The sequence below is a fragment of the Acomys russatus genome, chromosome 16, assembly GCF_903995435.1.
Source record: "Acomys russatus chromosome 16, mAcoRus1.1, whole genome shotgun sequence".
NCBI lineage: Eukaryota > Metazoa > Chordata > Mammalia > Rodentia > Muridae > Acomys > Acomys russatus.
In genome coordinates, this window is record NC_067152.1 from 35405151 (window position 1) to 35614465 (window position 209315).

Below are 209315 nucleotides of genomic sequence, written 5' to 3' on the forward strand. Positions count from 1 at the left end.
CACTTCCTATTTCACCCCCCCCTCCCAGACAGACACATCATTTTCTCCATCGTCCTTCTCAGGCCTATCTTTGACCTTTCAGGCCCCTTCCTTTCCCTGACGCCACCCACCTATCCACCCTCCTTCCCATGAGTCACCAAATCTCAGCCTCACAGTCCCAGAGCAGAAGGGAAACTTCTCGTTTCCTTCTTCCCTTCCCAGGGATGAGGCTAAGTCCTAGAGAAGCATCAACACATGGCTCCGGCTACTCAGGGCAAGGCAGGAGGATCACAGCGCAGGCCCCTGCAACCCACTCCGACCACGCTGGCCAGGCAGGGTGACTGAGGATGGTGTTTGTTCCCAGGTTGACTGTCCAGCCTTCCTTTTGGTCCATCCTCCATCAACTCTCTGCACCCATCGCACCGCTTGCATCCTGACTACCTCTTGTGAGGCAGCTTCAGTTTCTTCCGGTAACTGAGAGGCAAGGCCACCAGCTCAGTGAAGCTTTACTGAGCATATGTTCTGTGCTAAGTGTTGGGAGATGAGCCAGACGCAGACCCAGCCCTTCAGCCACAGCCTGCTGCATATTCTGCTGAGGCCTGGCATACATGCGTCTGCCCTGCTTTTCCTGCCGCCCACACAGCCCTCCGAAGCCCCTCACGGCCTGTGTCCACTGCAGCTAGATGTCTGCACCTTCATGGTACTGTCCTAGATGGCCAGAATGCCCTGGCCTTCCCATCCCCTTGAATCCTGGGCAGTCTTTCATATCTGTCTCTGCCTGTGAGGCCAGCCCTGGTTCCTCTCTAGGTCCTTTATTGAACTGCTCCTTGTGTGGCCCTTGTGTTCCTAGTCTCCTATGTCTGAGTGATAAGTCCTGTTTTCTGTCCTAGGTTGACTGACTGAAGGAAGCCTTAGCAACTGCCTTTGTTACTTCTGGTGCGCATGCGTGTGTGTGCGTGTGTGCGTGTGTGTGTGTGTGTGTGTGTGTGTGTGTGTGTGTGTGTGTGTGTATGGCGGGGGGGGGGGGGACACAGATGGCATCAGGGTCTCTTTAACACCATTTTCTCCTGTGATGAGACTGTCCATCCTTGCTGTGCCGGGGGTGACTACTGGTTACACCCAGAGTTAACAAGTCACTTTTATTCCAACTAGTACACTTGGAGCCATGCATGGCGGTGCATGCCTTTAGTCCCAGCACTTGGGATGCAGGAGTGGGCAGATTTCCATGAGTTTGAGGCCATGGTGGCCTATGGTGAGTTTTATACCAGTCAGAGCTACACAGTGATACCCTGTCTTAAAAGAAGGAGGAGGAGGAGGAGGAGGAGAAGAAGAGTCACAGCCAGCTAGTACATTTTGCATTTCTGCATCTCCAACAAATGGCAGAACCCACTTCTTTGGGGTAGTAAGTGCACAGTACAAATTTTACGTAGCATTTCTTAGGGGGGCTTCCTCTACTTAATGTAATGCCCATAGCAGCATTCCATGCCAGTGCCAGAGGTAAAGATACAGACTTAGGTTTCATAATCCCCTCATCACAGACACCCGGGAGGGAACACAGCTGAGCCTTTGTCGTTCCTACTGGAGGCCCTGTTCTGCTACCCCAACCGCCAGGCTACAGAGACAGACCGGAAAGAGCTTAAAATGCCAACAAGCACTTTGACAAGTAAATAAGTTTGAGGAGGCTCCAGATAAGAAATCCAAATATCCAGGAGGAAGAATGTGGCGTCATCAGCCCCTCTCCCACCCGATCCTTGTACAGAGAAACCTAATCAGGGCCAAAGCCACTTTACAGCCGTGCCTGCTCACGTGAAACGGAGCGTTCGTTCTCCTGTTTGGGTGTATTGTAGAACCTGAAGTTATCTGAATTACCACCCCACCCCACCCCACCCCACCCCACCCCACCCCAGGCTACAGGCCAGACCCTGGCATCATCAGAGGTGTGTGTGTAAGTGTGAAAGGAGGCCTAAGCAGGAGCGAAGGCACAAACAGCCCGGGGGAAGTAGTGGGGAAGTGATTTGACCACCTACTGTTAGAACAGCAAGGCTTTGTGGGTTGTAACTGAAAACTCCCCGGGTCTGGTCCTTCTGTCTCATTCAGATGCGTGTATCTCAGCTCCTTCCCGGGAACACCCCACGCCCGAGGGTTAGCCACCCAATGACTCACATCTACAGGCTGTCTCTGTCAAAGAGTACTTCTGTAATTAGACTTTGTGACCAATGTGTCCAGCCACGAGACTATGTTATGATCGCCTTGTGGCCGCTGCTGGCTTTTTAGCTAATGAGGACCTGCCGCCTGGCAGGCCACCGGCTTTTGCCAAGCTACTGTTCCTACCGTAGTTGGGTCATGACTCATACACACCTGTGACATGCTGGTCTCAGATCTTATTGACTTTTCTCCATCACCTTGTTTTCTCAGAGCTTCTTATCGTCCTCATTTGGGGAATAAAGCCCCCAAGTGGCCCAGCGGTTAGTGCCTTGTTTGAGATAGCCACCAAGGACCCGCAAGGGCCTCAGCTTGACTCCAATCCCACCTCTCACATAGTCTTCCGGTGCGGTGCTGAGACTTGAGTCTCGGGAATACAGGGAAATAGGCCGGTTTACTCCTCACAGAACCCCCACACAACACACCACAGGGAACCCGCACCTTACTCCTTCAGGGGCCCCTGCGGGTTCCTGGTTGGCGGGCTGGGAGCCTGGGGAGAACAGTGACCCAGAAAATCCAAAGGCATAGTGTCAAATGACAGAGCAAATGGTGCCAGCCAAGGACCCACACTGTATCGTGCCATCAGGTGTTGATTAGCTCTTCCCTGAGTGGCTGCTGCCCTAGACCAGCCTGTGCTCTTCCACAACTCAACTCCAAAGATTACTTTCTTCTCACCGACATGGAAATATCACTATTGTTTAAAATACAAGCCAGGTGGTGGTGGCACACACCTTTAACCCCAGCACTCGGGAGGCAGAGGCAAGTGGATCTCTGTGAGTTCGAGGCCAGCCTGGACTACAAAGCGAGTCCAGGACAGCCAAGGCTACACAGAGAAACCCTGTCTCAAAAAACAAAACAAATAAAATACAATAAATATGCAGTATTTAAACTATATATGTGTATGTATACAATTTATGTGTAAATTTCACACTGTAAATTAATGTTTTTATTTATAATTTTTAATCAAACTATGTAATTTCTTATTTTTTAAATTTACAGTGCTAAAGACCAAACTCAACAAGGAGGTAACTGGATCGCTATCAGTATAAGAGACCCCAGAGAGACTAGAAAGATGCTTGGAGGTTAAAAGCATGCACTTCCGGGTGTGGTGGCACACACCTTTAATCCCAGCACTTGGGAGGCAGAGGCAGGCAGATCTCTGTGAGTTCAAGGCCAGCCTGGTCTACAAAGTGATCCCAGGACAGCCAAGGCTACACAGAGAAACCCTGTCTCAAAAAACCAAAACCAAACAAACAAACAAATAAAAAAAGCATGTACTAAGAATCCCCTAGTTTGATTCCCAGGCACCCATGTCAGGTAGCTTACAATTCTAGCTCTCGGGGATACGATACCTCCAGCTGCCTCCATGAGCACCTACACACACACACACACACACACACACACACACACACACACACACACACACACACACACACACACACCCCACAGAGTTAAAAATAGAGATTTCTTTTCTTTCTTCTTTCTTTTCCTTTTTTTTTTTTTTTTTTTTTTTTTTTTTTTTTTGTTGTTGTTTTTCAAGAGTCCCAGACTCCCTTTGTAGAGAAGGCTGGCCTTAAACACCCAGAGATCAGCCTGCCTCTGCCTCCCAGAGTGTTAGGATTACAGGTGCGTGCCACCTCGCCCAGCTAAAAACAGAGATCTTAAAAATCAAAAATTTAAATAAATAAACAAAAGACCCAGACAGTGACAGTTAAGCATTACCTATGAACCAGAAAGCGAGGCCTGACCAGGTGCCAGGCAAGCGCTCTACAACTGAGCTATATTCTCAGCCCTAAAATATGTTTATTTATTTTAAAAAATACAAAATAGGAAAATAGTGTCATACCATGTATGTTTTTTGTAGCCTTCATTGACACTCACTAAATAATGGACATACTTATGTTAATAAGCAGAGATTAAAATAATTTTTGAAGCCGGGCATGGTGGCGCACGCCTATAATCCCAGCACTCGGGAGGCAGAGACAGATGGATCGCTGTGAGTTCAAGGCCAGCCTGGCCTACAAAGCGGGTCCAGGACAGCCAAGGCTACACAGAGAAACCCTGTCTTGAAAAACCAAAAAAAAAAAAAAAAATTTTTTTTTTGAGAGCCAGGCGTGGTGGCACATACCTTTAATCCCAGCACTCGGGAGGCAGAGGCAAGTGGATTGTTGTGAGTTCAAGGCCAGCCTGGTCTACATATTGAGTCCAGGACAACCAAGGCTGTACAGGGAAACCCTGTCCCAAAAAACAAAACAAAACAACAACAAAAATGAAAGTTAATATATTTTTAAAAATATGAAATCAGTGAATGCTAACTGCTGAAGAAATGTAAAATAATAAAAAATGGAAAATAGCACAGAAAGCCTACCTTTTAGACAGATGTTTTAGCAAACATTATGCATACATATACATGTTTTTATATAAACAATACCAAAGTCATATATTGTTTTGAAATGAATTTTTTTTTCTGAACCAAACATAGTGCCAAGCACCTGTAATCCCCTCATTCAGGGAGGTTGAAGTCAGAGTGTCCTAAATTTACACCAGCTCAGGCTACGTGGCAAGATGCTGCATCAAGAGGCCAAACCGAACAAACAAAAACTGAAGACCTTCAAGACACCCCTCTGTGTTATGGCACTATGAAATGAATCAATTTATCTTCCTAACGGCTGCAGTCTTACGTGACATAATGACTTGACTGAATTTGTGGTTACAGCACGTATCCTTAAACTGAAGAGCTTTGCTCTCCCTGGAGTAAGAAATAAACTGAAAACGTACAAGTGTGATTTGTGAGGTCCTGCCTTGTCCCAAAAAACAAAACAATAAAAACACACAGCAGACGGAAGTTGTAAGCATAGCCAACATTCACAAGGGTTATTTCTGGGTCGACCGACCAGGAGCGATACTGTTTGTTCTTTAGCTTGCTCGTCTGTATGGACTTCTTCCCTCAAGTCGTTGAATAGAGATGAATTTTCTGCATTGCACAAGACAAAAAACTATGCTAATGTTGCACCTGGTGACACACTTTCTGGTTTCCTCTCCATCACATTTGTTTCCATCCCCTGACCCAGGGTGCTCAGGACCTGAAGCCCGGTGTGGTGTCTGATTTAGCAAAATGGAGACAGACACCCTCTGTCCTCCCCTAACACCCGCCTCCGCTCCCCACACACACACAGAGGCATTCGATGGGGACACAGAAGACTGCCTAGAGAGAGAGCTTGAGGCAGGGTGGGATGGCGCGTGGCCTCCTCAGACAGCACAACACGCAAGATGATCCCTGGTCCCACGTCACTACTACAGCGTGGTTCTCAGCTTGCGCAGAAGAAGCAGCGAGGAGGAGGACGTGTGGCCAGGGGTAGCGAGTGCAGAAGGCCTGCCCGCCTTCCAGGCAGGTGCTGTGGTCTGGATCAGCTTTACACCGACCTAAACGGAAAGGAAGCTGGCTGCTGGCTGCTGGGCAGCAGGCTGCACCCGCCCCCAGAAAAGTCCGAAAGGACATGCAGGAGACCGTCTGCAGTGTTTCCATAGAGGTCACAGACAGAGTGGGTGGCTGCTTTGCGCCTGCTGAGTGCTAAGACACTTCCTCTTTCATTTGAGCGTCTCTTTCAGGCCAACACCTTCCCTCCACACCTTAGAGACTGAAAAAGAGGAACTCAAATGAAAAACTGAACCTGAGAAGGAGTTGTGTAGCATGGGGCACTGTGCTGTCATTTGGAGCCATGACTGGGGAAGTCATTGGAGGATCATGGACATCCTCCAGTGGTCACAGGGGCCACTGCCCTGAAACTTGCTCCCGTCACCCACCCGTACACCAAACCACTCACTTTTTCTTTTCTTTTGTTTCAGGGGAAAGGGTCTTGAACAACTTTGAACTTGCTGTGTAGCTCAGGCTAACTTCAACCTCCTCCTGTTTCAGTTTTGGAGGCGACATTCTTTTATTAATAATAATAATAATAATAATAATAATAATAATAATAATAATAATAATAATTATTATTATTATTATTATTATTATTATTATTATATTTTTTGTTTTTTATGATAGGATTTCTCCTATCCTTGGCTATCCTGGACTTGCTTTGTAGACTAGGCTGGCCTTGAACTCAGCAATTTGCCTGACTCTGCCTCCTGAGTCCTGGGTTTAAAGGTGTGCGCCACCACTCCTGGTTGCTGTGACATTCTTAAAGTAAAAACGAGAGGGCGACCTTTTCAATTTGGGCTTACCGTATTCATACGTAGCTTGTAGGTATATGCTTCTGAATTTATATATAGATCACAGACATGGGCGCCTCTACACACATCAGATGGTGGCAGGTTTTAGAAACTGTCAGAGGCACAAGAAATGACTTGGCTCCTAAGACATCAAAGGATGACAGAGAGACCACAGCACTGAAGGGCTCCCTGGCTGCTCAGCAATCTGCAGCTTGCCTGCTGATAAGCATCTGTTTTGCTCCAGTAAACAAAGCCTGAAGCAGAACCATAACACTTATTCCGGGAAACAGTAACTGGAGTCGCAAGTCATAAATAATAAAGGAGAGTGGAGTCCTCTTTTAACTTAATGGACTAAAAGATATCTTGCTTTTCATTTTTGCTAATGGCCCCTCTCCCTGGGCACTCTCAGAGCTAGCCCATTATGGAAGAATCTGGCCTCGGTGTGCAAGCAGGACGTGGCCCAAGACATTAGCTGTAAGCCAGCCATTTAGAAGGAAGACTGGGCTGTGCTGGGTTCTATGACTCCTCTGCATGATGCCGTTTGGCCCCTATGGGCTGTGAGTTCTGAGCCTCAGAGGGCAGGTTCTCTGCAGTGGAGGGAGAAGACAGGCGACTCCCACTCCTTTGTACACAGCCTTTGCTTTGGGCGTTAACAGAGACATGGGTTAAAGTTAATTTTCATCAAATAATTCTTTTTCTGCCTTCTTGCCTCCCTGTTGGTGTATGGTCCCAGGGTCCTATTTCCTGCTTTGCAACATCCTCCCTTTATCTGCTGTACCCTCCTCCTCCAGGCTGGCTGCCCTGCCTGGGTAGTCTGTAACCCAAACTACCCACCTGTTCCTGCTTGCTGACCAAGCGCACTATCATTTCCTCAGGATGGTGGATATCAGGTAAGCGCCGGCGAAAAAGAAAAACCACAGCAGGCATGAGTTCGTACTAAGAAGGGAACGGCTGAGAACCTCTTAGCCCTCCTTAGTGTACGCTCATGTTAAAATAGGTTAGCCAGCTGTGTGTAATGATTCATGCCTATAACCCCAGTATAAGCAAGAGATAGGCAGGAAACTGCCTTGAGTTCAAGGCCCACCTGGGTGTTCTAGTAAGTTCCAGGCCAGTCTGAGCTTCAGAATAAGAGCTTGGCTCAAAGAATAGAAAAAAGGAAAAGAAAAGGTAAAAGAAAAAAAAAAAAACAAAAACATAAAACCTTCAAAACCAAAAAGCAAGGCAGAGCAAAACAAAAACAAAAACAACAAAACAAAACAAAACAAAACAAAAAAACCCCGAACACCATAAAATGTGTTGGGTGTGAGACCTGAGAGCTCTGCAGCAGAACACAGATAAAAAGCTGGGAGGCACCCCACAAGAAGAGCATCAAGGCTGGAGGATCTGAACCCAGGGGGCCTGCACAAACTGCTGTACCAACCAAGGACAACGCATGCAGTAAACCTAGACCCCCTGTTCAGATCCAGCCAATGGACAGCACATTCTCCACGGTTGTGGGGAGAGCAGGGACTGACTCTGACATGAACTCTGGTACCCGCTGTTTGATCACTTTCCCTTGGTGGGGGAGGCCTGGCAGCACTCAGAGGAAGGGGATGCAGGCTATCGGAATGAGACCTGATAGGCTGTGGTCATATGATGGGGGAGGAGGTCCCCTCCTGTCAGAGGGAGGGGAACAGGATGAAAGGGGTGGGGTGGGGAATGGGGAAAACACAAGTGAGGAGGTAACAATCAGGATGTAATCTGAATAAATTGTAATTTAAAAAAGAAAATATAAATGGTAAAAAAGAAAGAGACTATGACTAAAAGCAAAACAAGCAAACAAAAAACAGCAGGGAGGCAGGGGTCTGGAGAAATGGCTCAGCAGTCTAGAGCATGTATTGATCTTATAAGGGACATAAGTTTGGTTCCAGGCACCTACACCAATCAGTTCACAACCACCCGTAACTCCAGCTCCATAGGATTGGACACCTTCTTTTGGTCCCACACACACACACACACACACACTCCAAATAAATATTTTAAAATTTAAAACGAAAAATGTCAGACTTCAGGGCTGGAGAGATGGCTCAGTGGTTAAGAGAACTGACTGCTCTTCCAGAAGTCCTGAGTTCAATTCCCAGCAACCACATGGTGGCTCACAACCAGCTATAATGAGACCTGATGCCCTTTTCTGGCCTGCAGGTGTACATGCAGGCAGAGTACTGTATACAAAATAAATAAATAAATAAATCTTTAAAAAAAAATTTTCAGACTTCGTCCACATTTGAGTAGTTCTCAGCCTGTTAATGGCACGTCAGTTTTAGAAGACAGTTGGGAAATTGCTCTTTCCTGGGAAGCCCAAGATGGCCACAGGGAATACATTCCCATATTCCCACTGTGGGGCCTCCTCTCAGGGGATGAGCTGGCCCTCTGCCAGCACGCCTCCAAGAACTAGGGAATGGCACATAACCCTGCACATGCAGTCAGTCTTTCACCATCCTTTTCTACCTCCAAATGTTTTTTTTTGTTGTTGGTTTTTTTTTTTTTTTTTTTTCCGAGACAGGGTCTCTCTGTGTAGCCTTGGCTGTCCTGGACTCACTTTGTAGACCAGGCTGGTCTCGAACTCACAGCGATCCGCCTGCCTCTGCCTCCCTTGTGCTGGGATTAAAGGCGTGCGCCACCACACCCAGCTTTCCAAATGGTATTTTAACAGATTGACAAGCTTCTCCACATGCCTATAAGAAGTTATAGCAGGAAAGAAAAAGACACAAAAAGGACATGGGAGAACAAAAGTAGAAAGGCATCATGGTTCATATTCAAAGAGAGATAAGACATTTAACCTGTAAAATGAGGCAGGGTGTGTCTTTGTGGTTTTGAGCTACTGTAACAAAATACCATGGGCTGGATGGCTTATTGACAACAGAAGTTTGCTTCTCACCCAAGATCAAAGTACTGGTGGTATGTGTTGTCTGTCAGCTGGCTCCACTTTTTGGTTCGTAGGTAATATGCAGCTGTCTGGAGTCTCTCTCATCATGTCACCAATCCAAATCATGGGGGGGGGGGTCCACCTACCATCACCCAGTCCCTTGCTGTACTAGTCACATCACTCAATGTGACCAAATGCCTGATGACCAGAAACCTAAGGAAAAACGTATTTAGGTTTATAGTTGCAGGGGACACGATGCATATTATGGTGGAGGAGGCATGGCAGCTTAAGCCAGAGGCAGCTGGTCACATTCTGGCCACAGTCAGGAAGCGGAGACCTATGAATGCTGGTGTTTGTTTTGGCTTTACTCACAGTTCAGGACCTCTGGCCACATGATGGTGCCGGCCACATTTAACCTTACCAGGAAACTCCCTCACAGGTATGCTCAGAGGTGTGTTTCAAAGGGGATTCTGAACCGGGTATCTAGTTGACTGACTCAGCTAGCTACAGAGATGGATTTAAAATCATGTACTGCCACACCTGGACAAATGCTACTTTCTTTTTGTTTTTGTTCTGTTGTTTTGTTCTGTTTTAAGACAGGGTTTCTCTGTGTAACAGCTCTGGATGTGCTGGACTTACTCTGTAGACCAGGCCGTCTTTGAACTCAGAGATCTGCCTGACTCTGCCTCCTGAGTGTTGGGATTAAAGACGTGGGTCACCCACTGACCAGCCAAATGCAACTTTTTAATAGATATGTTGACATACCGTGGAATAAATAATAATAATAATAATAATAATAATAATAATAATAATAATAATAATAATAAATGGGTGTGATGACACTTACTTGTGATCCTACCAACCAAGAGGCTGAGGCAGGGGGTTTGTCGTGAGTCTGGGGCCAGCCTGGGCTACATAGGAAGTTCCAGGTCAGATGTGATACTATCAGGAGTAGGGAAGGACTCACCCAGGTGATGCGAAGTAAGTGTGTAATATGCTATGTATCCTCTGCCTGTGAGGAACCATGAATAATTCCTGCTTATTGGCAGGACTATTTGTCTGCAGTGATATGGATTAGTTATTCTGAAATAATTCTCAGTGTGTGCTGTACCACAGAGCAGTTAAGCGCAGAAGTAAATTATGAATAATGGAGACAGAATTTGCATTACTAGGGGAGGAAGCAGTACGGGTGGAAATACCTTGTGGTATTACACTGGAATCAGAGAGATTGGCAAGAATTCCCAATGCAGGCACCCTGTGACTACTTAGGAAACTTTGCTTGTTTAGAAATACACTCTGGGGTATTTAGAAGTAAAGGGGCATAGCATTTACGTCTGATTGGAAAGTGTCTTAGGAGGAAAGAAAGTAATAATTGGGTTATAGGGGAGGAAGAAAGGGATGAGAGGATCGTGGGGAAATATGAGCTAAGTACATTTGTAGAGATATGAACTTTTGAAAGAATATTTTTTAAATGTTGGAGGAGAGAGAATGGAAGGATGCAATGAAAATGTTCATATTTGGGAACTCTAGAGGTTCAGATATTTTTCTTTTCCAGGACGGGTTTCTCTATGTAGACCAGGGTGTCCTCAAACTCAGAGATTGAGATTAAAAAGCATACACCATCAATGATCAGCTATATAAAGTTTTTTTTGTTTGTTTGTTTTTTTGGTTTTTCGAGACAGGGTTTCTCTGTGTAGCCTTGGCCATCCTGGACTCACTTTGTAGACCAGGCTGGCCTCGAACTCACAGCGATCCACCTGCCTCTGCCTCCCTTGTGCTGGGATTAAAGACGTGCGCCACCACGCCCAACCCAAATTTTTTTTTTTTTTAAACTTCCGTTCTCACCACTCTTCTGTGAAGCTGAAGTTTCTTTTCTTTTCTTTTCTTTTTTTAAACAATGCTGCCTGACGCCGGATGGTGGTGGTACACGCTTTTAATCCCAGCACTTGGGAGGCAGATACAGGTGGATCTCTGGGAGTTGGAGGCCAGCCTGGTCTAAAAAGACAGTTCTAGGATAGACAGAGAAACTCTGTCTCAAAAAACCAAAAGGAAAAAAGAAAGGAAGGAAGGAAGGAAGAAAGAAAAAAAAAGAGAGAAAAAGCCTTAATTCGCAGCTCAAGCTGGCCTGGGACTTGCTATACAGACGAGACTGGCCTCCAATTTAAAGGGCTTCCTACTTTTGTTGTGCAAGAGCTACAATAACAGATATATACCACCATAACCGGCCTTAAATTATTTAAAACTAAATGGATGGGCCTGATGACTCACACTGTAATTTCAGTGCTCAGAAGTCACAGACAGGAGCCTATGGTCATCCTCTGCGACATAGTGAGTTCAAGGCCAGCCTGGGTCACGTAAGACCCTCCCAAAATAAACAGCTCTGTCAACTTGGTAAGGGAGGGCAGTTTGGCTGAGGAAGGACATCACGTATGAACCTTGTTGTAGTAACTGCCACAAGGATAATATGCACAAGGTGGCAAGAGCACAGAAAGTTTGGGGGTTGGGTAGGAGGAAGGGTACAGAGATGTGGAGTGTGAGGTCCTTAAATTAAGTTCCAAGGATGAGAGGATGTTGACAAGGTAGTTGCATCTCCTGATCTCACCCGTCCAAGGTGCCTGAAGCTCCCAGAGATGCAAAGAAGGGTTGAAACAGGTATATGCTGGGTGGGCGGCGATCTCCTTGGGCTCCGGGGCTTCCCCTTTCAAGGCCTAAGGCTCCTGGGTGTCCCCGCTGGAAGCTCTTAGTTCCCCAAGGGCTCAAGGCTACCTACCCGAGGCCCCATGCCCTGGGGAACAGGTCCTGCTTCCTGACAGCCGGGGAGGCTACAGCAGTCTCGGTAAACCAACCAAGAAGGGAAGGTCCAGCGGGTGATGTGTCAAGCCGCGGACACGGCTGACTTGTTTGGACTCGGTGGTTAAATTACTCGGGCTCAGCCGTGGGCCACTGAGCATCTCCAACAAGTGGTCCCGTGACACTGCACCGCCCGCGAAGAGCAGGCCGCGGCGCCCCCGCGAGGGCCGGTAGGAAACAGCGACGACTGGGGGCTGGCTGGCACTACGTCGCCCTCTCGCTACACACATTTCACCTTGGGAGAGGGGTAGTCGGCGCTGCGGAATGGGGAGGGGCCACGCCGTCAGGGGAGGAACTAGGGCAGATGGGCGGGCCCTTCTTGGGGCGGGGTCAGTGCTTGGAGGAGGAAAGAGTGCGGTTAGGGGGCGGGGCAATGACCGAGAGGCGGGGAGTCGCATTCTGTGGGCGGGGCCGGCGGGGCATGCGTGACTAGGCGTGGTGCGTCGGGGCGAGGCGCATGCGCCCTAGGATCGCCGTGGGAGCGGGAGGGCGGCCTAAGGGCCTGTCCGGGTGAGGGTGGAAGGATGGAACCGTCGGGGCCAGGCAGGGGTGGAGGAGGAAGGTCTTGATCGCTGGGGAGGGGCGGATGTGGGAGGGGTGGTTGCGGCGGAAGCAGAGGGGACCTCGGGGGCGGGATGTCTCCTGAGAACGACGCCGGCCTTTCCGGTTGCTCCCCGGGGAGAAGAGGCGAACCCTGAGTTCCGGGGAGGCCCCAATTCACTCACCCGAGCGGAGACTGGGTGGCGTCTGCAGGGGCCGAGTCCGAAGTACAAGTTGCTATGGGCAACCAGCTAGCATGTCCGACGAGACCCAGTTTGCGTAGGATGTTCTGGTTATAGAGCCGTAGAATTCTAGGCGCCCTGCTCCGAGCAGTGACTCTAGGATGCTTCCCTGCATCCTTCCTTCGGCGTCACCATCCTCATTGGACTAGGATTTGACCTTCCACTCTGTCTTTTTTTATAGGGTGAAGGCGCCTTCCACAACCCTTTGCCAGACATGCCTGTCCTTAAAAAAACCTAAGTGGGAAACAGCAGCTGGAGGTTTCTCTTTTATAAAGGTAGGGAGACCGTGGGGAGGGGGGCGGGGAAGCACATTTTTTGCTTTAATTTCATCCTGTAAAACTAAAATCTCAGCCCAGATGTATAGTATTGAGATTGAGTTACAGTCACAATTTAGTCTATAGAGGCCTTTTTAGTCTGTGCCATCCTCCTGAGCTTCAGAATTCAGGAGTTAAGTGAGCATAGGTGTTAGCGTCAAATCAAAAAAAAAATCAGGGCTTAGTAAACTGAAAAACACCAAACCAAACCAAACCAAGAAACTGAAAAGGCCCTTTATTTAACTAGAAAACACAGACTGACTAGACAGAAATTTTCATCTTTTTTCTTTTCTAACTCGAAAAGCCTCGTGGTGGAACACCTGCTCGACCTGGTCCTTGGAAGAATGGAAGTGCCACATAGGGACTCGATATGAATGGAAAAGACCCGTCACCGTGAGTCTGGCACCTCAGAGGTTAGTCATCTTATGTCGTCCCCAGAGTTTCCTAACTGACAACGATAAGCTTAAAAGGCTAAGCTTAAGTTGCCAACCTGCAGTTAACTGACAGAACTGGGCATTTATGTTACTTCTCTTTTTTATTATTGCGTCTCCTTGAGTAACACTGGAAGGGATGAGTTTAGGTGGCTCAAGTGAGTCAGTTCAGAATATTGTGGTTATTGTCAAGTGACAGAGAATGTTGGTCATCACGTTAGGCTCTCGGGGTTACCACTAGTTTTTTTTTTCCTTTGCTTTTGTATGATTTTTAGTGTCTTGTTTTTGAAACGGGCCTCTGCCTCTTGAACGCTGGGTTTACAAGTGTCCCCACCATGCCCAACTTACCCATAGCTTTTAGGGTGGAAGCAACAGGTTCTGTGGGAGATGGAAGAGTGAATTTAATAATTTCCCTTCTAAGCTGGGCGTGGTGGTACACACATTTAACCCCAGCACTCGGGAGGCAGAGAGAAGCAGGTGGATCTCTGTGAGTTCAAGGCCAGCCTTGTCCACAAGTCTAGGACAGCCAGAGCTGTTATACAGAGAAACCCTGCCTCATAAAAAAACCAAAACCAAACCAACCAAACAAACAAAAAACCCTTCTAAGTCCTTAGGTGCTCTTCACCAATAGTACATGGGGAAACTTGTCCTAAGTGTGACATTTGAAGACTTTAGCGACAGGTCATTTATTCCTGAGAGAGGCATGATATATTTGAAGGATAGATCGTCCCTGCTACAGATGAAAGAATTTTCTTTTCTTTTTTTCTTTTCTTTTTTTTTTTTTGAGACAGGGTTTCTCTGTGTAGCCTTGGCTGTCCTGGACTGGCTTTGTAGACTGGGCTGGCCTCGAACTCACAGCGATCCTCCTGCCTCTGCCTCCAGAGTGCTGGGATTAAAGGCGTGAGCCACTACCCCCGGCTAGGAATTTTATATCAGTCTTCTTGTGAGCTTTTCTTCGCCCTTCTTGTTTGACAGATGCAGGTGCTACAGCACTCTGAGCACACGCTAAAAACAGCTCTCATCTCAAAGAACCCAGGGCTTGTGTCGCAGTATGAGAAGTTCAGTGCCGGGGAACAGCGTTTGCTGAACGAAGCTTTCCAGCCGTCCAGCAACCTGTTTGGGCCCATTACTGTGCATTCACAGTCAGATTGGATCACCTCCCACCCTGAGGCTCCGCAAGACTTCGAACAGTTTTTCAGGAATCCCTACAGGAAGGCGCCATGTCCAGAGAAGCACATTATCTACATACAGTCCATTGGTTTGTGCCGGGAATGTGAGGGTGTGGGCTTGACTCTCCTGTGGTGCCACTGCTGGGGAGACTTGGGGAATTGGGCTGGTGACCTAATTCAAACCAGCAAGTTTTAATCCATCCCATCCCCCTGCCCCCCCCCACCTCCAGCCACCCCCCCCCACCCCCACCCCCGGTGCTGGGAATTAAACCGAGGGCTCTATGCATCCTAGGTATCATATCATATGTGATAATTAAAACTATTGTTATTTTGTGTATGGTGTGGGAGGAGGCACATGTCCTATATCAAGGGTACGGCAAGGGACAGGTGGTGTGGAGTTGGTTCTCTGCTTCCAGTGAGATTGTCAGGCCTGTAAACACCTTCCCCTGCGGAGCCATCTACTTGGCCCTGTGAATGATAGCTAGTGGGAGGAGTTTTGTAGCCACGCCCACTTAACAGGGAAATTCTTTTTTTTTTTTTTTTTTTTTTTTTTTTTTTTTTTTTTGAGACAGGGTTTCTCTGTGTAGCCTTGGCCATCCTGGACTCACTTTGTAGACCAGGCTGGCCTCAAACTCACAGCGATCCACCTGCCTCTGCCTCCCGAGTGCTGGGATTAAAGGCGTGCGCCACCACGCCCGGCTGGAAATTCTTATCTTTTGACTTCCTGTTGTCGGCAAGGACTGGCTAAGATGTCCCTAGGTTTTATAGTGGATTCTGTTTCTGCTTGCAGACAGTTCGTAGAGTAAGGTGAAGCGTTATTCCCGTCCTTTTGAAGTCTGTCTCAATCTGCCGCCCCTTCCTCATCCCACAGGCTCGCTAGGCAACACCAGAGTTATCAGTGAAGAGTATGTTAAATGGCTCAAGGGCTACTGTGAGGCGTTTTTCTATGGATTGACGGTAAAGTTCTTAGACCCAATTCCAGTCTCTGCAACGAAGTGTCCCTTTAGAGTGAACGAGCACACACAAAACCTACAGATTCATGCAGGTCAGTGAAGCACCTTTGCAGTTTGGGATGTAGCGGAAAGGGCGGATGTGTGCAATAGACACTACACATGAGTTTCTCTGTAATAGGGCATATCCTGGCATTCTTGAAAAAGAAGAAACCCACAGATGCCTTCTGCATCGTGGGAATCACGATGATCGATCTCTACCCACGGGACTCCTGGAATTTTGTCTTTGGACAGGCCTCTTTGACAGACGGTATTCCTTTTTGATACTGTTTTGATATTGGTCAGCTTGAGAGTATTTGAAGTTATACAAAGAGCAGGGGGGGGTATGGGAGGGCCCAACCAGTAATATTTTCAATATTTAGAGCTGGCATTTTCCCTGGGTGCCATGCATGCCATAGTGGGAAGTGTGCTTTGAAAGACTGATGGAGTGGATCCTCTTCAGGGGGCCACGTACTCCCTACCTGACCTTGACCGCCATTTGGAGAGAGCTTGGGTAACAGTTCCTGTTCGTAAGCAATGCGTGAGATGCCTGAGACATACACAGGTGTTCACCTCAGCAGATGGGGAGCTTAAGTTATGAAGCAGCAGTTATTAAACAGCTTACAAAGAGTCGCGCTCTTATTAACATATGTAAAACTCTTGCTAATTCTGTGTGTGAGTGTGTGTATGTGTGCGTGTGTGTGTGTGTGTGTGTGTGCGCGCGTGCGTGCGTGCAAATGCATGCTCACATGTGCATGCACAGTACCTGTCATTGAACCCAGGCCTGGTTCAAGGCAAGGGCTCTTACACTGAGTTACATGCATCCTTAGTCCTTGCTGGTCGATTTTGCACTTTTGATCTAGCACAGATGGAATAGCCACCCACTAACGTATATATATACGTGCATACTTTCTTTTCAACCTGCACATGGCTTTATTTTTTTCCTTAAAAAATTGAGAATGTAGCTTATTCAGTGCTTGCCTGGAGAGCTGTCTTTGGGCTACATGTGGAAACGTAGCCCTGTAATCGGAGCACTTGGGAGGTGGAGGCAAGGGGGTCAGGAGTGTAAGATCTGCCTGGGCTACAAATACCCTGTCCAAAACAGCCCAACCAAACAGAAACAGCCACAGAAAGAAACCAGTGTTCTTGCTGGGCACGGGGGCACTTGAGATTTCAGCACTGGGGCGGCAGAGGAAGGAAGATCGTAGTTTGAGGCTAGCCTGAGCATTATTACCCATCAGAAAGGAAAGAAGAAGAGAAGATGACAACGGAAAGAGAGAAAGCCACCTTAAACCTCAAGTGGGGACATACTAATCGTTAACGCATTAGAAATTGCCTGACAATATAAGAAAGGGTCTGAAAGCAAGCCAGTTTCTTTCTTTTTCTTTTCTCTCTTTTCCCCCATTTCTCAACTTTGTTCTCGTTTCCCCTAGTTTTTGCTCTTCTCTAACTTCACACACACACACACACACACACACACACACACACCACACACACCACACACACCACACACACACACACACACACACACCACACACACACCACACACACACACACACCACACACACACACCACACACACACGTACACACACACACCACACACACACACACACACGTACACACACACACACACACCACACACACACACCACACACACACACCACACACACACACACACACACCACACACACACCCCACACACGCGCGCGGATGGGGCAGTTGAGAACCAAGGGCTGGAGGTAGCTGACGGTAGCCTGGACCTTTGCCAGGCTGAGGCTTTGGAGCAGGGGCTTCCCCGACAGATGTTTGTGTTAGGCGTGGGGCTGGGTCGATTCTGTCATGCCTCCATCCTCAGTGCTCCATCCCTCACGTCCTCCGTCTCACCTCGCTTCCCTCAGCATGCCCTTCTGAAGTCAGGGTTACAGTCCTGCTGTATGTTTTTATTGGATGTCCCCTTTTATTAACATGATAGAGATGAAAACATTAAGAACAAATGCAGAGCAATTTATCCAGTGACCTAGATACCACTAGTTAATTTTTTATATGCATTTGAGAGGAGTGGGCCAAGAAACATTACCCAAACTGTTTCTATTTTAATTATTTTTTTTTTGGGCAGGGGGAGGGGTGTAAGTTTTAAGCATATTATATGACATAAAACAAGACATATCAGGGTAGCAGTTGATCTGACATGAAATGAGTGTATTTACCACAAGAGGCCTGGTTTTCTTCAAGATTAAAGATTATATTTTAAGCAGAGAAACATTTAAAATGGTCTGGCTGAAGGGATCACGTGCAGTAGGCTCACACTTGCATGATTAGATTTGCTTTTTCTTTAGGAATACTCTTTCCCTAAATTTCAAGTATCAGCCTTCAGTTCCTGAGGGTGATCAAGTTGGATTGGACACAGTTACTGTGACTTTCTTCACTTACAAATAGTTTTATGAGCTCAGTGGTAGAAGGCTTGCCTGGTGTGCACAGTCAGGGCCCCAGCTCTGCTCCCTAGCACACAAACCAGAACAAACATCCATAAGGTGTTTTGTGTGCTTGAGTCTCTAGGCCTGAGCCCTAGTAACTGACACACACACATTCATTAACAGTCATGCCGTGTTGGTGAGCAGAGTTGTGAGACAGCTCTTGGGCCAGGAGTTAGGTGTCAGAACGTTCTCCACTCACACAGAGAGGGCAGGTACACCTCTGCCACCGCACACAGGAAGTCGGTCACCAGCCTCTTGAGAGAGTTGTCAGCACTTTTAAAAGGAGGTAGGAGACGGAGAAGAGGCTCTTCCCTTTAAAGACAGAGTCTCCACACAGGGAGAGCCAGAACCTTGACTGGTGTGTGAGGCAGGGGTCTGCCCTTGTGCGCTGCATGGGAAAATCATTGCTGTTTATCTTGACTCTCTTGGAGTACTTGTCTTGGACTATCTCTGAGTGAAGTCTTTTTAGGAGAAACTCTGTGAAACTTGCAGTTTCAACCATCTTTTGGTGTGTGTGTGTGTATACGTATATATATATATATATATATTTTAAATTAGCATATCTTTTTTAGTTTTTTTGAGACAGAGTTTCTCTATATAAGATAAGATCTTGGCTGTCTGGACTTGCTTTTGTAGACCAAGCTGGCCTTGAACTCATAGTGAGCCTCCTGCCTCTGCCTGGGATTAAAGGCATGCACCACCACACCCGGCTTATTAGCATATCTTTTTTTGTTTGTTTGTTTTTTGAGACAAGGTCTCTCTGTGTAGCCTTGGCTGTCCTAGAACTTACTTTGTAGACCAGGCTGGCCTCGAACTCACAGTGATCCACCTACCTCTGCCTTCCGGAATGTTGAGATGAAAGGCGTGCGCTACCACGCCTGGCTTTATTAGCATATCTTAGTTATGTGTAATAGTGGGATTCATTATGCCTTATTTACCCATGTATATAATGTGCTTAGCTCATGCTCACCTCCACATCCTCTGTTCCTCTCTCAGGTGCCCTTCCCACTCTTGTTGATTCCTTTCCTCTTAAATGGTCCCCTCCTACTCTCACCCACAGTGCGTGCGTGTGTGCACGTGAGTGAGTGTGTGTGTGTGTGTGTGTGTGTACACGTATGGTCATTTACTGGAGCATGACTGAGGGGTTAAGAAGCACAAGCACCTCACCTGTGGCTACCTCAGTGAAGAAAATGTCTTCTCCGTCCTCCAGCAGCTCCTCAGGGAGCGGCCTGCACCTGGTGAGCAGGGGCCGTTAGTTGCAGGTACCCTTCTTGATAGGAAAGTCTGGGACAAAAGTTCTTTGTGTGAACAGATGTTTTAAGTATTTCCAGTGGTTCCAGTGGAATCCGTCCAGGTGTGCACTGACTGACAGATGTCTGAGCAGGCTTGCTTGGTCTTTGCCTTGTGTATCTTACCTGGCAATTGCCTGCCCTCTCTTGTAGGTGTGGGAATATTCAGCTTTGCCAGGTATGGCAAGGATTTCTACAGCTCAAGATACGAAGGCAGAGTGAAGACTCCACAACGAACATCTTCCAGTGACTATTCCATCTTTGATAACTATTACAACCCTGAAATCACTAGTATTCTGCTGCGGCGATCCTGTAAGGTAAGGTGCTTAGAAGAATCTTCCTTTATTTTTTTATGTTTAGATAGAAGCTTTACCTTCCCCAGGACTCTTTGTATCCCTTAGAACTATGTGTTCAAAGGGCCCCTCTGTCTCATCACTGTCACCTAGTGTGCTCCTTAGCATGCAAATCAACTTACTGTTCTGCTGCCTCAGCCTTGAGTACAGGGATGACAGGCATGCACCACCACGTTTTGACAGTCACAGGTCATGGTCCTGTCATCTAGTGGGTAGAACCCGCTCATGAAGGTTCCCATACATGGAATCTGCCAGCCAACACATCAGCTGCACCAAAGGGGAAACCTTGGTCCAGGGGAAGTAACGAAACAGCCGTTGTTAACTGTAGGTCTGGGTACAAGATTCGCTGATGGTGGTAATGGTGTTGATTCTTATAAATCTATTTCTTGGAGAAAAAGCAACAGCAAAAACCCAACTAAAATTGTTGTGTAATTGCTGATGGTGGTGCCATAAGCAGCAATGTAAATGTCTTGCAGACTTTAACTCATGAGATTGGACACATCTTTGGACTGCGACACTGCCAGTGGCTTGCGTGCTTAATGCAAGGCTCCAATCACTTGGAGGAATCTGACCGGCGTCCTCTAAACCTTTGTCCTATCTGCTTACGCAAGCTGCAGTGTGCCATTGGCTTCAATATTGTGGAGAGATACAAAGTAAGTGGGGAGGGGTGCAGAGATGGGGGAAGTGGTAAGCTACATCGCAAACGGCATTTTTATTAGGTCTTTTAGAGCTATGATTTCTCAGAGGAAATTAGGTAAAGATAAACAGGAAACTGTGGTTTTAAAAAAAAGTAAAGAGGGCAGGTAAGATGGCTCAGTGGGTAGATCCTTGCCTGCCTTGCCACGAAGGCATGAGGAGCAGAGAGTGGGTCCCTAGAACCCACAGAAGGGCCCCTCTTTAATCCTGGAGCGTGGGATGTGGAAAGAGACTCCCAGAAGCAAACTGGCTAGCCAGAGTAGCAAGCTTTGGGGTCGTCGAGAGAAAAACCCTGTTTTACTGTTAAGGAAACAAACACCGGAGGTCAACCTTGGTCCTAGACATACACACACTGAACACACATGCTATATGTAAAAACAAAACATGCAGAGAAATGCCCCTCTTAAATCCTTTAATTTAGGGTGGAAGAGATAGCTCCTCAATAAAAGTGCCTTGTGCCCAACCCGCAGCCCTTGCACTGTGAAGACAGTGAAATCCTGTAGTCTATGGTGGAAGGAGAGACTGACTGCTGCAGGCTGCCCTCTGCTCCTGCCATGACATCCCTCCCTCTCAGCAATGGCAGTACATCCAAAAAAAGTACAAAAGTTCTCTCATGGTGGGTCACACCTGTAATCCCAAAACTCAGGAAGCTGAGGCAGAAGGATTGCCCTTAATGTCAAGCCAGCGTGGGTTGCATATGAGTTCCAGGACAGCCTGGTCTCTAGGTTGAGACCCTGTTTCAAAAGGAACAATAAAGAAACTTTAGTTTGGGGCTGAAGCGTTGGTTCAGCCATTGAGAGCACCTGCTGCTCTTGCAAAGGACCTGAATTTGGTTCCCAGTATCCATATGGTGACTTACAATCACATATGACTCCGGTTCCAAGGAATGCAGCACCCTCCTAAACTCAGAGGACACCAGACATACATGTGGTGCATATATGTGTGTGTGTGTGTGTAGATAGAACATGCCTAAAGATAAAACAAAGCGAAAGAAAAGAAGCTTCCATTTGACAATGACTGCCTTTTTAAAAGATGTGTGTAAGTGTGCCTGTGTGTGTGTATACGCCCTCTGAGGCCAGAAGGGCTTGTCTGGTTCCTTGGAGTTACAAGCATTTGTGAGTCACTGATGTGGCTCTGATGCTGGGATCCAAACCGAGATCTTCTGATAGAGCAGTTAAGTGCTCTTAACTACTGAACCATCTCTCCATCCTAGATAGTGACTGTCTTACTCTTAGAATTCAACGAAAAACAGTACAAGACACGTTTCTCTGATTTTTGTCCAGTTGGGTTAGGAGGGCTTGATTCTGCAGAGCAGGATACGCACTGACTTGTGTGGTGGAGTTCCTTCGTATAAGCATGTAACTGTGGCTGTACTTTCCCAAATCTGTGACAGACACACTGGCCTGTTAGAAAAGGATGGATGTGTTTAAGAAGGAAGAGCGAAGATTCCCAATAGGACACATCCCCGTGGTACCTGTGGTCTGCCTGTTCGTGCAGGGACAGCACTTGATACCCTTAGGTCAGCTCTCGCCTTTGAGCGTAGTTACGTTTACGTGAACATGCCCATTAGCTTTTAGCGCAGTACCTGCCTTATGGGATATTAAGCAAATTGAAAAAAGAAATTATAGTTATCTTGTCATCCTGAAATAGTGTAAGAATTAGTATAGTTGTTTGTTGTTGTTTTTTGAGGTAGAGTGGGGTTTCGTGCCATAACCCAGGCTGGTCTGGGATTCACTATGTAAGCCAAGGTAGCTGTGAAGCTGTGGGAGTCCTCCTGGCTCCGCCTGTTCTGACTGTTGAGATCCTCTGACCTGAGGAACCCAGCTCCCTGTGTCCTTTTGAGAACCGTTGCTTCTCTATTGTTGGTCTGTGCTGTTTCACTGGGGGTCACTCATGCCTCATGCTCCTAAATTACTCCATCAAATGCAGCCTGGTCACAACGACACAAACCACAGATTAGAAAACCCGACTGCAGTGCCAGTCACCTCACCTGAGACTGTTTACTGTTACTGCTTTGTTTTGAGACAAGGTTTCTCTGTGTAGTCCTGTGACTTGTTAAAATGTTTGTGTATTTTTAAGGCACTGCTGAGGTGGATTGACGACGAGTCCAGCGATGCATCAAGAACAACTCCAAAAAATAGTTCTGAGCGTGTGAACTTGCAGAAACCTGTGGAAGCCTTTAAGGATTGGAGAGAATGGATAGTAAGATGCATTGCTGTTCTCGAGAAATAAGGACTTCCAGCCGGGCGTGGTGGCGCACGCCTTTAATCCCAGCACTCGGGAGGCAGAGGCAGGCGGATCGCTGTGAGTTCGAGGCCAGCCTGGTCTACAAAGTGAGTCCAGGACAGCCAAGGCTACACAGAGAAACCCTGTCTCGAAAACCAAAAAAAAAAAAAGAAAAAAAAAAAAAAAGAAAAATAAGGACTTTTAGACAGGAGTCAGGGAGGTAAGAACTGATCTAGGTGTTTGTGAGTAGAGGCTTCCCTGGAACAAGCCATCTGCTGAGTATGCTGAGACCGCCTAACTAGAACTTCTCTGAAACCCCCGCACCGGAACCCCCTTCTTGAAGAAGATGGAACCCTCGCTGCCCTTCTCTCCTGTGTCACTTGCTGGTCTGTGGCAGTGAGCACATCTTTTCCACGCTTCCAATAGGATTAGGTGAAGCCAGGGGGTAAATAAATAAATACTTTAAAAATCACTGTGTGGCCCTAGGAGTGAACCGACACTTTTCCAGGGTTGCTTTTGCTTTGAGATGAGGTGCTTCCACTGTGAGTCACCAGGGCTGCGAGCTTGCACAGGCTGTCATCCTTGCTGTCTGCAGCCTCTGCTTCTGACCCATGGGTGCCCTTTGTTGTTTCCTGGCCATTTTTGAGCCTGTCCCTGAGGGAAGCGATGGCTTACATCTCTTCTCAGCAGTGATCCTTCCAGCAGCTGCTGCTGGTGGGGCTATAACACATTATCAGCTGTAACTTGTATGTGATGTCTGAGGGCCTTTATAGCTAACTAGTAATGGTGCTTACACATTTATTCTGTAGGGATAGGTGCCACTGAAGTTTATTCTTACAATGTTTTACCCACTTAATTGCTTTGTGACGTGTTTGAATAAGGAGTGTGACTGACTCCCTGTCAGGAAGCCAAGATGCCTGTGGTGGCCTGTCAGCCTTGGCACCAGTCAGTTGCTCTGGTAGTGAGCAGGTAGACAACTTTCAGGGTCAACAAATCTGTAAGATCAGTGTATCTTGGAAAATTTAGAAACTAATGTTATTCATGCCGGTGATATGGTGGCTTGTTCTACTTTATCTCCACTTGTAGTACTGGTTTTTGTTTTGTCGATGCTTTTCTTTGAGACAGGGTCTCTTTATGCAGCCTTGGCTAGCCAGGATATTTGCTGTATAGACCGGGCAGGCTTTAAACTCACAGAGATCCCCTGCCTTCTGCCTCCCAAGAGCTGGGACTAAAGGTGCCTGGTGATACTGGGGTTAGACCCAGGGCCTAGTGCGTGCTTAGCACTCTACAGCTGAGCAGCATCCTTGGCCCCCAGTTTCCTACTTTCCTACTTTATCTTTAAGGTAAGGCTTAAATTCCTTCCTTTCTCTTATTCATTTATTTATTTAACAGTGGGGCAGGGTGGGAAGGGCGAGGATGAGGGATAGTCTCAGGTTTATCACTCCTCACCAGGCCGCCATGCAGGGAACCTTGGATCCACCTGCCTGTTCCCTAGCCCGCACCCTGTGGGTGCTGGGTATCACACTTGGGCCTCTGCTTACAGGGCAAGCGCTTTACTGACTGAGCTATTTCCAGCTCTCGTTTTCCATTTGAAATCTAAATTCTTTCATTGTTGTAACTTACACAGTATAATTAAAAGCACTCTGACAACCAAACCAGTGGTTTTCCTTGGATATGCTTTCTTGGTTAAACTTTTAAATCAGTTTTGAAAATGGCAGCTTGTCATTGGCACCAATTGGAGACTGTTCCTGGTATGATGAAAAGAAGCAGAGGGCTTTCACAGGTTTTGTTTATGAAGTTTAATTCATCCTTGGCTAATTACTTAGTTATTCCCCGTTTTTCTACATTTTCTCTAATTTTCCTACCAGGTAAAATCAGTTCTCCTGTTGGTCAGTGTTAGTCATTAACCTAGAATGGAGATTTGCCTGGGTTAAAAAATTGGGAATTATAATACCTGGACAAGATAAAAAAGTTCATTGGAGCCTGCTCTGCGAAGGAGCCAGGAAAAAAGATCTTTTTGGAAGCATTTACTCTTGATGAAAATGGGACTGAATGACTAAATTTTATGCATCGAGCATTTATTAAGCAGCCTTAAGTGACATTATAACAAATTAGGTTGCATACACTCTGGGAGAATATTTTTAGGATTAACTTAATATAATTAAGGGCTGGTGAGATGGCTCAGCAAGTAAGGGCATCTGCCACAAGCCCCATGCCTTGAGTCTGATTCCAGGGACCCACATGGTAGAAGGAGAGCCAGCCAAGTTGTCCTCTGATGCAGTGCTTGCTAGTAAGGGACAGAGGGAGGTGGGGAGGAGAGATTGAGGAATATGTGTAATTTACTGGAACTCAAGCTCAGTGGTAAAGTGTCTTTTTCCTAGGAAGCAGGAGAGCCTGGGCTCAGTGCTCAGCCACATGCAAACTATGTTAGCGAGGGATTCAAGCATCTGCACGTGCTAAATGAACGCGGGATTAAACTACTGATGAAAATAATTTCCAGAAATGAATCTGAAATACCATTTGCTTATGTCACAATTCCTATGCTTTGGGTTCAACAGTTACATCCCTCAAGGGACTTTATCCCTCCCCCTACACACACAGAGAGGAGGGGGGGAGAGAGGGAGTGAGGGAAGGATCAAATGTTGATAGTAAACGAAAACAGAAGAGACGGCTGAACAGACGCAATGGGCAAGCATCTTTGTCCGGTTTGTGTTTGTTCCTACGTCATCTCATTCCTACTGGTTCTTTGGGAGCAGATCTCACAGTGTAGTCAGGCTGGCCTTGATCTGGCATCCTGCCTCAGTGCCTCTCCAGGGCTGGGGTCCCAAAAGCGCTCCTGACTTGCCTGCTTTTCTTTCTTTTTTTCCTTCCCTCTTTCTTTTTTTTATTTCTTCCTTTTTATTTTACGTGCATTGTGTTTTGCCTGCATCTATGTCTGTGTGAGGGTGTCAGATCTTGGAGTTAGAGACAGCTGCCATGTGGGTGCTGGGAATTGAACCCCGGGTCCTTTGGAAGAGCAGTCAGTGCTCTTAACCTTGGAGCCATCTCTCCAGCCCCCTGACTTGTTTTTCGAAGCATATATTTCTCTGGCACAGGGCTTTGACTCATCTCCAACCCCCGAAGGAACAAAGGGTCCGGGTTGTAGGTTGTTTCCACTCGGACGCCCCGGTGATAAAATCCAAACAGGCAGTGGCAGGACTGCTAAAGCCGACGATCCGGCCCTTCCCTGGCAGGAAGCTCGTCGCTGTCCGCAGCTGCTCCCTGGGTGTCGAGCTGCCAGTGACGGGCGACACCTGTGACCGCCCCTGGGAGGAGAGTGGAGTCCGCAGCTTGGCCTGCAGGCTTCGTCAGAAACCCAGGTAAACCTGACACACCCCACTGGGGGGGAGGTCCCGGCCACCCGGACTCCCATGGCCGGGCCTTGGGCTGTCTGAATGGCAGGGCACCTGAGCCAGGGTGGGGGTGGAGAGAGGAGGTGGGGAGATGGGGGTGCGGGGGAGGGTAGGGGGTGGGGTGGAATCAGGTCTGCTTTACAGCGCTTGGAAAGCTCTTCGCCAAAAGTTGGAATATCAGCGCTGGGGGTGTAACCCAGTGGTAGCCCTCTGGCGTACAAATTCGTGGGTTTAACACCCGCCTTCCCCCGAGTGCACCAACCCTGGCACCGCCAAAAAACTAGAGGCTTAGTCATCTTCTGGATTATTTTATCTGGAGCAACTCTGTTCAGTGGAAAAGGACCACAAGCCAGGCATGTAATTTTAACTCGTCTAGAAGCCCCTCTGACAAACGGGAAAAGTGGCAGCTGGAATTCCATTTCAGTAACGTTTATTCCCGTGCCACCCAAATGCCATCTCGACAGTAATCACTAAGAGTTGAGAGAGTTTGGTTTTTTAATAACTTGCTTTTCTTACCAAGTCTTTAAAAACCTTATCTGACACCTCAGCTTTAGCTGGCTGTCCCGTGTGACTATGGTACTGTGATGGACAGCACAGCTCCGTATTATGAACTAGGATCCCGAGCATTCACTACCATTCCTGATTTGGAGGCTTTAATTAATTAATTAGCTAACTAACTAATTAAAATTTACGCTCTCCTCACTGACAAGGGCCTGGCACTAACTTGGGATGTATTTCACATTGGGAAAGCAGATTGTGAAGTTCCAAATGCGGAGAGACTCCACAGGGCTCTACCATAGCTCCGCCCCAGTCCAAAATTTAATTCTTTATATAAAAAGAAATAACTACATCCAGCCCATTAGTATGCAAATTTGCTTTAATCTTTAATAAATGATAAAATCATATGTATCATTCACATATATATTTCTAACCCCAAAGAATCATTTTTAAGTAAGTTTATGATTTATCAGTAAATATTTGACTACATCCTGTTTTGTTTACCTACATACCTGGGGCCACAAAAATTTTTCAAGCAAAGAAAAGAGGTCACAAGTGGAAAAAGTTTAAGATGCCCTGATTCGGTGGATATAGATATAAGCCTGCAGCAGCTGTGTAAATGTATGACATTTAAGGCAGTGGTAAAAACTGGACCCGATTCAGGTTGTTCTACTGTCAAGGTATGTGTTGCTTTCAGGTGTGACCTTGTGTGAGTAAACACTGCCAGCCAGAAACCAAGCACTGTTTTCCAGGTTGTTCACACAGGGGCTTATGGGATTAAGCTTTTCTTCAACTTCTTTCTTAATCAAGTAGGGGCCATCTGGGGTTGGCAAAAAAATAAAATAAGATAAATAGAAATTTTTTTCAAAAATCAGAGGAATCAGTCTGAAGACTTCTGCCTTAGCAGAGGAATAGAGTCAGGAAAGCACCCGCTGTCAACTAAGGCATTTAGAAAGGAAACCAGGCTCATGAGGTGGCTCAGCAGGTGAAGGTGCTTGCTTCCAAGCCTGATGTCCCCTGTTTGATCCCTGGGTTATCTTCTGGCTTCCATCTGTGCACTGTAGTACACATGCATGTATACATACACACACACACACACACACACACACACACACACACACTACATCATCACCATCATCACCATCACACGCATGAAGAGAATTAGCCTATGGTTATCCTTCAGTGATAGAGCACATGTCTAGCATTTGTGAAGTCCTTGAGCTTCATTTCTAGCAACACACACACACACACACACACACACACACACACACACAAAAGAAGAAAAGAAAAAGAAAGAAAAAAGAGAGAGAGAAAAAAAGCTGCATTGATATTTCATTTGTTTCTCTGCAGTACTGGAGACTGAGCACAGGTCTTTCTGTGTCTTAGGCAAGTGCTCTACCACTGAGCTACATACCCAGCTCAACTGTGCATTGCAAAATAGTTCGTGGGGAAGGACTTGGAATGCCATGAACACAAAGACCAAGTCTGGGATGGTAGATATGCCAATTCCTTTGATTTGACCTCACTGCCCCTTGCGTACGTGTACAGAAGGGTCACGCTGAGCCCCATAACCACGTTGCGTCTCCATGTGTGAATGCACATCTGTTGGGCTCCAGGCGTGGGTGTATTCCCCCGCAGTCCCAGGCTTTGTGAAGCTATAGTGGAAGAACAGCGAAAGCCCTGGGCCAGTTTGGGCTGCAGGGCTGTGGGGGCAAGGTGGGTAGGAGCACACACATGGATGGGGGCCAGGCTAGGTCAGGATGAAATCGGAACTCATTTGCGTATCTACTTAGCCTCCACTAGTCTCTGCTCATGGATCAATCAGTATTTGCTCCTTCCAGCCAACATGCCATGTACCATACACGCTCTTGCTCGGCACTTCGAGCCCTGCCTTCTGGTCTTGGAATGACAGTGGTTTCTGTGCACAAGGTTCTCAGCCCACAGAGAAATTCACAGTAGCGCCAGACTCATGGGCTGTCACTGTAAATAGATGCCGTCTTCAAAACTCGTGGGACAAAGGGGTTTGCCAATCACCGAAAACTAATAAGACTCATTCGTTCCCACGTTTAGTCTCTTAGTATTTTAATACCAGGCACCATGTGCTAGCCTTTGCCAAACCTTCAGGGTATAGCAGTGAAGACAAAAGAGATTTAAAAAAAAAAAAAAAAAAAAAAAAAAAGCTTCCCTAAGAATAGAAGCAAATTCATTTGGGGTTGAGGGCTGAGATGGAGTCTCATGTAGTTCAGGAAGACTTGAACTTGCTATAGTCAAGGATGACTTTGAACTGATCCTACATGTATATGCCACCACTTCCGGTTCTGTGTGGTACTAGGGAACTGAACTCTGGGCTTCCTGCATGGTAGGGTGAACCCTCTACCAAGTGAACCATGTCCCTCAGTCCCAAATATTCTTTTGGATAGGACAGTTGGAAACGCCTCCATAGCGCTGGCATGTGGAACATTAAAGGATATGCCATATGCACGTTGAAGGGCAGGGCGTACCAGGCACAGACACCCTCAAGTGCTGACGGTTATAAGAACACGGAACAGTAAGAATTGACACATGGCAGCTCACAACCCTGTGTAGCTCCAGTACCAGCGAATCTGATGCCCTCTTCTGGCTTCTTTGGGCTCTGCATGCCTGTAGTGCACAGACAGACATTCGAGCTAAAACACCCATAGAAATGAGGGGGTGGGAGAGTGGGGTGGGGAATTGACCAGAGGCCAGCATAGTTGGACCAAGGGAGGGAGGGGGGAAGTAATAGCATCGTGTGGTCATCTAGGGCCTGTCCTTGAAGAGTTGTGGCTGCTCTGTGGGGATTTAAGGAGGCGTCTGCGTGTGGCTGACAAACCAGCTAGAAGATTACTGCTACAATGCAGTGAAGATGCCACTAGCTTGCATCACAGAGGGAAGCAGAGATGACAGTGCAGGCAGGTCCTGGATATATTTAGAAGGTAGAGCCAGGTGTCAGGGCTCAAGCCTGTAATCCCAGCCTCCAGGAGGTGCAGGCAGGAGGATCAGGTCAAGGTCATCCTTGCCATGTAGTGAGTTTGAGGCTAGCCTGAGCTACATGGACCATCTCCCAGAATAACCCCCCAACACACACACACACACAGAACCACAAACCCAAAACCAGTAGCTCTGATGGGATTTACAGAGATAGCAAAGGCTGCTGTCGTTTAGTAGTTGCTCTGAGTAAGAGGAGGGCTGTAGTTGATCAGCAAAGACGAAAGACGACACGGCCAGTGGACGGGAGGGTCTTTATCTAAGGAAGGAAGTTACTAGGCTATTTAACATGGTTGGCTTCTTGAGCGACTGGAAAGGCAAATCGTGACATAAATGCATGGCCCAAATTGTGTTCACTCTTAATAGTCTTTGCCAATGCGTTCTGTTGTCTGAGTTCCCCTCCAAGGACTCCATAAATACTGAAATAACATTCATTTGGATCTTAATTTTTAGTTTTTGCATGAAAACCCAAACTGCTAGTTTCTGGACACTGTTGTTGTCGTCTTTAGAACCGTTATAAAAATGAACACCAGGGGGACCTAGTCTCCTTCCCGTGCCTCAGTAAATAGCCCATCTATTGGATGTGGTGGACCTGGTTTCGGAGACTCCTGCTTAGACAGGGACAGCCTCTCTCACCTCGGTGTTCAGTTTATCTGTAGAAGGGACCCAGACTGTAATGCGTCTGGATTGCTTTTATGTGGCCTGATTTTAATGACTGTTTTAAATTTCAAAGCAATAGCTTCTAAACTCTAGATTACTTATCAGTGAACTCGAAAAATGTGGGAGCTTTTGAAATTAAGGATCAGGACAGACATCAGAAATTCAAGGCTGCCCTCGGCTGCGTAGTGTGTTCAAGGCCATCCCTGGCAGATCAGAGGGAGGGAGGGAGGGAGGGAGGGAGAGAGGGAGGAAGAAAATGAATTACGACGATTCTGGGTTTTAGTTTTCTTTGGATAATACCTCTAGGTGACTTGAATTCAGTCTGTTGAAACTTAGACTTAGGATGTAATTTACACTCTGTCACCACATATAAATAAGTGCCCCCGAAGCCACACACTGCTGGAGAATACACTGATACCTGTGTGGCTGGCAATGTAGCTCAGTTGATAGAGTGGCTGCCTCGGGTGTACCACGTCCTGGGTTTGATCTTTCAACACTCCATAGAGCTGGGCACTGTAACCGTGCCTATAACCCTAGCACTTAGGATGCAGCAGCTGGCGGAGTAAATGTGTAAGGCCATCCTTTGCTGACCTTCGTCAGCTGAAGGCTAGGCTGGGCTGCATAAGACTCTGCTTTTGGGGCTGGAGAGATGGCTCAGTGGTTAAGAGTACTGCTTGCTCTTCCAGAGGTCCTGAGTTCAATTCCCAGCAACCACATGGTGGCTCACAACCATCTATAACGTGATCTGATGCCCTCTTATGCAGATAAAGCACTAATATACAATAAATAAATAAATCTTAAAAAGAAGACTCTGCTTTCAAAAAACAAACAAAAACAAAAACAAAAAAACCCAAACCCCCAAAACATGACCTTAACAACTGGACAAAGGCACACAGCCTACATTTATACAGAAAAGACATGTTATATATACAAGGACAGGAAGTGATGAACTGAAAAGAGTAATCATGGAAATTAAAAGCCATTAATTAATTAATGCATTGGCAATTATTATGAGCTTGCCTATCTTTGACACCTATGATCTGAAAATTACTTTGATGAGGGGCTAGAGAGACGGCTCAGTGGTTAAGCGCACTGGCTGCTCTACCAGAGGACCTGTTAAAGGCTAGGCTCAAAACCAAAAATGTAAGATTTAATTTGCTGGGTGGCAGTGATGCATGCCTTTAAAACTCGGGAGCTAGAGGCGAGCTGATCTCTGAGTTCAAGACTAGCCTGGTCTACAGAGCAAGTTCCAAGACAGCCAAGACAGCACAGAGAAACCATGTCTTGAAAAAGAAAAAGAAAATAATAACAAAGATTAGTTTTATTTTCTTGTGTGTGTGTGTGTGTGTGTGTGTGTGTGTGTGTGTGTGCATGTGCATGCAGATGAGTGGCAGTGCCTGAGATGTCCAGAAGAGGATGTCAGATGCCCTGGAGGTATACTTAATGTCAGTTGTGAGCTGCCCCACTTGGGTGCTGGGAACTGAACATAGGTTCTCTGCAAGAGTGATGAGCAATCTCTCCAGCCCCTCCAATTCTTATTTTAATAGATTATGAGCTAAAAAATGCCTTAACATTCCCCCCAAATCAAATATTTTACATATGATAATTTTTATGAAATTCAAACTTCTGCATCTGTGATAAATTATTGAAGGCAACTATGCCCCCTCATTAATAGTCGTAACTGCTTCAGACCTACAATGGCAACTGAATAGTTTTGGCAGAACCCTTATGATAAGAAAAGCCTTAAGGCCGAGTGTGGTGGCGCATGCCTGTAATCCCAGCACTCGGGAGGCAGAGGCTGGCGGATCACTGTGAGTTCGAGGCCAGCCTGGTCTACAAAGTGAGTCCAGGACAGCAAAGGCCACACAGAGAAACCCTGTCTCAAAAAAAACAAAACAAAACAAAACAAAACAAAAACAAAACAAAACAAAACAAAACAAAAAAAAAAAAAAAAAAAAAAAAAAAAAAAAAAAAAAAAAAAAAAAAAAAGAAAAAAAAAAAAGAAAAAAAGAAAAAAAGAAAAAGAAAAAAGAAAAGCCTCAAGAATTTACTATCTGGACCTTTGTGGTAAAAGGTTGCCAGTCCTTTGCATTGAGTATGTGTGCTGTTTACTTAGAGATTTAGTGTTCCAAACAGGTGTATGCTGATACAGTGCCCGTCTAGCATACTCAAAAAACCAGGGTTCAACCCCCAGCCCCACAGAAATCAAGGTGGTGGCTCATGCCTGTAATCCCAGCACTTGGGAGGTGGAGACAGGAGGATCAGATGTTTAAGGTCATCCTTGGCTATGTAGTGATTTCAAGGTTGGCCTGGGCTACATGAGACCCCATCTTGAAAACAAACAGGAACCAAAAGAGCACGTGGAGCAACACAGGAAGTGTGAAAGGTTCCTGGGGCTTTCTGTAGTTGAGTTTAGCTAGTTGTATCAGCTGCCAGTCACTATGGCGACATGGCTGAGGTAAATATCTCCGTCCAGAGCTTACCCTCAATAGCCTCACTTCCTTCCGTTAGCCCCACCCCCCAACAGAGCCATGGCCTTTGAGGTACTTTTAACATCACGCTATTTTACCCTTTGTTACTTTCTTAAAAGGAGGGTCTTAAGATAGAGCCCTAGCTAGGCTGACCTTGGAACTAGCAGCCATCCTCCTGCCGCTGGCCTTACAGGTAAATGCCACAATGCCCAGATGTTGTTCCTTTTTAAAAAATACATTTAGATTTATCTTGTGTGCATTGTGGGAGAACACACATGCCATGGTCTATGTGTGTGGGTGTCAGAGGACTGTTCCTAAAGTTGGTCCCCTCTTCCATTATGTGGGCTCTGAGTATCAGACTCAGGTTGTTAATCTTATCTGAGCAATCTTGCTGGTCCACGTGTGCACACACACAGGCAAGTATACTCACATAACACACACACACACACACACACACACACACACACACACATACACACACACTACAAAGAAATGAAGTTCTTTGAGGAACAGTGGCATTTGCCTTTAATTTTTGTATGCAGGTGGCGGAGGCAGGAGGATTACCATGAGTTTGAAGCCAGTCTAGATTATATAGCAAGTAATAAGTCAGGCAGGGCTAGAGTTGAGACTCTGTTTCAGAAGGAAAGAAAGGAAAGAAGGAAGGAAGGAAGGAAGGAAGGAAAAGGGTCAGATTATCAGGTTAAATTATATTTCATTTTTAATTGAGAATATGCTTGCATATGATTAGGCTATTTAATTTTTATCTGTCCTGTTGTCTGTTATTTAATTCATCTTTTGAATTATTTCTAAAGCATTTAAAAATAATGTATAGGAAAGAGTCAATAGAAAATAAATGATCAAGCCTGGCACCATGGTATACACCTTTAATCCTAGGCAGAGGCAGGAAAATTTCTGATCTACAGAGTGAGTTCCAGGACATCCAGGGCTACACAGAGAAACCCTGTCTCAAAAAAAAAAAAAAAAAAAAAAAAAAAAAAGTCAGCTGAACATAGTGTGATGAGGCAGGGATACGTAGAGTGTGTGGCCAGCCAGTCAGACTTTGTCTAAATAAATAAACGAATGATTTTTAGCGTTGTGCAAAGAACATGTGTCAGCAGAGTGCTGAGACACAAATCTCTAACACCCCCTCTGCCACTCCCCCACCCAGGCCTTGGGGTGAAAAGACAGAGGTCAGGGAGAACTAGTGCAAACACTGTTTTCTGACACGATGGAACCACTGCGATTGTGAATCTAAGCAGCTGTGACTGCTGGCACAATCAAGCCAGTCACCTTCCGCACAGATGGTGGGGGAGACCATGAGCCCCCAGCATGGATGTGGGGGTGCAGACTATGAACCCTCAGCACAGATGTGGGGGGTTCATGAGCACCCAGCACGGATGGGGGGAGACCATGAGCCCCCAGCACAGATGTGGGGGGAATCATGAGCCCCCAGCTTTAGCTGAGGAACTACAGACAGGTGGCAGAAGGGAGAGTCTGCTTTTTTAGGGGTGTGGACTCTGGTAGGTCCATCTTGCTTCACACCCATTACTACACAAACTGGGCTCCATGGGTTATAAAACAACAACAAAAAAAGAAGCAAGGATGGAAGGAAGACAAACAAACAGAAATAAGGAGGGAAAAAAAAAAAAAAAAAAAAAACACCAAAGGACACAAAGTAGGGTGGAAGGGAGGTGAGGTGGGTCTGGGAGGACTTAGGAAGAGTTAGAGTAAGGGCTGAATATGATTTAAAAAAAAAAAAAAAAAAAGACACTGTATTTCTCTCAATGAGTTAAAAAAATAGTTTTAAAAAATAATTTATTTAATTTTATTTTATGTGCATTGGTATGGGGGCAAGGGTGTCAGATCCCTTGGAACTGGAATTACAGACAGTTGTGAGCTGCCATGTGGGTGCTGGAAATTGAACCTGGGTCCTTTGGAAGAGCACACAGTGCTCTTAACCACTGAGCCATCTCTCCAGCCTCGAAAAAGTAATTTTCAAAGAAGATTCTGAACATTTTTTTCTCTGCTTCCTGACTACAGATGGGGGGAGGGGAAGGTTGCATAAACCACACCTTGAGAATCATTGTGTGTCCTGGGGTAGCTCAAAGATTTACAGTTTCTGAAGTCAGTAAAAAGCACATCAGTACAGAAGAACATCAAAATCTTTAAATAAAAAGCCATAAATTTATTGTAAATCTAGAAGTACCAGAACGCCACTCATACAGAACAAATCAGCAATCCTGTGGTGTTTTTTTTTTTCTTCCCAACTTTTATAGTCTCAATTGTTGACATACTGAAATTGGCAAACATTTTCTTGTCTCATGCAGTAAACAGAATAAACTTAGAGTAGATCCTTCAGAAACCAGTTATAAATATTAAATCGTATCGAACATTCGTAGTACAAAATAGGTTGTAAAGTGCTGAAGTCACACGCGTCTGCAAAGCTGCCCGCAGCCTAAAGCATCTCTTAGGGCAGCCCCGCAGAGCTCTGCTACATCTACCTTGCTTTTTTGGACAGACACGTTGTCTTCAAGTCACTCACCCTCCCCAGAGTTTTCCAGATTGTCCTATTTCTATGGCTGATAAGATGCTGTATAAAACGTGGCCGGTGGTGACAAACTACACCATTTTCATTTCAGTGCAGAGGAAGGTTCAAGAGTGTGTGTACCTGTACCCAGACTAGACTTGTTCTAAGTTCCCCCTGAGTTGTCATTAAAATAAAGATGAGGACAGATTGAGCAGCAAGCATCGGCCACCCGGTTGGGGAGATGCAGTGAAACAGACAAGGAAGCAGCCCCCCTCATCCTCACACTGCCAGAGTGCAGAATATGCTGTACACACGTAGCGTAACTCGCCAACAGTGGTGACCAGGTACCTGGTACCCATGGCAACTTAGGACAACCGGGTTCTATGGAAGATGTAAATTGCAAATTGTAACTCGTGATAAGAGACGTAAGCATTTCTCCAACTTCAGATGAAACGAAGAAATGCTTGAACAGCTAAAGATTCAATAACAACAACAACAAAAACCACTGGAAATGTTCCAACAATTCAATGAAATATAATTCTGATCAAAGAAGATCCTCAAGTATTCTTAGGTGATAGTTTAAAAGCTGAGGCGGTTTGCCACCCGTTCTTCTCCTCTGGCCCCCTTTAAATAACACACATTGCCTTTAACATTACAACTCGGCTGTGGAAATGGACGTTATGAGACAAGAAAAGCTTTCTGAAGCAGTTAAAGAGCTGCAGAAAGGAGGTTACAAAAATGCTGTGTGTATCTCAAACCACCGTTTATTTATTTTGATTATTCGTTGTTTTATTCTTTTGCATTTTAGAAGTGTGTGTGGGTGGGTGCATGCATATCGTAGCATGTGTGTGGAGGTCAGAGGACAACTCAGAAGTTGGTTCTCTCGTTCGGCCATGTGGGTCCTCAGCATGGAATCAGGCCATCAGTCTTGGCGGCAAGCACCTCTACCTACTGAGCCATCTCACCTGTCCTGTCTTTTGATCATTTTAATTGTTCTAGAATAACTTAATAATAAATAGTGGTTTAAATTAAAGATACAACAGTCACTCACTTCTTGAATTATGAAAAATAGGAAACACGAACGCAATTTAACATTTCTATTGAAATACTTATGGTGAGGACTGGCTGTAAAAATGTAGTAATCTTCATGTTTATGAAGTTCAAGTTGTTATATGTGTTTAATTTTTTGCATATTAATAAAATGCTTAGTTTTAAAGCATTGCTTTCTTTCCATGCAGTATTTAGAAAACCCAGAAGCCAAATTTTGTCAATGTAAACTTTAATACATTTTTAAATTGTTTTAAAAAAATTTACTGTATTTCTGAAAATTAGCAACTTTTATTTTTTTTTTTAAATGATTCAAGAAGTGTTCTTTCTTTTTGGAATGGCCAATTCATTTCCATGACTTGGGCTGGATGTCACTTTATAAAATAGTAGTTTACCATGTGAATGCTTTTAACACCAGTTTGCTCAATCCATGGCATTGTTTTAGCACTGGGATGTGAGCCAGCGTCCTTCCGAGTATCTTTGTATTGCTACTGAATAGGGCTGGATTCCTGTATGGAAAAGTGTTTGGTTGTTTTGGTTTTGGCTTAAAGAACAAGCAAAGGGACTTGAAGGAGGGAGACAGATGTTGGTACCGCTGTTCACACATGCACGCCCTTTATGCAGTTTGAAGGTGGGCTCTCCTGGTTGGGGCCTGCCCCCTCCCTGTATCCCCAAGGGCTCCTTTCCCAGGCAACTAGAAGCTATGACAGTAAACGCATCACACTGGATCCATTTGCATATGAGCCCTGTGCTCACATTTCCCGAGATCCATTTCCAGAAAGTCTTCAGGTATGTCCTGCAATGCCTTCCTGTTATGGTTGCCTGTCTGGTTTTCCCCTGAATGAGGATGCTGGCACAGGCCCTTTTTACAGGGTCTCACCAGAGCGAGGCACACAGCAGCTACAGACATGCCTGCGGCACAGGAGTAGAAGGCCCTGCTGTAGATCTTGCTCTGGTCAACCAGGAGGCCTGGAAGAAAGTATGGGTACCATTAGTGACATCAGTGCCGCACACTCCCTCTCACCCAGGCTCCCATCCCGTCCGAAACTTCTCCATCTCTTGGCCTGACCTACTATCTTATCATTTTATTATTTTTGAGCCAGGGTCTCACACAGTTGCCCAAACTTCCCTGACACTCACTGTGCTGCTCAGCCTGGCCTCAGACTCCGCAGTTTTTGTGTGTCTGCCTCACAGGTGGTGGGATTAGAGGCATCAACCACCACACCAAGCTACCTTCCTTCCTTCGCTTTAACTTTTCTGAAGGAAACATAGCCAAAGGCTCTGAGTCAAAGCGAAAGAAATCAAACACGCAGCATACTTAAAGCCTGGGAAAGGGAGTTTTAAATTACTGACTAGTTCTTGATGGGCTAAGTCCATCCTATCAAGAATAAAAAAATACAGGACCATTAGATGCTCCTTACTTTAGCAAGCTAGTATTCTTAACAGGAAGAAGAGATGCATTGTTCTTACTTCCGGTAGCACAATTCTAAGAGCACAACTTCTTTTTTTTTTCTTTTTTCTTTTTTTCGAGATAGGGCTTCTCTGTGTAGCATTGGCTGTCCTAGACTCACTTTGTAGATCAGGCTGGCCTTGAACTCACAGCAATCCACCTGCTTCTGCCTCCCAAATGCTGGGATTAAAGGCGTGCACCACCACGCCCAGCACGAGCACAATTTCTAATCACAAGAATTTGTTTTTCTGAAGCAGAGTCTCTCTATGGAGTTCTGGCTGGCCTGGGACTTATTAGACAGGGCAGGCTGGCCTTGAACTCACAGGATCTACTTACTACTGCCTCTGGAGTGCTGGAGTCACAAGTGTGTGCCACCATGCCTGGCTTTAATCACAGAAACTGTAAGGACATATCAGTGCTAGGATGTGAAACTTGGCTTGTCCCTACAGCAAAGAAGCATTCTGTGGTAACCAGCAAAGACGCCCAGATGGCTCAGTGGGTAAAAGGCGCTTGCTGCCAAGCCTGACAACACGAGTTCAATCCTTGGGACCCACATGGTGGAAGGAGAAGCTTGACTCCCTCCAAGTTGCCCTCTGACCTCTGTAAGCATATCGTGGCACATGCACACCCACTTGATAAATAAGGAAGAAAGCCATTTAAATACCTGCCAGGGGTGGTCCTGCCAGCCCTGAGATGCTCTGAATGAAGACGTAGACTCCAGCTGCAGATGACATCTTCTCGATTCCGACCACGTCGTCCTCAGCCAACAGTGGAATGTGGGTCCCTCCTATGGTCCCAACCATAACGCCAAAAAACACACTACACAACATGAGACCCCAGAACTCAGTAGCAAAAGTGAAGGCGAAGAGAGACACTGCCAGTAGAATGACACATATGAGTTCGATGTAGATCTTGCGAATGGGTTCTTTGTTGAGGACAAACCCAGCCCCGATCCTTCCGAACACTTCAGCAATGGCCATAGTAGACAGTAAGAAAGCAGCGCGGTCAGGGTCGATGCCCAGACTGATACCCAAAGGGATGATGTACAGGGAAGGTGCAAAGAAGCCCAGTGTGGCGAAGAGGCCAAACAACGCATAACAGATGAAGCTTTTCTCTTTCAAGACCGAGAAGTCTAACAGCGGGGCTTTCTTCTGGCCATTCTTGGGGCCAGCCACCAGGGTCTGCTGCTGTTCAGCCCTGGCTTCCTGCTCTGTGTTAGCTTGACTAGGCACATTTTTTGGTGAGGTAGGTAGTTCTACTCCTGAGTCGATGGAGTCTAGTGAGGTTCGCGTTTTCTCGTTTTCAAGCATATATTGCACTTCTCTCCGGGGTTCGTGAGTGATTGTTTTCGGTGACCCTGGCCCTTTGATAATAATTGGTTTTAGCAAGGCGCCACAGACCATGATGTTCAGCTGCAGCAGACCCACGAAGAGGAGGCTGTATCTCCAGCCAATGTGCTCCTTCAGCGCTGTGATGGCTTGAAGAGGCAGAAGCAAAGAAAGAAAAATCCAAGGTCAGCAACAGACTCCACACCCAGCAGGCAATAGCCAGGGGAAATATGGATAAAATGTTAGTAATAATTTTTTCTCAAAGTTAGGGCAAATCCAGTTACTTCAGACTGTACTTTCTTTTTTTTTTGTTTTGTTTTGTTTTGCTTTTTTTGTTTTTGTTTTTTGAGACAGGGTTTCTCTGTGTAGCCTTGGCTGTCCTAGACTCGCTTTGTAGATCAGGCTGGCCTCGAACTCACAGCGATCCACCTGGCTCTGCCTCCCGAGTACTGGGATTAAAGGCATATGCCACCACGCCCGGCTTTAGACTGTACTTTTGATGGGAGATGGGAAAGCGTGTATGTAGAGACAGAGTTTCTCACTGAATCTGGAATTCAGCAAAACTGGCTGGTCCCTGGGAGCCCCCATCTCCCCATCCCCAGTGCTGGGAATACAGGCATGGGCCAGCATACCCAGCTGCTGGAGATCTAAACTCGGGGCCTCATACCCTGCATGGAGACGTCTCCTCAGCCCCGCAGACTATCCTTTATTCTGGATTCTAGTGCACTTTATGAATGAATAAAAAAAGTGCACACTTATTATATATACTATTAAAAAAAACTGTTTTCCAAAAGAGCTTTGGGCAGTAGGTTTTCCCATATGGAGGCCTAAGGGGGAAGATATGTCTGTAGCCTGCATTAAGTGTGCCTGCCCTGACACCCTGGGCTTCCTCACTGTGTCCCATGAACTGCCCACCCTTTTTACAGATGCTTGCAGGACTCCATTGTGGATCCTAACTCAAAAGACATGTCCTTCTCCCTGATCCTAGCATGAAAGGTCACAGTGCGGCAGTTTCTACCTGACTGTGTCCTTGGCAACCTGGGTGCTTGCCTCTTTTACTGTGAGCCCAGGGCAGAGGCTGCGGCCAGAAGCAGCTTGGCGGGGGGAGGTGGCCAAAGGGGGCACATGAGGTTTAAAACAGTAAAACTGTGTACCCCACCACCTTAAAACCTTTTTTTTTTTTTTTTAGATTTTATTTATTTTTATTTTATGTGTATAAGAGTTTTATTCTATTTTGTAGAATAGTTTTACCTGAATGCATATCTATGCAACCACATGCATGCAGTGCCCTCAGAGGCCAGAAGAAAATACCAGATTCCCTTAGGACTAGAGTTATAGACAGTTGCGAGCTACCATGTAGATTTGTAGGTTCTGGGAATTGAACCTGGGTCTTCTGCAAGAGCAGCTGGCACTCTTAACCACCAAGCCATCTATCTGTCCAGCTCCTCATATAACTTTTTTTTTTTTTTTTTTTTGGTTTTTCGATACAGGGTTTCTCTGTGTCGCCTTGGCTATCCTGAACTCACTTTGTAGACCAGGCTGGCCTCGAACTCACAGCGATCCACCTGCCTCTGCCTCCCGAGTGCTGAGTCATATAACATTTCTTAAGTATGAACCAAGTGTTAGGAACGGTGCCTAGCGCTAGCTGAATAACATGTGGTGTCCACGCTCAGGGCACTCACAGTTCACGGATTTCTTCTCTTGTCAATGTTTTATTTTTTTAAGAAATGGAAACAGAGGGAGCGAATGTCACGTATATGCTCACCCTTCACCTAAACTGAATAATTACATGATTTCTCTGATTGTCTTTCTCTGTGTATACATATATACAAACATACACATGCATATACATATATGTATATGTGCATTTATGTATACACACATATATACATGTGTATGTATGTGTGTGTGTGTGTACACAATGATCAGAAACCACCTGAAAAGCCTCAGGTATTGCAATAATTCACTCCTAAACAGTTCTGTTTGCAGCCTTGTGACCCAATGATGCATCAATAACAAAGAGTATCGGGCTGGGATACACGCAGCTCAGTGGTAGACTCTTCACCCAGCATGTAAAATGTCCTGAATTTGCAGGGGTCAGGGCAGCGAACCCAGGGAGAAAGGAGGAGAAAAAAAAGCAATGAATCCGGAAGGGTATCTATTACCTCACTTTTCTTGTAACTCATGTATTCACATTACGCTGGGGACATAAGCCAAGGATAAAGTGTTGTGAGATTACTCATATGCACACAAGAAAGCTGATTTTGTTGGCATAATTTACATCTACACTGAATGTAGCTCTTTTGGAAAGGGAACGATAATAATATGAACAGTCCAAATTATTAAACAATTTAGGGATTATCTTTTCCTGTTCAAGAAGCCTTACACTGAATATGTACCCATTTATGTAAGCTTGGACTAAGAGTAAGGTGGTGTGACTTCCTAAAATAGGCGAGAAGGAGGATATCCTCAGAATGTGCTGAAGGGACAGCAAGTGACAAACATCTCATTACACGTCACCCACACTGCTGGTCGCAGTTAGCACAGCAATAATAGCACAGCCTGGCTCCCCTGGCCCCCACTAGTGAGCCATTGTCACTCACATACCTGGTGCAAAAGCAAACACAGCAAAGCACTCTCCTGTGGAAGCGACCGCAGTGACTACTGAGCGCCTTTTGTCGAAGTACTGTGACAGAATGGTGACAGTTGGGAGGAAACTAAAGCAGTACCCCAAACCTGTGGGCGAAAAGCAAAAAGTGGGTGACAACCAGGCATGGTCTGAGCCTGGAGGGTGTGGTTGTGGTTAGGAAGCGTGGGGTGGGGTGGGGTGGGGTGGGGCGGGGGGGGGGCTTTGTAGAAGTTGTAAGTTCTGGGAGCCAAGCCATTCATTCTGCAGAAAAAATGGCAAAGAGAACGGCTTTCATCTTAGATCTGGAGGACTGTGGGTGTAGCTCAGTTGGTAGAGTGCTTGCCTAGCATGCACAAAGTCCTGGGTTCAGTCCCCAGTACCACATAAAATTGGGTATGGTAGTGTACACTTATAACCCCAGCACTCAGGAAGGTCAGGAGTTCAAAGTTACCTCTGACTACTACTGCATAATCATTTGGAGGCTTGCCTGGGATACATGAGATTGTCATAAAAATAAATAAATAAATAAATAAATAAATAAATAAATGCATGCTGCAACGGGCAATTAGGGGACTAAGACATAAGGACTGAGAACTGTTTTCCAGAACTCTCCAAATTTATAAAATTCACAATGGAATAAATTATTAAAAGTGGCCTTTTATGTAATATTTGTGTTTGGAAATAGGTCTTTCTCCTTTATTCTTTTGAGACATGGAACTCAGGCTGGCCTCACACTCATGGTCTCCCAGGCTGAGCCTAATCCTGAGTGCTGAGATTACAGACATGTGTCGTCCTGTCTGGTCAGCTAGGTCTTTGATGTGTCCAGTGCTCTGTACAACATTTAAAGTATGCAAATTGGGCACACGTATGTATCACCTACCATCAGTGTCTTCTTAAAGTATGCAAATTGGGCACACGTATGTATCACCTACCATCAGTGTCTTCTCAGACACCCCCAAGACTAAGTCCAGCACACTGCTTTCCCCTTACAGAGCCCAGGCTGCTCAGGCCCTGATCTGAGAAATGCTGGCGTGAGAACTTAAGTCTTAGGTTGTGAAAACAATGCATTTTGGCTTCAAACTAGAGCAAAAGAAAAGTTCTCTTTATTATGAGTAAAAAAATTTTTCTCCATAAGTAAACAAAAACTCTTGGACACTTGAGATTGTATTTTTACATGGGGACCCTTAACACCTGGTTCAAAATTACTGATCTAAGACACAATTAAAGGGGAGAAAAAGAAATATGATTTGGGTTCACTTTTCTCCCTCCCTCAAGAGCTCTTGAGCCAAGGAGTGACACTCACCTGAGATGACCCCTATGCAGATGTACATGTGGTAGACCCTCTGGGAGAAGGAGGCAGCAGCCATTCCTGTGCTGATAAGCAGCCCTCCTGCCATCACCACCAGCCGATGTCCAAAGCGGTTGCTCAGGACTGTGGAGACCGGAGCTGTAGGGGAAAGGAACAGAAAATGGCCCGTGACCTCAGGCGTCCTCGCTGATTTCGCTAAGATCCCTTCCTACAAGTTGTAAACTTGAAGGGATGACGTAAGAACCTGGTATGCTTCGTGCAATGGCTATTGGTCAGGTTGGAGATTACTTTAGCATTTGTTCAAATTCGGAGAGCCAGTCTTGGTGGTACATGAGTGTGATGTCAGAGGCCGGACGGTGGCAAGTTCAAGGTCATCCTGGGCAAAACTTGAAGGAAGGCTGGGGATGCGGCTCATGGGATGTGCAGTTGCTCCTGCTAGCCAGATCCTAGGTTCAATCCCCCAGCACTTTATTTTATTTTTTTTTATATTTATTTATACTTATTTATTTATTTTTTCGAGACAGGGTCTCTCTGTGTAGTCTTGGCTGTCCCAGACTCAGTTTGTAGACCAGGCTGGCCTTGAACTCACAGCGATCCACCCGCCTCTGCCTCCCGAGTGCTGGGATTAAAGGTGTGCACCGTCACACCCAGCTCCCCCAGTACTTTAATGTCAAAATCACAAGAGGACTGGGGCTGGGTACAGCTCAGGGGTAGAACACATGCCCAGCATGAGCAAGGTCTTGGATTCCAGCACCTGAGGGTGGATATATATAATGCATTTTTAGGTGAACTATCTTTGCTGACCATGTGCGATACAAAGTTACATATACATTAATCCAGCACATACTTATGATCGTTTCCCTAATAATTGTTTTTGTTTTCTATCTTCATTATTCTTGTGGTCAGAATCTAGTTTCATTGGCCTGTCTGGAAAATAAGGCTGGTTCTCAGTTGTGTTCACTTAAAAGACAGCCACAGGGCAGCTGATTCAGAGCACTGAAGAATCTCAGGCTGCGTGGCTTCTAAATGCTCTATCCCCTGGGACACTGAAATCTAGAAAATTCTTTCCTACTTACATGTGGTTTAACACTGGCTTGAGTGCACTAAGATAGTGAACCACTGAGAGTTGGGTCAAAGAGGAACACACTAGATAAAAGAGATGGGAGGGGAAAGGAAGGAATTCTGTTGGAATTAGTGGACACATTACTGTTAGCTTTTTGACTTCTAAAATTGCATGTGTGTATACGTGCACGCGTGCATACGTGTGTGTGTGTGTGTGTGTGAGAGAGAGAGAGAGAGAGAGAGAGAGAGAGAGAGAGAGAGAGAGAGAGAGAGAGCGCACCAGTGGTAGTCGGAAGACAACTTTCAGGAGTGGTTCTCCGCTTCTACTACATCAGTCGCTAAGACCAAAGCAGGCGATCAGCTTGACCACAAGCCCCCGCAGGCTTGTGTTGACTGTAGCTGCTGATGCGAGCGATTCTACCCAGTGAGCCCCTTTCTCAACAACAAGCCGGACAGAGCAGCGTTTTAGGCTATTTTATGGCTAAAAAGAACTACATTTAGAGAGTGGCTCTGACTCTGGCAACAAGCTCACAGGTAATGCTGCATGGCAGGGCATGAGTCATGGAAGTTTAAGGGCAGCCTGGCCGGCTTCCTGAGGCCAGTTCAGCATTCTGTCCTCTCAGGACCATAGCATGCATGTCTAAATCAGGCCCATCCAAGTGAAAGTGAATGAGTTAAAAGTGGCACCAGCCCCTACCCCCATCCTACTTTATGCTGCAGGATCTGGGAGTATTGTACTGTGATGGAGCAGTGAAGTGTTTTGGGGAGTCAGGTGATAGGATTCTGTGTCTCCTCAGAGTACTATTTATATTTTTACAAGTGGGAATAGAACTTAGATATATATGCATGGTATATACATTTGTGCCTAGCATGTATGAAACTGAAGGTTTAGTTTCCAGAACAAAAACAAAGGAAAGAACCTACAAATTATAATCTCATGGGGAGTGTTTCTGGGACTCCCCCCTCATAAGGAGACCCAATCCAATGCACCGGTGCCCAGGCTCCTTACGCCGCCAAGGTATTCACACATAACCTATGCACACCCTCTGTATACCTGTCATCTCCAGATCATTAATGATCCTAAGTCAAGGTAACAGCATGCACACAGCTGTTACACTACGCTTAGGGTGGCACAAGGAAGACCTGTGGATGTGCTCACCAGGGTCAGCTCCCGGTCAGCAGCCCTGCTGGCTGCATTTGTAAGTGAAGGACCCCAAGATAGAGGGTTGACTGTCTACCCCAGACCCACCCCATCTTTCTTCTTCCTGTGTCCACACTGAGGTGCTTCTACTGCTTCCTCAGTGTGTCTCTATGAGCCCAGAACCTTAGCATGCTAAACGAGTTCCTTTTTAAAAACACAGAGCAGCTGGAAAGGTGGCTCAGCAATTAAGAACACTGACTGCCTTTCCACAGGACCTGGGTTCAACACCCAGCACCTACTTGGCAAATCCAAACCATCTACAGCTCCAGTTCCAGGGAATCCTATATCCTTTTCTGGCCTCCTTTTGCCCCAGGCACACCCGAGGCGCACAGACATACATGCAGGCAAAACATCCTTAATCATTAAAAGCAAAATGCTTTGTGAGATTGCGAGTTGTCCTTGCTCAGGAGCCATGCTAATCCGTGTGGCTCCGTTTTGGTGCTTGTGCCAGTGGGTGTTGCTTTCTTAGCCAGTGACTCTGTCCTTTGAGGACTGGAGTTTACCACGATCTTCAAAGTGCTGTATAGACTACTAGCACGCGCACACTATAGATATCTGACTGCTGCTTCTTTGTGGTGCTGGGAATTGAATCTGGGGCCTTATGTGTGCTAGGCAAGCGTTCCCTGAATGCACTGAACTACCTCCCAAACTGCAGGCGGTACATGAGGAATGTGTGTTACATTTGGCATCCATGGCTTTTTCTTTAATGTCTCCTAATTCTTGCTGGTCCCCAGCCCTCTGAAAACTGCATTCTTTAGCTGATGCTGGACAGTCCAACAGGATGTGTGAGAGAATGCATCAGAGATACACTGACAACTGTCGGGTAGGTTGGCAGATTAAAATAACCATGTGCACAGGCTAAGCTTGTGCTGACAGATAAACTAGCATGTAAATGTTAACACAAACACACATATGGATGTCACCCATGTACATATCTGTAAATGTTAACACAAACACACATATGGATGTCACCCATGTACATATCTGTAAATGTTAACACAAACACACATATGGATGTCACCCATGTACATATCTGTAAATGTTAACACAAACACACATATGGATGTCACCCATGTACATATCTGTAAATGTTAACACAAACACACATATGGATGTCACCCATGTATGCACCTGTAATTGTTAATACAAACACACATATGGATATCATCCATGTACGTACTTGTAAATGTTAGCACAAACACACATATGGATATCACCCATGTACGCACCTGTAAATGTTAACACAAACACACATATCGATATTATCCATGAAATCTTGCTGTTGGATTCATCAAAACTGTCCATTAAATCATTAAAGAAGACACCAAATGACTTGATGACGCCATAGGTAAAGACTTCAATGAAGAAAAAAGAAACAGCTACTGCCCAGCCCCATCCTCCATCAGGCACTTGGGAATACACATTGGCTGTGGAACAAAGCTTTGAGTTCTTTTGGGTCATTCTTGATCTGAAATAAAAACACAAGAAAAAGGATTCATACCAGTAATATGGGGGCTGACGACTCTCTCTTTGTCTTTGTCTCTTTTGTGAGACGGGGTATCGCATAGCCCAGGCTGGCCTTGGATTTGAACTCACAATGTAGCCAAGAATGACCATTCCTGGTCATCCTGCCTCCAGTGTCTGAATGCTGGGATTAAAGGTCCGTTCCAGTACACCTGCTTTAGCAAACATAACTGCAAGAACTTTTTATTAAATATGTAAATCATGCACTTAGTATAGATAGTCCTAAACAATTTTACATCTATCTTTGGATTATACATGGGACCCACGAAGACTCTGAAAATAAGATCTCTCTGTCATAATTAAAAGGGAGAAACGATAAAAAACCCCAAGGAACCGGAGCGGGATATCTGAAGGCCCTCTGAAGGACGCAGAACGCCCACCAGACCAAGTGTTGACGCTGACGTCAAAGAATATAAATCAGGTCAAGAAAATGAACTAGAGCCAAGTGTGGTGGCGCACACCTTTGATCCCAGCACTCAGGAGGCAGAGGGAGGCAGATCTCTGAGTTTGAGGTCGGCCTGGTCTATACATTGAGTTCCATCCAGGATAGCCAAGGCTACACAGAGAAACCCTGCCTCAGAAACAAAACAAAATAAAAAAAAGAAACCCAAGACAACCAACTAACCAACTAAAACAAACCAAGAAAGAAAGAGTGACTTGGCCATGAGGCATACTTTTAGGGAAGGAAGCCAAACACTGAGAGAAGTCCAGCACCTTCCACGCAACAAGTGCTTGAGACTCCCCATCCATTTCTACTTAGTATGACTGGCCCCAAGCCACCTAGCCAATGTGGCTCCCATTTCCCCTCAGTAAACAGCCTCCTGATTACTACTTGGTGTCCCACGTAGAGGTGTCTTCATGGACTGAAGGCAATTCTCCGTGAAAGTGTAGTTTTCTGAATTTAGATTCTGTCCCTCCAAGTTGATCACCAGGAGCAGATTAATTTCAGAGCACATGAAAGATAGTTAACACCAATGGGGCGTTACAGGCCTGCAAGGTCCTGAGCACGTCAACCTCCTGCTGTCATTATGCCTTCCCTTCAGATTTCATCAACAGGGTGCGCAGTGCTGAGCCTTAACATGGCCAAGGAAAAGTCTCTAATGGCCTCTTCAGTTCCATAGACTTTCCAAATGGGCATACACATTAGAGGTAGGCAGTGTTACTTCTAATGATAACCCATAGCTGTAGAGCTCCTACCTGCAGTAGGGACTCTTGCTGGGACACACACGTATCGAACACAGTCTAAGCTACATGAGACCTGTCTCAAAAACAAAAACGAAGCAACAAGAAACCACACTTTCCTCTCCCCAAATGAACAGACAACAATAAGGAGTGGCTTAGATCGTTGTACACCAGAGAACTTTTCAAAGGATTTACATAGTTTTTCTCCTGACCTTAGGTGGCCACACTCACACACGGCGTAAAGCAAAGATGTTAGTTCTGAGCTTGGAATACAGCAGCCTTGCACACCACAGCGGGGGGGGGGGGGGGCTTTGGGGGGGGGTGGTCTATCATGGAGCTACAGCCCTGACTTGCTTTCTCATTTTGACAGTCTTGAGAAACGGTCCAGGCAGGCCTTAACCTTGAGATTCTCCTGCCTCAGCCTCCCATGTAGCTGGGATTATGTACTAGGGCAACTGGAAAAACAGAACAAAATGCCCCAAAACAGCTCTCAAATATGCAGCAGACTTGTGAGGTTTTTTTTTAACTTAAAAATGAATTTAAAACTGAATTCTGTGGCTGAGTGGTGGTGGCACATGCCTTTAATCCCAGCACTTGGGAGGCAGGGGCAGACAGATCTATTATTCCAAGGCCAGCCTGGTTTACAGAGTTATTTCCAGGGAAAGCCGGAGCTACACAGAGAAACGCTGTCTTGAAAAACAAAACAAACCAAAACAAACAAAAATAATTCTGTGGGCCTGGAGAGATGGTTAAGGGCACTGGCTACTCTTCCAGAGGGCATAGGTTCAAATCCCAGCACCCACATGGCAGCTCATGACTGTAACTGCTGTTTCAGGGCATCCGGCACCTGCCCACAGACATACATGCAGACAGGACACCATCATACATAAAAAATAAAAATAAACTGTAAGAAAAATAATTCTGTGGATGTGTGTGTGCCCGTGTGCTATGGCATGCAGGTGGAAGTCAGTCAGAGGACAAGTGTCAGGTGTCAGTTTTTCCTTCCACAATGTGCATCCTGGGGATCGACCACAGGTAGTCAGGCTGGGCAGAATGTAAACATCTCATTGGCTCCTAGTTCACAAACCTGCAAACAGCGACGTATCTTAACCTATACTCATTCACCTATTGATGTTTCCCACGGTCGCCTGGCGTTGGAGGGAGCTATAGCTCATTTTTTTTTTTTTCATACTCTGGTCCTGTTAAATAATGTGGCCAAGTGAAACAGCATGGGGTGGTTTTTTTGGTTGTTTTGTTTTTGTCTTTTCAAGACAGGGTTTCTCTGTGTAGCCTTGGCTGTCCTGGACTCACTTCTGTAGACCAGGCTGGCCTTGAACTCACAGCGATGCGCTTGCCTCTGCTGGGATAAAAGGAGTGCGCCACCACGCCTGGCTCAGCGTGGGGTGTCTTAAGAGGCCTGTGCTCCTAGCAGCAAAGGGCTTTTCATGCTGTGCATCATGCTTAAGAACAAATGAAAAGGCAAGGGCTGGGAAAGAGCTCCGGGATGTAATCCGGGCAGCTTCAGGGCAGCCGTTAGCGTCCCCACCATGGACAGCATGCGATCTATGATGGGAGCCAGGAGTCTGCCGGCAAGGGAGGTCTCCAGAACACTTCATCAGTCAAGCCACCCTGAAGACAGGCAGCTGGGGCAGAGTGCAAACACCAGCCGGCTGTGGCTTAAGAGACAAAATAAAAGTACTTCCTGAGGGTTGGCTTTGGGACAGTGGTTGTCCCTGGGGAAGGGAGGCCACAGTGGTGGTCAGCCGGTAGCTGTCAAGGCCTTGGCCGTCATGTGAATCTGTCTATTGGACCTTCTCCTTGTGAAGCCTGCAGGTTCCTCCCGGCTGAAAAACGAATCTATTGGCAACATTGCATTTCTCCCCCCTACCCTTCCCTGCCCCCCCCCCCCCCCCCCCGTGTGTGTTATAATCACTTTGCTCTTTCTGAAGGAAAAATCCACTAATGAGACTGACTTTCTGTGCCTCATTACCACACCCCGACCTATCTGGGTAGCCTTTTTTTCTTCTGATTCTAAAGCTTGACTCACCTGCCATGGCCAAAAGAGGCTCCTGGTGGCTCTTGCAGTCTCCAGCTACCTTGCCTTTGGTCATGCCATTTCTTCAAGCTGCACGCAGTCTCTATAGCTGCTGGGGCAACCTCCACAGCCCTGTTCCTTCTGGTCCTCCTTGTCTGTCAGGCTTCCTCTGATAAACTCAACTAAAGTGGTCTCATCTTCTCGAGAGAGTAATCACCTAATGGGTAATTATTTACTTGCTTACATTTGTCTTCTTTGCTCTATTAGATTATAAAGCCACAAATGTGGTTTTTATGGCTTGAATATCACCTCACACTTTTTTTTTCTTCCTTCTTTCCTTTTTATTTATTTTTTTCTTCTTAGAGAAAAATTTCACTATGTAGCTCTGGCTGTTCTGTCCTGGAACTCACTATTGTAGACTAGGCTGGCCTCTAACTCACAGAGATCCTCCTGCCTCTACCTCTGAGCCACCACGCTGGGCAAGCACCTAGATTTCTTTCTTTCTTTCTTCTATTTTTGTTTTGTTTGAGACAGGGTTTCTTTGTGTAGACCTGGCTGTCCTGGAACTTGATCTGTAGACCAGGCTAGTCTCAGCTCACTGAGATTCACCTGCCTCTGCCTCCCAAATGTTGAGGTTAATGGTGTGTGCTGCCGCCACCACCACCTAGCCAGAAAGTTTCAAAGTCTTTTTTTTTTTTTTTTTTCAAGACATGGTTTCTCTGTGTAGGCTTGGCTGTCCTGGACTAGCTTTGTAGACCAGGCTGGCCTTGAACTCACAGCAATCCGCCTGCCTCTGCCTCCCAAGTGCTGGGACTAAAGGCGTGTGCCACCACGCCTGGCTAAGTTTCAGAGTCTTCTTAATGGAGTCACTAGAAACAACGTGAACAGAAGTATATTGGGATAGTGATGCTATGGAGACAAGTTGAACCTCTGTCCTGATTAAAATTCTGTCTTTTATTTGCATGGGTGGAACCAAACTGCAGCTGTGGTTTGAGCTGAACTGAAGTTCCCACCATCACAGAAGGCTGTGTCCCAACAACCTCACAGCCCTCTTGCTACTGCTGAAAGAGCCGGGCGATGCTAGGATCCACCTAGAGCCTTCAAGCAGAATTAGAATTATAGGAGGTCGCAAGGGAGTCCAAAGTCAGCTTGTTCTCTTCATCAGCAAAACAGGGAAACCTGTCCAGGAAGGTAAAGGGTTTTGGCTCGAACAGTCCTGAGTCAGACTGTCCAAGCCAAGGGAGCAACCAACTAAAGGGAGGGAAATGCTTTCTATGTTTATCACGAGGAAGTGATTTTCAGCAAAGCACGTGCGTGAGAGAGAGAGAAAGAAACAGCCTCAGGTGGTCTCTTAACCACTATGGAATGGCGCATGATGACCTTGAACTTCTGACTCTCCTGTTTCTCCAAGACCTCCCAAGTACTGAGATTGTAGCTATCACCCATCACATTTGGTGTATGGCATAAAAGGGACCAGGCTTCATGCATGTTACATGCTAGGAAGCACTCTACCATCATCCCAGCATGACAAAGCATTAAAAAAATTTTTTTTTGGTAATTACATTGACTTATTTACCTGCATGTTTCAGGACAAATGGGGGGGGGGTATTCGTGCCACAGTGCTCATGTGGGGCTCAGAGACCAACCTGGGGCGTGGTTCTCGCCTTTCGGCAGGTGGGTTCCTGAGATTGAAGTTAGATTGCCAGTTTTATCTGCTGAGTCACCTCACCATCCCCAAACTTGCTCCCCCCCCCCCCCCCCCCCCCCCCCGATAGGGTTTCTCTCTGTGATAGCCCTGGCTGTCCTGGACTCACTTTGTAGACCAGGCTAACCTCGAACTCAGTGATTAGCCTGACTCAGTCTCCTGAGTGCTGGGATTAAAGTTGTGCGCCACCATGCCCGGCTCCCCAAACTGTTCTTGACCTCCATGTGTGTAGAGGTCTTGAACTGTTTAGCCACACAGCTGTGTGACCTGCGGTGGTCACTTCCCATTTCTGGGCCTGCACTCCTCTTTAGTTGAAAGAGAAGTGACCAGGGACTCTTTGCTATTGCTTATTGAGACAGGGTCCTTCTATGTAGCCCTGGCTGGCCTGGGACTTGATATGCATGTGGACCAGGCTGGCTTTGAACTCGTAGTGAAAAGCCTCAACCTCGCAAGTGCTGGGTTAAAGGCGCTTGCTACCTCAGCCAACAGTGACCGGAGAGTCTCTAAGGCATCCTCCAGCTTTGACAGCTAATATTTTTGACTTTAGCATTATGCTCTATTCATCAGCTGATTTTTCTGGCCGAACCCTGTGGGTGGCCCGAGGAGACAGAGCTAGGAGGAAAAGTGCAAACCCTGGACGGGTCTCGTGAGAATGAGTGTAAAGCGGCTGGAAAGTAGCTTTCATGGGTGACAGCTGCCCGGCAGAGCCCGTTCTGGGCAGCAAGTTCCTTCACCTGTGCTTCAAAGTCCTGCTTTATGTCTACGCCCCTCTGTTCTGCCTACAACCAAATGCAGGTTTCACTTGCATTCTCACTTGTAGCCCCAGCTTGATACCAATTTGCAGCAATCCTCCTGTCTCAGCCTTTCAAGCACTGGGATGAAAAGCATAAGTCAGCGATGCCTGACTAATGGAGGTTTAAGTGGAACAAAACTTGCCTCCTTATTACTGGGATCATCATAAGGGTAAAATGATCTTCCCAGACCAACTCCAAAGCATACTCCTTTATGAGCCTGGAGCAGCCTATGTCCTACTATGGATGGCTTTGAGATGAGACCACAGTGTGCCCAATAACAAGAAAAAGCCTCACTGGGAGATACTATCTGCCTGTTATAGCTAAGATCACATATAAAAGCTTGGGCCTGGTAGCATGCTACCTCACATGAGGGAGGTGGAGGCTCCAGGGTCAGGAATTCATTCAAGGTCGCCTGTGGCTATATACCAACTGTGGGCTAGTTCGGGCTCCCCCTTCTCCCACCTACAAGGCTACTCTTCTCATATTCATTGCCTGTATAACAGTTTGTGTATCACATACACTTGCTAAAAGTTTACTGAACAATTTTGGCATCATGGCCCACTCAGAAGGCTGAGGCAGGAGGATTCCCAGCTTTTGGTTATACAGCAAGAATCTGTCTCCAAAAAAAAAAAAAAAAAAAAAGCTCAAGTTCAGCCTGGTCTACAGTACCAACTACCTTCTCTTCCTCCCCGTCAAACAACAACAAAAACAAGCCGGGCATGGTGGTGCACACCTTTAATCCCTGCACTGGGGAGGCAGAGGCAGGTGAATCACTGAGTTCATGGCCAGCCTGGTCTACAAATCAAGTCTAGGATAGCCAGAACTACACAGAGAAACCCTGTCTTGAAAAACGAAAAACAACTCCCCCAAAACAAATAAACACTAACATCCAACAGAAACATAGCCAGTCACCCTCAAGGTTTAAGAGTCTCAGGACACCCCAAAGCAACGCGCTGCTCATGCCTTTTAAAACTGAGGAAGTGTCTGGCTGTGGAGTAAGCAGTTGACTCCCCAGCCTGTCTCTTCCTTCTGCCATTTATCCAGCGGGTCATCTGGCTCAACAAACTGTCATACTGCGCTCAAAGCCACGGAGGCCTAACCTCTCAACCTGGCTACCCAAAAGCCTCTACAAATTACAGCACGCAAAAACTAGCCGTCCTACCACTTGGCTTTGTTGTTGTATCTGAGGAAAAAGACCTTGTAGGGATCTACAGGGCAGAGCTGGGTAAGCAAACTGATGGTCGCCGGTGACCACTTGACTTTTTGATTTTCAGTGTTCCCAATGCACAAATTCTGAACCTAACTAAGGTTCTGAGTCCAGATCTAGTCTCCTAAGAAGAGGCAATTCCTAGGATGGCCTTTGACCCCAATTGGCTCTGAGTTACCATCTACAGGGCAACCCAGTGGATTTACCTTCTAGAAGCCCTCAGGGGACAGTTCTGTTCTTCACTACCTGCATGAAGTCTCCTGGTGGCTACACTGCATCTGTGAAGGCGTCTCTAGAGTATTTTCCAACTGGAAAGCTCTGCTATTTTGAGTAAGCTCCTGCTGACTTTTCCCCAAGACCCCAATGTCCTTTTATTTAAAAAAAAAAAAAAAAAAAAAAAAAAAAAAAAGGCCAGGCAGTTTTCCTACTAGCTTTTGGTTACACCAGCGTCTCCTTCAAGAAGAAAGAAAAGAGCCAGGTGTGGTGGCGCACGCCTTTAATCCCAGCCCTCAGGAGGCAGAGGCAGGCGGATCGCTGTGAGTTCAAGGCCAGCGTGGTCTACAAAGTGAGTCCAGGATGGCCAAGGCTACACAGAGAAACCCTGTCTTGAAAAAAAAAAAAAAAAGAAAAAAGAAAAAAAGAAGCGAATGTAAAATAAAAACAAACCAAACAAAATGCTCTTAGACCCATAGACGCTGCAATGCAGGGAGCTGGGCCAGGAAGTGAGCTATGAGTTGAAACCAGGCTCCTCTACACAGTCACTTTCAAGCCAGTCTGGGCTACAGGATGAGACCATTTCACAGAAGGGGGTGCAGGCGGCAGGCCTTAAATAAATCAGCATCCCACAGGACTTGGAGGCCCATGTTACCTGGGACTTCTACTGTGATTTGATTTGTTGTAAGGATTCAGCATGAAAGCATAAAGATACTGGATTATCATCCAGCCTCTCCGGCTAACCTGGGGCCAGTTCTGGGCGAAGTTCAAAAGACAAGTATGGGAGGCAGTGAGGCGGCTGCTGGCGTCAGCACAGCAGACTCCCTGGGAATCTCCTTTAAGGTGTAGCTGTGGAGTACACAGCTCGGAACAAGTTGTCTCTAGCCCAAGCTGTCCCGACCAGTCTGCGTGGGGGGGGGGGCAGGGGGAGTTCGTTTGAATTCTCTATTTAAAAAACAAAATCTCAACTCTAACCTGCTAAGCTGCCTCAGCCACCTTGAGTGAATCACTGGCTACAAGCAGTTTACCCGTTTTGCAAGACCATTGCGCGTTGAAACCCAAGCCCCTAATTTAAGTGTCTTCCTCAGGACTTCCACTGAGGAAAAGTCCTGTTTCTGGAAACCACAGAAGGAAAACTCAGGGCTCGTGGTACTCAGTCAGACCATTTTTCCACTTGGCTGCGTTGTTTATTTACGTCCTGTCAGTTTCTATCTTAGCCGCCCGCCTTACCCTTAATTACCAGAAAAGGTGTTTCGACTGTATTCTCCCCAACCCCCAGGGCCACATAATCTCACAGGGAGATCTTAGCATAGGAGCTGGCATTTTCTTGTAGCTAGACACACAGCAGTTAGGCTTGCAAAAACAGATCACGGAGCCTGAAACCTCAATCCCAAGGTAAAAGTCTCCTTCCGCTAAAGGAGCTGGCAGGGTGTCTAGCTGTGCAAACAGAACCAGCTTCCAGGTTAACTAGTTGTAATTCTGTTTTCCCAGTTTCTGCGACCCACCCTCGTGTTTGATGACATTTTACCCGCCACCTAACAAACTTCTATCACTTGTCGGCTGAAGTGCAGGGAATGAAAACAACCCAGAAGGAAATTAACCTATTTCCTCTGTAAAACCATTCTCCCCCGCCTGGAGCCGCTCAGCTGCACCGACACTGCTGCCGCTGGTAGCCTGGCGAACCTTTATGGAAGTTGTGCGGGACCGGCTGGCAGGGGGTGACAGTGCAAGGTGTGGGACCTACGCTCCGAGGGAAAGCTGTCGCCTTCTAGAACCGCCCTGGGGAGAGGGGCGTGTAATAGGGAATGGAGACCCAGACTCTCACTTTCCCTCGTGCTGCCTCGGTGGCCGCCTTGTGTGCGCTCGCGAGCCTGGGGAAGGAAGGTACCTCTCTGACATTTCGCTTTGATGGCGCGCAGGCAACTTCATGTGGAAAATCCACAGGGGGTCTGAGGCGGTCGCCCTACTCGCCTTATAGCCTGGGTCCTTTCACCCCGGATTGGGGACGTCCAAACGCCAGGCCACCCTTTAAGCTATTTCCCAGAACCTATCTGTACTAGGATCATAGGCATTCAACTCTCAGCTGCCCACAACTGCCCGAGAGCGCGTCATCCCGGTGGCCCTCAGCACTTCCAACTGTCAGAATATTTTTCAGATTAACCTCTTCAAAATGTTAAAATGTTAAACGCTTTCCTCCTCCTCCCCGCTCTAAAGAAGGCCCCAACACATATTTAAAAACAAAAAACAAAAAAACAACCCATACCCCACAATCAAACTTTTAAGCATGTAAAATAATAAAACCAACTCACCAAGTTAGAAGGGAAGAGAATAAACCCTAAAAGGCTCCCAATAAGGCGGAGGCTGGGCCTCCCGAGCCTTCTTATAAACCGCTCCGTAACATGAAAAAAAAAAAGGTTTAACCCCTTAAGGCGTGGGCCCGAGTCTCTATCAAGTTGGCTCAGGCCAGGGAGCCTGGAGTACCCTGGCCCCCAACCCACGCCAGCCTCGGCCACCCGGGCCACACCCTCCCCGCCCCCCAACCCTGTCGCCTCCTCTCGGGCCGTGCGTGCGGCCGCCCGAGCCCCAGCCCCGCGTCTCTCCCTATCTCTTATCCTATACCGGCTGCAGCCGGTCTCCGCCGGCCTCGGGGGCGCGCCGCCGCCGACCATGTGCTGTGAGCGCCGAGCGCCTGCAAGGAGGGGGCCGGCCTGGTGCGCGCGCGCGGGCCCACGTGGATCGGGGCCGCGCAAGGCACGCGCCCCGCCTGCCGGCTGCCGAGGCTTGAGGTCACGGAAGGTAACCGCGCTGCCACCGCGGGTCGCCCATCCCCGCCGACGCCTCTGGGGTCCTTGGCCCGACGCCCTCATCCCCTCATCCGCGCGTGCTGGTGGGATCCTGACCCAGTCGGACCCCGGCACTTAGCTGCAGTACGAGCCGGAGCGCGTTCGAGCGCGGGGCGGTCGAGTGCGCCCCTGCACCCCCGTCTCCGAGCGCAGCTCTCGGGTCCGCCCGCGCCCTGAGGATTTGGGGATCCAGTGAGAAGGAGGGGGGTGGGCAGGGGAGGCGCGCGTTTGGGCTGGTCCCGCGCGTCGCTGGCCCCGGACTGAACAGGTTCCTTCCAGTTTGGATGTGAGCAGAGCACGCGCGGGATCCCTAGTTCCTCCTCTAGCGACCACTTCCCCCCCAAATTTCGTCAACTCGCGCGCCCCGCCAGTTCCCCTTCCGGGCATGGGGATGTGGGGGAAGTGCCGCAGTGAGCCCCAAGGAGTCCGCAGCCGGGTAGCTGCGGGTTACATAGCCTTCCCCGCTGCTTTGGTTGCAGCGGCAGCCTCCAGCATCCGCGCAGCGCGAAAGGGATGGGAGAAGCTTGGCTGAGTCAGCATCCCCACTCCATGCGCGTGCACCCGCCCAGGCCGGAGGCGACACGGGCACAGGTGCATAGCTGCCTTACCCCCAGGGAGGCCCCTGTAGGGGATCGGGAGCCCCTCATTTCCAAGCCCCGTGACCCCAAGGTCGTTATGAACTAAATGGATGCTTCATGGGAAGCCCGAGTTACGAGTTTCTCCTGAGACAACCCGTATTTGAAGACTGGGGACTGTTTAGAGCCAGAGAGGGCGCAAAGTTGGTTTCCTGGACTCCATCTTACACCTCTAGGGAAATTTTGGGAGCTGCTCCGGCTGCAAAGGCCGGATTCTCTGCATTTCCCTGTAGACTGGAAAATACAACCTCTGTGGCTTAGTTGTGTTTCAGAGAATGTTTTTCTGTTGTTAGAAACTCAGAGAACCTACTTTGGGAGTGTGCCTGAAGAGTCGCCCCAGGGAGGAGCCCCCTGCTCCAAATTTTAGTAAAACAACAAACTGCTTTCTTGCTCTAAGATCTCCCCCACAGTTTGGGGATGCAGTCATCCAGTGCTGTTAACAAGCTCTGGTTTGGGTTAAGTGGGGGAGCAGGTGTATTGGTGCATAGTGTGTTGTTATGGCCACTGCAGTCCAGCCAGGACTCTGCTGAATAATAATTGCTGTCAAGTTTGTAGGAAAAATTAAGCTTTTCTCCCATATCAGACAGGATCTTGGGTAGTCCAGGCTTGCCCCCAACTTTTTTTTTTTTAAAGACATGATCTCACTAGTGAAAACAAGACTGGCCTAAAACTGAGGGTCCTCCGGACTCAGCTTCAAAACAAAGGGATCACAGGCTTTCATAACCATGGTCTGTACCGCCTAGGCTCACGCCATCCTCCAGCAGCCCCAACCTGTGCTATGTGCTGGCTGGAGATGGTATGTTTTAAAGATGTAGCTCAGGCTGATTTGGGGCTTGGAATCTTCCTGCCTCTGCTTCCCAAGTGTTGTGATGCCTACTTTTTCAGCCTCTTAACTTTACAAATTAGACAATGCCTAAAGTCCTAGCCAGCAATGAATGATTGACCAGGTAAAACCAGGGTAGTGCAGGCGGTAACAACAATCAGGTACAATGATTAATAATGTATCATTACCATTTTGTTAAAATTATTTTTTTTATATTTGTGTTAGCACCAATACTGAATTGAGTGCTATCTATATGATTTTGTTTGTTTGTTTGGATCTTTGGGGGGAGGTGGTTTGGTTTGTTTTTCAAGATAGGTTTTCTCTGTATAGTAGCTCTGGCTGTCCTGGAACTGGATATGTAGACTAGGCTGGCCTTGAACTCACAGAGACTCAGCAAAGGTGTGAGCCACTGTGCTCTGCGTTTTTGGAATTTTGAGATAAAATTATGAGGATGACCTTGAACTCCTAATCTTCTGAATTCACCTCCTGTTGGAATTGTAGGTCTGCTCAGACACACTTGGTTCATCCTTGTGTGGTTTAGTCCTGCCGGTAGCCCTCTGCGAAGGATGGGCATGTTTCCCATTTTTAGGGATGAGGCAGGTTGAGGCAAGAGCATTGGTCACATGACCTTTGTAGATTTCCTTCACCTCCACCCCACCGCCAAACACACCCAGGCCTGGTTTGCAATTGCTGCTGCTCCAGAGTTGACTTGGATCACTTGCGCTTTCATAAGGAGAGGTAGCTGGAATCCAACCTTGCGGGGCCACGGGCTGGTGATGACTTTCGCTAGTGCTAGTTAGAGACCTGTCTCACTTCTATCCCCTCAAGCCTAGGGATCTGATCAGTGAAGAGATGAAAACCTCTGCTTTCCTCATTTCTGCGGAGAAGGTACTCCATTACCATGCTAATCAAAGCCCCCAAACAAAACTAACTTTGTTTAGTCCCAAATAAGAACAAAGGGACCTTTGCAGTCTGGAGCACAGGACCAGGATGATGGGAGAAATTAAGAGCCTGGGCTGTACTGTTGCCTCTTCAGTAGGTCAGTGGGAGTCTGTGCAGCAGGCAGAGCCCCCTCTGGCTCTTCTTTGCAGCAGGCAAGGCAGTAAGTGTGTTATGAGAGAGTCCCTCATCTTCTCGGGGTGGGGGGCAGCTTCCTCAGAGCGCCCGGCTTCCTTTTTTTTTTTTTTTTTTCTTCTTCCTAGCCCTCTTGCTTAGTTTAGGGTCATTTGCATGAGAACAGATTCCTTTGTGCAAAGTTGGCCTGCCTGTTCCCTGTCCACACTTATAGTCAGTCCCTCAAGTCTTGGGGTTGGGTTGCTAGGCAGATATGACCCTGGCCTGCAAATAAGCTCATCGCTTTTTACCAGCCTGTGAGAACTTCATCTTGGGAAGAGCACTGAAAGAAATCTCCGCTGGAGCTCAGAGGGAGGGTCCCGCAAGCCTGCTTGAGCTGCTGGGTCCTCAGGATAGTCTCAGAAGAGAGGAGTGTGTGAGGGGGCCGTAGTTGGGAAGGCCCCAGCCCTTCACCGTCCCATGGTCCCTCTTCCTGTCCCCGTTCCACCCACCAGTCGCCTACCTAAGGGCTTATGTTCTGCCTGAGCGCCTCAGAGCCCATTATAATTCATTCTTGCTTTAAAAAAACGATAATATCAGCCAGGTGGTGGTGGCACACGCCTTTAATCCCAGCACTTGGGAGGCAGAGGCAGGCGGATCGCTGTAAATTCAAGGCCAGCCTGGTCTACAAAGTTAGTCCAGGACAGCCAAGGCTACACAGAGAAACCTTGTCTCAAAAAACAAACAAACAAACAAAAAAGATAATATCCATTTCTCTAGTTGGCAGAGAAGCTCACATCTGTGCCACATGTAGGACTCTTCGGTGAACGGAAATATCCAGGTAGAGGGACTGTGTTTACCCTGTGGTCTGGACTTCCACTTGAGAGGTTGTAGAAACGAGGCCAGGCAGGGAAAATGCCCCAAAGGACAGTGGATATTTGCAGGGGAACAGCTAGTGATAATGTGATAGAACTTGGGGGTCACAGTCTATACTCTAGAGGGCCAAGAACAGCCACCTATCCTTAAGCCAATTAAAGCGCCTGAATTAATAGAGAAAGGAGAATAGGGCAATTTATTCAATGTGCTCACACTGGAAAGAGGCCTAGTGAGCCTTTGTTTCTGACTTAAGTCCGTCTTCAGGGTCCTGAAGTGGGAGTAAAGTTTAAATAAAGGGCAGGAGGCAGCTAAGCAATTTCTGTCAAGGTTTGGCCCTGCCCAGCATGGCCGCCCGTCATCGTCTGAGCTCTGTTCCCATCCTGTAAGGAGGTCTGACACGTTGTTAGGTCTGGGAGACAAGGTCCCCTTCTGGTTAGTGTCTTTTCCTTCACCCAGCATGCATTTCCTGGGAGGTGATCTCCTAGTTTGGGGTCTCATTAGTCTGATAGTCAGATGGAAAGAGAGACAATCGGCTTTTTAGAGTGTCTTCACTTCGGCCGCGGTTCTTGTAATGGACAAGGCCAATGATGAAAACAAGGGCCAGGCTACAATCCCTGCGGTCCTAGGCTCCAGCAGTGAAAGTGTGTACAAGCTCGCTGCTGCCCTTGGCTCCCAGGGGGCTTCCTCCCGCAAGTGTCACGCTTTGTGCCTTCTGGGGAGTTGAGTAGAATAAAGATGGGTGGAGTGTCGAACAAGCAGAGAGGATCTTGGGAAATTTGGTGGTGGTGGTGTGTGTGTGTGAGAGAGAGAGATGATGCATGGAATGTCAGGAAGGCAGGAGTGGGTGAGAGCATGCTGTATTTGGGGACAGTGAGGTCACTCACAGCAGTGGGGGCCTGTGCATTCCTTCACACCCGGTTATCATTCAGTGCCCTATTGATGATTTGCCCATGGCTGTGTCTCATTAAGTCTGGAGCAACTTGGATTTCAACACCACCACTTTCCTCTCCCAGCCTTCTCGGCCTTCCTAGCTTACCGCTTCTGTAGTGTGTCATCCTCCCAGTGCTTAAAAAAGGGGGGAACCCCACAAAAAAACAAAAAACCCAGCCACACGAAAGAGAACATAGCCTTGAGCCTGTTGCCAAAGTCCGTTATCATCAGAACAAAAGCATCAATCACGTTGCATTTAGGGATGGATCCACGTGACATGAAACTTCATAATGAGGCTTTGGGTCATGAAAAACAAAACTGTGTATAGAAACAGCGGCCTTTGCTCCAGTGAAATCTGCCTTCCCCTGGACAATCGCTGAGGTGGCCCGACGTGCCATGCTCCTCTTGGCCCAAGGAGATGAAAGCCTGCCCTCCTAATGCCTTTGCCTCAAGAGAGTCAGTGGCTTCCCCTGTCTAAACAGATTCCCCTGGAAGGAAGACAGTCTTAGCCTCTTTTAACACAGTAGGAGCAGGACAGCCGTGCACTTCCGGGTGTCTAGAGAAGTACACCTGGCACTTGATTCTAGCACTGTCGTATAGAGAAGAGGCCAGGAAAGGTCGGTCCTACCTGCTTGGACCGCTGCTGTGGTCCACGGAGGGCTCCAGTGTTAGCTGGCTTGGGAGAGATACCCAGCAGGGCTCTGAGAAGACACACCTGTGCTTACCACTTCAGAGCCAGGAACACAACCACACCCAGAGGATGTGCTCCTTTCTCCGAATCGTTTATCATCCTGTTCAGATGATAGGAAGTGAGTCTTGCTTGTGCATGTGCCTCCCCGCCCACGTGCCCACCTGAGCACGAGAGCCAGGTATCTTCCTCAGTTGCTCTTATTTTTTTTTTTTTCCCCAGACAGGGTTTCTCTGTGTAGCCTTGGCTGTCCTGGACTCCCTTTGTAGACCAGGCTGGCCTTGAACTCGCATCGATCCACCTGCCTCTGTCTCCCGAGTGCTGGGATTAAAGGTGTGCACCGCCACGCCCAACCTAGTTGCTCTTATCTCTTGTTAAACCTGGACTCTCATCTTTTCAGCTAAGACTGACTGGCCAGCAGTCCCCAGGGATCCTCTCGCCTCTACTTCCCCAGTGCCAGGAGCAAACACACACACACACACACACACACACACACACACACACTAGGAACAAACACACGCGCGCTCGTAAAGTTACTACGCCTTTGTGTCTGTACTGGGATCCGAACTCAGGTCCTCATGCTTGTGCAGTGAGCACTTTACTGACTCAACCATGTCCTGAGTCCCTGTTTTCCCTTTTCTTTTCTTTTTATTTTATTTTATTTTGTTTTATTTTTGTTTTCCCTTTTCTTTTTTTCCTCTGGGGCTGGGGGTGGAACCAAAGGCCTGACATGTATTAGGCGGGCACTCACCCACTGAACCACACCTCCAGCCCTCCAAGACAGCTTTTCAGGAAGTTTTACAAGTGACTGTCTGGAAGGAGACGTTAGGAAAGGGCATCTGAGGTTAGGGGAAGTGAGGCGGTGAAGCTGGGTTTTCAGGGCAGGGCAGATGGGACTGGGGTTTCATTGTTTGCTGCTAAATGCCCTTCTCATTCAGTAAATATTGATTGAACACTCTGGGCAAGGTTCTGGAATTAGGCAGTGCATCAAACATACCGAAGTCCCTGTCACTGCCGAGTTGCTGACATGCTCAGACAGTGTCTCACATGAGCCCTGTAGCTCCTACCACGGACTAGCGCCAGCAAAAGGGAAGTTCCCCTTCGGCCTCTCACCCACTGTCCCTTAGACCTTTTTGCAGGAAGAGAGCTTTTACGAACAATGTCAGCTGTCAGCAGACTGCCCAGCAGAGGGACCTAGCTCACATCTAGAAGAAATGTCTCAGACAATGATGGGATTATGTGACAAGGAGCCATAGTTTTAGAAGCGAGGAGGGGGAGTGTATGGGGCTTGGGGGGTGCAAAGCAGAATGACCTTTCTCTGTCCCTTCAGCGTTGCTCGGGACCCAGGTGTTCATGACTTCTTCCTCCTCTCAGAGGCCACCACCAAAGCTCGCTGACTCAAAGACGCAGGCGCCAATAGCTGCAAGCAGTCTGCATTTCACCACCCCGCCCTGGGAATGCTTTCGGTCAATGGGGATTTCAGTAAGGCTTTGGGCTTGCAGCACCCTCATTTCTGGTATCTTCCTAGTCCTCAAAGCAAGAGAGAGGTAGCCTCTCAAGAGCCGCCCTTCCCGAGCACAACTTGGGTTGTTTCATCCTCCTGTACTGCTGCTGGAGGTGAGGGAAGTCAACCATGGCTTTGTTTCTAGCTAAGTGAAGACAGGGAGACACAAAGAGATCCTGTGATGTCTCCAAGGTCGCCCAGCCAGCAGGTGACCACGCTGAACTCATTCTAGAAACATTCTAGAACTCATTCTAGGATACAGCTGACTGGTAGATGCAAAAGTCCCAGGGTTAGATCTCTGGCACTCCAGAAGAGAGAAGGGAGCTGGGGTGATGGCTCGGTGGGTAAAGGGCTTACCACACAGGCTTGAGGACTGGAGTTCAGATTGTTAGCAGCCATGCAAATGACAGGTGCTCGAGGCAGGCCACCTGTCACTCCTCAGGAGCCAGGCCCCTGAGAAGCCCCTCCCTGGCTTGCATTGGCTACTTTTTGGCTACGTTCATTCTCTCCATTAACCCTGTTAGGAGACCTCCATCTTCAGGGGCTCAGCTGCCCCAGTGGTCCTCTCTAGATGCCACCCTCACATGGGGAGTTAGTTAGGGGTTTGTCAGTCAAGCTTTAGGAGTCTGAGGAAAACAACTGAGCCTGAAGCAGATATTGCGCCTACTTCCTCGAAGAGACATTTTTATGAAATGATGCCATAGGGAATACAGTTAGCTAAATCTAAACATTGAGAAAATGTGTGGAGCTAACAGCCCAGGTAGTTTTTTACATGTATTGCAGGCAGAAGGAGAGGGGAGCATTTAAGTGAGAAGAGACCGGAACCGAGTGCACTGCATGTCAGGCCAACCTTGTCTAGGTCTGGATTAAAAATAAAGAGCTATGTAATGTGCGTGCAAGCTGGGGTGTGTGGCGCATATACCTGTCATCCCAGCGCCCGCTCTCGAGGCTGAGCTAGGAGGATCCTAAGTTCCAGGCCAGTCTGGGCTGCATTGCCTGACTCAAAGCACAAACCAAAACAAAAGCCAGGTGTCTGGGAGAGAGCTCAGTGGGTGAAGTGCTTGCTGTCCAGGTGTGGGGACCTGAGCTCATTCCCTAGCACCCACATAAAGGCAAGCTGTGGGGGTTGAGCTTACTGGCCAGCCAACCTAGCCTAAGGAGTGTTACTTAAGGTTGACTCCTACACACAACCAAACTAAAAATTTGAAAACAAAATAAAAAACCCAAAACAATAAAACGAAGACATTTGAATATTTGTTGCCTTTGGGTCAATAACAAATAGTTGTCAGTCTAAAAAAGGCCAGTGTTAGTAAAATTGTAGCTATTTATTTTTCATCTTTTAGAGAAGTGTATAGGAATATTTGAGGATGGAACCACTATTTGTTGCTATGACAAAAATGCTTGAGAAAAAAAATGCGAGGAACATAGATTTTGGCTCACATTTCAGAGGTTTCACCAATGGCTGGTTGGCACCATTGCTCTGGGTTCTTTGGTGGGGCAGAGCATCAGGCTAGAAAAAGCACAACCAGGGAGCACAGCAACAGGAAGGCCTTCTTTGTTAACAGCCCATTCATTTCCAAAGTCCCTGGTGAAGGTAGTGTCCCCATGCACCAGCCACTAAGAGCCCATCATGGGCCTGGAGAGAAGGCTCAACAGCTAAGATCCCCATTTCTGCACAGGACCTGAGTTTAGTTTCTAGCACCCACATGGTAGCTGACAACCATCTGTAACTCCAGTTCTATGGAACCCGATGCCCTCTTTTGACCTCTGCAGGCTCCTACACTCACATAGTGTTCATACATACACCCAGGCACACTGACATACACATACAAATGAATAAATGGATCTGAAAGCAGGGGCTGGAGAGATGGCTCAGCGGTTAAGAGCATCAGATGCTTTTACTGAGGTCCCAGGCTCCTAGGTTCCATTCCCAGCTCCTGTAGAGTGGCTCACTGCTGCCTGTAACTCCACCTCCAGGGGATTTGGATGCCCAATTCTTCCCTTCACAGGGAGCAGGTACACTTGTGGTAAACAGACATACATGCAGACAAAACATCCACACAATAAAAATAAAGATAGAAAAGAAAAGAGAAAAACACCAGTTGCAATTAAACCTTTACTGTAGGAGCCTTTGAGTGACAATAGTTCATACTCAAAGCATAAAACGTGGTGTCTGGGATTTACTTAAAAATAATAATCTCTCTAGTCTGGGTCTAGAGAGATGGCTCGGTGAATAAGAGGGCTTCCTGCTTGCCCAGAGGACCCAAGTTTGGTTCTTGGCACCCAATTCAAGAGGCCCACTACTGAGAAGAGACTTGATACCCTATGAGCATATACAGGGGGAGGTAATCCCCCTCAGGAACAGTCATAGGGGAGGGGAATAAGGGGAAAAGGGGAGGGAGGGAAGAATGGGAGGACACAAGGGATGGGATAACCATTGACATGTAACAAGAATAAATTAATAATAAAAAATTTAAATTAAAAAAAAAAAAAGAGGCTCACAACTTCCTGTAACCCAGCTCTAGAGGATTCAGTGCCCTCTTTCCTGGCGTCTGAGAACACTGACTCCGGTGTGCCACACACACATTCAAAAATACATACACACAGCTACAAACAATCCTGTGTATATTTGAGGGGAGGGGCAAAGGGACGTGGAGGGGAGGCATCTTGATCAGACTGGTTGTGTGTTGACGTTTTATGGGTCCACAGACTGGGCATATGTGAGCCTCTCAAGTCTGGTATGTTCTGCCACAACTACAATAAAATATTTAGCAAATAAGTAAATATGGCTTTTAAAGACATCTTTAAAACTTAACCCCGCCGTTCTAGGGGCGACATTCGGGTATGTGACCCTGAGCCCTTTCCTCTTGGTGGTTTGTCTTCGGGGGTGGGGTTCAGGGCAACAACTGCTCCCTCGGCCTAGATACCACTTCTGGGCTTTCAGATGCATGGCATGAAGCCACCTTGGCTCTCCCGGATTGGCTCCTGCCGCGTGGCCTTCCTCTGTGACCACAGGTAGTCTTGGCCTAAACCTGGCCAGGATGTCCTTCCCCTCCTGGTGGTGGCTTTCCTGGCATCTCCGGCTCCCAGAAGGGAAAAACAGGGTCTGGCTTGAGCTGCATAATGCATAAAGAAACACGCAAATAAAGGTCTTAGTGAATTAAGTGGATTGCTTTCCCAACCTCCGGTGAAGGCGTTCTCTTTTTTTGTTTTTGTTTTTCGAGACAGGGTTTCTCTGTGTAGCCTTGGCTGTCCTGAAACCCCACTTTGTAGATCAGACTGGCCTCGAACTCAGACCCACCTGCCTCTGCCTCTTGAGTGCTGGGATTAAAGTGAAAGGACTCTATCAAAGATGTATCGGGTACTCTTCTTCCTTGCTGTATCGAAATACCCAATGAAGGGAATATAGGGAAAGAAGCAAGGGTTTGTCTCACCAGAAGGCAGAGTCAGTCTTTTGAGAGTGGTCAGACATTGCTGTCTATGAAGTTTAGGCCGGAGAACCACAGATTCAGTTACAAATCCACGCCCCACAGAAGAAAAAAACTTAATTGGAATAAATCTCTTGAAGATTATGGTTTGTGTTGGGCCGCATGTATAGCTATCCCAGGGGCGCAGATTAGCTATACCTGGAGGGGATATGGAAGCCAGGCAAGGTGGGGAAGGCATGATGGCAGGAATGGGAGGAGCAGGTCACATTGTGGCTGCAGTCAGGAAGCATGGAGAGGCATACTGTGATCCCAGCCTCACCTGCGTGGTTCTGCCCACACTCAGGCCTACACTCCCTATTCAGCTAAAACTTTCTGGAGCATGGTGGTGGACATACTCAGAGGTGTGGAGGTGAGTCAAGTTGACAGTTCAGATCCCTACAGATAATCTTTGGGTATAAAGGTCCAAGCCTGTAATCTTAGGCTTTGGAGGCTGAGGCAGGAGGATCACAAATCTTTGGACTGGCTTGTGCCACATAGTGGGATGTTAGCTCAAAAAAAATAATTAAAAATATTCTTTGAATCCTTGTTTGAGCTATTTTTTGCTCTTTGTACCATGTGCAGACTCTTAGAAAGCAATCTTTCTCAGTTGAACCATCCCCACACTGACATGGGGTCTGAGGGCAAAGGAAGGGTCCATCAAGATGTCTCTTAAATTACCTTTTTATCTGGCTCTGTTGGAACTGATGTTCTGCTGTATGTGGGGAGGGCACTAAGGCAAAGCAAAATTTAGGGAGTCATCACACTTAGGCGCTGTTAAAGCAAGGTGTCATCTGATACGGTGCCGCCTCTGTCCCCTATGCTCTGGACACTTTGCCACCCTCAGCCTGCACTCTGCTTACCCAGACATTCCGAAGGTCTCTGCTTCTTTCCTTACCCGACATCTTACAAATACAAAAATCCTCATCATAGCAGCCCTGGAGAGTCTGTTACTGTCCCATCTTGCCCTCTTGCCAGTCTTCCTCTGGCTTCCCATCTAGCTTGCTCTCTCCGACTCCACTATCCACTGGTTCACTCCCTTTGGTTGGCCTGGTTAGGTTAGTCTTTTTGACAACTCGACACAAGCTGGTTGTCATCTGGGAAGAGGGAACACCACTGAGAAAATGCCTCGTCAGACTGGACCGTGGGAGTCTGTAAGAGTCTGCGGAGGGTATTTTCTTGAGTAATGATTGATATGTGAGGACCCAGGCAGTGAGCAAGTGCGGTTCCTGGGCAAGCCATGGGGAGCAAGCCTGTCAGCAGGGTTCCTCCGTGGCCTCCCTTTCGGTCGGTTCCTTCTTCCAGGTCTCTGCCCTCCCTTCCCTTGGACAAAGCTATGAGATGAAGTCAGCCCTTTCCTCCCCACGTTGCTTTTGTCCTGGTCTTCATCACAGCAACAGGAAGCAAGCTAGAACCCTTGTCTTCACACTTGCCTCTCTGCGGCTTGTTACCTTCACTAGATCTTGGCCTTCCCTGATTGCTGTGTCTGTGGTACCCTTTCCACGTGGCTTATTATTCCCTCATCTGCTAAGACCATAGACCACCGTTTCGGTGGAAGTCCCCTAAACCCCTTTTTGACCGTGCCGACTCCACACTTCTGACACTCTTTCACTTTGATTTTCTCCATAGCATTCACATTTTACTTACTTCGTCCTCCATTCCCCTTGGCGGGGGCGGGGCAGGGAACCTAAGTGGTACAAGGCTGGGGATTTTGCCTGTTTTACGTACGGCTGTCTGTGTGCACAGTGCCTAGATAAAAGTGCACATGTGGTGGGCCAATGATTGAGTGCCTGGGAGGACCGCCCCCTCAAGACCACACGTGGACAGCTGGTGCCCAAGGCCCCTCCTGGTACGTCCCCATGTGACTCCTGGCCCCTTGCCAGTGCATAGGCCATGCTCCGAGTTGGCCAGCAAAACAACAGAGCTCTGCAATCAGATACTCACTTCTCCTTTCTCCTTTGTCTCTGTTGGCCCCATTTCATCAGAAGCTTCGTTTCTGGAAAACCAACAGAGTCCCGTGCCAGCAAGGTCTGTCCAAACGCCTTGTTATTTCAGCTGTTTTCAAGGTTCTCTAGGAGGATGCTTGGCCACAGGGAGGTCTGTGGGAAGCCAGGGTCAGGTGATGGAGTGGCCTTCCAGCCCGAGGTTACTCAAGACACTCCTTAGCACATCTGCAGGTCACCTTAGCCCATGCCTCTCAGCCGAGGGCCTGTTTGTAGGTCCTTTCTCTACTTTTAACCATGAGCAAGCCAGGAAACTTAAGAGAAGCCATATACCTAGAAGCCTTGCTTTATAGCTAGGCTCAGGGGCTGGGATGGGGTATAGGCTGTGGACTAGCACCCGCTTAGCATGTGTCGGGGTCTGGGTTCAACCTCTAGAATCATAACCAACAAACAAAGTTGGGGGTGGAGGGAAGATGAATTATTGGTGAAGTTGACTGGCAGCTGAGGTTTGCCCTGCTGCCTGGGGATGTGGAGGAGTTGATGACACCTGCTTGGCAAGGATCTATCACCGTCAGCTGTGCAGTGATGGAGCAGATGGCCTTCATTTGCGGTGTGTGGAGATTGGTGGCCCAGAACCTTCCACTGAGGTGAACAGAAGAGTGAACGCTTAGTTTGTCAAAGATTCTTCCTTTGCCCCCAGTGCTAGGAGGAGAGCTCCTTGTCTGTGTCTGCTTTCTTTCATCTTCTGTGTGCACGTTTGTGTGACATGTGTTTGTCCGTGGCTGCATGTGTGTGTCAAGACCAGAGGTCAACCCCAGATGTCTTTCCTCAGGACACTTCCCACCTTTTTCTGAGACAGGGTCTTTCACTGGCCTCCAATTTGCTAATTTGACTAGGCTAGCTGGCCAGAAAGCCTCAGGAATCTGTGTGCTGGGAGGCACAGTCCTCAGCACCACACTGGTCTTTTTGTGGGTTCTGGGGTTTGAACTCACATCTTCACGCTTTCATAGCAAGTACTTTATCAACTGAGCTACCTCAAGCACTGCAGCTGTCTCTCTAGCCCTCCTTACTGAAAGAGAATCATGAAGACTGAGTTGTGTAAATGACATCAGATAACATCCCAGGGCAACACAAGGGGCCACTTGCTTTAGGACAAAGAAACGTGGAGTCCCAGTATGAATCTCTCCTGAAGCCCATGGTTCAAGTCCCCCTTTGACTATCTAGTCTGTCTCTTCCCTTTGGTTGAAGAAAGTAAATAAATAAGCAGAAAGGGCTTAAATGTCCCCTTGGAGGTCTGGATGTGGGGATTTCTGCTAGTGGTCCTGCTAGCTAAATGAGCTCATTTCCAGTCTATGAAAATTTGAAATGCAGTGTGAATGCTTCCTTTTGCAAATCCTCAAAAGCACGCCACGCCATGGAACTCCAAAGGAAAATAATCTAGTTAGATTTCTCCTTTCATTTTAGCTCCCTTCTTAAATGAATTTCGCCCCCTGGAATTCTTGTATGGTCAGGTCATCCAGAGATGGATTATTGACCAGAAATGAGGCCACACTAGTGCCCTAAGCCAAGCAGCTTTAAGAAGAAAAGCCTCCTGTGGCTGTTGCTCCTGGTTAAAAGCCAGCAGGGGGAGGATGGAGATTAGCCAGCAGGTGAACAAGTATTCACTAAGCACCCTTCTTATGCAAGAGTCTTCCAGAAAGGGGAGAAGTCTTTGGGATCTCAAGATCCTGAACACCACTTGAATCTGATCAAGTGTGAACCCACTCGTTTTTGGGAAGTGGGAGGTTTTGCATTTCTGAGCAGTTGGCTCATGGGCCTCCAAACGGGACTTCCGGTTGTTTTGAACAAGGATGACTCCGTCCATTCGATTGCTTTTTATCAAGATGTTCTAGAATTTATGTCTCCGCTCATAACAGTGGGGTTAGCTGGTCGGAACGCCTGGCTGTGGAGATGGCTCGGTGGGAAAAGGGGCTTGCCACCAAGCCTAACAGCCACTGGATGGAAGGAGAGAACTGAGCCCTGCAAGTTGCCTTCTGACTGCCACACGTGAGTGCCACGCTTTGTGTGAGCACACATATGCACAAGAGCATTCAATTATTATTATTTTTTTGTTCCTTTTGAGATGGGGGTCTCACTATGCAGCTATGGCCGGCCTGGAATTTGTGACAGAGAACAGCTTGAACTCAAACCTGCTTCTGCTTCCCAGGTGCTGGGATTGAAGAGACACACCATGTCTGGCTCACAAAGAGATGTAGTTTGAAAAAAAAAAATTTTTTTTTTTTTTTTTTTTTTAAAGAAATAGCTCATGACATAGCCCCAGCCTGTAGCGTTTTATATATTACAGATTGGTTCTTTGGTGGCTTCCATGGGTGGAAGGCTGTTATTTGCTCTAGAATTTCAACACTGTGTTACCTTGCAGGTTTAGAGCCTGGAAGTAAACAAGGAGTGGCTTGACGCTGTTCTCAGCTCTACTGGTCACCTCCAGCTGGACATGTAGCCTTGTGTTTCGGAACTCAGTCGCATAGGCGCTGTTGGGTTTGTCCACCGGAGCTGAGTCATCTCCAGTTAGGCCATGCAATTTCCTTTTTCTTCTAGGCCTGGAGTTGTGAATTTTTTATTCTCCAACATCTTACTGTTCCAAGAGGGAAGGAAGGACAAACGGTGTAGTTCTCACCTGGGAGCTTGCTCAGAGTCATATCGCAAAGCCAGACGTGATGGCTCACACCCGTTGACGGAGGAGGACAGAGAACTCAAGGGCATCCTGTGCTGGATATTGAGTTTGAGCTACGTGAAATCCTGCTTTGAAAAAAAATCAATCCAACCAAACAGAAAATAGTCTCGGCTTTTCGTTTGAATTTGCTGCTTTGTTTGTTTGTTTGTTTGTTTGGTTTTTGAGAGTGGGTCTTTGGCTGGCCTTCAGCTGCCTATGTAGTAGAGGGTGGCCTTGAAACTTCACATCTCTCCGCTCCTACCTCCAGAGTGTGGGGGGTCATGGATATACTTTACCATCCACAGTCTGTGGCATGCTGGGGATTGAACCTAGGGCTTTGTGAGTGTGCGTGCTAAGCAAGCACTCTACAGACTGCGCTATGTCCCCAACTCTGAGTTTGCGAATTCATATGCATATCCAAGTCTGAGAATCATTGGTTAAATGGCGGTTGGTTGTTTGGTCGTTTGGTTTTTGTGGCACGGGTGGGGATGTAATCAGGGCCCTGTGCATCTTGTGCTTCTTCAATCACAATGAGTTATACCTTCCAGCCCTAGATTTTCTTCCTGAAAATGGCATGGTTAGAATGTACAGAGACATGTTTCTGTTTCTTCTTTGGAACTTCGGGGGCAGCATTTAATTATGAAAAGTACAAACACACAGAAAAATAGAAAGCATTCTACAGAAATGACATATGTCCTCTGCCTAGATCTATTATAAACTTTGTTTTCACAAGTCTCTCTCTCTCTCTCTCTCTCTCTTTCCCTAAATTAATTTTGTTAGGAGAGGCTGTTTGTTTGCTTTGAGATAGCATCTTAGGTGTCCCTGGCTGGTCTCAAACTAGCTGTCTCTACCTTATAATCAAACACTAAACCCAGCTGGGTTTTGAGTGTTATGGGTCAGACCTAGGGCTTTGTGTGTGCACTCTAACCAACAGAGCTAGATCCTCAGCCTCCTAGATTAATTTATGCCAAGAATTTCCTATGGAAACATTACTTCATAACATGGCCATGATAAACAATTGTGTCTTGGTCATGGGACTTTACTCTTTCTTCTAAAATTCTCAATGACTTTGACCACTTGTGGTGGCAGGGGTGGGGGTTAGCCGACGGGGAGCTGTCTGGTATTCATCCCACCCAGGACACTGGGCCTCAATATTCTCGCTCGTAGTGTATGTGAGTCGGAAGAAGCCATCTCTAATGTTCCCGCCAACCCTGTTACTATAGGTCCATTGCAAATATTATTGTCATGCCTGTTTTTCAGGTGGAAGAAACTGATGAGCCAGTTAAGCACTCAGATAAGAAGGAAAACATCTGTTGGCATGGAAAAGTGATTAATTCCCAAGCTACTGAGTAAAACACAGCTGGCCTGGCTGTTTCGACTCTTTGTTTTCTTGTCAGATTTTGTTCTTTCAGGAAACCTTACAGAAACCTCAACCATCTGGAACTCAGACACTCATTTGGGGCCGACTGACCTCTAGAACATCCAGGTGTTGCGCAGATGTGAGAATTTATCCTGTGGTCACCAGATGAAGTCCTAAGCAGATGCAGGGCTTGCGCTGTGGCCCTAGCCTCCCTGATTGCAGAGGGCTACTTCCTTGCTGAGTAGACAAAGAGTGGTTGTTGACACTGATGTCTGAGTGCAGCACCCAGCCAGTCCTATCTCATTACCCTGTGACAAGGAAACATCTTCAGGGGTCAACCCAACTTAAGAGTGACACATTTCACGATTCTCTTGGGATTAAGATTCTGGACGGGGGCCTTATTTTCATAGCCCCTACCATCCCTGTAGCCATTTCTAACGCCAGTGTCTTCTTGCCAACTGGACCCATGCTCCTCGGTGACACCCTGCACTGAAGGTGAACAAAGAGAAGACTCATAGAGGACTTGGTGGCACTGGTTGGGTTATCATCACTCAGTTGAGACCACAGGAATCTTCTTGTACCAACATGGCCTGGCTTTTTCTAAAGGTTTTGTTTGTTGGCGTGACTTTCTCTGGACTTCTCTACCCTCTCATGGATTTCTCTATCAGTGGGAAGACAGGAGTCCCCAAACCAAACATTGTCATCATTTTGGCTGATGATATGGGATGGGGTGATCTCGGAGCAAACTGGGCAGAAACAACGGACACCACTAATCTGGACAAGATGGCTTCGGAAGGAATGAGGTGAGTCTTGAGAATTCCCAGCAACACTTTGCACCATTCCAGGTGTTTGTTTGTTTGTTGCTTTTGCTTTTTGTGTAGCCCAGGCTGTCCTGGAACTCACTCTGTAGACCAGGCTGGCCTTGAACTCAGAGATCTGCCTAACCCTGAGTGCTGGGATTAAAGGCGTGCACTACCACCCTCGGCTCAACAAGTACTCTTATCGGATGAGCCGTCGCTCCAGCTCTGACAAAGCACTGTAATAAGCAGTTAATAAGTCCATGTTGATTTCATTACTGTATTGATTTGCTGTGCTTGGAGCTAGTATGGTGCCGTATAAATGTCTATCCATCTATATACTTATTTGCTTATCATCCATCTGTCTGTCTGCCAGTCATCCATCTATCCTCCAATCATGCATCCACTTACTCATGTACCAGCTCCACTAATCTGTATATCCACCAATCCCTATATCCACCCACTCACCCCTCTGTCCACTCACTTGGTAAGATGTATGTATGTTAGGAGTTCAGGATCTAGAGGTACACAAGACGAGATTTCTTGCGTCCAGTTTACTCACTTTCCCGAAGGGGAACCTTGTTAAGCTGAAAGTAGACAGTCACGCTACACAAGGGTGTATACTGGGAGTGTTTGGAGTACAAAAGGAGAGATGTGCAACACCTACCTGGGTGCTCAGGGGAGTGGATGGCCTATGATGAGCAAACTGAGAGCCACTGAGCACACACATTTTATTTGTGAACAGATGCAACTGGCGTTTAAGACTTGTACGTCTGAGGGAGTGGGTATGTGTCTGACAGGCAGCAGTGCTTAGCGGACAGCCTTTGCAAAGTCTTGTTCAGACCCCAGCCTCTTTCCTCACTAAGATGGAGAGCACATGTCAGAGCTTTGCAGACTCCTCTGAGTCCCCCACACCCCCTTTGGGCCCATGTTGATCCAGTTGGAGGCAGGGGCATGGCTAGCCAGCATGGATCCTGTCTGTGTTTTGTAAACTGCCTACATTTGGCTCAGTGGGAACGCTCATGCTAGCTGCTAGGGACAGCGTGTGCAGCATCTCCCTGGAGTTTCTGATTTATGCATTCAAGAACTTGGAGCTTTTCCCCTTGAGGTAGATGCCTCGGCTGACTTCGCCTTCTGCAGCCATCGCACTCATCTCAGCCAAGGTGAACTTTTAGCGTCTCTCTGTTTCCAATCATTCAGAACGATTTACATCCCAAACCCCACAAAACATCTCGCACACTGTTTTGGTCCCTGCAGCTTCTCCATCTTGCAGTTGACTCTAGTTATCACCTCCCTGGGTGGGCTTCTCCTTACTGACCTGTGTGGTGGACATTTCCTATGCTCGCTGTCCACTTCCTGTTTCTTGAGTTGCTACTTACCACTCAAGTCTCAGTGCTCTGCCCTTACAGCTTTAAATGGCAAGTCTTTCCATAGCTGACCTCATGGGTTGTATTAAAAAGCACACCCCTCCCCCCCACACACACAATTCATGTCTATCCAGTGTATATGTTGCAGCTCTGAGGAGAAAGGTTTCCCCAATTGAGGTGTTGCAGCCCTGAAGGGAAAGGTACCCGGCAGTCAGCAGTCAGGGAAGACCACAAAGTCACACTGCACAGCAAACCTCACATGAGAGATTTATAGAGAAAGGCACAAGATGACTGTCTCTGCTTGGGTGAGGCGGAGCATGGAACTGAACTGAAGGCTTTACAGAGGGTTTCTTGGGGGAGGAGTTTTCTAGGGTGGGGGATTGGTGGGATTTCAAGTCCCGAGCTTTGGGTGAGTTTAGGGATTTTGAACTCAGGGTTTTCAAGTTCAAGGGTTGGTGGGTTTTCAAGCTCAGGGGATTGATAGGTTTTCAAACCCAGAAGTGAGCGCGGACTTTTTACCCTAGACCCAGAGTCTTCACAGATGCGAGCAGTGAAAAAGCTTGATGCCAGCACTGGATTAAAGGTGGAAGCAAATGCAATGGTTAGTGTAAGAAGAGTAGGGCGCGCAGGGACACAGTGGCACACGCTGTGAGTCTAGCACACAGGAGTCTTAGACAGGAGGGTCAAGAGTTAGGCTAGCCTGGGCTACACAGACACCCCACCCCCAATCTCAAAAAACAAAACAGGACAATGAAACAAAGAGGATTCCGAGGCTTTACCAAGGATATGTCTCTACCAAGGGCTGCTGTCAGCCCCAGGAAGTTTGGAGAGAGAATAGATTCTCCCTCGGCTTCCAGAAGAAGCCAATCCCGCTGACATCTTCATTTAAAAATCTTTGGCTTCCTGCAGTGTTGCTTCAAGTCACCCGGTTGTAATTTGTTGCATCAGCAGCAGAAAAGACACATGGGCCCCTTCTAGCGCTGGACTTCAGGAGGAAAAGTAACTTGTTGTCTCTGCACTCCTGGCACAAGCGCAGGGCTTCCTGTGTGATGAGCAGTGGGTCCCTGCTGCTCAGCAGTAAGTACCTTTAGAGCCAGACCTCATGGGCTCACCTGTAACCTCAGTATGCTGGGGGCTGAGTCAGCAAGAGGGCAAGTATAAGGCCAGCCTGGGCTAAGCTCTTATCTCAGAAACTAGGGCGTGTGGGAGCTGGCTGAAATCATCTCTCCTTTTTGTTTTTGTTTGTTTGCTTGCTTTGTTTATTTGTTTTGAGACAGGGATTCTGTGTAGCCTTGGCTGTCCTGGAACTCACAGAGATCTACCTGCCTTCCTCTGCCTGCCTCTTGAGTGCAAGGATTAAAGGTGTGCTGCTACCACACCTGGCGCTCCTTTTTTTTTTTTTTTTTTTTTTGAGACAAACTTTCATTATATAGCCCTGACTGGCCTGGATCTCACTCTGTAGACCATGCTGACCTCAAACTCACTGACATCCTTTTGTCTTCCTCTACCTCCCAATGCTGAGATTAGAGACCTGTACTACCATGCTTGCTGTCCATCTTGAATTTTGTATGCTGACATTCCCCCGCCCTCCCTGGGGAGACAGTTTCTCCAGACAGACCTCCTCACACACCTGACTTCTAAACGTTTAAGAGCTTCTACTTGAGTGACGAGTGCATTCTCTAAGAGGCATCTGGGCGTTATTTAAGCTGAGATCCTGGAGGCCCAGTCACCTCTTTTCTGAGCTGTTCCACTAATGCATCTCTCTGAGCAGAAGGGGGGCCAGGGGCCAGCCTGGTTTAGTGGAGACTTTTTTATTCTGTTTATCTGAGCCGGTGACAATGGTCAGGCAGACGGTACTCTGATGGGAGGTCAGCGGCTTTTCCTTCTGTGCTTTGACTACTTGAAAGGCAGGCTTCCAGCTAAGCCATGGCCGGTGCTGGCTTCAAGGGTCATCCCTCAGGTGTCATCTGCTATTTTTTAATATTTCTTTTATCTTTAAAAATACATGGAGTGGACCCTTACACGGAGGCAGTGGTTCTCAACCTGTGGGTCACAGCCCACCCAGGGGTGACATATCAGATATTTATATTACGACTCATAACAGCAGCAAAATTACAGTTATGAAGTAGCACTAAAAATAATTATATGGCTGGGGGTCACCACAACATAAGGAACTGTATTAAAAGGCCACAACATTAGGAAGGCTGGGAGCCACTGCACTAAGGCATGCACGTGGAGGCCAGAGGACAGCTGGCAAAGAGCTGGTTCTCTCATCCCACCAGATGGGCCCCAGGATCAAACTCAAGTAGTCAGGTTTGGCGGCAGGCACTTGGGAAGCCATGTCACTGGCATTGTTTTATTTTTGTTGTTGTTGTTGTTGGTTTGGATTTGTTTTGTTTGACAAGGTCCCTCCCTGGTTTGGAACTCGCCAAGTAGACTTGCTTGGCTGAGCAGGGAGCTCAGTGATGATCCTTTCCTTTCCTCTAACCCTCGTGTTAAGTAGTCCCCACCACACCTGAGATTTTCCTTTTAAATGGAGATCCCAAAATTGACATTAGGTTCTCATGCTTGCAAGGCAGCGGTTCTACTGACCGGGCCCTTTGCCACAGCCCATCCGCAGGTGCTTTATGGGAGAGAAAGAGAGTGACCAGTGAGTGTGACAGACCTGCTGGCAGCTAACCCAGCTCACAGGTTGCCCTCCCGGGCACACTGCTCGCCAGGCCGAGTCTGATGAAGCTCAGAACCTGTTGTGTCCACACTTACTCATGTGCATCATGTTCAGTTTGCATCTTGCTCTGACTTCCTGCCTCTTCCCTACCCCACCCCCACCAGCACCCCACTCTCCCCCCATCCCCTCCCCCCAGTTTAGTTCTGGTTCAAGTCAATGCCACTGCCTAGAGGTTCTGGGCGGCAGCTTAGTCATCAAAGATCAATAGTCACTACTCAAAGGTCAGAGGCTCCCAGGAACTTGAGAACTGTTTCTAAAAAGGGCCTCCTGAGTAGTGAATTGAGCTGTCAATTTAACCAAATACCTGGTTTGATTTCTGTTCTCGAGAATTGACCACATTCCCTGTTATCTCTCATGAAGCCTTGGCAGTGGTGTGTCTGTGTGTGTCAGTGTGTCTGTGTGTGTGTGCCTGCGTGTGTCAGTATGTCTGTGTGTGCACGTGTGTGTGTGTGTGCGCACGTGTGTGCTTGTAGTGACCTAAAGGAGCATGCCAAGCAGGCTGACACTCACCGAACAAGGGACTGGTGAGCCCCTTGCTGTCTGGCACACTATGGACACAGGGCAGAAATGAAGGACATTATGAGTGAGACTGGGGGTAAGAAGAGAAAGCCCCCCCCCCCAACTGTGTAACACCTACATAGGCTGTCACACATGTAGGAGTAGAAGGACCGTCACTGGGAGGAACCCTCATGTGCCCTGGTGGCTCCCATTCCGTCTCCCAGCATTGTGAAGTGGGCAGCTTTCCATCTTTGCTCTTCAGTAAACAGGTCAAATAAACATAAAAGTCATGTCAGGCTCACATATCAAGTGGGACAACATGAAGATGGCAGGAAGGGCTGCGTGCAAGCTTTTACCTCTCGGCTCTGTTTAATAGACACTGAGAAACACGGTGACCCAGATGGTAATGAATCTCAGAAGGAAAAAGAAGAAAAGGGAACTGAAATATTAACCAGTGGGGCCTTGGTGTCGGCCTGCTTAACCAAGTGTGAGATCAAAGATCAGTCGCCACAATCAGCTGCTCTATAAGACTCAGGAATACAATCGTTCAATAGGAAATCTCTAAGAGTGGTGACGCCAGCTCTCACCTTATACAGATTCCTAATGGCAAATAAAGATAAGAGAAAAAATGCAGGGTGGTGTGTTGCCGGAATAGAAACTGCTGCTCATCTCCTTCTCTGGGGTGCTTTCAGCATGAGCTGCATGTAACTGGCTTGACAGCTTAAAGAATAGAGCGATCACACCCCTTATGTGGGTCCCCCAAGAGAAAGGAGAAAGGCTTCATGCTGGGCTTTTCACCTCCTGTAACCTCAGGGTGACATTGGGGCTCTAAGAGGAGAAAGGCACTGGAGTGAAAAGAAGCCAGTGAGAAGGAGATCTGTGGCAGCTGTTTCTGGTTGCGATGGAACACTTAACAAAAACAGCTCGTGGGGCTGGAGAGATGGCTCAGTAGTTAAGAACACCATCTGCTCTTTCAAAGGACCCTGGTTCAATTCCCAGCACCCACATGGCAGCTCCCAACTATCTGTAATTCCAGTACTAAGGGATCTGACATCCCCACACCAAAGTATAAAATAAATTATTAAAACAACAACAACAACAAAACAGCTCGTGGAAGGGAGAGTTCATTTTGGCTCACAGTTTGAAGGGGCACAGTCCACTGTGGCAGGGAGTCTGAGGCAGCTGGTCACAGGGCAGGAAGCAGAGAGAAGTGAGCACAGTTGTCTAGCTTGATTTCCTTTTTATTCAGTCTTGGGACCCCAGCCTAATGGAATGGTGCCACCCACATCTAAGATGGGCCGTCCCACCTTAATTAACCTAATTTAAAAAAAATCTCTCACAGGGTCTGGAGACATGGCTCAGTGGTTAAGAGCATTGTTTGCTCTTCCGAAGGACCCAGGTTCGATTCCCAGCAGCCACATGGCAGCTCACAACTGTCCTTAACTCTAGTTCCAAGTGATCTGATATCCTCATACCAATGTACAAAGTAAAATTAAATAAATTATTTTTACAAAATCTCTCACAGACAAGCCAAGGGGTCTGTTCCCACTGTGATGCTAAGTTGTACTAAGGTGACAGTCAAGATTAACTGTCACAGGCCCCAATGCTGAGACCTTAAAGATGTGTCTGGATTAGCCAGACCAAGGAGGAGAAAGGTGCTTCAGGCAGAGCAGGTGGATAGAGTATTCTAGGATACTTTTTTTTTTTTTTTTGAGATAGGGTTTCTCTGTGTAGCCTTGGCTGTCCTGGACTCGATTTGTAGACCAGGCTGGCCTCGAACTCACAGCGATCCGCCTGCCTCTGCCTCCCGAGTGCTGGGATTAAAGGCGTGTGCCACCACGCCCGGCTCGTATTCTAGAATACTTGGAATGCCTCAGAATGTTAGCAGTGAGGCTCTCTGGGGCAGCTTCATGCAGGTGCTACTGATAGAGAGCGATGTGAGGTCTGGGAGGCACTGAGCTGTCCCAGTGTGCCCTGTGAGTGTGCAAGCACTCACAGTGGGAACATGGAAAAAGAAGATTTGCCCAGGACTCGACTCAGCTCCGGGGAACTTGTTTGGAAACAACAAACAAATAAACAAACAAGATAGTGCATTCATGAATGGGGGAGGAGGAGCAATGAGGCACCTTTACCACTTTTCGCCTGTGGTCGAGGACTTGGTCGTCTTCCCATTTAAGAGAAGGTGGTGTGGAGGTGGAACTAAGCTGCCGGTCCCTTTAGCTAAGTCTCCTCCACAGGTAGTTTCCTCCCAACCCTGTCCCCTCACGACACACATAAAAGCCACAACAGATGATTTCAAAAACCTGTCTCCACCTCCTCTGCCTTTAAATTATGAATGGAACGAAGATAGTTTTTTAATTCCGGTCACATAACAATTTAGATAGTTGCCACGGAGAGCCTCGTCATCTATTTTAAATTCTTTGTAAGTGAAGGCTGGGCACGCTTGCGCTCTGCAGTGTGGCGTCTCTCTGCGGCAGGCTTTCCAGTATCCTCTGTCCCCGACTCTAATACACATAATTTATGCAACAGCAAGTTGCTTGGCTACTGCCTAGCTGTGTCTTAATTTGTACTGATTTTTCTTGTTAGCAGCCTGCTGTAAAGTCTGGCCTCCTGTTTCCAGCTTTGCTTTACAATGTGTTCTCAGACTTTAATGAGGACTCCTGTTGGTGAACTGGCCTGAGCCTGCCCAGATAGATTTGGGGGGTGGAGGGGGGAAGCTTCCCAGATAATGAGGTCTTGCTGGTGCTTACTCATTAGCCCCTGTCAAATGGACACGGGATGGGATGGGGAGGAAGCACCGGGGCCATGTCTTAAAGCTGTGTATTTTGAGGAGCTAGAAAGACGGCTCAGTTGTTAAGAGCACTGACTGCTCTTCCAGGGGTCCTGAGTTCAACTCCCAGCAACTACATGGTAGCTCACAGCCATCAGTAATGAGATCTGATGCCCTCTTCTGGCCTGTAGATCTACATTCAGATAGAGCACTCATATAAAATAAATAAAATCTTAAAAAAACAAAACAAAGCAGTGTATTTTGGCAAGTGAGGAGATGGGTACTGTCCAGGCTTTCCAAAGGACCCCCACCCCCCACTCGAGTTTCTCTTTTGAAGTTGTTTAGTTTTGTTTTTATGTAGCAGATATTGCTAGGGCAGCCACACTCCATCAAGGTGGTGTGTCTGCAGCCAGGGTTGCAGTCTGAAGTCCCTTCTGTCTAGAGCCCACAGGCTGTAAAGGAGCTCAAAGCTACATCTTGTTTGGACATGCATGCGCCCTGTGTTGGTTCACAAGAAGATGACATCAGTATGTCCATGGAGACGTCACGTTCAGGACAGCAATTGCAATGGGCAAGCCGGAATAGCAGTTAATCGAGGTGTTTCCTGCCTACATTATTAGTTCAGAATGATGTGATAAACACAGTGCATGGCTTACGCAAATATTTCTCACCGCTCTGGAGCCTGAAAACACACGTAACTTCTTTGAAGGAATGCTTGCTGGTGCGCGCCTCCGTGTAAGAATGTCTGGTGTCTTCTGTTTTCCCACAACAGAGATGCCCACCCTCTACTGAGCCACTAGAGGGCAGGGGCTTGTCCCATTCCTCTTGTATGCCCATGTTTCCATCTGCAGCCCCTGGTACTGACCAGTACCTGTAGTTCCCAGGTCTCCACCAGTGTGGCAGAAACCCAGCTCCACCAACACACAAAGAAGACCGGCTGGCCTCAAGGACATAGCCCTGGAGAGGGCTGTTTTAGCTTGCCCATTCTCTCTCAAGAGCCTTCATAAGACAGGAAATGTGGCTCTTTCCTCCCAAGGCTACGGGGGAAGGAGTTATTTCCAGTTCTGTTGTATTTTATTTTATTTTTATTTTTGGCCTTTAGAGACAGGGTTTCTTTGTGTAGCCTTGGCTGTACTGGACTTGCTTTGTTGACCACGCTGGCCTCAAACTCACACCGATCCACCTACTCTGCCTCCCAAGTGATGGGATTAAAGGCGTGGGCCACCACCTCCTGGCATTGTTGTGTTTTATTTTGAGACAAGGTATCATTCTGTAGTCTAAGCTAGCCTGGAACTCATTATATAGCCCAGGCTGGCCTTGAACTTCAGGCACTGCTCTTGCTTCAGCCCCACAGCAAGGGTGAGCCACCAACCACATCAGGTTTGGTTTCTGAATAACCCTGTTTAGACATTGGCTCAGCAAGGTCCTGAGGCCACAGTGTGTCTGTGTTTGTGGGGTAGGTCGGGAGCAGACATCAGCAGATCCATAGGAGTCACACGGAGCGTAGATGTCCAGTAGTCCCACTCATGACCCCAGTGGCCTTGGTACAGATGGTGACAGATGAGCACATACCCTAGCTAGAAAGAGTTGTGAGGAGGGTAGCCAGGCTCCCAAAGTCAGTTAAGGCTAACCCTCCTGGGCTTCAAGCAAAGACTGTGATAGATAGAATCTAGAGGAGCAAGTAAGGGGCAAGCCAAGTTATTCTTTCATCCTTTCTTCCTTTTAAAATGTATATTTTAGCCTCTCAGGTTTTTATACTTGTATATGTTATTTGCTGAATGTATTTCCCTTCATAGTCCCATTTTCATTCCATGGTTTTATTTGTCCCCCTAGACTAATTAGCCGCTCTCTTTCTCTCTTTAATATCTAGGAACCATAAGTGAGGGGGGGAAAACATATGATGTTTGTCTTTTTGACATTGGCTGAATTTGCTTAATATCATTATTTCCAGTTGTGTCCATTTCCCTGAAAACATAACTTTGTTCTCCTTTCTGACTGAAGAAAAAATTTTCCACTGTGTACGCATGCCACATTTTCCTTGTCTGTGCCTCTCTGGTTGGATTCCTACGTCAGGTCCACAGTTTAGCTGTTGTGAGAACTATAGTATGCACCACCAATCTGCATACCATCCTTGCATCAGAGACCATGCTACTCCCCTCTGTATTGTTTTAATGGTAGTACGTGTGCTTCTTGAGGCGAGCACTCTGCTCTTGTCTGGAGACATGGTCTCATGTAGTACAGGATAGCCTTGAACTCACTGTATTGTAACCACGGATGTCTTTACATCTTTCCTTCTTCTGTCTTCACCTCCCACATGCTAAGATCACAGGCAGGTGTGCCCCCCATCACACCCAGTTTGTCTGTTTGTATGGTCCTGGGTGTCAAACCTAGACTTTGTGCATGGTAGGCAAGTGCTCTACTGCTGAGCTCTGATCCCAGCCTGTTCTTATTTTATTTTATTTTTTTTTAAGATGAGGTCTCACTGGATGGTGGTGGCGCATGCCTTTAATCCCAGCGCTTGTAAGGCAGAGGCAGGCAGATCTCTGGAGTCTGGGGCCAGCCAGGTCTACAGATCAAGTTTCCAGGATACCCAGGGCCACACAGAGAAACCTTGTCTTGACAATGCCTCCCCCCACACCCCCATAATAGACAAGCCCTGGTTGGACTTGAACTATGATCCTCCATAGTCTTCCAAATAGCGGAGACCATCGGCCTATACCGCCAGCCCTGCTACTTATCTATCTATGCCTTTAATGCTTTTGAGTAGCTGGTAACCATAGAAACTGGCTCCCTCTGTCCTGCAGGCTGGAAGATCAAGGTGTTTTGGGGTCATGCTCCCTCAGAAATGGTGGGGGGGGGAGGGGGAGGGGGAGGGTTGTCTCGATTTCTTCCAGCAGCTGCTGGCTTCATGCTACCTGGACAGAGTGTGACCTCACTGCCATCTATTTCTGTTTTCATGTGACATCTTCCCTCCATACGTCTTGGGTCTGTGCACACTGTCTTCTCTCTTGTCTGTTTTCTCTTTGAACAGTTAGGTTGGGTAAGGACCCACTGTACACCAGTATGGCTCTATTGAAACTAGCGACGCACGCAATGGCCCTGCGCCCACAGAGCTCACATTTGGAGATACTGGGGTTTAAACTTCAGCCAATCTTTTTACACTGCTTTGTGGGTGGATGTATGTGTGTGCATGCGAACGGAGGCCAGAGGTCAACTTCGAATGACTATTCAGGAGCTGTCCACTTTAATTTATTGCTTAAAAAAAGATTTATGGGCTGGAGAGGTAGCTCAGAGGTTAAGAGCACTGACTGCTCTTCCAGAGGTCTTGAGTTCAATTCCCAGCAACCACATGGTGGCTCACAACCATCTATAATGAGATCTGGGGCCCTCTTCTGGAGTGCAGGCACATGTGCAGGCCGAACATTGTATACATAATAAATAAATAGTTAAAAAAAAAAAAGATTTACTTAGTCAGAAGTGGGGGTATACACCTTTAATCTCAGCACTTGGGAGGCAAGGCAGGTGGATCTCTGCGTTTGAGGCCAGCCTGGTCTACAGAGGGAGTTTCAGGATAGCCAGGGCTACACAAAGAGAAACTGAAAAACCAAAACCAAACCAAACCAAAAACAAAAACAAAAAACCAAAACCAAACAAACACACAAACAAGCAAAAAAACCCAAAAACAAACAAACAAAAAAAACCCCAACCAAACAAAAACAACCAACCAAACAACACCAAACAAAAACCAACCAGCCAACACCCTTCCCCCCCACAAAAAAACCAATGGAATGATAACCAACTCCACAAACTGTTCTCTGACCTCCTTTTCCACACACAGGTGTGTGCACGCACACACACCACCACCACCAATAATAAAAAGTTTGTAAGTTAATGGTATGCCAGGAGTGGTGGTGCAGTTCACAACTTTAATCCCAGCACTGGAGAGGCAGAGGCAGGCACCTCTCTGAGTCTGAGGCCAGTCTTACCTACATTTTGAGTTCCAGGCTAGCCGGGGCTACACATAAAGACCCTGTCTCAAAAAGAAGGATTTGGACACTTGGAGCTAATGCACCCATGGGTTTTTTTTTTTTTTTTTTTCAGTGCGTTTAGCCTCAACTTCCTGTTTCATTTTCTTTATTCTCCTCACATTCGGCTCATGTTACTTTGTTATTTGCACGTGTCTTTATACTTGGAGGTGGTTGGTTGACGGGCGTGGACTTGGGAGTTTGGGATGAGGGCAGCACGAGTTCTCTGTGCTGAGCCTAACATGTAGCAGGAACGTGAGGCCTGCCTGGCGCAGCATCACCAGCAGCTAAGTACCACTTACTCCTGGAATTCCACTCGCTCATTGTGAGGGGTTCCCGCAGGTGTCACACAGGGAAGCGAGCCTTGCAGAGAGATGAGAATGAAAATGCAGTGCAGATTGACGTCATCAACCTGGGTCAGACATCGGGGAGTCAGATAATAGGCAGTTTATTCTCAGTGTATTTAAGCCCAGCATAATTTGGAGGAAAGTTTTCTGGTGTGATACAATTCCCATTGCACAAGAAAAGAGTAATAACATCGGAACTCAACTCAGGGTAGTGTCATTTCTTCCAAGATGGGTTCTAGAGATAGGTTAACTTACTAGCTCATACAGATAGCGTAGAGGTCATTTGGGCCATTAGCCACCTCTGGTCTTGGTTGTGGGAGCTTGACATGGCCTCGCCCAACAGGTCACACAGACCACCAGGCCAGCAACCATCTCTATTCTCAGCTTTCTGGATGGAAGAACAGGTTTTTCATCTTTCCCACTGGGAAGCCATTCCTGGTTTCTCTGGAAGTCTGTGGTCGCAAGGACCTCCATGCCGTGCTCACTTCTGCCTCCTCTTCCTTATCCCGTGCTGGAACGTTCGCTTTCTCCACATTTCTGCTAGCGTTATCAGCCGACATGAGTGTTGAAAGTTGCTGGGTGCCTGATGCCCTGCTAATGGGGTTGTGTGCTTCATCTCATTGAATCTCTCACGTAACATGGTGAGGGAGAGCCAGTCACACTCGTTTTCCAGAGGAAGGGGGGCTTTAGAGCAAATTCCTGTGTAGCCCCATCTTAGCAACGGTTGACTCTGATCTGCACCCATTTTTATTTTTATTTTTATTTTTGGTCAGTGCATTTAGCCTCAGCCTCCTATTTCACCTTCTTTGTTCTCCTCACAGTGGGCTCATTTTTACTTTGTTATTTGCACGTGTCTTTATACTTAAAAAAGACAAGCAAACCGTGTCTGTGTGTGTTCATGTGTACGTGCATGTGTGTATGTAAGCACATGCATATATATGTGCGTGTGTATAGGGCCGGGGACATTCCTCAGCTGTCCTCCACCTTACTTTTTTATTTCAAAAGTTTGCGTATTTTATGGCTATGAGTGTTTTGGCTGCTAACTGCTTTTCAACATCACTTTAGCTAAACGGAGTGGCGGCAGTGGTGACGCACACCTTTAATCCCAGCACTTGGGAGGCAGAGGCAGGCGGATCCCTGAATTCGAGGCCAGCCTGGTCTACAGAGGGAGTTCTGGGACAGGGAGGGCTTCATGGAGAAACTGTGTTTCAATGGGAAAAAAAATCAACATGAGAAAAGTGTAGTGCTACACAAAGAGACCCTGTCTCGAAAAAACAAAAAACAAAAACAAAAACAAAAAAAGAAAAGTGTAGTGGGTGGAAGTGAGGAAGAGACTACAGGAATCAGAAATGGGTGAGCAGAGCGGGGCCAGGTATGTCCTATTCAACAGCGCCAGACCACAGTAAGTATGGTGGTACTCCCTAGAGTTACACAATACGGTGACCCTGAGAGGCAGATGCCTATTTGCAGACAAATGGAGACACAGGGCTAGATCCTTATGCTGGTTTAGTAGGGTCCTCTGGGAAGAGGAGGCTCAGCTGAGGAGATGCCCCCAGATTGGGCTGTAGGCAAGTCTGCGGAGCATCATCTTGATTAGTAATTGCGGTGGGAGGGCCCAGCACTTTATTTGCAGTGATGGCTGTTGGCAGGTGGTCCTGGATGTGTAAGAAAGCAGACTCAGCAAGTCGTGGGGAGCCAGCCAGTAAGTAGTGTGGGTTCTGCTTTAGTTTCTGCCTCCAGGTTCCTGCCATGACGTCCTGCCCTGACATCTGTTGGTGGTGGATTGCAGCCTTGGAGTCAGTATGCTGAAATAAATCCTTTCCTCCCTAAGTTGCTGTGGGTCACGGTGGTGGGTATTACAGCTACAGAAGGCAAACTAAGACAGTATGTTGGGGAGAATGAATAGAGAGAGGCAGGGGGAGAGGATGTCTGTTAATGTTTTATTTTGAGACAGGGTCTTGCTATGAAGCCCAGGCTCTGCCTCCTGAGTGCTGGGTTGCAGGTGTGCTGGACTCAGCTGATGCTTTGTCTTGAGCAACTGGGTGAGAGGCGGTGTCTACTGAGATAGGGAAGACTGGAGTAACAACAGGCATGCGGGGCGGGGGGTGGAGAGGGCCGGGGGGAGGGGCGGGGACACATCTCTAAAAGATACTGGCATTCTTGCAGAGAAGGGCAAAGGAAACAATTGCAGGTCCTGTGGGAGAACTACCTGGGGCTTCAGGACCAACAGCCGTTTCTCTCTGGCTCTGGGAAGAAGCCCAGAGGGCTGGGGGCCCCCGACTGGCATTTCATCAGCTCTGGCTGATGCTCTGAGGTGGCCCTGCGTTTGTAGGCATGTGGCGCAGGCAGGTTCACAGAGGCCTACACTTGGGACTTCTGGTTCCTTGCTGAATGGTTAGTGGGGTCTTGCTTCTTTGTTTTTTTTTTTCCCATGGGCGCTGCAAATTGTGCCGCTGATCCTACTGGGTGTAGAGAAGACACTGGGACACCTGGGCCACTCCATTCGCAATGACATGTTCAAAACGGAATAAACCCAAGGGCCACAGATGCTAATGGCCTAATGTGTGCGAAGTGCTTGGGAAAGTGCCCAGCGTTGTAACAGGTGTTTCGTGAGCACCGAGGTGAAGGTTATGAGGGTAAAACCATGAGGACCCCTTGGAGTGTGAGCTAGGAGGGTCCTTGGGCATCTGTCGCAGGAAGAAAGGATGACTGTGTGCCTGGGTGTGACGCTGTGGTTTAGGAGTAATGCTGTGAGCCACGGATGGAGCTGTGTGCAGCCTCTAGGGCAGCGGTTGGCAGTTGCCTGCAGCATCAGCATCCGAGGTTTCCCTCAGGAGCCTGAGTCCTGTGATCCCAGTATGTCTGGGGCGCTGGGAGTGTTTGGAAGAAACCCATGCTTGGGAGTGTTATCCCAGGCACCTGGATATCGAGGGAAGGAAGGCCACAAGTACAATTTCCTGAGCCCCCAGGGGCTGAGGGGACAGAAGGGAAGTGCTGGCAGGGCGGAGTTCCTTAGCTATGAACCCGGGATCTCCCGGAAGATCCTGAGGGAGAGCCTCACCCAGCTTTGTGCAAACCTGGCATTTGTGCGTAGGCACCAGCACTATCCTTGCCCTCATTCTGTCATGGGGAGGTGTCATTGGAGGTGTCGTGTGGCCTGCTGCCAAGAGTGGGGCTTTAGGACTGGAGCACACTTCCTGACCGGCAGGCCTGTGGCCTCACAGTGCAGTCGCCTTGCACTATTCTCTTTTTTGTCCTCTCTGCTGTTTGTCACTTTATTAAAAATGGCTTCAGACTGGGGAGGTAATAAAGCTGAATTGGTAATGTGTTTGAGTTTTATCTCTAGAACCTGTATTAAAAAAACAAAAACAAACAAAAAAGTGGAGGTAGTCCGTGCTTGTAACACTGGTCCTGGAGAGGCAGAGATTTGAAGATCTTTGGTGATTACTGGCTAGCCTTGTCTACTCTGCTAGTTCTAGGGGATGAGAGACATAGTCTCAAAAAACAAGATGGATTACTGTTGCGGGACACCACCTGAAATTGTCCTTTGGCCTCCACACACCTTGCATGTGCTTGAATGCATACAGGGGCAGACATACATAACAACACACACACATACAAACATGCACATACATGATAAAACACACGCGCACACACACACACACACAATTTTAAGGCCAGCTGTGGTGGCATGAGCCTATAATCCCAGGATTCAGGAAAGGGGAAACAAAGTATTGTGATTGAGGCCAGCTTAGGCTACATAGAGAGTGCCAGGCCAGCCTGGGCTATACAGTGAGAGTCTATCTCTCTTTTTCTTTTCTTCTTTTAAAAAAGGAATTTGATTTGGAGTTAACCTGTATACTGGAAATGAGGCCAGGGTCCCTGTACTGAGAAAGACTTTGCTGTTGTGTACAAACCCAGAGAGTCCTGGTATTGTCCAAGCAGCATGTATTTCGTAGCTTTCATTTTGGTAACCCCCATGCTGGTAGTCTCCAAATATTGTGACGTAAGAGAGCTAGACATTGCCTTGCTGTGAAGTGCTGAATAACCAACTGCCTCCACCTCCCCGTGTGTCCTGAGCTTCAGACAGCCACCATTTTGTTGTAGCTCAGGAACTTCTTAGCTAGGCATCTGTCACCCTCACAGTGTGTTGGTGAATTCAGCAAGCAGGTGGTCAGATGGAGGTCCGGGGACAGCTTTGTTAACAGGGCGGCTATCTCCATGGTGATGACCTCAGCTGAGGTCACTGGCCAGAGCGACTATAGACAGCCTTTCTAGCACGGTAGTCTCATGAGGTTCCAACCTTCCGATGCTCACTTGGGGCGCTCCTTCCAGCGGCCAGGACTAACGTCGAAAGAATGGTTCTCAGCCTTCCCAACGCTGCCACCCTTTGATACAACTCCTCGTGCTGTAGAGAACCCCAGCCATAAAATTATCTTCATTGCTACTTCATAACTGTAAATTTGCTGCAGTTACGAGTCGTAATATAAATATCTCTGGAGGTAGACATTTGCCAAAGGGGATGGCGACCCACATGCTGAGAACCTCTGCTCTGCCATCTCCAAACCCTTCACGATGGCAGGCCAAGCTGGAGGCCACCTTCTCGAAACATGAGCCTATGGGGGGGGGTGCAGGGGACATTCTAGATTCAAACCAGAATACATGGAGACGCCCCCTTTCTCTGCTGATCACAGTATTCCCCAAGTTAAAGAAGGAAATAAGCGACCCCATTAGTTATAAATAAGTAAGTAGCTGTCAGTGAGACTTGGCGTCCAGACTGGTAGAAACCTTGATCCCAGATGACCCCTGTTGACCCCTCCTGACCCCTCCTGAGTGGGTTTCTGGGTATTTTTCTCTCAGTTTGTAGGAATTTTGTCTTTTTTTGTTTGTTTTTTTTTTTAAACACAAAAGCTATTTACACAGCACAAACTGGCCACTTGAGGCTGATAGAACAAATGACAATCAGTGCAGGTCCCCTGCGACTACCACTTCATTCCAGAAGAAAAGCCCACACCCATCCCCGACTCTGGCCAGCTCCTAGCATCTGCCAGCCTCTCCGTGTCTCTCTGAATCTCCATATGCTGCACAGTTCATAGAACCACATGCACAGGTATGTTGTTGTTGTTGTTGTTTTAACAGAGTTTCATTGGGTAGCCCAGGCTGGCCTCGAACTGGTGATCCTCTTGTCTTTTGAGTGCTGAGGTCAGGGACATGTGCCATCATCCCTGTAATGTTTTTAAGGGACATATTACTACTTGTATAAAAATTCCATTCCTTTTTAATTACTGAGTAATATTTCACTGCATAGACACACCACATTAAAAAAAGATATCTGTTCACATATAAAATGACATCTGAGCTAGTTTCACTTTTTGGTTACTGAAAATAGGGCTCTATGAGCAATTATTAGTGTTTATTGACTCATTCTCAGTATAGAATTTCTGGGGACCACAATAGCAGTTATGTTTGTTTGTTTGTTTGTTTTTTAATGCGTATGGGTTTTGGCCACCTGTATATCTGTGTTATATGTACGTGCCCAGTGACTGTAGAGGTCATAAGAAGGTATCAGGCCCCCTAGGACTGGAGTTACAGATGGCTGAAAGAGTAGCAAATACTCAGAGCCTCTGAGCCATCTCTCCAGCCCCCAATGATTATGGTTTTAAAGAGGCCTGGATTTATGACTTTTAGCCTTCTTAAAAATTAAAGATATAGGGCCAGGTGTAGTGGTGCACACCTTTAATCCCAGCATGTGGGAGGCAGAGGCAGGTGGATCGTTGTGAGTTCAAGGCCAGCCTGGTCTACAAAGCAAATCCAGGACAGCCAAGGCTACACAGAGAGACCCTGTCTCGAAAAACAAAACAAAACAAAAATTAAAGAAATAATGGGCTGGTGAGATGGCTCAGTGAGTAAAGTTGCCTGTCACCAACCCCAATAACCCTGAGTTTAAACCTGGGACTCAGAGGGCAGAAGGCAAGGGCTGCTTTTGACATCTGCACATCATGCCTGCTCTTCATCCTGAACACAAAATAAATACATAAAAATACAATAAAGAAATGAAGGCAATAAGGAAAGAAAAAATAAAAAGAAACGAGCAAAGGAAGTTTGCCCTTCTGGGTCACTTTCTCTCCTGATGTCAAGGTCATGGTGAGGAGCAGGGATGCTGAGTCTGTTTGCCTAGCTAGTTGGGTGCCGTCTCCATGGAGACACCTGTGAGATAGGTTTCAGCTTACATCGGGGTCCTGGCAGCCAGAGAGAGGCTGCAAGAGTGATGCCCAGCAGGAATATTTCTATTTTCACAGGCATGTGTTGTATGCAGACGTGTGCATATGTGTATGGGTGCACATACACATGCATGCGCGTGTGGGAAGCCACAGGTCGATGTCAGATGTCTTCCTCTGTGGCTTTTTTTTTTTTTAAGATTTATTTATTATTAAGTATACAGTGCTCTGTCTGCATGTACACCTGAAGGCCAGAAGGCATCAGATCACATTATAGATGGTTGTGAGCCACCATGTGGTTGCTGGGAATTGAACTCAGGACCTCTGGAGGAGCAGTCAGTGTCCTTAACCTCTGAGCCATCTCTCCAGCCCCCTCTGTGGCTCTTGAGTCAGAGTCTGTCGTTGAACCTGGGGACTGCTGGCTGGCTAGGCTGGCCAGTGAGCCCTCTGGACTTCGTCATCTCTCCTCAGCACCGGGATTACTGATGTGGGCCACCATGCCCAGCGTTTATGTGCATGCTGCAAACACTTTACCAATGGCGTCATGTCCCTAGCTTCCACCTCAAGATCTTTCAGTGTCACACTTTAGCATCCATGTTGGACCAGCCCCTTAGGTCACTCAGTCTCAGCTTCTCTTCCACGCTATGCCTCTGAGGTCATCACAACCTGAACACCACAAGGCCTGGGGATGGCACTACCATTTAAACCATCTCTCCCTCCCTCCACTAGGGCCCCACGAGCCCTCTGTTGCTACCACGGTCATTCTAGATTCAGATTTCTAAAAGTTCAAAAGTTAAATTTAAACACATTGTTGTAAAGAAGAGAGATATATGCTAAAATACTGATCTACCTGGGCATTTTGTTGTCTTGTTTATAGCCACAGCTCTATCTGGAAACACATTCTTTCTCTGAAACTTTGGAGGATGGAAACAGGCCCCTTCATCGCAAATAGCACAGTATGTCTTTTGAGAGAAGAGTGTGGGCGTAGGAGAGGTGGCTCGTGGGTTAAGAGCACCTGTTATTCTTGCAAAGGACCCAGCTTTGGCTCCCAGACTCACAGCTGTCTGCGGCTCCAGTTCCAGGGGGATCTAATGTTGCCTTCTGGCCTCTGCAGTCACTGCACAAAGGTGGTGTGCCTACAGACACACATGCAAGCAAACCCCTGGGGCACGTACAATAAGTCCATCTTTATAAAAGTTCTTCCATGGGCCAGGAAATGATGGCGCACACCTTTAATCCCAACACTCAGGAGGCAGAGGCAGATGGATCTCTGTGAGTTCCAGGCTAGAGTGGTCTACAAAGTGAGTCTAGAACAGCCAAGGCTACACAGAGAGACCCTGTCTCAAAAAAAAAAAAAAAAAAGGTTCTTCCTATGCCCATGTGCCATTATTACACTAAAACTGGCTGCTAGTCCCCCAGTCTCTAAAATCCACTCCTCATTAAGGCTTCCTTAGCTGTTCCTCAAATGCACTCTTAAGTATTTGAAGTGAGGTCGTTTTGCATTTGCTGCTCTTTGGAGCAGCTGGACCTATTGTCCCAGAACACTGAGCACCGATTTGCTTGAGAGCTTCCTTGTGGCATAGCTGAATCTGTTGTCCTCGTAGCTGGATTTCCTGTAACCTGGAAATTAGATTCAGAACTTTGATTAGATTCAGGTTGTTTTTGGCAAAGAGTCCTTGCTTGTATACACTTCATATTTCACCCCCTCAGGAGGCACAAAAGGTCACGGGCAAATGATTAGGGACACTAAATCTAATCCCTTTATAAGGAGCTAGTTGCCAGTTCCGTCCTATTTATAAATGACCTGAGGGTGACAGAGGATGACAGAACAACCGCCCATGTCCCCTGGCCCCTTGCAGACTTGGTCACTTCCCAGGGCTACTGCTGTGCTTCCGGTGTGAGCTAGGTGTCGCACATAGCGCTCTTCTTGTCACCTAGAGGGGCTGTGGGGCAGTCCAGAAGACCAGGGCATGTGCTTAAGTATTTTCCTTTAACATGAAATTACAGGTGGTAGAATTGGTATCATGTTCTCCTCCAGAGTTGAAAAATGACTCGGTGTATATGAGAGAGAGAGAGAGAAATGGGGGGGGGGGGGAGAGAGTTTGTGTGTGTGTGTGTGTGTGTGTGTGTGTGTGTGCATGTGTGCTTGCCTGTATGTGTGAGCTGATGGAGATCCAACCCAGAACACTGTGCATGCTAGGCTGCCACTGCACCAATGAACTATGTCCCCCGAGCATATATTTATTTTTCTGATGCCCAAATTGTCTGAAACCTGGAATTACGTATTTCTCCAAAGAAACACAATTCCTAGTGATGTGGGATGTTGAAAACAGAGACTGAATGCAGGTACCTTTGGTTTTGGGTGGGGGGAGGGGGAGGCGATGCTTCTTTCTTTCAGTTTGTTAGACCCTAGGAAATCAAATTTTAAAATCATTAATTCATAACGACATTGTCTTTCTTTCTAACTAAACTTTTTCTTGTGGTATTGAGATTGAACCCAGAGCCTCACTCATGGTCCACAAACCCCCTCCCCACTGAGCTGTACCCCCAACCCTGTCATTACGCTGCCAATAATTTTCATATTATAGGCTTTTCTTAACAACTTATAGCTCTTATATTTTCTGACGATGAAACTCTTGTCTTCCCGTTAGGAACATTAATATAATGATTTGCATTATTCTTTCATACCCATGAAATTGTCTCAAAAATCCCAGCACTAACAGTGCTTCCACCAATAATACAGCCACTGTGTAAAATTTAACACTTCCTTACAATAGACTTTTCGGTTGACATTCTTCATTTTGTTTTGTTTTGTTTTTTTATCCCATTGGGATGCACAGCCAGAACACCATATGGTAATGTCACCTGAAATAATACTTTGCTCTGGGCGTTTTTATTCAAAATTTATTGTATAGTAAGGCTCATTTGCTTCTGTTTTGTTTCTTCTTGTAGGGTCTGTTTGGGTTCCCTTTGCATTTTGCCCAGATCAGGCATCTACATGGTAGAGAAAGCAATCTACAGAACAACATAGCCAGGATCTTGTTCCCAGCCCTCTACCGCAGGCCCTTTCTCCTGCCCCTTGTGAGGAACATTGTGTATTTCAGTTTTTGTTTTTTGTTTTTTTGTTTTTTTTTTTTTTGTTTTTTTTTTGTTTTTGTTTTTTTTTTTTTTGAGACAGGGTTTCTCTGTGTAGCCTTGGCTGTCCTGGACTCATTTTGTAGACCAGGCTGGCCTCGAACTCATAGTGATTTGCCTGCCTTTGCCTCCTGAGTGCTGGGATTAAAGGCGTGCGCCACCACGCCAGGCTGTGCATTTCAGTCTTAAGCCTCAGTTTGGCTTACCTTTTGTATCAGGTACAAAACCAGTGTAGGCAAGGAAGGGCTTCTTCTGCCTCACAATCTGAGGGAACGCTCCATCTGGGCAGGGAAGGCACAGTGGAAGGGACCGGAGGCAGCAGGTCGTGTGTTCTCAGGTAGGAAACAGGATGCGATGAATTCAATCATGGACCCTGCCCTGTGGCATGGCACCACCCAAATCCAGCCTGGGTCCTACCTGCTCAGCTAAACATCCCTGAAACAAAACTGACAATCAAACTGTTCCTCCCTGGAATGCCTGCCCGTGTGGTTATCAAAGTGTCCTGGAGAACCTTCATCTTTTACATCCCAGGCCATGGAACCTTTTGCTGAGCTTGGATCCTGACCAAATCCTTTCTCCCTGTCAGTTCTGAAACACTCTTGTCCCCATCCCCTTGGCTCTGTCATTGGTTTGGGGGTCATCCATTGTTGCTCGTTAAGCTACGACACTTTTGCTTTCTTCAAAAAAAAAATTTTTTTTTAGATGTGTTTGTTTTATGTGTGTGACTGTTTTGCCTGCGTGCATGTTTGTGCACCGTGTTGTGAGCTTGGTGCCTTCAGAGGCCAGAAGAGGGCACTGGGTCTCCTGGGATTGGGATTGTGAACTACCGTGTGGATGCTGGGAACCGAACTCCAGCCCCCTACAAGGACAATAGTGCTCTTAACTGCTGAGCCACCTCTCCAACCCCTAGCCTTATTTTTTAACCAGGTTGTATGTTTCTTAAGGGTGGGGCCATACCTAGAATTTTTAAAGAACATGTTTATATTGCATTTTATTTACTTTGCATACATGTTGGGGCTGGTGTGATATGCCTGCCACACCACATGTAGAGGTCAGAGAATAACTTGTAGGGGTTGGTTCTCTTTTCCACCATGTGAATCCCAGGAATTGAACTCAAATTCAGGCTTGGTGGTATGCAACTTTACCCACAGAGCCCTCTTTCCTGCCCTAGAATTCTTTTATATTCCTTCATGGTATCTAACGTTAGGCATAGGTACAGTCATACGTGATAGAGCCAGGTGTTTCTTGCTGTTAGCAATGGTTACATTGTGCGTGGTCACAGCACACAGCAGACACCACAACCTTATTCTGCCTGGAAACGCAGAGTTACGTTCCTTCGGGCCCCTGGACGCAACATTTTTATCAGTCAGTCAATTCATAACCTTGTTTTATGTGTGGTTCTGTTTAAAGACACCTTGTTTGTTTAATACATACTTCTGAGTCATTAGCGTTGCACTCGGCCAACTGCGCTGTAACTGATTCCTGAGCAGCGTGGGGAGCATGTGCAGCTTCTCTGTGAGGCACAGCACAGCTTTCCTGTGCGTATGAATGATAGACAGCACTTGGCACTTCATTCTGGGGCCAGTGCACACTCTGAAGTCACCCACCCACAACAAAAAAATATCATTAGAAGAGCAAAGATCATGGTGCTCAACACTAAAGTCAGAGGGCACTTATTAATAGCCTCATAGCTGAGACAGACAGCAGAGAGTCATTTTGTCCGTTTTTGTCTGACCTCAACAAGGAATCTGTGAATATGTTCATACACGTGTGCAGCTATGGTTGCATGTGAAGGTCATACATTGATGTCAAGTGTGTTTCTGGATTGTTCTCTACCTTACTAAAACAGTTCTTTTATTACGCTTGCTGTGTGTTGGGGGAGGGGGACGTGCTTGTGCCTTGGTGTGCATGTGCAAGTCAGAGGACAGCTTTGGGGAGTCACTTCTCTCTCCCACCTGTGTGGGCCTTGAGGATTGAACTCAGATCACGCTGCAGTTTTAATCACGGAGTCACCTCTCCTGCATGCCTGCTTCTGTCCGTGGATGATTCTAGACCACCTCAAATATTAATTTTGGGATACAAAAACTCAGTGGAGTGAGTGTCTTTGACATACGGAATTGGCAAGTAAAGAGACTTGTCAATGTGAGTTAAGGTGAGACTAATTTCCTGTTTGGGCCTTCATTTCCTTGCACACCACCAGTTAGTTGATTGTCAAGGTTTTTCTCAGGCTGTTGTTCTAGATTCGCCGCACGAGCCCCCATTCCTTTCCACGTGGGCCCTGATCTGATTACCTCTCCTCACAGGTTTGTAGACTTCCATGCAGCCGCTTCCACCTGCTCCCCGTCCCGAGCGTCCCTGCTTACTGGCCGCCTGGGTCTGCGGAACGGAGTCACACACAACTTTGCAGTCACCTCTGTAGGAGGGCTTCCACTCAACGAGACCACCTTGGCAGAGGTGCTGCAACAGGCTGGCTATGTCACAGCCATGATAGGTAATGGATGGACCCTGGGGAGCTGCCTTTTCTGCTCACATCTCTGTTTTTGTTGTTTTCTTGCTGGGCGTGGTGGGAATGCTTTTAGCCAGCTTTAAGTAACTGGGAAGATCTGATGATGGCTGAAAACATGCGTAGCTCTTGCCTCCCATGACAATAAGCTTTGTGGTAAGTGATTGCATCCATTAGGTCAGATTACCCCTAAGATACCTTTGGGAGTGTTTCCAGACTCTCTTCTGCTATCCTGAGCATGTTGGCATTTGTTCATGTGCCTGTGGCTGTAATGCCTTGCCTCAGCTTCAGGGTCCTCCATTATAATTAGGCTCAAGGAGGAAGAGGAGCAGAGAGTGGGTGGCCTCATGGACCCAACCCACCTCCATCAAGAAACTGAATCCTTGGTTTAAGATAAGTACCCTTTCTTCCCGAGACCTGGGCTTAAGTCTTACTGTCCAGAGTTGGGTGACATGGCTACTGGGTTGCAAAAAAGGCTGGGAAACTTGAGACAGAAGTATAATAATTGACTTGGCCCTGGGCATGGCCATCTTGAACAATCTGATAGTTCAGGGCTAGGGGTGCATCAGTGATGTGCAGTGCACTGGCTGCCCTCCCTATAGACCAGCAGCCCCCACCCTGCCATGCTGCAAAGTTAAAAACACACATGAGGGCATGGATATAGGATAGAAAGCAGCAGTTGATTTCCCATTGTTCAGCTTCTTTTCCCTCCCTCCCTCCTTCCCTCCTTCCTTCCCTCCCTCCTTCCCTCCCTCCCTCCCTTGCTTCCTTCATTTCTCCCTCATGTCTTCCAAGATGGCCTCAAACTCACTACATAGCTGAGGATGACAATGAACTTCTGACCCTCCTGTCTCCGCCTCCTGAGTGCTAGAATTTCAGGCACCTGGGGATGGAGCCCAGGGCTCCGTGTATGCTAGGCAAGCACTCTACCAACTACGTCCCTAACCTTGTTTATTTTGGAAACAGGGTCTTACTCTGTAGTCCAGGCTGGCCCCAAACATAACATTCCTGTTTGCAGCCACAGAGTGCTGGAATTCCAGTCTTCCTTTCCTTGTATATATTTTTAAGGCACCTCTTACTCAGCATGCATTGTGTTCTAGCCCCTTGGATACATTCATTTATACAGCATTATTATGTTTCCCCTTATGGAGTGTGAGAACGATGTCTTAAACCTGAAGGCACCTGCTTCACTGGAGGTGCTGGAACAGGTGGTATCTGCTCAGGATCTGACCCCAGCCTTCTCCAGATGCTGGGGCCTCCCTGCCAGCCTGTCTCTCTTGCAGATGCTGAGACCACGCAGCAGTTCCTGCAGCCTCCACAGCCTGCTTGTGCTTGTTAGTTACTTTCACAGAGCTGGCTCCAGTGGGATCCCTGCATCTCTCTGCCATAGTGAAACGGCAAGGGAGGGCACGCCAACAGGCTTGTGACAGCGAGGGTCCCTGTGGAGGAGACACTGGTCTCTCGAGCCTTCTCTGTTAGCTTGGAGGATGCTGCCTTCCTAGGCCAAGAGCTGGCATCTTCGCTGTTTACTTCCTCATTCTGCGTTTAAAGGCTTGGTATTCTTATATAGGCACTCATACTGGAGGGTGACATCCGTTGTCTTAGAAGGAGACACCCCAAGCAGTGGAAGAAGGGAGCAGTGAAGGACTATTTTCTCTTTCTATCTTCCTGTGCTGGCTAGTTTTATGTTAGCCTGACACAAGCCAGAGTCATCTGAAAGGAGGGAATCTTAAATAAGAAGATAGTTCTGTAAGATCCATCTGTAGGGCATTTTCTTAATTGAAAGTGAGGGAGGGTTTGGAAGGAGGCAGGCGGATTGCTGTGAGTTCGAGGCCAGCCAGGTCTACAAAGTGAGTCCAGCTATACAGCTGTCTTGAACCTTCCCCCCCCCCCCCCCCCCCCCCCCACCAAAACAAAAAAAAAGAAAAGAAAATGGGGAGGGCCCAGCCTATTGTGGGTGCTGCCTGCCCTGGGCTGGTAGTCTTGGTTCTATTATTAAAAAAAAAAAAAAAAAAAAGCAGGCTGAGCAAGCCACGAGGAGCAAGCCAGTAAGCAGCACTCCTCCATGGCTTTGGCATCAGCTCCTGTCTCCAGGTTCCAGCCCTGCTGGAGTTCCTGTCCTGACTGCCTTGTGTGATAAACAGTGATGAGGAAGTGTAAGCCGAACCCTTTCCTTCCAAAGTTGCTTTTGGTCATGGTGTTTCATCACAGCAATAGTCACCCTAACCAAGACACTCCTTTTCCCCATGCCCTGAGGTATAATTATGCAGACAACGTCAGCACCCAGAGGGCACATGAAGCTCCCCCTGGGGTTTGCCTGTTAGATAGACCTGTGAAATACACCCATTTATCCCTGGAGCCAGGACCATGGAGCCAGGACCAGTTTGGTCTCTGAACTTCCCGATGCTAGAGCCTCATACAAAGCAGGGGGCTGGGTTCTTCTTTATCTGCCTTGATATTATGGTTCCTTTTTGGCCTCTAAATACCAGGTAAACAGTGGATCACAGGTACCTGGATAGCTTCCACCCCTCCCCTTACTTCATTCTACACCTTTTACAAGCCCTGAAGAAGTTAAGAGCATCCCCTTGCTTGTGAATGAAAAGGCTCTGGGTCCATTCATAGTGTTCGGCACTGGTTGAAATCTTCGTCTGTGTTCGTGTATTTTTACCTACTTGTATAGGTATCCCTTGGCTCCCCCTTTCCCTTTTATATTATTTTATATTTTATCATAATATACATTTTTTTCCAGAGAGAGACTTTCTGTATATCCTAGCTTTGGATTCTTATATAATCTAAGCTGGCCTTGAACGTCTAAATTTTCTGCCCCAGAGTGTCTTAGGTGTTGTAATCACAGACATGTGCCACTATGCCAGGGTTCCCTCAATTGTTTCTTTTTTCCTCTTTTCTTCTTTCTTCTCCCCCCCCCCCCCTTCCTTCTTTCCTCCCTCCCCTTCTCCCTCCCCCCTCCTCTTTCTTCTGAGACAGGGTCTTACTACGCACCCTGACTGGCCTTGAACTCACTATGTAGACCAGGCTGACCTGGAACTCACAGAGATCCACCTGCCCGTGTCTCCTGAGTTTCTGTTTCTAAAAAGTTTGTTTTTCAGGCCCACAGAACAGAGCTGGGCCTAGTGGTCTATGGTGGTGTATATCAGTCTCCCAGGAAATTGAGAAAGGAGGCAGCACGAGTTAGATAGTAAAGCCCTGTCTTACATAAAACAAAATGGTTTGCAGGTTCAAAGAAGGAGAAGTGGACTCTCACAGATGTTCATCCAGGTTCAATAAACTGTTAATTTTTTTCTCTGCACATTTTCTTTAAAAGGTAGTTCAGTTGTGTTTTCTCAAGGCCACATCAAATAGTTTACTTAGCCACACCCTGTGTCTGCTTGCTAGCTTCTCTCCTTTGTGTTGCCAAGGGTCGCCAGCTTAGTTCTCTGCATTGATTGTATGTGTCTGGCCCCCTTGCCTTGGCAGAGGCTTCCTGGGAGCCAGCCCTCAGAGTAAATGAGCAAATCAGAGCTTCTCACCCTGTCGGAGCTCTGCCCCACGCCTCCCAATTATCGCCCCCAGAATGAATGAATTGGTGGAGCAGCATCTGCAGGTGGCCTAGTTTCTCATTTGCTGCCCTGCGGGTGTCTCAGTGCTGGAGCTCCTGGGGGGAGTGGCCTCTCCCCTCTCTGCAAACTGCTGATGACATCACCCAGAGAGGAAGATGCTGAGGCCAGGCACTTCTGAGACCTGCAGGGTTTGCAGGAGCCTCCACAGGGCATCACAAGCCACGTGTTCCCTAAGGAAGTGGCTCAGGCAGGCAGCATCACTGAGGTGCGGGGAAGAGGGACCATCCCTAACTCATCTTTCCCATGTGGTCCTGAGTCATCTAGTCCTGGATGGTCTCCCCCATCTGCCTGTAGGATCCCCTGGGGTCTCAGGGAGCAAAGCTGGGCAAGGCAGAGCCTTGGCAATTTCTCTTTGTCCTCACTGAAGTGTGCAGCTGATGGAAGCCGAGCGTGCGATCAGATTCTCTGATGGCGTGCATGCTTCCACAGAGATCCCTCTGAATGCCTCTTTCTCTCTTTTTCCACAGGCAAATGGCATCTTGGGCACCATGGCTCTTATCACCCCAATTTCCGTGGTAAGAATTCTTTTGGAGTTTGTTCCTTGGGAGACAGGAAACAAGGATCTCTGGGTAAAAGAGCTCTATGAGATTTGAAGCCAATGTATCTTGGGGATAGTCTACGTTAGGGCATCTTTGCATCAAAAGTCACTTAGGTACATGTGGGGGTACCAGTACCCCATCTGCACATCACCTTCCCTGGTTCCCTGCTTGTTGTCTGTCACCCCAAAGACTAGAGCACTGTGAACCTGTCCTGGTTAGAGTGTTATTGCTGTGAAGGGACACCATGACCATGGCAACACTTGTAAAGGAAAACATTCCCTTAGCTTAGTTTCAGAGATTTAGTCCATGATTGCTATGGCAGCAGACATGGCGACGTGCTAGCAGGTGTGATGCTGGACAAAGGGCTCAGAGTTCTCCATCTTGGTCCACAGGCAGCAGCAGGAGACTGTGTACCACACTGGTGTGGCCTGAGCATAGGAGGACTCAAAGCCCACCCCAACAGTGACACATTTCTTCCAGCTCCACTTCCTAATAGTGCTGCTCCCTATGGGCCTGTGGGGGCCAATTACATTCAAACTTCCACAGAGCCCACCTGTTTCCTTCCATCTTCCAGTTCTTTGTATCTGAGGGAACATTCTATGAGTCCTGACAGCACAGGTAGAAAGAAGTGAGAAAATGTCCTCTGAGGGGTTTGCTGGAGCATACCACTATGTCGTGAACCCAGATATAGGAGGCTGTCTCCTGGCTGTTAGCATCCTCAGACCTCTCATCCTTGGCCTTGCAGAGGAAAGCCAAGACCAGGCTATCAAGATGGATTCTCTGAAAAGAATCACCCAATTTGACACACTCTCTCGATGTCAGCTTTGCCAAAAATATGTGGGGTTTTTTTTTTTTTTTTTTTCCAACTTGTAGTTTGTATGTCTGCTCTTTCCCCGGCCTTGTCCTTTGCCCTCCAGATGTCTGTCTGTCTGACAGACCTTTATACACAAACATGTGGCCTTTCCTTCAGGGCGAGTCTCTGTTTTGCAACCTTCTCCCTCACCTTTCCCCACTGTCTCTCTCTAACTGTGACAAAGGGCTGCATTGTGCCTGCAGGATCCTTTTAAACACAGAGGGCAGGGGATGAAAGTGTGCAGCTTAAAAAAGGCCGATGGTGGAAATAAACACCAAACTTCCTGTCCATTAACAACAACAAACAACAACAGCCACTACTCCAGAACGCGTTTTCCCTTCTAGGCCTTTAGGTCTCGCCTCACATATGAGGGGTTGGATTAGATCCACCGATGGCATCTTGAGTGCTGTTCCTGGAGTCCCAGGCAAAGGGCATATACCTAGCCTGGGCTCTGCTTAGAAGACAAAGGTCCATGATGGGTCTGTGAGTCTGACCCAGGAGTGAGAAGTGGGAACAAGGAGCTCTTCTATAGATCGGCTACCTTTGCACCAAACAGTGCTGGAAGCCTTCTTGCTTGGACACCGTGGGGTGTCTTGACTGTTACTTTTTGTCCTCAGTGTTTTGCACCCTGCCATGAATACTCTGCTGGTTTCCTATGAACCCCTGTGGTTAGCCAGCTCTCTTAGATAGCCTGGGACAACCTGCCTAGGGAATGGTGCCGCCCTCAGTAGTTTGGGTCTTCCTTCATCAGTGATCAAACAAGATAGTTGCCCACTGACATATCCATAAGCTGGTGTAAACTGGGCTGTTTCTTAATTGAGAACCCCCCTCCCCACTTCTCAGGTCACTCTAAGCTATGCCAAGTTGACAGTTAAGGCTAACTGGGACATAAAACACCTACAGGTGAATGAGGGTCTGAATGTTCCAGCTTAAGGGAAGTTCATGCTGAGAGAGAGAGAGAGAGAGAGAGAGAGAGAGACAGACAGACAGACAGACAGACAGACAGACAGACACTGAAAGAAAGAGGAAAGGGCTAGCAGGAACTGGTCAGCAGTGGGGCGTTTTATAGGAAATGGTGCTGGACCGCTTCTATGTAGTTTCATTGGTAAGAGTTACAGAGCAGGCAATTCCAGGCAAAGCCCCTGGGGTCCCAGGGTGTGAGTCACCTGAGAAGTGGGAGGCAGCTGGCTTAGGAAAGGAAATGTGAAGATAGGGCAGGTAAGAAAGAGCTTGGCTTGTGGAAGAGACAGGCTGAGGGAGCGTGTCAGGGAGGAATTTGGATCCCAGCACTGACATCCTTACTTCCTCCATCCCGTTCCACCTCCCATCCTGAATCCTCTCACCCATTCGAGTCCTGGCCCAGACACTCATTCTGCAGGAAGTGTGTTGAAATGCTGAGACTGCTGTCTCAACCTCATGCCACCCACTGCCTCTGGCAATAACTTCTGCCTCTGACCCTTCTACTTATGAGTCAAGGTCTCGGTATATAGCCCAGGCTAGTCTCGAACTCAGGATCTTCCAACCTCATCCTCCATTATGCTGGGCTTACAGACATACACCATCCTGCCTGACTCCTCCACGTCTCATGGCTTACCATTGCTTATTGTGCCGTGGCATGCACACGGGGGTCAGAGGTCAACTTTTGGGAGTCAGCCTTTTCCTATAACGTATAGTTCTATGATGGAACTCTCGTGGCTAGGCTTGCTTGCAAGCACTTCTCCTCACTGACCAGTCTCACTGGGCCTGCAGAGAGGGCTTCTTGAAGGCAGAATTTCTTAAACTGTCATGCACACAGTGGGTCAATTTGTTTATTTCTAGATACCACATGCATTCATAACTTCATGGAGGGTGTTAGATATCCGAATTTTTTTTTTTTTTTTTCTTTTCAAGACTGAGTTTTTCTATGTAGCCTTGTCAGTCTTGGAACTTACTCTAGACCAGGCTGGCCTCGAACTCGCAGAGATCTGCCTGCCTCTGCCTCCCAAGTGCTGGGAGCAAAGGCGTGCGCCACCACCCAGCATCAGAAATTCTTGATACTTCCTCCCAATCTAGGTTAACTCTCATCACAAGACATTTCTCAAAGCTAGTCTTACAGCCAGAGCCCAGGAAAGTGATTTTCCTCGCACACTTCAAAGGGACATTAATCAAATCCTCTTTTAATTACACACTCTAGAGCTCTGCAATATTAAATCACGGGAAATTAAATTTTTGTGTGAGTGTAAGAGGGCAGGCGTGCTGAGAAGCTGAGAGTGGGGGCGTAACCGATTACCCTTCTTTCAGGGTTTGATTACTACTTTGGGATCCCATATAGCAACGATATGGGCTGCACGGATACTCCTGGCTACAACTACCCTCCCTGTCCAGCATGTCCCCAGAGCGATGGCCTAGGGAGGTAAGAATGTCCGATGCGTTGGCTGTGGGCTTGAAGTCAAATTAGAGACCCGAGTCCTTCTAGAGCAAGTGAATGGGATAGATGTGGACAGTTGAGGCAGCACACAAGATGGAGGATATAGCCAGGGAAAAGATTTTCACTTAAAGGAACTACATTTTTTTTTTCCCATTGGAATTTTCCAGAATCTTTGAATTGTTTAGCTCACCTGGGGAGAGCCTTGTGTGCCTGCCAAAGTCTCACACAGGTGCAGCCTCCCTCATCCTCTGCCTGCTGGCTTTGTTCCTGGGCCACTTGCTCTGGGCCTGGCATAGACATAGGACCATAAGGAGAGAGTGGGGGGAGGGTGGGTAGAAAGGGAGAAAGAGAGAGAGAAAAAGGGAGGGAGAGAGAGACAAAGAAATGGGGGAGAGGGGGAAGTGAGAGGGGGAGAGAGACAGAGAAGGGGAGAGGTGGAGGGAGAGGGGGAGAGAGACAGAGAAAGGGGTGAAAAGGAGGGGTTGGAGGGAGGGGGAGAGAGAGACAGAGAGAAAAGAGAAAGAGACAGAGAAAGTGAGTGAGAGGGAGGGGGGAGAGAGAGATAGAGATACTGAGAGACACAGAGAGAAAGACAGAGACACAGAGAGATGCTAAGATACAGAGAGAGAAAGAGAGAAACAGAGAGAGAGAGATGGGGAGAGAGTTGCTAAGCCTTACTGAGATGAGGGATTAGCTCAGTCTTTGTGCTCCCGTCTCTCCGAGCCTGTGCTGTGGTTTTTCCTAAGGCCACAGGTGTCTGAACTGCTTTGGGAATGTCTCAGATGGCTCATTAATAATATAATAGTTAATATACTAATGGTTGTTTATTGAGAAACTGTTACATTCTGGGCACAGCCCAACTTTACCTGTGACCCACAGGACCAGTTTGCCTCACCTAGATCACAGCAGAGTCGGCAGGAGACAGGACTCCAGATTGCAGTCTGAGTCTTTAAGTCCAGGGCCCATGTCTGCCAGGTTTGCTTCTTAGTGTGTGCTTGCTTGTGGGACCAGCGTTGTGGGTGTCATCGCCTGGTTGCACATCAGAAATGAAGAAACACAGAGCTCCCTCTCAGGTCTGCACTTAATAAGATGGCAGGCGACAAGTATAAAAGGCTGTGACATGTCTTGCTGCCTTTCTTACATAGCTGTGTGTGGCCTAGGAGTCACAAGTGCAACCCCATGTGGCTGTATCATGGTATGAGATACCTCAACCAATGTCTCCTTATCTCCCACTTATTCTTCCTCTTCTTCTCATTAACCTATATTACAATTAAACAGTATTGATTGGCTTGTTTGGTTAGTGACCATGGGATTTAATCACGGCAATAAAAAGAAGAAAATTCCAACAAAAATATGGAATAATCAAGCCAACATCATAACAACCTTTTATTTTTTGGTAATTGTTTATCTTATTTTTATGTATGTATGTGTGCATCTGTGTGTAGGTTTGTGCATGTGAGAGCAGGTATGCACAGAGGCCACAAGAGGGCATCACATCCCCAGAGGTGGAGTTTCAGGTGGATTTGAGTCACCTCATTTGGGTGTTGGGAACTAAACTTGGCTCCTCTGCAAGAGCTGCAAGTGTTCTTAACTGCTGAGCCATCTCCGTAGCTTCAACTTTTTCTTTTTAGAAATGTCTTTGGTAATGATTTACCCAGTTTGACATTATCCCCTAAGCTTTTACAACAGTGTGTTTGTTATATGTATGTAGGTGTAGTAGGGTTTCAAATGTTACCCTTCTCTAATTGTGGGTGGGAGGACATGTGTAAGGTTGTATACTTCTTGTCTTTTCATCCACTCCTTGGTGGTGAGACCAGGGCAGAGAGCTGCCTTTTGTCCTCCTGGCATCCCCTGTAAGGGGGCACAGGTGACACCATGGTAGACAAGTGGAAACCTCCGAGAGTGGAGATAACTCACTCAAGATTGTGGCCAGGGGAGAAGGTGTGCAGCCATGGGACAGCCGCTTGTCAGCGTCACTTCAACCTTAGGACCTGCGGTGGAATAATTCTTCTTCTGCTTCTTCTTCTGCTTCTTCTTCTTCTTCTTCTTCTTCTTCTTCTTCTTCTTCTTCTTCTTCTTCTTCTTCTTCTTCTTCCTCCTCCTCCTCGTCCTCCTCCTCCTCCTCCTTTTCTTCTTCCTCTTCCTCTTCCTTCTCTTCTTCTTCCTCCTCCTCCTCCTCCTCTTCTTCCTTCAAATTTGTATCCTTCTGACTTCCTATAATATCCCAGGTTCATAAGCATCTTACCAGGTTTTACAGGGTAGCTGGCTCACCCCAGGAGCAAAAAAATCTATTCAAAGGGAATGAAAAAAAAAATGACAGATCTGCTAAGTCCTTTGGAACCAGCTTTGTGGTGTTTTGTATTGATGTGTGTTGCTGCAGTAAAGCTTTCAATGACTATTTAGGATGTGAAAATGACTGCTCCCCTCCTGTGTTTCCCGCCTAGGAATCCTGAGAGGGACTGTTACACAGACATAGCTCTTCCTCTCTATGAAAACCTCAACATCGTGGCGCAGCCTGTAAACCTAAGTAGCCTTGCCCAGAGGTATGCAGAAAAGGCAGTGGAGTTCATTGGTCAGGCCAGGTAAGGAGCACAGTGCCCTGGTCTTAACCCCTCTTCACACACAGCAAGTTCTCCCAGCCTGTAGGGCTGAGCAGAGTTTCATGGTTCACCGAGTGTGTGTGTGCATGTCTGCCATATGCTAGTAACATTGGGAAATGGTCCTAATGGCTCTCTGGTCCTGGCTTAGAAGTTCCTCAAGTATGTTCTTGCTCTTCCTGACCATTGTGCTCTGATCAGCACCATGGTCCTGGGCAGTTTTTCTTTTCCTACTAGAGTGTAAGTTCCTTGAGGGTGAGGTCTGCCTACCGCATTCAGCGTACTCAGGATCTTTGTGGAATTCATTTGTTAGCAGAATGTATGAGTTCCTTGCTGCTGCTGTAACAAATGGCCACTAGAGTGGTGGTGAAAACCAACAGTGACCATAGTAGCATGTTTTCCTCAGATCTGAACACTAGATGTCTGAAGCCAGGCTTGGAGGGCTGACGTTAAAGCGTGAGCAGAGCTCATTCTTCCTGGAGTCTCTGGAAATAATTGTTTCTTGTTTCTTTTAGCTTCTGGTAGCTGCTAGTTTTCCTTGATTTCTGGCCACAGCATTCTAATCACTACTTCTCTTGATCCCTTGCTATTCCTACACATAGTCGAATACCCTAACCACTCCCCTTTTTGGACAGAGTGTCATGTACCCAGGCTATGCAACTGAGGCTGTTCTTGAACTCCTGATCTCTCGAGTGCTGGAATATTCGTTCACACCCAGCCTTCTTTGAAGGACACTACTGATTAATGGTCAATCAGGAGGCAGATGGTGGTAACACAGTCCAGCACTCAGGAGGCTGAGTTCATGGGCAGTCCCCCCTCTCCCATCCCTCCCCCCCAAAAAAAAGTCAACCAGGAAGTCTAAAGATGATCTCATCTCAAGATCTCTAACATAATTATAAGGTATTAGTTAAAGTCCCCTTTGCCATGGGAGATAAGGTTCCCCAATTCCAGGGACTAGACTCCAGGCACGCTTAGAGCTTGTTATCTAGTCTCCCACACAGGGTTCCAAATACAGCCATCTACAGGGCCCACAAAGCGGGGCTGGAGAGGTAGCTCAGCGGCTAAGAGCACTGGCTGTCCTTCCGAGGATCCAGGCTTAATTCCCAGCACCCGGCCTCACAACCATCTGCGACTCTAGTTCTGGGAGCTCTGAATCTTCTGGCCTGTAAGAGCACTGCACACACATGGCGCATAGACACACGCTCAGGGAAAGCACCCATACACGTAATACAGAATTTAAAGAAAACCCTTTAAAGAGCAGGATCAACATGGGGAAAACACACCCCATCTGTAGTGAGCAATAGCTTCTTAGCTGCAGCCGTTGATGATGGGTAAGCCTGGAATGTGAGCCTGGGGTGTCAAACCTTTCCAGGTTCTGGGAGAGACAGGAAACGGTCTTTGAACATTAAAAAATCGACTAATTAAAAGTAACCGAGAGAGGTCTCAAGATGGCTCCGTGGATGAAGGTTCTTGCTGCTAAGCCTGACAACATGAGTTGGGTCCCTGGGACCATGTGGGTAGATGGAGGGAAGGAGCTCCCAAAAGCCGCTCTCTGACCTCCGCACACCGTGGCACCTCTGTATAAACTAAATTAATATTAAAAAAAAAAAAAAAAGCAAAAACTGAAAGTGACAACAAACCCCACACCACTGTGTGTGAGGACCTCCTGTTGTACGTCCTTGTCCTGTCACAGCAGATAATGACTGGAAGTGTGATTGATTTAATCTCTCTCCTAAGAGCGCAGACTCCTCAAGGACAGTGGGACCCTTTTCTCAGGGCCACAGCCATAATTAAGTGAGCAAGGAAACAAAAATGTGCTTGTGGCTGTGTGCTTGTGCAAAATTAAAATAGCCTCATCAGTGGACAGCCGAGCAGACCAGCCCCTGACTGCAGGATCCTACAGTCCTCGCTCGGCCATGTTGGAGTTTTCTAGAGACACCATCAAGGAGGGCAGAAGTGGCAGGCGAAGTAGACTCAGTTGCCTGTGTGCGGCCTTTAGAATACAGCCCATTGCTTTAGTCCCAAATCTCAGAGCAGCATCCCAGGATGTCAGAGGCTGCATCTGAACGATTCCGCAGGCTTTTCTGAGAAACGCTGTCCGTGATTTTCCTCTCATGGCTCATATAGACAGAGCAAAGCTTTTCCGATCTCGAAGGTTGAGCACCTCCTGGCTTCCTACAACTTTGAAATGGTTCTAGTTCCCGTTGCCCTGAAACAAGCAGATGCTTCGTGGTTGGTGAGGGCAGTTTTCTGATGTTTAACTGAGCCTCAGCTTTCTGAGCAGGAGGGATGACAGCCTGCTGGGCCCTGGGACTGTGTAAGGCTTGCTCTGCAGGAGCCTGGGGCATCAAACAGAAAATATGTAGAGCTGGCCAATTCCTTAGTTAAAGCAAAAGTCACTGACTTTTTAACTTTACAGAAGGTAATTATAGGGCATGCAGGTGTCTTTAAGATTTGACCTGCCAGTTCATCCATGACTTTCTTACTGCAGCAGAGAAGTCCTCTGGACCTGCTCACATCTGTACTGCCTAATTTTGTGTCAAGTTGACACAAGCTAAAGTCATTGGAGAGGAGGAAGCCTCAATTAAGAAAACTCCCCCGTAAGATCAGGCTGTAGGCAAGCCTTGAGGGCCTTTTCTTAATTAGTGATTAATGGGGGGAGGTCCCAGCTTATGGTGAGTGGTGCTGTCCCTGGGCTGGTTGGTCCTGGTTCTCTAAGACAGCAGGCTGAGCAACCCATGAGGAGCAAGCCAGTAAGTAGCACCCCTCCATGGCCTCTGCATCAGCTCCTGCCTCCAGGTTCCTGCTCTGTTTGAGTTCCTGTCCCGACTTTCTTGTGTGATGAGAAGTGATGTGGAAATGTGAGCTGAGTAAGCCTTACTAACTTGCTTGGTCATGGTGTTTTATCACAGCAACAGTAATTCTAAGACAATACCTGCCTTCCACTTGGACCACCAAAGCTACCAGGAGGTGATGTGGGGTTTTGTTTTTTTTTTTTTTAGGCATCAGGCAAAGGTCTAAGTAGGAGAAAAGGCAGAGAGTTGATGGCATAGGTTGTGGAAGCGTGGAGCCAACCAGTCCTGTGCTGCCTACTGGGAATAGGGAAGAGGACTTGGCAAGTAAAGGTGGCTCAGTTGGGCATAGAACAGATATTGACTTGGTGTATTGGAAACCAGAGTCTTCTGGGAAAACTGTTATGTGGCCAATACTCAGGATGCTGTGGACTGTACTTCTATGTCCCCTAAGTTTCGCATGTTGAGACCCTAACCCTTAGCCACACAAGACATACTCAACTTTTTTATAGAACATGTTGTTTATGAAGTTTACATTTGCAACTGCACAATCAAGTTATGAGAGACAGACAGACAGACAGACAGACACACACACACACACACACACGCACACACACACACACACACCCTTATGTTTTAAGTACATTTATGTTTGGCAGCATTCATAGACACCCGGTGTGCATGCTGGACACATCTCCACCTAGTAGGATATTACTAGGAGGTGGGAACCTTTGGAAGGAGTTTAGTCTGGACGGGGACAGAAGGATGGAGCCCCGTGATAGGATTGGTGCCTTTATCAGGAAAGGATAAGGCCAGTTTCTTTCTTTCTTTCTCTCTCTCTCTCTCTCTCTCTCTCTCTCTCTCTCCCTCCCTCCCTCTCTCTCTCTCTCTCTCTCTCAGGTGAAAGGAAAAAATCTAAGGATGGATACACTGAACTTCCTAGGTGCTAGGACTGGGAGAAAAAAAATACTTGCTTTGATTCACCCAATCTGTTATTTGTTGATGCAGAACTGAGCTGAGACATATGTGTCATTCAGAACAGGGTCTCAATGACACATAGATGAAAACTGGAACTTCAAGAACTAGAGCCTGAGCTCTTTTTCTTTTTCTTTTTTCCTTTTTGGGTTTTCAAGACAGGGTCTCTCTGTGTAGCCTTGGTTGTCCTGGACTTGCTTTGTAGACCAGGCTGACCTCGAACTCAAAGCGATCCACCTGCCTCTGCCTCCAGAGTGCTGGATTAAAGGCGTGTGCCACCATGCCTAGCTTGCCTAAGCTTTTTTTCTTTTTCTTTTTCTTTGATTTGCTCTAGACAGAATAGCCACTACCTTCCTCAGATCAGCTGGCTACTTGCAAGAGGCCCAGGAGTAGTCTCATTGACTGTTGACATTCTGTCATAGAAGCGAGGAGGCCAGCGGCTCTTCCCAGCTATTCCTGTGTGGGGATTGCCATGATTGCCCATGGCCTTGATGCCTTGGGACATGCTAGAATATATAGGTTTGGGGAGGTAAACCAAAATGGGTACTGTCTTTGAGGATGTGGGGAAGCTGTCTCCATGCTGAGTGAAGACTTTGCAGGCCAACAGTCATTGATTCCCTAGGATGAACTTTGGTGAAATCATGCTTTAATTTGTCATTGTGACCTTATAAGGAGGGAGTAGACTTTGTTTATATCTCCCGAGGGAAGGAAGTTTTGAAAAACTTACCCTCTGTTACCATCATTACCCTCCCCCAATTCCCTCTGTCATGGTGATAAGTTTCCTCCCATCTTCCTTCCCACCCCAGATGCCAACAGACCAGGACTTTGCAGACCCATATCACCAGTCTCCACCCCTTTTCTTCTTCCCGTTTAGATGCTGCGCTGAATAATGGATCTACGAGTAAAGGAACTAACAGTCTTTTAGCAGTCACAGCTAACGTCCCCAGAGATGCTCCTGCCTTGAGTGGTCACTATGCCTGCACACCAGTAGCTATTTATTCCTTGGCTCTCATGTGATCCTTGTCACCATTTTTTTTTTTTTTTTTTTTTTTTTTTTGAGACAGGGTCTCATATTATAGTCTAGACTTGAACTTGGTGCCTAGTTTAGCATGTCACTGCAGTTCTGGTCTTCCTGCCTTCACCCTGTGAGTGAGTGCCAGATTACAGGCGTGCACCATGGTTAAAGTTTAGATTGGGAAGTGGTGGTGAGTCAAGAGAACCCTGAAGCAGATTACTGGGGAATAGGAAGTCTGTTGGAAGAGTTATTCACGGCATGGGCCGACAGAGAGAAAAGGCAGTTGTGAGATGTCCGATGTGGGCACTAGGAACTGAACCTGGGACCACCGTGAGAGAAGTAACCGGGAGAAGAAAAGGGATGGACATGGGTGAAAATGGGTCTTCAAAGTGGCTCTAGAGCCCTGGTCTGTTGGTGCTGGGTGGCCTCTGAGGGGGGAAGGAAGACAGGGAGGGAACACCTCACCATGGGAGGCGTAGGAAAAGAAGTAACCCCCTGAGCCATTTCTCCAGCCCCACATCAAGACATGTTTACACCCAACATGCAGGTCTACAAAACAGGTACAGAAACCAAACATGTACTGATAATAAATCATAAAAAGATTATTCTCAAATGATTCTTTGGCATATGTGTAGTTTTAGCATTCATTAAAGATGAAGTGTGCTTGTTTATTTTAACATGAAGAGTTAAATCCTCTAGGGCATATGCAGTACAAAATGGCAGAAATATGTTTAGTACCATTTTAGTGACGACAGGGAAGTCTGTCCTGAGGTTGAGCCAAAATCCATTGCATGATTTAAAAAAGAAAAAGGGACTCAAGCCAGCAACTCAAACAGCTTTTATAAAGAGTTATTTGTACTGTGTGTATTTGCCTGCATGTTTGTGCACCATGCATGCTTGGTGCCTGTGGAGGCTCTAGAAGAGGCTGTCAAGGTTGGGTGGGGTGCAGTGGTGCTTTGGGAAGATAAACTTCAGGCCTTACTGTATGTCAGGCAAGCATCCTCTACCCCTAAGCCACATCCCCAGGCCATTTGTTTCCTTTTCATCTTGAAGCAGAATCTTACTAAATTTCCAAGGCTGGTCTTGAACTCACTATGTACCTCAGCCAGGCCTTGAACTTGTAACCTTCCTACCCCAATTTTCCAAGTAGCTGAGATTACATGCCTACCTCCCATGAGACCATGGAGACTTTGCTTGGAAGCCACCCCAGCTCCCTCAAGCCTTTCATTCTGAATTTCCCAGAGGAATCAGGTTTAGTCTAGAACAGAGCCTTCATCTAAACGTCCCTATGGTCACACGCATCTTAGAGATTCCTTGTGGCTCTGTCTCCTAGAATTTACATGGTGGTCTGGATGCTTGGAGTCTGAAGTGCAGCAAAGAGCACAGATTCACCCTGGGCAGACATGAGTTTAAGTCTAGACCATCTATTACTAATTGCGTAACCTGAATGAAGTCCTTAAATCCAATCCATCTAAGTTTCTGATTCATCACTGGGAAGGAGAAATTGGGCCTTATCCTGAGGTTGGACTTAGACCCCAATCCTGTGTAATAGCTCTTGCTATAATAGAATACTAGCCCTCGTCACAGCTAACCAGTAACCAGATGATCATTTCTACATTTTCTTAGAAGATTGTAGGTAAATGAATTATCCTTGTGCCTGCACGACAGGTCCCGAGGCGGGTGGGTGGTGGTGGATTTTCTCTGAGATCAGGAAGGACTGCCGAGGCCTTGGACAAGACCAGCTTCCTGCAGAGGCCCTGAGTTTTCCTGTTTGTCCCAGCACCAGTGGAAGACCCTTCCTGCTCTATGTCGGCCTGGCCCACATGCATGTGCCTTTGTCTGTGACTCCACCATTGGAAAACCCTTGGAACCGAAGTCTGTACCGTGCAAGTCTCCGCGAGATGGACAGTCTGGTAGGGCAGATCAAGGATAAAGTGGACTGCACGGCGAAAGAAAACACACTCCTCTGGTTTACAGGTAAAGAAGACGTGTCCAGCTAATCTGTCTGAGATCTAATGGATAGTCAGTCACATGGGGGCTCTGTGGAGAGAGGTGTCTTACCATGTGACATCTTTAACAGGGAAGGGGCTCACTGCGAACTTGTGGCCCTGATGATATTTATTTGATTCAATGCTGAGCTTTTTCCTATTGGGTTGTTCAAGACTGACTCATGGGAAAGGTTTGAGCTTACTGAACACAGGCCTCTCTGGCCCCATGGATGGTGACTTTGACATCGTGAGCTTGTGTAGATCTTTACCAGCTCCTCGCTGGTCCAACGACTGTGCTTGCTACTGGCCTTTCCTTTAGTCAGGTGGCTCAGGAGGGCTGAAGTAATGATCCCTTTAAAGGGCTCACATGTAGCTAGGTATGGTGGTGTGTAGCACTTTCTAGAATTCTAGCACTTGAGAGTCTAAGACAGGAAGATCTCCAGTTCAAGGCAAGGGTGGGCAATATAGTGAATTTGAGGCTAGCCTGGGCTATATACATCTACTCTGGATCAAGGTGAAACCTGGTCTGGAACATTTGCCTACTGGGAGAGCTGAGTCTACTCCACTGCACTCTGGTCAGGTTGGAAGGTGCTGTGTGTGGAGTTCTAGGTGCATCAAGAATTGCTTAGTGACCAGTTGCTGGGTGGACACCTAATGACAGTAACGGATTGCTAAGACTACAAAATGGGAGGTGTGAGAGTAGAGGTTAAGGATGGAGGTCACTGGGTCAGGGCAAGCCACACCACCCCCACCCCCTGTGAGCCTGGTAGAGATAGGCCGAGTGAGAGACACGTATAGCCTAGAACTTTGGAAACAAAGGAGGAGAGCCCTTGGCAGCACGGGGTAGCACTGACATCCATGCCTATAAGGGATACTTCAAATGTAGGGGTCATGCTTGTCTTTCTGTCTAATCCCTGCTGCGCATAGGCTTGTGGCCAGAGAGGAGGTCAGAAGAAGTGTCCCTCAGAAATCCACTGACCATCCTGTTTCTTTTTCTGCTTTCCAGGGGACAACGGCCCATGGGCTCAGAAGTGTGAGCTGTCGGGCAGCACGGGTTCCTTCCTTGGATTGTGGCAAACCCATCAAGGTATTAGAGACTGATCGGATCGCAATTGGGAGACTGGGTGCTGGCTGGGCATGGGGTGTTGCCTGGGGGATGGCGGTCTTGTGTCCTGGCATTTGGGTCACTGTTACAAAGCAGGGTGGCTCACCAGCCACCAACTTTCAGAGAAGAAACAAGTTGGGGCAGAGAGAAAGTGTGTGCTCATAGTGGACCATCCTTTCTGGCCTTTCATACTCTTCCCTAAAAGGACCAGCTGTTGTCATGACAAACTGGTCCATAAGCTGTCCAGGCAATGTGCTTTGCCTTAATTCGTTTGGCCACCTGTGTTTTCTTTCTCTGTCCCTTTGTGCCTCTTCCCCACTCCCTCCATCCAACCATTAATTTACACTAGTCATTCAAGAAACATTTTTAGGGCACAACTCTGTAAGTTTGGGATTTGTTATTTTGCTATTGCTGTTGTTTGGTTTGATAGGTTCTCACTATGTGGCCTTGGCTGGCCTAGAACTCACTGTGTAGATCAGGCTGGCCTCAAATCCAGAGATCCTCTTGCCTCTGCCTCTGGAGTGCTGGGGTTAAAGGTATTTGCCACCATGGCTGGGCCTCCACAAGGCTGTTAACATCTCTTATCTCTAAACCTTATAACAGTGAAAGGTAAATAGCAATGGCTTCATCTATAGATGAAAAGAGAACCCCAAAGAAATTGAGTCACTTGTCAAGGTCGCACAGTCGGTGAGAAGACACCTGGCTTGCCACTGGAGTCAAAGCAGATGCCGTCTCCATACACCCAGCGGCCTCCTGCGGTCATTTCTGGCTCTGAATAAACACTTGAGCCTGAAACTCAGCTCCCATCTGTTCCGGAAAAGTTCCCAACAAGGAAGGACCTTACCTTCTGAGGGAGCAGCTGCACTGGGGACAGTCTGGTGTGTGGAGCAAAGGCTTGAAAAGTTCCGTATGCCTTTTGACGCACAGACTCCTCCTGGAAGCATTTGTTTTAGGGGACTGACTAGCCAAGGGCACAGCGCATATACATGATGCTCATTGTGCAGGTGTTAAAGATCCAGCTGGACACCGCTCAGGTACTCAGTGAGGGGAGGATTTAAAGGAGTTAACTTATTTAGAGGAACACCAAAGAGACAGTAAGCTCATGGATATTTATTGACTTGGAAATATTTACATTAAAAATATTTTTCAGTGAATGAAACAAGCTAAAAGACAATATGCAACATGTATGCATGTGCTTTATATAACCATGCCTTGTGCAAAGTACAGCTTTAGCACATAAAAGTAAGCTTATGTCTTCTCAGGAAAGTCTTGAGCAAGGCATCAGAACTACTGAAGATTATCAGCGATTACTCCTGGTTTAAGAGGGAGTTTACGTGTGATCCGCAATCCCTTCGTCCGATGGCAAACTGTTTCCTAAAAAAAAAAAAAAACAAAACAAACGAAGGATTGGAGTTGTAGCTTAGGATAGAGTGCTTGCTTAGCACGCATGAGTCTGGCAAAGAACTCTAAAAAATAAACATTAAACTGTAGACAGTGGAATGGGAGTGTAGCTCAGTCGGTAGGGTGCTTGCCTAGCGTATAGCCCAGTCCTTTCTTCAGCTCCAACATCACATAAACCGGCTGTGATGGTGCACGCCCGTAATCTCAGCACTCAGAAGGTGGAGGCAGGAGGAACAGAAGCTCATGCTCACCCTTGGCAATATAGTAAATTCTGGGCTAGCTGGGGCATGTGAAACACTGTCTCAAAAATAAGCCCAGCCTTGCCCTTTTTTCCTTGTCTTGAGCATTTGTTTAGCACCTGCTGTTTCCTGTTCTTCCTATTTGTTGAGTATCTATTGTATGCCAGGAGCAGTACGTTCCCCAACCCCCCATACAAAGACTAGCAAAACCTCTGACCTGAAGGAATCATGGTCCAGCAGTAGCACTTCTCAGGCAGTGCTGTGTAGACACAACAAGATCCTATGGGGAGCTTGCTAAAATGAAGTTTCAACCCAAGAGGTCATCAATTGGTGGTGGCGGTCTTGCATTTCTGTGCGACTCCAGGACAAAGCTAATATCACTGGTCACTTTGAGAACCACCAGCCTAGAGCATTGTTGTCTCTGATAGCTGCGTCTGTGTAGCTTATATCTCTGGACCTGTGGTTCCCTGAGTTGGGCATGGGTCGGGGGAGTGATTGTAATTTCAGCACTCAGGACACAGAGACAGGGTTGCCACCAGCTGGAGACCAGCATGGGCTCCATAGTGAGTTCAAAGTTGACCTGGGCTGTCAAGAAGACTTTCTCAAAAGGCAAAAAAAACAAAAAAACAAAAAACAAAAACAAAAAAAAAACAAAAAACAAAAAAACAAAACAAAACAACAACAAAAACAAAATGCACAAAAAACAAAAAGCAAAAACAAAAACAACCCCCCCAGCAACAGCAATAACTACAGTGTCAAAAACAAAAACAAAAAACCAACCCTCTCGCCACCCCCCAAAAAAACAGTGCATGGTTCTCCAAGTTGTTAGTTGTGTGAATTCTTCACAGGAAAATGGGTCACAACTGTGTGTGTATGTTCCAGTTTATGTCTCTTCGTGTGTGCTTGTGTGCTCCTGTGTGTGTCTGTCTGTCTGTGTGTGCATGCTCATGTGTGTCTCTCTGCGTGTGCTCATGTGTATGTGTCTGTATGCATCTGTATGTTTGCTGTGAAGCCCCAGCTGACCTTGAACTCAAGGAGCCTCCATTGGCTCCCTGACTGCTGAGATCCCAGGCGTGTGCTACTATACCCAGTGAGCCACGCATTCTTCACAAGGGAAGCAGAATAGAGCTCATCAACATTCAAAGAATGCTAGAGTTAGGAGAGAGCTTGAAATCTGTGTTCCTACTCACTCCCTGGTATGAAATGGAGGCTGAGGAAGATGGAGGGCTTGCCTGCACCACCAGGCCAGCTGGTGATAGAAAAGGGTCAAGTGATGTGGGTTCATTCCTCAGCTCGTGTAACTGTGGTTACTCCCACCTTTCAAAACCTGATCATTCCTTAGCTGTCTGGAAAATCCTGTGTTATTTCTTTGAACTTTGTGGTTGTCAAGGTAAACATCATTAGCCCCCGTGACGGTCAGAATCATTCTAAATGGAGAGATAAAGAGGCCTGCTGGCTTGGGAGCTTTGCCTGGGCTTGAGTCTCAGCTCAACAATGAACAGGGACAGGAAGCTTTGTTCTTCTGTGTTGGGAGGTCATAGACCGTTTTCATTACACGAGTAAAATCACACAGAGGTATCTCACAGGCACCCAACCTGGCGTGTGTGACTTCTACCACTAACCCCCCTGGGACTCGGTTTCTTTATTTATAGCACAAACAGCCTGGGTATTCTTCTTGAAAGGAGAACTAGATGGAGGTAGAGACAGGCCTGGGAAGGACTCTCATACAGAAGTATTAGATAGAGAACACACGGCTGATCTCAGAGAGTCCTGAGACCTTGTCTTGGGAAGCTGCTTGGAGCCACCTTCTTGTGGCTTCTTGTTTTGGGCCAGGCTTTCTGATAACGTTTTATGACTTGCTGTGGCATCTGTAGGCACAACACTTGAATTGGTAATGGGATTGGGGCTGGGGGCCACTCTCTTGTAAAAGTAACTGTTGTGTGTGCTCCTCCCCCCCACACCCCTGCCTCCCTCCATCACCCCCTTTTCCTCACTACCTGGAACACTGCAGGGAACTAACTCTAGGAAGCCAGGCAGAAGCCTTCCTGCAGTTGTGAGTGAAGAGGACTGGGTTCCTGTGTCAGGAGGCCGACACATCCCCCTGTGAGGCCAGTCTCAAGAGCCCACAAAAGAGAGAAGACAAATGTTTTCGTAACAGAGTAGGACAAACAGCCCTAGGAGCTCCGCTTTTTTCTCCCCAAGCCAGCTTGCTGCGTCAGGCCACGTGCTATCTTCCACTGTTCCCAAGCGCCCCCCTTCCCCCCCTTCCCCACCTTCCCTTTCCTTTCTTGGCTAGTCCATCAGCTCAGCTGATACAATGAGACAGCGTCTCTTGGAGTCGTCTTTTCACCCTGTGCTAGAGCGAGGATGCTCTATTTGGCAGGCTTCCTGTCATCTTGGGATGAGGAGCAACCGAGCAGGGGTGTGTATGTGTGCGCACGCGCACAGTGCACATCAGGCTCACCTTCTCCCAAAGAAAGAGAACCTGACGGCAAGTCCCTGCTGCCCCCAGACTCCAGGCACCTGCCTGTGTAAGAAAGCCCCACTCCTAACTTGCGCATCCCTCCCCACTTTGAACCTGGCTCATACCAAGGCCAGAGTTTACACCTTGTCTCCCCAGCCCATCTGACTGCTGCTTCTCTGTCTGGAAAATCTTCCTTTGTTTTATTTGAAGAGCAGAAGTGTTCCTTCCTCTCCCTTGGTGATGAGAAAACATTCTGTTAACTTGGCATCATCCGTGCTCCTAGGAGACCTTGCTTGTCTGTAATCTGACCCTATCAGGCTCTTACATAAACCTTCCCACTGGGACCCAGATCTCTTGGCATTCTTGGCCTCCTGTCCAGTTGTGAGAAGGCGGAGAAGGGTCAGAGATGCTGTGCTCAGGTTGACAGACTTGGGACAAGGACTGTTAGCTGCTGGGTCTGGCTAGGATAGGGCTTCATGGTTTAAAAATAAAAAACTCTGTGGAAGTTGAAGTCTGTCTTTTTCTAGTCTCTGGACGCTGGCTTGTTACAATGTCCCTGTCAGCACACTTGAGACCACCTCAACCCAGCCATACGTCTGGGCCTCACTGAAGCCTGGCTTCTCTGTGCTTTTATGGAGCTAGTATTCTATGGGCATCCTTGGCAAGGGTATGTATTAATATTTAGGAAGGACACGTACCTCTCTGGAAGGGTATATAGGATGTCCTTCGGTGGGCGCCTCCAGAAATTCCACAAGGAAATGCCAATCGGGGTCCAGCAAGCCAGATAAAGGACTCCACATTCATGTTTGGCAGCTGTCGGCAGAGATCTTGCAAGCTGGGTTTGCCCATGCTGCTCAAAATTGTTTAAAGGAGCTTATCAGATATGCCAGCCCCTCAGAGGACTGGTACATGAGTGTTCCAGCTGCCAGCCCCCCGCCCTCCGTCCTGTTTCCATGTGTAGGTATCTTGAGTTTTTCCATCACCTACATCAGTGTCAGGTGCCGTGTGAAAGTACCTCGCTTCGCTTCGAACTTTATGCTCATGATTTTATGTAACTGTTCCCACAGTCCCGTGAGATAAGCGTGGTCATTTTCCACTTCATGAATGAGAGATGGAGATTGAGAGTGCTTATGAATTCTGCCCGAGACGATCTGATTAAAGGGGCGTCCCTGGAGTTAGGACTTGGATCTGCCCAGCTCTAAAGGTGCCTTCTGATCAGCCTGTTTGTACTTCTCAGAATCTGGCTCTGAGGCCATTGCTGGTTGCCATCAGAGTCATCAAGAGTCAGGGTGCTTCTGCACTTGGCAATTTGTGTATGTGTATATGTGTGTGTATGTGTGTGTGTATGTATGTGTGTATGTGTGTGTGTGTGTGTGGGGTGGAGGCAGAGAGCCTGTAAGTGCTGTGGGGTACAGGTGAAGGTCAGAAGAAGGTTCTCTCCTTCCACCATATAGATCCTGGGGCATTGAACTCAGGTCATCAGACTTGGCTACAAACTCCTTTAGCCGCTGGGCTAGTAGCCCTCCAGTCTCTATATACAAATCTTTTCAGCTGCTGGGCGTGGTGGTGCACACCTTTAATCCCAGCACTCAGGAGGCAGAGGCAGTCAGATCTCTGTGAGTTCGAGGCCAGCCTGGTCAACAAAGTGAATCCAAGACAGCCAGGGGTACACAGAGAAACCCTGTCTCGAAAGACAACATAAAACAAATCTTTTGAGCTGACACAACACAGGTACGGAAATCAGAAGAGAACTTTCAGGCGTTTGTCCTTTCCTTCCACCATGCACACCCTAGAGTTAGAACTCAGACCATCAGGAGTGTGGGCAAGCACCCCCTAACCACTGAGCAACCTTACTGGTTCAGGAACCCAAATTGTGCACGAACTCTTGTCTGGCTTTGCTCTTGTCTGAAGAGATTGGCATAGCACTCAGTGAGCTGCTTGGCTTTCTGACTCAGTGAAACATGGCGGGTGGCCCTTTGCTTGCTCTTCCCAGGCGTAGGCAGCGGTAATCATGGTCGGCTTGCCCCTGCCGTGATACACTGCGGAATGCCACTTTACTTCTGAAGCCAGGGAGGGAAGAACAAGTAAGCGAAGTTATGAATCATGGTTCTGTTTATGTTTTGGTTGCTGAGGCTAAATATTTATTGCTTTAAGTAAGAGGTGCCGCTTTAATTAGAGTCATTACTAGCCACGAATGCATTGAAAGACATCATCAGGGCCACAGACAAGCATCTCTGGACAGAAAGCCAAATACAGCTCACACTTTGAGTGTAGCAGAGCCATGGGTCAAAATACTAAAGCTTATCTAAATTAACAAAGAGCTTTCCAAATGGAAAAGTGCATAGACGTTTAAGCTGTGGACTTAGCTGTTTTTCTTGCTGTAACTTTTTGGGTCATATCTATGATGCTGTGATATAAAGGGATAAGGGTGTGGCCAGCTTAAGGCCTGTGGTTAAAAAGCACGCAAGGCTAGGGAGATGGCTCAGCCAGTAAATTGCTTGCCTTGCAAGCATGAAGACCCGAGTTAGCTCTAGAACCCGCGTTAAAAAAACTGTACGTGATGCTTCATGCTTGGATCCCAGGGCTTTGGAGGCAGAGGCAAGTGGATCTCTGGAGCTGGTTGCCCAGCCATGCTTCCTAGTAACTGAGTCTCAGGGCTCAGTGAGAGGCCCTGTCTCAGAAAACAAGGTAGTCAGCCCCTGAGGATGGTACCCTCGTAAAGGCTTTAAGCTTGAGCCACTGGGGATGCAGAGGAAGGGTCAGCTGACCAGAGTCTTCAAATCTGATGAATTGTCTGATGAGTTGTCTGTCATGTGGTTAAAACGAAGGTTGTTATGGGAGAACCAGAGGCCTTCAGGCTTTCTTGTCCATCGTTTCTGTGCTTGGCATGTGGTTACAGGGGGCATAAGTTGGGTGGGGCTTGAGATCCTGAGCCCAGTATGGGGACCGGAAAGCCAGCCAGCACGTCATGGCATGGCAGGGAAGTGTGAGGGTACAAGTCACTCCAGAACCCCCAGGCCTCTGGGCATGATAAGCAGGTGGTAGGTGCTGATGCACATTATAGAGGAGGGGTCAGACTTTGCCCTTTGCCCCTTCCACGTGGTCAAGTCAGACAACCGGTCACAGATGGCCTGCCAGTGTGGCCCTGTCCTGGGACCACAGTAGAGAAGGGAAGGTGTCTCAGAGAGGGAAAGGTTTGGGAGGCAGAGGAAAAGCCTGCATGGTGACTGCACTTTCTGACTCCCAGATGATTAGGTGGGGACTTCCTCTCTCCCTGACCCCTTCATAATCATAGGCCAATTAAAAACCCAGGAGCTAAGTTTCCTGGGTTTCCACCAAGACCCCAAAGTCTTAGCTTCCAGAAAATTCCCAGGTCCCCAGAGCAACTAAGAAACAGTTCAAGTTTTACTATTTAATGGATGTAAGAAGGTGAAAAAAAAAAATGGGTCATAGGTCAAGTCCACCAAGGGATTAATTAATTAATTTTTGAGACAGTATTTAATTTTGTAGCCCAATCTGGCCTAAGATCCACCTTATATCCCAGGATGGCCTTTGAACTAGAAGGGATCCTCCTGTCTCAGATTCCCAGGTGCTGGGCTTATAGACATGAACTACTGTACCTGGTAGATTCTCTCCCTTATTTGGAAATTAAGTTATCTGAGTGGGAGAAGACAGCTTAGATTCCCTGGGCCTCAAAACAAACAAACTGGGGCTAAAGAGATGGCTTAGAGGTTAAGAGCACTGGCTGTTCTTCCAGAGGTCCTGAGTTCAATTCCCAGCAACCACATAGTGGCTCACAACCATCTATAATGAGATCTGGTGCCTTCTACTGGCCTGCAGGTATACATGATAAGAAACAAATCTTTAAAAACAAAACAAAAACCAAACCGAACAAAACAACCGAAAAGGTTGACCTCTGGCCTCCACACCCACACTTACGCACATTGCCCTACATCCCCACATCCACATACATGTGTATGAACAATCACATGCAAAAAGCACACAAGCTACGTTTGGCTTTGAAGTGCTCTAACCTGGCAATGAGTCCTGTCCAAGTCACATTCTCCTGGGAGAGCTTTATAAGGTATTGAAGTGCCTCCCCCACCAGGACAGCCACTCGCAGCCTCTAGGAGAAGGGCTTCACCAGGGCATTTTTGAAGAAGTCTACCTGTGATTCTGACACACATTTAGTGTGTGGAATGCTAGAAGACTGAATGGGTGAGGGTCCTGGCTGTGCAGCTGGACCTGAATTTACTAAGTACTTAAATTCAGCCAGAGCTGGTGGCACATTCCTGCTATCCCAGCCATTTGGGTGGCTGAGGCAGGAGACTGGACAATTTGAGAATAGCCTGGGTTGCATAGTGAGTTCAAGGCTAGCCCAGTCAACTTAGTGAGACCTTGTTTCAAAACTAAAAATTAAAAGAAGAGGCTGGGCTGCAGATGTAACCCAAACCCAGTGGTAGAACACTTTCCCAGCATAGGACGTGCCCTTCATTCAGCCCTCAATACTGAGAAAAAAATGTACTTAGCCTCTTTGAACTTCTGTTGTTGTTGTTGTGTTTTTTGTTTTTGTCTTTTTTAAAGACAGGATTTCTCTGTGTAGCCTTGACTGTCCTGGACTCGCTTTGTAGACCAGGCTGGCCTTCAACTCACAGAGATCTGTCTGTTTCTCCTTCCCGAGTGCTGAGAATAAAAGGTGTGTGCGACTGGGCCTGGCTTTCTTTCTTTTTTTTCTCCTTCCTTCCTTTCTTTTTTCTTTCTTTTTCATTAGAAAAAAAAATGGAGATCACAGTGGGTAAGTACGCAGGATTGTCTGATACAGTCAGTACAAGGTCTGATGAGATGGCTCAGTGCGTAAAGGCATTTGCAATGGAGCCTTGACAGCTAAGTTTGGTCCTTAGGACACATGGTTAAAGAAGAGAACCAACTCCCAAAAGTTGTCCCCGCACACACACACACACACACACACACACACACACACACACACACACACACACACACAAAATGTTGTCACCCAAATCCGATGAAATTATGTAGGAGAGCACTTAGCCACCTACTTAGCTTCGTATGGGCTCAATTAATAGATGATGTTATGGTTACTGTTCCTATTATCTTTAGCTTGGAATGAGGAGTGAATTGCTACCTAGAAGCGTTATTCTGTAGAGGTGGTTGGTCTGGGCCCTGCCCGTGCTGGAACAGATAAACCACAGAACGCCAGTTGGACAAGTGCACACGGCTGATAATTGTACTCCACCACTTGCACTCCGCTCCTCACTCCTAGCAGGGCTGGTGAGAAACTGGGGCTTGGCACTAAGAGTGGGGAAGAAAGGTCTCCCCAGTATCTTCCATAGGCCTTCCAAGTGGCCGAGTGCAGTTATCAGCCGTGTGCTTATCCAACTGGTTTTCTGTGTTGCGGGTGATAAATATTTATTTGCTTTGGCAATTGCTAAATTCCCTTTGTGTACAAGGACCATGGAACTGGGATCCTTTACATGGCTAGAATTAGTGATCTTGCCTTTCAGTTAAAATTAGAGCCTTAGGTGCAGCTGGATTAGCCGGCTAGCCCCACCCACGTGGCCATGTTGGGAGGCCTCTCTCTATGGGCCAACCCTTTTCTCTCTCCATTGTGAATTTTCCATGTGGGCTGTCCATCATGTTGACAGATAGGTTTGCCGAAAGCACAGTCCCTTCTGACACTCTAGCCTCTGACCCTCCGCTGAAAGACGACAAATGTAATGAAACTGTTTCCATTGAGAAACCCTCCGGGGAAGCTCAGTCACCTGCAAAGGGGCTGCCCAAAGTGCCACAGCAAACAGTTCCTTTGCATGTCATGGAGCTGAGAGACAGCCCCTGCCTTCTGGTCAGAGAGAGTGATTTACTTCCTAAACCCAATGCCTTGGCCTTGCCTTAGCGTCTGGCCTAAAAGGTTAATCAGGACCCTTTGAGTGCCACGTACGGTGGGCTGTAAATAAAGGGGCCCTGTCTTTCCACCCACTCGTACCAAAAGTGTCCACGCAAATGCAGCTCCCAGAGTTGGAGAGACCCACAGGTTCCCTGGCAAACGTCTGTATGTATACTCATTGCTGTTTGGCCGTAGGCCGAACCATGCCGTGTATTCTGAACCCATGTGGAAACAAACGCATCTTGTGCTCTGCCACAGTTCTGGATTTTCTATTTCACGTGCATGAATAACACGAGTGGTCTTGTTCTGTGTCTGTTTTGGGGAGAGAAGGCTCCGGTGGAAAGTATGGGCTTGAGAAATGCTGGACTAGATCAAAGAGCCTTTCAGCCCGCAGTGACTGAATTCAGTCACTTTCTTGAGCCTAACACACTTCAACGTAAACAGTCCATAGGGTGGGAGCTGTTTTGTGTTCGGCTTCTTATATCAACATTTGGGGGTTGGGGGGGGGACACTCCAGAGCTCTTTATGTGCTGGTCCCAGGAATTTGGAGCATTTCCGGTATGTTGTACTTAGCCGGGAACATCAAAGGTTCTGTTTGTGGCAGTGAGAACACAGAGGGAGGAAGGCTTCATCTTGGTCGCCTCGCCTCCCCACCCATGATTGCTTTTATTATTTACGCCAGCCAAACTTGAGGAAGTCGCATGACCACAGTGTGTGTGAGCCACATACAGCGCTTGTCTTGGAAGAACTTCTTACACGCAAACCTTGTGGAACCGCTGGCCTCTGGCTCAACCAGGGATGAGGGTGGGGTATGTGTGTGTGTGGGAGTGATGGAACCCGTCATGGTTAATTCAACGCAACATGTGTATTCAGGATGTTTTCATAAAACATGACCTCATCTCTTCCAGCCCACGGCTGTCATTATATTGGTGGTCACTTCGGACTTGGCTACAAAAATAATGCCTCGCATTACTAATGTGAAAGTTCAAAGATTGCACATGGGAAATTCTTACCTCTCCCAAAGAGGCAAACACTCAGAACCATGACTGATACTGTCTCATCCCAACAACTCATTGATTCAAGGAAAAAACAATGCAAAACAAAACAGATCCACACACGATCAGTCAGGCACTGGGCGGATTCAACAGCCAAGGAAACCTCCTCTTTCCAAGACTTGTAGTCTTTGTTTGTTGTGCAGTGCTAGTGATTGAACTGATGGCATCATGCATGCGAGGTAGGCGTGGGCAACTTGTAGGGGTCTGCCCCCTCTCTCTTTTCATCCTAATCAGACAGGCACAAGATCAACTGGAAGACAAATTCATTTATTCAACCAAGATTCGTTAAGTGCCTAGGGTCACTTGAGTCTCATCATGCAGGGACACATGAGGAGTCAGGAATGAAGACAGTTTTAAATGGGGGAATGTCATGAAAGGAATTGACAAAATTGACAGAGAGCTCTGTTTATATATGTTAAGTCCACAGAAAAATCACAGCATGTACCGAAACAAATAGCTGGGCAGTAAAATAAATAATAATAATTTATTACTTTTTTGTTTTGTTTTTCAAGACAGGGTTTCTCTGTCCTAGAATTACTTTGTAGATCAGGCTGGCCTCAAACTCACAGCAATCCACCTGCCTCTGCCTCCTGAGTGCTGGGATTAAAGGCATGCACCACCATTCCCGGCTATTAATTTTTTTTAAGAAAGCCATTTCTTTGTGGAAATTATTGGATACTCCTAGAGAGGGACTGCTCTTCCATAGGCCATCTCTTAGTTGAAAAAGAAGCCAGGCACGGTGGCACATGTCTGTAATCCCAGCACTCAGGGAGGCAGAGACAGGTGGATCTCTGTGAGTTTGAGGCCAGCCTGGTCTCCAAAGCAAGTCCAGGACAGCCAGGGCTACACAGAGAAACCCTGTCTCAAACAAACAAACAAACAAACAAACAAATATAGCCTTGAGAGTCTGATGTTCATCAAACAACTGCTGCTTCTCACAGGGGGAAGTCCAGCCAAGCAGACCACCTGGGAAGGTGGACATCGTGTCCCAGCACTGGCTTACTGGCCTGGCAGAGTTCCAGCCAATGTCACTAGCACTGCCTTGTTAAGGTAAGAGATCCCAAAGCCTGTTAGCTGTGGGGATTTAGAGACAGAGCTGATGTGGACACATGGGTGGCTGGAGATCCCAGCAAACTCATTGCGTGTTGCTTACCTGCATTACCGATAAGGCAAATCTCATAGTAAAGCGGCTACAGAGGGCAGGAGCCTCCCTGTGGGGGACGGTACTTGAGTAAACAAGGGACCTTGCTGGTCTCTAACCTCAGCATTGGTTCTTAGCTAAAGAGAAAAGCAGCCAAAATGTCAGCAGGAGTGAAGTCCCCAGTACTCTTAACTATTCATCCTTGGGATTAGGAGAGCTGTCTCAGGTGGCTACAAGAAGCCTGGCTGTCACTGGAGACCAGATGAATGCCCTGGAGGCCAGGAAGGAGGCAGATGGCTCCAGTGGACGAAGAGGGAAAGAATTTATCCTTAGGTGAGGATGTCCTCCAGCCTTGAGGAGTGTAGCCTCCAGGCCTCATCTCTAGGGACATCTTTCCTCAGGGGCTTTGTATGTATGATGTCTCTCCAGGTATCAGGGTAAACAGATAAGCCCAGTCAGAGTCTTGGCAGGAAATCTGGCTGTGGTGGGTCTCTGGAAATATTGCCTTGGAAACTAATGAACCCTAACTTACAGCTGGGACCCCTCACTAAGTCATTTAAAAAGTATTTGTTTATATACTTAGTGTATGTGTGCGTGTGTGCATGTATGTGCATGTGTGTGCGTGCGTGTGTCTGTGTGTATACATGTGTATGTGTGTGTGTCTGTGTGTGCATGTGTGTGTGTTTGTCTGTACATGCTCGTGTGTAGAGGCTAGAGGCCAACCATTGGTGTCAATCCTCTGAAACCACCCACTTTATGTTCTTTTCTATGCCTTTATTTAATTTCTTTTTTTTTTTTTTCTTTTTTCGAGATAGGGTTTCTCTGCGTTTAGCCTTGGCTGTCCTGTACTCACTTTGTAGACCAGGCTGGCCTTGAACTCACAGCGATCCACCTGCCTCTGCCTCCCTAGTGCTGGGATTAAAGATGTGAGCCACCACACTCGGTTTAATTTTTAAAATCTGTATGAGAGTGCTTTGTCCACCTGTATTTTATATTTACCATGCATGTACAGTGTTTGTGGAAGCCAAAAGATGACATCAGAGGTCCTGGGCCTGGCATTAGATTTAGTTGTGAGCCATGATGTGGGTGCTGGGAACCAAAGTAGGTCCTCTGTTAGAGCAGTGAGGGCTCTTAATCACTGACTCATTTCCCCAGCTTCTCCTCCCTTTCTCTTTGAGACTGCCATGGGCAAGGCTGGTTCAGTGAGTTGGTTATGCTACCTGGCCAGCAAGCCCTGGGGCACTCCTGTCTTGAGATTGCAGGCCCATGCTGCCATACCCAGCATTTTACATGGGCACTGGGGATTGAACTCAGACCTTCCTGCTTCCTGAACTCAGAGCCCGACTTCTCACTGGATCAGGTCAGTTACCTCTGTCTGGTTTTGCCCTGCATTCACCAACACCAGAGCCTCTACCGAACCCCAGGACAATGAGTAAGCCTGGCTGAGAGGTGCTTTGGCAGGAGAACAGTGCCAACCAGAGGAAGGCAGGCCTCCCAGCACCTTCCAACACCTTCAGACCGGCTAGGAAAGAAGGGCTGAGACTGAAGCCAAAGGCAGCAGGGGTGAGCAGTTCTGACAGCCTGGGCGAGTAGGCATTACCCCTCCTCCGCCACACCCCCCCCCCACCAGCCCTCAGGTCCCTCAAGGGTTTTAGGTCATCCCTGTGCTATCAGAAGGGGGCAGCGCACAGTCTGTGGGGGCCAGCAGGTGTGACAACAACCACAGAGCTTGGAATCTGTGATGTCAGCTTGGCTAGAAGAAGGCCAGGGAGGGGCTGCTTCTATAACTCGGACTCAAGGGGCAAGCATGGGGCTGCACACGCACAAATAACTCCTTAGCGTCTTCAAGGCCTGGGCTTTCACTGCTGGAGCAAGCGTGTTTCTCATCTGAGAACTGTGTGTGTAGCTACCATCAACCACTGCACCACAATAGACGATTGTGTCCTTGATAATCAGAGGACAGGGACTGAGGCCATAGCTTGATGACTAGAGAGAGTTCTTGGTACAGATGCATTTTCTTGAGGCCCTCTGGCACTTCATCAGAAGAAAACAAGGGGAGCAGGGCAGCCCCTCTTCAGATGTTTTTGGTGTGAAGTTAGTCTGAATGGCAGCTGGTTCTCCCTCCCGATCTTCTGGGTGGGGCTTCTTACTGCCGTTTGCTGTGGCTCTCCCTTGTCTGTACAGGGGGACACACTTTTGATCCATGTTCTACCATCGAGTAGTCACTTGTTTTAGTCCTTTATTCTTTGAGGATAGAAACCTTTGCGGTCAGAGTTCCTTCAACTTCTATTCAGATGGCCTCAAGAAATTATGACATCTTAAAATAGGTTAATATGTTACTGTCACGAATACAGGAAAAAAAATTTAAATCTCCCTCTCTCTCTCTCTCTCTGAGACAGGATCTCTCTGTGTAGCCTTGGCCATCCTGGACTTGCTTTGTAGACCAGGCTGGCCTCGAACTCACAGAGATCCGCCTGCCTCTGCCTCCCTGAGTGCTGGGATTACAGGCGTCCAGCTCAGAAATTAAAATTTTAAAAAAGGGTACGAGTGGGATGTGTGTGTGAGAGGCAACAAGATGGCTGGGCCTACAAAGGTGCTTGCTGCTAAGCCAGGTGGCCTGAGTTCCATCCCTGAGTTCCCACATGGTGGGAGGTGAGAACCGACTCCTGCAAACTGTCCACTGACCTCTATCTACATGTGCACCGCAGTACTAGTGTGCCCACAAACACACACAATAAACAAATAAACATAATACAAATTAAACTTAACAGAATGTACTGGGAGGGTCGTTTATCCTGAATCTCATTGGCTATCTTTTAGCAATATCCAGTTACTATTTGGATATGTGCCTACGTGATAATACAGTATTTTAGAAAGACCCTGTACATGGCTGCCCCCAAAGCCTGGAGACTGCAATTGCCAGATGGAGACAATGCATACTTAGTGCTGTTTCCGACTGTGGGTGAAACTTTGCCCTGGAGGCTGCGGAGGTAGTCATAAGCCAAGCAGCTTGAATGTTCTTTTTTTTTTTTTTTTTTTAACGTTTATTTATTTATTTATTATGTATACTGTGCTCTGCCTGAATGTGCACCTGCAGGCCAGAAGCGGGCACCAGATCACATTATAGATGGTTGTAAGCCACCATGTGATTGCTGGGAATTGAACTCAGGACCTTTGGAAGAGCAGTCAGTGCTCTTAACCTCTGAGCCATCTCTCCAGCCCCACTTGGATGTTCTTGATGCTGAGAATTAAACTCACCTTCAAAAGATTGCCTTTGGGGCAAAGCAGAAAAGTCATGATAAATTTACCCTACAGCTCCAGGACAAGGTTTCTTTTTTCTTTTCTTTTCTTTTGGTTTTTCGAGACAAGGTATCTCTGTGTAGCCTTGGCTGCCCTGGACTCACTTCGTAGAGTAGCCTGGCCTCCAACTCACTGCAATCCACCTGCCTCTGTCTCCCGAGTGCTGGGATTAAAGGTGCAGGACAAGGTTTCTTAAACCTAACATTGCTATATATTTTGAGCCAGGTAATTCTTTGCCCGTTCTGAGCATTGTGGGATGTTAGCACAATGCCAGGCCCCTTCCCTGTAACTGTGACAACCAAGGTATCTCTAGGCAGTGCCACATGTCCCCAGAAGGACAGAAAGACTCCCATTGAGAACAACAACTTTAGGAAAATTTCTCTTAGTCTTATGAAAGAAAGTGAAGGGTCTGCTATGGACCTGAGATGGGCATCTCCATCCCTGTTCTGGATGGAGGACCACACCTGGCTCTGTACCTGAGATGGGCAGCTCCATCCCTGTTCTGGATGGAAGACCACACCTGGCAATAAGAGGGGCAAGCAGTAGCTGGTGGAACTGATAGGAAGATCTTGAAACAGTCTCATTGGAAAAACAGTCAGAGCTGCAGAAGAGTTCTGGGCTACCTTAGCAGGCTCTGTGGATTCTAGTAAGGGTTATATGGGAAGGGTGAAGATCAGCAGACTCCATCTTATCTGCAGGCATAGAATTGGGTCTACATGCAGAAGCTATAAAATCCTTGTCCACATCATGTCCTGTGGTCTGTATGACCCTGCCAAGCTGTCCATGAGAGACATTTACCATTTGCTGTTCAGTATTGCCCTGGTGCTCTAGGACCACCGCTTACTCTGAAGTAGGTGCTTTGGGCGGGGGAGGAGGGGTGTCTGTAAGAGAGACTCAGGGGTAGGGAGGGACTGGGATAGGCTGCCAGTCAAATGTGAACACAGGCTAGCCCCTGAAGCCTCTGCAGTGTGACTAAGGCCAGGAAGGGGTGGAGACCTAGCTTTTTTCAGGGATAATGAGAGGGAATAAACAACACTGAAAGAAAATTACAATTGAACGCTAAAAAAGCACCTATTTCTGTATTCCAGGGACAGTTCCATGCCTCCCTCCACTGGAGGTGGATCTGTTCTCATCTCTTCTATTCTTGGCACCTCTCCATACTTATCTCCTTTTATGCCACTGTGTCACAGCTGTGTCGTTCCATGAGTGGGCACTGCATTTCTTTCTTCCTATCAGAGGGCCTGTGAAATGGTGCTTTGGGGCCAGAAACCTGCTTACACATCAGGCCCATGACACACAGTGCCAGAGTCCATAATGTGATTGTGTGAGGGGCCCAGGCACGTAGCTCAGTTAGTAGAGTGCTCGCCTAGCATGCATGAAGCCCTGGGTGTGATCCCCAACACTGCATATACAGGGTGTGGCACCTCATGCCTGTAATCCCAGCACTTCAGAGGTCAGCCTTGGATACATGACAGTCTTGTCTGAAAAACAAAGGAAGGAAAAGAAAAATTCTTTAAAGTGGAACAAAAGGGTTCACTTATACATTTGTCTTTATATCAATAGTTATAAATGTAATTTCTTCTTTTTAGACTTTTTAAAATCATGCTTTGTGTGTGTGTGTGTCTGTGTCTGTGTGTGTGTGTCTGTGTGGTATATGCAGGTGAGCACAGGTATCTACAGAGGTTGGAGTTACAGGAAGTTGTGGGATGCCTGACGTGGGTGCTGGGAATTGATTGAACTTAGGTCCTTTACAAGAGCTGAGCTGTCTCTCCAGTCCCTTTTTCTTTTTATAATAGACAAGAAACCCATGGTAGCAAAAATGCCTACCAAGTCCAGACTGTAGCTCTGACAAAAAGCCAAGCATCAAAATGGACACATTGGAAGTGCAGGGCTTGGGTTTTGCAGGTTTGGGTTTCTTGGGTTAAGACTGAGGCCTGCAGGGGCATAAGTAACCTCTGTAAGACACATCTGCCTTCCAGGTGCGTGAGCAGGAAAGCCTAGCCTCGAGTCTGTGAGTTCCAGGCAGTATTTCCCTCTTATGGGGCTAACCTCAGCGGCTGGGCTTCTGCCATCCTTTGAGAAATGACTTTCTGACAGCCTAGGCATGCCTATGCTGGACAGGGCTACCTTGAATGGTGAGAGTCACCAAACCTGTTGAAGAGGTTTTCTTAGTGGGTGAGGCTTCTCTTTGAGTTCTGCGTGGACTAAAAAACCTCTGTAGGTCATGCCAGACTCTGACACACTGGGATTCCCTGACTGTTTAGATTTGGACTAGTGCTGTGCCGCATGCCAAACCTCATGATGCAGAGGAGGAAAAAGATGGAAAAAAGAAAGTATGTAATTCATTCTGGAAGTTTAATATAGAGTCTGTTTAGATGGTTTGCTGATTTGCCCTGTCTGGGATGCCGATGTCTCTTAAGATGGCAAAGGAAAGCCTACAGTCTACTTCAAATTTGTGTGTGTGTGTGTGTGTGTGTGTGTGTGTGTGTGACAAGGACAACCTCAGATGTTCCTCAAGCACTGGCCACTGAGATCCAGGGATGCACCCATCACTAACTCCCCAGTGCTGGGAGGACTGCCCAGATTTTTGTAACATGGGTTCTGGGAACCAAACAAAGGTCTTCATACTTGTGAGGCAAGCCTTTAATGAGTGAGCTATCTCCTCAACGTGTGTGTGTGTGTGTGTGTGTGTGTGTGTGTGTGTGTGTGTGTGTGTGTGTGTGTAGAGATGGCTTATTGGCCAAGAGCATTTTCTGAGCAATCAAGAAGATTGGGTTTTAGTTGCCAGCACCCACATAACAAAGCTGGATGTCCCACGAATGCCTGTAACCCCAGCTCTGAGGTGGGCAGGGTGAGGCAGAGTGAGCAGACTTGCTAGAGCTTGCTGGCTTCCAGCTTAGCAGGTCCAGGGAGAGCTGCTGCCTCAAAGGAATAGGCAGAGACCGATAAAGGAGGACACCCAGCACCTTTTCCCAGCTTCTGTATGTGCGTACAGGTGTGTTGACACCTCCACACAGGTGTGCAACCCCCACACGTGCTTACACGCACCGAAACTAAAACCATCTATTGTGGATCTTGTTTTTCTTGCTTATGGGTTTGATACTTATCTCTCTGTCTGTGTCTCTGTCTCTCTCTCTGTCTCTCGTGTGTGTGTGTGTGTGTGTGTGTGTGTGTGTGTGTGTTGAGAGAGAATATGAATATGAATATGAGCTTGAACAGCCCTAAACCATCTCAACCTTTTCAGACCACACAAGACCTCTGTGTTTCCTGGTCTGTGGCAGGGACCTTGGACTCTGAACAGGTTTCCAGACTGTTCTGTACTTTGTTGGGTGCTGACTCTGCATGCCTTGACTGCACACCAGTGTGGGATGCCAGCTCCTGGAGCGCCTATCTCAAGAGATAAGCTACCAGTTTTGTGAACTGTGAAAGCTATGGGCAAAGAGAAACACTTTGTCCCAGAGTCAACGAGAAATTCCGCCTCAGGTCGTAGGCAGAACCCTGCAGGGGGGAAGGAGGTGGGCAGATTAGAGATGCCGCACACTCGGTGGGTCCTTTCTGCGGCTTCTCTGGAGGGCGGAGAGCTGCTCCTAGAACTCAGGGTGGATACATTAGGAATACCTGGCCCTGAGGACTTTCCCACCCAGGATCCTGAATTCTGATGCTGTCCCAGCCTCTGGGTACCAGGACCTCTTTCCTGGGAAAGTCTAACCCATGACAGAATTCATGTGGGCCCAGCCCCTTGGCTCTGGCAAGCCCCTTTGGCCTTCAGTTCCTTTGGCTCTTGTATAAAGAGCTCTGTTGGAAGGGCAGCCCCTCTGCTCTTTCTGACAACCCACCTCCATCTCGTGATATGAGCACGGGAGGCTTGTGGGAGGCACACGGTGCAGTAAAGTTCCACATGACTTTGGAAAAAAAAATCACATGACATAAGCCTGTAATCTTATCCCTCATACCCTCATAAAGTGGAGGCAAGAGGATAAGGAATTCAAGGCAAGTCTTATGTGAAACAACAAACAATCAAAACAGGAACGAATAAAATCACATAAACAAGACCCACCAAAAATGTGAATAGTGGGTGGGGCTGGGGAGATGGCTCCGTGGGGAAAGTTCTTGCCATGTGAGCATGAAGGCCTGAGCTTAGATTCCCCAGCACCTTGTACGAGCTGGAGACAGAGGCAGAGACACATCCATCACCCCAGTGCTGGAGGGAAATGATCCTGGGGCCTCAGTGTGAGACAGGCTGAAATAGTGAGAGAGAGTGTCACAAAAAACAAGATGTGGCATGATAGAGGAAGACAGATGTTAACCTCTGGCCTCCACACAGGTACATATGGGCAAGCACACACACACACACACACACACACACACACACACACACACTGCACACAACACAAGTAGGAATTTGAATGTATTGGTTGAGAGCCTAGCCTTTAGTGGCTAAGCCATCTCTCCAACCCGAATTTGAATTTTTTTAAAAAGTAAATATTAACAGTAGTTACCTTCAAGAGACAGACCAGTTATGTGATATTTTCTTTTTATATTTCTTTATGTTCCAAATGTTTTTTTCTACTAAAACATTCTCCACTTTGTAACGAACAAAAGAGAGTTAAAGTCAAGCGATAGAAGTGGAGTGTTTCACATGTGATAGCCAAAATTTCACACACTTCTCCTAAAGACTAAATTTTCATGAGCCGGAGACTCAGGCGATGGAAAATGAAGGGAGTGTTTTCCTGCAGACACCTGCCACCCTGCCACACACTATTCCTGATAAGACAGCGCCCCACTCTTAGTTCTCGGGTTAAAGGTGTTACCCTGTTGGTAATTAAAGACAAATTAACTACCAAGAACCAGGCTGCTTCTCTTGTGTGCCTTCCCTGAGTGTTTTGCCCACACATCCACCCTGCATAGCAGTTGTTGTTATTAGACTACACGTCTTAGGGATTAGGAAACTGAAGCACTAAATGTTACACAGGTGGTGAAATTCAATTTGAACCTGTACAACATCTGGCCACATCCTGCCGCTTGTAGCAGAAATCCTGGTTAGAACTCCAAAGAGAAAATAGACAATGTAGGCTCTAGGCAAGGCTGTCTGCTTTTGCTCTGGGCTGCATCGGCTGGGTTTGGCTCACAGGAGGGCAAGGGAAAGAGTTGGAAGACTTGAGGAAAACTGTTCTGTTCTTTCTACAGCATGCTAGACATCTTCCCCACGGCAATAGCCCTGGCAGGAGCCAGCTTGCCCCCAGACAGGAGCTTCGATGGACTGGATGCCTCTGATGTGCTCTTTGGCAGGTCACAGACAGGGCATAGGGTAAGTGGAGAAAGCATGTGTCTAGGCTGTGTCTCACAGCTCACACCTGCTACCTACATATACAGGACCACTTTCAGAAGATGGCGTGGCAGTGCTTGGTGCAGATCCTGTGCAAAAACCCCAGTGATTAATTTCAGAGATGAGCTACCTCCAATAATTCAGTCTGTTAATCCAGATTTATGTTTATATTTGACATGTTGACTTATTGTAGAGGTATGTGAGAATTCATTATCTCAAAGGTTTAATTTCCTTTTTCTGCATGCATTCAGTTTTCTGACATAATTTGGGCACTCAGTACATTTGTTGTTATTGTTGGACAAGATACCTGTCCAGTTCTGGGCTCAGCTAGAATGGAAGCTCTATGGGGGACAAGACCTCACCTGCTGGCTTCAGGTTTCAGTTCTCTTGTATCTAACAGCATCCGTACCCAGCCAGCATCCAGCCCCAGCCAGCATCCAGCCCCAGCGAGCATCCAGCATCCAGCGCATGCAGGGTGAATGAGCAAACGAATGAAAGTCAGCAATGTCTCTGTGTTCTCACCATTCTCCCAGCACTGGGAGGGCTCAGCACACACTTTGCATCCTGTTATTTCATTGTTGTTTTACTTTTGAAAGATGCTCCTGCACCAGGCTGACCTCAAGCTTGCAATAGCCTCAGTCTTCTGAGTGCTAGGATTGTAGGTATGTGCCACCATGGCTGTCTTGCCTGTGCTTGAATCAGCAGCCCCTGGCAATGATTTCAGGTCTCCAGCTTCCATGATCACCTTCTTGCTGTCGCTTCCTCAGCTCTGAAGCACCAAATAAGCAGCCAGGAAATTGCAGTCCTCCTGGGCTTTTCATGTCCCTTCCATGTGTTTTCCTAAAAGGAAGAGGAAGTCCCTAGAGCAGGAGCCTGGAGGATCTTGGGGACCCCTTAGTGAGACGCAGTGAGCACCCAGCTTCCCCCGCTGGAGATCTATGCTTCAGAGGTCTATTTCTGTCTTTGAGAGGGTCACAGGGGAGTGATTCAGATGTGCTCATGGCCACCAAGGCCAGTAATTACTGCAGCCTTCCTAGATCAGCCAGAACCTGGGCCTCGAGTGGACCACACTGCACTCCTACACACACTGATGACGTTCTTAGGGCTGGTCAGATTAGCCCTGCACGGTCCTCTGAAGGGTTCTTGGGTCACCTCAGAACATCTGTCTCTGCGGAGCGGCAGATCGTCCGGACCTGGCCCTTCTGAGCTGCACGAAACAGGAAGATGTTTTCCGTTCTCAGCTGGAAGTCAGCAGCTCTGACCTGGCAAGGTTTCTGTGGAGAGGTACTCCTGAGTCTCTATTGCCATGGCTACTGATAGAATAATTAGGGTCACCGGGAAGTGATCTTGACACTGTCAGGACTCCTGTGGATGCCAGCTCCTTCACGTGTTTACTTCCGTTCCCGGACAGAGCCGTGCCTTCCTTTAGCATCTGACTTGTGCACACTCATTGGGTTAGGTCCAGGAATCAGGAGGGAAAAAACAGATACAAGTTGTGTTGGTAATCTAGCTCAAGTGGGCACTTGTTTACTTTCTTCTTCTTTTTTTTTTTTTTTTTTTGGTTTTTCGAGACAGGGTTTCTCTGTGTAGCCTTGGCAATCCTGGACTCACTTTGTAGAGCAGGCTGGCCTTGAACTCACAGCGATCCGCCTGCCTCTGCCTCCCGATTGCTGGGATTAAAGGTGTGCGCCACCACGCCCGGCTTTGTTTACTTTCTTACCATATCCTATGACCCAGCAAGAGGAAGCCAGTTTATGGCCTACAGGGAGCTTCTGATGGTGTCTTTAAAGGGGACGGCATGTGGGTTCTGTGCCTGGTCTCCCCGAGCACCAACTTCTTCTAGTGTGCATGTAAACTCTCCAGGTTAGACCACCTTGGATTTTAAGGACAGGGCTGGTTGATGTGCATGGATTTGGATTTATTCTTTTCTGGTCGGCCTAACCCATTGAAATGAAGAGACTAAATTGTCTTGGATTTGTAACAGTTTTAGAGGAATCCAGAATATCAAAACAAATGATTTTGTGTGTATCCAAACATTCATCCATCCATGTATATAGTATGTATATACCTCTTTAAAATAGTTACTTTATGTGCATTGTGTGTGCCTGAGTGTATGTGTGTGTGTGCTCTGTGTTGTACAGTGGCCACAGTCATTAGGAGAAGGCATTGGACCCCCTCCAAGTGGAGTTACAGACAGTGTGAGCCTCAGTATTGGTGCAGAGAACCAAACCCAGGTCCCCTGCAAGAACAGGAATTGCTCTAACCACTGAACCATTTCTCCAACCCATGTACCACTTGCTAAATGCAATTTGTATCTGCCCACAGAGTCATCCTTCATTCAGAAGGATTCTAATATGGGTCAGTTTGAAACCATTCCAGTTTCTAGAAGCCCAAAGAACTTCCTAGATAGTCGCTCAGAACACTATGTGGATGCCTCTCAGCAGTTGGCTTCTGCATATTGCAAGGAGAGCCCAGAGCTGAAGAGAGAAGCAGTTTAGGACCACATATTCTCAGCCACCTCTCAGGGCCCTGGGAGGAAAGTGCGAGGGAAACAGTGGCTACACATCTCTGAGCTCATGACCTACTTCATTCTCTCTAGGAAGCTTGTGTCTCTGAGCTCCCAAAGCCACCACAGCCGTCATCCGGCTGTGTGCTCTGCCTATTTAACCCCCTGCACCTGACACTGACGGGTCTATGAATAGGCGGTGAGAGCAGCCACGAAGAGAGGGCTGAGAGCCTGAGAGGGGAGAGGAGTACACGTTCCAGAACCTAGTGACCCACTTTCTGTTCTCTTGACTCCAAGATGGAAGCTGGAGGTGGTGACGTCATGCGTGATTGAGTCATGTCTTTCATGGCCAGGTTCAAACTTTCTCAGTGAAGGAACAGTTTCCTCAGTATGTCTGCATCTGCGTGGTCTATTCCAATATGGGGCAGCAGTAGGCTATAAACAGACACTCCAGAAGCAATGTATCGGGAAACATGAATACCCATCACTTCTCTTAGGGAGGCCCCTAGTGGTGAAAAGTGTCACCAAGAGTGACATGCAAATGATTGACACCCCCTCCCCCACCCCTGCTTTCGGAGACTTGAAGCTGGGCCTTCCCCTGCCTGTTGGGGTGCAGGAGGACACCTCTGGGGACCATACTGTACAGGGTGACACAGCACACAGCCATGCTTAGCAAAACAACAAATGCGTAGCAAAGCAGGATGGCATCCCGGAAAGAAGTCTGTACGAGTTCAAGTCCGCAGAAGATAAAGTCAGCCGGCTTTGAACTATGGAGCAGACATCTGGAGAGGAAATACCTTCAGCCGTGATTGCATGTCAGCTTACCAGTGGTCATCTTCCTATGTTGATGTAAACAAGAAAGCTGTCATCGCTCTGCTCAAAGGGAGTGGCTTATATCAGTATCTCAAAACCCACCCCCATCTCTAAGCACAGGCTGCCCCAGTTTTGCTTCTTAGGTTCTGGAGGCTTCTGCTAAGTGCCCCTTATACCCTGAGACTGTGGCAGAGTTGTCTTAGTCCTGTCATTGAGCCCTGAATGATACCCATGGTTTGAAGAGTCCAACCTTGACTGTGTCTTGGGCAGGAGTGGGAGTGGAGGTGTGTCTAAACATATCCCTCCTGGGAGACAAGAATGGTCCATGTTCTTCGCTCCCACCCTCCTCCTCACCCCCCAGTTTTCCCTTTCTCAAGAAAACAAAGCAGTGTCCTGCTGTGACAGGCGTGCCTCTCTGAGATGGAAGAAATGAGGTTTTCAGTAATGACTTCCTTTCTTGTTTGGAGGAAGCTTGCTGGGGGTGTTTGGAGGGTTGATGGGGAGGGGGAGGGCAGGGAAGCTGCAGGTGTGGGGGAACCCTTCCCAGGGCGGCCTCCTCTCAGGGTACTGAAACTAGGGGGGGCTGTTTCCCTCTCCAACAGATGTTTCTCATTATTTTTTCCCCAAGCCCCACGGAAACTTTGAATCACGTAAGTGATTTCCCAGCAATATATACGGACGTGATTCATCCCAGGCCAGTTTCATGCCTCCAGCCCAAACCCACCAACCTTCTGAGGATGCTGGTCTTTTATTTCCTACCAACTCCTTCCCTCGGGACCTCTGAATTAGGTGTTTCCGCTCTTTAGGGTAATTCTTCCACGTCTGACTGAATCAGGAAAGATTTCCTCAGCAGTACAGTAGGACTGAGTCATAGGTGTCTATGTTCAGGCTAGGCTTGATTTGGAGCCGTAACTCAGGGGTAGAGTGTGTGCCTTGCCTGTGTGTGGGCCTGAGTTCGAACCCCAGTTCTGCAATAAAAGCTTCAGAGGTGAAACTGTGCTTGGGGCTGGAGAGATCTCACATTCCTTACACAACTCTTGCTGAAGAGAGTTCGAGAGTCAGCCAGAGGCGAAAGGAGCCAGTTTTTGTGGAAATCTTCAGGTGGCCTTCGTTACAAGCCCCAGGATAGATGTAAGCCATCTCTGTCTGCAGCTTGCTTTCTGCGCCTGAGGAGAAGGGGCAGGAAGGACTCCTAGGTGCATGACCTGGACAGCCCGCAAGAAACTCCACAGAGAGAAGGGTCCCGAGGGTTGTTTAAAGCACTGCTGTGGCTGTTGGAGTTTTCAATTAATTTTAATTTAATGGTAAAATAAAAAAGCACTAGCCCAGGCCACTCAGCGCCCTGCAGATTGCAGAGGCGGTCCTGGGCCCGTGAAGCTGACTTCCCCTGTGACGTGTTGGAGCTGTACAGCGAGGAAGCCCATTCCTCTGAAGTTCTTAGTTAAATGGCTATGGCGGTGGCTTCCGGGAGCTCGCTGGCATCAGCTGTAGGCCTGTGCTCATCAGTATGTAGGATGTGGGGGTTACAGTAGGCCAGGACACCTAGCATGATTTTCTCTCCTGTGTACGTGAGTATGTATGTAGTATATGTATTGGGGAGGCACATGGACCACATCTGCATGTGGAGGTCAGAGGACAACTTTTTTTTCCTCTTTATATTAACATTTTATTCTTACTTATTTTTACATCCCGATAAGAGCTTCCCCCTCTCTCCTCTCCTCCCAGTTGCTCCTACCATCTCTCCTCCCCCTATCCCCCCTCCGTTTCTCCTCAGAGAAAGGGAGGCCTCGCATGGATAGCAATCTGCCTTGGCACATCTTCTATTGAGGCTAGGCAAGGCAGTCCTGTTAGGGGAAAAAGATCCAAAGGCAGACAACACAGTCAGAGACAGTCCCTGCACCTGCTGTTAGGAGTCCCACCTGAAGACCAACTTGGATCTCTGTTACATGTATGTAGGGGGCGTAGGTCTGTTCCCAGGCGTGCTCTTTGGTTGGCGGTTGAGTCTCTGTGGGGCCAGGTTACTTGATTCTGAGGGAGGATGGATTGAAGGAGCCAGAGAGGTCAAGGACACCAGAGAACAACTTTTGAGAGTCGGTTCAGACCTTGCACTTTGCTGAGTGGGTCTCTCTTGTGTCACACAGAAAGGTAGTCGGCCCTCGAGCTTCTGATTGCCTCTCTGCCTCCCAGCTTGCAGTCGGAGTGTTGCGATTACAGATGTGCACCACCACATCTGTTTTTTTATGTGGGTTCCTGTAATCAAGCTCAGGGCGGCAGGCTTGTGCATCGAACACAGTTTCCCGCGGCGCCATCTTGCCAGCCTAGCATGCTTTTCTTATTCACAGGTTGTGCTCTCTTTCTCAGGTACTGTTCCACCCCAACAGCGGGGCTGCCGGAGAGTACGGCATGCTGCAGACTGTCCGCCTGGACCGTCACAAGGCCTTCTACATTACTGGTAAGTGGAGCCCCTCACCCTACCTCCCATGTGCATACACGGGCATTCCGCGTGAGAGTGGGTATGGCTGGCTTCCTTGAGGAGTTCACATGTGCCTCTGACTATGTCACCCAGACACTAGCTTGGCAGGAGGGCCCAGCAAAGGCATTCTGCATCCACTGGAACGGAAATGCGGTCTTCCTGCCCCAGGCTCAGGGGCCCAGCCTCTTCTTCCTTGTCCCCTTTCACACAGAGAACATTTTGCTCCTACTTAACCTTTAAATGCCAGTTTGGCTGCAGATGAAATAGGAGCTCAGAGACCTTTAAAAGTGCCATTTACGTGGCAATAAAATGTTTCAGAAAGTGGACTTTAAAAGTCTGCATAGCAGCTGGACAGAAGTCGCTCCATCCTTGGTCCGTTCAATGGCTGGGGTTCAAAAACCCAAGAATATATTTTAGAAGTGTCATACTGGGCCTGCTGAGGTGGCTTAGTGGGTGCTCCAGTTTGCTTTCTATTGATGTGATCAAACAAACAAACCAAACACGATCAAAAGCAGCTTGGGGAGAAAAGGGTCTGTTGGTGTACACATCCCAGGTCACGGTCCATCACTAAGGGGAGTCAAGATAGGAACTCAAGGCAGGAATGGAGACAGATAGGACATGGAATAATGCTGCTGACTGGGTTCCTCTCTGTGTCTTGCTTGAGTTTGCTTTTTTATGCCACCCAGGACCACCTGCACAGGGGTGGCACCTCATGCCCAGTGGGATGGTTCCTCCCATATCAGTCATTAATCTAGAAAATGTCCCCACAGACTTGCAACAGGTCCATCCTATGGAGGCTTTTTTTTTTCTTCAATTGAAGTTCCTCTTTCCAAATGACTCTAGCTTGTGTCAAGCCAATAAATAACTAGTGTAGTGGGTAAAGGTAATTGCCACCAGGCCTGCTGACCTGAGTTTGATCCCAGGCACAGGTACACGTGCAGATGCACACTCACACGTGCAGATGCACACACACACATGCATGAGCACCCACAAATAAAATTAAAATGAAAAAAGTAAACTTTTTATTGTTTTGACATGCTTGTCCCAGTATTTTGCACTTGATTGGGGCACTGACATCTTGAAGTTAATCAAGTTAATCGATGAAAAAAAAAAACTAAAACAAAAATAGCGGAGAGACCGGCTAGGACTCAATGGAGACTTCAGCTTTCTTCAGTTATTTCATGTTGGAGATTTTCAAAGAATGGTATAACTAACACACACACACACACACACACACACACACACACACACACACAATTTATTTCCTGAGCATAAAATGTGGCTACAAAAGTAGAGCAAGCCTTTTGAGTTCACAGCTCCAGGGATCTTAGAAATGCTACAAGAATCTTTGGTTCCTAAACCTCAGACAAAACACTCCGATCCTGACGATGGTCTGGGAGGGAAAGCTCAGGGACCCGAGTCCTTACATTACATTATCTCAGAGGCATGGGCCCTCCAGGCTGGATTGATTTCATGCAGGGAGAACCCTGCCAGCAAGCCCTTGGCACCGCCACGCTGCGATCGTAAACCTTCCCATGAAGTAATAGGGCTATGTAAAGTGACCGCAACCCGGCAGAAATGACAATCCCAAGAAGGAGAGCCAGGGTGGGGAGGGGACCAGAGAGCTCTCGGTACCTCTGAGGAGGACTGCAAACAGGGTGAGCTGCTTCCATGTTCTGTGTCCTCCCTGCGCTTTTAAAAAATTTGCTTTCTGATCACTTAGAACTGCATTCGGGAAAGGCAGATGCCTGGGCACCTACTCCATTAAGATAGAGAACAACATGTCCTTCCACGGTGGGGAGACGATGCTTTGGTCATGAGCTGGAGTGGCCTTGAAAGATAACCAGTCTTTTGGTGTGTGGCCTAGAACTGGGGAGCATCATTGTTGTTTCCCCTCCCTAGCCCGCCCCCTTTTCAAAAGTCATTTTTTTAAGCATATATATGTGTGATATAGTGTGTGTGTGTGTGTGTGTGTGTGTGTGTGTGTGTGTGTGTGTGTGTTGGCCTGAGGTTTGACATCAGGTGTCCTTCTTGATCATTCTCCGTCTTATATGGTGAGGCAGGATTTCCCACTTGAACCCACACCTCACTGATCCTGCTGGCCTGGCCAGCTTGCTCTGGAGATCCCCTGTCTCCGACCCCTGAGCCCTGAGATCCCAGATGGGCTTCCACACCTGCCCATCACTAATGTGGGTGCTGGAGGTCGGAATCCTGGTCCTCACACTTGTGTGGCAAGCATTGTGCCTACTGATGCTAGTTGGTAACTACCCTTTGCCACTATTTTTTTTAAAGATTTATTTATTTATTATTTTGTACACAGTTCTCTGGCTGCACATACACTTGAAGGCCAGAAGAGGGCATCAGATCACATTACAGATGGTTGTGAGCCATCATGTGGTTGCTGGGAATTGAACTCAGGATCTCTGGAGGAGCAGTCAGTGCCCTTAAACCTCTGAGCCATCTCTCCAGCCCCCTTTGCCACTATTTTTAAAGTAATCAAAGACCAGGCTAGATGGTTCTGGGTAAAGGCAGTTGCTGACAGTATTGATGAGCTGACTTCAATCCATAAAGCCCATGTGATGGAAGGAGAGAATCAACTCCCACAACTTGTCCTCTGACTTCCTCATGTGCTCTGTGGCACATGTGTATCCCCACACCACCCCCATGCATGTTTACACACACACACATGTACATGCACATGCACACACAGTCATAAAAACGAAACTATAAAAACAGGGCAGATTTTATACATACTAACAGATGCATATTTAAATGTGTATACCGGTGTATACACTCCATAGTGCTGTATTGGTGTCATGGGTACAAACTGCATCTCCCAAAAAGCTCAAGTGTCGAGTGCTTGGTCCTCAGTGTAAGTGGTGTTCTGAGGAGGGACTTCTAGAAGATGCTTAGACCATGACAATGCTGACTTCACCTGTGTACTAACTCACTGATGGGTGCCCTGTACAAGAGGTCCTGAGGATGCTGGGCCAATTTGGACAGAAGGTCATTGTGGGTACACCTTTAGAGTGTGTATCTTGCCTTTCTTGGTCTCTGCTTCTTGTCCACTGCAGTTAGGTAAGCAGCTTTCCTTTGATTCTTTGGCCTTGTTAAAACAAAACAAAACAAAACAACAACAACAACAAAAAAAACCCCAAGAGCCAGGGAACCAGCTGACTGTGAACCAAAACCTCTGAAAAGATGAGCCAATTTAAGTCTTTCCTCATTAAGTTCTTTTTTTCCCCCGAGACAGGGTTTCTCTGTGTAGCATTATCTGTCCTGGACTCACTTTGTAGACCAGGCTGGCCTCAAACTCACAGTGATCCACCTGCCTCTGCCTCTCCAAGTGCTGGGATTAAAGGTGTGCGCCACCACTGCCGTGGCTCATTAAGTTCTTTACCTCAACTTCGTCACAGAAACAAAAAGCTAATGACTACAACTAATATTGCCTGGTTTCTAGTTGTTATGCCAATTCTATATTCCTAAATAAACCCACCCAGTCATGATACAATGTATATGTAAGTATGCGTGTATATATCTAACACACACACACACACACACACACACACACACACACACACACACACACACACACACATTATTGGATTTAACTTGCTAGGATTTTGCTTATAATTTCCTTTCTTGTAAAACATGTGTCAAGGTTTGGCATAAATTTTTTGATGGTTGTATGAAACAAGTTTGGAAGAAATCTGTTTTCTCAAAAGGGCTTCCTAAGATTGGTGCTACTCTTTTTGTCCTTGACTGGATTTACTTGTGAACTTATTTGTTATTGCCAACATCCTAAAAATATTTCCTTGTGTTTTTTCTTCTAAGGGTTTTTATTGTTTGGGGGAGGGTTCTTACATTTATATCTTGGACCCATTCGGTCTTAACTTTTGTATGTCATTTTTGGTTAAATATTTACTTTTATTATTTTTAAGTGTGTGTGTGTGTGTGTGTGTGTCTGTCTGTCTGTGTGAGTGCAGGTGCCCATGGAAGCCAGAGGTGTCAGATCCCTGTAGAGCTAGAGTTACAGGAAGTTTGTGAGCCACCCAACATAGGTACTGGGAATTAATGTGTGCTGGGAACTGAACTTGAGTCTTCTATAAGAGTGGCACGGGCTCTTAGCCACTGAGCCATCTCTCTAGTACCCCGACTGTTGTATTTGAAGATGTTAGTTTTCTTCCACTGCTCCTGGAACGATAGAATTTTACTATAGCATTTACTGTGAGACCTACCTGAGCTCCTGGAGTTACAATTCACAAATCTAGGAAGCATCCATTATGGATACAGCTTACTGGTCCAGGGCTTTCGGCTGGGCTTGGTTCCACAGCCCCAGTGGTGAGGAGAGAGTAAGAACATCCACAAAGCGGACCAATGGCAAGGTCTTCCTGGCATTTTTCTGTCCCAGACTTGTCCAGCTAGGAGCCCCTTGCTCCCCTCCTCACACTGCTCCAGTGGAGTTCTCTGCTGTGTAAATTGCAGTTATCTCTGCCCACTGCCTATTCAGCATTGGGCAGGGTTGGCCCAATTTATACACTTCTCAGAGCTAATGGACACTCTTTTTTTTTTTTTAATAAGTTGAGTTTTCCCCTGCTATTGCATGGACTGGTGGCTCCACGCTTTTGTGTCATAGTGGCGGCAGAAGCCTCCTGTGGAGTCATTTAAAAACTGTGCACTGCCTGGGCGTGGTGGCGCACGCCTTTAATCCCAGCACTCAGGAGGCAGAGGCAGGCGGATCACTGTGAGTTCGAGGCCAGCCTGGTCTACAAAGTGAGTCCAGAATAGCCAAAGGCTACACAGAGAGACCCTGTCTCGAAAAACAACAATAACAACAAAAACCAAAAAAACAGAACAAAACAACAACAAAAACTGTGCCCTGGGCCTTGTTGGTGAAACATTGGAGAGTCTGCCTTCTGGCTCTCATGGGAAGTCAGTTGCAGTGTGTTCCTTTGAACTTGGGAAGGACTTATTTTATGCCCTTAGGATTTTTGCCTCTCAGAATTTGTCCTTTAGTTTAGAAAAGACCCCTGGGCTCTGATTTCTGTTCCTCATCTGAACTTTGTGGTGATGTCAGAAGCAAATAAAAGGGGGAGGGGTTTCTTTGATTTTGATTTTGTTTTTTGTCTTTTCTTATCTAAGTGTTTTGTTTCTCTTGAAAGAGGGTCTCACTTTGTAGACCAGAATAGCTTTGAGCTGTGTAGGCCAGGTTGGCCTGGAACTCTTGGTCCTCCCATCTCCGAGTGTTGGGGTTACAGGTTGGTACCCTATGCCTGCCTCATCTGTCCGTTTAACAGCAGTACTTACAGCGCAAATGGTTTCTTCTGTGTGGCAGGCCGCCACACAAGTGCCTGCTATTTTGGTCTTCCAGCTGCTAAAGGGTGCGCTCTCTCTCTCTCCCTGGGCAGATACTCTTTCAGGGGTCAGCTAAGGATTCGTAGTTCATATTGAAAACTTCGAGGCTTGTACTCTGTGGCTGTCTTCTCAGGATTTCACCTGTCAGCTTTCATCATTCAGGGCGACCTTAAAGTCCGACACCTTAAGCCACCCCAGCTTTCCTCTGGAACTCTGCCTGCTCCACACTGCTTGTGTGGCAACCCCAGGGAGGGAGGAGACTTCGGACCAGGTCCGACCCAGTGTGGCTTTCTTCTTTGCAGGGTCAAGTGCCTTCTAGTCTTTGCCTGTCTTGCTTATTCCACTAGAGTGCTTTTATGGATTTGCTAAAATATGTTGCCTAGAAGTCACTTTGCTAGCTAGAGGATGGTAGTTCAAAGCACACCATTGTATGCTTTCCTTAAGTGGGATTTATTATGACTGTGTGTGATGAGTATTTGCAGGTATGTGTGTATCATGGTATACCTGTAGAGGTCAGCAGACAACTTTGTACCATTCTTTGTGTAGATTCTGGGGGCCTGACTACCTTTTTTATTCATATAGCATTTTTTAATGTGCTGAACCATCCATCATGTGCCTGGTGTTACTATTTTTATTTTTATTTATCTATTTATTGTTTTTCAAGACAGGGCTTCTTTGTGTAGCCCTAGCTGTCCTGGACTTGCTTTGACCAGGCTGGCCTTGAACTCAGAGAGATCCACCTGCCTCTGCCTCCCTGAGTGCTGGGATTACAAGTGTGTGCCACAGCATCTGTGTTTTAAATTGTTTTTAAAGTGAGGTCTCATGTAGCTCAGGCTGGCCTTAATTCACTCTGTAGCCAAGGCTGGTCTTGAACTCCTTATCTTCCTATCTATGGATTCAAACTCTCAAGAGATCTGCTTGCCTCTGGCTCCCAGGTGCTGAGTGAGATTAAAGGCTCATGTCACTTAACTTTGATGAGTCACCCTCAATGTTTGCTTGGTTGACTGTCGAGACTTGTGCCATTTCAAGTGGTCTCTGCTGCTGATGGAGAGTCAAATTTGTGTCAACTCTAGCCAGTGTCTGCCATGGAGGAAACCCTTGACGGAGGCTTTGACCTTGAGACTTCCAGTTTCATTTCCATCCATGTTGGACCGGAAAGCTGTGTCTGTGGATTGCTGGCTTTGGTTCTTCCCACTTTGTTTTTGCTGAATTACCTGTGGCAATGTGCTGTCTTCTTGAGGCGAGAAGACAGCGGACTCTCTAATCCCAGATGTATTTTCTGTTTTAAGAATGTCCTCAGAGCGGGCAAGGCTGTGCACACCTGCCCTCCTGGCACTTGAGAGGCTGAGGCAGATGATGAAGGGCTTGAGGCCAGCCCAGGACATACAGCAGAGCCCTACCCTGCTCTTAGAGAGAGCCGTCCATGATATAGGGTTCCCTGTAGGAAGAGCAACAGGAACATTTCCTCAGACATCTGTTCAAGGAAAGAACTCTCCATCTCCCAGGCAACTGACGTTTCTATTTTATTAATGTTTTACGACCAAGGTGCCCAGAGGCAAACTTCTACTCAGTTACATAGGTTTCTGTTAGACACTCTAACTACTTTTTGATAGGAAAAGGGAGGGGAAGGTCACTGGAACCATTAAGACTGGAACCATTAAGTGCTGGGGGCTGGAGAGGTGGCTTGCCAATTAAGAGCACTTGCTGTTCTTCCAGAAAACCCGGGTTTGGTTCCCAGTACCCACATGGTGACTCACAACTATCTGCAGCTCCAAGCACAAGGGAATAAAATGCCCTCTTCTGGCCTCTGTGTGCACTGCATGCACAAGGTGTTTACACTTCGGTAAAACATTTATACACACACACACACACACAAATAAATAAATAAGCAGGGCGTGGTAGTCTACGCCTGTCATCGCAGCACTCAGGGAGGCAGAGGCAGGCAGATCACTGTGAGTCTGAGGCCAGTGTGACTTACAAAGAGAGTCTAGGACAGCCACAGCTATACAGAAAACTCCTATCTCAATCAATCAAGCAATAATAAATATTGTCTCTAGAGGTAGAAAGTGCTGTTGCTTCTCCAGGTACGTTTGACCCTATCTTTTGGACTGCTGTACTGGTCAGATTCCAGTCTCCGTAACAACACCATCTTCAGCTCAGGGAAGTTAACTTTGACTTCCACCAAGTCCAACAGTTGGTATTGGAGGATTCGGTGCTCCAAAGTATCAGATTGAGGGGTCAACAAGACCCAAAGTATCAGATTCAGGGGCCAACAGGATGGCTCAGTAGGTGAAAAGCTCACGCCACACAAAACTGAGAACTTGAGTCTGATTGCTTGAACTCAGTGGAAGGAGAGGACCCCACAAAGTTGTCTTCTGACTTCCAGGTGTGTGCCACGCCCCCTGCCATTACAAAACAAACAAACAAAAACAAAAACCCAAAACAACCCATGAGATTCACTGCCAAAGGCCAGAGATGAAAGGCATTGAACACACGTCCACTGGTTCTGAAGGCAAGTCCAGGGGACAGACCTAATCCCTCTCTGCACAGATGATCATCACCGGACAGACTTGAATCAAAAGGTCATTTATTTGGCAGGGAGAGCAATCATTTGAGTTTCTAGGGTAATCTACCAGGCATGTCCTGCTTTGAAGCTCAGGGTGAAGGTTGCCTTTAACTTTTTGTCATCCTTCTTGTAGGCGGGGCCAAGGCTTGTGATGGGAGCACCGGTCCTGAGCAGCACCATGCTTTTCCTCTCATTTTCAACCTAGAAGATGATGATGCTGAAGCAGTCCCACTACCGAGAGGAAGCCCAGAGTACCAGGCGGTGCTGCCAGAGATCACCAGGGTTCTCACAGATGTCCTTCGAGACATTGCCGATGACAACAGCTCCCGAGCAGACTATGCTCAGGACCCTTCAGTGACTCCCTGCTGTAACCTCTACCAAATTGCCTGCCGTTGCCAAGTGGTGTGACTGGCCACGATTTCTCCCCGTGAGAAAGACCATCTGGAAATTATAGACAGGTAGGTTCACTTCCAAACTTCAGTCTGGCCATGGAAAGGAAGTTGCAGAGCATGGCTCGGATGCTACAGCGTTACCTCTCTCTGTGTAGACCTCAGCCTCCTCTGCACGAAGGTGTGAGAAGCTCTGAGTGCTGGTACAGTGCACACGGGACGAATAAGCACTAGTGGGTTATGGAGTCATGGCCCAGGTCCAAGCCCTTGGTTTTAAGCTTGGGCACTGACTTAAATCTCAATTGCAAGTTGATTTTGAAGGCTAACGTAACACACGAAGCTGCCTGTGTATCCCTGACGCCAAGCAGATCCTTAGTATTTTGATGTATCTCATGTCCTCAGTTTCATTGGCCATTTTAGCACAAATTCATTCTGGCTGGTGGGTATGGAGTGCTCAGCCATCTTCAGGATGCTTACAGATCACTGGTGGGGGCGGGCGGGGCTTGCAAAATGCAGAGGATGGCTCAGATCTGGAGGAGGGTCCGGGAGCCTCCGTCGTTGCCAGTTCCTCTGAGATGCCTTGAGAAGCATAGAGCTAAATGGACGTTCCCGTAGGTCTTCCCAGGCCTTAGACCGGAACCCTTGGTCCTTCCCTCTTGCTGATGTCAAAGGGTGTATTACGAAGATTGAAGGGTTGGGGCTGAGATGATGGGCCATCAGTTAAGAGCACTAAACCTGGGTTCAGTTCCCAACACCAACATGGCAGCTTAAACTGTCTGTAACTCCAGTTCCAGGGGTGCCTGGTACTCTCCTCAGCTTCTGAGGATGCCAGGCTTACATGTGGTGCACATACATACATGTAGGTAAAACACTCATATATTTAAAAAATAATCTTTTCAAAAAAGACTCAGGGTTTCTTCCCAGCCCCCAGAACTTCCAAGAAATGAAATAAAAATGTAAACAACTCACATATGCATTGCCATGATTTTATTTAATTAGTGTCCTGAGTGGGACTCAAAGGTAATAAATGATTTATTTCAATCACTGCAAAAATACTTTGCCTGGCTAAAATAGTCTTTCCCTATATAAGTCTATAATATACAAGAAACACAATTCAAAGATATTTCCGGCTAAGTACATTTTTTTTTTTTTTTTTTTTTTTTACACAGCATACATTTGACAAGGACGCCCTTTTTAATATAAAATTCTGGTTATATACCAATATGGTTAGTTAGCATTTACACTGTGGTTTGAAGGTATTTTAAATAGCATGATGTTATTCCAGCGTTCTCCTCGCCCATGGGCAGCCAAAGCTGAGAGGGCGGGGCGGGCAGGGGGCTAACCACATTCTACGGCTCAGGCAGCGAGGCACCAGGATTCCTGCCTCCCTTCCCTCTCTGCTCACACAATTGATTGCACGCCATTTCTTCCACTTTCCTTGTTCTCTCCAAAACCACCTGACAGGGGTGTCCTGACTTCTGACGTGGGCTTCTGGTCAGGACTGCTTCGTTTTGCCCTTCTGATTTCCACGGCACAAGAGTATCTACCAAAATCAAAACAAAATGGCCTTACTCTTCTCCGGAGAGGCTGTGGGGAGGCAGGCTGGGTTACCCACAGGGCTGTGCTAGGATTTGAAACTTTTATGTCTGACCACAGATTGACCCTCACTCACGGCCACGGGAAAATCCACCCAACTTATGTGGGTGTCTACATTGTGGCACAGATCCCAACAATACTGTTTACAAACTGCATGTGTGCACGTGTGCATGTGTGCACATGTGCTTGTGTGTGTATGTGCATTTTCTTTAAAGGCTCGTCTTACTTGTAAACACTGACTGCTAAATGACTGTAGAGAAAACACACAGTCAGTATGTGTTCTTGGTCCAAGTTGGCTGTTTCTTGCTCACACGGTTAAGATTAGCATCACAGAGTACATGGATTGCGGGCTGGCTTGCTATAGAAGCAGAAGCTGTTAGCCCTTCTCAGAGCCTCTTCCTTGGAGGACCAAAGATGAAGAGCTTCCTTGTCTCTTGCTGGTCTTGAGGCGAAGGCAATCCCAAAGAGCAGAGTGGTGCTAAGAGGGCAGTGGCGGTCTACTTGATAAAGGAAGCTGCGGATGACACTTGGACCTGAGGCAGAGCTCAGAGAGAGGCCCAAGGCCGACTCCAAAAGAGAAGGGATTTCGGCTAAGCTGAGACTCCCAAGAGCCTTTTGTAGTCCCAGAGACTTTTTAAAGAATTGTGAGTAAAGATATGGATTCTGGGAGAATACTTGTAAGAGGCATGCAATTTGGAATAAAGGCAGAGAGGGGCTTTCCTAGGAAGCCCAGTCAAATACCTAAGTTACAGGGACATAACTTGAGATGGCTGCATTGAACGGCAACCCAGCACTACTCTCACCTCTGGTCCTGGTGGCTGGAGACAGAGAAGTCAGCCTGCTGCTGACCCAGGACCTCAGTCTGAACATTGGCTCCTCTTCTCCATCTGCCTGCAGGCCGTGGGACAGGCTGGGCCTGGTGGCCACCATGACACCTAGCACCTGTGCACACCCAGGCACTGCCCCACTCTAGCTTGTTGGTGACAGACACTTACTGGCAGGGAGAATTTCTTGCATATAAACAGTTTCCTTTGGAGGCTAGGCATGGGAACCAGTGCCCACGGCCCACTGAGCTAGCCACATCCCTAGCCCAGACAAGAACTCCAAATGCAATTGAAGTCCGCATTCACAAACTGGCACCTAAAGAGAGAGACAGGACAACTGCCTTGTACCTGACTTCCTGGCAGTGTTCAGGTGAGCGTGCCTCATGGCCTGACACATTTAAACATTACTGTTTCTGGATTGTGGGGGGGGGGGGGGCGGGGAAGGAAGAAAAGAGGGAGGGAGGGAGAGGGAGAGAGGAAGTGGGTGGGGGTGGGGAGAGAGATTTGCTGAGTGTGGAACCCAGAGCCACTTATATGCCAGGGAAGTACACCATCATTAATCCGTACCTGTCAATGCTAGTTCTTAAATTAAGCACCTCTGCTTCTCCTCCCCTCCAGGAAAAATGGGTTATTGTTTTATACGGTTTTTTTCTAGCAAGAGACCACCTCCTACATGCTGGTGTTCAAATTACTCTAATTCTGTAAACACAGGAGGTTGCAAGGTCTGCTCTGATTACAGTGAAGACTGTTAAATTCGTGATGTGTCAATCTTCTACAGCAGTCTCAGATTTCTACCCAAATTGCTAAAACAGGACACAGTGAGCATCTGACCTTCACAGAATAGGATGCTTTGGCCATGTTTATACCCACTGTCCAACCCCGAGTGCCCTCGCTCCCGGGTGACGTAATGCTAGCTAAATAGTTAAATAACCACCACTTTTGGCATCACGTGAGCCCAAAGGCACCGCTGCCTTAGGAAATAGGCCAATGGCTGTCTTAAAGTGTGTAATTAGGTTTTTGTTTTGTTTTTAAAGAACTATTCCTTTCCACCATTAGTATTTAACTGTTACTTGCTGGCAATGTATTTGGCAACTTGCCTATGAAAGTCCAAAAATGTACATTTCAAACTGCAATCTACAAAGCCAGTATGGAAGTCACAAATACCTCCCATTCACACGAAAACGGGGTTTACCCACTTCAGAGCCCACAGGGCCTATTCTCCAAGTCTTGACTTGGCATTGTATACATATGAAATGATTTCAGGTTGGCTATCTGTTTTTGTTTTTGTTTTTGAGACAAAGCCTCATGTGACCCAGGCAAGCAATCCACCATTTAAGCCATATCCCTGGCCACTGGGATGTTTTCTAACTGAAATTCACACAAGGGGTGCACACGGTCGGCCGCCCTGAAGATGAAGGAGCTAGGGGGCCCCCGGCAGTCCCCAGTGTTGGGGGGCGGAGGGGGGGTTAGGGAGAATCTTTCCTCCAGCTCTCAGTAGAAGCCAGTCGAGTGCCCAGCCACCCCTCCATCTCTCACTGCCAACAAGCTGAGGCAGGATGCTGGGACGCCTTGCTGAAGGTGTCCAGGTGAGCCCATGCCATCCACACTGGCTTTGTACACATGGTTTCCTGGTGAACGGCTGCAGCTGCTGGAGAGGCCCAAGAGTGCGATGCCAGAGCTACAGGCAGGGTGCAGGTCAGTTCCTGCAGCCAGCTCAGAGTCCCAAACATGACCTAGCCCCATTAGCTCATCACAACAAGTAACAGGCAGCATTCTACAAAAGCATTCCTAGGTGCTTCAGAAAACCAGACACTGGCAGAACCTCGGACCTCACAAGCAGCTAAGGCAGTATGTAGAGAGGCAGAGACAAGAAGTTTAGGTTTCTGGCGACTGAGCGACCCACACTCCCCAGGTTAGTATTTGGTTATGGTAATGCTTTCAGGCATCAAGCACCACACCAGCTGGCTTAGCCCATAGGCTCTGAAACTGCAAAGTGGGTGCCCTAGGGCTCCCTGCATTTTAAAGAGGATTGGCGGTTAGGAGCTAGAGCACAGGGCAGCCACTTGGCCTCTTGTAGGAGGCAGAGCTTCCTTCCAGGCACACAGATGGGCTAACTCTGTTAAGGGTTCCGAATGCTCACAGGGGGAAACTCATTCTCATCGTCAAGACACACTGGTCCCGTTGCAAACTCGTGTTCCGGAATCACTTCCCCTCGGAGTGCACCGCCGTCCTCAGAGTAACCTGGAGGCAAGAGTGAGAAGTGAAACAGGCGGTGCCCCGACACGGCTGCTGGAGGGACAGGACCTGAGAAGAAGGGAGAGTGGACGCAAGGGCGCTGGATCTCTGCCTCCCAGTAGAGGGATAGCTTAGGGTGGGTCTAGGTCCTTTCTCAGTCCAGTCCCCAAGTGCCTAGAGAAGGGCAGGTCTCACCTGCCTCCCATTGGAAACTCCGGCTCTTTGGAATTCTTCAAGAAGTAAAGAGTTATTGTTACTTGTTTATTTTGTGCCTTTAGTCTCACCACAGGGATGCAGAGGCAGGTAGATCTTTGTGAGTTTGAGGCCAGCATGGTCTACACAGGGAGTTCCAGGACAGCCTGGTTTACACAGTGAGACCCTGCCTTTAAGAAAGGAAGGAAGGAAAACAGACCTCTTGGGCTACATCCTCCAGTATTAGGGGCCTGAGGGTTGAAGGCCATTGGCAGGTCTCACAGTGAGGAAATATTCGGAGTGTGCTCACCCCGAGATAACACAGGGGTGGGGGGGAAGACAGCCCCATAGGAGGGGCCCCCCTGTGGCTCACCTGGCACAGTGGAAGCTGCAGACGTGCTGGGCCTCGCTACTGTTGCGGCGTAGGATGGAGGTAAGGACAGTCTGAGGTCGTTTTCTTTGTTCTCGTCTGTTGTTCCTGAGCTAAGCAAGCTGCTTGCAGCGATTAAGAAGAGGAAGGGTAGAGGATGTCAGCACATCCCCAGAACACCTTCACACGGAGGAGGGCGGGGAGGCTCACACTCCGCTGTTTGAGGGCAAATCACAAACCTGCCAGACACTGTAAGATCAGCATAGACCCAAGTAGGTCAGCCATTGCTTCCAGGGCCAAGCAAAGCCCAGCCCTCTGCCCCTCTGGCGCATTCAGGCAAGAACACCAAGATATGCTAAGGAGGTCCACAAGTGAGGTGCTGTGGCTGTTCACAGTATCCTGTCCACCACGGGATGGGAGGTCATTTACACAGAACTTTAAGAGCTTTCAAAGCTGGTTCTGGGAACATTTTTGATCATCTACTGTGTTCTTAAGGGCTGTCCTAGGGGGTGGGCTGAGCAGAGGGACATCTCATTTGGGGTATTATATTATCTGTCTGGGTACTGTCTCAAAGGGGCGCAATCGGCTGTGGGTGCCTGACCTGAAGTAGAAAGCCCGCTAGGGGGCGTGGCCCAGAGACTGCCAGGAGGGAGCAACAGCAGCAGGAACACCAGAGTGGGTCGCTGTCCCCAGCGGAGACAGCTCTGCACGCCTGTTCCCGAACAGCTGTTTGACAACTAGCATTTTCACCTGTGGGTTTTGATTAAGACGCATTCTCCTCCATCCTGAGGGTCCAAATTGTAGATGTAAAGGTGTCCATCGGAAGAGGCCACTAGCAGCCGAGGCAATTTCTGGATCCTAAGGGACAAGTGATGAATTGTTAGAGATGTGGAGTCAGCTGGCAAAGCGTCACTCCCCGCCTGACTGGCTCCAGCACTTCTGCCTTTGGTAAAGCCTTAGCCCAGTGATCCACAGTTGGGGCTTCTGGCCACGCTTTTTCATTCTGACCTGGTCATTTTCAGGATTATTTCCGGGTTTTTGTATGGGATGGGACAAAGTGATGTATGTGAAAGGTGATGGCCAGCTGATAGGTGTCCCTGGATGGGATGTGATCGCCACATTATGTGTGTCTCTGCCTTCAACAGTGATGGGAAGTGGGGTCTGGGGCACGAACTCAGCTCTTTGCTTCTGTGGCAAGCATTCTACTGACCAGATCACCTCCCTAGCCCCTAAAATGATTGCTTTTATGGTCTTTTGAGAGAGAGTCTTGCAGCATATTCTGGACTGGCACTGAACTTGCAAATCCCCTGGCTAGGTCCCCTGAGCACTGGGATTACAGGTGAGTAACACTATGTCCAGCTCATGTTCTTTTTGTTTTGCCTTGTTCTTCATTTTTTTCTTTATTTCTTTTTTCTTTTCATTTCTTTAACAGATACCCCTAAGCTTATTCATATAGGATACCTGTCAGCCCCACAGGGTAGGGAGCTGAAATTCCATTATTTTATCTTACATACACAAGAACTGTTTGTAAGGCATGGTCATTGGGAACCAAGGGTTGGTAGTCACATGACACCTTCCAGCTGAGCTCTGAGAATCCACATGAAAATCAGCAGATGGATTCTGCTCACTCTTCTTTGGGGCTGTTTTTCTTTCCTTTATCTTTCACTTATGCATATATGTGTGTGCCTGCTTGTGCCTCCATGTCCGTATGTGCATCATGTGCATGCAGTACATGAGGAGACCAGAAGAGGGCATCAGACTCCACCAACTGAAGTTCTAGGCAGCTGTGAGCCACCAGATGCATGCGCTAACAGACCCCTGGTTCTCTGCATCAGCAGTACCGGCTCTAACCACTGAGCCACCTTCCCAGCCCCACCGTTTTTCTTTTCATACATTTAGGGACTCTTATGTCCTGGGAGCATACACCTGTGAGTTCGGTGGCACCATACGTACGTGGACAGGGTGCAGATGTTCTTCTGCCCAGAGAAGTTGAGGCGTCCTGTGGCGAAAGCCCTGTCCTGGTTCATCATGTCTGACACCTGGGCGGGGAGGTAGTTGGTAGCTGCCATGAACATCTTTCCCATGTAGCCACTCCATGTGGAAGGCTCTTCTGGGCGGCTAGGGGAGGCAAGTCAGAGGCAAGGGTGGGCCTGGGCTGTTGGCACAGGCGCTTTGCCGGTGATCACCATAGTCCAGCACTGACCTCGGCAGGCAGAGGCTGTGCCTGGGCACAGTGTTCTGGCCACTGAGACCTATTATTCCATCAATAACTAAAGAGCATCGGGGCCTGCGTGTCCTCCAGAAGAGCCACTGTAGCCCTGTTCAGAGGTTCCCCATGCCACTTACTGCTTTCTTACAGTAACAGAGGGTTCCTGATGGCTAGTCTGATTCCTAGGTTTCCATAAGAGGGCAAGGGTAGAGGATCAGATGGAATAGATATGTAGGCCTTGTAAAGGGAGTCTCTGAGCCCGCATGGGACTCGGGGAAGAACAGTCAGATCTCTCTGAAGGTTTCCTGAGCCAGACTGAGTAGGAAGCAGGCCTCCAGGCAAGACACTCCAGGTGGTGTCTCATGGCTCCGGAGCCTTCGGGTACCCAGAATTAACAATGCTCAGGTGCTCCATGCCAATCTGGGAGGTGCCTGGCACGCCCTGAACTTCTTCTCAAGGCGGCTGTCAGACAAAGAGGTCCATGAGCGAGCAACACTGCTGACTTGGTGTCCCACACCATGGCCAGCACACTGGGGACTGGTGCCACCAGCTGGTGTTTTGGGAGCACCTGCTACAAGGCCACTCGTCTGTGGGACCCGATCCCAGTCGGATAGATGGCTCAGAAGCTCTGGGCCCACTTGACACTGTTTCCTACTGGCCATGTGGTCTTCAGACTAACGTCTCTGGGCCTTGATGTTCTTGGCTGAGAGGGATACTTCTAGACACACCTGTACCTTGTGCTCCAAGTTGGGGTCTTAACAAGAGGAATGATGTAAGAACTTTACACTCAAGGGCGGGACACAGCGTAGATGTGTCAAGCAACCCAAGAGGCTATGTTCACGATCTAGACAGGACCACAGAGGACCACAGAGCAGAGAGAGGTGGGTGAGGGTTCTTAACATCCTGTTTGCTGTTTTCTCATTAGGAATGCCGGAGCAACCACTGGACCCTCTGGCAGGCTGCCTCAGGGAACCAGAGCAGGCAGCCAAGCAAATGACGTGTGTGGTTCTTGCTTAGCAATGAGCAGTGAAGGGGTCTGGGGGTTGGTGTCTCTGGGGTGGAGGGGTCTGGATTCTGCAGGGGAAAACAATGAAGGAGTCTGGGAAGGGGGTGTCATATGGGCTGGTGCCGTTTGGCATTTTCCTTGGCACTGAAACATTCTCCCCCAGAAGGGGAGGAGGTGAGCTCATGACCCTCAGGGAGTGACTAACCCCTCACCTTTGGGAAGGCAGAGACTTGCATGATTTGATGGCCTCACAGAAGCACATCTGACTGCTGGGAGAAAAGGCTTCTACCGGCCCAGTTGCCTCAAGGGGAGCTCTCCAGGGGTACCACTTGTGTGAATCATAACCCATAGCCTTTTCCTAATTTAGGTGCTTTTCAGTCATCTCTGCTCCTGTAAGTAACCTCTCACCCATACTCCTGTTAGTACCCTCAATAAAACTCATTGGTTCCCCACATTGGCTTTTAGTAGTTACTTTGTCATGGCTTCCTTTTCTGGAAGTGAGTAGACGACCTGTGTGTGTGTGTGTGTGTGTGTGTGTGTGTTTGTGTGTGTGTGTTTGTGTGTGTGTTGCCCCCTGGGAAAAGTATCTCACAACTGATTAAAGAAAAAGCTAGGAAGAGGAAGGCTATATAGAAATATAATGAAGCTAAGGATGTGGACGACAGCATTGGCCAGTGAGGCAGGCCTAAGATCAAAACAGAAGCCACACTGCCCAAGACACACTGAGGCTTCTCAGACAGGCCAAGAATCCAAGGTTCTGTCCCTGGCCACTGTTGGCCACTCACACACAGCAGGGCTGGGAGAGGCCAGTTAAACACTGATGACTATGGGGGTGGGGGTGAGGATGGGAGGAGGAGGGACAGGGGCTTGGGAGTACCAGATTGGCTGTGACACTGATGACTGACAGGAGGTGGGGTTCAGGGGACACAGGAGTAGGGGTGTGGGAGGCTGCCCTCTGGGACCCAGGCTGCTACCAGAGGCAGAAGCTTCACAAAGCATTGAAGATTTGGGGACTGTTAAGTAGAGTCTAGAAACATTGGAGGAAAGTGCAGAATAAGGATCTTAGGTTTAACTAAAAACAAAAAAAAAGGCTTCTTGGGGCTCATGTTTTGAAGTTGGTGGCACTGTAGAAAGTGGCAAAGCATCTGGGAGGTGAGGAGTGAGCTATGGGAAGGTAGGCCGGATGGGAGTGGATCTTCAAGGTCATGTCAGTTCTTGTTACAGCCTACTCTCTGGTCTGCAAAGATGGAAGAGCCCCAACCGTATCCTCTGGCCACCTTAAACCCTTCAATGGAGCCACAGCCACGTGTTCCAGCCATCCTAAACCCTGCAATGGAGCCACAGCCGTGTGCTCTGGCCATGCAAACCCTGCCATGGAGCCACAGCCATGTGCTCCAGCCGTTCTAAACTCTGCCACGGAGCCACAGCCATGTGCTCCAGCTGCCCTAAACCCTGCCACGGAGCCACAGCCGCGTGCTCCAGCCATCCTAAACCCTGCCACAGAGCCACAGCCACATGCTCCGGCCATCCTAAACCCTGTCATGGAGCCACAGTCACATGCTCTGGCCATCTTAAACCCTGCCACGGAGCCATAGCCGTGTGCTCCGGCCATCCTAAACCCTGCCATGGAGCCACAGCCGCGTGCTCCGGCTGTCCTAAACGCTGCCATGCCTTTTCCATGATGGGTTTAAATCCTCTGAAACTGCGAGCTAAAACAAACCTTCCCAAATTCTTTCTGGAAGGCACCATGGTCACAGAGATCACAGAGATGAGAAAGTAACCAATATAAAGACTGGGTTCCCCACAGAGGGGACATGTTTGCCGAGCATTCACCGCTGGTGGCAATATGGACATTAACTATGCTATCTTGCCTCTCATTCCACTGGCTAACAGCTGCATCAGCTTAGGTGTGCGGGTCCCAGGCACTACCCAAAATGCTTTCTATCAACAACAAGCTTACTGAATCCCTGCATCAAGCTTAAGGTGCAAACACAATCATTAGGCTTGTTTTCCGGGTGAGGAAAGTGAGAGTCAGAGAGACTTCTCAGCGTCTCACAGCTCAAAGAGGCCGAGTTGAGAGGTAAACTCAGGACCATAGGTCCAGATTTTGGGCATTTGTGCAGAACACCCCCAAGCCGTTCTGCTAGCACACACCCTATCACATTGGCAATGACACAGTAGCAGGGCCAAGTTTTAAAAAGTGAAGCTCCGATGCCTGCAGCATCGCTGGGGCCTACCCCTTCAGTCTGGGAGGCATTCTGCGGCTGGCGTTGCACTTGCCTGTCAGTCAGGTGTTCTAGCTTGAAGATGTGCACGGTCTCCGTGTTGCTGGAGGCACACAGGAACTGCGAGTCCATACTGAACACCAGAGAGCTGATTGTCACATACCTAGAGGCAGCAGCACACAGACCAATAAGCCAAAGCAGCGAGGGGCATCACTTCACAGTTCAGAGAGCACCTTAAAAAGGAACATGCGTCTCGCAGAGCCAAGCTATTCTAAAACCCCTCCAACAGTATGCTGTTCATATTTTAAAGCCATGTGGGAGAGATTCAGAGAGAGTCATGGTCTTAGGTGCGAACACCCAGGGCCTGGCCTTTCCCCCAGACCAGTGCTTGGGAGCCCCACTGCTTTAAACAGATTCAGCTGTGAGCCTCACAGAAAAAAAAAAAAAAAAAAAAAAAAAGGCTCACGCCTTTAATCCCAGCACTTGGGAGGCAGAAGCAGGCAGATGGCTGTGAGTTGGAGGTCAGCCTGGTTTACAAAGCTACTTCAGGACAGCCAGGGCTACACAGAGAGACCCTGTCTTGAAAAACAAAACAAAACAAAACAAAAAAAAGCCCCAGTCGCTGACCTTTGATGTCACCCTTTATTTTCCTTTGTGGAAAGAATTGGAAATGGTTTCTAGACTGTGATCCTCTGGCTCTCTGCTTTCTCCCATGCTAGTCTCCACAGACATATCAAAAGACCCTACTTCGTCAAGCCTGCATCTTGACCTTCTGGGTTTTCAAAGCCCCAGGTGGAGGAGCCCTGAGCCAACCACGTGGAAAGCACTTACTCTCTAGGAGGAGGCAACAGAGCCTGCCTCTGCCCTCTCTCTCCCTAGACCACTGCCAGGAAAGATGACGTTAAAATGGGACCGGCGCTGAGCACAGACCTTTTCATTCCTCGACGAAACTCATAGAGTTTTTGCCCATCAGGCACAGAGAACACGCGGATGACGGTGCCCTGGAAGAGAAAGTGGGTGGACTTTTCCTAGCTGCAAATGATTCACACAGAGATCTCCTTTCCCAGGGCAGTCCGCTCTGCTGGTTTTGAACACCTATTTCTGAAGGGGAAAGAAGCACGAAGCACTGGGTCCTTGTGCAAGGCTCTCTCAGTGTGCATGCACCTGTGTGTTTGTGTGTGCGTGCATGCGTGCTGTCACAAACTGTTCTGGTTTTATAGGCTATTCTATCTCTGCTTATCAAAATAGATCTGCTTTGCATGGCATTTGAAATGTAGCTTGATTACTCTCTCTGTTTATTCTGGTCAACCGAGTCCAATCTCTCTCCATATCTGTGGACAACGGGGACATGTAAGATCTATCTTTATCTAGGGACAACAGGCACATGTATTTCTCCATAAGACCGCAAGTCTTTATGCCAAGTGTCTTGTGTCTTGCATAATGTCAGCTTTTGATATGTCAAATTCACTGACAGACCGCAACAGGCAGGGCCCAGATAGTCTCACTCTGCAACCAATTCTGAGCCAGTCTTCATGTGGCCGTCACTGTTGCAGCAGCAATCTGGGCACCTTAGCTGGCTTCTGCCAGCCCCAAGCCAGGAGGAGAAGCCAGGGACCACTCACTTTCTCCGACGCGCTTGCTAGTTTGGAGCCCGAGGAGTTGAAGGTGATGGCGGCCAGTGTTCCCTCATGGGCAGCGATGGTGCACACTGTCTTCTGTTGGTGCGGGGGACAAGTGGAGAGCGATGCTGGTGAAGAGGAAAGATGGGGTTCCTCTCCTCCCCTTGCTGTCTGCCCTGTCCCCCTGTCCACTGCCTGCATATAAACTGGCAGCTCTTTTCTACAAAGCTCTGCTAATAGGGATGCCCCAACCCCAGACCTCTCCTTTTGTTTTGGTGAACCAATGAGTTTAATTAAAGCTACTTACAGGGGCGTGGGCCACTTAGCAGTGGTTACACTACAGAAGACAATGTCTCTCCCACCCTAGCAAATTAATAGCCTATGTGGGACTGGCTCTCAAGACCCCCTCACTCTCACCCCTTCCATGACAGAACGTCGATTGGCCCAATCTAGTGCAAGTGTCAGGGCTGCTGAGAGCTTGAATGCGTGACACCCATGTCACGGCCAGAAGACAACATTCTATGGTAGTCCCCCTCTTTTTTCTGGGTCTTCTGTCCTTCCTATGACGTTCCCAGAACACTCTTCCCTTCTTCCCTCCCTCCCTCCCTCCTTCCCTTCCCCCTTCCTCTGTGCATATCTCTTTCCCTGCCTTTGGGAAGGCGGATGACCAGCTGTGTGCCTAATACAGAGCCAAGCTTTTAGGGGATCTTTCTGCTTGTCTTTTTAGGGGCTTCCCAGAGTGACCCTGCCCTGCTCTATGAAGTCTCCGGGGCAGAGGGCAGGGAATACAGATGGACTGTGTGCCATCTCATCGAATCCACTCTGGGCAGATGTTCTGCCTTGTCCTGGCACCTGCCTCACAGTGACATTGACTGATGTTGACTGTGGGCTTCAACACAAACATCATTTGTTTTCCTTCACCCAACCGCTGTGGCCAGAGAGCTCCCCAGACAGCTCCCCCCGTTGCAACAGGGCCTTCTTATCTCCTCTATTCATCACCAGGCCAGGGCTGGCAGGTGCACCAAGAACCACTGTGAACTTACCAAGGAGTTTCCATCATAGACTACAATCTCGCCTGTAGTCTGGCTTCCAGGATAGGCCAGGTAAGAATTGGAATGGTTGATAGAGAGGGCACATAGACCTAGCAAAGAACAAACGATGAGGAGAAAAGAGCTTGGCTAGAAAGGGTCCCTAAAAACTATGTGTCTAGAGTGCCACCTGCTGGTGAGGGAAGGAATATCTTTGTTTGTTTGTTTCCAAGACAGGGTTTCTCTGTGTAGCCTTGGCTGTCCTGGTCTCACTTTGTAGACCAGGCTGGTCTTGAACTCAAAGAGATCCACCTACCTCTGCCTCCCCAGTGCTGAGATTACAGGTATGAGCTACCACGCCCAGCTCTAGAATATTTTAATAGCTGGTTTCTTATTGTCATCCATATAGGGGTCAAGTAACTGACTGGGGGCAGGGGCGGGTCGCAAAAAGCTGGCAACGGTAAAATATTTCTGAATGCACAACAGGCAAAGGTGAATTCAAAGCAAAGTACTTAAAGGATCAGGTGTTTCTGCGGCACCGGCCAGGTCTGCATCTCGCATCTTCACTGCAGCCTTGGTTCCAGCACACATTGCACTATGTATGCTACGGCACCACATACTCAGATTTGTGGCTACCATACGCCGGGAACTGAAGGGTTCTCACAGTACACAAACTTTCCCGCTCTTACAGAAAGTTAACAGTTAATAGGAAACAGAGACCTTTAACATCTTGTATCAGATTGGTCTCTCTTGATGTTTTCTTGTTGGAAGTGTTGATTTTAGAAATTGCTATCTGCGTTGCTGATATGAATTTCATTTAAAAATGGTTAAATGAGCCAGGCAGTGATGGTGCACACATACATACATACATACATACATACATACGCTTGGAGCCATGTAAAAATTTCTTGGGCCATAAAGTGGGTGCTAGTGGGAAAAGTTTAGGAAAGCCTGTTCTGAGCAAAGGGTTTGGATGTAGAACATTCCCAGCCGACTTGATGACATAACCCTGAGGTAACGCTGTGGGTGAGTGATCTCTCCACTGCTCCACTGCAGAGCTCATATACAGCAATATAAAAAGTATCCATTCTCACCCCAAGGCACCAGAACAGCAGCTACCTCTCCTGCAGCCCCATTTCCCCTCTAGAACCCTGTGAGCGTTTACTCTTAACTGAAACAGGACTTCCCAGTGGGAAAATTCAGGATGCTTTAGCCTTTTCTGAGAGTGATTAAGTGCAGTTAGCCAGGAACTTCAAGATGGATGACAGGAAAGGCAAACGACCTCGTTTCTCATCTCACTGTCTGCTGAGGAGGGACAGCGGAGCCTCCGGGCAGAAGTTCACTGGAAGTCTGCATCTTGGTTTGAGACATGGAGCCTGGCCTTTGAAAGAAACTTTGCAATGGGATACGTTGGATGTAAGATGGGTCAACATCTTCTGGAACTATAGGAAGCCAATTGAACTCTGGAAGTGACAGGAGCCGTTTTTTATTCTAAGGATAGACTGCGGAGGGCTTTTCCCTGCAGCACCGAAAGAGGCTTTTCACAAGGACTGAGATTAATAGACATACACGGTGGGAACTCTGGAGCCAAAGCATTACCAGAAAGGACCTTCAAGAAGATTATACAGGAGACATCTTTTAAATATTGAAATAATGCTGGCCATCTTTGTTGTAAACTGGTATATTCAGTGGGTTCTTTAGTTTTTTTTTTTTTTTTTTTTTGAGACAGGGTTTCTCTGTGTAGCCTTGGCTGTCCTAGACTTGTTTTGTAGACAAGGTTGGCCTCGAACTCACAGAGGTTGGCCTGCCTCTGCCTCCTTGTCAGTGGGTTCTTATAAAAGGTATTTGTAAAACTTTAGACCCAGGCTAAAATGTCCTTACCTATCCTGTAGGAGAGGAAACCAGGGGGGGGGGGGGAGGGAAGAAATCAAACATTATGACTTGAAACGAGGTCCTCTTCCTGCTCGGGCCTCACTCAGTGTACAGCCAAGCTTCTGTCCTTATCTCCCGCTACACGGAACTCCAAGAGGAGGCTGGCTGGGCACCCTCAACTGCAGGGGCCAGCAGAGCTGTGAGCCCTGACCTGTAGAAGGTCACTCGAGGCCCTTGACATCATAAGAGGCCCCAAGCACCTTCCCAGCTCTGCTATGTGAACCTCAATTCCCCATCTGAGTTCTCTGTGATCCAAAGGCGGCTGGGAAGCAGGGGTACTCTGGCCCTGAGAATTGGAAGAGAGAAACAAGATTACATGGGTTTGGGGGGGGTGCCAATAGGGACAGTGGCAGGACAGAGGTTGAGATGGCCAAACCGGAGACTTGAGCTCTTACAGGTAAGAGGTACTATGAGGGTTTCTGAGTACATGGGCTTGAAAAAGAAGCAGGCTTAAAACCATAATGAGGGGCTGGAGAGATGGCTCAGGGGTTAAGAGCACTGTCTGATCTTCCAGAAGTCCGGAGCTCAATTCCTAGCAACCACATGGTGGCTCACAACCATTTATAATGTGATATGATGCTCTCTTCTGGCACTCAGGTGTACATGGAGGCAGAGCTCTCATATATGCATAAACTAACTAAATTAACTAAATAAATCTTTTTTAAAAAACATAATGGGAGGGACTGGACAGAATGTGTCCTTTATAAGGATGAGGGCCTGGATTCAGAGCCTAAGATCCATGACAAGCAAGCAAACAGATGGCATAGCTTCGTGCATCTGTAACCTAAGCAATGTGGAGTGCGGACACAGGAGGATTGCTGCTGGTGTTTCCTGGCTACCAGCGTACCTCCAGTCTCAGTGAAAGACCCCTTCTCAAGGAGGTAAGTCAGAGTGACACAGAAAGCACCTGACATCATCATCTGGTCCCCTCCCCCCACACTGTGATGTGTAGTCACTTCATAATTACTAGGGTAACTACAACTTAAAAAGGCAGCCAGGGACCAGAGAGATGGCTGAGCAGTTAAGAGCACTGGCTGCTCTTCTAGAGGACGTGGGTTTAATTCCCAGGACTCACATGGCAGCTCACACTGACTGCAGTTCCAGAGGATCCAGTGCTGCCTTTTGGCCTCCACTGGTACGAGGCATACATGGTGCACAGACACACACGGAGGCAAAATACACATAAGAACAATTTTTTTTTTAGAGGAAGCTAATAAATGCTGATGAGAAGATGGAAAACTTGGAAGGATGTGTACAGGGATATGAATTGGGGTAGTGTGTTGGAGAGCAGCCTGGGAGTTCCTCAGAAGTTAAACACAGTTGTCACATGCCCTGGAAATTCTACTCTCATGTAGACACCAGGAAGAAGTAAGAGCAATGGCCACACAAAAACTTACATATGAGCAGTCACACCGACAATTGCCATCACCATCAAAAACTAGAAATACAGAAGGAGGAGGAGGTGGGGGGAGTTTAACTAAAATTAAGGCTGTATGAAAACCCACAGCTTTGTAAACAAATTTAGAGCATTGTTTGGATACAGCTATCCAGCAGGGTGGATGCTGCTTTCTCAAGACAGGGGTTATTTTTTAAAATTTATTTATTTTATTTATTGCATATGAGTGCTTTATCTGCAGAAGAGGGTATCAGATTACATTATAGATGGTGTGAGCCACCATGTGGTTGCTGGGAATTGAACTCAGGACCTCTGGAAGAACAGGCGGCGCTCTTAACCACTGAGCCATTTCTCCAGCCCCAAGAGAGGGGTTATTAAATGAAAATCTTAGTGTCAGGCATGGAACATCTCTCTATGTGTGATTGATCAGGGAGGCTCCTGAAGCATGCCCAAACAACACTGGCTCTTGGTTGCCCGCCACAGCTAGATGGTAAGATCCCATCAATTACTGATGACCCAACACACATTGTTTGCAGGATACAGAGAAATCAAGCTGGAAGTTATCTGGAAACTTCCTCTTAGCTTTCATAGTGCCAGAAGGTATTACCCAGTGGAAAACCTGCACACTGTAACCAACCTACCAGACAAGATGTGCCCATCAGTGCAATAGTGGCACAAAGATTACAGGGGTAGCCAACAGCTTTTGGACTGAATTGGAGGCCTACTGTATAAGAGAGAGTTTATCCCATAGCTCAGGCTTACGGACGTTCTACTGTGATCTTGCCGAATTGATGTATTGTCAAACTACCTTCCAGATATTTATGTTTTACGCACATAGATTAGTGCTGCCTTCAACCTTGGGCATAAAAGCATCTCTCTGCAATGATCACCAGACAAGGCCGACTCGTAAGTGAGCAAAGTGCTGAGAAGGCGTGTCTGTTGACTACCCAGCCCCAACTGGCGCATCTGTAAGAACTTTCCTCTACCCCAAGGCTCAGAGAGCATCACAGAAGAAGGGGGCAGAATGAGCACAAGGATGAAGAGGAGTGCTGTAAAACGCTGTCTGACGGACACGGCATGGCCATTGTATTCGTGACCTCATGATACAAGATCAAGCCAACACCATCAGTCAGCATTCCCATGGGCAGCACCAATGGGCTCAGTAGGTTACAAAAAAGAGAGGAAAGGACGTGAGACAAGGATTGGAAGGTGAAATAGCTAAAGAATGGGGGACAAGATGATATTATTATTATTATTATTATTATTATTATTATTATTATTATTATTATTATTATTATTATTTTGGTTTTTCAAGACAGGGTTTCTCTGTGTAGCCTTGGCTGTCCTGGACTAGCATTGTGGACCAGGCTGGCCTCGAACTCGCAGGGATCCACCTGCCTCTGCCTCCCGAGTGCTGGGATTAAAGACATGTGACACTACCGCCTGGCAGATATTCTATTTTTTAAAAGGTGGAAACAACCCATGTGAACAAACTAATGGATGGATAAATAGCATATGCCATGTCCTTCTAACAGGGTATTATTTGACAAGAAGGAAGGACACATGCCACAATACAGTATGTACAATACTGCCTTGGAAGCAGTAAGTAGTAGAAGGCAGTGACAGAAAGTAGATCAGGGGTTACCCAGAGCTAGGGGAATAAGAGGTGACAGCTAAGAGGTGTAGGCTGTCTCTGGGGGAATGGTGATGAAAATGTTCTAAAATTAAATGTGGGGCTTGTGAGATGGCTCTGTGGGTAAGGTGCTTGCTGCCAAGCCTGACAGCCTGAGTTAGGTCCCTGGACCCATATGGTAGAAGAAGAGAAGTGAGTCGTGAAAGTTTTCCTCTTACCTCCACATGTATATACAAGTAGATGTAATAAAATACACGTGCATAAACATACTAAACATTCAAAACATTTAATAATAAATTTGTGGCAATAGCTATGCCCTTCTGTGAACATTTGAAAGCCAATTATGTGCTTCACCTATTTTTTATTTTTATATATGAGTATGTGTGTCGATCACGTGTGTGCAGGTGCCTAAGGAAGCTAGCAGAGGGCACTGGATTCCCTGGAGCTGGAGTTATGAGCAATTGTTAACTTAACAGAAATGGGGTTGGGAACCGAACTCAGGGCCCTTTGGAAGAACGGCAAGCACCGTTAGCTGCTGAACCCATCTCTCCAGCCAGGAACTGTGTACTTTAAATTCATGGACCCTATAATATGTGGATTATACATCAATACAGCTTTGGGAGGTGGTAGAAATAATTTTAATTATTATGTGTTAATTATATAGTGATTAAGGCCATCTTTTTTGTTTTGCTTTGTTTTTTGTTTTTGTTTTTGTTTTAAGACAGAGTTCCTCTGTGTAGCCCTGGCTGTCCTGGAATTGCTCTGTAGACCTGGCTGGCCTCGAACTCAGAGATGTAGCTATCTGCCCCTGCCTCCTGAGGGCTGTGCTGGGATTAAAGGTGAGCACTACCACCCCCCAACCATTCATTTTCTATTGCTCACTCCTCGTCTTCCCTTTTTTTTTCCTGCCTGTCTCTCAGGAAAGCACAACATTTTGGGAAGTTCTGGGTGACAGGGACAGGCTGAGGAGTCAGTTCCCCAACAGGCACCTGCCCTGTACCACTTGGCTCTTTCAGGCTGGTTTCCTATCTGAAATGAAGGGGGCTCCCCTGTTGGAGTTCTCTAAGTGGCCAGACCTTCATTTACCACCCCCAGCCCCTTTGAAACCATGGAGAGCGTCTCATGGCTGAGCAAGTCAGGAGGCCTGGAGCAGAAGCCTTTGACCAAACACTTGCAGTTGTCTTTTGGAATTTTAGGCCAAGATATAAATATCACAGAGAGGAAGAAAGGCTTGAACACTTTAACTTTGAACTTCTGTCCCACTCAATGTAGAAGCAGATGACACTGGATTCTAACAAGACAGAAACAAAGAATAATGGCAAGGACAGATGGCCTGTGACACAGGACGCCTTATTAGACAGTTTTGCTTCTGGGCTTGCACTCTGCCACCCCAAATGTCTTCAGGTAGGGATCCTAAACAGACCTGCACAGACTTAATGAAGTGTCCCAGCGATGCTTAACTAAAGTTCCTTCTGTGTCCGAGCCCCTGTCCATCCCCATCCCCCACCTCCTTACCCCCTGCACCCCACCCCCTTATCGCCTCCGTCTCCCACCCCCTCCACCCTCCACCCCCACCCACCCACACCCAAGTCTCAGAACAATTGGACCCAGCTGCGAGGATGTATTTTCGGACTCGTGATGCACCCTGGGAAGTGGGAAGACCTGCTTCAGGCGTAGCCACAACCATCCCACAGCCTTCTGTTTCTGTCGCTGGTGTCACACACACTCACTTTTGAGATACAAAGTGGGCTCTTTCTTTGATATTATTTCCCAGTATAAAAGCACTAGATGACAAAGCCCAGAAAGGAAAAGGGACAAAAATAGAAAGGCACCCAAATTTGAAACTCAGGCTTTTCTCTCCCTTCAGCCCTTGAGCATGTAATGTAGTCTTTAAGCCATAGGCATGAGCTTTAAAATTTTTTACATTTGTTTACTTATTTATGGGGGGTGGGTTACAGGGGAGACAGCTGTGTGCTGTAATAAGCATGTGGAGCTCAGAAGACAACATGAGGACAGAAGAGACCTCTCTTTTCATTATGTGGGTCCCAAGGAACCAGTTCACATCATCAGGCTTGGCGGCAGGCAAGCAGCTCTATCTGCTGAGCCACCTCACTGGCGCAGGCGCGGGGCTTTTATATGGCTTCTGGCCTTGCTCTTTATACTTGGCATATATTTTTGTAAATACTTGTTATGTCGCTGAGATTGTTTGCCTCTAATTCTCCCACGTCTGGAAGAGAGAAGCCTGTTACTAACTCTAGCACCAACAGAACTGTAGGAAATCCCTCGATTCTTCTCCTTTTGCCTTTAGTATCTACAACATTGAATGCCCAAAGTCAGGCAGCTCAGTGGGAACTGGTTTATAAAGCGTGATTGGTACCCCAGAGGACACTTTCCAGGGCCAGAGGATGTGATGTAGCTCAGCCATACAGCGTGTGTGCAGCATGTACGAAGGCCTGGGTTCCAGCCCCAGCCCCATTCACTAAAACTGCTTTCCAATTTCCAGAAATAGAAAGTTAAATCCACTGCGTGTACTGTGGTGTGGTGGTGCACACCTGTCAGTCCAGTACCCAGGAGGCTGAGGCAGGAGGATTGCAAGCTTGAAGCTAGCCCGGGAAAACAAGACCTTATTTCCAAAGAATCAGAAGAACAAAAAGGAGAGTCATATGCTGCAAGCCCTTTGTGTCTCCGGTGGGGGACTGCTTATGTCCCCCCAGTTTCCATCTGCAGAAAGGCGATGGGCTGGGCACAGGGATGCATGTTCCAGAACATTCCTTCCGGAGCCAGTCTGAGGTGGTCAGTCTGTGACCCTCCACCCCATCCAGCTGTTCTAGGACTGGCAGGGTTTTCACAGAGAGTTCCACCCCTCACTGCTCAGGGCACAGATTGCTGGCTGGCGGGAAATTAACTCTCAGCTCAGTCTGGTCAAACTCTTTAAAGGAAACGGCCTGCAAGCTTTGGTACAACAGGAACGGGCAGGACACACACAGAAAGAAGGAAGGACCATTACAGTCATCTTAGGCACAGAGCACCAAACAAGAGGAGAGTCCTTGGAGCCAACTGACCCTCAGCCACTAGACAGAAGCCTTCAGAACGTTTGTGGTGAAGCCAGTTTAAATGACATTCTGTTTTCCTTGTGTACCCAGGAAGGATTTCTAAAGCCAGGAGGCAGTGTTTCCATGGAAAACAAGGCAAAGGGAGCATCCATGCAGGCTCCGGGCATCCAAGGAGTCATGCTCTTCCTAGGATGGGGTCCTCTGACACTTGCTGAAAGAAACTGATGTGTTGTCCTGAGAGGGGCTGCCCTCTGGGATGAAGGGGGACAAGAGAGTGAGGCTGGCTCATCTGACATACACAGACTGCACCTTGGCTTATTTACACATGGGAGTTTCTCCCTTAACTCCTCCATGCAGCTCCAGACGTCAGAATCCATCACCCAACTTCACTACCATGAAAGGGCAGTTCCGAGGAAGCAGCCGTGGAAACTGTGAATTTGGGATTCAAGACTATTTTTGGGCTATTGCTCTAAAAGGTCATCAGGCATCTGCATGGATATGCTGTGGTTAACTTGCCCTTGTCTTTTAAGTGAATTAATCAATACATCTCTGAATCCTGTTGTGATGTTTATCTGAGACCAAGAAAATGTTTTTGTGGTTTTCTGCAGGGGAGCAGGCAGCAGGGCCCTAATTATGTGGCTCTACCTAACCTGGCACTCACTATGTAGCCCAGGCTATCCTGGAACTCACCTCCAACTCACAGGTTGCTTCAGGTCCCTGAAAGCTGGGACTATAGATGTGTGTCACCACTCCTGCCTCTAACTTTTCTTGAGATGAAAATGTTTTCATTTTGGCAAGGGTCAGGCTGCACACTTGTAATCCCACCATCCAGGAGGACTGAGTTTGAGGAGAGCCTGGGCTACACAGTGAGACCCTGTCTCAACTAACAAGATTCACACCCTTTCATCAAGGGCACAAATAGCTCCTTGCTTTTAATTTATTTTCTCCTTGAAATTAAGCAACCAATGAGAGTTTTCTGGGATGCAGAGAAGCAAGGACAGTCACATACTGCAGACTAACATCACAGAAAAAGGCACCGGACGCTCTGGAACCGGAGTTGTGGAGGACTGCGTGCCATCACATGGGTGTTTCGAACTGAACATGGGTCCTCTGGAAGGACAGTGAGTTCTAACCGCTGAGCCATCCCTCCAGCCCTGGCCTCAGCATCGCAGAGGGGACAGGAGCAGTTTGGTGCTGGTGTGAGATCCTGGGCTGAATCCCCAGAGCCACACATCCACACGCAGCCCTGACATCAGCTGCAAAGGGCACTTATGCCAACAAGAGGAGAGGGAAGCGGGACACGGGAGGATTTAGCAGCAAGCCCTGTGCCTGCCGGCCACCTTCCCAGACCTTACCAGGTTTAATGCTCAGCCTGGGCTGTGAGACGGCTGTCATCTCATTACCCAACAAGGAAACCAAGGCTCACAAAGCCCCAGGCACTTGTGTGGACCCACACAGACTCTAACATTTCACTGAAAGTCATGGAATTGAGAAACTCACAGCAGAATGAAGAAGTCATTTAGTGGCATTAAGTTAAAACACAGCTTTTATATTAAACATTAATTTTCTTCATTAAAATATTTTTAGATTTAATTTTTATGTGTATGAATGTTTTGCCTGCATATATGTATGTGTGCCATGTACGTACGTACGTACGTACGTACGTACGTACGTATGTATGTATGTATGTATGTATGTACACCTATATATTTGTATGTGCCTGGTCCCTGCAGATCTCAGAAGAGGGTGTTTGATCGCCTGGAACTGGAGTTACCCAATATGTGGGTGCTGGGGACGAACACTCTAACTGTTGAGCCTTCGTCCAGCCCTGTGACTTACAAATATTAAGAGTTGTTAGATACCCAGACTGCTCTGGGGGAATAGCTCACCACACCACGATGAAGAGATTCATTCTCAATTATTTTCAGCTCAATGAGTTCATAAGATGTCACCACATCCAACTCTTTGTAGGTCAGAGACTTAACATACCACACTAAATTCTGAGACTTTTCCCAAATTCAGTTTTAGCGTATCACCTGAGTTGAGAAACATATTTTTTAAAAACTCGTGTAATAAGACACCTTCTTTGTAGTTCAGGTGGTCTGGCTGACTAACCTCACAGACATACCAAGCCCAAACTTGCTTGTAATTATACCTACTCTGTAATGAACATTCATAAAAAGCATCAGGGGTAAACACCTTTCAACATCGGATGCGTGAAATCTCCCACGAGCCTATCTGACATGCCCCAGCCCATTTGCTTGCATGGGTCCCAGGAGAAGGGTGCTTCCTTTGGGCTCCTAGGAAGACTGCACAGCCTTCCCACCGGGACCACAGATTTTCATAATTCCGATCTGTCACCCATTCAAATGCCATCTTCAACTCAGACCCCAAAGCGTACCCTGGGCTCAGGTTCAGGTGAAAACGCAGCGTGGGAATGCAGCACCTTCACTTTGGGGAGGGGAGGGGCTCTGTCCTGCTGCCGGCGCTCACCTGTCGGGTTTGAGGGGATATCCAGGAGGGTCTTCAATAGATTCATGTCCTTAATGTTGTGGATATAGATGGATTCTTCCAGGCAAACCAGCAGCCTCTGTAATCAGACAGAGCCATCAGCCTCCCACACAGAGCCCACGAAAAGGGACCCACCACGTCCTTGCTCATCTTTCCTCTGAGTCCTAACTTGATTCCATCCCTAAAGGGGGAGGAATGTTGATGACACCTTCTGAAAGTCATGTTTATGAATGTAAACAGACACATTGAGTGGATGCTTAACATACAAGATCCTAAATTTTACTGAGCGATTTCTCCCTCCCCCTCGCTCTGCCTTTCTTTCTCCTTTCCTTTCTTCCCTCCTCCCTCCTCCCTCCTCCCCTCTCCTTACAGCAGGATGGTTCAGGGAACCTCTTGTACTGTCTGTCCCCACATTTAATGCGGGTGACTGAGCTCTTGCGCTTACACAAACGCAGGCTTTATACTCTCTGCATTGCTACATTTTAGATTTGACCCCTTCCTCTGCACACAGCTTGAGTACCCTGATTCAAAATGTCCAAGATGGCCCAGTGAAGTTTGAGCAACGGCGCTCAAAGTCTTAGATTGTTCAGCTCTGAAAAATTCAGTGTAAATATTTCAAAATGTGATAAAGCTGAAATCTGGTCTCAAGGATTTGGCACTTTCTGCCCTATCTTTAAAGCCGGGTAATGGGATAGAACGCAGTGCACATGGAGGTGTGGGGTGCTGCGTGGAGGCGCGCTAGGAGGGTGCTTACTTCAACAGCTCCTTCTAACCCCAGTAGCTGTCCCTGGGCCTGCACAGCCTGACTTAGCTTCCCCTAGGTCAGCATTGCTCAGCTGGGAGAGCATCAGAGTCCCCCAAGGACCAGTCCTGAGGACCCGGAGCCTGACGTGGGGAATCTTTAAACAAAGCCCCAAGAGATGACTGTGCACACTCACGTTTGTGATGATTTGCTTTGGGGACAGACACTTGGAGTCTGAGGTACATCAGTGGGAGGGGAAGACAGCTAAACATAAGAAGGCTGTAGACCCTCCTCCAGGAAAGCCTGAGCTGTTTTCCCAAAAGGGGAAACTCTCTCCTCAGGACTGGACCCATGGTGTTGCATATGACAGGCAACTTTTCTGTCCCTACGCTACATTCCCTGCCTTCTTTGCATTTTGAATTCTGACAGGGTTTCACTAAATTGCCAAGGCTGACCTTGGGCTCACTCTGTAACCCAGGCATGTTTTGAACTCATGTCCCTACTGTCTCAGATGCCCCTGTAGCTGGGATGACAGGGCTGAGACATCCCCCACCCCACAACCTCATCTCTAGGAACTCTTCTCTGTCTTAATTAAAGTACTCTGGTCACAGTGCTAAAACTATGTATGAGAAGTGAAGAAAATTCTAGCAAGATCTCAAAGTTGGAACCAGTGAGGTAGCTCAGTGGGAAAAGGGACTTGTTCAAATGTGAGGCGCTGGATTTGATGCTTGAAATCCACAGAAAGGCAGAAGGAAAGAGTCAACTCCACACACAAAGTTGCCCTCTGACCTCCACATGTTCTCTGTAGCACAGGAATAATGTCCCCTATTACACACACACACACACACACACACACACACACACACACACACACACACAAAAGCTTTCAAACTAAAAAGGGGGGGGAGCATGGAGAGATGGTTCAGCAATTAAGAGCACTTGCTCTTGCAGAAGACCTGGGGTCAGTTCCCAGCATCCATGTGGCACACAGTCCTCTGTAACTCCAGCTCCAGGGGAACCTTATGCCCTCTTCTGTCCATCTTGGACACTGCATTGATGTGGGGTACAGAAAGAAATGTGAGCAGAATACTCATACAACAGAAAATGTTTTTTAAAAACTCACCAAAAGATACATTAAAATAAATTTTCAAAGTGGGTGATAAATATTGCCACTTCTCTGTAGTCGGTCACCTGGTCCCTTGCCAGCCACACCATGGTTTGTTTTGATATTTTCTATGTTTGTTTCTATTCTGAGTTTCTAACAGCGCCTGGTACCCCTGTCCAGCCCTGCACCCAGTCCTCAGGAGACAGAGGCCCTGACAGCTACCTCCTGTAGGAACATCGTCCCCTTTAGGCTTGTCTGACCTGATCAGCATCCTTACAGTGCTGTCAGCTCTGTGGACCACTCTCACCTGTTGGCCGGAGACAGGAATGAAAAGGGAGGGAAACAGGAAAAGCAGGAAGGAAATGAGGAGGTGCTTCTCCGGAGCCACACAAGAGCGGGCTTCCGGGACAAGTACAGGCTGGAGCCTGCAGTGCCGCCCTGCCTCCCTGGCCTTCGTTCCCCATCGCCATTCGTGTGTGGCCTGGCCCGACCACAAGCTCCCAGTGGTGCGGCTGAGGAGCTGGCTTTTCTGCTCCTGCTTCCCAAGAGCTGAGGTTACAGGTGTGCCTCACCAATTCTGGTTTTATGTGGTGCTGGGACTTGAACCCAGGGCTTCGAGCATACTAACAGTCTGTCAACTAAACTACATCCCCGGCCCACTTTGATTTTCGTCGCATGTCTTTTATAGGTGGTTAATCCTTTTTTATCAATTAAAGAATTAGAAATCTGCCTTAAGAGCTGGGCATGGTGGCGCACACCTTTAATCCCAGCACTCGGGAAGCAGAGGCAGGTGGATCACTGCGAGTTTGAGGCCAGCCTGGTCTACAAAGTGAGTTCAGGACAGCCAAGTCTACACAGACAAACCCTGTCTCAAACAAACAAACAAACAAACAAAAAACAAAAAGAAAAGAAAAGAAAAGAAATCTGCCTTAAGCAACATGATGTAGCCTCAAAAAGCTTCAGTCCAATCAGCTTGCAGTTGGATAACAGGAATCAGATGTTAATAATAACATTATTACATTACAATAATATACAATATGCATTACATATTATATTTTATATCATTATAATTTTATATTAATTAATTATATAATTAATATTATATTATTAACATTATTATTTCACTATAGCCCTGGCTTCCCTAGAATTTGCTATATGTCAGAGGATAGCCTTGAACTTCTCATCCTTTTGCCTCTGCCTCACCAGTGCTGGGATTCTGGGCATGTGTCATCACACCTGGTTTTATGTGATGCTGAGACCTGAACCCAGGGCTCTGTGCACGGTAAGCAGGCACTCACTGTACCAGGTGCTAGCCCTGACAACAAGGGTTCTGTTGAGTTTGTTTTGAGACAGTCTTACTCTATATAGCCCAGGCTACCCTTTGGTATACCATTCTCTTGCCTTGGCCTTCCCTAAGTGCAGGACTATGGGAGTCCACTAGTAGGCCATATTTGAAAACATGGGTTTTTGTTTCTTTGTAAGAGATTTCTTTTTTGGTTTTTCAAGACAGGGTTCCTCTGTGTAGGCTTGGCTGTCCTGGACTCTCTTTGTAGACAAGGCTGGCCTCGAGCTCACAGAGATCCACCAGCCTCTGCCTCCCTAGTGTTGGGATTAAAGGCGTGTGCCACCACGCCCCGTGTAACAGATTTCTTATACAACTCTTTTCCTGCTTTTAAAAAGGAGCCACATGTCTGAAGACCCGACAGTGACAGGATGGTTACTATAGAGAAATACATGCCTACCCCATGCCCTTTGCCATGCCCCTGAGCAAGGCTGTGCAGGCACTGCGTGACCTCCCAGCAGCAGGTGAACTGCATAACCCAAAATTAAGCCCAAAGCCTGCAACTTGAAGGGAAGAAAACCGGGAACCCCTTCAGGTCTTTATCAAACCATGTTGGAAGACAAAAGGCTAAGCAGTGTCTCTCAACCTTGGGTCGTGACCCCTTTGGGGTTTGTATATCAGATTCATACCGTAACAGCAGCAAAATTACAGTTATGAAGTAGCAATGAAAATAAATTTATGGTTGAAAATCACCACAACATGAAGAACTGTACTAAAGGGTCACCGCGTTCAGAAGGTTGAGAACTACCGGGCTAACGGGAGGCACAGTGTTGGCTTTGGCTTGCTGCTAGTTCCAGCGCTAACTGTGGAGCGGGTCTGCCTACATCTGTGCTCTCTGGAGGATGGGCACAAGAACCTGAGTTAATGAGTGATCTGTGGAGTTGAACCAGTGCCTACAGACTCAAACTTGTTATATTGACAAAAAGGGTAGCCCCACTCTTCTGATCTTCCTGCCTCTACCTCCTGAGTGCTGGCATCACATGGTTCCCTCCTGAGTTTTTCCTGGTATCACAGGTTCACACCACCACACTGCTCTGTCTACCCAGTGCTGTGGATCAGATCTACGGCTTTGCACATGTCAGTTAAGTATTCCATCAACTGAGCTATACCTCAAAGATGTTCATCTTAAATTTTTTTTTTATTACATTTGTTTATTTCTGTCCGTGTGCGCATGCACATGCATTGCATGGATGTGGAGGTCAAAGGGTAACATGCAGGAGTCAGTTCTCTCCTTCAATCATGTGGGTGGTGGGGACTGAGCTCAGTGGCCCAGGCTTGGTGACAAGTGCTTTTGCCTGCTGATCCATCTAGCCAACCTCAAGACATTCGTCTTTAGAGATGTTTTCCTTCTGCTCCAATCACAGAAGCCTTGGGGCCTTGGGGGCACGGCTCCCACCTCCTCACCTGTCGGTTCAGCCGGATGGACAGTATATTGCTGGAGTAGCTGTAGTTACAGATCTCGGTGCCTTTCTTGAAGTGGTACACGTTCATCTGGCGAGGTTTCGCGTGACTGACCACCACCACCAGGCTGCTGGAGAAGAGGCGCTCCACGATGTACACATCCGGGATCTCATCTGAGGAGAAGCAGAAGTGTGCAAATGCAGACGGCCTCTGAGAGAAAGGCCGGCCTTTGTGATGCTGGGTACCACCCAGGCTAGTTTTCACATGGGATCTGGGCCTTGCTTTGCAAACCTTTCATCAGTAATGATCTACCCTGGCTCTGACAGCGAGCTGTAACGGTCTCCAGGGGTAACACTTCCAGGACCTTTCCTAATACTCAAAGCAAAGAATACCTTAGTGACTAAGACCCAAAGCCAGGATCCCCAGAGCCATCTTGAACACCATATACATGGTAGAATTACCCATTAAACACACATACACACACACACACACACACACACACACACACACACACGAACATTTACTGTGTGTGCGCATAACACAACACACTTGTGGAGCTCAGAAGACAGTTTGCAAGCCTTTGTTCTCTCTTTCCACCATGTGAGTCCTTGGAAATGGACTCAGGTTGTGAGGCCTGGCATCAAGCAACTTTATCGCTGAGCCATACTGCCAGCTCCCTCCCTCTTAAGATGGAATCTTGCTCTATAACCCAGGCTGGCCTGGAGCCCATGATCTTTTCTGCTTCAGCCCCCTGAGTGCTGGGTTGTACGGGCGTGCACCACCATACCTGCTGCCAGAAAATACTTCTGTACTCAGAAGGGAAGAATAGTAGCAAGGCCCCAGAATACCAAACGAGGCCTTGGTGTCCTTCTGAGGCTGTCTTGTCATTTGTCTTTCTTGTTTGTTTATAGGCAAGTCCCACCAGAAGTATGACACGAGACATACGCATATGTATAATATTCACAAAACGATATGATAATAACAGCATTTTACAAATATATTAGGGACCAAGGGTGGAAGAGATGGCTCACTGGATCAAGGGTTTGCTATGCACACATGAAGGCTTGAGCTCAAAGCCCTGTAGCCTAGGTAAGGCTGGATTTGGTAGCACAGGCCTATTACTCCAGTGCTCTATGAGATGGGAGGCTCAGACAGGAGAGTTCCGGGAAGCTCACAGTGGTCCAGGTTGCCTGAGATACGTAACGGTGGACAGTAAAGAGACTGTGGTGGAAGGTGGGGATGGACACATGTGAGTGGGCACACACCTTCTCTCACACACAGGGATTAAAAATAAAAATAAAAAAATAAATAAGGAGCCCCAAGTATTATTTACCAAACCACTTTCTTTCCAGAAAATGCAGAGGTGAAATATTTGTCACTATGGCAACAGCATAAATTACTACCCTGAGAAAAATCACAGTCCCATTTGTAAGTGGAATTATTTTTAATACTCACTAGATATACTTCAACGTCTTCAATATGAACTATGCAGATATGACTGTGTTCTTTCATTCAAACATATAAACCATGTCCCTTAGAATGCTGTGAATAGACTACAGGGCCAGTAACAGCAAAAAAAAAAAAAAAAAAAAAAAAAAAAAAAAAAAAAGCAACAAGCGCCCTTTTGGGTTGACAATGACAAAAACTGATCACCATGAGCACAAATATATAGAAAAATATCAACAATACGATTTCAAACAAGGGCTTTCTTGTAACAAATAAGAAAATGTCACTCAGGTTATTGCCAGATTTCAATAAGAGCCCCATTGTAGCTTTTATGCAAGAGGAGACAATGACTTGTATTCAAATCTACACAAGACTGGCTCTTTAGGTTGATGTAAGACAGAAATCAGAAGCTCAAGACTGAAATCTATGGCTGGGGTGTAGCCTTGGTGGCAGAGTGCTTTTAAGGGGCTGTGGGGTTCAATCCCCAGGACCCCCAAAAAGAATAGAATTAAGAAAAGGGGGGGAGAAGGGGGCTGGAGAGATGGCTCGGTGGTTAAGAGCACTGTCTGCTCTTCCAGAGGTCCTGAGTTCAATTCCCAGAAACCATATGGTGGCTCACAAGCATCTGTACTGGGATCTGATGCCCTCTTCTGGCATGCAGGTGTACATGCAGATAGAGCACTCATGTATAAAGTAAATATTTGGTATCCTCTCATTGTTATCTTCTCAACCCTTACACACACACACACACACACACACACACACTTACTGCTTCCATGGACTTGGTCAAGTTGCTCCACAGAACTCAAAGAAAACAGCTTGTAACCGGCCTTGGTTCCAATCGCTAGAGATCTGCAAAAGATAATGACCAGCACAGGAATGACAGCAGATACCACATTCCAAGCGCAGCCCTGTCTGAAAATTCAGGTGTCCCCAGAGGCGGCTGAGGTAAACACACAATCTCAGGATACATCCTGGATAAGGCACTCAAAGCAGAGCATCCTCCGGGCAGAAAATCATGATGAGGAAAAGGGGAAAGGTCAAAGGCAACTTTTTTGTTTTGTTTTTTTTTGGTTTTTTGAGACAGGGTTTGTCTGTGTAGCCTTGGCTGTCCTGGGCTCACTTTGTAGACTAGGTTGGCCTCGAACTCACAGTGATCCACCTGCCTGTGCCTCCCGAGTGCTGGGATCACAAGAGTGCACCACCCACGCCCAGCTCCAAAGGTGACTTTTAAAGAGAAACTGCTTGGGCTCTGTCACCAAGCAGAATGTCAAAGCTCCTACAGATCTTGTTTTCCCAGCTGAGCAGGCCTAGGAAAAAAGGAATGTTTAGGAGCTGTCATGGCGTCTGTCTCCACCTCCACAATGCCTGGGGGAGATGGCCTTATCATTTGTTTGGAAAGCCCTTTATGGGAGGGTGAGTTGTTACATGCTTGCACGCTTATGTGTGTGTGTTCACGTATATGCAGATTTAGGGGTGTGTGCTGGGTGCTGTCCACATGTCAGGAAGCTCAGTGGATAGGCAAGTCTGGCTGGCTAGCCAGCCCCAGGGGAGGAATCTGCTGGCTTTGTTTTCTACTTCCCCAGAGCTGGGTTTACAAGCATACACTGCCTTGCTCAGATACCTATATCCATCTCTCTCTATATTTACTATTAACATTACATAAATTCTGGGCATCGAATCTAGGCCCTCCCACTGGCTTAGCTATCACCCCAGCCCCAATTATCCACGTTTAACCCATAAATAAAGGGAAGCTATAAACCAAAGTGTAGTGGTTAGCTTTTTCTCAACTTGATACAAGTTGAGATGAATCTAAGAAGAAGGGCTCTTGAGCGAGAGAAAATGTCTCCTCATCAGACTGTCTTATAGGTAAGCGTTGGGGTATTTTCTTGGTTAATGGGTGATGTGAGAGGACTCGTTCTGTTGGTGGTGGTATCATGCCTAGACAGGTGGTCCTGGGTTGTGTAAAACAGCAAGCTGAATGAATCATAAGGAGTAAGCCAGTAAGCAGCACTCCCCCATGGTTGTGCTCCAGGCTCCTGCCTCCAGGTTCCTGCCTTGAACTCCTCCTCATATTTCCTTACATGATAGGTAGTAAGCTAGAAAGTGAAGTCAGCCCTTTCCTCTCCACATTGTTTTTTGGTCCTGGTGTTTATCACAGCAATGGAAAGCAAACTAGGACACCAGGTATGCCTGGTGACATGACGAAATAAATGAGTGACCAGGTGTAACCACAGCCCTCGATCAGAAGGTTCGAGGTCAGCCTGGACTACGTGACAAGACTGTGTCTCAAAAAGGGAGAAGAGAAAGGGAAAAAAATGTTGTCTCTAGTTGACACTTAAAAAGAAAATCCCCTCTCACCAAAACTTTTCACAGAACACTCTCAGGATGTGTGCTGTGACCACAAGCACTTCTGCCCTAAGAATGTGGGATGCGGTGTTGAAATGGGCCTTCCATAGAGGGAGCCAGAGGGGTCAAGGATACCACAAGAAGACCTATAGAGTAAACTAACCTGGGTGCATGGGGGCTCACAGAGACTGAACCATCAACCAAAGAGCATGCTTGGGCTGGACCTAGGCCCCCTATACATATGTAGCAGCAGCTTGGTCAACATGGGGGTCCCCTAACAAGAGGGAGTGGGGGCCACCTCTGACTCTGTTGCCTGCCTTTGGATCCCTTTCCCCTAGCTGGGCTGCCTTGTCAGGGGTCAGTGGGAGAGGGTGTGTTTAGTCCTGCTGTGACTTGAGGTGCCATGGTGGGTTGTTACTCCTTGGGGGACTCTCCTTCTCTGAGAAAAAAGAAAGAGGGGCATGGGGGAAGGGGGGATGAGGCTGAGACTGGGAGAAGAAGATGGAGAGGCCTGGGATCAGGCTTTAAGGTGATTAAATGAATGAATGAATGAAGGAATGAATGAATAAATAAGTAAATTAAAAGAAAAACAAGTTAATTGAAAAAAAAAAGCAAGAAATGGGCCTTCCAACCGTTTAGTCCAATTTTTTTTTTTTTTTTTCATTTAAAGCAAATATATGCCAAGCTGAGATTCAGTCTTCAAGGGAAGCATATGCTAAAATAAGCAACTTACAAGCCCGGATGCCAAGGCTCTTGAAAGAGAAAGTCACATGATCCCCCCTCCTCCCAATTCCCTTTTCTACACAAACATTTGTTCTTTCCTGGGATATAGGAACAAGCAATTGCTGTCAGCTTTTAATCAGCAAGGCAGCAGGGCCTAGGCCTTAGCCCTCCAACCTGCTAAGTAGCCAGGCTTGCCCTGTGGATGGCGGCATTGCTGCTACAGCACAGTGAAACCTGGGTGTTGGCCTCCAGCTGGACAGACCAGCACCAGCAGGCACTTGTAAAGGTAGGTGAGGAGAATCTTTGAATTCTTTTATTTGTATTTATTTATTTATTTATTATTTGAGACAGGGTTTCTCGTGTAGCCCTGGCTGTCCTGGACTCACTTTGTAGATCAGGTTGGCCTCGAACTCATAAAGATCCACCTGCCTCTGCCTCCCGAGTGATGGGATTAAAGGCGTGTGCCACCCCCAAAATATAGCGGAGTGGTCACTATTTTTGGGTTTTGTTTTGTTCTCTGACATATACTGGAGTGGTCACTATTTTGGGTTTTTGTGTTGTTTTGTGATGCAGAGTTTTCATGTAGCCCAAGCTGTCCTTGAAAATATGCTAGGGACGGAGCCTGGAGCCTCGTGCATGCTACACAAACTATTAACTTAGTAGCTTCCTCAGCCCTGACGATTACTTTTAAACTTTCTTCTTACAAGAGTAGACACAAAGCCAGGCGGTGGTGGCTCACGCCTTTAATCTCAGCACTCAGGAGGAAGAGGCAGGCGGATTGCTGTGAGTTCAAAGCCATCCCGGTCTACAAAGTGAGTCCAGGACAGCCAAGATAACAGAGAACCCCCCCCCCAAAAGGAATAGACACAGTTGGTTGCAAACTGAAGATGTAAAGCTTGCAACTAAAGCTGAAAAGACACAGTAGAGTCCTAAAGCAAAACCAAAAAGAGATGTGTAACCCTAACACTGGGGAGGCAGGCAGAGGCAGGAGGGTCTCCAGTTACTCGGAAAACATCCTGGGTTACACAAAGTGATCCTTATCACACCTCCCTCTCAAAAACAAAACAAGCCCCACCCGAACCATCAAAAATGAGTTAGCCGAAAGACTTAACCATTTAAAGCGGTGTCAAGGGCTGGACTTGAACCGCAGACCCCCTGTAAAGGTGGGAAGGAGACGGCCTAGCTCCACAGAGTTAGTCCCAGACCTTCGCACGCACACTGTGGCTAACGTGCTGCCAATCACTTCATGCTCAGATACACACAGTAATAAGTAAAGTCCAGATGCATAATTTTCAGGCTGATTTTCAGTCCTGATTCTGGAACAAATGGCTTTCTTCTTTGTTTCTTCAATTTTATGTTTGCGAAAGGATCTCTCTCTCTCTCTCTCTCTCTCTCTCTCTCTCTCTCTCTCTCTCTCTCTCTCTGTTACTCACGCTGCCTCTGAGTTTGTGGGTTAAAATGACCTTTCTGCTCTGGCCTCAGTAGTACCTAGGGCTCCTCACAAGCTGCCTGCCACACGTAGCTCAGAAGGGCTGGGTTTGTGAGAAAAAGCAACAGTGATCCCTACTTTGTTTTAAAGGATTGCTCTATGCCCAGAAAAGACTCTATAACTTAGAATTCAGATTTATACCTTATTTTGTCCATAAGTCCTTTCTGTAAAAATAAAATTCTCATCACTGTTCACTGATGTGGGCTTGGAGACAAATGCCATTCACTACTCAAGTTTTGAAATATAGCTAAGCTGTCTAGCCCAGTCCCAAAGCATTAAGTATGAGTGGTGCATGCTGGGAAAAGTTAATTCTTTTTCTCTACCTTTTCTAGAAAGACTAGATCCCAAACTCAGCTCTCACGTGCAGAAAAAGACCCACAACTTCACCCAAACGCATCCAGCAAGGGAGATGATTTATTTTAAAATTCAATGTCATACCCTCTATGGCTCCAAGGAACCGACTGTGACAAGACCTTTTATTTATAGGTGAGGCAGAGCTGCCCAGCAGAGCCTTCATCCAGGAAAACAGAGCTGACAGTGGGGACCAAGGAAATCAACTTTCAAAGCACCTTGCAGTTCTGAAAAAAAAAAACCAGCATTCTTCTCCGGCTGTTACTCTGCGCTGTTTAATAACTAGAGTGGACAATAACACTTGCCTTCCAAACCCACTAATATCATGAAGTGCAGTCTAGATGATTCACTCCTTGTAAGTAAACCACCTCCTCTCCTTCACCGGTGTTCAATTGGGAAGGAAAACACTGCCCAGCATTACAACAGACAGACACTCTTGCAAAAGTTTCTTACAAAACTTCAGAATTTTATCTATTCTGTCATGCATTGAAGTATCATTTTAGGAGGTGATCCCCAAAACAACCCAACGGATTACAACAGCTTTTTTTTTTTTTTTTTTGAAAAACAAATAAAGACATACAAATTCCAGGGCCTGGAGGCTGGCATGCAGCTCAGTGGTAGAGTCTTTGCTAAGGGTGATCGAAACTTTGGGTCTTAGGCTCCCTACCCTGTACCCCACCCCACCCCCCCAAAACAAGCAAATAGGGTCAGACTTGTCTAGCATGTATAAAGCCCTGAGTTCCACCCCCAGCGCCGCATAAACAAAGTATGATGATCCTTCCTGTAATTCCAGAACATTCCAGAACAGGAGACAGGAGGATCAGAATGTGTGAGGCTGTCTAGATTACGTAAGAGAGCCTCAAAATCAAGCAAGAACAAAATACAAAAAAAAAAAAAAAAAAAAAAAGCCACAGGGTACCACACTTAATAGTTTGTGACTACTGCATGTCTATGGCTATTGGGAGATGTTGTAATATGTACTTTTTTTTTTTTCTTTCTCTCTTGTGGGTTGTGGTCAGAGGCAGCCTGAGAGTCACTCATCTGACCAAGCTGTCCAGTTATTCGATTACATGATTACACATAAAGACTTTTCAAACAAAGCCATATTGTTCAGAGCAGGAATTTTCAAACAGAAACACACCGAGAATGGAAACTAGGGCTGCGTATGGCCTTAATTACACCACCGAATGTTCAATATTAGCACAGCTCAGCCACCAGCAGCCAAGGTACAAGCCTGAAGCTGCCTCCAAAACAAGGAACACAGCAAAAACTGGTACAGCCGGAAGTGGGACACTGGGAAGTGGTCATCCCTGCCCCAGCTGCTTGATGCTTCAGGGCTCCACATTCCAAAGAGATTATTCCATATGGTCCCCAGGCTGCCTTCCACTTAAACAGTGAAGGAAACAGCAGTTTGCTTCTAAGATTTAATCCTGCAGATGCCTAGAATACAGGCAAGCAGTTCTTCACTCATGGAACAAAGTCTAAATGTTGACCATCATAGTGAAACATTAAAAATCCACTTAAAGGCAACAGGGTGGAACGCCTGCTTCCGCGATGGGAAGCTGTCTGGAACTGAGAAAGGGCTCCTGAGCTTCCCAGAGAAGATTCCTGGGACTGGGTGGACGGTGAGTAAACACAGTAAGACAAATAAAGAAAAGCTTCCTACAGCCAAAGCTACCAGCCAAGATGCCCAGTGCTGGGGCTGGCCGGGCCACAGGGATAGGCTGCCGCTTTGTCCAAGGCCCTGCCCAAATGCCACGTTGAGATACTCAAGGACAAATGGTAAAGTTTTCCCCATCCTCTCGCATCCTCTAGAGTCAAGTTGCACCTTCCCCCCTCCCCTCGCTTTTGTTTTGGTCCCTGATCTCCCTTTCGGTCACTAGGTGGCCCACACCCGGTCCCCCACATTCAAGGCCCCCTTCACCCTCCCTGTTGACTTCTTTGGGTCACCCTGGCCGGCCCCTTCTGACAGTGGCTGGCAGTCGACTGGGTGGGCTTAAACCCAACTGCTGAGCTACACCGCGAAGCAGGCTACCCCGTCGAGGTACCGTGGGCTCGCAGGCCCCGGCTGGCCACCAGTTGCATTACAGGACAACACCCTTTGGTGGCGACATTCTGTCCCCCCACTTCCCTGGCCAGGGGGCTGGCGCCGTGGCTTACGTGCAGTCTTGATTGAAAGAGAAGCAGCTGAGCGCCGCCTCCACTCGGCCCGGAGGGGCATCTGAGGCTTCGGCCTCCATCGGGGGCTTGACCCGAGAAGCCGCGGCTCGGAGCGGGGGACAGCCACCTCAGCAGCCCGCCCGCGCCGGCTCCTTGGGCCGGCTTGCCGCCTTGGTCCCGCCCCGGCCTCGCCTCCAGCCAGGCTCCGCCCACTCAGATGCCACTTAGCCCCGCCTCTCGAGACCCCGCCCTCACACGACCCCTCCTCCACTTAGCTCTGCCCGACTCCAGACCCGCCCACCTCAGAGCTGCGGCTCCTCCTGGACTAGCCAGGCCCCGCCCCTGGCCGGATTTAACTTAGCCCCGCCCCCTCCTTGCTCCAGCCCTGCCTGAAGCCCTTTAGGACCCACCCCACTCATTTCCCACTTAGCCTCGCCCTCCCACTCACCCGAACGGATAGCCCCGCCCCTCACAACTATAGCCCCGCCCCTGCCCCAGCCAGGCCCCGTCCCCACCCCGCCACTTATCTCAGGGAACCGACGAAGCCCCAAGGCAGGGGCCTCCACAACCAGCCACCGCTGGCCACCAGCTCATTGGTCAATGAACTGGGCAGGACAGTTGCTGAAGACCCACCTCCTGATTTGGAGACAACGGCTTGCCATTGGTTGAGGGAGCGTGAGGCAAAGGCAGCAGGCCACGTGGTGGTGTTTTCATTGCCTGAGCGTCCTATGGAAAGGAAGAAGGAGGAGTGGAGCTGAGGGCTTCAGGCTTGCCTGAGCATCAGGGGTGACGCCAAGGAAGATGACGGGACGCCTGCTTCCCCGCCCGCACGTTTAGCTTCCAGAATGTGTCATTGAAATCTAGACATTGAAGTCCCGCCCTTTGGGAGAGTCCTTTAGCTTCCTGGAGAAAAGTTAAAAGGGCTGCAGTGATCATCCGAGCTCCACTGTTGGGAAAGAGCACTTACTAACCCCAGGCGTTGCATTAGCATGACATCTCGTTCTTATGTGTGTGGAAAATACATTCGTACACGACTTACTGAAGTCGCAGTTGAAGTCCTACTGGCTAGACCATGTATCTAAAACCAACACTACGCAGAGGCGTGTGAACTGGTCTTTCAAGACCTGTGTGCAGAAACAACTTTGCTCAATAGCATTTGTCAAGACATTTGATTTTTAGAAATGAAAGAACTGACAGGAATAAAGTCTCGAAGACAGTACAGCTTGAAGCGCATGTAATTTGAGATGCATTCCGACACCGGAGATTTGCTTCCCAAGCTAAATACTTGTATACAGTTGGCTCTGAGATACTTGGTGTAGGTTCTAGGAAACTGAATTCCGGTCATCAGTAAGAACATGAATAGCTTTTAAGTGCTGAGCCTTATCGCCAGTCCCGAAATGATTGAGGGTTGATGATGATGATGACGTTGATGATGTCACAGCTGTTTAGAATGCTGCAACTCAATGCATATCCAGCCACCCTTTTATTATTTATTTATTTTTGCATACACTGTCTCGGGCTATAGTCCACGCTTTTCTTGCTCTTCTCAAACGCTTGGTGATGATTCTCCTTTCTTGGCCTCCCAGATGCTGGATTACAGGTGTGAGCCATCACGGTCAGCCACAGTTCCCCAATTCTCGACAAAACTATGCATATCATATACGGATATTTGGACTGTATACTTAGAGTGGATGAGCAAGAGAGCCCTGCTTCACCTAATCTTTTCTAGTTGGCTCTCCAGTTTGGTTTTTCTGGGATTAAAAAAAAAAAAAAAAGAAACAGTTTATTTTCTTAAGTCCATTGCTCTGCCAATTCACAGTCGGGACCCCTGAGGATTACCCTAGGGCCAATGTGAGGCACTGTATAAACAAACCCAAGTGGAAAGAATTGCTGTTTGGATGCTTTGACCTTGTGATCTTTGCAATCTTTCCTGTCCCACTTGCCTCTCCCCCCCCTCCCGGCCCCCCACCTCCCAGATGCCACTGTCCTTTCAGTTTGGTTGAAAGAGTCAAGAGCCTGGCAGGTAGGCGCTAGGTTGCTCGAAGTATTAGACAAAAGTGCACAGTTAAGGCTTTAAAGTAGGGCCTATTATCAGTTTGTTACTAAGCAGTTGGACTTCAGAGGGGCAGCAATAGGAGCTGGGGTTAGTTTTTGCCTAGGAGTGTGTCATGATAAAAGCAGTGTTGTGGCCAGATAAACTTGGCCAGTGTGTGCAGATCAAATGAGAAGGCCTGGAAGTCTTTTCTCTACAAAGCAGTAAGTACAAAGCAGTAAGCATCGTCTGCGTGCTCGAAAAGAGCTGAACAATCTAATCCACACAAACACCTGCACACAAGTCTCTCTTCTCTCTCTCTCTCTCTCTCTCTCTCTCTCTCTCTCTCTCTCTCTCTCTCTCTCTCTTTGTTTTTTGAGATAGGGTTTCTCTGTGTAGTCTTGACTGTCCTGGACTCGCTTTGTAGACCAGGCTGTCCTCGAATTCACAGCGATTCGCTTGCCTCTGCCTCCCAAGGGCTGGGATTAACGGCGTGCGCCACCACTGCCCGGCAGCCAAGAAGTCTTAAAGGAACTAACATGACATTCTGGGAGATATGGAACACGAGACGAGACTAATGTGATGATACCAAGACCAGAAAGGTTAGGGCAAACGCAAGAGATGCTTGGAGGCAAGACTGTCCAACAACAACAACAAATGGAGGCCACCTGTGTGAGACTCATATATAACAGACAATAACACTAGCCAGATGACTCAGTGAGTAAAGGCGCCCGCTGCCCAAGCCTGCCAACCTGAGGTTGGCCCCCGGAACCTACATACATGTGGAAAAGAGGAGCCAACTCCGTGAAGTTTTCCTCTGACCTCTGTACATACTCTGTGTTATGTGTACCCCTCATAGTCATCCTCATGGTAACAAATTAAATAAACAGCTAGGTAACTTTTAATATACTTTGTTTAACTAAATATATTAAAAAGCAAGAATGGAGAAAGGAGAATTAGGGGGCTGAGGAAAAAGCAGGGCACCTCGCTCTGGAGCTGAGAATCAAATATCCCAGCACAATCGATGTCATTTGCTGTGAAGGCTGCCATCAGAAACACAATATTCCTTTTCCATAAATATATTTTCAACTTTAAAAGATGGGGCCAGAGGGCTGCCACCTCTGCTTTTTCAGAGGACCAGAGTTTGAGTTCCAGCAGCCACATTAGACTGCTCACAACTGCCTGTAGCTCAGCACCAAGAGATATGATGTCTTCCTTTGGCTTTTGTGAAAAGGTAAGCACACCTGGTGTGCGTATGCGTGCATACACACACACAACCCCATAAAAACAAAGTGAAGTCTTTAAAAAGTCTTTTAATAGACTCTGAATCTGCTTCGTACAGGTTCATCCTGAAATTCTTTTCTGCGTCATAACCACTGATCTGGTTTGGAGAATGGAATTCCCTAAAAGATTAAAGGAACGTTCTAGAAGGCAGGCCCCATTGTGGAGTTGTGCCTATTCCTCTGTAGTTCTCTCTCTCTCTCTCCCTCCTCCCCTCGCCCCCTTTGTGTATTGTGCTGCTGTCACAGGTGGGCAGAGAACAACTTTGCAGATCTGGTCTCTCCTCCCACCTTTATGTGGGTTTAGGAGATCCAACTTGGGTTACTGGGCCTGTTTTGGTAGTCCATCTCACCAGCCCAAATATAAAATTATTAATCAGCTGAATCATATTTTAATTTTAAGCACTAAGTGTTGAAGATACAGTGTGTATTTTCCTCATCTCACTTTACCGTAACCCCACACTCAGGGCCACTCCCTTTTGCTTGGTAGGATTTTAAGGGAATAAATGGCACAGCACAGTAAATATGGTGACGTGGTGATGTGAGGAAGAAAGGGGGATCACAGCTAATTTCCCCTTTGGAAAGAGGTCTCACTGTGTTGAAGCCGGGCCTCTGCGCAGGTGTTTAGGAAGTCAAGTTTCATTTCATCCTGTGATAGGTCCAGAGTTGGATAGTCCCAAGAATTAAGATTAAGAGTCAGGCCCAGAGACAGAAGCAGCCTTCATATGCTGCATCACCGCTCATGTGGCAATAATATCTCAAGGCTGCCACTTCTGATTTTATTTTCCCCCACTCAATATATAAACTATCTTCGTATAAGTCTGTGTTAATGGAAATCTAAGTTTGGTTTATGCACAACCTGTATGTATTTTATGTAAGAAGAGGGGAGGAAAGTGGAGAAACAAGTCACGCTTTGAAAACAGATTTCCGGCAGGCTGAGGAGAAGGAAGAGGCAGAAGCAGCTGGTGTTACAACACATTAGAGGTTCAAGAGAAAGTCTCAGGTCCTGTGAGGACTGGGTTCAGAGAGGTGCAGAAATACTCAGACAGAAATCCTTGCCAGCGCATGGAAACTGACTACTAGAATCCAGCCAGGAAGTCAGGAGTGGAACCGGATTGGCAGGTACCCGGGGCGTTAAATAAGTGGCCCTTTTAGGTGGCTTGTGAAGGAGACACCCAAGGCATCGACTGGACAACTAACCAATTCTTTTTTTCAAAAGCACCCTGTTGGCTTCAGCTCAGTGCATCATCTGTCTGGATGTGGTTTGTGGAGGGCCAGTTGGTGAGTAAGCAGCCTGTTTAGTGACTCCACCCTAAAAAAAAAATAAATCCAAGAAGTCCATTCATAAAAAAAAAAGCCAAGGAAACGATTATAAATAAATTCACAGGTGCTGAATATATTGACTGCCTGACTGGACTTCCTTTTTTAAGTTCGAGTTCTGTGTTCCATGGGGCTCTCCTTATTTGAATTTGGGGTTTTTGACATCCTAATCCCCTCCCTCCCTCTTTCTTTCTTTTTTCTGTTTTTTTTTTTTTTTTTTTTTTTTTTTTTCTTGTTTTGGTTTTTCAAGACAGGGTTTCTCTGTGTAGTCTTGGCTGTCCTGGACTTGCTTTGTAGACCAGGCTGGCCTCGAACTCACAGAGATCCACCTGCCTCTGCCTCCCGAGTGTTGGGATTAAAGGCGTGCGCCACCATGCCCGGCCTTTCTTTCTTTCTTTCTTTTTCTTTGATGGCTAATCATCATTGTCAACTTGGCCCATCTCAGAGAACAGGAAACCTCAATTGAAGAGTTGTCTTCTCAGATTGGCCCGTACGGCTAATTGATGGAGGAGGCCTAGCCCTAGCGCAGTACCATCCCTAGGCAGGGGAGCACAGTGTGTTTAGGTAGCCGGATGTAAGCCTGAGAACAAGTCACTACCAAGTGCTCTTCCCTGGGTTCTCGCCTTCTCTCCGCCACGGATTGGATAGTGACCTGGAAATGTAAGCCCAAACAATGTTCCCTTCTGAAGTTGCTTTTGACTGTGACATTTATCACAGCAATAGAAACCAAACCAGAGCACTTAATTGCTTTTCCAGACACAGTCTCACTGGGGGCCCAGCCTGGCCTTGAACACACTATGTAGCTAAAGCTGATCTTGAACTCTTGATCGCCCCCTTGTCTCCTCATCTTAATTTCTGGAATTACAGGTGTGCGCTATCACACCCAGCTTCTAACCCACATTCTTGTAACTAATTAACTACCAAACAATGAAAAAAAAAAAAAAAAAAAAAAAAAAAAAAAGGATCAGAGGAGAAAAATATGACTCTCCTGCAATTGGAGTAAGACTTCCTCGTTATCTTTGCCCAGGTGCAACTCCTCAATGCTTATTTTTTCCATATGCAAATAGATTGATTCACTATGTCCAGGAAAATGGCAAGTTTCCTGAGACTAAAGCCAGGTTCTGGGAATTAAATGTCATTGGTAATACAAGGTTGTAGACCTCAACTTGCGTAATGGGGACATTTCCTATCTCGCTAATGAGCAGACTTTAATTTTAAGATGCTGATTAGGGTCTGCATGGGGCATTAACAGGGAAGTTGGAAATGAGACAGACATCCCGTCTGACGCAACCCTCTGTCACCCAATATGGTTGCCCATGCCACCCGGCTGCCTGTAATTAGAGTAACTACTAGGTGAACAAATGGCCTGTCTTCCTTTTATAAAACCCATTCTATTTTTATAAAACCAAGTCAGAGGAAATTGCTCTTTTCCTTTATTGCTGTGTTCCAGTATCCAGAAGGTGACTTGAGAAACTTGGACCCAAAGGGGCCAGGGTCAGGGGGACTTGGCAGAGAGAAGGGGCTCAGGCCGGGGAGGCAGGAGAGAGACGGAAGAAGGGAAGGTTGTGTCTCCGTGGGGATAGAGGAAAGAAGTCAGCTTGACCTTCCAGAGGAGGAGAGGCGGCGGGGTTGGCTGCACAGCCGCTTCTGGGAAAGGAGATAATTGGACAGGAATTGCAAACAGGAAGCATTTGAAATGGTTGTGCAGAAAGCACAGTTGGGGTTTGCAGGTTTTTCATTAGCTGCAGCCTGTGAGAGGCAGTACAGTGGAAAAGAATGAACGCACTCTAAATAGGGCCATTCTTTCTGGGTTAGTTTTCTTCTTATCTTTGTATTTATAGATTTTTATTTGTGTGTGTGTGTGTGTGTGTGTGTGTGTGTGTGTGTGTGTGTGTGTATGCTGGAGAGGCATATGGGTGCCACAGCACCCACCTGGAGGTCAGATGACAGCTCTGTGAGGTGGGTTTTCTCCTTTCATTTTCACGTGGGTTCTGGGGACAGAACACAAGTCACCAGGTTTGCACAGCAAGTGCCTTGACCTCCTGCTGGCTCCATCTCTTGATTTGTTTGTGAAAAGTGAAGGACAGGGCCTTGTGAGGTGGTTCAGAGGGTGAAGGGGCTTTTGATCTACGAGACCCCCATAGAGGAAGGAGAGATCAGACTTTAGCAAGTCATGCTCTTCCTTCCACATGTACGTGAGGCACAAGCATACCTGCTTATGCCAGTCAGCTCCGTAAATGAATAAATGCTATATATTTTTTTCTTAAAGTGAGGGGCCAGGAAGAAATTCCAGCAAGCACTCTGGCATTATTCAACATGAATATTTTCTCCTAAGAGTACGAAACAAGGCTGGGAAATGGCTTAGTTGGTGACCTTGTCTTATAAGCATGTGAGTTAGAGCTCACAGAACCTATATTAAAAAGCCAGATGTGAGCCAGGTGTGGTGGCACACACCTTTAATCGCAGCGCTTGGGAGGCAGAGGCAAGAGGATCGCTGTGAGTTCGAGGCAAACCTGGTCTACAAAGTAAATCTAGGACAGCCAAGGCTAACACAGAGAAACTCTGTCTTAAAAAAAAAAAAAAAAAAAAAAAAAAAACCCAAACCAACCAACCAACCAAACAAACAAACAAAAAAACCCAAGCAACCAACCAACCAACCAACCAACCAAAAAAACCCAAGCAACCAACCAAACAAAAGAAAACCCACAAAAAAACCCAAAACAACAACAAAAAACCCATTTGTGATAGTGTGAGCTTCTAATCCCAGCACTGAGCAGGCAGAGACAGATGGATCCCTTGGGGACTCTCTGTCCTGCTAGCCTAGCCTAACTGGAAAGTTCCAGGTCAGTGAGAGACCCTGTCTCAAAAAAAAAAAAAAAAAAAAAAAAAAAAAAGGTGAACAGTACCTGAGGAATGACAGCTGAGGCTGACCTCTAGTCTCCACACACATGCACATACACACACACTTGCATGTCTAACCTCTACACACAGAGACATGTACACATACATGTAAAAATCATGCACATGAGGGAACCAGGTATGGTGCTATGTGCCTGTCCTTCCAGCACTGGGGAGATGGAATCAGGTGGGTCAGGAATTCAAGGCTGTTACCCACTTCATAGAAACTGCCACAAAGGAAGAAAGAAATGGCCGAGCGTGGTGGTGCACGCCTTTAACCCCAGCACTTGAGAGGCAGAGGCAGGCAGCCTCAGAACCACCCCCCCCCCCAAAGGAAGAAAGAAAGAAAGAAAGAAAGAAAGAAAGAAAGAAAGAAAGGAAAAGAGTCTGGGGATGGACCTTAGTTGCTCAGGTGCAAAACTGGGCACAGTGGTGCATATCAGCCAACCCAGCATTTGGGCACTTGGGAGGCTTAAGGTTAGAAATAGCGTCTCAACCTGTGCTTCATCTGCATGGGAGGCATAGATGGAGAGGAGTCAGGATGCCATGCACCAAGTGCAAGTAGGAAGCTCCGAGGAGATGCAGCTTTCTGAAAGGAACCAAAGCTTTGCATTTACCAAGGCCACTAGTCGAGAGAGAATTTTTTTTTTTCCGAGACAGGGACTCTCAGTGTTAGCCTTGGCTGTCCTGTACTCCCTTTGTAGACCAGGCTGGCCTCGAACTCACAGGGATCCTCTTGCCTCTGCCTCCTGAGTGCTGGGAGTAAAGGCGTGCGCCACCATACCCTGTGCCCAAGAGAGATTCATAAAACATCATTTGTTCCCAGGCCATGGGTTAACCCGGGCTTCTGTGTGAGCATGGGCTAGCTGTTAAGCGGTATTAATGAAGTGAGATTTGGGCTGCGGATATGTCTGAGTTGGCTTTTATCTCCATCTCTGACACTATGAAAGCTCACGATGTGGAGGAGGGAGGAGGAGGAGTTTTAGGTGATCCGAGGCTACATAGTAAGCTCCAGGCTAGTCTAGACTAAGTGAGACCCTGTCTCAATAAAAACACAGCAACAAAAATGAAAGAAACCAGGTTTTGTCTTATTTTTGTGCAAGGTCTCCCGCTCAGGTCACCACCCTGAGACGTCACTGGTTGGGGGTGAGGTGGGGGGGGGGGGGGGGGAGGCCCTAGGAATCCGTAGATTCTTGGTGAACAGTGCCATCTAGTGACATGAGATATTTAGTTTCAGGCTCATGGCGTGAGCCTGGTGAGCAACACCAGTTTGAATAAAAACGTTCCCTCAGCAGATCTCAAAGACCCACAAGAAGAGACCTCAGGACTGGTTCTTGCTCTTCCAAAAATCTCTTTTCTTTCTGTCAGTGGGAAACATGATCAGTTCCTTCACCCCTTTCTCTTAGGAGGTGAAGTTTGGAAGGTGTCTGCTTATTTAGTCAGTAAAGAGTTACTGCGTGTTCTTTATGTGCCAGCCATGGCTTGAGGTCCTAGGGATGAACCGCTGTATAAAAAAATAAAAACAAAAACTCCCTGCCTGCAGGACCAGACGGACAATGAACACAGGAGATAAAGTGGGTGCTGTGTCTAAGGAGACACAGCAGGGAAAGGATGTTGGGGACTGGTAGGAAGACAGTGGGGCAGGAGGGAGTAAGGAGGACTTGCTAGAAAGTTCCATTTGATAAAAGACCTGAGAGGGAGAAGGAAGTGGCTTACACAGTCATGGGGGTCAGGGAAAGATCCGGGGTCAAAGTGCTCACAGGAGACATAAGAGACGTGGTGTCTGGGGTAGGGAGAGGGGTAGGAAGAGCAGTCAGGTAGCTCTTGTGTGATGGTGAAGGTTTAGGGGCTTGGGGTTGGGGACAAGAAACCTCTGATGTTTTTGCTTCTTTTATTGTGTATTATTATCATTTTTAAAGAGTTTCGAGACGCAGTCTTTGAGACAAGGTTTCATGCCTGGTCTGGAACTTGCTACACAGCTTAGGGTGTCCTTGGCTTCGGATCTTCCGGCTACCACCTCCCCAGTGTTGGGATCACAGGTGTGCGCTCCTTGGAGCTAGTTTACGAGATACTGGGAGTTGAACCCGGGACAAGCGTGCCAGACAAGCACTCTACCACCTGAGCTACAGCCAGACCTTTTATTTGTATTAGCTGTTTTGAAAAGAAATGGAAAGAGTCTTGGGAAATTTACAATTCCCTTTAAATCTAATTTTACCTTATTTCAAATTTCAAATTTAAATTTACAAGCCCTTTAAAAGCACCTGAGAGTCCTGTGTTACATATACTACTAACATTATGGGTTTTTGTCATATATATTGTGTGTGTGTGTGTGTGTGTATGCATGCATGCGCACCAACAAGGCCAGCAAGGGTGAATACAGCAGTCCAGGATGGTATTTAACTTGAGCCCAAGCGGCGGCTGTGAAATGACACTGGGTGACTCACTCCTTTGTATCGATCCATGCCCTTCCCAGACCTGAGCTTCTCCCCACATCCTGATTTCTGAGATGCCAAATTTTAAACCACCTGCTTCTCGCCACATTCTATCCTGACCTGATTTCTTCTACCCTTCACGGCTAGAATCATTTGGCATGAACCTGGCCAAGGTTACCTGTCCCACAGTCTCTTACCAAGATGCCTCGTGGTTCCTTTGGGGTGCACATTCTCCTGTAGATGTAATTTAATAGATCTAGCGGAGTTCAGCAGTCCACACACCAAAGCTCGAGAAAAGCCAGATGAAACAATAAACTCCCTACTATAAAATCCTATGACTTAGTTAAGATGTTTTGTGTGCCAACTGGAAGTCTTCTAGGAACAAAGAGGGTGAGGCAGTATTGGCAAGTATTTTAGAATAGAAAGTATGGGTTATTTTTTTGTGTGAGTTGTTCCATGCCTGTCTGGTCCCTCACTAAAAGTTTAATATTAAGGCCCTCCCCCACTTTCACCCTCTCACCCCCCCCCCACCACCATGCCTACTTTGGACCAGAGGGAGATCAGAGGGACTTGTGGCAGAAGGAAGGGATGATGAGAGAAGGTGAGGAGTGAGTCCGGTCCCAATCTGGGTAGGATGCAGCAGCCCTAATGACACGGGCAGGAGACACAGGTTAGCACACAGTGTGGGACCTTGCTAGATTCTTAATGGCAGTAGGGTCATCCAAATTTCACCAGCCCTTGCCCCTGCCATTCATGGGTTGCTCAGTTCCCCTTAAAGGCCTTTCCCAGTGATTATTAGAAGGAAGTCGCTGCCAATGGCTTACACACGCAGGGGGTCTGTGTGTTGTGGATACCCACATGGCAGGAATCTTCAGCTGTAGCAGGCAGGGACTACAAGGCAGGGCCTCATTACTGCCACCTGCTGGCGTCTGCTGTGACAACACCAGCGATTTCTTCCAAGGATGGTCTCTCGCATTCAATCATGTTAAGTTTTTTCTATCTTATGTTAACATGGTGAATCATATTGAATGATTATTTTTACTGAGGCCATTTTCGATAAATTATCTGCTTAAGTCAAGAATCTTCTGGCGTTTCGTACATTTACAACTCCTAAATACATTCCTTAGAAGAGCTGGGAAAGTTGTAGCTTAGTGGTAGAGTACTGGCCTATCAAGCACAAGGCCCTGGGTTCAACTCCTACTTTGGAAAAGCAAAGGCAAATTATATCCCTCCGAAGAAAACCCAGGGCCACTGAGATGGCTCAGCAGATAAAGGGCCTTGCCACCAAGCATGAGGACTGACCTGAGTGTTTATTTCTGAGACCCACATGCTGGAAGGAAAGAACCAACTCCTATAAGAGGTCCTTCGACCTCCACACAGACGCACGGCACACACGCACATCCCACCTTACCACATGCAAAAATAAACAGGCAGCAAATATTGAAAGAAAAAGAAAGAAGCTCCACAGCTGTTAGCCACTATTTCCCACCCTTCCTCCCCAGTCTCTGAAAACCACGGCATGCTTTCTGCTTCTGTGGTTTACCTATTCTAGAATTTAAAATAGTCTTTAATTAAAAAAAAAAAAACTTTAAAAAATGTATACGAATATTTTGTCTGCACTTATAGCTGTGTGGCATGTGCCTGTCTGGTGCAGGCCAGAAGAGGATGTCTGATCCCCTGGAACTGGAGTAACAGACAGTTGTGAGGCTTTGTATTGGTGCTGGAAATCAAACCCTGGCCCTTTGGAAGAGCAAGCAGTGATCTTAATCACGGAGCTATCTTTCCAGCCCCACGGCTCATGTATTTTTAGATATTTATACACATAAAACACCATGATGTGTGACTTTATGTGTCTAGATTCTCTGATTTTGCATGCAATGTGTCAACATTGATTTTTTTTTTTTTTAATTTCTGAGAAGTATTCCATTGAGGGCAAATACTGCAGCTTTATTTCTTCATCAAAGGGTGGGCATTTTGGTTGTTTCTACTTTATAGTTCACATTGTGAAAATTCAAAAGTGCATGTACCTGTGCTTATTTGAACATTCCATTTTCTGTTCCCAAGGAAGTTTGCTAAAATCCTAGGAGTAAAATGTCTGTACCATCCAACCGTTCTGTGTGCCACATTTCAGGTGACTGCATGCTGTTTTTCACAGCATCAGGACCAGTTCTCACTCCTGTCACCACACAGGACCTCTTGTTTCTCTTCATATCCCTGCCAATACTTGTCACCTTTTCATTCTTTCTTCTTCTTCTTCTTCTTCTTCTTCTTCTTCTTCTTCTTCTTCTTCTTCTTCTTCTTCTTCTTCTTCTTCTTCTTCTTCTTCTTCTTCTTCTTCAAATGACCACAGCTCTACTTGTTGATGTGACCAACTGAAGTCTTGGGGGTTTTTTGTTTGTTTGTTTGTTTGTTTGTTTTAGTTTTTCAAAACAGGGTTTCTCTGTGTAGCCTTGGATGTCCTGGACTCACTCTGTAGACCAGGCTGGCCTCGAACTCAACAGCAATTCACCTGCCTCTGCCTCTCGAGTGCTGGGATTAAAGGCGTGCGCCACCAGGCCCAGCTGACCAACTGAAGTCTTATTCACTGCCTGAAAACTCTTTGGGGCATCCAAAAAGTACTGGGGTCTCCCAGCTTACTGCTGAGGAAAAGCTACAATGTTTTCTTCATAGAGCCTAGTGTCCCTTTGGATCACACTCTTGATACCAGAAAAACAAAGCATCCTTTTGCCCAGAGAATTATTGGGCTGTGAGGCAGAGCCCCTTTTGACAGAGCTCCAGTGTGAGATCATGGAAGTATGAGAAAGGATCAGTACTGACACCAAACATAGGATATCCTCTCCAGCCTGCTCTGTCCAGTGTATGTGTGTGTGTACGTGCTGCACACTCATGTGTGTGCACGCATGTGCCTATAGAAGCCAGAAGTTGACATCAGGTATCTTCCTCAATTACTTCTATATTTTATTTTTTTCCAAAAGATTAACTTTAACTATTTAAAAGGCTCTCTGTGTTTGACTGTGGTAAGGTCAGGAGTCTGCAAAGCCCAGAAGAGGATATCAAATCTCCTGCAGCTCGAGTTATAGGCATTTGTGAGCAACTCAGTGTGGGTGCTAGGATCCAAACCCAGGTCCCCTGAAAAAACAGTACATGCTCTTAACCACAGAGTCATCTTTCCATGCCTACTATTATATTTTTGCAGGCAGGGTCTCTCACCTGGAGCTCACAGATTTAGCTAGACTGGCTGGCCAGTGAGTCCCCAGTGACTCCTTTTCTCTGCCTCTCCAGACCAGAGTTTACAGGTGAGACCTGCAGCGTTTAGCTTTAACTATTCTAAAATTATCTTTAATACATGAGTATTGGGCATCCGAACTGAGGTCCTCATGCTTGTCAATTGAGGCATCTCCTCAGGCTGTGTTCCTTTCATTCTTATCTTTTATTCTTCTGCTGAAATGCCTCAGCGCGTCACCAGATTATCAGATAACAGAGGACATGATGTCAGCCAAGCTTAGGCTCAGCTGGGGGTCTCACTGGGGTGGAGATGGGGCCAGTCACATACGTGATACAGAAATATCAACACTTCCGCACACTGGGAACTTTCATCTCTTTGTGCAGATCCGGAGTGACATCAGAAGCCAGGTCTAGGAGACAGCTGGTATCGGACCCTGGGGCTTAGAGTTAGGCCAGTGTTTGGGATCAGAAGATCAGGACATTATTGCAACCTGAGATGTAGGGGCTGAAGTTGGGAGAGGAGGTGAGAGGTAATGGAAAAATGTGTCATCTGTCAAAGAGCTGGAAAGAAGTGTCCTGGTCTGATTTGAGTATCCTTTTAATTTTAGAAACACTATCAGGAAGGAGGCTGGCTTGTGAGTTGAGCTGCCTGCACCAGCTCTCAATCACACGATGCCGATGAGTGAGGATCCGTGTTATAAATGGAAACGTTAATTGGCAGGTACTCACTGGCTATAACTAAGATCCTGGTAATGCCAGAGCCTATAATGGTTGTGATCTGGCTCCCTTATTAAGTGCCAATATGCAGAATAGATACAAAGTTATTGGTACTCTTCCAAAACAAGACCGCTTTCATGGTGGCATACCCAAAGTGGGTACAGATCGGACTTCTCGCTATTTCCCTGAGGTCAGGAACGCTTTCTGGTAGGCTAATATATATTTAATAATTTAATAATGATAGACGTATGACTATTTGTAGAACGTTAGCCCCAGAGACTGTTCAAGTGCTTCCAGGAAAAGCATCAAGTGGAGAAATCGTGTCTCCAGAATGTTTCAAGGTGGCACCTCCCTCTCCTCTCCTCTTCTCTCCAGAGATTTGCTCAGCCTCTACCTGCACAGGACCTTGTGTTGCCCACTCTCTGGAATGTGGAACTTTCCATACACACACACTTCTGTGGGCATTCCTGGTGGATCTCCTGCTCCTGGGGCCATGAAGGAATCTGGTTCCAGGGGGGCTCTCCAGACGGAGGGAGAGATGGTATTTGAAAAAGAGTCTGGTCACTGATTGTTTCATTGGTGGGATAGTCTTTCCTTCTGACATCCCAGTCCACGACTCTGTGGTATATTATTAGGTCCATTCGAGGTGAAACACATAATTTTCCAGGACTGTGACTGTATAACCCTCCATTCTTTCCTCCGAGTACTTTTTGTTACATTAGTCTGTGCTTCTTCTATCTGATTACAACCTGAAAGGTCTTGTGTGTTTATCTACATGCTTACAGTCTCCTCCATCTAAAAGGTAAGTTCTGCCAAGTTAGGGTCCACTGTGGATTCTCTCTCTTCCCAGAGCAATGCCTGGCCTCATAAGTAGGTGCCTGTGCCCCCCTCACTGGTTGGCTTAACTTCCAATGGAATCAACAGTTTAAATGTTATTTAAAAACCAAACGAAAATACCACCAACAAAACCTCAGCTTCAGGGTGTATGGGATGGCTCAGTGGATAAAATGGCGCACGCCTTTAATCCCAGCACTGGAGAGGCAGAGGCAGACGGATCACTGTGAGTTCGAGGCCAGCCTGGTCTACAAAGCAAGTCCAGGAAAGTCAAGGCTACACAGAGAGACCCTGTCTTAAAAAAACAAAACAAAACAAAACAAACAAACAAAAAAACACCAAAAAACAAAACCAAAACCAAAACCAAAAAGCAAAATCAAATCAAAACAAAACAAAAATCCACTTGTTTCCCAGGAGAGGATCCCTAGGACCCACATGGTGAAAGAAAAGAGCTGGCTCCCACAGTCATCCTCTGATTTCCACACATTGTGCCATGACACCACACATACACAAATACACAAATACACACATACACACATACACACATACACACATACACAAATGCATACGTACATATATATTAAATATTTTTAAAACCCTTAGATTTATATCATAATTGCCTTTTATTCTTAAGAATATGTGTGTATGTGGTGTTTGTGTGTATGTGCATGTTGTCATGTGTGTGGGCACACACATATGTGTGGATGCCGGTGCATGTGTATGTGTGTGTATATTGAGCCAGAATCTCTCAGCTGAGCCCAAATCGGGCCAGTACAGCTAATCTAGCTTGCCAGCTTGTTCCAAGATCCGTTGTTCCATCCTTCCAAGCACTGGAATTACAGGCAGGCTATCACAGCTACCCATCACTTATATATGTGTGCTGGTGATTCAAACCCTTGTCCTCAGTGGTGTTAACCACTGAGCCATCTCCTTACCCCCCCTTTCCCCCCCCCCTAGTATCCCCTAGGGTGGTTTGAATGAGAATGGCCCCATATGTTCCTATGTTTAAATGCTTGGTCCCTGGTTAGTGGAACTGTTTGGGGAGGGTTGGGGGGGCGTGCAGCCTTGTTGGGGGAGGTGTGTCACTAGGGGTGGGCTTTGAGGTTTCAAAAGCCCACTCTAGGCCCAGTCTCTCTCTGTCTCTGTCTCTGTCTCTCCCCTCCCTCTCCCTCTTCCCCTCTCTCTCTCTCCTCCAGAGTCATGCCTATCTGCTTCCCACCATGGTGACCATGGACTAACCCTGTAAAACTATCAGCAAGCCCCCCATCCAATGCTTTCTTTTATAAGAGTTGCCTTGGCCATGGTGTCTCTTCACAGCAACAGAACAGTGAGACGCTTCCCTCTCCATTTAGGTATTTAATGTGTGCATGTATGTGCATTGTTTGTATGTAAAATATGCTCTCACACACACTATATAGCATGTGTCTGGAAGCCAGAGGACAGCTTTTAGGAGTCAACTCTGTCCTCTCACTGTGTAGATTCCAGGGCTCAGACTCAGAACTCAGGCTTTGTGACAGGTGCCTTTGTGACAGGTGCCTTTGTGACAGGTGCCTTTGCCCTCGGAATCACTTCGGTAACTCTTTGTTGTCTCTCTTAAACAATTATCTTTTCTGAATTAACTGGCCTAATTGCCAAATGTCATTGAACTATATTAGTGCCTAGCAAACCTTTTGGATCTTTTTTATTTCCTTTTTTCTTTTTTTGATTTTCGAGACATGGTCTCTCTGTGTAGTCTTGACTGTCTTGGACTCACTTTGTAGACCAGGCTGGCCTTGAACTCACAGCAATCTGCCTGCCTCTGCCTCCCAAGTGCTGGGATTAAAGGTGTGTGCTACCACCGCCCGGCCTCTTTGTTTATTCTTAAATATTACCAAGAACCCCACAGAGCTTGTATATGTGGGTAATAGCCATCATCTATCAGTGAAACTAGCAAGGTCTAAAATATTTACCAACTCATGTAAGTAACAGCAAACTCATTGTATGTTAATATTAATACCGTAGTTTTATTTCTGTTTTCAAAGTAGAGAGAAGAGAAGCAGGCTTCAACAGCAAGTGCTCCGACCCACTGACCCTTGTACATCTCTGTAGCATGGCTTTAGAGACATCAAGTGGATTCTCACTCCTGCCTCTCTCTGCATTCAACAGGTAGTATGAAAGAGTGAGCGCAACAGAGGCAAACAGCCTCTTCTTGGCTTCCTCTGAAGCCAAAGCAAAGCGCTTTGAGCTCACAGACGCCTCAAGGAATCCCTTGGCTAGCCCCAGAGAGCTTGAAAACTACACTGAGAGCAAGCAATAGACATAGGCATAGAGCAGTCATTGCTTTCTCTTGAAGCACATAGTGTATTTTTCTCTTCGGTGCCCTTTACTGTAATCCCAGCACTCAGAAAGGCAGAGGCAGGTGGACCTCTGTGAGTTCCAGGCCAGCCTGCTCTACAAAGCAAGTCCAGGACAGCCAAGGCTACACAGAGAAACCCTGTCTCAACAAACAAACAAACAAACAAACAAAACAAATCACACAGTGGCTTATAACTTTCAATGATTCCAGTTGGGGGGTGAGAGGGTCCTGATGCCCTCTTCTGGCCTCTATGGGCACTGCGCTCATACAGTGCTCTTAACATGCACACAGGCAAAATCTGATAGATAAAAGAGAAATAAATTTTTTTAAAATTGAGTAATTTGTGCAAGAATACAAGGCCCAAAAGTGAGGGTGTGGCGACTGTTACAGTTCAAGTCTTTACTCAGTCGGATGTAAGGTTATCTGGGCTGGTTATTTTTATTTTTTATTTTATTTTTTGTCAACCTGACTCAAATAGTGTCACCTGAAAAGAGAGAACTTTGATTCAAGAATTGCCTGGATCAGATTGCTAGGTCTGTAGGGGATTGTCTTGACTGGTGATTTTTGTCTTGTTTTTGCTTGTGGGTTTTTGGTTTTTCAAGACAGGGTTTCTCTGTGTAACCTTGGCTGTCCTGGAATTCTTTTTGCAGACCAGGCTGTTGACTAGTGATTTTTGTAAGAGGGCAGAGCCCACTGTGGGCAGCACTACCCCTAGGCAGGTTGCGAGTCTGGGCTGTATTAAAAGGGAGCCCAGTGAGCCAGAAAGAACCTTTTCTCTGCTCCCTGACTCCCCTGGTCTATCAAAATCTTTTTCTGACTTGGAGCCAAACCAAAGAATGAAATAAAGGGCTCTTGTCCTTGTCATCCTTTCTCGCCAGATACCTTTTAGGGTGTGTGCCAAATGCTTTCAAGGTCCTGACCTTCACGGAAAGTATTTAACCTAGCCACAGGCTTTTTGTTTGTTTTTTTGAAACATGTACATTTTCAATTTAAAAATTGTTAAAAAGAATAAAAGGGTCTTAGAGAAAGAAATGCCCATTGGCTTAAAATTTTCATGCTCAGCTGATCATTGGTAATGTATTGATTCTCGCTGATTTTTAAAAAAAATGTGTATAGTTTTCCTTTTTTTGTTTTGTTTTGTTTTTGTCTTTTTCAGACAGGCTTTCTCTGTGTAGCCTTGGTTGTCCTAGACTCACTTTATAGACCAGGCTGGCCTCGAACTCACAGTGATTCGCCTGCCTCTGCCTCCTGAGTGCTAGGATTAAAGGTGTGTGCCACCACGCCCAACTTCTTTTTTTTCTTTCCTTTTTTGAGACAGGTTTCTCTGTGTATCTTTTGCTGTCCGGAACCTGCTTTGTAGACCAGGCTAGCCTTGTACTCACAGAAATCCACCTGCCTCTGCCCTCCAGAGTGCTGGGATTAAAGGGATGCACCACCGTGTCTGACTGAGTGTATTTTTAAAAATTCATTCTAGATTACATATAGCTATATAGAGCTTAACCAGCTTCAGTTGAAACAGAAAATGTTGACAAGCTTTGAGACTACAGGCACTAAGTCAGATCAACACTGCTTTTTTCCTGAGGCTAAGTCTCTAGAAGGGGTAGGAGGCAGCAGCTGTCATGTGGCCATTTTTAACAAGGGGAAGTATGCTTCCGGCCAGGGCAAGATGGAGACGATGCTGACAGGAGGTGATTTCCTGCCTTGGCCACTGTCTGTGTGAACAAAAGGAGTCCAAGAGTTGGGTAACTTACCCAGTAATACCCCAGGGGCCTGCTGATCTCCGGTTGTCTGATGTCACACATAGTGAGAAGGCTGGCAGTGGGAAGGTAGAGTGGCCTGTCCCGTGATGGTCAGCAGAGCACCGTGTCAGCTGGCTCCTGGCCAAGGTTTCCCAATCAGTGCCTTAACAAGAGAAAACCAGCATTCACCCTCCAACCCCCAGTTTCCTATTTGCTTAAATAAGTGAAGAAAAAAAAAATTTAAAGTGTCTGTTTTAAACTTGAAAATGTATGTTGGTCTGATTTCTGTAACAAAAGAATGCTTAGCATTCAAAAGCCAAGTATTTTTTTTTCGTTCATTAAATAAATGTTTATGTGTATCTTGCCTGCACGTACTTCTATCACATGCATGCAGTATTCCTGGAGGCCAGAAGAGGGAGCCAGATCCCCGGAACTGGAGCTACAGATGGTTGTGAGCTGCTGTGTGGATGCTGGGAATCAAACTCAGATCCTCTGGAAGAGCAGCCAGTGCTCTTAACCACTGAGCCATCTCTCCAACCTCTTATCAACACTTCTTTTAATGGACTGACAGATTTCAAGACATTTAATGACAAAAAATTTCAATCAGTTGGAAAGCATCCAGTGGTCCTAACCGTTTAGCCATCTCTCCAGTCCCTAAATCTTGTATAGTTTTGATACTATTACAAATGGTTCTTGTTTTAAAGTCTTAATTACCAATTTTTTATTGCTAGAACATAGAAATACAATCAATTGTTGACTTTTTACCTTGTTACACCATCTTGCTAACCTTATATACTGTGTGTGTGTGTGTGTATAACTTTTCTAAAATCATTATTCTTTCCTGATATAGACGCCTTTTACTTTGTGTTCTTGCCTTATTGAACTAACTAGAACCTTCCTTGCTGTGTTAAGTGGAGGTGATGAAAGCTGACAGCCTTGACTTGTGCCTGATCTTGGATGGAAAGCATTTGACCTCCTGTCTTCATTACGGTTTTCACAGATGCCTTTTCTCACATTGCGAGAGCTGTGGCTGGCTTAGTTTTGGATGCTCACCAAAGCCAGAAAAAAAGGCCTGTTGAACAAAATAATATCTTTCATCAGGTTTCAGACAGCAAGTATAGGCGAAGTCTTGATCATGGAGACAGCTCAAACTAAGGGAAAAAAACACTCCCAAATTTGTTATGAAAATGAACATTATGTTTAATTTTCCAATGTAAAGTTCTATTTGTTCCATTCTATTTAAAATAAATGCATGTTCTATCCTAACACCCAATAACAACTAACACATTAGCAGTTGGGTTTGTAAGCTACATGGAACATACAAGGACATTGTAGATGTAGGCTTGTTTGTTTGTTTTAACCAAGATCTCAGATAAACCCACACATTTTTGTGATTTGTTGGACTCGGGGGCAGACATGGGCTGCATTTCTCTTAAGCGCATTATTTCACTCGCCAGTCATCTTGGGAAAAGGCTGCAAAAAAAGATTCATTTATGCAAACAGGCTGGAAGTGAAGGTTAAGTTCAATGCAGGTGGGGAGCAGGAGTTGGCAACTGACTTCACAGAGGGTGGAATGACCTCGGAAGCCAAGGCCGTCCTGTGCAAGACTCTTGATCCAGACCCTCGGGTCCCTGTGGCCTCTGGATTGAGCTGTAACGATGCAGTGGTGGGCTTGCTGTGTAGCAGAGGGAGGGCCAAGAACAGAGAGAGGACATCTGTTCCTCCCAGGGGAGTCAAGCTGTCTAAAAATATTTCTCTTTCAGGAGCCCCTTTGTTACTTCAGCCCTTTGATCACTGGCTCTGAAGAGAAGATGATTCAAGCTGTCTGTTTCCCCAGGTGTCGGGAAAACTGCGGCGGTGTCTGCACCAGTGAAAGGGAGATTTCACTTTACATGTAAAACTTTTGGAAGTTTAGAGGTTGTATGAACAGAAAAGACGACGTTTCCAGTGCTTGTGTGTGTGTGTGTGTGTGTGTGTGTGTGTGTGTGTGTGCGCGCGCACATGTTCACGAGTGCATGGTTGTGGAGGCTCAAGGTTGATATTGAGGGTTGTTTACTTTGTTGAGACAGGGTCTCTCACAGAAGCTGGCAGACTGGCCAGTGAATCCCAGCGACCCTCTTCTCTCTTCTCCCCAGCACCAGGACTACCAAGCAGTGCCACTCTCAGTTTTTTATGTGGGTACAGCGGATTGAACTCAGGTCCCTTGCTTACACGACAAGCCACGTTGCTAACGAGGCAATCTCCCCAGCTCCCTATTTTACCTGCAAAGCCCGAAGAACTACAGTTTCTTCATTTTAAAAGAGCACACTAAAATTGGGTATGATGGTGCATGCCTTTATTCCCAGCGCCCAGGAGGCAGAGGCAGGCGGATCTCCATGATTTCAAGGCCAGCCTGGTCTACAGAGCTAGTTCCAGGACAGCCAGGGCACACAGAGAAACCTTGTCTCAAAAACCAGAACACAACAACAACCACCACCACCACAACAAAATAATACACTCAAGTACACTCATTGCACAGACCTTTTGCGTTCAGTGATGGAATCCCGAGCCCATTTCCTGGTGAGTCAGAGACTGCTGATGGGCCAAAATGAAAGGAAAGTGTTTTTGGGAAACCAGCCAGTTTTGCAGTCAATTTAATGAGTCAGATTGGTGCCTCAGCTAGGCGGAGAAGACCCAGGAGATTTTTTGATGTCTGCACTATAGCAGAGTCTGGAGAGCATAAGTAGCTTTCGGGGCGCTGTTCCACGATGGGTTTTTGGGTTGAAATCCATTTGCAGCATCAGGAGTCACGAGCTCTGCGCTCTCCAGCTCTCCACTGTGAGACTCCTTTTCCCCTCACCCCACCTCCTCCTCCCTGCCTCTAATGCATCCTTCTTAGCCCCTTTTAAAAATCTTCCTTCTCCATCTTTTTTTTTTCCGGTCCTCCTTTATCCTTCTTTCTTTCCCCCTCCTTATTGTAAACAGAAAGTTCCCCTTCTTCATATTAGAAGAATAATTAAGCTCTTTGTAGAAAGTAACAAGCAGCATGGCTGACTCTTGCTCTGGAATCAAAGTTGACCTTTAAAGGGCATTCTCTTGGGCTGGGGGAGATGGCCCAGTTGTTAAAGTGCTTGCTGTGCAGCATGGGGATCTGAGTCTGGACCACAGCACTGACAAGAGCCAGGCATGGCGGCATGCACCTGTAACTCCAGTGTTCTGGAGAGGCAGAGATGGAAGGGTTTCTGGAGCTTGCTGGCCAGCTAGTGATTGAATTGGAGAATCCATGTTCAGTGAGAGACCTTGTCTCAAAAAACAAAATATAGAGTGTTTGAAGAAGACACTCAACATTCATCTGTGTCTTCCATATGCACGTGCATGCGCGTGCACACACACACACACACGTGTCCATACACATGTACATCAGACAAGCATCTATGCTC

General features: G+C 47.3%; 4 protein-coding genes and 1 non-coding gene across 7 annotated transcripts; 2 read left to right on the forward strand and 3 right to left on the reverse strand.

Annotated features, from left to right (window-relative positions):
* The first annotated feature begins 12587 nt into the window (after positions 1–12587).
* Amz2 (archaelysin family metallopeptidase 2) lies at positions 12588–23028 on the forward strand. The gene is made up of 9 exons (XM_051158952.1): positions 12588–12658; positions 13112–13205; positions 13549–13657; positions 14651–14933; positions 15716–15889; positions 15976–16104; positions 19751–19914; positions 20427–20603; positions 22726–23028. The coding sequence occupies exons 3-9, from the start codon at positions 13619–13621 to the stop codon at positions 22876–22878; spliced, it is 1119 nt and encodes a 372-aa protein (XP_051014909.1). The 5' UTR covers positions 12588–12658; positions 13112–13205; positions 13549–13618; the 3' UTR covers positions 22879–23028.
* A 13744-nt stretch (positions 23029–36772) lies between these two features.
* Slc16a6 (solute carrier family 16 member 6) lies at positions 36773–57051 on the reverse strand. 3 transcript variants are annotated; one of them, XM_051158953.1, is made up of 6 exons: positions 56732–57051; positions 46682–46920; positions 43184–43327; positions 41859–41987; positions 38588–39400; positions 36773–37442 (listed from the first exon to the last, which is right to left on the reverse strand). In XM_051158953.1, the coding sequence occupies exons 1-6, from the start codon at positions 56977–56979 to the stop codon at positions 37192–37194; spliced, it is 1824 nt and encodes a 607-aa protein (XP_051014910.1). In that variant the 5' UTR covers positions 56980–57051; the 3' UTR covers positions 36773–37191. The 3 variants fall into 3 exon arrangements, with proteins under 3 accessions (XP_051014910.1, XP_051014911.1, XP_051014912.1); XM_051158954.1 differs by lacking the exon at positions 56732–57051 and adding an exon at positions 56422–56650; XM_051158955.1 differs by lacking the exon at positions 56732–57051 and adding an exon at positions 50206–50527.
* A 16435-nt stretch (positions 57052–73486) lies between these two features.
* Arsg (arylsulfatase G) lies at positions 73487–150475 on the forward strand. The gene is made up of 11 exons (XM_051158956.1): positions 73487–73744; positions 97130–97317; positions 101414–101461; positions 104619–104730; positions 107190–107327; positions 113905–114101; positions 115119–115199; positions 127220–127328; positions 135907–136027; positions 141726–141816; positions 149892–150475. The coding sequence occupies exons 1-11, from the start codon at positions 73527–73529 to the stop codon at positions 150164–150166; spliced, it is 1578 nt and encodes a 525-aa protein (XP_051014913.1). The 5' UTR covers positions 73487–73526; the 3' UTR covers positions 150167–150475.
* On the reverse strand, positions 83196–83304 carry LOC127200871 (U6 spliceosomal RNA). The gene has a single exon (XR_007832094.1). It is a non-coding gene; the product is annotated as a U6 spliceosomal RNA (small nuclear RNA).
* An 826-nt stretch (positions 150476–151301) lies between the features above and the next one.
* Wipi1 (WD repeat domain, phosphoinositide interacting 1) lies at positions 151302–187263 on the reverse strand. The gene is made up of 13 exons (XM_051158957.1): positions 187085–187263; positions 180782–180864; positions 178570–178739; positions 173959–174055; positions 163467–163564; positions 162427–162519; positions 161735–161805; positions 160860–160967; positions 157318–157482; positions 156115–156222; positions 155368–155486; positions 154708–154808; positions 151302–151690 (listed from the first exon to the last, which is right to left on the reverse strand). Exons 1-13 carry the CDS (start codon positions 187162–187164, stop codon positions 151643–151645), a joined length of 1341 nt encoding a protein of 446 aa, XP_051014914.1. The 5' UTR covers positions 187165–187263; the 3' UTR covers positions 151302–151642.
* Positions 187264–209315: the final 22052 nt, after the last annotated feature.

What these genes read in the sequence shown, in the direction of transcription:
- Amz2 (XM_051158952.1), top strand. Translation starts at nt 13,619, where the DNA reads ATGGAAAAGACCCGTCACCGTGAGTCTGGCACCTCAGAG. An exon ending in AAACCTACAGATTCATGCAG is followed by an intron (nt 15,890 to 15,975) that starts GTCAGTGAAGCA and finishes TCTCTGTAATAG; the next exon opens with GGCATATCCTGGCATTCTTG. An exon ending in TGCTGCGGCGATCCTGTAAG is followed by an intron (nt 19,915 to 20,426) that starts GTAAGGTGCTTA and finishes AATGTCTTGCAG; the next exon opens with ACTTTAACTCATGAGATTGG.
- Slc16a6 (XM_051158953.1), bottom strand. Translation starts at nt 56,979, where the DNA reads ATGAGGGCGTCGGGCCAAGGACCCCAGAGGCGTCGGCGGGGATGGGCG. An exon ending in GCGGAGACCGGCTGCAGCCG is followed by an intron (nt 46,921 to 56,731) that starts GTATAGGATAAG and finishes TTTTTATTTCAG; the next exon opens with ATCAAGAATGACCCAAAAGA. An exon ending in GTTTGTGTTAACATTTACAG is followed by an intron (nt 43,328 to 46,681) that starts GTGCGTACATGG and finishes TTTCCCCTACAG; the next exon opens with CTCCGGTCTCCACAGTCCTG.
- Arsg (XM_051158956.1), top strand. Translation starts at nt 73,527, where the DNA reads ATGGCCTGGCTTTTTCTAAAGGTTTTGTTTGTTGGCGTGACTTTCTCT. An exon ending in CAGAGCGATGGCCTAGGGAG is followed by an intron (nt 104,731 to 107,189) that starts GTAAGAATGTCC and finishes TTTCCCGCCTAG; the next exon opens with GAATCCTGAGAGGGACTGTT. An exon ending in GAGTTCATTGGTCAGGCCAG is followed by an intron (nt 107,328 to 113,904) that starts GTAAGGAGCACA and finishes TGTTTGTCCCAG; the next exon opens with CACCAGTGGAAGACCCTTCC.
- Wipi1 (XM_051158957.1), bottom strand. Translation starts at nt 187,164, where the DNA reads ATGGAGGCCGAAGCCTCAGATGCCCCTCCGGGCCGAGTGGAGGCGGCG. An exon ending in TAGCAAGCGCGTCGGAGAAA is followed by an intron (nt 161,806 to 162,426) that starts GTGAGTGGTCCC and finishes TTTCTCTTCCAG; the next exon opens with GGCACCGTCATCCGCGTGTT. An exon ending in GTCTTAATCAAAACCCACAG is followed by an intron (nt 155,487 to 156,114) that starts GTGAAAATGCTA and finishes CGCTGCAAGCAG; the next exon opens with CTTGCTTAGCTCAGGAACAA.